Here is a 283,224-nt window from a genome sequence, read left to right as displayed (position 1 = left end):
ACTCATATATGTTTTATGCAAAAACCTAGCGAACGACGATCATTAGGCAGGTGTGGTGTCTAACTCTTGGTGTCAGAACGCACAGTACCAACAATAATCCGGTATCCTCACATAAATACAACTTTTATTTTGAACCAATCGCTTTCCATGTTTATTTAGATTTATTTAATTTGGATTGGCAAGTTGATGGTAAAACCAACGTTCCTTAAATGCTTATTACTTTTTAAATGCAATCAGGAGAATGAATGTTGAAAAAAATTAAAATTATAATATCAGTATTTATTGAAAGATCGTGGTAAATGTTGAAGAAGTGTTTTTTGAAGTTGAAGAGGTTGATGCCAAAAATTCGTTAATCGTCACGAATTTTTATTCATTAAAAACATATGAGACTCAGGTCATTGGTTATTTTTGGCAGAGATGAACAATAACTCAATATTGAAAATAGATTTTGGCAGTAGTTGAGTAAGCGAAACGATTGGAACAGAAGCTGTTAATTTATTCATACTTGAGTCTCAAAAACACCGTTGTCAAATCGAAAAATGCCTCTAATTGCCCATACTACTTTTTAGGTGATAAATTCAGTCATTTAAATTTTTCTGAGGATTTTTAGTTTACGGATCAATCAGCGGATCTCATTCTTCCTATTTTGCATACTCAAATACTTCTAAAACTATTTGGTTGTAGAAAAAAATCAATATTACATTACTAAATAATTATGAAAAATTGCTATAAATTATAATATTGTAAATGTAAATGGAATATGAAATTATTATGTAAAAACAAATTGACCAATTTCGGGGAAAAAATGAATAAATTCATACAATTGGTAGGGGGAAAAAAATTTTTAGTAAAATACAAGTTGCTAAATTTTATTATCGTTCCATTTTAGATGCTCATAACTAAATGTCAATTTTAATATTTTATCCTTTGTATATACAGAAAGTTATTAGAATATTGAAAGTAGTAGATTTAATAATTTTCCTTTTGGCAATAAATATATTGTTTACTATCAGGTTTGTTTTTTGTATAATTATTATTACACTTTGAGATTACCAAAATGAATACCAAATGAATGATATTTAAAAATAAATAGTATTTGCTGGTATAACTTGCAATAGACAATTAAAAGACATACGTTGAAAATATTTTTAAAAAATTCGTCGAATGTAAATCAGAATATTTGGCGAAAAAGTTTGAATGCATAATGGTATTCTTTTTTGACGGAATTTGGTAATTTTAAATGAACAAACATCACCGAAAAACCAAAATTTTGATTTAATTCACTCGGTTGTTTAGCTTGGGTTACTAGTTGTATTCAACTAATTTGCGCCTACTTAATTAAACCTACCTTATATATTATGACTTGAAGATACTGATATTTTACATACGCAAAAATATTGCCAAACTATATAATTGAATATTAAAAATATTTCTTAGACAGATGATTTCATCTTAAATATTTTCAAAACTTACCAATATTTTGATTTGTTACCAAGAAATGAAAAAATTTTCAACAATTTTGGTGCTTTTTGATTTAAAAAAAATGACTGATTTGTTATATGAATCGAAAGAAAATAATGAATTTTTATTTAAGGATCATTTGCACTCGAATTAACGATGAAAGTCTTGATTTTAAATTAAATTCACGAATGTTTTGTAATAAAAGAAATGTCTATACAAAACTCTACATCGCGATGTATTGGTCTAATTTTTACAAAATGAATAGAGTGCAAAAAGCTTTAAATTTTTTTTTCTATTATTGTTGAGTATTTATAAGTGCTTGTCTTTGTCAAAATTTCATCGATAAAATTAAGGAATGTTGAGACGATTTGATAATTTTATTTTAATAAAACGAGATATAATTATTATTACTATTATTATTATTTTTAATTATAGAAAACTTATGTATGTCAGTTTAAAAATAATCATTTTAAATTTTGTACAAATAAGATGTGTATCACTTTGGAGATACAATGCCAAATAATATATATTCCTTATAATTTCACTTTTTTTCTTATTCCAGAGGATTTCATTTCGTGCAAAAGGGGGTATTCATCTCAAAAGAACAAGTTGTAAGTTACCTTACAACCATGATCGCACATTTTCATAAAATTGCATTTTCTTATCATTTTGAATAAACAACTTCTGTTAAATATACTTGATACAGATCGTTCACATCGTCTTAATGTTTAAAATAACTATTCTTCCAAAATTATTTTATTAGAAAATTAAATTTAAAAATGAATGACATAAAATCTGCCAAATATTTTTATATAAAAATAATTCACAAACGCATTTTAACAGGGTGTATATAATCAACTTTTAAATGTAAGTTATAGAAATAATATATTAAGCAAACAAATATTTTACACATTTTACATTGGTAATTTAGTGCAGTAACTTTTGGTGCAGTGGTAATTTGGTGCAATAAAGTGTGTTAAAAATTCACCAAATTACACACGCAAATACGTAGAAATAAAATTCTTTTATATTTCAGGCAAAAGAGTGGATTTGTCTGATATATAAAATATCATAATTTAAATATATTTATGAAAGTTACTTATTATACTTAAGAGAAAATGGAAAACAAAACAAAAGTTGTAAATTATCAAATATATATTTTAGTAGATATTAATATATTGTGTTTGGGTAATTTCATAAAATTCAATAGCTCTATTTGTGCAAACATAGAGTTACCATTTTAGAAAATCGTTTTTTTTTTTCTGGACATGAACTTGGACACAAAAAATTAAGTTTAAAATGAGTAAATCGTTACTATATTAGATATTATTCGCAATGATATAATTTGTTGATAAAATTTACTAATAAATTTTTTTTTTAAATTTTGTTCACTTATTGAGGTTTAGAGGGAATTTATTTCATATTTGTGTATGCGTATTATACAAAGTGTACAAAAAAAAAATGCACATACTCTATTTATGCCTGTAACACGACATAGACTGTGAGGCAGAAAGGGTGCTTTGTTAAATGATTAATACATAAAAAAACTTCGTGAATGGCTTCTTTTTGGCGAGTCTACCAAACTTAACTTCTGTCTACGCCTTTTTCGAAAGTGCTGCGTTTTCAAATGAGCATGATAACCGCATATTTAAGCTATCGGTCTGAAAAAATGCGGCATGGAATTTGTCGGGCGCTATTACCACTTGATAACATTAATAATTATGAAACGATTCAGCAAAAGTGAACCACGTATGTATTAAATTGTGAAAAAATGTGAAATCAAATATGAAATTGTGAGTTTTTTGGTACATCTCGTTGAAAGTTTATCGATGTATACATTTTTTTGGCACTCTGTATTTAGATAATTCAACTGTATTACGAAATTATCACCAGTGATTCCGTCCGTCCGTCCATGTACCTAAAAATTTCTTGTATAGAGACTTTTGATTATGCTATGATGTTTTTTATTCAATAAATGCAAGATATCTTATTCATTTTAATATATAAACTGACAATGAACTGGAAATCGTCGATAAAGATCGACGAAATTTCTTTCCCTGTACGGGACCGTCATTACAGTCAGTTTCCTAGATCCCGATTTTGGAAGCTAGTTTTATTAATTTTAATGTTTAAATTCTGTGAACCTACTACAAGAATGATTTGAAAAAATTTGGTGAGTAAAATTTTTACTGTGCTTTTTAGAGTAATAATGGTATACAAATATTCTGTCCAGAAAAAAAATCTAGACCTAATAAGCACATTGTTAGACCTAATTAATTTTGAAATTTCTCTCTTGGTGCATACATTATTATTAAGATTGCCTGATTGAGAAACCAGAATTTCGAGACAAAATTGGCGAGAGTCGATACTAGAAGAATACCTAAGATAGCATTTATTTAAAGTTTTTGTTTCGGTCTTTTAATTGGAAAGTGGACAAAAATGAATTAGAATTTTATTTGTAGATCCTTACATCAACCTTTCTCATAATTCTTACCAAAAGCGTAATTATTTCTATTTGTGTATATTCTCAAACAGTATAAATGAATATATTTGGGCCAAAATACAATGCTTTAAATTTTTTAAACATTATTTCAGATAATGTTTCTACATATATGCAAAGGAGTCGAGCTTTTCCATTTATATTGTAAGATTTGTTGGGTTATAAAAGCCTTAAGAAATATATAATTAAATACATTATCACCGTGGTACGGAATGTACTTAGGTACAATTTGTGTATTAATTTTTCAGTTTGTTTTCCTTTTAACGATGACATTTTTGAAAATATTTCACCTACTACAATTAGAAATCTTTCCGCATATATTTAGAAACAAAAGTTCATAATTTTAATGATTACCTATCAATATTTATAAATAGTAAATAACTTAATTAAATATTATTAAAATAATAATACTGTTTATATATTTTTGTAATAAAATTGTATACTTACAAGTTGAAAATAAAGAGTTATACGTATTTAATTGCAAATGATAATGTTTATTTATTTATTACCCGAATAATACAGTTAATTCGTATATATGATTGCAAAAGGTCGAATAGAACACTTTTTTCTCCTTATACATGTATATGGCCAAGAGGAATAAAATATCGAGTTTGCGATTTTGACATACATTGTTTTGTGATCAAAGATTCAAAAAAATAATGATCTAATGGATTTGTGAATGCTACTCGAATACGACGATTCATTTTAATAACCATATCTGTGTCTTAGGCATCTTCACTGTAGCTGATATTTAAGGTGTCTTTTGGGAAAAAAATACAATAAAAGAGGTTCCATTAGAAGGAGAATATCTCACCCAGGTCTTGAAGTTTACCTATAAGTTCAATCTCTAATGAATTTATCGAGTCTATTGATTATCTCTCTCAGTTACGGACATATGCTTCACTTGTCTTGTTAATGTACCCAGTTAAGATTATTATAGCACTTGAAAAGATAAATATGCCTCTTGACTCAAGGAGGGTTTTACCTACAACCTACAAACTTGTTATGCGACACATTAATATTAATGTATACCATTATGGACAAAAACACGTCATCTTATACAATGTCATTTATGGTAGGAAAAAATTTCGTTACTGCATTAGTTTGAACGGGCTACTACTATGACGTAATACGCAAACAGCATATAAAAATCTAATATTACAGCTATATAATTTTTTTATTTGGCAAGATGTACGTACATACACCATATGTGAAAATGTTAAAACAAATTGCATTAAATTCTACTTAAATGTGAAAAAGTCAAATTGCTTTTGAAAACTTATTAAATTTATAACTTTGTTCATAACAGACATTTTATTTTTTGTACAAAGTGGAAAAAATACGTATCGACCACAACTTTAGAGCGTGGTCAAGTAAAAGAAAAGTCGTCGTATAATTCGTCGTACAGTTCTTACCAAGCTATCAATTGCCTTAGAAAATTTTTTGTAAAATTTTCCAAACGAAAGAACAAACAATAAATCATTGTGATTTTAGAAATCAAATATTTCTTTTTATAATAAACCTTATAATAAATCCTAAGGTTTAAATTTAGGTAGCCTCGTAAGGTTCAATTTTTGGCTTTTCCCGCTGTATTCTTTCACACAGAAAAAAAGGTGACAAATAAGGTCAGTAGGTAATACCCATACAGTTTTAAGCGAAAAATTACTCCTGTGATTTATTTTCTAGGCCCTTTGTTTTCGAAATTCTTGAAAAACTAATAATGCAATAATATTCTACTTTTTAAACAAATGTGTAATTTTTTCAATTTCTGAGAGAATTTGCTTAGCTCCTGCGGTACGAATTTTTTTATGTGGCAGAGATATTTCTCAGAGATTATATCGAGATATTTGGACGACTTTGTATGAATACAATGTTAATAATTTCCAAGAACAAAAGATAATGTAATGCTTTGTACAAGCTTAATCTGCACAACCATAATAATGCATTGAAGGATTCGTTCACGTCTGATCCGAATGATGTAATATATAAAGATATTTTATAGCAATCTGTTCAATAAAGAAATTATTTATTTTAAAGCAACATGACTTATATTTAATCGACTAATTAAATATTATTGAATGATTAATTAATATCCAATATGAAAACAATGTAAACTTAAAACAATTAAAATTTAAATCTATGTTGTGTAATGGTTGCTATTTTTATACAAAAATTTCAGTTATTTTTAACACTTTTTAATTGATTTGTAAATATTTTGAACATTTCAATATCATCAACATAACAGCAAAATTTTTCCATAAAACCACAGGTGCTCACACAAATAATTTAGGAAATTTGTTCCAAAGTCAGTGTACTTAAAATTTTGACGAGAAACCACAATATTCCCTGTATTTTTCATTATGTTACGTTTTGTGGAAAATTTTGTACAAAATTTTACGCTTGAAGCCACAAGGTCTCGCGTGTCATTTTATGATACTTGTTTTCATATTTTATTCATAAGGTAACACGCAAAAGTCAAACACGTAATTTGTTCTGCTGGTTTCCACTTCAATTTGTTGTTTTGTCTTTTAGTTTAGTTAGGCAAATAAATATCTATACATATTTCTTTGGTTGAGTATTTTTAAGTCAGGATATTTATATATTAGAGCCTGAACGCCGTAGGTGAGTACCAATATGTTAGCCACGCATTAATTGCTCTTTGTTGAACTTCCATAGATGACTTGCTATTTTTGCTTGATATTAACTCTCCAATGAAAGTAATCTTAACTTTTTTCATTTGTATATATCGATAAAATAAGTGTCATCGTTGTCTTCTTTGCTAGTTACATTGTTTTAAAAATTCAAAAAGTTGTCATGGCACTCAGTTATAGTAATTTACTAAGAAAATGTTGAAATAGTTTTTTAACCAGATTTCGATCGCTTTTTAGCAAGTCGTTTTTATTTCATAAAATTCTAAAATAAAAAATAAATTTCTTAAGCTATTGCTATAATTTCCAATTTTATTCACATATGCCACCCTTATCGTCAGTTATTATCGAAAGGAGTACACTTTAATTTGGTTCTTGGTGAAGTCATAGTGATAATGGCCAGAAATTTATTCGTAGTATTTACGTATTTTAACTAGAAAAAAATATTTATCCAGACATTGGTGCTGATTTAGAATTATATGCATTTTTGTGCTTATTGAAATCTACATTAAAAGCATTAAATGTAAATAAATAACTGTTATTTTGTCTCCATAATTATCTATGCTAGGCAATAATTTGGATAAGCTTAGTGCTATTAATAATTTTAAGATATGATATAAATTTTGCGTTCATCATAAATTCTTAAAATATAATAGTTTTTATTCACAACATTCTTTTATCAATTTATTAATTTAAGTACAAATAAATTATATAATTGGTATAATCACACCTCAATGAAGTTACTTCCTAAAACGTAAATTACCTATCCCCTCAAATTTTAAATTTTTTCATGTTTATTTTAATTTTATTTTTATAAAGAAAGAAGTACTCTAACGCTAAAAAGCTACACAGCCACTCCATTGTCAGTCATGCTTACCAGGAATTGGATAAATTATAATGCAGGCTCAGATTAAAGCAGTCATGTTTTAACAATGGGGAAAATTTGATTCGACTTTCGAAGAAAATCTGAAAAATTAGATAAAGTAATAAAAACAACACAAATCAAAAGAACTGTAGCTATGATAATTTCAAAATAGTTAATTGTAAGTTGGGTTAAGTTAAGTTGAAATGCTCGATAGGCAGTGCCAACATTTTCTTGGAGGGTTGAGTGTTGTGAATGTATAGTACTACGTTTTTCGATGATTTTTGCAGCGTCTCGTTTATTCTGAGAAGGAACTACACCTCTTTCATGCATATACGATGCACGACACCAGTACTAATGAATACTTTCATTAACAAATACTACGGGAAAACAAAATATTTTGTACCAGCCTTGCTCTGTTTTTTATTAAGATAAATAAGCTTCAATAATAAATAAGAATTGTGGTTAATCCACACTCCAACACTCCAACAATTACGATTTTATTTTAAATTTTTAATTTAATCCTTTTGTATGTGTACGGTGCGCGCTTGATCTATTTTCTTCCAAGTATATTTAAGCTCCAGCTAACAAAGAGAGGTTAAAAAATTAAAGAACCTGTGTATCTGTGTGTTTGTCTGTGGCAGTTTCTAAACAGATGAACCTATTTCTGTTTGTTTGAAAAGTAGTTTGATCGATAGTGCCTCTTAGCTATGTGTCAAGTTTGAGCTTAGGGTTCAATTCGCCATAGCAACTTGAAAAGAGGCGATGCTCTTCAAATACTTCAGCAAGATTTTCTTGAAATACAACTATAAAATCTTTGTTGAAATACAACTACACTCTTGATCAAACTACCATTCAAACAAAAGAAAATCAAAAACGGTAAATTCGACTAAGATCTACGATTGCCCAAACGAATCTATCAGATCTAATTTTGTGCCGGGGATTTCTTTAAATTTGTAATTATTTGTGTATTTGAATTTATTAATAACTCTCAATGCGGTTATTTGTACTTTATTCATCGCTTCATTCATTATATACATTCAAATAAGTTTAAATAAGCAAAGAACGAGGGTGGCAGTACATTCGATTTTTTGTTATTTCATGCTTTGATTTCTTTCACAGCTCTTTTAACGTGTTAATATTGCTGCAGCAGCCAATAAGGACCGCGAAGAAAAGTCGCATATAGAACGAGGGCTAACTTTCCCAGATATCAAATATTGCATGCTTTCAAAATTTTTACGATAAGACTTAAATATATATAGATATAAAAATTAAGCAATGACATTTAACAATAGTTATTAAAAAATACTTACACATTCCAATAATTAAAAAGAAATGAATAAAAAAATATTATGTATTGTTATTATGACCCTGACATTTGTGGAAAGCAGCTATGAAAAGATTAATAAAACAGTTAATACTGATGAGTTGGTAGACTGGTCACCATGGGATGTATTAGAAATTATACGAAAATTAGTGAAATTGTGGGAGTTTGACCCGAACTATTTAGGTTTGGATCCTGTAAGTAAAAACAAAGCCACCTCTCTTAATTATAAAATTACTCATTTGGTTATCTTACATATAAAATTTCCCATTTTGTTGTCTTAGTATAAAGAAACATTAAAATTTGGATATCCTGCCGAAAATCATAAGGTACAAACCGACGATGGTTATTTGTTAACTGTGCTTCGTATTCCTCATGGAAAAAATGACAATAATACTCAAACTAACCGCCCTATAGCATACTTACATCCAGGATTACTCTGTTCGGCAGCTTGTTTCACTGATTATGGACCTCCCGATGCACTTGCGTATTTTCTGGTCGATGCAGGATACGATGTATGGATACCACATCCAAGGGGCACATCGTTTTCGAGAAATCATACAACATTTAATTCGATGAAAGATAAAAAGTATTGGAATTTTAGGTAAGACAGACAGACATGTTAATGTTAGGAATAAAACAATCTGAATTTATTTTTATCCTTAGTTGGCATGAAATGGGTACAATTGATGTTCCAAATACCATTGATTACATATTACAGGTAACAAAATCAACCCAAGTAAACTATATCGGACATTCACAAGGAACAACTGTTTTGTTTGTTATGTTATCCGAGAATCCTGAATATAATACAAAAATTAAAGTGGCTGTGGCATTAGCACCAATTGCGTTTATGGAAAATTTATCAAGTAGTTTATTGAGAAAATTATCCAAAATGTACCCATTAATTAAAGTAAGTATGTAAGTCACTAATAACTGAAAATTATATCAAAGATGTGGCTATAACTTTTTAAAACCCTATTCAAAAAAAAATCTATTAGTAGATTTAAATATTTTTAATAAATACTTCATTATTTTTATATTTAAAATACTTCATTAAAAATAGATACAAGTAATGGTTGTAGTCGGAAAGAAGTTTAATTTCCCGGAAATCGCATTTTTCAAAAATTTTTACGATAAATTTATAATACATAGATAAGCATATTAAGCCATAAAATTTACCAGCAATTCCTTGTTGCATGTAGCAATTACGAAAATATTCCTTGTACACTTTTAAAAAAATTACTAAAGCTTTAAATGTACAATGATTTTGGATTATAAGGAAATATGCTATTGTTTTTAAAAGACAATACTGAAACACACTTTTTTCTTTGTATAGACTGATCGGCAACGTGGAAAAGTTCCTAGAACTTTTTTAATGGGATATTCCATTCATAACAATTTTTAGTTAATTATTTATAATATAATATACAGTACTGCCAATTTTCAATTCTCAAGCCCACTAAACAGACGATAGAAAGCCATGAAAAGCCACTATATGTTTCGATTTTTTCACAAAACCTTCAGTTATTAGCATAAATGATATTAAAATATTAAATTATTTGCCAACAATTATTAGTACGCTATAAGGAAGAGTAAAACCACTAGATTTAGAGGTAAAACCACGGAGTTTCAAACACTGATACTACATATTTGTAATACAAAATATGCATGTTAGTTCGAGCTCCAATTAAAAATTCATTTTTGATTTCAGGTTCTTTTAGAATCTTTGGGTTTTTATGGCGTATTTCCGCACACAAAACCATTTGCTGATCCAGTTATGGATAAATGTAACTACAACAGTACTATCGAAGATTTGGCATATTGTTCAAAATGGCTTGATTTTGCCGTTGGATATCATCAAAATCAAATTGATCCGGTAAATTTTAATGATTTTAAAATAATTTAAAGGAAACTTTTTATAAATCTACTATTTTTCACTTACGATGTAAATAATTCGCTAATGTATATATATCAAGGCCCCCAACTGGAAAGTTCTTTAGAGATATATGAAAAATCCGAAAAATTTTCTTTTAGTTTGTTATAATTTTCATTATAACACTAGTATTATATATAACTAGTAATTTCCTATTATTTTCAGAGAAACATTTCCTTATTTGCGAGCCATTATCCTGGTGGAGCATCAGCTAAGCAACTGGAACATTATACTCAACTTATTAACAACGGTAAGCTAAAACTTCACTTTTCTTTGTAAACTGGTAAAGAAAATAGTTTGTTTTATGCAGTCGGAAACCATCTAATAATCCTCAGCTTATAATCTAGATTATTTCAGTTGGTTTTTAAAAGTAGTATTAAATTAAACACTCTTCCGACTGCATAAAATTACCAAACAAATTTTCTTAAATGATTTTCAGTCTACAAAATTTTTATGGTTTAGGAGGATTTACTAAATTTAATTCGGGGAAGAATATCTACGAACAAAATACATCGTTGTCTTATAATTTACAAAATATTAACGCAACCCTTTATTTAATTTATGGTGAAAATGATATTTTATCAACTCCCAAGGATGTAAAAAAACTACATGAATTTTTACCAACGTCGCAATTACTTCCTGTAAATTTTAGCCCATTTTCACATTTTGATTTTTTGTATGCTAAAGTTGCTCCTGACATATTGTATGTAGAAATAATAAACATTTTAAATAAATATAATAAAAATGATTTTACTAAAACATAAGACTTTGTTTTAATGCTTTCATTATCCATCATTAATAATATATTCCCCAAAACTGGTTGTGGGTTATATAAAAGCCCTGAAAATGTGCAATGAAACTGACTGAGGAATTAAGAAATGTTAATCATATGTAAGTATCACGTATGGAGAATTTTCTGAATCAAAAAATTTTTAAAATATTAATTTTTTTAATTTTTGAATAGATCAATGTTTAAGAAATGTATTTTTGGAAATAAATTTTGTTTTATGCATAAAGAAGGATAATTTAGTCTCGCGGAAAATTTCATACCCAAAATTCCTTTAATAATAAAATATAGTAATTGATTATTGTAATATTACATTTTAATTTTAAACGAGATGTTTGATTTTTATATTATCTATTATTTGTTTAATCTCTTTTTATAACTATTTTTCGGTGAAATGAGATTTAGAATAATCTTGTGAATATAAAATTATAAACTTATCATTTTACATAAAAGATTTAATTTTATTATCCATTATAAAAACTATATTTTTGTAAGTTTTCTACCTGTAATTATTTCGGCTACCTGTAATTATTTTTGATCCCTAATCAAAATCTTTTTCCAGATTTGACCTGTTTTTATTATATACACATCTAATAAGTTAGTATAGGAATAAAACTCGGTCAAATTATTTAAAATTTAAAAGACCGCAGCAAGGCTTTACCTTCAGAAAAAAGGGTAGTAAAAAAAGATAGTAGGTTCAATGACACTTAAATAACCCTTTACCATATTTTCTTATTGACTATTAAATCTTTTGATATACAGTTAGATTTTTTTTTAAAATTTACAATAATATTTTGCATTTAATCTCGAAACTACAGCCGAAAACAAGCTGTGGATAGAGTCTGATGCGACCCTTGAGGTCCACACGAATAACATAATAAAGAGTTATAAAAAATTTTAAAAAATAACCGACTTGATCGAATGAAATGAAATTCTTTTATGGTCATATTGCCGTTAATATGCTTCGATCTGAACCTCAACGAAGTCGATACCATTTTTTGTTTCCACGGTATCGACCAGGAACAAAATTTAAGAAAAATCTCGCTCGACTCGAAACGACTCAAGCGAATGTCATTAAATTTTTTTCGGATTAAATTACCGTTAAAACACTTGGATCGACAAATCAACGCACAAGGTACTTCAACGTACGTAGTACTATATGTAATCCGTGCATTTTTTGTGACACTGAGATACGCACACACACACACACACACACACACACACACATACTTCCACTCTAAATTAGTGTTTATGCCTTGTTGAAAATTTCGATTTCGAAAATCGGACCAATTACAATAAGTCCTATAATTGGAAGTTAATAAACGTAATTTTACGAAAAGCTTAAACATTTGTTTTATTACATTTAAATTTCATTTTTATCGTGAACTGGGAGGAAATACTTCTCGTAAGACTCATAAGACGTAATCGTAACATATTTGAAGAAATTTGCACCATTAAAAAAATTTATAGATTATAAACACAAATTATAAATTTTAGAATAACAAATAAATTAAAATATCAAAATATTTTTCCAAAATATTATTTTTGTTTTGTTTGGATGTTTTTTTTTTTTGTTTTTTTTTTTAATACCAAACACATTTCAAAAACACAAAAACATTTAAAACCTAATTGAAAATAATCGAATTAAGAGATTAATTTGGAATTTTTAATTAATATCACTAAAATAGTTAGATACTATTACAATTATTTGTCGTATTGTGCTAATAATACGTAAGTTTGATAATTAATTAATTATCTAATCATTGCCAATTAGTTTATCAAACAGTACAATTATAATATTTAAAATTATGATTAAAATTTGATTATTATCAAGAATCGCAAAATTTTTACCAAATCTTTAAATAAATCTTTAAAAATATGGGTATTAAAAATAGATAATTGTGAAATCAGTGATATTTGATGCACATGAACTTTTTAAAACCGTTTTATTTTTATGGATTGTAGAAACAATGCAATTGCAATCAGAAGTTTGAAAGTAAATGGAATATCAACAAAACTCCAGGACATGTATGAAAGGAATATTTACACATCTAGCAAAAAGTTTTTTTTTAGTTTTAAAATTGCAAAATACTCGCCAAATTGTCACATAATATATTAACCAAAACGTACTCAGAAGTTTTTATACCTTCTTTCCTGGAATTTTTTCAAAAAAATCCTTTATGATTTTGTACTGATACACCCAAGAAAGAGACTTTTTATTTTCAAAAGACGAAAACTCAAAACGTTGGATTTTTCTGATAGTATAATAATACGTAGATATATATGATGTAGAGAAGTGTTTAGCATGTACTCAAATCTATACCCTCTCTTTGTCAGTTTATTTCAGTTAAATGGAGTCTAAAATAGAAAATTAGTAAAAAATTTATTTCATTAAATTGATTAGGTCAGTTTATTTTTTTAAATTTAAGATATTTCAATATTTGCGATTTTGATCTTCTAGCGGTCGTAACCCTATGCATTAAACCTTCGTCATAATTAATAATGAGTTTCAAAATAATGTTTTTAATATCTTATACTTTGTTTGCAATGTCAGAAAATTCACTCATATAACTCATTCAACGTGGTGAAATTTACAGAGCTATATTTTTTTAATCACAAATATTTTCCAAACCAAAGCATCTGATGAAGTACGTTCATTTCACACGGGCAAAGCCATTTCTGAATCGTATTTTTAAAAATATTTACTTACTTCCTTTTTACGGGAATTTTTTTTTATGATAACAAAATGTATATAAATATTTAGATATTTTGTTTACAATTCAGTGTTATTAAAAAAAAATTATAAACTGTAATTATTAAAAATATTCAATCATTATTTTGAAAAAAATGATAATAAAAACTATATTTGTGCTAATATTTATTGTTGGAACATTTAGTTACGATGAAGGAAATTCAGAACTTGATAATCTGGTTGAGATAAATGATATTTTGAACACTTATTCTTCGTTTAATAATTTGGGTTCAATAATGAGACTTCTACATCATGTTGTTAACAAATGGAAATTTAACCCCGGTGAATTAGGATTACCTCAAGTAACTATTTTTATAAATTTTTGTAAATCTTACTTGTATAACTGTTCAAATGCATAATTCAAAATTTTACGAAATATTTCCAGTTGGATCACATAAAAAGCTATGGTTATCCAGCCGAAGAGCATATTATTGAAACTGATGATGGATATTTGTTAACCGTAATGCGTATACCACATGGAATTAATGGAGAACAAAAACGAACAAATCGACCTGTAGTGTATTTACAGCCGGGACTTTATTGCTCTGCTGGATGCTATATTGATATTGGTGCCAAACGTGCTCTTGGATTTTTACTTGCTGATTTGGGCTTTGATGTTTGGATTGCTAATCCCAGAGGAACTACCTATTCCAGAAATCATACGACGCATGATTCAATGAATGATAAAAAATATTGGCAATTTAGGTAGTGTTTTTTTTTCTTTATTTGTAATTGTAGTTTTTTTAGAAACAACTAAACTATTTTTCGAATTTTATAGTTGGCATGAAGTAGGCTCTGTCGATATCCCAAATACTATTGACTACATATTAGCAAGAACTGGTCAAAAACAAGTAAACTACATTGGACACTCTCAAGGAACTACTACGTTATTCGTCATGCTATCTGAAAAACCAGAATATAATGAAAAAATTAAAGTTGCGTTTGCTTTGGCCCCAGTTGCATTCATGGAAAATGTATCACCTAGTAATAAATCGCATTCTATTCTTCGTTTGGTTAAATTTGCTAAACCGTTAGCTGTAAGTTAAAACCGCGTTAAAAGTTTTGAATTATTCTGATTCAAGGTCAATTTTTTTCCAGAATCTTTTAAATATTCTGAAGGTGTATGATCTTTTACCACATAATGATCATGTGGTTGCAAATTTTACCGAAAGGTGTAATTATAATACAACTGATAGCGATATTGAATATTGCGAAAAATTATGGAGTTATGTGGACGGCTTTAACCCCGAACAAAATGATGCGGTAAGACTCACATATATACTTGAAATATATCATTGTCGAATTGAAAAACATTATTATATCCTTTTCCTTGGTGTCAAACAAATTGTAAGACAAGATCAATACTATTTTCTTCTCAAATCTTAGTTTTTTTCATCACTCGCTCTTAGTTTATAACTTTATTTTCAAGGTAACTATATTCATTAATATATTTGATTTTTAGAGAGATATTGGTGTTATTTTAACCCACTTTCCTGGTGGTTGTTCTGTAAAACAATTGTTACATTTTAGTCAACTCATTGAAAAAGGTATGTTTGGTTGTAGCTAGAAACATTCTAAAAATAACCATTATTTGCAATTCATACATAATTTTAATTCATTTTTTTAGGTGGGTTTAAAAAATATGATTTTGGAATGTTAAAAAATCGAAAAATCTATGGTCAAAATAAACCTCCAGCTTATAATCTATCAAACATTAATGCTCCTGTATACTTAATGTATGGTGACAAGGATACTTTATCAACTCCAGAAGTAAGTAAAAGTTTGAAATGGAAAATTTAAGAATCACTAATTTATTAATGTATTGTTTCAGGATGTTAAAATATTACATAATTTGCTCCCCAGTTCAACTTTATTCCGGGTTGATTATGCTAAGTTTAGACATAGTGACTTTCTTTATGCTAAAGACGTAATTTCACTTTTATATAATCATATTTTTGATATTTTATATGAATTTAATAAAGATCATTTTTCACAGTGAAAATTAAATTTTAAAATGTTTTTTTAAATTAATGGTTTCCTTTTGTACCCTTAAACATCCAATATTTCAGAGAAATGCGTCGAGACGTTCAACATCTGCACCATACTGTGTTTTTTTTTAATTGTTCATTGTTTTGATAGTCTCACAGCATTTCTCATATGAAATGACTGTGGTGAGAAAGGTTTATGTTTTATGCAACTAAAAAAATCAATTATAGAGTGAAAAGAAAGAAACGATTTCTGAATTATTGTATTCTGGAATCATGAATTAATTAATAAGTAACTCTTTAAATTGTTCAAAAATATTTTTATGATTGGATATATTTCAAAAGATTTAAGAATAGCAATTTAGTTGAAACGACAAAATATTTTCTGATGAATAGCAAATTTGCTTTTTCTGTTGAGTTTCTGAACTAAAAACTTCCTTAGCCGCGTTAAGCGCTTTTAATAAAATAGTTTTTTAGTAAGGAATAAAAAAAGTTAGTTTGGTGCTCACTATGGTTTTGATCGACACGACTAATCACTAAAAATAAACAAATGGCACTGTTCGTACTTGGATGGGAGGCCGTGTGGGAACTTTGTGTGCTGTTGCCTTTGTATTATTTATAATAGTTTTTTATACGTGCTATATATCTTATATTTGAAAATTTAGCTCTCGTATGTTTATGACTGCAAAACTCGAAAAGTAGTGGATTGATGGAATTATGACAAGTCGGTTGCCAAAGTTTACACGAGAACGTTTACAAGGGGTATTTAAAAATAATTTAAGATAGGAATGAAAGTCATAAAATTGTCAAATGTGTTTTTAACTTAGTTTTATTCACTACTCTAATATTTAAAAAAAAAAAAAGATACAAAATGACAAAATATGCATTTTTGATAAAATATAGAATAAATACTACATTAAAAACAATATAAAATAAATATAGGAATACACATTTAAAAACAAACAGTAAATAAACAATTAAAATAGTTTTTAAGGAAAACTATAAAATAAAAGTCATAGTTCATTAATAATACACAAAAATACAAACGACTATATCACAGAAGGTGGAAAGAAAGATGACATAGTTATTCGAGCCATTCAATACCTGTGTGCGAGTCACAGAGGTTGGTCATAGCACTGTCTCGTTCCGATTAGGTTCTCTACTTAAATGTTGCGTGACCAATGGATCGTGCCTGACGCCATCCATCGAGCCAGGATCTGTTTATATTTTGGAGATATCCCTAGAGAGTTCTTCAATATCCGACGTGACCGTTAAATATTCAAACTATAATTAGTTAAAAAAACACGGTAATCCCAAAATTTTCAGATTCTACTTCTGTATTGCAAATTGCTACAAATTCGCCCTTCGATCTCAAAATGTATTGAAGATATCGATAATTTTTTAAGGATCATAGTTATCAAAATAGAACAGATATTACCAACAAACTTCACTTCTGATGAAATTAAACATTCACCTCACACGAGCAAAGCCGGTAACTAATCTTAGTTTAAAATAAATTTTCATATTTCTTTTTCACAGTGGAATTAAGTAATTTCATTTTTGTTTGTTTATGTGATAACAAATTAATATATAAATATTTTGGTATTTATTGAAAATTTAGTATTAAATAATCCTTATTAAACTTTATTATTCAAAATTTGCATTATTGTTTTGATTGAAATGATAACAAAAACTATATTTTTGATACTATTTATTATTGGAACATTTGGTTATGATGAACGGAATTCGGAAATTAAAAATTCAGTTGACCTGAATGGTATGTTAGATAATTATTATTCATGGAATGATCCGGCTAAAATTATAAAATTAGCCAAGATTTTTAATCAATGGAAATTTAATCCTAATGAATTGGGATTAGATCAGGTATATATTCCTTCCTATAAATATTAAAGGCATAATTTAAAATTTTTAAAATATTTCTAGTTGGAGCACGTAAAAAATAATGGATACCCAGCTGAGAATCATATAGTGAAAACAGAAGATGGTTATTTGTTAACTTTATTGCGTATTCCACGCGGAATAAACCAAGAAAAAATAGAGGGTAATCGACCTGTAGTGTATTTACAGCCAGGGCTTCTTTCCACTGCTGGAGCGTATATTGATACTGGTTCCAAACGAGCCCTTGCATTTTTATTAGCTGATTTGGGTTTCGATGTTTGGATAGCAAATCCTAGAGGAACTACCTACTCCAGAAATCATACCACATACAACTCCTTGAAAGACAAGAAATATTGGCAATTCAGGTAACTTTCTCTGTATTTTTGAAATGTTTTTTATGGCGCGTTGGGTGGATAGGGATTAGACAAAAAAAAGTGTCTGAGTGTCTATCATCGACTGACACCTTTGTATAGTTTATTAACTTGAAATATTAATATTATTCTCAATGTGGCACTCTCTTGTAGTAGTTATACGGTACTCCCCCCCTTGTAAGTCATCAGGTTGAAACACATCAACGTCAATAAATTTAATTAAATCAATTAAATTTTTTTGTTTCAAAAATATAAAATACATAAATTATAACGCAAGGAACATAGTTACTATCGACTTTTGCACGACCCCTTTGCTTCATTTGATTTAAATAACAATTTTCATACTCTTTCAATTTTATAGTTGGCATGAAGTTGGCTCAATCGATATCCCAAATACTATTGACTACATATTAGCAAAAACTGGTCAAAAACAAATAAACTACATTGGACATTCACAAGGAACTACCACGTTGTTCGTAATGCTATCAGAAAAACCTGAATATAATGAAAAAGTTAAAGTGGCATTGGCTTTGGCCCCAGTGGCATTCATGGAAAATGCATCACCTGATAACAAAACATTTTCAATGCTCAATTTTGTTAAATTTGCTAAACCAGTAGCTGTAAGTTAAAGCTGTTCTTTAAACTTAACTTTATTATAATTGAAAGATCATTTATTCAAGGTATACTTAAAAGCTAGGAAGATATATGATCTTTTGCCTCATAACGGCGATATGGTTTCTAATATTACCAAAAGGTGTAATTACAACACAACTGATGATTTAAATTTCTGTGAAAATTTATGGAATTCCTTTGATAGTTTTAATCCTGAACAAAATGATGCGGTAAGACGTTTTCAGAACTTTCAATGTATTACCAAACTTAATTTTCTAGTCACAATGCTTATAATATTCCTTATTAAATTTTAGAGAGATCTTGGCGTTATGTTAACTCATTGTCCCGGTGGATGCTCTGTAAATCAATTATTACATTATACTCAACAAATTGAAAAAGGTACATATATAACATTTTCTATAATTATAACTTTCAGGCTCTTCACACTTAAAGACAATTATAGCTTGTAAACCAATTGGAAAATTAGTTTCAGTGAGTAGCTATTGCGTTCATATCATTTTGAGGTGCAAATTTTTAGTAAAAAACTGGTTTGCCATCAATAATAAACTAGTTCGCTACAGAAAGTTACATGCATGTGAAGAAGCCTTTATAGTCTCTAGCCAATTCAATTATAATGCCTACACATCGTGTACAAGATAATCAAAAATAATGAAATCATTTTCTTATGAATCGAATAGGTTCTATTGAGTTGTATTTTTGTTCCAATCGAGAATAGGTGAATGGGGTTGATCAAATGCTCTAAATTTGTAATGCTTTAAGTTTTACTTTTCGCCCACAAAAGCAATGGAAGGGCCATGATTTTATCGGTTTGTGTGTGTATATTTCAATTAGTTATGAAGAGGAAATATTTTTGCCGTTTTCTCATTTTGTCGGGTTACTTTCCTGCAGGGTGTTGTGTCAAATGGTTTTTAGTCCACTTATACTTATGATTTCTAGGTGGTTTTAAGAAATTTGATTTTGGGAAAAGATACAATAAACAAATTTATGGTCAAACTACACCTCCTGCTTATAATTTATCAAATATAAAAGCTCCAGTTTATCTTCTGTACGGTGATGCAGATAATCTAGCGACTCCAGAAGTAAGTGCAATTTTAATTTGATATGTGAAATTCAGCACTTAGTTAAAAACTTAATAATTTGATTGTTTCAGGATGTTAAAATATTACATAATTTGCTACCAAATTCAACTTTATTCCGAGTCAATTATCCCAAGTTCAAACATACTGACTTTCTTTATGCCAAAGATGTTATTTCTCTACTTTATAATTATGTATTTGAGATTTTGTATAAATTCAATAAAGATTAATTTTCATAATGAAAGTTGAAATTAAAAATTGTTTTTTGTTATTTCATCTCACATTCATTAATTTACATAAAAACAATGTAAATTTAGAACATCAGCTATGGATTATATCTTCAAGTTCTTAAATAAAAGTACAGCCGAAATTAGTGTGTCGTCAGTAAGCTATATTCAAATTTTATTTCGTAAAATAATTACTGATTAGGGATGATACTTTGAATTTGACTAAGACAAAGAAAAAAATTGCAAGACAATTTAATGTCAATGTTTTTGGAAACAAATTAAGTGCGTTAGAGAAGAAAATTTACGTGTTTTAATTTACTGAAGGAGGAAAATTAATGATGTAACACATTTTTGTGTACAAAGTAGCTAGAGGGGGCAACTGAATCGATCGAAGCGCTGCTCTCTTATAAAATTTGCAATAATTCACGCGTTTTATTAAAAATTATTTTTCAATTATTTACATGTAAATATTATTCAATAGTAACAAGTAATTGAATTGGTTTTATTATAGTTTTGAAATTAAGCAAAATTGCATAAATAATATTTTTTAAATGTAAATTGACATAATTACTTATTGAAATTTGTTAGAAAATAGTATTAACCTTTCAATGTAAGCTTTATGTACAAATCGTAGACTTATATACTCCCATAAAATTGTTTTAATTATATTAGATATTACTTATTCGAATTATAATAGAATACCATGAAAACTCCTGAAATAAAACTTATATTTAGAGAGCAGGCGATATGTTACGGTCTACTGAGGGGGATATTCTTCCCAAAGGTGGGAGGTTGAAAAACTGTCACTTAGTGGTGGTGCTGAAAACGGTCTGCTTGTTTCATCATTCATTAGATGTGCTTCTAAACAGTCATCCTGCAAAGCTTGAACACAGCAAGTGGTCCCAATCCGGAGCTATGTCGAAAAATTGCTATTCTGTTGGTAATATCATGTTTCTAATCTTAAATACAAAATATCTAATCCTTTGTTACGTTTTATCAATCATTGTTTATCGTAAAATCATTTGAATATAAGCAATAAACATGCTGATAAGAATCTTTTAAGTCTATTTTTTTTATTCCAAATTTTATTTAAATAGTATTGAAGGATTGATCAAATCTCCAAATATTTTTAATAAGTATAAACAATATTTTGGCACAATTTTTTTGGCACAAGTGATAACATTTGGAGGTTACTATTTATACATAAAATTCATTTAGTTGATAAATTTGACCGCAACCTAGATACCTAGTTAGTAAGTGAAATCATTATCAAATTAGAGGTGTTTACTTATATTATTCGCCTCTTGTATCAAATAACCCAGCTCGATCGAGTTAACCTAGTTAAATGTGCGGACTGAGCTATGAAAAAACTTTTGTTTCAACTTTCTGAAAGAACAAAAAAAATACTAGGAACCCAAATTCTAATGGAATGTGTGGGATGCTTAGATTAGTGAACCTACATGATTTTTAATTTTATTTTTTTTAAAAGTTTAGTTAAAATTATGAAGAAAAATTTACAATAAAAAATTTTTTTAAATTGATTTTTCATCTAATTTTACAATTGAAAATGGTTTTTCTAAACTATAACTTCTTTCAGTTATTTGTGAATGAAAAAAAATAATGCATGCTTATCTACATTTTCAGTGAATAATTTTAAAATACCACGTTTTTATGTATTTACATTTTTAGGCATTTTTCTATTAAATAAATATATTAATCAAGCGCGTGATAATATTTTAAACAATAAAAACCCGACCGGAGAAAATTAAAAACTTGGTGGTATGAAACCATACTAATTTTCAGCGCGAATAATATTAAAATTTAAAATATCTTAAGTAAAATCTAAATTCTGATTCTTTGCCTTGTTTCGCACTGACCTGTTCTCGTCTGTTTATGTTTCTTTCATCCTTCGCAACAATTTAAGCAAATAGAGCAAAATAACTATGAATGAATCATAAAATATTAACATAGATATCGCGCGAGATATGCTAGCCTGTAAGTAGATGCGATATGATGAATGAGAGACAAGACTGCCAGTTAGTTCCTATGTGTCCTTGTCATAGTCATATGCCATAATCATATGATGCATAGAGAGTTTGAATATTCTTCAATATGTGGCCGAAGTTTTAGTAATTAAATAATACCTGTCGACACATTAGACTTTTTTTTTTTAAACAATACAACGATATACAAACAACGATATTGTGTTTGTAATGTAAATAAAGTTTCTTTTGACGTTTTTAGTTTTTAAATAACTTTTAATGCATTAAATAATATTCCATAAATCGTTTTTGAACCACCCATTTATTAAATATCAATAATGTAAACAATATCTAGCCAATGACAGATGCATAAGACAAGGGCACATAGGAACTAGCTGCCAGTCTTCTCTCTCATTCATCATATCCCAAACTTTGGGCCATAGCGTTCTCTATGTATAATATTATATGGAATTAATATTGTTAGTTTCCTTTTAAATACTTTATTCATACATTACGACATAAGTAATACTTATAAAAATTGACACACATTAATGCACACAATACATTAGGCACGAGTAATCAAAACTGTTACTTGGAGTGTTAAAAGCATTTACGACGCACAGGTTTAATTATTTCTAAAAGAACATGGTCTTTAATATTGTTACCATGTTAAAGTTTAATCTTATTTATTTAATGGTTTATAGTCAAGAAAGTAATTTAACATTTCCAAGTTCTTTATTATCTACATTAAAAACATTATTTAATTTTGATCCAAATGATGTGGGATTAGATCCGGTAAGTAACATTGTTGTAAATGTTATTATGAGTAAACATTATAGTAAACAATCAAACCACGCCACAATAGGCGTAGTTTGTTTATATACGTTCAATAAAATAATGTTTACTCATAATAATATTTGTTTTCTGTAAATAATATAATAAAAATGTAAAAAGTGGGGTAATTTGACTAAATCCAATTAAATCATTTTATATCAGTATATCAGATCAGTAAAACGTGATATCTTTGTTTTCGAAATATTAAAGTCTTTAATTTTTACAATAATGTTGGTACCGCTAAAGTACAGCTTCTGTAAAGAAACCGTATGCTAAAGGTATATAAAAATTTTTGACATAATACTGAATAATGAAGAAAATTACAGTCGTGGATACATTTTCTTAAATGCTGCATATAAATCTATATAGCTCATATACATTTTGTAGTATGAAGAAACAAAAAACTTGGGTTATCCTGCTCTAAATCATTACGTCACAACTGCAGATGGATATATATTAACTGTACTTCAAATACCTCATGGAAAATACCAAGAGTACGCATATTCAAAACGCCCAGTAGTATATTTAGTCCCAGGATTCCTGGGTACAGCTGCATGTTTCACGGACAATATAGCAACGTCAAATCATGCCCTAGCATATTCTTTGGCTGATGCAGGATATGATGTATGGATACTTAATGCAAGAGGAACAACCTTTTCTCGTGGCCATGTGGTTTATAATTCTTTGACCGATGAAAGATTTTGGGATTTTGGGTGAGTATGAACAAGTAAAGTTCTGGATAACCGTATCCATATCCGCTTGTTTTTAGCAGATTTCATATGGGAATATTTTTTCCATAACTTTTAATTAAGTATATAGCAAATAGAAGAAGTTAAATGCTAAGCTTACCAAAAAAATTTTACTTAATAGCTAAGCCTAACAATAAAAAAAAGGGAGGGTTGTGCAAAGTACAAAATTTTGAATTTTTTCAAAATAAAAAATATTTTTGTATTTTTTGATCAGTTTTAAGCAAAAAAGTAATTTTGTGATTTTTTCTCTTGAAAAATTAAAAATGCAATATTCGATTTTGAAATAAAATTTTGGGGTAGATTAAGAAAATCTCAAAATGTTTAAGCCTGTTAAATTTGTATGCTTGTTTTCGTAAAAAAGAAAATGTTTTTAGGATGTGCGTTCCAACCGTAACTGCATGAATCAATTTAAACGCATTTACATGGTTACATGTACTCAAAAAAAATCCCAAAAAAAAAAAAATAATAATAATAATAATAAAAAAAAAATAAATAAATAAATAAAAAAACTTATGAAACCAAAATATTCCTTGTTTAAATTTAAGCACATATTTTTAACAAATTTTAGATGGCATGAAATTGGTACGATCGATATTCCCACGACGATAGACTATATACTTGAATTGACTAACCAAAAAGAGTTGAACGTTGTTGGGTATTCTCAAGGAACCACTTCTTTACTTGTAATGTTATCCGAAAAACCTGAGTATAACGAAAAAGTGAAAGTATTATTTGCATTGGCACCCATGGCTTTTCTTGAAAATGTAAATCCAGGGTTAAAACTTTTATCAGCAAATTATAAAAAATTACATGTGAGTTTTGTCTATTTGAATAAGTAGGTACTACTTATTTTCTTTCCCAATTTTCAACCTGATCACAAATGGCCTAATCTTTGTAGTTTTTACCGTTATTATAAAATCTTATTATATTTTCAGATCATCCTCTCTTCTTTACAAATCTTCAACATTTTCCCGCACAATAATGCGTTATCAGGACCAATTATGGCAACTTGTAATTATGAAAGTAATCAAGTCCAATTGGCACTTTGTGAAACCATAATTGAGAGTATAGCTGGTCATCCTCAAGAAACCATAGATCCAGTGAGTGTATCTATTTGATTTATTATAAAACTAGTTAAATATCCTTTACAGTGCGATTACCGTCACCAGTAGCATTTGTAAATCGTATTTCAATATCTCTTCTCTCAATCTCTTAAAATTCCGGTTCTAATCCCAGTTTTGAAGAAGAGGTACAGTACAATTACATATTTAAATTATTATTACACTTAAGCTATAATTTAACGTGTTATAGAGAGATCTCCATCATATCACAAGCCATTTTCCTGGAGGAGCTTCAGTTCAACAAGCAGTGCACTACGCCCAGCTGATTAACTACGGTATAAAAACAGTATCTGCAATAGCATATCAAAAGTAAATCAAACAATATTACAGGAGTATTATTTCAAAACATTTTAGAAGTTCGAGATTTTATTACTAGTCAGACATTGTTCTACATACCACTTTTTCACCAAGATGCTATCTTATAACTCCAATCAGAAGGAAAATATAAAGTTTCAGAATAGCGATAATTTTGAGAATGATTTTTTAATATGGCTGCTACCACACTGCATTAAAATGCGTATACATATTTTCCATCGGAAAGGAGTATACGCCCTAAAAATTTTTCATAAAAGCTTGAGTTTTTTGAATTAGGTAGATGGATAAAATACGTTACAAAGTAAAAAATAGATCTATTGCTGCCTCTATCTGTCTATATTAAATCGAAAAAGCCTTTCCTGACCAATTTCAAAATTTTGTTGGTTTATATCTCACGCCCGATTGAATTTGCGATAACGAATCTTCGATTAACAAGCATTGTGGTAAGAGGAGCCTGTGAACAGAAAATTTTCTCCTTCAAAGCATCAGACGTTAGAAATTTTCGAAAAATTGTTTCGGACTATAGTAAGCATTTTGGCTATTTAAGGTTTTGCTCATTTTTCAATAAATTGCTACATTTAGAGCCACTTTTGTTTATTGATCAACAGTTTTTAAAAGTTTTGCTGCGACTCTCAAAATCTATTATGCATAAAGCAAAACTTTAATTTATAGTAATGTCAAAAATTAACATCAACTTTTGAAAGAAATTATTTTTTCGAAAATCCAATGAGATTTTAATACCAAAACCTTTTTGGGTGGACCTATAGACCTATAGACCTCTAGATTATTGATTATTTATTTTGATACACGCGGTATATTTCCAATTCTTAGTAATCAATAACAATATTTTTTTAAGGTGGTTTCAACAAGTATGATTACGGCCATTATAAAAATCTGGAAGTATATGGACAAATATCTCCACCATCCTATAAATTAGAAAATGTTCAAAAACGTATTTATTTAATATATGGAGATGGTGATGTAATTGCAGATAAACAAGATGTACTGAATTTATATAAACATTTACCCAATGCACAATTATGGCGTGTTAATTACACATTATGGTCTCATTTGGATTTCTTGTATGCGAAAAACGTTTATAATATCTTGTATAAAGATATTTTAGAGATATTAAATCGGTAGTGCATTCAAAAAAATGCAGTTTTATATGACGGTTAAACATAAAAAAATAAAGATATGCTTGGTATAATGTTTTGGCATTTTTATTTAGCAGTTAGGAAGCATATTTTCCTAAACATTTCTATCCTTTTATAAATTAAGTAAATTTACTAGTTGATAAGATGATTTTCAAGAAATCATTTTATTGATGTAAAATTTTATAGCTCTATCTATCTCTTTTGTGTGCACCGTTAAAGGGGAAACAATTTTTGAAATGAATGAATTATATTATTTTAATAAAAATTTTCAGTTACAAAAATTTAGATTAAAATAAATGTATCCTCATTGTATACATGTCGAGTTAAGTTGTATTTAATACGTATAATTTTGATTACCTTTTTCTAATCTTTTTGTACTAATAAATTTTTTTATTAACTGAAATTCGGTTGTATAATCAGATTAAACTTGGATTACATTAAGCAATTTACGAGTACTTATAAAATTATTATTCTACCCTTCATTTCTGTAACAATAACTTTCTTATTATGTATTTCAGTTGCAGCAATTAATGTATAAGACACAGAACTCGTAAATTCTTAACATGAAATTTTTGATAACACGAAGTAAATTATTTATTATATTATGCATTTTATGTCACATTATGGCGACAAATTCATTGTTACATAGTCGTTCACGTAAATCTGATAAGTTCTCTCTGGAATACGCTTTAATTTTTAAGAAACTATGGACATTTGACCCTAATCATTTGGGCTACGATGCCGTAAGTAAAATATAAATATTCACATCTTTATTTATACCAATAGTCAGGCCGGAATAATTTTAATCAAGTATGGGACTGCTTCCACTACTATAAATGAATAAGGAAACTGGTTTGCACAAACCTTAAATAAAATTGCTTATGGTCTTTCGAATAACGTTTTCTTTTCGTTTTAAGATATTCGATCATGTCAGTCCCCATGACTGACTATCTTTTTTTGTCTTTGATATTTTCTCTGATAGTTTGTTCTATGATTGAGCGAATTCTGGAAGCTCCTAAAGTGAGCGAGGAGTAGAAACTTATAGTATACTTTGCTTAAATCAAGGAGTCCAGTGAGTCAGTTCCAATGAATTAGCATCTTCCTATCCTTAAGAATTATAACCTCGAAATTTATTCACAGTATAAAGAAACATTGAAACTGGGGTATCCAGCAGAAAAGCATGTTGTTGAAACCAAAGATAATTATTTAATTACTATACTTCGTATTCCACGGGGAAAAAATCTTACTGATACAAATGAAAGTCGTCCAGTTGTCATACTTTCTCCAGCTTTATTTTGTACAGCGGCTTGTTACACGGATAGAGGTCCGGAAACATCTCTTTCATATTTACTCGTTGATGCTGGATATGATGTGTGGATCGTTAATCACAGAGGTACTACTTTCTCTAGAAGTCATGTGCTTTATGATCCTATAAAGGATAAACAATTTTGGGACTTTAGGTAAGCTAATTGAGTTTGGTTCGCAGTTATGACATTTGTTTATTATAATTTCTAAATTTGTTTGTTATAGTTGGCATGAGCTGGGTACTTTGGACTTGACTGCAACCATAGATTATGCATTGAATTTGACCGAACAAAATCAAGCCAGTGTGGTTTCATTCTCACAAGGTACTACAGCTATGTTTGTCATGTTAGCCGAATTGCCTGAATACAATGAAAAAATTAAAGTTGCCTTTGCACTTGGACCGTCTGCTTTTGTGGATCATACGCCATTAAACAGCCCAATAAGAAAGTTTTTAGCAAATTCGGATCATCTTGAGGTAAGGATAAGGGGTATTGGTTGAGTGGGTAAAATGTGATGCAAAAAGATTGGATAATTTTTTATGTATTATAAATGAGAACTTTTTAGTACCTACACTTTTGTTTTTGTCCAAATGACTTTGTTTTCAAAGTAAACTTGGTATAAGAACACAGTTCCGGTCAGAATGCACAAAAATAAAACAGCAAAAATACTATCAACAAAAATAATCCAAGAAATAAACACCCCACAGCACTGGATATTTGTGTTAAATTATTGATACATGATTTAACATGCAGTCTTGGATACATGTGTAAAAAGGTGCAATGTATTTAATATAGCAAAAGTTTTTTTGTGTTCAACCTCAAATTATAAAGAACGTAAAAGTTTGAAACAATAGTTATTTTGATTCCATAATAAAAGAAACATAAAGCTATATGATGTGCGAATGGCTGACTTTTTTTTATACTAGCGACTAACTAAACATAAGTATTTATTATTTGGTTATAAATTAAGAATGTGCGAGAGCCAGGGCAATTTGGGATAAAAGGCTTGTCTTTTATATGAAGTTGGATTAAGTCTCAATCAATTCTGAAAATTTCAGAGGGGGGGTTGTCCGATTATTTAAATAAATAAATGTCTTCAAAAAAAGGCATATTTAACATTGGTATTGACGCTTGTACTACCTTGAATTGTTATTAATTTCAATTTTTCTTGTTTACAGAAACTCACCACAATGTTGAAAATGTATGGAGTCTATCCTCACACTGAGGAAATTTCTCAACCAATAATGAAACTTTGTAATTTTAATAGTACCGATGAACAATTAGCGGTCTGTAATTTTGAATTAGATATTGTGGTTGGACATCCTCAAGAACAAATTGATCCGGTAAGATCTCCTTATATGCATATAATTTAATTGATAAACAAATTGAAGAGAACAAATCCCTAATACAATCGATAAACTCATCTAAGATAATTGCCAGAAATTCATTTTTCAAAACTTATCTCATAACAGACTAGAATTACAGAATTTCTCAATGAAGGAAGCGAGAAATACCTAGTATTATTAACTGTTCCTTGGCTGTAGAACTAACTTTGTAGGTCTTGCTTACAAACCAAAAAGAACTAAACAAGGTCACAATAAGTAAATGTTTTAATATCATCCGACAACTAAATAATAAACTATTGAATATTAAACTACTTCCACCTATTACAGAGAAATATTGCTCAAATTATTAGCCATTATCCTGGAGGAGCCTCAGTTCGGCAATTGAAACATTACAATCAATTATTTCAAACAGGTATTCTTATATTTACAACAAAAAGTTAAAAGCGTTGGTCGTAAGAATTGCTCCATAATGAAACATCCAACGCAATTTGAGAACTATTGAACATTTTGAACATTCATGGTAGGAATCAAATTATTATATAAATTAGTATTTGATCTACTGTACATAAACGTAAAAATCGATGTTATTACGTACCAACGCCTACAAGGAATTACAAAATTTGATGCTGAAAATTATCTTTAACTTTAAAATACTATTTTTGGTTTCTAAATTTCAACTAGGGAAACAGATAACGTAATAACGTTTGACACTTTATTGAATTCCTACTCAATTTTCATGTATTTAATGCCATCACTTGAATAATTCAAAAAACTTGCCTTGAAGTTCAATGCCGATTTAGTTCCTACGATCAACGCTGGGAGTGTGAAATACAATTGGAATTTTCAAATAGATTTTAATAAGTTATTTTAATCAGGTCGATTTGCAAGGTTTGATTATGGTAAACTTCTAAATAAACGTATTTATGGGCAAGAAGAATCACCATTATATAATTTAAAAAATATTCAAGCCCCAATATATTTAATGTACGGTGATGGTGATGTATATGTAATGCCAGAAGATGTAAAAAATTTACATCGTCAATTGAATAATTCAAAATTATTTCTTGTTAATTATCCACCATTTTCACATTTAGATTTTCTATATGCTAGAGATGTTAAAGAATTAGTTTATGATTATATTATAGAAATATTGAATAAATATTATTAAAATCCATATATGTTTTCTTTTTCATTTGTACTTTTATATGGTGATTGCAATTGATGACCTGATCTATTGAACGTTTTCCCACTCCCGTTGTAACCTGTTGACAAGTTTGTTATTTAAATGGAGGACTAGACGATCAATAGAACGCGTTTTCAGTGTTGGGCAAGATTTTTAAAATAATAAAGTTTTTACAGCTGCAGCCTATGATTTTTGTATAAACTATGGTTAAAATAGTGGTTGATTTTCATAAAATGTGAAAAGATAAATTAAAAAAATTCGGAGATATTAGATATGATAGCCCGCCGAAATTATGAGAAATCACATTATTGAATATTTTTCCGGGGAATTTTTTTTCTTTGAGTTTCTGACAATAAGTAGGCAAACACTAACGCCTTGAGGAAGTTCTATGTCCCATCAGGAAGTTATGAAATAATAAAAATTTCTAAATTTTAATAAAAAAACTGTGTTGATTTCTATGAAAATTACTTCTGGCGTTAATTTTGGGAACTTACTTTATAACACTTTAAAAAACGCGCATTATTGCACTAAAAAGTGAATAATTTTAATTGTAATGTATAAAATTCAGCTAATTAAAAAACACAATGAAGAGATCACCTCACGCTTTTAACTTTGCACTACAGATAAATTTGTTATACTCTTTTTAATGCAAAAAAACGTGTTTTTTTATGTTTTAAACCATTTTAAAATTATAAAAGTTTTAATAATTTCTTTCTAAAAAAATAGAGTAAAAAAATTATTATAGAATGAAACACAGTAAATGATAGTAAGTATTAAAAATAAATTACATGAATAAAGTTTTTAAACTGAACAAAACAGGAGCATTTTCAGGAAAAGCTCTGGTAATATCCATTTCGTTTTAACACGTTTGGTCCAGTACAAACAATAATTTGCATTTAAAGTACTTATCGTTAAATTGTTATTTTATACAAAACATTAAAGTAGGAATATTACCATGTACAATAATTTAATGTTATTCATATTATTCACAGTATGTTGGAAATATTTTGATAAAAAATTTTTAACTGAAATCTATTCGCTGGACAATTTACAGTTTGTAGATAATGAAATTGGAAATGTCTATTTCTCAATAAACCCTTGGTTCTTTTCGATGGACAGGCATCCAAAACGCAACATGGGAAGACAAACCATTGACTTAGTTAAGTCTTGAGGCGTAACTTTGTGATGGGCTGGTGTAGTGCATAGTATATGCATGAAGGAGGTGCACTCAGCCTCTGAAATTGAGGACCTGATAAATGAAATTATTAGCAGAAAGGTGGTAAAACACATATATGGTATCACAATGGGCTCTATAGCCTAAGTGTGTCCTTCGCGGACAGCCAATATAACCTAACCTAACCTAACCTAAATACTTCCATCATATTTTATAAATTATAAAACTTTAAAAGACATAATTTTTTGTATTTTCAAATATTTTCTATAACTTTTTTTTTTTCATTTTTCTAAAAGCGTTTTGGAAGTATTCCAAGAATATCTCTTTTCAAATTTCAAACCCTGTATTAGACATAAATGTTTTCTTAGCTATAAGTGTACTATGTTAACGTTAACATATTGTCATTTTTTTAACGTTTTCCACCTTTAGATAAAGTCATATTGTTATAATCAAGCTATATAAATGCGATTTGAACGATTCTCGATAAAATACGAAATATTAAACATATTTTTGAAAATTTTCAGTTTTCTTGCTAATAAGTATGCAATGCCCATGATTTAACTGATGTATTTTGGGTTACAAAAAAGGTGTTCTGTTCTTTTTAGCTTACTGTAGTACAATAGGTGTTAGTGGAAAAAGATATCTATTAATATACGACTAGAATAATTTTTTAACTTGTTTTACTTACACTAGGTATGCTACACCGTATGCTAACTCTATGTTAAAGAGAGCAGCGACAAGTATAGCTACTCTAAGCTAAAAATAAGTAAGGAAGGATAAAAGTATCAATAGTTTTCGAATTACACTTACTGATTCGTTATCATGGTTTTTAATGTTACGCGTGGATTTGACATTGATAATAAATATCGCAAATATATTTGAAAAAAATTATACATTAAATTCACTAACATGTTACATAAATTGGATTCATTTTTCTGCTATGTTAATAGAGAATATTCGACATTCACAAGGTTTACTTACCATTCATCACATATTGATTTGCTAAATTAAAAATTGAGTTTGAAATTTGCTTTTAACGATTACAGTTTATATTATCAACGATAAAAAGCAAAACTTTTATTCAATAACGACTTCGACCTATTTGTTTACAAACGATCACTGAATACGAAAAAAAATTATAACACAAGGAACCGAGGAAACGATATTTCATTTTTTTATGAATATACTGAATTGATTTTGTAACTAGGATTAGTTGTGTCTTCTTTTTAAAATATAGTTTAATTTGGGATAGACAAATATTCAACCAATTGAATATAAGAACTTCTGGACATTTGAAAGAAAGAAGGTGCAATAAAAAAAAAGAGCCGTTTAAACATTTTGGTACCCAGGTGTCTAGTGTCCACAGTAAACGGTATCTCTTGGAGTTTTCGGATAATTCGTTATATGATCGGTCCAAACTCACAATTCTGGGGTTTTTGGGGTCTCTGAACTAGAACTTCGCGATAGAATCGAGTTACCCAGAGATCAACTCTCGGAGATCTATTTTGTCACCATATTCGTGTTCAGAGACCCCAAGAACCCCATTTTCATCGCTCTTATCCGAATTGTGAATTTAGTTTTTTTTCGGTTAAGTTACCTAAAATGCAGACTATAAAATGCATATCATTTATGCAAATTGCATATTTTTAATTTCTTATAAATCAATTTAGGTCACAAAATTTCCTGATGCTCTAACGAATCGATTGACGAAAACCGCATTCAAATTCGACCAACTGTTAAAATTTTTCGAACTTAATTGCTTCGTTTCTGTGGCTAATAGATAATTATCATTTGTTGAATCAGAAAGTAGTTGTTTTTTCCTCAAAGGTCATATGCACCAAAGCTTGTTCTCTGATTTTTGAATTTCTAGGTTGTTGATTATCTTGAGAATCACAAAATGTTTTGTCTTTCTCTTCCATACAATACATGATTTAAGCAATGTACGAGGAAACATTGTCAAAATTTCTTTTTCAGAGAATTCAACAACATAATTTGTACAATAAGAATACATATGTGTGTGTGTAACCATATGTCAGTTTGCATAATAATATTTACAAACAAAATTTATTCAATCACAAAGTCTATTCACGTTTGTTGTACAACTTTTGACTACTATAATGTGGTGAATTTATGTATTCTTCATAGGTAAGAGGAAAATTGCTTATTTGGTGGGAAAAATTTGTAGGTACCATTTAGTATACGGGTCAGCCAACATATAGAGTACATTGAGTATTTTAAGTTGACCGCCTTAATTTAATTTAATATTTTCATTGGATATACAAATATCCAATAGTAGGAGATTTTTGTAAATAATAAAAAATATCTATTTTCAAATATATTATCTGTCTCATTGTAAAGCAATAAAGCAATAAAGCAATAAATATTTCATGTTAAAACGAATCAATAAAGGTTAAAATTTATCTAAATGGTCAATTACAATTTTGAATGATTCAAAAATATCCTACTATTTAAAAATTTTTGTATAAGGGTAAGCCCTTATGTATGTAAACTCCGCCTCCATGTACCAGTTATATAGATTAACCCGGTATATGGGGTAGGTATAGTAGCATGAATAAAAAATGGATGGTGTCACGGGACACATGCTAGGAACTATATTTCTATCGCATCTTCGTATATTATAAATATAGCGCTTACTTTTTATCTCTGATTTTCTTTGATTTTTTGCTGGTTTAAATGAGTGATTTGCACAATTTTGTTCTTTTTTTCTATCTATATTTTTAAAATATTCACTTCGACTTATAGTCGATTTGCTATAAAAAAACATAATTCCAAAAAACTGAAAAATGTACAACAAGATAAACATTATTTGAAAATATAAATAACTGTATTAGTAATTAATTATAAATATTAGTTTTGTGGTACGCTACCTTGCAGGTTTAGTGTAATTAGTTTCTTGTAATTGTTTTTTTTTTTTTTTGCTCACGATACTGGGCTCTTTCGATGTTGTTTGCATTTCTGAACCATTGATAACTTTAGGTTTAATTTGTTTTTTTTCTTCTTTTTTCTCACGATACTGTTTACATATTTGTATATGGGTTATTCTGAAATTTTAAAGTAATAATTTAAGACGTCAAATGCTTGTTTTATTATTTAGATAACTTAATATTATAGCTACTTTAACTGCATACTTTATCAATTAATGCGTGCATTACCTTCGTTTGGCTTGTTCAAGATATTTATTATGACATAACATAAAATTTTCTTGTACTTACTTGAAATTACCTCTATTATCTTTAACTTCTGATAACTCACAACTTATTTTTTTGAATGAAAAAACATAAATTTTGGACAAAAAAATACAAATTGACTTGTTATAAAAATATTTTTACATATTCTCAAAATTCATGTCACTCTGAATCGACTAAAAAAAGTTTAGTTTCCTAGGTAACTTACATGTCGGTTTTTGAGGGGTCGTTTTTATTTGCTTATACTTTTTGGTTTTACCTCTCAACCAGCAAAAAAATTAAAAAGTGCGATAAAGAACATAGTTCCAAAACGTAACATATATATGTGTTTCTTGAGAGCGTTTAATTATGTAATTCTTTAATTGTGTAGTCCTGATTATTTATTAAGAAAGTTTATCACAATTTTACTATAAACATTTTTTTTAAATTGATTTTAATGCTACACATGTTCGATTATGTTCTGAAATAAGCAAATTTTGTAACCAATGTATCTTTTTTCAGATTATTTAAGATCCGTGGTACGTGGTGATATATGTTCTATGGTACAGTATCATATTATACCATGGGATCTCTATTTAACATGTTATCGTTACAGTTCACTCTAGAGAACAGCATGAAAATGAAATGTTACACCCTTCTCTGGCAGGCATCTATTACTCTGAGCGATCAGCAAACAGCTTCAACTGAGTTTAATAATATGAATGACTTTTCTTTTTCTCACTTTAACTGTTCTTGACATTTGACATTTGATAACTCCTTAAAAAAAAATATAATGGCATGTATACATATTACTATGTATCAATGTTACAATTCGTTGTTTGATTCAAGGTACGTTACTTTGTGAACTTGAAACTTTAACTCTACAATCTTAGTATATTTAAAACTTACTAAACAATAACGAATGATTATGCAGATTATGTCAGAAACTCAAAAGGGGAAATTTTTACCGGATAATACGAACTTCGCGTCTTTTCTAATTTATAAGTATAAAGTATAGTGCCCTTTACATTGAATGTAAGTTGAATAAAGTATGCATATACAAATGTTGTATTTGCTTGTTTGCCTCTGTATAATTTCCATTATCATGTATTTTCCCATGCTTTCATATATGAAAAGATGTCAGTAGGTACGTGTTTCGTTCTGCTAAATGTTGAAATAAATTTTTGCTCGGTATTAAAATATGTGTAAATATATAAACTGTTAGCATTGCATCGTATATATACCAACTAAAATGATTATGTTTATACTGAACGGAGCAACCAAATTGATAAACAAGTCTGTTATCAAAGCACGTAATGCAGTTTAATTGATTCGTGTTCATAATTTTGTTCAAATTTAATAATATATTCATATTTTTTATTTTCAAACTTAGTTTTAACCATGAATTTCAACGATAAAAAGGCGTAAATATTTCATTCATACGGTTAGTTTTGAACATGTAGAAAAAAACACTCGAAATGAAAACGATATTAGTCGAAATAAAAACTTATTTGGACGTAGCTTCGAGAAAGAAAAATAAAAAATTTATTTTTACTCGATACACAAATAATCACTTGCCAATTAAAAGAGACTCTTATACTATGTGTAAATATAATTCCGATTTGTCATAGTTCTCAATAGTTTTTGAAATACAGTTGAGAGTTGAAACAGAGTTGAAACGTCAAAATTGACGATTTTTTAATAAAATTTATACTATACACCGCATCTTTTTTATACTTAAAATTGACTTTTATTTATCACAGATTTCGATTTTTGTTTTCGATCAATCAATTCATTAAAAAACCTCCTTCCCTCCCTCCGAAATATTATTTTTAATTTAAATTATCCATAAATGTTACATAATTCCGTTTTTTGGACAACTTGTTAATTTATTAAACTTAAATTAAAACAAGTGAAAACAAACAATGGAATGAGTTAATTGTTGAAATACCATGCATAGACAGTGTTGATTAATCTATTACATTTCACATTTATACATGTCACACACATATAGCTGATATACTCATATAATACATACTATACAATTTGCGCATAATTTGCGCTTTCACAGGTAAACAGAGATGTTTACGAAAAAATATTTCAAACAAAAACTGTTTATTTTTCTAAAAGGAACATTTTTACATTCCAACTTTTGTTCTATCTCTAACTATTTACAAGATGGGTCCTACGAACCCAAGACCCAATTGACCTGTGTTGCTCATTTACGAAATCGACCTCACTTTTTACGTCTTGAGTACGCTGTAAAAATCTCAGCTTGATATCTTTTTTCGTTTTTGAGTTATCGTCACAGATGGTTGAACGGACGGACAAACGGAAATGGACTAATTAGGTGATTTTATGAGCACCTATACCAAAATTTTGTTCGTAGCATCAATATTTTAAGCATCACAAACTTGGGACTAAGCTTTGCATATTACATATATGCATGGTGTAAAAAAAATTTTTTTTTTAATCGAGTTTTCTCAAATTTTTAGACCTTTACTTGTCGATAAAGATTAAAATTTATTTAATGTAATATTTTTGGAGAAATAGTTTTCTATCAATTTACTAAGAATATCTTAGACTCTTATTTAGCTATTAATTTAGACGCTGATTGGCTGACAAATTTGCACCTAGAACGTTATTTTAAAAAATAAATTACATTTATCAACGAATAGGTCCTTTTGTGTACCATTCTGTATCAGAGATTCAACAAAGACGAGAATTTCTATGTCAAAAATATAGTAAAATATGTAAATGAAGTTATTTCGCCTAACTGGCTTCATCTACCTTAACGCATCGTTCATAAATCTATCCCTTTTATTTTCAACTTGATTTTAAATTATTTTCGCGGCTGTATAAAATGAATAAATAGATTAAAGAATAACAATTATATACACAGTGTACCTTACGTAGGTAAAAAGTTTAACATATTCTGGAATTTCCATAAATGGACACGTCTTTTTATTGATTTGTTTCGAAAATGTTACCATAATTAAATAGTTTCTAAGGGAATTTTTAAGATAAAACAACCGTTGTATAAAGTTTAAAAACATCGGAATTTCACACTGAGTAGGTAATAAAGATCCAGCACAAACGAGGTTGAAGTTGCAGTTTGTGATTGTTTATTCGACTGGAGGGATAGTAGTTTCTAACTAATCAGAATGAGACTCGTTTGTTATTGTTATAGTGGTTCTGATTGAAAAATCATTATAGTTTGCAAATAAGTTTCAACCTCCATCTCAAAAAAATGACAATCGTGTGTGTATATGGACCTATTGGTAACTTATTTTGCTATTTTCATTTTATTTTTGTCGCTTACATTTTTTTCATCAGATTTTTTAATAAATATCTTTGTCATTTGATATTTTTGCAGATGTTTTTTTTTCATAGAAATTGGGACGTTTTTTTTTTCATATTTAGACGGTATACACGTCCAATTCTTATTATTTTAGAGGAAAATTTAAATTAGCTATAAAATTATATGATTTTGTAACTTACACATAGAACATTCTATATTTTTCAAGTTGTATGCATGACGTAATTGTTGTTTATATTATTTTTACTTTTTTATTTTTACGTTAATTAATTTTAAGAAAGCTCGAGTTACTTTAACTTAATAAAAATTGTAAATAAGCAATTTTTAAAAGTTATAAGGTTTTTTTCTTTTTGTTGTAGATTTTATACTGTAAATAAAACTTGAAAATAACAAAAAATTTTACAATTTTTCTCAGTTTCCTTATACTAACTTGCGTGTTATTATGGTATTAGGTAACACAGAGACACATAACTAACTTTCTAAAAGAAAGACATTGTTTCAACAACGAAAAATTTTTGAAATGTCTTTTTTATTAGGTTTAAAGTCCATTTGCGCCACAGAAAAGGATGGTTGTGAGTCTTTTTAAGTTCTAATTTTTGTACATGATGTAACATCTCAAAGTTGTTTAAAAATAATTTTTTAACTTCCCAGAGGAAGTTAATGTAATGGGGCTGGTTTTGAAAATCTTCAGTTTTACATATTTTCGCGGTTTCAAGGCCTAAATATCCGAATTAAACCTTTTCAATGTGATGTCTGGGTGTGTGTGTGTGTACGTTTGTGCGTATGTTTGGTCATATTCTTTCGCCTCGATTATCTCGCAAGCTGCAAAACATGTTCGAAGCAGGATCTATAAATGTTAACAAGACTTTTTTATAACTTTTTATTATACTGGGAAGTTTTTCGTGTGGACCTCAAGGGTCGCACCAGACTCAATTTTTTTATAACTTATTGATTAAAGAAAGCAGGTAGTTTATATAAGTATATGAAAAATATGGGTCAAGCATCAAAGAGTGCTAGACACCCCGAAGTTTTATTTTTAAATGCACATTTACTTATCCAAAGACAATAAAACAAGCTGTGTTAGGTGTGACTCGTTGTTCAGACCAATTAGTTTAGTTGTTCAGACCAATTAGTGTGTGACTTATTCATCTGTATTTAGCTTCAAGTTAGTAGGAAATAATCTGAAATAATTTAAACAATTTTCAGGTGATAGAATAACATATTCTTGGTTACTTGCTCCAGGACATTAAAAGCATTTTCTCATGATGAATTTTTAATCGTTAAATCATTCAAGGCTGTAATTAAATTTTTAAACACTTATTTTTATCTAAAACGATATTGTTACGGAAATACACGTTGAAATTTAATCAAAAAATATTTTAGAAATAATAAACAAAATTCAATTCAGGAAGTGATATAAAAATTTTTATTTTGAAAATGTTATTGTTTATTGTATGTGTGCTAAAATTCAATCAGGCTTATAACAATATTGTGGTAACATATTAATTAAAATTTGATAACAATTAAGGAAAAACAATAATATTTATGTATTTGACTTTAAAATATCCTTTTTAAATATTTTTTTCAGTTTTATATGAGCTATTGAAGACTTCAAATGAAGCGGAACGTGGCGGTATCAAAATATATATTTCTAAAACTTTTCTCAGTTTCTCAGCAATATAGGGTATGTGTTCTCGTAAATTGGCATGAATTGACTATAAGGTCTCAAATAAATGTGGAAAAAGGGAAATAAATAAAAAAAATTGTTGTCTTCGGATTGTTTTCACATTATAAAACAAAGCAATCATTTGTCATCTTTTAATTTTCCTTCTACACAAAAATGATCTGTATCATTTTTTAGCGTTAAAAAATAGCAAAAACAAACCTATACTTCACAAAAATGCACAATTTTTTAGAGGTTTAAATCCCTTGAAACATTCACCTGGAGTAAAAATTAATATGACAAGAGGCAATAATTTGACATCTTTGAGGTGTATATATATCATGCTCAATTTTGAGAAAATTTATATCAGAATAATTGTTTCATTTTTTTAATGACCTTTCGAACTATTTATATCTCAGAGAACAAATCAACGAACAGTCACAATCAATTAATATGAGTTCCATATTCGAAGCTTGGTTACTGTATTCTTAACAGTAAACATCTTCGATGTAGAATTTTATAATAATTATTTTTGTACATTACGATATCTTGACCGTTCCTCAAGTAAATGCAAAAAAAATATCAGCTTAAGTAAGTAAGTTAGCGATAACTTTTGAGAGAATGAGGATCTAATAAAATCGGTGGACGCCAATTATATTTGAGTAATAAACGCCGATAAATTTAAGTAATAAATAGAACTGTTTATATCAAATATTGTCAGAAGAAGAAAAGGAGGAAATAAGCAATCAAAAACAATTTTCCAAAAATTTTTCTTTTTTTTCACATATTGACTGTTAACTCTTTCAGAATATTGTGTGTTATTCGATACTTAAAATAATGACACAAAATTAACATTATACGAAGGTTTTCTTTTTTATTAGGTATGTAATTTTAAAACAATGTATAAAATTTTATTCCAATTTATTTTCTGGAGAGTTTTGAAAAAGGGAAAAAAATATTTATATATATTATTATAATAATGGAATAGATCTGTATGCATACTTATTCTGTTTATGGAAGAACAAGGCTTAGCAAATAATGAAAAATATTATAATATACGAAAGCCAGAGATTATACAAACTATAGACTTACGAAATATTGTTAAGTCGATATTTTAATATCATTTTCATGTTTGTAATAAAATATAGTTAATTGAACGTTAAATCAAATCAAGAGTAAGAGTTCCTTGAGTACTTCTGCTTAGGTTTTGAAAGAGAAATAAGGAATTTTCGTGCAGTATTAATGGTCATTTGAACTTTTTTAATTTTGCAACACACTCTTTGGGATAATAAGTTGCTAAGTGAGGAGTTTCATTTGGGAGAAGTGAGTTTTGGCTAGGAGTTGTTGGAACCTATTTAAACATAGAAGAAAAAGGAGAAATGATTATATGATGTGATCTGGTTTTCAAGTATAATATTTACCTTTCTATGGAAATTTGTGCCTGTAATTTAAAATGAAACGATTTTAAATGAAAAATTAATATGGTTTCATCTAAACATTGTTTGACAAGAGGTCTCCTAGCGCGATCTGTACGCCAGGAAAGAAAGAAATACAGTGTAACAAAAAATAAAATCGACTAAGTTCTGAGGTAAAAAAAATACAATCGAATTGAGAACCTCCTCCTTTTTGTTGGAAGTTGGTTAAAAAACGGGACAATGAGGTTGCCAAGCTAAAATAAGCTCGGATTCAGAAAGAAAGCGCACACAATCTTGAGTACCAATCTCGAAATTATATAATTTGTAAGTCTATAGTTAAAATATACAAAAATATTATATACTTAAATTAATTAATGTTCTTTTACATTATATTTTCATGTTTTTCTTTTAATTAAATTACCAATTAACTGTGTTGTTAGTTCTTTTTTTTATGCATATATTTTTTCTCATTATCATTTTTATTTTATTTTAATTCATATATTTTCAACCAGATCTTGTTACCTTTTTTTTCTGTTCTAGAAAAATTCATACAAAAATTATATTAAAAATAATAAAAGAGATGTAATTATGTCATTTTTAATTTATTGTAACTGGTAGGTACTTTTAAATAGGAAACGTTGAGAAAACGAAGTGTACAGGTGACCTAGAATACGGAAATTATTGGGAGAAAAGTAAATAAAAACACGTGCCTTAATGAGAAAATGAAGGAAATCATTTCTGTTTATTTTGTTAAAGGTACCAATTCCCTTGAGGTACCTACTGTAGCTCATTGAGACTACAAAAGACTTTTCCTCCACACCGGCGCAACAGCCACTTTCTTCCTCCAGATCCCGATCTCCTTTTTTCTAGAAACTTCTTTCCACCTGTCCTTTACCCTCTTTTCCATGACTCCTTCTCTCCGCTGTTTTGCAATCCCAAATTTACTTTTTTATCCTGTTATACATCAACTGTTTCACACCAGCACACCTTAATCGTTATCTTTGGATATCAACTAAAATATCCATCGGTTAGATTTAATGTTCTAATTCCAATTTCTCATTGTTCGAATTTCTGAATAATATCGTTGAGTGGAACATCTGCCGTGGTTCTTCTTTGTTTTATTTGGCGTGTCATATCATTCTTTTGCGTTATGGTTGAGCCTCAGTAGTCAAATTACTTTGCATACTTCTAAACTTTGTTTCCACAAGATGTGCCACCTTTTCGTTCTTTCTCAGGCACTACCATATGATTTACATTATTGATATTCTCAGAACTCCCAGGACCACATTCAAAGCAGCCTTGATACTCTTTTCTGTAAACAATAGAATTTTAGAAAGTATGAATATTTTCTGAACACTTTTAATATAAATATAGAGCTAACCAAAGGCGCACAAACTTAAGACCTTTGTACAAACTATAAAAATGAACAACATTTCGTCATAAGAAGTCCATACTTTGTTAAACCCGACATAAAAATCGAAGAGCTTTAATTTTGAAACCTATGCATATTTGTATCGGTAACCTATTAGTGGCATCAAAACATAAATATTTTATGTTCTTTTTTTATTAAGAACTGACCTAATTAAAGTTATTTGCTATGTTTTAATTAATTGTTTGAAGCTCATCAACTCTTTAATCATTTATGTAAAGATTTGATGATTAAAAAATGTGAGCAAATTATAAATTTTAAGGGCTTTCCACATATATTTCCAGAAATATACTTGTCGTTTACGCAATAGGGTAACATGTAGTACCAAGAGAACAATATGTACCTTGGTCCACACTGTTATTTCTCGACAGATATTTGCTGTATGAGATAGATGATTATACGAACTTTCAAAAACTTCGATAATACCCTTTACTCTATCGATTTGAAATTTGGATATGTTATAGGTATTCATATTATACCTGCTCAGAGTACTATTCAAAAATTCAGTTAATTTTCATAGTTTTCTTTGTTCACACTTTCGTACTTTTTCGTATTCCACTATATCTGAATGTGAACAATGAAAATTGGGAAAATTAACAGGATTTTATATATATAGAGTAAAGGGTATAATCGCAGTGCTTGAAATTCAAATGTTACTTTAACCATTCTTATCTGGAAAACCGCTTTTCTTTATAAATTTTTTTTTTCACCAATGAATATTTAAGAGAAGTCTTAAAAAAATTATAAAGTTTCACGCAAATCAAATAATGATTTCACGCCATTGAAAAATGTGTATAGAAACCGTCTTAATAAAGAAATTAATTTAAATTTTGATTCTTTCCAAACCTTCCTCTATTCAATTCAATGGTGTGTTACAACATAACAATTAATATGCTGTATGATGATTATAAAATATATTTTATAAATTAAATTGCCAAAACAGAGATTTGAATTTAATTTTGTTGTGGTTGTTTTTGTGGAATCAGTTAGTGGAAAATTAACTTTTTGAGGTACAACTTACAAATTGGATTATTTCATGTTAATATTTTAAGAAAGTTCCATACTCTCATACAACAGATCTTTTGTATGTATCTCTTCTTCTTTCATTCTTCAGGTACAAATGAGATTATTCTATAATCTTTTTGTTTGTATTATAGCATTTCTGTTGTTCATAAATTGGAATACGTTATCATATATAATTCATTTGAATTTTTTAACAAAAATAAAACGAACTTCAAATAAACGCACTTGACCTTCAAGGTAAATAGATAAAGTTTAAGTAAAATAATATTTTTTTAAACAAAATATTGAACAAGTTTTTAACTGTAAATTACGTCATAAGCAAAACAATATATAACCCTGTAAAATTTTTAATTTTACCTTATGTTCTGAAGATGATCCAAGTGATCAAATAGATGTATAACAATTAATTTTTCTTTTGAAAAGAAGAAAAGTGGACTGTGCAAAATAAATAAAGTAATACAAATATAACATTTGTTGTTTTAATTTGAATATGGAATTCCACAAAGTAAATCTCAACACATTGAATAGAAAAAATATAGTTTTATAAATAATAGTTGCATTATTGTAGTAAATCTGTCTGCAACGAATACTTGCATTCATATAATACTCATCTGTCCACACAGTAATTGAGACAGCATTGACCCTTGTACATTTTCTTTCTGGATTTGATTAAATAGTCTAAAACAAGTAGTCTTTGTTGATTGTTATAGACGATCAATTCAATCCTATTAAGTCTCAATTTTGTTAAATAAGGACAACTTTGAAAATTTATTAAAGCAGCTAACAGTGACGGTCAATGTTTTCACAAGTTTTTTACAACTTTATGACCTTGAAAACTACCTCTATTTCCTATCACATGTCGTCAGAAATACCTTAAACTTAAATACATTCTCGAAGAGAATTCATATTTGATGAGTTCTTTACCCAAATCAACACATCTAAGAAGTGCGGTACTGGTATTGATAGCTTTACCTTAGAAGCTTTAGTGGTTATGGACGATTCCTAGCCTAAACGGTGCTAGAACACAAATTTTGAAAAAGGAATGTATACTCTAAAAATAATTTACTCATTATTATTTCAATAAATGATTATTAATTTATTACATCCCATAACTGATCGCACAATGAAGGATTAAGTATCTTGATTTAAATTCAATGAAGGTCCAAATACTGTAACATATTTGAACCCTATTTGACGAATTTGTTTTTATAGATATTGATTTGAGATCAGACCTGATATTGAAACAAGAAAAATTTTCATTTTTTACGATTATTTCTTCCGTAACTTACCTACACACAATGCAAAGACCGCGAAAATTATGAAAGTTGTATTATGTTTAAACAGTGAACAAAATATGAACTTTCGTCGACAAAAATGTAATTTTAAGAAGGAAGAAAAAGGTTTGCGTGAATGACGTAGACAAAAAAACACTGCCTACTTTTTTTTTGCTCGATCGAAAAGGTGTGTATATACCTATGTATAAGTCACTATCTTTGTATATAATTCACGTATTTTATTATCAGTACCTACCTAATGTTTTTCTTAGAATGTATTTATATGTATATTTCCTGAAATAAAAACTTTGTACCTAGTTAAATAGTAAAAGAACACATTCAAATTGGAAAATACTAATAGGAAAGTTTTTGGTTTGAAATGGAAACTATTTGCTTGATAGAAAATTGAATGTTTGTTGTGCAAACTTGTGGATTATGCTGGTACTAATTAATGTTAAGTACACAGTATGTTCCATGAGATTTTGCTTTTAAAGCAAACCAGGAAAAGAAAAAAATTTCAATCAGAAATTTTTATATAAAGGAGACAGTAATAGTCATAGACACCTTGTATTGAATCTTGGGCTTGGAGGTCATGTAAAGGCCAACTCACTTTTTCTACGATCTATATATGATAGATTCGGAGGAAATTGATTCTAGAAAACTGCACGTTAACATTCAATATATCTATTTCAAAAACTATATCATGATGACTTTTAAAAATCCAAGACATTTTCATGTATAGACAAAAAAGACATTTTCATAACTTTTACATCCAATTTTTCGGCCAATTAATTCATATTGCATATAAATGTTTCAACAAAAAATAGCTTATCATGTGGATAAATTTTTTAATTTAATGGGGTCTTCTATCTTGTATTGGTAACGACAACTAGTTGATCTTCAGCTCTTTTGAAGTTCACGGTCCATTTCAAGGTGCCCATGAGATTCCTTTTAACACGAGCAATGTTTGGTTAAAGTAATTTTTTATATCTGGCTTACCCTAAGAAAAAACATTTATACTGTATAGGTTAATATATATTTATAAATGACAACTTTATGGTAGAATAAATATACAAAACAAACAAAAGTTACAGGTAAATTTTTGGAAACTCGATACATTCATAAATGGGAAGTAGTTTTTATGATATCGACTGGCATCGATTCGAGAAATTTGATTTTGGACTAATTCAAAATTACGTTACAGACTGAACTTTATTCACACTAGAAACAAAACATTTTCAAGGATTTTTTTAAATTTTCTTAGTACGGGCTACGGCATATCTGTTGGAAAATAGAACTCTGTACAGAAAAGACTTTATTATATAGGAAATTTTACCACGAAAATTTTATCTTTTCGATACGGCTCATTATCTCTTCGATTCGACTCATAGAACCAACATATGTCCAAACACGGGTAAAAGTCACCAAAAAAAAGGACACATTTAGATAAATCTTGGCAATAGTGGGTTATTCTTATAAATGAGCCATAATAAACGATTATCAACAATAAAATCGCATTCCCAGGAAATATAGCTGAAGTTCATTGGGAAATATATGTTCGGCACACAAAATTTGTAGTAAACGGCACTGAAATATACATCTAAAGTGCATAAAAAATACAGCACGTATGTTTTAAAAGACGGAAATTGGCATATAATTCTCATAATTAATATTTTGGTTTTCGATAAAACAAAAATGAAAAAGACTATAATTCAATTTATAAATTGGAATTCTCACAATTAAAATTTTTATTATCAATAAAAAAAATTAAAATATTTTTCAACCAATCAAATAATCAAAATTGTATGACTTTTGAACAATAAAACGATTTATATAATCTTCTAGTACTACAAATAGTTTCTATAAAAATTATAATTAAAATTTATGGTTCAAGTACTATTGCTCATTATTTTTGAGAAAATTCAATTTCAAGTAAACGATGAAGAGTTTTTCTGCTGCATTATCTACTAAAAAAAGTTAGAAGTAGTTGTCAGTCTGTTGAATGTAGAAAATATTTTTGACTCCGTAGACAAAAACAATGTACCCTCTTAAAAACCGAATTAGCTATACAAAATTCATCTATTGCTGCTATTTAAACTGCATTTTATTTAAAATTTGAAAAATAAGTAAAATAATAAAACACATTTCCTGAATAAATAATCAAACCTCCCATCAAAAATTACTCTGTATATACAAAATTTCAGAAAAAAAAGTTATATTTTTAACTTGCTTATATATTAACTTCACTTTTAACTAAACTATTTTCAATTGTCAGATTAACTTGGTACTTCAAATCAATTTAAGCCAAAAATGTTTTTTTAATATATGGTTGGGGGGGGGGGTTCTTTGGCGGGCATTATTTACCAAAATTCAGGATGCTATCTTTATATTTTTCTGCCTTATCTCGTTCCCTGGTAGTTTAAACTATAAAGTTAGGAGATAAAAGTTATGGTAGATTAATTTTTCTACAAAAAACGTTATTTAATATTTTGCGATATATTGCTAATTTTGAAGAATTCTTTTTTCTAAGAATTTGATAGAATGTTTTTCAAACATTCAGATGTCATTTTTTTACTAAGTTTTTGTTAAAATATTATGTTTATAGAACGCCTAGTTCTGTTATAAAAGTGTTTGAAACTTAGTGAAATTGATGTATAAGTTTATATAAAAGAAGCAAAGATGTTATGTTAATTTGGTACGTTTTCTACTTGGTCGAGGAAATGTTGTTTTGGATGGTCTAGAAAAATTTTAGTCAACAACAAAACAAATCACTAAAAGAACCATGTGAGTTTAATGCAATGGAGGGGGGTAATTCGATATTATACAAAAAATGTTAAATCTATGGGCATAAAGGCCCTTACGTCAGCAGTTAAAGTTTTCATATTTATTATTAAGTCCAGTTACCTAAGTAGTAGTGTTCTTATTGTAGTGTTTCTAGATATAATCAAAATTTTAAAGTTTAACAGTTTTTTTTTTTTTTTTAAATTTTCTAATTGCTTGGGTAATAGAGCAACTTCGAATCCATTGCCATACAGATTAACAAACTCATTCATTTTTTTCAAACTTTATAATCTTACAAGAGGTTTTCTTTTTCATGCTATATAGTTATGTAAAGAGGAGCTTTTGATCATTCAAGAAGTGCTCAATCAATATTATTGAGTGGCAGCTGCTACAACTATAGACTGTTAGTTACTTGTACACTTTTATATCACGTTTAAAAATACTCTTCACTATTTAATATTATACTTATCACACTTACAAGCATAAGCAACAAGTAAATGCTACATTGGGATACATTTGTTTAGAAGTAGATGGATGGATGGATAAAACTCAGGGGTTAGTATCAATTATAGTATAATTCAATTTAATTTCAGAGGTTATTATTATATTTTGTTCACTTCATCATTTAATCGAATTTCCGATTTTGGACTTTTTAAATGGGATTACCAAGAAAATCTGCCATGATAGAAGGAAATTAATATTACTTTTGGATTCAGCTCCTTCAAGAACATTTAATTTACCACAAAAATCGGATAGTAATATTTATTAGGTGAGGAAGTAGATGTTATTATTGAGTCTGGTGACAGCAAAAGGTAAGGAGAATCTATTTCTTCACACAAATTTTTTAAACACTGATCCGAATAAAAAAAATAATTATCAAATTTCAGAATCCTTTCAAAATGATATATTCCGATGAAAATAGAATTTCGATGTCCTCTTGGAATGTGTTCTTATTTAAAATATTGCACTTATACTCAACGTCGTCACAAAAATTAATTCCGTCGTGAAAAATCAAATTATTATTGCTTTTATGCGCATGTCTTTTAGCAAATGCTGACACTGCCGAACTATTCGTTCAATCTACCTTCCTACCAAAAATACTGTAAACAAATTGCTATCTGGATTGTTGAAATTCGCCTCAATGTAAATTTAAACACCCTGTGAAGTGTTTCGCATATGGTATAATCTCTTCACATACGTGAGGATTGATTACTAATATTACACAAAACATTTCCGACTATAAATTAAATGAATACGAGTTTTATATACACTAGTCACTCGTGTATGGCTGATTGGTTGGCATATGTTTTTAATTCTGTATAACTTGACTTATTGCAAAAAGTTAATTGGAGATACAAGAATTTTTTTTGTAACAAAGTTATACAGTTAGTTATTTAAACGTAGTACGATTTATGATTTGGGATTATTAGTTATTTTTTAAGTTTGTTAACAGATCATCCTAAGCAGTTATTACACTTGCTCAAGGTACGAATAATTATTGATTGAATATTGGAGTTTGGGAATTAAGAAAAATGTTATTAGATAAAATTAAACTTTCTAAATTATTATTATTTTTATGCCTCGAAAATGCTAGACAAATAAAAATTTCTGATTTTCATAGGCAATTCTCTGAAACATTATTACAGACGAAAAATTATCACTTCACGAATGGAAAAATGAAGTTTTTTTTTTAAAATCCGAACTAATATGCAAGATATGAACGTTTAAAATTTCGAATTAAACAAAGAGTGAGATACCCACTAGTGACGGCATACGGGGGTATCGCCATAGAGATTACATATACAACTTTGTTTTGCTAAAAAGGAGATGGAAAGCCTTTGAATGCAATCTTTGATTGCATTAATTTCTTTGTTTTTTAATCAATTTAAATTTCACTTTCAAATTTTGTCATGGTATCAAGTCTAGCTCTACATTTTTATGGGTAATATGGCTAATTCGACATTAGAATTATCTCCTATTATTAAAATTAGTTTCGCACCATAGACAAAGAGAATGGACTCAAGTTTCTCTATCCAGCTGTAAAGTAAATACAGGCGCCAATGTATCAGAGAAAAAAGCAGCCGGTTATTTTATTTCAGGTACTAGCCAGACGGCTACTTTCTCTATTTCAAGAGAGTGTCGATTCTCATGAAAGTATGGCATAATCCATTATCTATGGCTATGTTTCCCATATACTCCATCGAACGAATACAAAATAGTGTTTAATAAAAGTATAGAGAACGTATTGTGGATTTTAATGCCCAGATTGGGATTAATTATGTTATTTACCAAAGGAAGCTTAAATGTTGCTATGGGATTTCAAATGATACAAGACAGCTTAAATTCACGATTCTAGAGTGAGGTCTTCGATTTTGTATTCAAATATCATAAAAGTTGGTAGAAAAAAAATAGTTTCTCTAAAACATTTAATCCGTTTAAGACTATATTTTAGGCTATCTATTTTCTACTATATTCAAAGAGAACAAGAATAAATTAATTCAAAAATAATTATTCAGATTAGTTTTCCACATACTGAAACTCACACAAAACAGTGTTTAATAATAGTTTATAGAACAGGAGGTAGAATTTAATGCCCAAATCGGGATTAATTATTTTAATTACTAAGAAAAGCATACCAATTAGTTTATACCTACTAAAATTATGACTCGATAATATTATGGATATGATTGCATCCTATATATAGAGATAGCTATTATAAATTTTATCCTGACTCTGATCAAAATTATATGCTTTGGAAGTAGTGATAACATCACTTTAATTAATAGGACATTTGCATTATATAATGCTTCTAGCTAAAGCGAACTGCATTAGACAGACATATCCACTTTAAACAATGTACTTAATTTATTACAACATATGTTACTATTGTTGTGACACAATGTGTTGTTGATATTGTCAATTATAGGCATAAAGGAGCTGGTCTTGGAAGCTTCATCTACGCATATCTACTCTCTTTAAACAAACTCATCGGTAGAATGTTTGCCAGATCTCCGCGAAAAATTATTCGATTTACCGTATACATGTTATTCAAAAAAGGGCAAGCTTTTATTGTTCTAAGAAGTAGAAAATATAAAAATATTTTTTCTATGAGTCACTCATACCCGACTATTTGTAAAAGCTTGAGGCGCTTCATATCAAGATATACGGTACTTCACTTCAAAAACTTTCAGCATAAACTAATATTGTCAAACAAAAAATTAGATAATTTTATCATAATTCAATGCAGCATTAACAATTTCTTGTCAATTTTACTTTGGCAGTTAATAGCTTGTTCCAAAAATTACGACAATCCTTAATTACTATTGCTTTACCTAGGGAAAATAATAAGCTTGCCAATGGTAATATCAGATTCCATGTAAAATAATTTTTTCACTTTTCAAACAAAAACAAATGGCAAAATATGTCCCAGCTTTGGATGCCAAACAATAGAAGATGATAATTGAGCTATATTTTCAAAAAACTGTTTACTTAAATAAACATTTTCGTATATGATTTGTTCTATCAGGGCGAAATTCTTTGCCAGTTAGTATATAACCATTCTGAACCAGATCATCTGATAAACCAGCGTAGTAAATTTTGTTGCCCAATTTTCAGCTAATTGTAATAAATGTTAAAGGATTCTTAAACAAACCGCAAGGGGGAATTTGGAAATTTCTAGGTTAATATCAGTACACTTCAATAATATTACTGTCGGTCAACTTGAAAGCCTAAGTTGACTATGAGAACATATTGTCTCTATATTACTACTGGTATATAAACATATGATAGATCAGATCACTTTAACATAGAAAATAGGAATGGTCGGTATAGTTAGCTGAAAGGTAGTGTTGAATTGAATACATGTGCACTTGATTGATATACTTGAATTTTGGTGAAATTTTAATAAAGCCATTTGCAGTAATAACAATTGATATTTGACAGTTTAATCAGTTTGAACTATTTGTTTCTCCACATCCAGCTTGCGACTACTTTTTTAAGCATATTAGGTAAGTTGCCGTTTAATGAAAGTCTGTTTTTTTTTCGATATAATTAAATAACTGATTTTAATTTTGCGGTTTTTTTTTTTGGATATCCTGAAAAATTAATTTTCGAAAAAATGTCGAAAAAAATGTTTTTTCCGAATACCATTCATGGCTTAGATTTGATTGGTGTAAATGTTGACGGAAACGTGTTGATTATGGAAGATTGAAAGAAAATCTTCCTATTTTAAACCTCCAATAAGACGACGAACACTGAAATCCTAGGATAAAGTTTTTACACATTCATCCAGGAAAATGTTATGGCACTCTGATCGTTGTATGCATTACAAAAGTAGTCCAAACAATCGGTTTATTAGAAAGAAAATTATTAATACATGTATACATTTCCAAATTTTTATGGGTGCTGGGGTAAGTTTCTAAAGAAACGTTCTGTACATATATCTGTTACTTTTACGTGACATTTATGTATCACGTGTGTTTGATTCTTGGTTAAAACAAGCCATAACTTCAGGTTGTCATTGAAATTGTCGTTGTATATAATAAAATATCTAATTCTATATATTTTTATGATATACTTTTATAACAGAAGAATAAAATTCTCATATCAATAAATTTAATTTCATTGACAGAAAAACACACGGTTAAATATGTGAATGAAAAAATATACGATCATATTTTTTTTACATCCGTACGTAGTAAACTGGAATTAATTTTCACCACAAAAATCGATGTTTTTCAACGAATACTCACGTTTAGGAGCTCGCGCCCTGAGTTTGTTTTTGAGTTATCGGGTTGACAGACGGACGTACAACCGAAAATGGACTAATAAGATGACTCTATGAACACCTACACCAAAATATTTTCGTAGCATCAATATTTTCAAGCGTTACAAACTTGGGACTAAACTTAATATACTATGTATATTTCATATACATATGGTATAATAATAAAGAGACTTTAATAACACCCTTATTTTTCAAGATAGACTGGACGAGATAGCTACTTAATGTTGAAAATTTAAGAAATTTACAAAGTATTCTATCTTTATAATTTGTCTAAATATTTAAATCTAGATAATTATGTTTACGGACGTCATGTGGCGATCAGACCAAATTTTTCCTCTTGTGAAGAATAAATATGTTTTTTTTGTCATGTGATCGATTCCAAATAGTATATTGAGTGAGAGGTACTGTATATTAGGTATTGATTTTAGATAATTTATTAGTGTCATTTATAAATTTCATTATTATACATCCAAAAATAAGAAACTAACTAGAAGTTTTCCTTGTAAAAAAAAGTGTATTAACGATTACTTGTGTGTTCTGTTTCACAAATAAATGTAATAAAAATAATCAGGTCAATAACTTTTCAGTTCAATGCTGGAAATATATATATTTTCTTATAACTTACACAAACAACTAATATACCAGCTGGCCCGTAATTGTTTTTTTATTATTTCTTAAGCTGCAACTATTCATTTCAATTGTAACTAGAGGTTCAAGCTAATATTAATACTAACGGGAGTGATTAGCGCTTTCATTTTGTTTGGCTGTAAAATTAATATGATATTGTTTTATAACTTCAAAGAAGGTAATTGTATTTTGCCATACAGAATTTGGGTTCGTTTACTAGCGTGGAGCCAGCGTTAGTAAAGCAATCGTTCAAGTGTAAGACATACCTCATGCTAGATTAATTTTTTGCCTTATATATTTCAACTATTATATCCTTCTCACTTCATTGCTATTAATAATTAGAAAGTTTCGCCATCCACTTCTTCGGTGTGTTTTTTGTCAAAGTGGACTATTAATATGAACCAGAATGTAGAAACTAACAAACAATATCATATATTATACGCAAGTAGAAAAAAAGAAAAAAAGGTGAACAAACCAATTGAATCAAATAGATGATAAACATAATAAGATCTTAAAAAACACCCTCATAGAAACTTTATTTTATATTAATTGAATTATCAGAGTTTTCTATTAAGTGCTGTAAGGCCAACTAACATAATTTCAAAATGTATACTTGGTTTACGGACGATGCAAAATTTTATATTCTTATTTGTCATCGAGTTTGTCAAAATTTTGTACGGTTTCGTGCGACAAATAATTAATTTTGTCCAAAGCATGTGTAAAATTTTCAAAACGAGAGAACTAATAAGTATTGAGAATTGGAAACTTGTCTCATTTACTAACTACCAATAAACTAATCTTTCTACATTATTCTATCAAGAATTTCATAGTAAATTCGACTGAAAAACAGTATATCGTTACACAGGGCTGGTTCTTACAGATACTATTTCCCGTTTCAAATTGGTGTCTTTAGTCATTATTTTGAATTTTCGATAGGTCAGCTTTCAGCTCTCCTCCATAATTTTGAGGTGACCAATCAACTTTGTCAACCATAAACATTATAAAACCCTCAAATCAACAGCAATAAAATCTTATCTTAAATCTAAGTTAAAAGTTATTTAAAATCATCTGAGCTCAAATCATTCGTAAAACTTGATTTTAAACGATGTATATATACACTGCATTTAAAAAGAACTGTACATAATCCTGTTGATCTTCCATTTAAGCAAATAATCGGTAAATATGTGTAGAATTTACGCTACAATTGCTATCAAAATGCATGTATGCATGTTTAACAATATCTGTAAAGTTAACCCGACACTTTATGGAAAACAAAATTATTCGATTAAAATTTAGATTTTTTTTAATTTTTCTTACTTTGTATCGGATTTGTATTAAAAGGAGAGTTCGTATTTGGATATGGTTCTTAACTGGACAAACAGTCAAAGGCAAACGCCTTAGACCACTCGGCCATTTAGGCTCTGATCGTTTATATCAATATACTTCAATTTATCGGGATCTTTTATCAAATAAGACCAGCAGGTAGATGTTTGACAACATAAATGGCTTCATTTTCTATTTTCTGACGAATTTTTTTCTACGTTGTGAAGCCGATATATTTTGATTCTGTTCATATATAGGTCGATGAAACTTGCTTCCCGTTGGGACAATCACTCATTGTTCAATGACTGCTGCCAGATTAAGGTCGTTCAGTATGACATTTATAACAAGTTAGATACCGGTTATCGGTTATCTCTGATTGTTCTGATCTTCAAATATACCTTATTTTCAAAATTCTTGAGTAATCAATAATTTTTTATCCACGGAAAGGATTGGTGCCTAGGGCAATTAAAGGATTTTAAAATTTGTATGTGTGAATTTTGATAGCTATCAGTCGAAGTCTAATCCAATGTACCTCTAAACGGTTCTGTCAAAGCAATGAGCAGAACATCAGCTTCAGGAAGGCTTCCCATTTATTGAGTTATTATGGCTCAGTTTTAATCAAACCATCACATTTCAGGTGATTCTATTTTGATTTTCTATTGAATCAATTTCAGAGATTTTCTGTGAGAAATTTGGAAACAATTGACAACAAATTGAAAATCCAATTAAAATATTGAGTTCTGGTACAACTTCGTAGACAATATCGAACAATATGAATCTAATTGTACTAAGAGTAGGTAGGTTATACACAATATTTACTGCACGTTAGCTTATTTACAATCTAACTACTATATGTAGCATAATTCAATTGTTGGTAGGTTAGTTTGGTGCAATTATATTTCAAAGCCGTTTTATTCGAATAGCTCCAGCGAAATTAAAATTTCTCTCAAAAACCAACGTATTAAAAATGTTTAGTATGAGATCATTATTGAGTCAATGGCTTAACGAAACTATGGGCAAAGATTAATAGTTGTAGGACGTTGCAATCATTAAATTATTGGAAGAACCGATTAAGAAACGATTGATAGAATTGAAAAATAATAGAAACTGGTTTTCTAAAAATTTTCCAAAGCAATTTGGGAAAGTCTAATGAATTCTTAGTAAAGGCTTTCAGAATGAACCTATGATTTTTCCAGAATGAACCTATGATGTTAGCCAATCAAGCTAAACCAAGATTTGTGGATTGAAACGTATGAGCTACATTGCTCTTTAACGATATCGAACACATTTTTAGACACATAAATCTCAAAACAATAATCGCTAGTTTATTTTGCTTGTAAAATAACAATATTATTCCCATATTTTTTCTGTCAATATTTCTACTCATTTCAGATTTTGAATTCAACTTTTATACATAATGTGCATTATTTGAAATGAATAACATATCAAAAATTTTTTACTTGTAATTCATAAATTTCACTTAACAAAATTAAAATTGTCGTAAAATAAACAACGTCATCAATTTCATAAATTTTATAAATTTAGATTAATTTTGACTAATTTTTCATATGTGACTTTTTTATTTTATTACATCATTGTTCGGGAGATATACGGAAAAAATCCGGGCGAGTTGATTTTGTTGAGATTTTAATACCAGTCAGAGAAATCGTCCTATCTGATGTTTTACTCCACGATTTGGTCTCACAACCTTAATCAGGAGTGAGATATGTACTCCCAATATGGAAATATCTTCGAAAAAGCGTTTTCAACGTGACTTCGTCGTGAAATACGAACAGATTGGTAGGAAGTGATCGAACTATTTACCACCTTGTACCAAATTTCGCCCTCCTACCTTCAGGAAATCCATTAATTTTTTCCTCCATAGTTCATATAGCAACCCAAAGCCATCTCGGAATTATTACAACTATGGAACCTTTGTGTGAAATAGTTGGTAGGACGATAACTTTGATTTCCGTAAAATATCATCGCGGTTACTTCGCGCGGATTTTTCCCGTATACATCCCGAAACATAACATAGCCAACAGGACGAGATTAAATATATTTAAAAAAAATTGTGATAAGTTAAAAAAAGAACATTTTCAAACTTATTTATTACCGTTATTATTTTTATTATGTTGAATAATCTTTTTTTAATTTTTAGTGTACTATAAAATTTTATTTACAGGAAAATTTTGTGTTTTTTACAAAAAAAAAGAAACATGTATTCTTCATTGGTAGTTATAAAAATTCACAAAAACGATGGCTTATAAAATGAGAATTTTTGCTTTAAGTTTGATTTTAATTTTTTTAATGATACTCAGTTTGCAAGTTATACATTCGGTTGCTGGTAAGTTTTTTTAGAGTTAATTTATGATTCTGTTCCTGATAATAAATTGACGATAATTACTTTTTATTAACTTCCCAGTGGAATAGTTATTGTAATGGGTTCGATTTTGCAAAATGAAAATTTAGACATATCTCACGTTACAAGGCCTTTAGAGTCGAATAGTATGGTTTTTAAAAGGATGTCCATGTGTGCTCATGTATGTATGTATGTTTGTTCGGATTTTCGTCACGCATATTTCGAGAACAAATGATGATATTGACATGGGACCAGTTTCATTTAACGCATAATTATGCAACTTAGACCTGATTAGGTTTTGAGCAAAATCGGTCGAGGTGTTTTTTTTACCGAATGAAAAATTGTATAATCGTCACTATTATCACTTATCATTTATATAGTTTTAACGTCATGGGGGTGCAGGAGGCGAAGCCTCCGATGGGTGGTCCGCGGAAAAATACAAAAAAGAAATTTTTACAAAAAAAATTATAAATATTTAAATATATGATATTGTTTTATCCTTTCCACTGAGAAGTTAGTCGTGTGAACCTTTCGGGTTACACTTAGACCGCTTTTTTTATTTAAAAATTGTCTTTAAGTAAATGTTTCAATAAGAAAATTGTGTGGTTGAAATGAGACAATTGCGTAGATTAATTACCTGAATGTAAGCATTGAATAGCTTACATATTTCGGTCTTAATGTAGTTTTTATATAAACATTTAAATACCTACCATTTACGAATCTAAATTTCAAGATAATAAATTTTAGAAATTAGAAAAGAGTCTGTAATTTAGATTGTAAAATTTGCTAATAATCCATTTATTTATGATTGAGTACACTGTAAAAAAATTCAATGGTAACCTTACAAAAACAAATTTTAAAGCTGAAATATTTTTTTATTCCCGTACTTTTTGTTCAGGTATTGATACTTGGTAAATTAATATTTTTTGGAATTATTTTATGTAAATTTACGAATATTTTTACAGTGAAAATTATTTTTACGGTGATTTTTACGGTTGTATCATGTTGATGATACAATTGGCACAATTTGCAATATTACTAATACTTGGTAAATTTACCTTTTTTTTACAGTGTACTTACTGCTGTTTGATCGACCTAATATGAGTGTATTTAATTTTCATCATTTCATTTTTTGACTGTGGCGGAGTTGAAAGATGTGAGTCTGTTAACGCATGAAACTGAACGATTAGTAAACAATTTTAGCAGATTAGCTAGCAAATGCTAAATTTCCACCTGTGAGTACGTGACCCGAGTAAAAAATTCAAAAAACTTTATCGGTGATTGAATTATGGCAATATTAAATGAAGCACTTATTTATCACGTTAAAAATTATAAATCACGTAAAAATACACAAAATGTGACATGAGATAGGCTATTTTGTTGGTCAATATTTTTTGAATTAGTGTGCATTGAAATATGTATATAGTTAACTTGAAACATTTTTGCTTCAGGTCCAGAAAAATATGGTGACATATGGTTACCAGAAACATGCGATCCAAGTAATGTGGAAGTTGTAATGAATCAAACAAGCTCGGATATTACATGTATTTGCTTTAAACATAAAGATGATGACGTGAGAAGAATTGAATGTGAACAATAAATAAATAGTTTTAAAAATACAAAAAAATTGCGTTAAAATTATTAAACACGAGCCAAATAAAAGATGAACAAATTAACAGCAACAATTATTTTGTTTGTAGAAAAAATGTTTTTTAAGAAAATAAACCACAGCAGCTGCTGAACTATACACGCAATCATGATAATACGGAGACGTAGCTCGCCTGTACTTGGCTGGGTACCTCCTGATGACTTTAACTCGGGTACAGTAATCCACCTTTTAGGCAAAGTTGATGGCAGACAAGGTGATGTGAGAAGATGCTAGACACCACAAGTTTGACCCCCACATTTTCGTTTCTCCCGACTTTGTACTACTTTGCAAGAGTGTGGGAGAGGCTCCAAGGAAGTGTATAAAATTCTAGCCTATCCTTGGAAACTTATAAGCACTATTAAAAATAATGTGAACAATGTAATTTTAAAGATACGAAGAAATTTTTGAATCAAGCGCGCTTAAAAATGAAAAAAGAAAACGGAATTCGTAAAACTGCAACTTGCGATCTTTTTTCCATAAAGAGTATTTTATTGGTATGGTTTTTGGTGTCTTTGATATTTTGTCTATTAAACGTTAAATAATAACATTTCTACAAATCTGCCATGAATCTTGAAACTCCTTTAATAAACCACTCACCTAAAGATAACATTAATGTATTATCAGTTAAAACATTTTATTTTTTTAACAAATAAAAGAAAATCGTGTTACATGTGACAGGTTAAACGCTTTTATCTTTTAATTGTTTGACCTCTTTGTGTAATCTTTGTGAAAACAACAAACATAAAATAGAATGTTTCTACCTTGACGTAATTGATTTCCTACATAAGATTTATGTTAGTTGATTCCTATTATTATTAACATCCTAGAATCTAGATAGTTTCTAAACAATAGGTCAATAAACTTAAAGTATAATTTTAACTATTTCATTGTTATTATACATTTCCTTAAACCTTATTTTATGCCTTGTTAACAGAAAATACACAAACTAAAATAAAATAATATAAATACCGGTCACGTTTCAGGATTCTTTGATGGCCGTGAAACTTTATAATTTTTTTAAGAATCCTCTAAATCTAAGTTGGTATTGAATTTCAAGCAATGCGAGTATATCCATTATGCTATCCATTTTAAATTTGGATATATTATAGGTATTCATATTGTATTTGCCCACGTTACTTTTATTTTTCGAAAATTTTGTTAATTTTCCCAATTTTCATTGTTAACACCCAGGTACTTTTTCTTATTCCACTGTACCTGAATGTCAACAATTAAAATTGGGAAATTAAACAGGATTTTTGAAAAATAAAGCACCCGGGCGGTTAGAATCAGAAAAGCTATAGCATATCCAAATTTCAAATCGATTGAGTAAAGGGTGTAATCGCAGTGCTTGAAATTCAATTGTAACTTTAACCATTCTTATGTGGAAAACCATTTTTCTTACAAAACATAGCTTGTTTTCTTAGGTAGAAAAAAAAACTTTTCATATCTGACAGCAAATCCAGGAACAGCATATCTGATATCGAAGATTGTCGTTTTGGAAAACCTTTCAATTTCAGGAGCTAATTCGAAGGATATAAGACTATAAATTGATTTAAACATTTCTCGTAAGGCTATGAACTAAAGTATGTTCGGAATGAAACAACACATCTGATGTCTAAGATTGTCATTTTCGAAGAACAATGAAGGAAGTGGAGCTAAAATGACCACAGACCTTAAACAGATTTTAAGATTACCATAACCAGACAATGACCTACATTATTAAACAAAAATTGACCAAGACATTGTAATCATAAGTTAAAATTTTAAATATTTTTTAACATAGTAAGTAACATTGGAGTCCCCTTCATAAAAACAAAATAATTAAATAAAATAAGCAGCGCCCGTTTTATAAATTCCTAACACATTAATATTATAAATTGATAATCAATATTGGATTTTTATATACCTACAATAAAATACATAAAATTTTACATTATTTTACGTACGTACACACCATTATTCAATTTTTGTAATTATCATCAATATGTTATTTTATATTCACAAAATAAAAAAAAAATTAAAACAAAATACATTTAAACTGAAAATTGATTAAGCACATTAACAAATTAAAAAAAAAAAAAAAACAATATAGAGATGCGATTATATATTCATAAAATCTGTAGTGATTTTTATTCGCTTATTTGAAAGCCCAATATTATGAAAAGGTCATCAAGGTTGGACATACTTTTCAATTTGGTTTGTTTTACTGCAGTGTATTATGGAGTAATCGTAGAATTAGAATTACGAAAAAATTCGCTGCCGAATTTTTAATAAAAATGTTTATTTTGAATATGTCTGAAACATTTAGAGTAATTTTGGGACGACTTCTGTCTACAGATATATATACGGGTATCCAATAAGAAGTTTGCTTTGTATATTAGAAACGAACATATTTTACTTTTAAACGGCAAGAGGCATAGAAAATCTTTAAATACAAAAAACAACAATAATTATTTTTGATAAAGACAAACAACTTTTACTCATTGTATAATTTTTCATGCAATCATTGGTTAAAGCGACATTTCAGTGTGTCTATGTATTATTAAAAAATATACTTCTTATTGGGAAACCTGTATTTATTAATATCATTTGAAGCTAATAAAGCAATGAAGCTAGTAAAAATAAAATTTAAGGTATTATTAACAATTAAGATATTTTACATAATTGAAAACTTCCCAGTTAGTCACAAAAATGAATAATATATTCACAGAAATGAAAAAAAAAAGTCAGTCACAGAAATGAAGATATATTCTTTTCTGAAAATAAGTATACGTGATTTTATTTATAATCATTATAATTTACAGTAAAGCCTTTAACATCACATAACATGATATGACATACCTAAAATCATTGAATCCGCTAAAAGTCCAAGCACAAACCTCCAAGTAACAAGATTTAAAGATATTGGAATTATTGTTGCTAATAAAGTCAACAGATATTTTGCATAACTTGAAACTTCCTAGCGCCTAGAGAAAAAATCACACGAGTACTTTTATACCATGCATATATGTAATATGCAAGGTATACTAAATTATTTCTGGTTATCTGTCCGTCTGTCTGCCAACACGATAACCCAAAAACGAAAAGAGATATCAAGCTGAAATTTTTACAGCGCACTCAGGACGTAAAAAGTGAGGTCGAGTTCGTAAATGAGCAACATAGGTCAATTGTTTCTTGGGTCAGTAGGATCTATCTTGTAAACCGTTAGAGATAAAACAAAAGTTTAAATCTAAATGTTCCTTATAAAAAACAAAAGAACTTTTGTTTGATACATTTTTTCGTAAATATCATTGTTTACCCGTGAGGGCGCCAATTAGCCGTAAATTTTATAGTAGATATTATATGGGAATATCAGTTATATTAGTTATGTATACTCCGAAAAGTCACGTATTATTATGTGTAATGTGATAGAGTAACTAACACTGTCTATGCATGGTATTTCAACAAATAACTCAGTCAATTCTTTGTTTTCACTTAAAATAATTTTTTTTAAATTGTTTTTAAAAATATTATTTTATTTAATTCTCGAATAAACTTTTACTTAAAATATAAATCGGTAAAAGCAAACCGCAAAATTTAGGATAAAGTTAGGATTGAGATGCGTTTTATTAAATAAACATTAAAAAAATAATCTAAAAATTAATGAGAAACGATGAAATAAAAATCCAATCAAATTTCATTTACAAATATTTATTATTTTTCAATTTGATATTATCCGTAAGTATATCTATCTAAGAGAATAAATAATAATGTGTGATGATAAACAACGCATACAGTAAAATAAAAATTCTAGTACCTATGCATTGAATTCCACCAAACATCGAGTTCAAATAGTATGAAATAAATAATAATAATAAAACCAATAATAATTAACACAAATGGCAACTTCTTAATTTCTCATATACCAATAGTTCAACAATATTTTAAACGATTAGTGCAGCAATATCAATAAAAGAACGAACATTATTGACTTTTTTTTAAAATAAATATTTGTTTTTTATTTTTAATCATATTATAATATTATTTTAATTTCATATACTCGGATCAGCATATTACCTACATAAAATTTATAAAAACAAATTTTACGATTAAAAAACTTGTTTAAAAATTAAATAACTACTTAAGAAAAAAATTCACAGCACATGAGCTGCGTTAGCTAAGCGAATTCGCTCAGAGAATGAAAAAAAAAACTAATTTTCTTAAAATCAAATATTGCATTTTTATTTTCTCAATCATTTTTATTCCTAAAACTAAGTGTCTAGAAAAAAATTCACAAGAGTACTGAAGGAACAACAATTATTTATAGGACGACAAAGAATATGTGCTTAAAATTTTAGCATAGTTATCCGTGCAAGAAAAAGTCCGTTTTAAGAAAAAAATCATGGAAAATCGATATAAAATACATTGGCTCTTATAAAGGAATCTCAAAAACGATATTTTTTACTAGGAATGAATGAAAACAAATTTAAAAAAAAAAACTTTTTAATAGAAAGAAAATATAGAAGTAATGGCATAGCAAAGAAACAAACCAAGTGTCTCCGTCCATATAAGGGATGTCAGCGCAGGGTAGATTTAGGGTTGAAATTAGTTTTATCTGATTTTCAACTTTGATGACTAATTTTGTTATAACTTCATGAATGTAGACGAAAAATAATAATGCAATTTTTCGATATGTGACTTGGTTTTCGAAATATCGAAAACTGAATAACTAAACAAAATTTGCAATTTTCGATATTTTGAAAATTATGCCAGATATCGAAAAATTTGATTCTTATTTTCGTCTTTTATTGTCAAGTTATAACATGATTTATAATCAAAATTGAAAATATATATTTTTTAAATTTGTGCCCCCACTACCGTGCTCATATATCTTTAACTTTTAATGATATCATAAAATTATTTTCATTTTATTGAGAAAATCATCTTGTCATGGGACAACCAATGGTTTTAACTAGATGTGGAACAAATAAATGAAAAGTTATTTAAAAAACAATTTACAACATTAATGCTCAAATGGATAAACAAAGTAGTCAAGATAAAAATTCAAAATCTGCTAATTACTTCTTGATGTTTTAATTGAATTTCTCTATGATATTATTTTCATTTGATACTCAAATAAACATTTACTAAAAATTATAAAAACAAAGCTGATGATAATAATGAAGTAATGATTTACCTTTAATTAAATAACCATTATTAAAAAAAAAAAAAAAAAAAAAAACAATAATAATAAAAATATAATAATATGAAATAGAATAAATATAAGGTATAATATAATCACATCATGTGGTTTACACGTCTTGTCGGTCTCGGTGGTTGACGTAGGTAACTGCATCATACCTATTGATTTTCACTAACTACTACCATATTATACCTCTCTGAAGAGGTCGAATACATACAACAACTTCAGAGTTTTATTCATATACAGTACATTATACAACACATATATTTATATATATATAGGGATACCATACCATACCATACCAAACCCGACTACGATACATTTGGAATACATGTACGCGAACGATATTATATTATATTCACTCATATATCCATCTGTATAATTCACGTACGTTATGGTTATATGTTATATATACATGTATAATAATATGTATAGGTGTATTATATGTAGTATATACAGGGTGGAAAAGTTTAGTTGAAAAATGGATTAATCTTGGAGACTGGTTTAAAATAAATTAAAAAATTTTAAGTTATACAAGTTTGAAAGAAGAGGTTCAGAAAGTAGGAGTAGGGTATATTAAGCTTTGAGAGTTGCTTATAAAATTTGCAAATTTCAGCATTATATCTTTTTCGCTTTTGAGCTATCGTGTTGACAGACAAGCGGGCAGGCGGACAGACAACCAAAAATGGACTAATTAGGTGATTTTATGAACACCTATACCAATTTTTTGTTCGTAGCGTATATATTTTTAAGCGTTACAAACTTGGGACTAAACTTTGGTATATTTCTTATACATGGTATAAAAATATAGCTGCACATGGCAAGCGAAAGCTAGGTAGCTTAAACACAGACATGTGGTGTACATAAAAAACTAACAAAGTTTGTTGCAAACAGTGTATCGGCTGTATCGCCTCCGACAACAAATTTATTTTATTTTAAAGCAAAAATTCTATTATCACGTTCAATTTCTGATGAAACTGTTTGATTCTCAGAAAAATGTTTCCACCAAAAGATACCTATTATTTTATAAAAAAACAATTTATAATTTATTTTAGTGTTATTCTCTTAAAATTTACAATATGACACGAGCCAGAGGTGACTTTTCGATTACTCTGTAGGCCAAGATCGAATTCAAAGTGTCTAGGAGATACTCGCGTTTGATCGCTATTGTTTGGAAAATGGATTTGTAATTTATGTACTCTAGAAGATTTTTTCACATCTCTATTGAAATGGACCACCGTATACATACTATGTGTTACGTTATTGGGGCCATCTATGTACTTAACTTCGCACTGAATACAACCAACAGAGCCAACATAGTATACCATTTATGTTTTTGTATAGTGTATAGTAGGTATTAGTAATGGAGATAGTGGCATAATATAGTCGTGGGGCAGTTTGACAATGAGACATAGCATAAATTCAACTTCAGAAACGAATACGTCTCCAGCCAATACTTCTTGAAGAATTCGATGATTCTCAGAAACAGCTAGATGTTTTTGCAAACCCTGAATCAAAGATCTCCAATACGCGCTGAAAAAAAATTCCAACTGCTGTAATATTAGTCTGAAGCTCAGCATCTACTTTAAGTTTTTTTTTAACTGCCCCATCTTGTTTTACTTATGAAAGTGAAGTAGTTTCACCGTGTCCTCAAGAAAAATGATATAGTATGCTATACACTGTTGATAACTTTATCCATAGAAAATACTATCTGCATGCGTGTGAAAATACTTCAAAGCTAATTATAAACACTGTTTTCAAAAATAATTAATGGTTATATTTTCCAGTTTAGAGCCTTATAAATAATAATTTCTTGAATGTTGATCATAGAAATAAAATGATCCATACATCACAAAGCATATGTATGACACCGAAAAGTACATTGTCTACTGAACTGGAATAAACTTCTAAATATAAATCTGGAATATTTTGAATCCATAACTCCAGGACTAAATATTATGTGTATTATTGTAACTCACAGTTATTTTAGTGTACAATTTCATGTGCCATTCAATAGAAATAATACTCAGCATTTTGAAATCGGGTATCGGGTATGAAATTTACTAATATCTACTGAATATCATTGGCTACTGGTTATCGAATGATAGTCAATGAATGAAAAAATGTATCACTTTTTGTTATACCCGTATCTCCCAAATTAGGCGTCAATTCCAAATTTGGTAAAGAGTTCTTTTGTTGCTCTTGATGAGCTTATTTTCGGAAGCTAAGTTTCTGCTGTCAATTACAGAACACGTTGTATACTGACACGTTCATTTTCTCCTACTTCTAATTGTCCCATTCATTTTAAAATTGACATTCATATCAAAGTCCGATTACAATACAATAATTTGTTAATTTTACCCTGATATCCTGACCTGGATCATCAGGATATACGATCTTATCATTATTACTTTAATAACATTATCTGAAAATATTGATAACACTATCTACGGTCTGGTGGTAGTGTGTATGTTACTCGCTACAATTAATTACAGTTTAAAAGACTAAAAGAACACGTTTTATAGCAATAAAAAGCGGACGATAATTTCAATTACAATGTAAAAGTCGAAGCGTTGGATGGTAAATATCTGGCAAATCTGCTAATATACAATTAATAGTTTTATCCACTTGAGTGCAATAAATCACGTTTTATTTAGTTTTTAACACGCTTTTATTAACTTCACACGTATGTTAGTTTGTAAAGGAATCTGGAAATATATATATTTATTTGCGCTCCCACCATATTTATACTGGATTTTATCAATAAATGATCAAAAAACACGCGAATTTGATCAATAAGCTAAAAACCACGTTTTTGTAACTAGCTAAACTAAATGGAAGAAAATTATTTCTTTAAATTAAAAACAATATTTCATCGTAAAAAAGCTTGGGGTGCTTTTTAAGATATTTTATAATAAAAAGTTAGGATACCAATATCTGTCTATAAAATATTTACAATAATTGAAATTTAGCATCCCACGCTTTTTTACGATAAAATAACAAAAGCGTGTTTTCTAGTTTTTTATTATTTCAACTAAAATTTATATTACAGAAAAGGTAGGTGTGCATTAATTCTCACTAATAGTAGTATTTCTATGGTTTATCGTATAAAATATATCTAATCATGCATGTGTGTTGTACCTATGTTTACTGTTACGTCACGCATGTAAAATTGTTATTCAAAAGTAAAGTAGAAATATTAAAATCAATATGGATAAATAAAAAAAAAAAAAAAAAACTGCTTATTTTCATATCAATTTCAGTAATATGGTTTATATAAGAACATATATTGATGAAAATTTGGTTTTTATTTATTTTTTTTTGTGCTTTTAAGTATAACTGTTTTGAATATTTTTGGTTTTTTTTCTCATTTGTTTTTATTATTTTATAAATTCAAATAAACAAAAACTTTGTTTATTTTCTTCTTTGAGGTGGACTAGATTATCGATATTAAGGAGGGATTCTACTATAGAGTATAATAATAAAGCAAAATTTACATAATAAAGTGAAATTTCTATGCTTATCGCTTATCAGTTCCTGCCTTTCTGATGATTACCACAATTTTCATTATACAAAAATATTTGGCTGTTGGCCCGAACCAAAGGAAGGGGTGTTACCGCTATCGAGTGTCTTTCGATCTATATGGCTGCGGCATTGTAGCTCCTAAATGAATGAACCGATTTTGATTTGTTTTGTTTTGTTTGAAAGGAAATTTAATAGGGAGGGTTCTTAGCTCTATTTCAAGTGCGAGTACAACTAGAGACTATGATCTTCAAAATTGGTTCAGTTGGGAGAAGACTATAGGTAAAAAGATAATTTATTTGAAAGTGTTCTTAGTTATGTTTCAAGTCCAATTTAACTTACCTAAATTATTTTTAAGAAATTTAACAATAATATACATACTTTGACAATAGTTCACCATAAGAATTGTGTGCTTAAAATGCAACAACAGCAGCTCTAATCTAAAAACTTACAAGGCACATTCATGAGAAAATTAATGCAAGATTCAAAAATGAACGTAAGAAAACACTAATTTTAAAGGAAGGACTTAAACAAGCAATTATTTTTTTGTACTTGTGAATCCATTTTAAAAAAGTGTTTTGTAAAAATACAAGTTATTATATAAAAATTGTTTGGTTTGAATTTTAATAAGAAAAATATTCACTGTATTAAGGACAATATTTAAAAACTATTGTCTTTTGTTTTTAACTTTTCATTCAAAAATTTAAATTTAATTCCAATTATTTCAAAAAAAAAAAAAAAAACGTTGTTTATGCTCTAGACTCGAATCCCCCCTTAACATTATATTCGAGTAAACTGGAATCATAAATATTTTGGTAGTTAGTTTTTTTATAAGAACCGTATGTATGAGAAAATAAATAGAACTTTGTCAACTTTGATACAGTGGTTCATGTTCTCGATATTAACGTTGTGGGTTAATTTATTTTGTGCGTTCTATGTCATATTGCGATCAATAATTTCACAGGTGCTAGTATAGACAAAATTATCTGAAATTAAAACTTTCTAATAAATTTCGAGATATAGGCATAAAGCTGATAGGTAAATTTTCTTGACAATTTGATTTCAACAACCAAAAAATATAAGAAAATTTTTCGATAGCACAACAAGAAAATGCAAATCAGTTTTACGGGTTTCGAAGAATTAATTTTCGAATTAGTTTTTTATTCACAAAAATCGGACATACAAAATTACACAATTTGCGACTTATTGCAATCAACATTTAATAGTCTTCTAAAATTTCAACAGTATATTTGTGAGATTATTGGACTTTTGGCTGTGTGAATTTTCCATCTTAATGAGTTTATAGTCATACAATTGTTGCTTTGGTCAACAATACAATCTAAGAGTTCATGTTAAACTTCACAATTGCTAAAGAAACAAAAGTAAGTGACTTTTAGTTCTACTTAAGTTCAATGTTATATTTTGAGTGTATTTAGGGTTTATCAAAAAAACTTTTAGTATTTATTCTGAAATAAAATAATGCTAACTGTAAACGTCCACATACTTGAATTGAAAGAAGAAATATAAAATCTCTCTCGAGAAGAAGATTGTCGGCATTTTTAATTTTTTCTAAAACTAGAATCGAAAATTCTTTTTTTCATTTTCAAATAAAATCTTCTTGTCAACACACCAAAATTGTAAAACAATTGAATATTTAAAACAAAAAATCCATTTATTTAGCTGTCAGAAGACCTACGGAAAATTTTGATGAAAAAATATACATGAAATGCGATGAAAAATGTTTTTTTTTTACCTATCTACCGTAAACATCTATATCTATATCATACGAGCTAATCTCATGGGTCACATTAGATTACCAGACTGTAGGTATGTCGAAAATAACATATGTATAAATCATTGATTTGCATTTGATTTGAGGTTAAATACGAGTATTATATTTTAAATTATTTGTGTTATTTATACATTTCTTGGTCTGAAAGCCAGTGCAGAATGAATCCTATACTTTCATCAATTATTATCATATCTCCCGTGCATGAAATGGGGATTCATTTTTAACCGATTTCAAACAAAAAAGGAGGAGGATCTCAATTCGACTGTATTTTTTTTTATGTTTGTTATCTCAAAACTTTTGATTGTGCAAATCGATTTTGACGACTCATTTTCTATTTGAAAGCAGATGCTTTCCGAGTGATTCCATTTCAATTTGGTTCAGTTCTGACAATAGTATCACAATAAAACCATATAAATCTTAAATTTGCATGAAGTATATGCGACAAATGTACGAATAACTATCACGCCAGCTGATTTCGATTCTTCTGTTTTTAGTGACAAATTAGTTAGTGTACTTAAGATTCACTAAAAATAAAAAAACTTTTAACAAAAAAAAAAAAAACTATTCCACAACAAATTAATATGCACTAAAAAGTAAAAAATAATTTCGTATTCTTCTACCTACCTGTTGAGTCAACTAGGAACATTATAAATATGTAAAAGCTTCAACTGAGCACAATAAAGTACTGAAATGCAACCTCCTTTTAAAGCCTTATAATACTCTATTTTAATGCTTGAAAAATAACAGTGTTCAAATAAGTTTGTTTAATACTGGCTCTAAGATTATTTGTTTTACAGTGATTGCATATTACATTTTGTATTAAACAAGAAATATAAACACTAAGCACCTGGCTAAATATTTAAATACTGTGAGCAAATTACATTTAGTTGTATGACTGGTGTTTCAATTCGTTTGATTTGTTAGAGGAGGAAGAGCCTCAATATATTCGGAAAATTCGATCTGTCATAAATTGTCGAAAAAAAAAATTAAATATTTTTTCAAATTAAAATTATACTGTGTTTTCAACTACTTGGTTGTATATATAATTTGAATTACTTTCAAATTGAAAGTAAAATGCAGAAAATGTAGGGTAAAATGCAGCATTTTTTAATCAAACAACCTAACCAATTTTAAGAATGCTAGTTTCATATAAAATCAGACTTAAATTGTGCTTATATATGATTTTATTCATAGCGACAAACATAGATATGCTCCATTGTATTAATGGAATATTTTAATACTGGACATAATAAAATATTTTAATTAAAATTGACATAAAAATTATATTTTATTTTCAATTTGATATTTTATAGTTTCCATTAATAACATTTATATGAAATCAATTCTTTTAATAAAATTATAGTCATTATGGGTATTAAGCAATCAAAGACTCAATATATTACCGTTGGAATCTTGATACCGAAATTTTTCTACTACTTTCTTTGCTTTTTACAAGAACGAATTCATTTCACAGGAATACTGGAAATTTGAGTAAATAGAGCAAGCATAAATGTAAATTGTCGTTTATAACTAGAGATTCAAGTCTTCTTTAACTAAAGGACGTTGGGATACAGACAACAGCTGTTGCTGCTTCTTCTAATAAAATAATTGAAGATATTCTCCTTTCTCTATTAAATTTTTTTTTATTTTTTGTAGAGAAAGATTACTTTGAAAACCCAACTAAACAAATAATTTCGAATCCATTGAACGGAAATCATGTTTATGTCGTTCTAGTTATCCGCTTGATTCAATTCAATTCACTATAATAAACTAAACTAACACTCTCGTCTCATCCCTTGTGCTTCGGCTCCTTGACTTATAAAGAGACCTTGGCCTCAAAGCTCACTTAGTTCGCAATGAATATTGCCGCAATGAAAAATTTTTAAATATCCTTAAGAATATTATAAGCAAATTAGTGGAAACATATATTTAATTTGCTAAATCCCTTTCTTCCAAATTTTCGAAAGCGAACAAACTTTTTACTTCAATAATTTCAAGTTTTTACACGGAAGTAATATGATTTTAATACAATCGTTTATTTCCCCTCTTTAGAGGTTGACTTTATTTAATTTCATTAAATCAGTTATGCTGTTTAGTCATGGCCAACACAGACAGACATTTTTAGTTCGAACTTGGCTATTTTATAACAGCTTAGAATATTGATTGAATCAACGTTTGAGACACCTGTTCTAAATACTATATAAAAATGAACGAATCAGTACACAATAACTCAGAAACAAAACATTTTAACGCAAAACACTTTGGCAAAAAATGGAAAGAATTGAATATATGAAGCACAAAAAAATCATGAATATATTATTCTTTGCGTTGTAAAGTTGTAATAAAGCACAGAGCAATCAGACATTCTTTTATACATAAACACACATAGTATAAAAAAAGAATACATTCATAAAGACAAGGCGGCATACTGGAATTGACTAAGCAAGATTTTGTGAGAGAAGTTTTTCTATTGCATTTCTTTCTTGAAAATTATATTTCACTTTTGAGTGATGCTTTATTACGTGCAACATCCTCCTTAGAAAAATTATCATGATGAAAGCCCGTTCAAAATATTTTAATAAAGTTGATTACAAGTTAATGACAAAAAAATTTGCGATTAAAAATTGGCCATCCAAGTAGACTATTGAATAAGGCCATTTACGTATAAAAATTTGATGACTTATGAAACCCATGTAGTACTTAATCTTTAAAAAAAAAAAAGTTATTAAATATTCGATAGTTCCTCAACAAATTGAATACATATTTTGTCCAACCAAACTCGCGGTGCTGTATGATATTAACGACTGACCGAATGTTTTTATTTCTGGCAATGCCTGCGATAAAATACTGGATTTAACGTTAACCGTTAAATTTTAAAATCTACGCTGGGTAATAAAAACATTGCTCATTAAGCGCTTTTAATTATTTTAATTACTATATGTGGACTATTTTAATTGTGAAAATTCTATTTTCAAATGTCAAATGGTATTTTTACAGAATTTTTATAAATCTTATACAGTATTGAATATAATTCTGATGAATTTTACAATTTTTTATACATTCCCATGGAATTTTCTCGAATATTCTTCTTTTATAACAATATTTGAAATATTTTCGATGTGAAAATTGCAGAATATTCTATAAAATTCTATAGGAAAGGTTTCAGATAAGTAGGTGGCCAAAATTTCAGATATGGTTTCGAATCAAGCTTTTCGTTTCGACGTTCCAGAAATATACGTACAATGAACCAAATAACGTCCAAATTTTTTAACCAATAACTAATAAATACTAGAAATTTTTTAATGCGCCCTCCAACTTTCAATATTTATTTTAAAAACATTAAACACTATAGAAAAAGTTGCTACGAAAATCAATAAGTACCCTGAAATATATTGAAATCAGTTTAGGCATACTTATTACAATAACAAAATAATTTTTAATTGTATAAGAAACTCCCAGAAAAATCAAAACTTTTAAATTTAATTCTACATTTATTCAACATAGTTGACAACATGAAACATATTACATATTGTCAACTATGTTGTCAACTAAGTTGAATCTGTTTGTGGCGCTTTACTCACTCACTCAACTAGCTCACTAGCTCTTGTATACCCAAACTCGACAATTGCCTTCAAAACCTACGACATAGAATAACGTTACATATACATATTTTTTTACACACATAATCACTTCAGAGAGTTACACACCTTTACGGGTATATAAAAGCTAGTTTGCATTGTTATTTGATTGAAATAAATCATAAAAAATCAATATTTATCAACCATTTTCCATAAAATATACCCAGTTAGTTTTATATTCTATACGTATGTTGAAAACAAAAGCTTGACTAAAGGTTTCAAAAAGTTTATAAAACTTTCCAAAATTTAACGAACTTGTTACGTAAAACAGGATTAAATAGGATTGAACATAATTAAAGAGAATGGCATTTTTTATACCATAAAATTCTGATGATAGCGTATTCATAATTTCGAGACAGTGAGCTCTGAACGAACTAAAAAGTCTGTTTCCTTTATGTCTGCGTTTAAGATAATTGAAAATGTTAATTATTACAGCAAGAAATTAAGCCGGAAAAAGGTCGAAAGGTTGCAATTTTATGAAACAATATGACTTTTTATGGAACCCGGCTCCAAATGTTCGTATGAGTACGTAGAACAAATTTATATTGATTAGAAGGTGTGCTAGTTACGCGCACGTGCTTATAAGTTTGCCCGAGCAAATTCTGCTGAAAACGGATGAAATTTGAGAAGACAGTTATGAATATTATATGTTGGACCCTTTTCACTTGAAAACTTGAAAAAAAAAAAAAACAAAACAAAACAAAACCTATGATTTTTCTGTGGTTTCGAACAGTATTTGACTTGAAACTTTTTGTATGTCGTATTTTGGATGTCAATTTCTGTATCTTGACTCTTTTTCCTTCATTTCACCGTTTTTTCTTCATCTTTCAGATTAGAGTCGCGAATTATTTTTTAATAGGCTACTAGTCTATTAAATGTCGATTAAATTGGTAATGTACCGCGGTAATATACGTGGTAATGTACAAAGCAAATAAAAAAAATTAAAATTACCATTGTATTAATTTTTTTGGATGGATTTCTAATATCATTATAACAAAATAATAAAACAATATTATTTCCATTTAATTCGAAAAAAAAACAGCTTTGATAGATATAATGTATGTTTTCAAACAATATAAATAATGCAAACCGTAAAACGGATTAACTAGCATTAAAAATAAATTAAATTAGCAATCATATTTTCTAAATTACAACAAAAATTAACGATATCGTTAAACATATATTATCCTAATAAAGAGAAGATAAGAAGTTTTATGTTATTTAAAGATGAGATAACGTTTTTAATATAAATTTTTATTAATATTACTTAATAATGTAACAGTCGTACCAATGCGATTGATTAAAGAGTCAGAAAAAAATTGACATACAATGTTGCCAATCAAATCAGTTTGGAAATTTTCGTTTTACTTTGACTTTAATTTTACAGCAGGTTACATCATCGTTTCACCAAAGATTTATAAAATTGAAATAAAAATATTCATATTTTCAAAAATCGTATACATAGCGATAATGACTACTACAACGCCCCTTAGCCCAAAATATTTCCATTTGTATCATCGGCCCATTAAGATTTTTGATCTTTGTCAAAATTTCTTAGATATACATAATTTTTTAAACGTTATTAATACAACGTGCCGTTTTGAAACCTACATTTTTATATATTACTAGCTTGATACCCGACCGTTTCACTGGGCATAAAACTAACAACCACTGTTTCATAGCCTCCAGCTCTCTTGATCTCACTTACTCCACTACCATAACACCCGAAGGGATTGTTTTACACAGCTAAAATATACGCACAGTTTTCAATTTTTTTTAAGTGTATAATAGTCATAATTCATTGAGTATATCAGAAAATATGGCCATGAATTTATATAAATTCATTTATTATTTTACATTTTTACAAAAATCGTTAATTTATGGTTCAAAATGATGATAATAGATGGAAGAGTAAAAGGTCAGATTAAATTTAATTTATTTAAATATATCTTTATAAATTATAGCTCGTGTGTTATTCTGATGTACGAGCTATATTGTTCTATAGTTTCATTCAAATCCATTTGGTAGTTTTTGCGTATAAGTGTTACAACCAAACAAACAAACAAATATTTATAGGGAATCATATAAAATATATAGGGATAGCAATTGGTTTGGATTTGTTAGATTGATTTAAACAATCCATTAAATTATGTTTAGAAGCAAGCATAATCAGTTTATAATCTGGGCTTTAAGAAAATAGTTCAGAGTTTGAAGAAAAATTAGCCGAATTATTGTCAACTCAAATCTGACATGCCCTGTATGTTTTAAATATATACCTATGTGTTAGCAGTCATAATTAGTTTGATACATTATTCATTCATCCTCTCAAAATTTTACATTTACAATATATTAGGATATAAATCGTCGAATCAACGAGGGTCAAAATGAAATTTAAAATAATTTTAATTTCTTTCAGAGAAAAGGCTCTAATTTTCTAGTCCTTTCAAATTTTCTTGTTAAGAAAACTATGACCAACTTACTAAAAATCCAAAAAATTTTGCTACTTGTATTAAAAATATTAAATATTGATATGATTTATTAAAAAAAAAAGTATCAAGCAGCATACATACATAATGTTAAAATACAACAAAGAGGTGTAATATAGACTGTAGTGTGACCTGCCCTACAAGCTATACGCATGCGCAAACGACAACCTGCTGCTTTTTCGCTAAAGAGTATATTACTACAGAAAAACGTTATAACCGAACCTTTAATGAGTTTCTTGTATAGAATGAAATAGACGTATACACTTCAAATGTATATGCATGCATTCCTATATTTTCTAGGTTATTCAGAGGAATATATATTTTATGAAAATGAAAGAAAAACAACACACCATCATTCTATCCATCCACTTGGTCGGTTCTCTTGGATATACAATTTATGTTTTACGAACTTATACTTTTATATAGAACTTAATATACAGGAAAAAAAGATGTTATGAGTAAATGATGCGAACACGAAAATTTTTTTTCTATCAAGTGGTTTTTCGACGTTGTAGGTGAATCCTTTTTTTGATATTGAATATGCTCTTTTAAGTTGGAATATTATAATTACAAGTATATTTTAATGTAGTTTTAACTTGAAACTAGAAAAAAAAAGTTTATTATGGATTTTACTTTTTATATTTTGAGCTGAAATTATAGTCTAAAGTTGCTTATGAAAAAAAATATCAAACAAAAGTGTTTTATTTTTAAATAATGGACATTAATTCTCCTATCTTTTCTACCTCTCGCTGTTTAAAATATAGATTTTTATATATCTATAAAACAAAAGCTTTGACTCCAATTTCAATTGATTTGCTCTAACTGTTTCCTTAAAAAAAAGTTTTGTAAATTATAAATGCTGTCGAGGTAATTCTAGCGGTGTAATTGCTTAAAGCATATCCTTATCCGTATGCAATAAGACGAAGTATTAATTTAAGTTATAAATCTGATGTGTGGAAGATGTACTCAACCTCTCAGAATTATTGAGAAAATGAAATAGCCAATGAAAGAGGTGGCAAAGCACCACAAGGTACCACAATAAGCTTCAATTCTCTAAGCCCACACCGCCAAATCGACTCGTCCGCTGATATGAACTTACCTTGAATGTTTTTCTGCGGTTCGTACATTATGTGCTAAATCAATTTTTTTCCGGCTTATCTATTGATATGCTTTTGTGCATTGCTTAATAACTTTTCATTTCATTCCGACTATTTCTAATTTATTTAAAATTGGGCAATTGCTCTGACAACTCCTTGTTGGTTCAACTCATGGCATACAAAATTCTTTATCGTTACATTTTCTCATTATAATAATAAAGGGGTTTAACCTCCGTTTCTCTGGCATAAACGCCAAGAATAGAGGTCACCCATACCATTATTTGTTAATCTTTATTTATTTAACTACATCCATATTTACAATTACATTTATGATGTGGGTGTTAAAAAACGGTTACTTCGTTTTTATCCCAGCGACGACAATGTGATCTATTCTACCGCCCTCAATAATTATAATTGTTCACACTGCCGTTGTCTGGATTCGAACCCACAATCTAAGACTAAGTAGGCAAACGGTCAAAGTCTATCGCCTTAGACTACACGGCCACTTAGGAAGAACGAAGAAGCTGTTTGCAGAAATTTTGTTCGTTTACCATTATGCTCACTTTGTCTCATAAAACAAGGTTGAATCACTTCTAACTCATTTTTAACCCGACAATGGCGAGGTTTATGGGTTTGATCGATATGTATGTATGTATGTTTATTCCCATAACTTCAAAACTACTTATCATAATTTGACCAATGAGGTACCTGTCAATGCGTCTTGATCATCCGTTGGTTATAGGCTATGTGACGTCATAAATTGAATATGACCCCTCTAGACGACATAATGCCATAAACTAAAAACAAATTTTAGTTTAATTATACCTTGTTAGGTATAAAAAGAAAGGGCGTAATTAGCACTTTTCTAATATGTGTGCATTATTATACTTTATCACAAAATAATAACCCCAAACTATTTTTAATAAAATCACACTCTAAAAAATATGAAAACAGGAAAAAATTTTCATCTGAAATTGTTTTGAAAATAAAAATTGTCGGACTATAATGACGTCGGACTATAAAAATTAAAGTCGGACTATAATGACGATTTTACTTTTATAGCAGCTTCAGATGATCATATTTTTTTATTTTCATACTTTTTAGAGCATGATCTTGTTGTCGTTGGAGTTTTAGTTTTGGAATTTGATCTTATTCCACACTAGCTCTTAGACTAAAATTTAATTTGGCAAAAAATATAATTGTTGTCTGAATCACAGATTTTTACGATGTGATATAAAAACCTGTGGTCTGTATATATAAAATCAACAAACATTGCCAGTCTATTCTATCTCATATGATGAAAAACTGTAAGTAAACAAATGAATAATAATTTCTATGTATTATACCAAATGATTATTCAAGCTAGTATCCCGTTTGTGTACCTACAGGACTATACAGTTACAGTTTACAGTTAATATATATCTGCATGCAAAATATGTCACACGTATTATAAAAGTGTTATAAAATTTCAAACAATAAAATATAAACAGTAATAAAATTTGCACTAAATTTGCCTGCTTATATCGTTTCTATGTTTTTATTACAAAATCTAGTATATGTCAGAAACAATTCAATCCGTCCATTCTTGGAATGACTAGCATGGTAAGAAATGCCTACGCGCAACTCTAATTAAGGTGGGCCTTCAGCGACATTGTCAGAATTATTTATAAGTTGTATATCCTTATCCATATCCGTATATCCTTTGTATATTATAAATGTGAAAGTAAAGATTTATGTTTGTTTGTTTGTTACGCTTTCACGAAAAAACTAGCGAATTGTTTTTAGTGAAATTGTACAGCAATATAGCGTATACATCAGAATAACACTTGAGCTATAAATTATAAACATATAGATATAAAAAAAAAACAAACATTGACAAAATTAATGTTTAATCTGATATTTAATATTTTTAATTTTTACAGAAATTAATTTAAGATTCAAAATGCTGATCATAGATGGAGCAGAGCTATGATCATCATTTTGAATCATAAATTACATATTTCTGTAAAAATTTAAAATAGTAAATATGAAACAATTCATGTCCACATTTTCTGATATACTCAATGAATTATGACTATTTTATAATTTAAAAAATTTAAAACTCTACATATCTTTAAGGTGCGTAAAACAATCCTTTCAAGTGTTATGGCAGGGCAATAATTGAGGTCAAGAGAGTTGGAGGCTACAAAGTGGTGGTTTTTACTCTTAAGCCCAGTGAAGCGGACAGGTATCAAGCTATTTAAGCATAAATGTGGCAATGGCCACAATAAAATATAGTGAAAAATCGGGTTTATTAGGCATTTTCTCTATATAGAAAGTTATATTTTCCTTTCGCATTTCAATATAGATAGTTAATGATGTTGGGATTTGTGAAATCATGAAATTATAATTGAAAGTGATTGAAAAGATTTTTTGTGGGGGATTTTTTAAATTTTGTAAATTTCATTTGTAAAATGATAACAACCAGATCGCATGATTGATGCAAGATTTTCTGTTTGTGACAAGGAGTAGAAAATATACGTTTGGTTGTGTAATAATCAACTGATTAGAGAATTTATTATAGTTTAGAAATTTCCATTGTCTAGCGATGAAAAACACCTGCCCATAATGGGGTACTCTATCTTCTTGTAACTATAAACCGGAAATTGTTAGAAGTTAATAAAATTCGTTATTTCGTACTTTGATTTAAAAGAAAATATCACTTTTTACATGTTTCCTAAACAAAAAAGGCAACACGAGTTATTGACGGATTTCTGATGCTTACATTTTAACAAGACGGATTTCAATCTTTGTTTTCGCCACTTATAGATATACTTGTTATTCAAAATTTTACGAATATGTGGTTTATTACACAAATGCAACTGACTAAACGTACTTACCATCTACGGTATATATAATACAATAACATCATGACATCGGAAAACTTTATGATATCACAACAAACAAAATGCATATATACACACTCCCACTCCCTTGTTACTTCATATAGCCTAGTTTTAATTTTCATAGCAAAACGGGGGGATGGAAAAGGTACCTATTATTCAAATGAAGTGAAGTAAGTAAAAATAGTTACAATACATGGAACTTGCGTTTTTGTGCTTCAATATTAATTGTTTTATTAAATAATAAAAGTTTTGATTTAAGGTAGTACCAGCATGAAATCACTTTTCGACAGATTTGGCCGAATTTTTTTTCTCGGGTTTATAATAGCTTTATTTATGAATTCCTAAAATTTCATAATTTTTGACCGTTTAGATCGCGAGATATTTAAAGACAAAGTTCGCGATTTTGAGGGTCATGTCCCATTTAAAGCATGTAAAATGTCCGGTCTCTCCAACTATTTTTTATGATATTATTATATATTGAAGAAAAAGTAGAAAAAAATGTTTATACAATAAAATTCTAAAAAAAAAATTTAGAAATTAATTTTTACTTTCGAGATATTAATTTTGACGTAAATTGATCGAAATTGGGACGTTGTCATAATTATTTCCCATTTTAAACGGTCAAAATTTCTGAAACTTTGGGAATTAATAGTAAGCATTATTAAATTCTTAAATTTAATTTTTCGTTAAATTCTGTCGAAAAAAAAATTGTACCATTGCTTTAACATAGAAACTGCAAATACCATGCTGGTACTACCTTAATAATAAATATCGATTGGAATGGGGAGAGTAGATTAAAATGATTTTGTTCTTCTTTTTGAGGAGGGAATAATATATAGATGTTGATGTTATTGACACGAATAAATTTTTGAAATCCAAACACCGATTAGTATTAAATATCCAGCATCTGAAAGAATTACTGAGAAACTTCTGTTGCCAATTATTCACCAAAAAATTATATATTATTACAGAAGTAAAATAAATGTGTTAAATTTCTAATATTTAAATTCAATTCACATATTTTGTACTTATATTTATATGTTTTCAATTTTTTATTTATTTATATTTTTTTAATACCTTTTTTGCAAACTTTTCAAATATGTATTTAATCACGGCTCGCAAAAAAATTCAAAGTTTGAAAAATGGCTCGTACTATCAAGCAGCTTAACTACCTCTAGTTTTAACTCTGGAGATAATTAATTATACAAAAGTTAATTAAAATTTAAATTTTTATAAATCGGCAATCATTAACAAAATTTTATTGTTGAAAAGTCGATCGAACGGCGTATACTCTTTTTATTTAATGAAAGGTTTTAGTTAATTATTTGTGTATGGTAGTGATGACTTGGATAAAGACTCGAAGAAGTAGTTTTGCACATTGCATGTTTATTTTGGTCTTGCATTAATTACCTAATCTCGATTGCATGTCTGGTTCATGTAGAAAGACTTATAAAAGTTTTGACTTTTGGACTTTTTATTACTATTCAAATCTGTATACTCTTTCAGCAAGAAAACGATTCAACTATAACAAATGGTAGTGCTAGCCTTCCTAAATGTTAACCGATCATAACACACAAAATTTGTGTCGAAAGAGCTACGTTAGCTAAGTGAATTCCTTTAGAGAAAAGAGGAAAGTCCGGTCCATAGGAGTATTCCGGTATTCCTGATCTCGATCTTACAAGTCATATTTCTAAACCAAGTATAAAAATGAAATGTGAAATTAAAAATCAAAAATAAACCATTGAACGACAACATCACAATGAAAAGTTACTATAAGTACACCCTTTTCCGATTTATTTTATTCATTTTATCTAAATTGAGATACGTTTTTAAGATTTTTCATCCATTGTGTACACCTGTGCAACTCTCAATTGAATAAAAATAATTTACTTGACATATTAATGCGAACGAAACATAGGGTAAAATGCAATGCCAAGGATACAACATACCTTGATTAATTTTATTTTTAGTTTCTCGACAGAAAGTGCTATATATGTGATGGAAAAGTTACTAGAAGGTACGCAACGCAGAGAATTGCAGATCTCTCTCAATGACCATCCATTTTCAATTGCACTACCTATTGATGGGTGTTTTGTTTGCTATGCAATATAACAGTTTTAAACGTAACGAAACATTTTGAAAAATTGAATCATCATTTACATTGGATCAATCAAAGTGTTGTGCCATTGGTAATGGGTAAGCGACCAACTTATTACAATTATTTTCTCCTTTGTTTAAGCTTGCAAAGGTTAGCGCAGTACAAAATAGTCTTATTCACTCAGAATCAATAATAATACCAGTACAGGCTCTAGCTAGGCACTTGGATAGAAAGATGCCTGTAGGAAAAATTTTAAATATTTCAATCAAATACAGTATATAATGCTTTTTTCCAATGTGAAATGAAATTCTGGAAGGATTACATAATAGGGATTACGTATGGGTGTGATTTATGGTTTATTTTCATCTTGTACAAAGAATCACACGTTTTTATCAATAAATAATAATAATAATTCTTTTAACAGCGACTATTGTCATTGTAATAAAAAATTGTTTTTAAAAACAATGGTAAATTTTCATCCCTGCTACAACATTCTCTCCTATTATAAAACGTTATCTAAAATTTAATCAGGTTTATTTATTAACAAAAGAACACAACTTTATATATTTTAAACAAATAGAAAATATTTTTGAATACTTCGAATACAAAAGTTTCAAACTAGGCACAAGAAGGCCATGGCTACAAATCCACTTGTGTATTAGAAAAAAATATGGTTAAATTGTGTGTCCTCAAGTATTTCATAAATAATTATCTAATTCATTAAATACTAGATCAATTTTGTTCACGTATTTAAAATTTCAAACTGTTACCACAAATGATTCGTTTATAATGACCAAACAACATATTTTTTCTGACAGCTGTTATTCAGATTTATTTTCCAATCAACAAAATAACTACTAAGTTACATTTCTAATGTTTGTAAGATAATAAACTAGATAATATTTTATCTTTCATTTCAATCAATTCTGAGTTATAATTATGCATATTTTAACACAGGATATTTAAATATCTTAATATATATATTTCTTGTGTGTGTGTGTATGTGACTGAACTCCTCCTAGACGGCTGGACCGATTTCGATGAAATTTTTTGTGTGAGTTCAAGGGGATTGGAGAATGGTTTAGATTTACCATTCGGTCCAGTACAACTGTTTTTGAGGGCTCCGTACCAAAAAAATGAAATTTCATTAAATGGTGGGAGCGCATATAAATCATATCACATTATGTATACTATGTGTACTATGTATTTTTAATAGTATTCAGGTATTGTCAATAGGCATTTATTGGAGCCATATGCGAGCGCAGCGAGCTATACTATCAAAGGTCAGGCCAAAGGTCGAAGGTCAGGCCAGTCCAATAAATAGGAGTTAAATTGGGGTTTAGCGGGATGGGTTTAGCGGACAGGCTAAACGTAGTATAGGTATTCATGAATTGGAGTTACGTTTTTACGGGACAACGTCCGTCGGGGCCGCTAGTATTTTTATATATTGTAGTAGCTGTTACCCATTTACCTAGCAGAGAAATATCATCATATAACATTCTCACTTGCTATCTTGGCCTCGTACAATCGTTTAACGTCTTTTCCTTGGGACTACAAACATACCTTCATTTTTAAATATCAGAACTCATTTTACCTGCAATATAGTTCAAAGCGGCTAAGGAAGCTATTGATCTAGCTTCGAAAATAGTCCTAAATAAGTAATGGCCATATTTTGATATTATAGTGAAGTAGAATAAAGACTTAATATAACAGGCCCTATGGTCTGGTGAGATCCTTGAGATCCACACGGATTCACACCTATTTATATGTTTATAGGTCACTACAGTATTTATTTATCAATTATCCTTGATAAATATGTTAAATAAATTATTTTCAAAAATTTCCAGAAATTAGCAATGTTCAGTCTTTGCTTAGACAAAAAAATATATAATTTTTGTTCGCGCAAAATCGATCAAGAAAAAAATGAGCACACACGCACGTGCTCACACAAGCACCTACTCACACACACATACACACACTTCTAAAAATTTTGTTGTGATGCTATTTCCACTTTTCCACAAATTTTAATATATGTTGAAAACCACGATTTTTATGAGCGGACCCATTATAATAACCGGAGTTAAGAAGTCAGTATTCATAACGGATTTACCATTGCTGATTCCGTGTTTTTTTTAAGAAACATTATCTTGTTTTCGTTAAAGGTATTTAATAGCCAAAAACGTTTTTTTGAGTATTTAAATAAAATCGAAATAGAACTATTTAATAAATCAGAAATTTACCAAAAGTGAAAACTATTGAAGATAAATATTGCAACGAAAATTTTAGTACAAAACTGGCCCAAGACAATCGAATCCAAGATAGATATTTTGGGAACTCATGGTAGAAATTTATAAAGTCTATGAAGGTACAGCTGTGCCATGGTAAGAATATAACATATATACGTATACGAGGTATTGTCAATATTGGCGCATGACAATTGTGTCCGGCGTCGCGAAACTACGACAGAGATCGACGCCGGTATGCGACGCTGTTTAGTTGAGTGGCAACCGACGCCTAATACCGGTAGTAGTCCGCTTTAACGCCGGTTAATAGTTAATAATAATAATCATAATTATAATACCAACAATAATAATAACTTATTAGCTTATAACAATACAAAATTTTTAGTACTCTTGACAATAAAACAACAACAAAAACCAACATAAATTAACGTCCAACTTTCCAATTTGTTTTTAATTTTTAGTTTTTATTAATTTCCTTTTAAAATTTGTGTAGTTTTATAATAACAAAAAAAAAAAAAAAAAAAAAAAAAAAAAAAAACATTTAAAAAAATGTGTTATGTTTTAAAATCCTAGTTTGATTTGCTCCAAGTGTGAAAGTGAGTCGACATTTAAAGATAATCATAGAACTGGATTTTACAATTGAGTTTGGATTATTATTTGGACCAGAAGGTATGGAAAATATTTTAAAAAAGTCGAATACGCTGATTGTTTTTTTTTTGTAATATTCTTTTAAAATTATTAAAATGGGTGTGTTGAATGTATTAAAATATTATATATTCAAGTCGGGTCCACCCCCCGCAACCCTCTACACTGCTGTCTCCTTATAACACAAAAGAAAATAGAAATTTATTTCTTAGAAATAAAGTTTTCTTTATATACACACACAAAAATACAATTAATGATATTTGAAATTTAAAACAAAAGGATTTTTAACAACAGAAGTTATTTTTTCACTTCTTATTTAATAAAAAAAATTTTTTTCCCGTTACTTTTTTATTATTTTATTCCTTTCATTTTTCCTTATGTTTTGTTCGCTTTTTGCGAGGTTAATAATGATGAGTAATTAATTAAATATAATTAAGAAATTGTATACTCTAATTTTGTATTTTTTGGGACATGAGATGGGAAATTAAGCAATAGACTTTAATTTCTCAGTGTGGGACTCAATGTATATAAAGGTTTAATATCCTTTTAAGCTCACAACTCTGGTTGGGGTGAGCTTTTAAACCCCTATGATCGTAGATTATATGCTCCCCCCAAATTGATATTCTCTTTTTATGAGATATCGACAACGATAAAACACCAGTAAAAAAATTGCTGTATGGTGTTTAAGTGTGTGTTTGTTTGAAGTGAAACTTTTGTAGCACGATGCCTGTTAAAAAAATCATGTCATCGATTTGAAATTTTATTGGATGGTGGGAAATGAATCCTATGTAGAACCAATCCTTTTAAATTTACAGTCAAGATAGACTGCAATACGAAGACTCGAGAGAGAAAGGAATTTAAAGTAAATGTATTTGCGTATTCAAAGGGAAAAGAGATATTATATTTATGGTGGAAATTCATAATTTATTTTATGCTGAAAATTCATAAGTAAAGTTCTGGAAAATAAATTTAAATAAGATTTATGGAACATGAAATTAGTATGCTTTCCATTTAGAATGATATTTAGAATTTTAATAGGTACCTGACCTGTTTACTGGCTTTCGTAAAGTTTATTGCTAGAGGCAAGAATTTGATAGGATGTTGTAAATATAGTGTCTTACAACTCTTTGAAAATAATAATAAACGAGAATTCTTTGTCATTGCATCCGGAATTTTTTATTGAAGCTCAAGATGAAAATTGATGAATACCCGCTAAGAATTTTTTCAAAATAAAAAGAATAATGATTAACAAAACATCTTCTGATATCCGAAAGAACGTTTCTCTCCGGTATTAAGATATGTCGATACCAAATAAAAAGAAAATGATCTAAAAAATTTAATATTTTATTTATCAATTCATCATCCTTTTATACCTCGTTGTGGAAAAATTCATATCGATTCTCTGTTAAAGCTTATAATTTTAGGAATATTCATAAAAGTTTTTTTATGTAAATGGTAAAACTTTTAAAGGCACTAACTGACTAAAGAACCGACATTTGTTACGACTTCTTTTTATACCATGTAAAAAGGGCTGTTTTTTAGAAAACTCTTGGAAAACCAAAAATGCTGTATTCGATTTTAAGAAAAATATGTTATTTTTCCAATTTCTGAAGAAATTCACTTTGTTCCAGCTCCTCCGCGACAAATTTTTAATAATTAATTTATCGAAAGCCATACTCATTACAATCGACTTGAAATTTATACAGAAGCTGTATTAAGTGCTCATTATTCGGAAATACTTATAAGATTACTCGATAAAAAATGAACTATACTCTTATTTTGGTTTTACAAAGCAACAAATGCTATTTTTACTTATATTGAATTTTTTACATAAAATGAAAATAATTACAATTATTAATTTTATCAGAGAGTCACTGCTACGGCCTCTAAACGTCATTTCGAAGGTTTCTTTTTTTAATTTCTTTAAATTAATTAGATTCCAATATACAATATGGTTTAATTCAATCATTTATTGAGTTAGTTTAGTGTTTATATAAAGATATATTTGAATAAATAACATTTAGAACTGACCTCCTACACATAAACTTATTTAGGTTGACTGCCGAACCTTGGATCAAAATTTGCACATTTAGTTGATTTAAAAATACATTGGCAAATTTTGGGCTAGGTTCCTTTTATCATAAGTAGTGAAAATGTTCATATGAAGGTACTGATGTAATTTTTTTTCAAGCAAAAATCTAAATAAAGGTATGAGAATAAATATAGTTAACATACCTTTTATAAAAACAAAACCAAAAAATAAGTTCAAATAAACAAAAACATTTCGTTTTCGATAAATTCAATCATAATGCTTTGGAACTAAAATCTGCAAATTTTATTATCGAATTTCTTGAAAGTCAAAACCATGGACCAAATGACGTCATTCTTAACCAATCCAATGAAATCATTGTGTTTTGTTATTGGTATATGAGAAATTTCAAAAAATAATTTACATTGTTATCTTCATCATATTTTTATGAAAACTTATCACATCTATATCTCGACAAATAAAAATTTTAGCTCATATGTTCATTTGAACTTTTTACTTCTTTTAAGACAAGGAATTCACGACCAAACATGGGATAAAATAGTTATTTGTAACAATGGGCTATGAACAATCAACAATTATACACGACATTGTTTTGATCAAAAGTAAACGATTCGTCTTTCCAAACTTAGTCTCTTCAACATTTTGTGCCAATTATCTACCCATAATCAGTGGTTAAGGTAGAATGCGATTTAAACCAAACGTCAAACCAAACTAGATGAGTTACAAAATAAATATGGAGCTTGTAGTCTAGAAAATAATTGTTATTTTAATTGAGTCGCAGTCTCCTAAATAATAATATCAAAAGTTAAATTGAAAGGTGATTGAATATATGATATCGTCAAGGTATCATAGTCTACCCTAAACATACGAAATAAAATCAAATGTCTACAACAGATACTCCATTAATATAATTTAAAAATATTTTAATAAATATTTATTTAAATTTGAAATGTATTGTCGTTTTTCAATTATTAAGAACGTTCCCCCAAAGAAGTATTTTGTTAGAAATTCTTCAAATCTTTATTGAAATCTTATAATTATATATTTTTGTACTTTAGATGAGTTATCATCGCGATTATCGTATTAGATGAGTTATCATCGCCTGGCATGATTTTGTTGGGGTTGTAAAATAGCATGGGAGATGATTTGAATAGTGCAGATGATTAAAATAGTGCATTTAAATCATCTGCCAGGCAATTTTTGCCCCCACCAAATCATGTCAGGCGATAATAACTCGTCTAATTGAATATAAGACTTTAAAATGGTCTAAGTTTCAAAATGACTCAATAACATTTTTTGAATAGGAAAAATTGTAAATTAAAATCACCTACTAGGCTATTTAAGCCCCCACCAAATCATGCCAAATCATGCCAGGCGACGATATTTCGAATGATTGAATATTAGACTTTAAAATGGTATAGGTTTCGAAGTGTCAGAATGACATTTTTTGCATAGGGAAAATTGCAAACTAAAAATTTCATAGGTCACTAACGCCCCCAACCTCCCAACCAGATTTTCGATTTCAGCATCCACACATTCGCAAGTTATCTACAATGTGCCTCAAATATGTACTCAAAAAAGCCACTCAGCTCTGCAGCCGTCCAGAAAGACGGTCCATTTGACTTGTAGAGTATATACAGTAGATATATGGCGTTAATTCTACATAAGATAATTTAAGTTTTATATAACAAATTTATTGCCTTTTTTTGTTCCCATCAAGATATTATGATGCAAGCTGTGCGTGAAAGTCCAACTAAATGAAATACACTCATAACAAAATAATATTCAACTTTTGCTTTAAAACAATGTTGTAAAACCACCACCCTTATTCACATAACAAGCTTCACATTTTTTTTTATTTATTCAGCATTTATGTATGAAAATTGTTTTTCCTTTCACCATTGTTTTCATTTATAAGCCTTACTTTCTTTCTTTTGTCTGTTTGTTCTTAGAATTACAATCGGCTTAAATTTTAAGCTCAATTAATTACAAATTTTACATTCTTTTGTTGTAAATTTTTCGTTAAGTATATTTATATATGAACAGAAAAAAAAGACGAAAATGGTTGCGTAAACTTATTTCCATTTATAATAATAACTGTTATTGTGTTAATCTTCGCACTATTGCGAATGCGAAGTGAGATATAAATAAAAAATTTAAATTTTAGTTTGAATTACCTAAAGAAATTAAGGTTATGCGAACACAAACGCCATTTTAACTAAAGCTAATTCTATAATTCTTCGTATTTTTAAAGTGTACATGGTTATAGCAGTATATCTGTAGCTACACAGATGACGTATTATGTAACATTAGTGCTTCGTATATAACAAATACATTGAAATTTATGTAAATACAAATACTATCCACAAATCATATGAATGTATACTAATTGTTATTTCAATTGAATTTTATTTATATTTTGTCATAATCATGTACAGCCCGTACTATATTTAAATAATAAAAAACCATATAAACATGCATATAATTGTTGCTCGGAGTGCCAATAGATGTGAAAACCAGATTCATATTGATAATTTTAATTCAAATATTATGAAATTTCAAATTTTTACCCTAAAAGTTCTAAGTTTTCACTTCTATCGGCAGTCCCTATGACTGCCAATTATTTTTTTTTTGCTCAATTATATGTCTCTCCACGATACTTTTATTCTCAAACTGATATGATATTTCCAACTTGGTCTTGTCATGTTACTTTTAAAAAATACGTTTTTCAAATTTATTTTATGATACAGAAATTATTTTACTCTCGTTTAACTACAATCAAGCGAGTCGACAAAAACCCTCTAAGAGTTGTCAAGCCGCATAGTACCAGTACTACGCGGCTAGAAGATATTTGTATTACTATACATTCCGTGATTATTTCAGTCACCTCAACTGCTCAAGCTAGAGAGAGGCCTGAAAGAGACTGGCATAGCCTAAAACTCTTAGTGACTTGTTGTTTACAAAAATTGACAATAAGTTTATCAATGACATTTTTTACGTACACTTTAGTTGGATTTTATGACCTTAAATCTAATGGTACACAATACGTGAATCCATAAGGTTGATGCGGTTGAACTTTTACTAATTAACTAATTACCAAAAATAGAAATGTCACCTGGTCCACTAGTTCATGTATCATAGTGTATCTTGACTGTAGTAAGATTTTAAGTAGATTTCAAAAATAATTACCTTTAAAACCATTGACTTTAGAGTTATATAGACTGAGTGTCAAACGATTTTAAGCGTGCCAACATCTGAGGTAATTGCTTAAGTCCAACCATTGTAGATTCGTAAACAAAAATGTAAAGTGATACGTGATTAGTATTTTTTTAAGTTAAAAATCGAAAAAGTTCATTGAAATCATAATGTTTTATGTAAACATTTTGTGATATGAAAATTTGACATTCAATACATGCGTTTTTGATAAATGCCCCTAAATTTATATTTTTTTGATAAATATCTCTAGCAGACCTTAGCAATTACCTCATATGTTGACACGCTTCTCACTGTACGGAAAGATAGGCGATGCTTAGTCTATGTAAAACTATAAAGTCAATGGTTAAAACATATAATTTCAAAATTTTTAATTACATTTTTGTTTCAATTTAACGAACATTTATAAATTTTGTTCACTGCCAAGTAACTACTCCCATACAATGTGGTAATTTAATTATAGTAACATTGAAATGTTGCATATCAAATTTGATATATTATACATACTTTTAAGTTGCATTTCTGACAAATGTTTTGCTACAGCTCCATTTTATATTTCTTATTTTATGTAAAAAAAAAAATAATTTTAGTTTTATTTTAAAAAAATTTCACGTCTTTCAAGTTTTACATAATACACATCATATAATAGCATAGATTAATTACTCTTGCATGCCAACATTATGTATTCTTCTCATGCATTTAGCAAAAAAAAAAAAAAAATTAAGTACAGAAAGTTGCCAGATTATCAAGGTGAATCAAATTATTTTACAATTTGGAAAGGGATAAGCCTGGAACAGAAAATGTTACAACCAAACTGTAAATTGGTGATGTAAGTACTTCATTGGTGATATAAGTTCAAATTTTTTTTTATTTCGAGTGAGGATATTTGAAAACATTACTTCGAGACTACGCTTCATTGGAGTCAGCCACGACCTCCTTAAGCCTAAAGTCACATTTAAACACAAGTAAAATAATAAAAGCTTTGTAATAAACTCAATATCACAGTGATTGATTGATATTGTTTTTTATACCATGTAAATATGATAATTATCATACTAAAATAAGTTTAGTCTCAAGTTTGTAACGCTTAAAAATATTGATGATACAAACAAATTTTGGTATAGGTATAAAATGACTTAATTATTTCCTTGTTGGTCTGCCCGTCTGTTCGTCTGTCAGTGCACAAGATAACTCTAACAAAATGAGATATCAAGCTGAAATTTTAATAGAGTGCTCAGGGCGTAAAAAGTGAGGCTAAGTTCGTAATTGAGCAACATAGGTCAATTAGGTTTTGTAAACTGTTAGAGATAGAACAAAAGTTTAAATGTAAAAAATGTTTCTTATAAAAAAAAAAATAATAATTTTTGCTCGAAACATTTTTTTGTAATCATCACTGTTTACCCACGAGGGCGTAAATAAGGTTCAAATTTTATAGTATGTATTATATGGGAATATCAGTTATAATTGTGTGACTAATTAATAGTGGATATTTTTATTTACTTACATGACGCCAAACAACAAACGATTGCGTCTTCAACACCTTCTATACATGGTATTTCAACAATTATCTCAGTTAATTGTTTGTTTTTACTTGTTTTGTTTTTAATTTCGATTAAAGTAAATTCATATAGGTATAGTAATAGTACCTAGTAAGTCTTAATTTTTGCAATTTATCTCCAAGTTATAGGTACTTCAGGACACCAGTAAGATTCCAAAGACATTTTCTTTCAGATTTAATTTAACGGTGTCACTGGCTGTTAAAATTTGTTTAATTAAACGGCAGCCTATACGCATTTTAATTTTAATTTTAATTTTTTTTAAATCTGCAAATCTGTTTATTACGTCGATTCAAATTTACTTACGTCGATCAAATATTTTCCCTGCTTAAAACCAATTTGTATTCTTTTCAAAACAATCCCTATATTAAAACGATTAAGTCATGATATACGTAACAGTAATACATGCTATAAAAGCCATTTAGTTAGGTACATATGGTTTATGAGTTCAACAATAAAATATTATGATCAATACAGGAATCACGTGATATGAAAGTGTATCACGTGACTCAATTGTTGAAGAAAAACATGTAATATTCATTTTACATGAAAAAAATTACAAAAACTGAAATCTACATTATTTTATTTTTATTTCAACGTTGATTTTTATCACAATAAAACTACTTCAGTTCAAATAATTCGATTTTGAAATTTATCGGGGAAATTTTGATAGGTGACGGTACTTTCACATTTTAAATTTTTATTCACTATAAAAAGACGATTTCGATGCTCAAAAGTCGTATAGCTAAGGGCTACAGTCTTACTTATATTAGAGTTTGAAGGGTGTTACACATTTTTGTTTTTTTGTCAAGTGACCTATCCGGTGAGATTTGAACTGTTCAGTAAATATTTTGGTGGATATAATGACTCTTAACCCTCGCAGTACCCGTTCTATGTTATCGGGGTGGTTCTTCATGTTTCTACCGATATCTCAGCTGTTGAAATCGTTGAAGGTGTTTGGGCTCCACAGTAAAATAATTGTATGGACACTTAATTAAGCTGCCATCATTAGTGCGTTTCTCATGTGCTAAAATAAGCTAAGGTGTTTGTACCCGTTAGCGGGACAGCGAATTGAAACATATACATACAAATGTATATTGTCAGAAAAGGGGTTTCTTTTGAAATATACCTTTTAAGGCTTGGCCAAGTAAGTATTTTATCGTCAGAGATATTTTCGTTCTGGCTATAACTTTGTAGAAGGAAGTAAAAATATTCCCTAATGAATAAAGATAAGATATTGATTATGAATTAGAGCTGGCATGATATAAACAATGTTTGTAATTTAAATTGCCTTGTGGGGAAAAGTTAATTAGGTACGAATTGTAGTAACTAAATTGACGATCATCAGATAAATGAAAATTAAATTATGAATATAACTTTGCTGCATTGGTTAGAAAACTTCTGTCTATTTAAGTTATGCACGAATTTAATTTTAACATTTCAATAAAACATAAATTAAAGGAATGCGGCATTTTCAGATAAATAATAGGATATAGTAAAAAGTCAATCAGGTAGTAGTTAAAATGTGTCAAAATAGTGGTAAAGGTCTGGTATTTTTACTTACCAGAATACTGAAGAAATTTACAGGTTGACGATCAGGATAATGTATGAACACTACCATTAGATTGGTGGATGCGTTTGCATGTGTCTACATACGTTCGAGGAGATTAGCATTCATGATTTCTCGAAAATTAAAGGTAAAAGCCATGTAGGATCTGCATCAATCGTTGTGCAATAATATGAAGATGTGCTAAAAAGACTGCTAAGCTGCCTCCTTAGAAGGAGAGGAGAAGAAAAATAGAACCTGAAATTTTTCTGTCAATATTAAAGTATTAGAAATTCTTTAAGCAAATAAACTTGTAGAAAATCACTTAAACAATAATTTATAAAATGAGATAATCGGGACAGTGGAAAAAACTTGGCAAGATGTTAACCAGAAAATGTAGAAATACGAAAAAATGCAGAAAATACGAAATACAGACGCTATTTTGTCTTCAATTATAAAACAACTAGAGTGATACCCACCCGCTTCGCTGGGTTTAAAAGTAAGGATTTATAAAGATTGCTCCAGCTTATCCCTTTTCTATAACACTCAAAATAATGGTGGGGATTGTTTTGCACATCTAAAATATATAATTTTTTTAAATATATAATAGTAATTATTAATTGAGTATATCAGAGAAGATGGACTTAATTTATATTGACAGTCCTTTTCTGTTCTAGATCCAAAAATTAACTTTCCCGTAATATTATTTGTTTCATTTCCGAGTAGCCATTTTAAATACCAGAAAAGCAGTCGCTATTGTTTAGCAATTTCAGAAAAACAGTTTTATTAAATACATAATCTGTTTTTAAACAAATAAAAAATTTTTTTATAATAGAAAAAGTTTTTTAATATTGTCGATTGAACATGCTATAATTAAATGTTATTACTGCTATTATTATTATTATATGTAACTACGAATTCCCGGAGTATATGATTGATTGCCTACAGTCAATTTCAATACCAAATATTTTATCATTAATTGTTCATTGAATCAAATTTCATACTAAAGGCAATTCAAGCGTTCGCTCTTTATAATTAAAACAACTGTATAAACATAAATTTATGTAATACGTAACGTTACCTACTCGTATATAACGTATGGTATAGTTCAAACTTTATAACATGGCCATTTTTATAAATAAATTTCTTTACATTGCTACTTGAGATGAAAACCAATACACATCTTGGTGGAATAAATTGAGGTTAGATTTATGGCTTTTAAACGATGAAAAAAAAATTAATGGGACTGTATCTTTGTATTTGTTACGCGATATCTTCAATGATTTTGTCGATTTTAATAATTAGTTGTTTATTGGATGGGGTATTAGGTTTTCAGGATAGTCTTTACAGGATAGAAAACAGCCACAACTTCAAAATTTTAGGGATGCGTATTTTTGAAAAATTATCAATTACGCAGAGTATGCTCCTAGCCCTAGCCCTTCAACGCTTCAGGATATGACCCACCTGTAAATGCTTCAGTGATACACCAAATTTTATTGAGTTTGACAACAAATTTTTCCAAACAAATTACTTACTCCTATAAGAAAGTGAAAAGTTTACAGCTGTTGCGAAGGTTTTTCGAGAATCGATTCAACAAAATTCTTTATTTTTCAAACATTTGTCAAATTTAACTTTAGCTATCGTTTTTGTAATTATTAATTTCATAATAATTATGATAATTATAATAATAATAAGAATGTCTGCTTCAAAGATTGCAAAATTGGACATTTGATATTAAAGTGCTTCAAAGTGTCCAGTTCCCTGGTATCAGCAAATCAAACCACTTTCTAAAAGCCTTTCTTGTACGTGACCCATTAAAAGTTATCTCGTTCGTGCTATAGGTTTTCATAGAGTAATGTATTCGTTCGACGTCTGTGGAAGGCTTTTATACTATAAGCGTAGATAAATACTGAAATTCTACGACAGTCCTCTAGTTGCTTACTCCCATTGTATGTCTATACATTGGAAGGTATACTAGTTTTTACTTCCGAAAAAAAGTGGTTATGCAGCCAGAGTATTTTTTTAATTATTAGGGTTTGTCGCGTCTTAAAATAAAACAGTAATTTATATGGTCAGTTTTACTCGAATAAATACAAACTTAAACCTAATAACACAAATTAACTGACACAAATATCAATGTTAATGCTTCATTGGAGTATTTGCTTATCTATCTATTCAGCAGCAACTTGTACAAGAGTTCAATGCAAAGCTGCTCAAAGTTTGAATCTCTGCTAAGTATTTAACGATTATATCGTAATCCTTAAATAGGTACTTAGTAATCCTAGCGCACTCATTACAAGATCAATAGTTTGGGTTTCATATGATCTTCTTCAGAATGTTCTAGCTATATAAATATGTTAATAAACACGTATATAATGTACGTATAGTTATCGAATAAATAAACGATGTAATAACTATCTGCATATTCTAGCGTTGTGTTATTTTCTCTTGTTTTACAATAATATGTAACTAAACTTTATTCAAACACAAACAAAATCTTCTTAAGGTGAAATTTTCTATATAATACTGTTTTTATAATGTTTTCTCATCTGGAATATAATGTCAAAAATATAATTGTAGATTTTATTACATTTATGAAACATATGCGCACAATTGTTTAAGGAATTGGGTTATATAATTTCTAACTTCATTTTTTCAAAAATGATTTTTAAGGGATAAAAAAGTATATGCAAACCCCAAACTTTGAAAAATTTTTTGCACACATTTGCACACTGATTAATTCCCACAGCCCAAAAAACGAACTTAAACCTTAATTAAATTACCATTTCTAGACCAAACTCGAGAAAAAATTATATCTTCGAATTATACTGATGTGTTGTAAATTTCTTTTTTAGCAATATGAGCAAAAAAAATTTCAAGCTAAGTAGTTCTCCTCCTCACAAGCTGATTCTAAAACATATGAAGCAATTTTTATTTAAGGTTTCAGGGAAGCAACAATGACATTTCTCATATAATTATATTTAATAAAATAAAATTTAACAACATTTTTAAATTTAAATTTTCAATTTTGTTCGTCAACGATCCATTCAATTATCACTTTAAATATTAGTTAAAAGGGTAATAACGTATGCTGATACTTGTAAACCCTTTTCCTACTTTCAACAAACTTTAAACAAACAAAGCTTATTTCTTACATTTTGTTAAAACTAATAGTACAGGAAGAAAGGACATACAATTTCCGAAAAAATTTTATTCCGACAAAAACTAATTGAGACAAAATTTAAGTTGGTTATTTATCTCAAGGAGTCTGGGTAGTATACAAAAGCAAATGTTTCTAGTTTGAAAAGTGGACTCTCTTGACGTTTTTGCAAGCTGCAATGAAATATTTCGACATAATAAGCAGTAAAAACGAAATGTTAAATCAATCTAGTATTAAGCAGTAAAAACTTGATCAAATTACTAACAATTACAAAATTATTCTAGATAATTTTTTTTATCTTGTCATAGTTCTTCAAGTTCAATTTTCATCCAATTCAAGAGTGCCCGTGCTTAGAAATACCATGTAAACATATTATTTTCAAAATTCGGCATGCAATATTTTGAAAACAGCTCAATTTAGGCGTTAATTCTTCTAGAAACTTTTGAGTTTAGTATAGCAGAGACTATGATATGAAATTTTTGACGCCATTTTTCAAAACGTCAACATGGATTGAAGCTCACTTTATTGAAGCTTTTCCGTACTTTCAAGTCTTTCTAATCTGCCCTATAACACCAATTATTTCTATATAAAAATATACGGTTTGATAAATTAGTTATAAATGAGGTACTATATAGGGGAAAGTGTAGTATCTGGAATCGAAATTTTCATTTGGGTGTTTTAATATTAAAGCCATTTATGTAAATGTCACAATGGAAATTCATTCAACTTCTAGTATTGTTATGCCTAATCATTATGTATTTTTTCATTTCTTCATTACGTATTGTTTTCATCATAATTATAGTCTTTAGAGTCCACTCTAAAGAACACTATCATACAATGATTGTGATTAAAAAAGATTCTCCTAAGCCGACTTATTCTCTGAGCGCAGCTTTTACATAGCGACTTCAACTGGAATTATTACTGATAGTGGATGATTGTGATTGTTTCATTTCCATTCGAACTATGTTAAGATATATATACAAAAGATTACATAATTTTAAAATACAGTGCGTATCTATTACTATGTATCCGTGGTAAAATGCTTTGCTTGATCCGAGTTATATCATGACGTACATTCTCAAATTTTACCCGCTCAACCGTTTGTTTCATGTTCAAAACTGAAATATAACCTAAATAATATTTTCAAAAAAGTAGTGATGAGTTACAGAACCAAGGAACTACATCTTTCCCTACTATAAAAACATATTATAGGATCATCTAACACCTGTGTGTTTGAATTTTATTCTATGACTAAATATCCCTAAATATAATTACATCACCTTTGATCTTTTATCAACTAGACTATACTAGAAACTAGACTATCTATTAGGTAAATATTATAGTGGTTTAGTGTTTATTATATTATAACTTCTGTTGGTCTACCTTACCTGGATATTATTAACTTGTTGGTGTCCAATTTTAGAGTAGATGATGTTTTACTTAAATTTTAATATTTAAATAATCCAACAAGTAGAATTTTATAAAATGATTATGAAACAACAACAACACTTTATATTCGGTTAAAAACAAACTATTCATTACCAGTCATCTTTATTCATTTTGACTTTTTTAATAAATACTGGAGTCTCTTTGATGACAAGAAAGTAATAAAGGCTTGCAATAATAATAATAAATTAAATCAACAAAAGAGGCCACCCACATCATTATTTTAAATCTTTTATTACATCAGAATTCATACAATTAATTTTTTATGATATTTGCGATCGGTTACTACGTTTTTATCTGAGCGACGACAGTGTGATCCATTTACCACCCCATTAATTATAATTGATTAGACAATTGCTGCCTGAATTCGAACTCCTCAACCTCCTAGTCAAGGTACTCTAACGGTTAGAGACTATTGCGCATATACTCGCTTGGCCACTTAGCCGGTTCGTTTACATAATTGTGTTTCCAAATTATTTACTATGTTTTACGTTTAAAAAAATTGCATCAAAATCGGTCCAGTTGATTTTATGCATAAACAAATTGGTAGGCAGAAACAATAACGCCATGATGCTTACACCAATGTGTAATGCTTACACAGATAGTAAGTGTACTGAATGATGAGACAAAAGAGTTAAGCGACCACCATTTAAATAGATGATTTCAATTTCTCTAGCACGTGTTTCAATTTCGAAAAAATCTTTTCATAAACACAATTCGGCCTTTTGTTAGAAAAATAACTTTGTAATTTTAAGTGAAGTTTTAAAAACTCAGGTTGGTTCTATTTATGGATTCCTCACTTCCCATACTGTACAACTTTTGGACAAATATTTTCTTTAAGTAATGTGAATTTCTTGGCAAGTTCAATAAATGAGTCACCAACGTTTCAGAACTCGCTGTATACAGATCATTCAAAAGGATGGATTCAATTCTCATTGAATGCATACAAAAGTTTATATTCTGGATTCTCATTTATGGAATTAGTTATTTTCGGAATTTCCCGGATTTAATGATGCTTCAAAATTCATAAAATATAAAGGATAGTTAATGGAGAAACGTTAATAAAGTAAATTATAGTAAACTCGTACTCGAATCAAAACCTCAAAGAAAAGTATATTGATACAATTTAATTCAATCAAGGAATGTTTTATCGGCCGAAATAAGAACGCATTATATTTTTTTATTTGACAAATCAATGCTACCATTGTAAGAGGATTGAACAAATAGATACGGTCATACTAACAACTGCTACATAGATAGTTTGTGTCCATTAAGATACAACAGCAACAGAGAGATAGTTAAAATAAGATAGGTACAAACTCTTTATGAATATTTCGAGTTACATGTTATTAAGTAGAAATAACTTGCAGGTAGATACCACATCTCTGGCTCTGGTTAATGACAGACGAGTAATTTACATAGGTAGTAAAAACTACCTTTTTTATTTTTTGTTACTAATTCGCTTCCTGAAACTCAGAGCTCAGTAGGAACATTACCATACAAAATATGGGTGATAAGATTTGTATATTCCTGTTTATAAAAAAAGTATTCCTGTTTATACAAATAATCAGAAAAATACATAGTAAGGAAAAAAAGTTGTTGGTTGGGTATACATTTTGGAATCCTTATATTTTGTTCCTGCATAAAAAAAATTAAACACATGCGCGATTTTATACCGTTTTAATCTTCGTGTTTGAGGTTACAGTGTCTAATTTGGATTATGAATCCTGTTTAAATCTGCCGGACATGGATAGAATGACCTTTGATAATGTGATTCTTATAACTTGGCGGACATAATTGAGAAAGAAGATAAAAATTAACTTTGAAGTTTTTATATCTATTGTTATAGATTTTATTTCTCTAAGGATTAGGTGTGTATGTAATATGTATGAAAGGATATATCTCATTCGTAGCTCACCTTTAAAGACTTCTATGAAGACTAGAATAAGGTACTATCAATTTGAGAGTTCATCATATATATATCATATACACGTGTATTAGTTTCTACTATGGTTTCCATTATGAACAACTGAATTACTTTAGAAAACTATCTTGTAAGTTCATTTCAAAAGTTTATTCGATTACAATTCATATAAATTTTATGGTAAAAGTTTCTTATTATATTTAATAATAACTAAACTTAATGTTGTTATATTAAATAATATCCAACAACCAATGTTCTTGGAATCTTTTTTCTCATTTATATAAAATTGTAGTTCGTAATTGCTTATCGAATATCGTTGAAATTGTTCAAATAATAGATTGTTTTATAATAATGGCTTTTACCATAAAGAATGGCGTTACAAGAGGCGTTGAACATTGAACAAGAGTGGATAAGTACTTTTAAATATTAAATGATGGAAGAAAGACATAGGCACATGCAGATGCAGATATTTGTAAAAAGAAAAACAGACAACATGGGAAAAGAACAACAATTACCGTAGATGTAGATGTAGACTCACTTTTATATTTTGCCACAGTATCAAGTTTAATTTTACATTTTTATGCATATTATGACCAATTCGACAGGAACTACCGTATCCACTGTATTTTTAGAAAAAATTATCGAAATATTTTTACAGTTTAATGTTTTTGTTTATTTAACAGTTTGTCAGCGTTGGAGATCAGACGGTTTATAATCTGTTAGAACTACCAAACTTTAAATTATACAATCAAGTTTTTTTATAAAAAAAAAAATAAACAAATTTCATTTAAAAAACTTCACGAAAAGTTTTTGACGTCTTTAATTCCAACAACTATGAAATTATTATTTTTCATTCAAAATTTTTAGATTGGCCTTCTTCGCAAAATCTTAAATAATTTCAGGATTTCAGTGAAAAAGTAATGATTTGGGTTTAGTTTAATTTCTGTCAAGAAATACAACAGGATGAATAATTGCAACTGAGTATTTCAAAGTGTAAAAATTTGCAATTATTTCTACATATACTGACTTAACAAATCCCTTTAAATATATTTAATATATTACTTAACATAAAACTGAACAACAATAAATTATATTTTAACAAGGATTGTTGTTCGTAATGTACCCAAACACACAACAATAGCGTAAGGAAAATTATATTTTGCGGTAAAGTCATATACAAAACTTATAGTACTACAGTCTTGGTATAGCAGTAGTTCTAAGTCTAATATTTCATTTTGATAATCATTGCTCAATAAATAAAATACATAAAACAAAGTGGTTCAAATTATGAGTACCTATTAGACTATTTATTTCTTATGGCTATTTAGTCCCCGGATCTGCACTTTTCGTTTCGTGATGGTATGTCGGTATACAAATCCGAAAATAAATAATGTACCAGCAATTTTTAATGCTGACTGTAATTTGGGAGAGCTATTGTTTGTACATTTGCGAACCGAACCGATGTGGGTTAACTATCAAATACTATGTTCGCATTAAGGCACATTGTAAATCATCAATGAATGTCATAAAGCTGTCGAGAGTAAACACGTCTAAACATTCAGGAATCATCATAGGAATTGGATAAAAAATGAAATAGTTGATGAATAACATAAGTTTATTTCTTGGTTTTTTAGTAAGATTATTGTGTTTACGACAAGTAGATTTAGAATCATTGATTGCTTATTCATCAGTATCTCATATAAAAATAGTTATTGGAGGAATTATAACAATAAATTATTGAGGTTTTAGTGGTTCACATACTATATTAATTGCAAACAATTTATGTTCTTCTGGTTTCTTTTGTTTAGCAAATATAAGTTATGAACGAACAGGTAGTCAAAGTTTATATATTCATGCATAAGGGAACAATGAATTTTATACCAAGCATATGTTTATGATGATTCTTATTAAGATCTTCTAATATAGCTGCTTTCATTTCTTTAAAATTATCAGGTGAAATTAGACTATTCAATAGGATAAGTAGTATTTTAGGTTAGGTTAGAGTGGCTGTACTGAGGTGGTACACACTTAGATCATGGGGTCCGTTGTGATACCGACCGAAAAAGGTTGGCCCATTCTCGGCCAACGCCTGAAACCATTTGGAGTGGGATTAAGAACACCAGGGGCGCTTTGACGTCGACGGATTTTAGGCCGGAGTGGTCGTCAAAGAGAGGCTGGCTCAAGTAAGTCCATCGCTTCATGGTAAGAGCTAGACAGTGATGGAGAAGATGAGAAATTGTCTCCTCCTCCTCACCACGGTGACAGCTCCTACAGTTGTCGTGATACACTGTCAGGCCCAGGCGTTCAGCATTCCTGCCACGCAACAAGTATCCTGTAATAGCCGCAAAAATTTTGCTAACAGAGGCCCTTGGAAGGGATATAATATCTTCGGAACGCCTACGGTTGTACAAAGACTATATCTATCTTGTAGTACCACAAGTACGCTCCTCCCTCCATCTAAAATTGGCCCTTTTTAAGATAATCTGTATAAGAGCAGCTTACAGTTCGCGAATGCAACTTCCGGATGCTTATTGATACTTCTATCCAACAGCAATGTGCCATTTTAAGCAATCTCGTTGGCTTCACAATTTCCTGGAATGTCTCTGTGTCCCAGTACCCATAACAGGTTTACGTTCATTTGTCTCGCCAGTTCATTTAAGGACGTACAGCCAGTCCTATGCTACCTTCGATGAATAAGTGGTACATCACCACTAATATCTATAATAGATAAGAGGAAAAAAACTGATGACCTTTGCTATCACTTCTACGTCTTACTATCAAAAGACTGATACAATTGAGTCAGCCATTAACCTTCAAATGAATTGTGCAACCTTTCTTTCACTTTTAGATTATTTCTCTAGGTATTACCCATGAAATTTAATGCATTAAAAATATAACGAAACAAATTTATCTTAATTATAGTCAGTCATAGCATCACGTCGAATGTCGCTTAAAATACATTCCCGCAAAATTGATGACCGATTTACCCGGAATTACTTTATACATGATATGAACCATACTGTGATAAAATATGTAATAATAAACCAGTGCTGCTGTTCATCGAATAATATAGAATCATATGACCTTACCATTTATCCTTGTAGTATGTGAAAGCATAAGCATAAGCAACTGGTTGGATAATAAATTATTATATAATCCTCCTTTTGCAACTATTCTACTGATGGTGCCCTTGCAATATATGTATGTGTTTGTGTGTATGTATGCGCAACTATAGGGATATATATTCATAGATGATGAGTTTAGGGATATGATATTTATATGTACATACATTTTACAATCGGAACTCTTTATAAGTTAAAATTAGTTTTGACTAAAACTGTTAGACATACATGTAGAAATTCATGATAAGTTGGATATAATTATGTCAAAGGCCAAAGAAATTCCAAAAAATCTCTACCAATGTAAATATGTTAATAGATATACAAGTTGCAATCTTTATACAATTTGTATAATAGACTTTTGTCCACTAAGAATAAATCGGTTGGATAAAAATTTCTAATCATTAATCATAATATAATAATATTACTTTTTTTTTTAAATATATTTTTTTAAATTATTCACTCGAGTTTCTGTTAGAGCTCCAGGATAGAAAGTTTGTATAAACACTTTAGGAAATTAGGAAATAAATGCAGCTACTTAACAAAATTTCAATCGACTTCTTTTCAAGTTTTGTGGCCTTCATATGAAGGCTAAATTTTTACGTATGAGATATACATAGAGTATAAAAAAGCTATTATAAATAATAAAAAGACAACAGCATACAATGTTCTCAAGCCCAATGTTGCTTATCTTCAGTAATTGGTCAGGAATTTATGTTTCCAAAACAGTATGTATATCATGTGATACGTATATCGTTTCTGAGATCACAATCCAAGCCATTTTAGCCACCGAAACAAAATTTGACTCTTTCCCTTCTATTAAAAAAGTAATAAAATAGCTCAACACGTCTAAAGCTTTCAGTTCAAAAATTTGAAGGGCATATTGTGTTGATTTTTGTAGTTTTCGATGACTTATAAAGAACAGAAGAATCGATTTCACGTTTTAATGCATTTCGGGGTAGATTATTAGGATAAAGTACCGTAATATCTAACTTAAACTGGTCATTTTCGAGTTTATCCCCAAAATATTTTTTGACTTAACTCTTTTTCAGTCAAAACTAGTTTTTACTATTTAGGAGTTTTGATGTTAACCGACATATAGAGAGAGTTTTCGATTATATAAAATATATACTTTGTGTCCAATATAACATTCATATTTTGATTAAATAATTTTGGTTAAATAATCAGTTTAAAATATTTTTTTTCATAATAATATTTGTGTAAGCAGCATTATTTATAAGTAAAAACTGTTTTTTATTCAATATTGTATGTAAAACATTCATTTCCCAGATTTTTTTAAAGAATTTTTTATTTATCGACGGATGTTATTAGGTGGGAATTAGAATCATCAAAATAACGATAACAAAAAATGTGAATATATAAGGATTAATGATTAATGTTAATTATTTCCCAGTCTCATATAACAAAGAGAAATTTCTACAATTCTCTTTGTCTGCCTTGCGGATGATTGAGTATCATTTAGTAAGTTCTACAAGAAAGAACAATGATTTTCGTGATCCAAGAAAATAAGACCATGAGTGCCAAGTTTTAAGGAAATGGAAGTGAAGAATGTGAGATTTTTAGATCTCCAAATATTTTACTATAATTTGTAAATTTGACAATTTACAGAAAACAATAGTTGATAGATTTGACAATATCATATTACCTTAAAGTCACCCTATTCGTTGTGTGCAAAGTAAATGGGGGGGGGGGGAGGTATTGAGCTGAATTGATCGCAGCACTGCTCTCTTACAAACAAAATATTAATTAAACTTTTTGCATTAGAAATTGTGAAAATAAAAGAAAAAAACGAATTTGCATAAATAAAAATAATTTCCAAAAGTAAATTAGCATAACAACTCATTTAAATTTTGTTAGAAAATAGTAATAAATTTTCAATATAATCCATATATACAAATCACAGGCTTATGTCCATCCATAATATAAATAAAACATTGTGTCATTACCATGGAAATATCTGAAATAAAACTCAAATGAATACTTAAAACCACCACGTAGAGTATTTAATGGTTCTAGTAGACATTTTTCGTGAAAAGCATTAGTCTTTTTCCTAAAAAAAAAATACAAGAATGAACATATAATTTAAATATTTTTAGTGGGTGCTTTAGGTTGATGTGTTGAATGAAAAAAATGCTTTTTTTATGTATGATTAATGAGTTTATATACATAATTTAGCATATGTTCAATGTTCAACAACAACATATTCTTCTTCTGATGATGGATGTTTTAAGTTTTTGTTTTTTCTTAGGTTTATTTTATGTGGGAAAAAATAATACTCTTTGCCATTATTGTGGTCATAGAAAGTCATTTGTGGTAAGTATATGGTGTTTAACTAGTTAATTATATAAAAATATAGAATACAGAAGACTCTAATATTCTCTGCGAAACAATAAAACAAGGTCAATGCCTTGCGTGTAGCTACTGCAAGAAGACGGTGTGAAGTTTTGTTTCGAAGCTCGATCTATCCAAATTGTGTACATATCTTCGTGAATTTCTAGAAAAATTTTGCAAAAACTCATTCAAAAAATATTAAAATTTGGACAGCTTTGCTTAATGTCTACAGACTCCCTTGAATATTTTATTTAAACGCTTCTTCGGGACATATAATTGTGTACCAAAAGTTCTGTCTTAATTTTCTGTCTTGTGAACAGGCATTCAATTTTAATTATTATTTTTGGGTAATATCTCTAAAGTTTTGTGTCCTGACAATCTGACAATTGCAAAATCAAACTTTGTCTCGTTTCTCGCTTTTACAGGGACTATATTCTGGATAAGACGGGTCGCAATGTTTTGAGACTGATAGATAGATGGTGATTGCAATGCGATTTATGAAGAGTGCCAACTTTTAAACCAAGCGTATCATAGTTTGATGAAATTTAATTGCTTTAGTTCGCAAATCTTGAGAATACAGTACAAGTTTGCTATTGTGAAAGACCAATTAGAGTTAATAAGATTTCAATAATTTTCGAGCAAATGGTCAAAATATCAATTTTTGAGGCATATTGTTTGAATGTGACAAAGTTGGACTTTTTTAAATGTGTATGTTTAGCACTGAATCGACCTCCATTTTGTGTCACAAATTCAATAAGAGGAAATTTATCCAGTTCAGTCGCTTAGGAGCGGCTCTATGTCAAAATTAGTTGGAGGGCCCAAATGAAGGATAAAGTTTTGTCACAGAAGAAATAAAAATGCTTGCATTAAATTAAATTGAATATTTATTGACTATAAGTTATCACTTCCTCCAACAAATTGAGCTACTCAAAATATTCAAATTAAGTATACGCTTTTCTTTCGCTTTTTCGGGCCATTGATTTATTAACTCATCTATAGCTGAAGACAATTTCAGTTATTCTATAATTTCTGCCCTATATTTGTCACTATATACAATAGTGACAAATCCGTAGGTTTTTTGTATCATTTTTAATTTTGAAAAACTTCTGTCAGCTATTCTGACACATGTAAGGGACCTCTGTAGCCCGAGGGCCCCGTATCATTAAAACGGCTGATACGGCGGTAGCTACGCCCCTGATCCAGCTATACCACTTTTTTTTTTCAATTGCTAAAATATTTTATGATAAGAAAATGTAGATATGTACTTAAAATTATAAGATGATATAAATCAATAACATTCTCATTCAATTTGAGTAATTATGACAATCGGTATGCCATGTTAGAATGTTATATATTTTACCGATGCAACAAAACAATAATTATACTTGTTCGGCATAAATACACACCCACAGATCAATTATGCAAAATTCAATTAGTAAAGTCAAAACAACATGGTTATATTCATTAAACAGGGGTCGTTGAATTACCACATTTCTAGTCAATAATATCGTAAATAGTCTCACAATGCAAATGATATACACGAATGAAAATATGTTTCAAATATGAAAATCAAAATTTGGTTGGAAAAACAGTTAAATATTTTATAAGCCAGGGAGCTGAAAAATTGTGGTAACTCGTTACAAAATGGTAGCAACATGTACTTGTAAGGCACATGTTTATAACAAACAGGCACAATTTACCCTTATTGCTATTTATTTTTGCCAAAAATCCACCATTTTGTTTCTTTTCCAAACATCTATCAAAGGAAACTTGGATTTTAAGACGAATATACCGATACCTTATCGGTTGAAATTCATCCAGCCATTTGGAAGATATAATACAATAACGGGAATAGTTTGAGGTTTTAGAATTGAGAAAGTAAAGGAATGCAATTATCTATCGAAAAATAAATCAACGTGGTTTATTTTATTTAGGGGCTGTTTGCAGTTTGTTAAAAGATTTAATCAGATTTGTAACTAGGATAAAATAAGAAAGGTAGATATTATTTTTCAGCTGTTCCATAATAAAAATCCAATAATTTGCAACGCCCTCGTTAAAGCTGGTTTCTAATTCACGCCGAAAGACTTTTAAATCTTACAAATTTTCTTGTATAATTAATACTGATGTTTGAAAACACTTTGACCTTCTTTTGTGATTGATATATCAATGAAAAAGAACTGTTGATTATTATCGTCCCACGTATTACAGTATAATAATTAATGATTAAGCTTATATAATACATAAAAGAAACTTACTTCAATAGAAAAACTTTCAACAACCAAACGATTAAGGAAGAGAACAAAAATATAGAAAAAAAGTGCGCACGAATAGATAAAAAGTCATACGAGTGGAAATAAAATTCTTTTTATCAACAACTGTTGATCATAATAATAATATATATTATTTGCTTATTGTATACATATATAGAAGGAAAGTTGTCTAGGGTTGTCTATTGTCATTTTCTAAATTGTTTATCATCTTTCGCAAAATTCATGGTTTTTATGTATTGACATACAAATTTAGCAAATAGTTTTGTAAAAAATTTAGAGCTAAGAATTAGATTTGAGTCTTAAAAGATATTTTGTCCTTCGCTCAGTTTGATCTATTGAACTCCCTTTGCTTCAAAAATTCTCAACTTTACTAAAATATTTTAGTTCACGATACTCCACTTATTTATTTCACTTGATTGAAGATGATATCAGTTCATTCCAGGTGATGATGTCGTGTTGTCGTTTAAGAGAGAGACATTTGCACAGAATGTTTATTCAAATTTTTTCGACTTCATGACAATATTTACAGATGCCGTCCAGTGCGAGATTGATTTTGTACTTTTTGAGAAGCAACCAGACCAGTAAGTAAGTATTCTCAAATAATTTTATCTCAATTAATAATTCAAACGAACAAAATCAACTCAAATATTTCTATTCCAATTAAAATATTTCCAAAAATTTGTCCCAAAAAGTGATAGCTCTCTAAGTATCCTTTACATCTCATCTGATGTCCTTGACCATCACTTTGATAATGATTTAAGGAGTGTTATAAGTTTAAAGTGTTTATCTGTGCGTCTGTGTGTTTCTCAGTGGCATTGTTGGCCCTAAACGGTCGACCCGACTTGATTGAGAACATTTTATAGCTATAAGTTTCCAAAAATCGGTTTACAAGGAATAAATCGCATTTGTCGGAGGTTTATTAAATTTTGTAAATTTAACTTGTTAAAACGGCTATTACTTCTTCATTTTTTATCCAATCAATTTGAAATATATACAAAAATACTGTTTAGTCAAACGACCTTCTCATATCTAGTTCTATCTTTAAATATCATGTGTTTGAGGGTTAAAAAGAATGAGTTAAAAAAGGAAGTTTGGTTTAGTTGTGTTCACAGTGTTGTCATGATGACTCTAATTCTATGATGATATAAATGGCATAATAGAAAACCATTTTACATTTATTTTCTTTATATGTATATAGCTGGTTGGTTGATCATAATTTTGTGTGCTTATGTTTTTTTTTCTTTACTCGATCGCCCAACGATTGTCTTTTTTGTGTTTACATAAATTTATTTTTTATTTGTTTTTCTATGAAAATATATATATATTTTATTTCTCGGTTATATGATTATTTTTGGATAAATTTTTTGTGTCTTTTTATTATGGTCTTTTTCAAGAAAACTATAGCATATATCATTCAATATAAATATAGAACAGGAACCCTACCCAAAAATAACCTAGTTTGCGAATTCGATTGGAAATTGAATTGGATTAACCGTAGTTCGTACTGAGAAGCGTTTTTTGTTACATGTTACAGAATTATAATTATAATTACAGAACAGTATTTGGAACTATTGTCACTTATCAAAACTATAGGAGGTAAAATTTTGCAGGCAAATAAGACGCACAAACCTTATGGGAAATGGGTCCCAATTAGTGTCTTAATTCTGTATACATTTTAGTTCTAAGCATTTTGAATAAATATATCAGTTTTCACCAAGAAAAATAGTGAAAAATTATGGAGTTATTAACCATTTTCTCCTCTGATAAAGTAATATTTTTCATTCTTATTTCAATATAGATATTTAATTTATTAATTGTATTGAGCCTTAAATTTTGGAAGTTCATTATACTGTTAATTTATTACGTACACTGACACCGCCATTCTGAAAGACTGCCTACATCCCATCTCTCCATACCATACAAAAAATAGCAGTAAACAATGGGTATGATATATTGATTATTCCTAATATGGTCAAAAGTAAAAAGGATAAAAATAGCAATAGACTCTATGTAGACACAGGAGAAATCCTAACGGTAGCGTTTCGGCCACCAATAAAATTAGCCAATCTACTTCTCACCAACAAGACCAAAATGGAGAAAGAAAATCAATCAGGAGTCTACATATTGTCTTGTGAATGCATAATGCCTATATTTGCCTTTTGCGAAACCTTTTCATTTTCACAATCATATTCTATGAGTAAAATTATTGTATGCAAATTTATACTTTCCTCCATACCATTAATTGAGATCTAATTGGCTGAGTAAAATTTTCTTAAAAACTAGAAGACCTCCAGTGATTTTTTCGTGAAATTTCAATATTTTGCCATACATTGGATATAAGCTGATGCTACAGACTTACACACGGTAAATTTGCACACAATAGCTACCTGTCTTAGCCATGATATTAGATGGGAAATGAAAAATGATTAAAAATTGTCCCTAGATTTAAAAAATTTTAAATAAGACCAATATAACTCAATTTCAAAAGAAGGATATTAACTTTAAACAAGTGAAAACATACAATTGACTGAGTTAATTGTTGAAATACCATGAATAAATAGTTTTGATTACTCTATAACATTGAACATATACAATTTATATAATACATACTATAAAATTTACGCCTAATTTGCGCCCTCACGGGTAAACAGTGATGTTTAAGAAAAAATGTGACCTATGATGCTCATTTACGAACACGACCTCACTTTTTACGTCCTGAGTACGCTGTAAAAATTTCAGCTCAATCTTTTTTGTTTTTGAGTTATCGTGTCCACAGACGGACGGACGGACAACCGAAAATGGACTAATTAGGTGATTCTATGAACACCTATAGCAAAATTTTGTGCATAGCATCAATATTTTTATGCAACAAACTATTTTTTACAAACTGGGGACTAAACTTAGTATACCTTGCATATTACATATATGCATGGTATAATGATAGTAGAAGAATGAAGTATAAAAACCACTCGAAAAAAATTTAAACCTTACCATTATGGCAGTGAAATATGGACCCTAAACTGCAACAAAAATGAGTTGAGAATTGTCAATGCACTTGCTTATAATTTTTATAAAGAAATTCTATGTGTTCCGAAATCTACCCCTAACTCGGCAATTAATATTGAATTAGGTGAAGAACTCATACAAAAAGCCTTGTGTTACTTTTTACGAATAATGAAAAGTGACAAATATTTACAAAATGTATGAACGGAAGTTGGAGCGACGAATTTGCTATAAAAATGAACGAAATAAATATCAGGGAACCTTATGATAGTATAAACAAAAACGTTATCCAAAGAAAAGTAAATGAAAAATCGACAAATCAAAACAAAATCAATTTGAATTTTCAAAAATCAATTTTCAAGTATAAGTACGGCTTTAAATGGAACAGCCGAGGGATAAATGATGAACGTGTTTGTGTTTTATGTGGCAGGATAGAAAGTGTGGAACATTTGTTGGAAGATTGCGAAGGTAAAGCTGGATGTTTAAGAGACAAGGTCAACGAATTCACTCTGTTTTCAGCATTAAGCATCTTGAATGAGTATGACGAAAAAAAGGTATCCATCATAACAGATTATCTAAATCATATTTTAACCAGAATTACATATTGCACACTTATTAATTATTTTGTGCTTTTTTATCACTTAAAAATTATATTTTTTCTTTCATGAATAGATTCATTTACAGAATTACTTTTTTTTAGAACATTTATAGAATTTATTTTTAATATTAATAATTTAAAATATTTGGAATGTAGTTTTAATGTTTAAAATTTAGAATATTTAATATAATTAATTATTGTTTTTGTAATTGTTTTCTTTTATATTAATAATTTGACTTTTAATGTCAAAATTTGTAAAATTGATTATTATATCAAATAAATGTTATCTAAATCATATTTTAACCAGAATCCATATATTGCCCACTTATTAATTATTTTTTGCCATTTTATCACTTAAAAATTGTATTTTTTCTTCATGAATAGATTCATTTACAGAATTACGTTTTTTTTAGAACATTTATAGAATTTATTTTTAATATTAAGAATTTAGAATATTTGGAATGTAATTTTAATGTTTAAAATTTAGAATATTTATAATTAATTATTGTTTTTGTAATTGTTTTATATTGATAATTTGACGTTTAATGTAAAAATTTGTAAAATTGATTATTATATCAAATAAATGAATGAATAAAAATTGACAGTAATTTACATGAACTGAAGCGCATTATATTGATTAATTATCACAAAAATTATGTTTTAAAGATTGTTCGAAACACATCAATTTAGTTTTTTTTATTGCAATAAGTTTAATAATTCACACTTTAACTGAATCTATGGATTTTCTAATTAATACATTGATTAATTATGATTTCAACTACTAGAACATGTCAAATCGATACACGCTATGTCCAACGCCTAGCTAAAAGTTACCAGGTGTACCAATATATAAAAGTTAAATTAAAACATCTAAATTATGTATATTATATATATATATATACAAGTGAAAACAAACAATTGACTGAGTTAATTGTTGAAATACCATGTATAGTCAGTATTGATTTCTTTATCACATTACATATACCAACATGTGACACATACATAACTGATAATCAAGAATAGTACATATTATAAAATTTCCGCCCTAATTGTCGCCCTCACGGGTAAACAGTGATGTTTACGAAAAAATGTTTCAAACTAAAGTTGTTTAATTTTTGATAAGGAACATTTTTTACATTTAAACTTTTATTCTATCTCTAACGGTTTACAAGATGGGTACTACGGACCCATGACCCAAGTGACCCATGTTGCTCATTTACGAACTTGACCTCACTTTTTACGTCCTAAGCACATTGAAAAAATTTCAACTTGATATCTCTTTTCGTTTTTGAGTAATCGTGACCACAGACGGACGGACGGACGGCCGGACGGACGGACGGACAATCGGAAATGGATTAATTAGGTGATTTTATGAACACCTATACCAATTTTTTTTTTGTAGCATCAATATTTTTAGGCGTTACAAACTTGGGACTAAACTTATAATACTATGTATATTTCATATATACATGGTATAAAAATGAGCAATCAAATCTATCGGTTAAGTAATGTGAGAAAATGCATTAACGATCGTAATTTTCTCGAAAACAGCCGGATTCGAGAGAATGAGTTGTTTCTGACAAACATGATAACATACTTTTTTTTGGAACTTTAATAACCTACAATATTGGGCTCGTCCATTATTCACAGTTACAGTTACATAAAACTAAAGAAAACTTGAAGCTTTTCGAAGTTGAGTGCTATTTATTTGTATTGGATAAATAAATAACTTTCGAGTTGCGTCTCCTAATTATCTACAGAAAATTTTTAAGTATCTAAAATTTATTGTAAAAACTTGAAATGAAAAGAATAATGGTTTATGTTTGTTCAGCATTATAATTAATGATCAACAAAATAAATTAAGAATACTATCTCTTAAAACATTCTACATTTAAAATAATTACCTTCATCGAATGCACACAAACTTTTTAAACTAAAACAAACACACACAAAAAATGAAAATTATCAAAAGGAAAATACGAATAGAAAAAAAATAATAAAAACAAAACAATCACCATTACTAAAAAAAACATGCTAGAAACATTGTCTTAGTCCATTACATTTCATCAACAAATGTAGCCACTTGATAAACGTCTGATATCATGTTTCAGCAATGCAACAGAGATTGACCATGGAACCTACGGTCGTAGTAGAAGCATCCAAAGTTATATTTTGTTGCGTGTGCTGAAATATCAATTTTACAAGATCCAAATAAGTCGAAAATAAGTTTGGAAAAAAAAAGGTTGACCACAACGTTTTAGATTTGTGGAAACATGTTTAAAATAACTTAAATTAAAAACTTTGGGGTTAAAATTTCAGACAATGCTATTTTTGAGACATTTAGGGCCTGGAAAATGACACATAGGACTAAAATGAAAAAAAATACTTCTGGAAGCAGCTCGAGTGATTTCAACATTTAATGTATTCGTTATTAAAACCAAGTTGTCCTAAGGTAAGTGTTCAAAAAAAAAAAAAAAAAATCGGATTTACCAAATCTATCAAGTAGAGTATAAAAATGAAGGAAATTAAAAGGGGATTACAAAAATATATACAAATTATATATTCAAATTTAGGAATGATAAATTGAATTAAAAATTTAAATATAGTTAATCAAAAATCCGACTGTGTTAAATAAAATCTAAAAACAAGTCCTGCAGTGGTTTACGTAGCAACTAGTTGGCAGCCATTATTGGGAAGATTTGAGCTGGTCTAGATTTAATTATCACCGGCTCTTAAGGTCGTTACGCAACTCACTGGAATTGCCTCTTTCCTTTCAGATTTTATTTAACATAGTTGGGTTATTGATTTTTTTAGCGTTATTGATTTTTTTAATAATTTATTTTATTAACAAAAATGCAGAAGTGTAATGGAAGTAACTTATTATAATAGGAACTTTTTTTGAAATAGAAATTTTCAACATATCTTTACGTCTCATGGTCGGGACAGGCATTGACACCAGTTCGGAAATGAAGTATGTGTGTGTATGTATATGAATGTACGTACGAACACACGTACGCTCGTGTCATCATATCGACTGCTTTGGGGTGACAATTGAAGCGTATTTTATTTTTTTCATAACTCTTTACTATAATCGTTAAAGTTATTCCTGTAATACAACCAAACTCTTTTGATGGTATTTGACTATCTAGATATATTCCAAAAATATTGGTTCAATGAGCAAAATTATTTACTTACCTCTCCTGAATTGTTTTATCAGTGGCAAAATTTATCAAGTCGGTATATTTTTTGATAGCATGTGACGGACTATCTAGATTTATTTAAAAACTCACAAACAATAGAAATGGATATAGAATATATGTGCTATTTGTTGAAAGCTAGTTAGAGGGAATAGTCGATGCTGTTGAATTACACAAAAATTCTCAAATGATAAATTGAAATTGCCGCCACATTTCTCTTTTGTTTATTTAAAAACATCTATATTTTGATATTTTATTATGTGTAAGTTAGTTTTTTTCCCCATGAATATAGTGTGTTCTTTTGTTTTGGTATTATTATCTCTGTATCTCTGTATCTTTTATCTTTTGTTATGTTTACTTCACGTCTGTTGGGTTTTATTAGTTTTTTTTTTTTTTTGTTTGTTTGTTTGTTTCTTCATCATTTTGTTTACAGCTAAACTAACAAAAGAAAACACCGTTGTTTGTTTAATGTCAAAATAAATTCATTAATATTAATTACAATATTGTATTTTCAATGAATTTCTGGTTGATATTCATAAAAATATTGAAAATTTGACAAAGAAAACATATTTACTTGCAAATATAGGGTGTCAAGATTAACCGAAAGCCCTGCTTAGAGTGCGCCTGAAAGGCCTTTTACAGGTGCTTCTCTACAAAGCTCTACCAGGTACGACATTCCTCTTAATAACTCAAATAAGCTTAAATTGACTTATTGTACAAAATTTGGGAGCTAGGCGATCCATAGTTCATTTTTTGAAAAGTCAGTGGTTACCTCAGAATTTTGACCATGTCATCTATGAGAAAACCATATAGGACAAGTGGACGAATAACTCAATATCACGCCAATCAAGTTCGATGATTCTTTTTTTAGGGAAGAATTGGTTAGTGTACTTCAGATTCACTAAAAATTAAAAATAAAATAACTTTTAACAAAAAAAAAAAAAAACGAGTTCAAAAAGTAAAAAAATAAATAATACACTAAGAAGTAAAAAACTAACGATGATATAATGTAGTTATAATTATTGTTCTTTTTGGAGTCGGTGTCAGCCAAGAACTATCAAAGAATAGTTTGCAACATTAACTTGTCTGACGCTGACTTGAAAAATAACATTAATTATAACTACTATTTTTATATATACATTATATACATTAATTTTTAGTGTATTTTTTACTTTTTGAAGTCAGTTTTTTTTTTTGTTAAAAGTTACTTATATGAAATAAATATCGATTTTTTATCCAAACAACCAAATGTCTAAGTTCCAAACACCCACATCAAATTATGTCTGGAAAATGATGAATTGATTCCTTCATTTTTATTACGTAAAATTATGACTTAAAAAGTCAGTGTTGACCATTCAAAATTCAAAAATCACTTCAATTCAAAAATTTCTAATTATTTTAGCCAAGTTTCAATTTTTAAGAAAGTTACTTCTTCATTTTTGAACTGATAGAAAAATTACTGTTCCTTTTTTAATTTTTTATATATACCACAAAAGGAAATTTTCATTATTTTCGTAAAGAAAATACGTGTATAGAGCAAAATATTGAAATAAAATATTCAAGATAAAATTTCTACTTGAACGGAATGTGTATATTAGTTTTGACAGTTTTATCGTTGTATTTATAAACAGGTTCGCATAACATTAATGGAATATAATTTATATGGAAATCTATAGTGAATACAAAAACCAATGTTTTTAAGGTTTTGACTCCTTTATGTTTGTTACATTATGGATGTTTTTACTTACATTTTGAAAATATGATTTATGCCAAAAATTTATATTTATGTATTTTTTTTTCTTGAATATAGGTACACAACATAAATTATTCAGTGTTCAATCTTTTTGAACAATTTTGTTTGTGGTTGTTTTTCATGCATTGTATTTTATAATATTTTATGAAAAATACACAGACCTGGGAATAGTAACTGAGCCTACAGAATACTCGTTACAGTTCATATAAAAAATTGTATTGATTTTAAAGAATTGAAGTTTTTGTTCAAGGTAATCCAAACAAGAACAACGAGCTCTTTGGGTCAATATCACCCATACTTTTCCTGGTTGAATTTTTCTGCATTTTAAAGTTTTCTGAAGAGGAAAAATTCAATTAAAACACATTGACAGAAAGGTCTAGTAAAAAGCTATTTTGATGAAAATTGTTAAAGTGATAGCAGTATTCAAAATAAAAAAAAGTTATAAATACCAAAGTGAGTTTGTTTGTTTGTTAGTAGCTCATACATCAGAATAACCGCATGGGCTATAATTTATAAAGTAACAAAAAAAAAATTGTTGATCATCATTGTAAAGCATTAATTAAAGATTTCTGTAAACAGGGTGAACGGGATAAAATTTATGGCCATCTGCCCTACCAAGTTTTCCTGAAATACTCGATGCATTATGACTATTTTACCTTTGTTTTTTTAAATCGAAAACTGTGCATATATATTTTTCCTGTGTAAAACATGCCTTGTCTCTATTTTGAGTGTCATGGAGGCTAATAAGTGAGGCAGGCAGGCGAATTACCATTGAGGCAGGCAAATATCATGCAAGTAAACAGATAAACACCCCGCACTAATCATATAGAAATTTACCTGCCTTGAGCACTTTCTTTCTTTCGACCTTTTCAAAAAGCTTATTTTTTGAAATCAAGAAATATTTATTCTATGTTGTATTATTCGACTTGGTTGTGATACAAAATTTTTAAATATTTGTTACAAATATGACGATGGGGTTTAGTACATAACAATTGAGAGGAAAATTATGATCAAATATCTGGTCACAGTCGCAGGAACCTTATCTAGGTAATTTTGATTTAACTTAAAAAAGAACGAACAATCACATTAACCATAATATCATACCTTTTCGACGTTTCAATTTAAAACCGTCAAAACATGTTGGAGTTCAAACAAACCGGACAATGAAATACTAAACTATTATCATCAAATCCTAAAATATTCCAATATCGAATAGAATTTTGGGATATTGAAAAAATAATAATTTACCTTGGCAGTTGGCAAGGTCTCATTATCCCACATCATAGCTGAAAAAAGTGTATTTAATGTTTTTTTATTTTTATTTAAATTTATCAAATTAAAACTTTTTGGAACGAGTAAAATAACTAATTATTAAATATTTAATAACTTCGTTATCCACCTCTGTAGTTTTGCAAATCGTCTTATGAAGATTGATATGAAAGTGTCAAAATAATAAATAAACTGTAGCTTAAAGAATGTATAATCAACACCAGACAAAGTGAGAAGGTCTTAATGAAAGTTTATTTTGCTCAAAAAAAATTGATTTAGTTCATGACCAACCATGACCGGTGGGGCGGATATTAAATATTTTCTTTCTTTAAATCATATTACGAATGCACAGAAAAATTATTCCTACAAAACACATAATAAAAATATGTGTGAATGATAAATTTGATATTTCATTTTATTCCTTTGTGTCTGCGATTTGGAGTAAAATTTGTATTCCAATATTCTTCATGATTTTTTTTGTTCAGTGCTATCTTTTATTATAATTTTAATTTTTTTTTTTTTTGAGTATGTTTTACCTTGATTAGCCAGTTGGCATATCAGTAAAAAATTTTCTTGTTATTACTATAAAACACAAATTTCTACCAACATTCAAATTCTTATAGTTGGAAAATAGATAATAATTGTTTTTAAATTAGATTTCGGTCAAATAAGGCCTAAAACTATCCTGAAAAAAGTTCATAGCAGTCTTCAATTTAAGAAACGATTAAACGCTGCAAAAACTTTTTTTTCGAGGCTTTAAAAGCAGTTCACTTAAAAATTGTTAACCACTTTATATATCGATTAGTGTACTATTTATAAATGTTAAATGATATAATGTTGGTGTAAATTTTGTTTCATTTCCAAAATTAAACTTGGCATTTTATGTAATTTAATATTATTCTGTATAATAAATATCCTGTTTTCGCTGAAATTTTAATGTTTAAAATTTAATTAATTTAATTACGTCAATACTAATTTCTAAAAAGTATTTTTCAAAGTGTTATAAAAAAGATATTTAAAATTTATTTTCGTTCAATGAAGAACATTTATTTATTTTAGATATTTACTTACACGAATTAAAAATTACTTTTATTTACATTTAAAGATATTCGAATGAATAAATTTATTCAAATGGGCAGATATCTAAACAAAATGTAGTATAGAGTGGTATTCATAAATAAGTTAGCCAGGATTTTCGATATTGCTTGTACAAGTATCAAAAATATCCTAGAACATTTACTCATGTTTTAAGTGTTATTGTCGCGAAAATTCAAGAAATTTCAAAACTTTCTGGGGTAATATTATAGTTAATATGCCGGTACTTGCACCTCAGAAATTCCCTTGAAAAAAGTCAAACATGAAAGTTTACATTTCTGCATTCAACTATAAGCTAAGAGATTACACTTTCTTGACTTTCCATCGCTTACATTATTTTACTAAAATAATTGTTTAACTACCTAACACATCCACATACAGATAGTACTATGATACTTGGAAGGTCAAGGAAATTCGTGGAAACAAGTTATAATGGATTGCATTTTAATGTCAAGTTTATACTTGACATGAATGCAACCTATTAAAATAAAAATGCCGCTGATTTATAAGAAGACAAAAATATTTAGCCTTATTTGAAAAAAAAAAAAAACATATTGTTTACATGGCTTAGGCCTATTTCTAAGTTTTTCTAAGGATATTTGTTCCAGGATTTTCTTTTAGAGATCTTTGTAGTTCCTTAACTGCCTGAGTCTCATATTTCAGTAAATAATTAAACAATTGCCTCATATGATTACTACTAATAAACTTTCAGTTCACAAAACTGTATTCTGGATTTGATATACAGCCAAAAGTTTTTAAATTTAATCAAAATCTCAAATTCCATTTTTATTCTAAGCATGACCACCTCAGTAGTATTTTCTCTACTGAGAACCTGAATTTTTCTTAATCTAAAATCAATCATTTTGTATATAGAAAAAATAAAATGTAGGCAAATTAAAATGTTTAAACTCCGAAAAAAATAGCGATCGATTGAAATACATACACATTAAGGACAAAATAAACAATTTTTTTCATCCATATAATTTGATAATCAATTAATTTTGATTGATTCTGTTGACAATAGAATGTCTCCCACATACATTTGGGGATAAATGTATATTCCTACCGTCTATCTATATACATGTTTTGGTAACACTATTGCTAGAATTCCGTAAAGTAAAAACCTTTAATATTATGGAAGTATGCAGTTAGTTATTTACAGGCAGTTAGTTATTTAAATTATGATGTATACCTTATAATGTAAACTATTAAATCTAGCTGCATATAATCAGCAATGTAAATGAAATCTACAACTAAATTAAATTGAATATTATTAAAAGACTCGGCAGAAGAGGTGCATCATGAATGTAATATTTTCTCCTCATTGTAAGCATCTTAAAAAATGCCTTTTACTGTAATCAGATTTTTCTTTTTAAAAACATATAATAACTACATAAAAGAGCAATAAGGGGGAGCTGGAAAGTTGACATCCACAATAGTTATTTACGATACTAGTGAGATAATACCCTTATTTACGTACGCGTGGCGAAAATTGCCTGTGTGTAACATTAGATGGGCAATCCCAAAAGTACGTAAATAATATGAAATCACACGTCTATCGTACAAAACTTTATCTACGCCTCAAAAATTTGAAAATACAATATAATTATTATTTAAAACACTTGTTGTTAGTTTAAATTTTGATAGTAATTTTAAGTGTACACACTAGGGTAGTAATGATCACTCTTTTTTCCACGCATACTAAGTGATAAAAGTAGTTCTTATCTCACGGGCGTAGATAAAAAGAATATACTTTATACTGACTTTCAACTCATATATTGACTTTCAACACTCTAGTTCAATTTGTGGAGGCATGCTGAAGTTCAAAGTCATTAAAATCGCGAAAAAACATAATATTTCAAAATAAAAAGGGGGCGGACATGGCACTTCCAGAAGGCACATCCGTGACACTATATAGATATTCCCAACCTTGCTTTGTGACACAACAATATCAAAGATCACCACTAAAAAAGATAATTTTGCTCCCGTTTTGGATCTTGAACGATTTGTCGTAATGCAAGACGATGGTTAGGGTAACGACCACGTCGATAGTATCTACCCTCAAGATTTTTAAATAACGAAAACTTTCAAGGCTTATTGTGCCTTCCTGATTTAAGTAAGAAGGTGGAAAAGTCAAATGAAACGTTCCCAATTAATTTTGCCAACTAGGCTCTTCTTCCGTATTTTTCACACTTTCGGAAAATTTTCTTAAATTGAGAATCAGGAAAATGTCCCTTCTAATAGGATTTATCGCCGTATTTCGGGTTAATTCCCAAATGGCTTTGAAATCATTTGGCAGTAAAAACTTGGAAGGCGTACGGGAAGTTTTCATTTTTAAATACGGTATAATTACTTCACCCTTGTGTCGACAGTTGAAATTCATGAAGCTTGTATTCTGATATACCAAAAACTATATTTTGTTCTAAAAAACTTTCGTAATCATTAAGTCAAAGCAGAAAACAGTAGAAATTGGTTCAAACGCGTTCCTTCGCGTTTATGCCTCGCTTCGCTATTCTCGTATATTATGACTACACTTATTGAAATGTACGACTTTCTTTGAACTTCGAGTTCAGGTCTATTATTTTGGAAAATATGATCGGTTACAAAAGAAATCAAATAGCAACACAACTAATCCTTTTAGCAATTGCAACCAATTATGAATTTTATTTTCATGATGGTTGAGTAACTACAAAACCTTACATCCTTGTGATATTGGATATGCACACTTGCCAGTTTTTTTTAACTCTAAACAATATATGATGCCATATAAAGCCATATTTTACATGTCAAATAATATACAGGATGTCTCGTAACTCAGTATAGCATAAGAGCATAGGTATTCTTCACAAAATTTTAAGCCGAAAGTGTCTTATATATACTGTTGTACAAAATCCAATAGATAAGGAGTTCAAGGAGTAATGTCGACTATGAAAACTTATCAATTAAGTAAAGGCTTTGCCCCCCCCCCACACATTCCTAGTAATTGAAGATATGGCTTTCTGAAGAGTATCTGGGTCGTCTCGTAACGATGCAGTTGCAATCATTATACACCAGAGATGAGCTTATTCAAAATATTATGACTGCAGCCGCATCCATACGAGACAAGTAGCCAGCATCCAGAAGAGCAATAATGTGTTGTGAGGCAGCGAGCGGACATTTTTAACCAAAATTTTAATTATATTTGTGTTCTTAATACAAAAATGTTAAATTAATAAAACATTAAGTTACTTAAGTCGACAATGTCTTTACTTTATTGGTTAAATTTAATCGTGTACATAACTTTTTAACTATTGGGCTTGGCCTGAAACATTATTTGATTGGCGTGATAATTTTATAATTTTTTTAAGAATCCTCTCAAATATTCATTGGTAGGGAAAAGATAAATTGAATACTAAAGGAAACCAGTTTTCCAGAGAGTAATGATTGAAGCTACAATACCCTTTACTCCATCGATTTGAAATTTGGATATGTTTTAAATATATTCATATTGTACCTGTCCAGGGTACTTTTATTTTTTGAAAATCCAGGTAATGTTCCTAATTTTCATTGTTTCCACCCAGATACAGTGGAATAAGAAAAAGTATCTGGGCATGAACAATGAAAATTGGGAAAAATAACAGGATTTCCAGAAAATAAAAGTACCCAGGGCAGAAATAATATGAAAACCTAGGACATATTCAAATTTCAAATCAATAGAGTAATGGGTATAATGTCAGTGCTTGTAATTCAATTGTAACTTTAACCATTCTGATCACGAAAACAACTTTTCTTTATAAATTCGTTTTTCCACCAAGAATATTTAAAAGAATTCTTAAAAAAACCCTTAAGCTTTGCCCATTGAGTGATGGGACACCCTGTATAAGAAACAAATATGTCCATTTTGTTGTTTTATATGGGGTATGTATCGTGTAATGTAAGTTTATTCTTTCGTTCTGATAAAACTGTTTATATAAATATAAATTCATCTAGCTAGGTAGTTTATTCTCATTGCTGCTATCTTATACACATATATTCAAACTTATATCTAATACCTAAAAAGAAGTTATTCAGCGTCTCGTTTATCACTTATCGACAATCGGTTTTCTTAACGTTATACATTTATTATTGAGTGGCGATCGATTGTACTTAAATGTCTAAAAATAATGTATACAGAAAGGATTAGTTAACAAATCTGGTGTATTATTTTCAGAATTATTCGTGTTGTGTGCTTGCTGTATGAAAATTGAAGCGCTAGTTAGTAAAGTATGTGTTCCCCTTCCTGGTGCTTCCGCATTGCTGTTACGCCTCATCAAAGCCTCACAACAAAGCATTTAAGGTGTACCAATGGAATTAATAACAGATTTCTGAATCGAAAAATTCTATTTTTGTTCGATGACAATACACCAACTCTGTGTGCTAATATAACTCATTTAAGCTAGCAAATGCCCTGAAGGGAGTATATGTGGTGTAAAAAGAAGTCTGTCTACTTTAAAAAGAACAAAACAAATATTTTCGAATTAAAAAAATTCTTCTGAATTTCATATTTTGAATTCATTTAGACTATGAATTTTGTGAAATACAGTTTACAATTTTGTGAAGTTTAATGTAATTTTCTTTTCTATAATTTCTTATTTCTGAGTTACAAATAGAAATATATGAACATCTAGCATAACTGACATTAAATAATCGTTTAAAATATTGCTTGAATGTTAAATATTTTGCAATGATTAGGGTTGACAATTATATATTTATTATAAAATATACGAATACGACGTCAGAATTATAACTTTATCAAGTTGAAAACATAACATGTGTCTTATGTTTTAGATTTATGTCTATTCTATACCATATAAAGACAGGGTGAGTAAAAACTGTAAAGACTGTGGAAAACGGTGTACGTTGATGCACATGCTTATAAAATTATTTCAAATCTTTAAAAATTCATTTGCATCATTAAAAATTTAATTTTCAATCCATAGAAAAATGTTTTCTTTCGAGTGCAAAATTCAGGCTCAAATATGCTTCTACAATTTTCACGGGAATGAAAATTGCAAAAAATAACTGACAATTAATAAGCTTGTAAACGTCTCTTTAGCAAATAGTACTTCAATTTATTTTTCTAGCTTTACTGAATATTTCCTTTCAAATACTTTGAACTGGAATGTATTTGGTACTGTATGTAAGTCATTTAGATAATTGTATCCTAGTTAAATGAAAGTTTTCTTTCTAACATATGACCTAATGCTTAAGTATTAAAACTTACCATTTCATTTTTCTATTTTTGGCTTATAAACTTAATCAATTTTAGCCTTTACGATTAAAACCAAAATGCAGCAAGATACAGAATAAGCATGCAAAAAAGACAGACACTCTCGTGATTTTTTTAAGCAGGCGTTTTGTTTTACTGGGATATTTGAATCTATAATAACTATATGATAAGTGTAAGTTCCGAATCTGAAATATTCGACCTGTAATTGCCTGCTTCTAAAGCTTTCTTAGTTAATTGTCTTTTCTCTGCATATTAATTCATTAAGAATCATACCAAAGACTATTTGATCTATAAATTTTCGATATGGTTTTCATGAAGGCTATTCTAAAGATTTTAACCTTCTTATTCAAACTAAAACTTTTGATAGAGGTTTTGTGACGTAAACATTAAATTTTTAATTACAATTATATGCTGCAGGGCAAATCATTCTGTAGAATGTACTATAGTATGGTATAAGACACATAATTGCGTGGTCGATGACTGATATTATGTTGTTTTCTTTTATGTTTTGAATATAATATGACAGGGGTAATTTTCTAAAGCATATATACAATAGTATATTATATAAACATTTCCGCCATAAATAATATTAAACTAGATATACTATATTATATACTTATAGTATGTTACGTAATATAAGGACGTATTTCATTCAACTTATAATCAGTTTCCCAATATATGACTAACTCTTGATCTTGATAAAGCTCTTATGTCATATAATATAGAAGTAGTTTCATATATTATAGAATTCAAAGATGATAGTTGTCGCAAATATAAGTGTAAAGTAATCTAAAATTAATAGAGGATAAAAAAAATTTACTTAACATATCACTAATATATATAACGCGGTGAAAGTTAGATTTGTGATAGACATCAATCAATTTTCAAAGCTAGACTTATTAAATAAGAGCTACTAGTTTTAAGTTGTGTGTTATGTATTACACAATTTAATCCCCTCCGTTCTTATTTTAATATATAATTTGATACCTCTCACATCTAAGTGTCTCTGTAGAGGTGAAATAATTTGATAAATATGTTGTTTTTGTTTGTTTTCTGAATAAATAAAGATAACCAAATATTTGTAGTATTCGCTAGCCAAAGAAATAAATTTACAATCAATTAATGTTTTATGATGTCTCCTCCAAATTCTAAAGTGTCACCTACTAATTTAATGAATTTGATAGGTCTGTGAATTCATAAATCTTTCTATTTTCCCATAGCTTCATCTCCCAGATCAGGCCTCAGATCGAAATTTGGTAATGAGCTTTTCCATTTGTCTTGAAAAGCTTAATTTATTGGTATGATTTCGGCTCTCAATAACAGAACAGCCTGTATATAATTGAGTTCAATATGAATTATTTTAAGAAAACTTGGAAAGAAATGTGGAAATATTAAATATGTAAAAACTGATGAAAAAGCACTTTCTTCAAAATAACGTTATAATGATCATCCTGTAACTTATTATAATGCTTTTTATGAAAAATGACACATTAATAATGTAACATAATACAATAATTGTAATACCCATAACCAAATTTTAATGTATTCATTAAAATGTTCTTTTATAGAAAAGATAAAAGCAAAGATTAGTTGAACGAAATGATGATAATGATTGCTTTGTCTTTTACAACCTTTTTGGCATTAAAATATTATTTTATATATTATTATGTTCTTCAAATACGTTTTATTTTAATAATATTTTACAGAGCATTATGGATGGTACTATTATTATTATACCATGTATATGAAATATATCAGTGTATGCTAAGTTTAGTCCCAAGTTTGTAACGCTTAAAAATATTGATGCTATTGAAAAAATTTTATTATAGGTGTTCATAAAATCACCCAATGAGTCCATTTCTGGTTGTTCGTCTGTCTATCTCTCTGTCTGTCTGTCTGTCATCACAACAACTCAAAAACGAAAAAAGGTATCAAGTTGAAATTTTTACAGCGTGCTCAGGTCGTAAAAAGTGAGATCGAGTTCGTAAATGAGCACCATAGGTTAATTGGTGTGTGACATGTATGTATGGCTCGTAATCAAAACTGTCTATACTGGTATTTCAAAAATTAACTCAGTCAATTGTTTGTTTTCACTTGTTATTATTATAATATTTGTAATAGAAATGGAAGCTCAAGGTAATGCAGATAAAATGTTTATGTTTCACAGATTTCATAACCGAGAAATTAATTTTAGAATAGGTCTTCAAACTATAACTTCTAATCCTCTTTCAAGCAACTAAAATCTTGAAGAACACACTTGGTTCAAGCGATATAAAATATCTGTTGGTAGTTACTGTTCTGTAGAAATATAATCGTAAAGGTTATTGTCAAAGTCCTTATATTTGCCTTTTAACATTGTATAACTTATGTACAGCTTTTTGATTTCCGTTCTCTATACTGAGAAAATAATTTGGCCAAAATATTGTTTCTTTTGTATAGTTTTTTATAAGCAGGTACTTATAGTTAAATCACATAATAAAACCTATAAAGCTTTAAATAACGTTAAAACAAATTAAATAATGTTTAAAAATCATTATATATATATCCAACAAAATTTATATGTGGCTTCTATGTATATTATTAACAAATTGTTAAATGGCGTGTGTAGAATTTATTATTTCTTGATAAATATTTTCATTTTTCATATTTATATTATTTAATATACATTTTGTTTCTCCATTTACTTTTGTTTCTCCATGTATTTTTCTTTGTTTGGTGAAAAACAATAGGAATTTAAAAAAAAAATTATATTGAATATGCGTTTAGCTTCTTCTAATACGCAAAAATGCTTTTCGAACATAATATCACATAAACTTTTTAACCACAAATTTATCGATGGGAATGAACATTTTAATTGCATATGCAAAGATAAGCACGATATAATTTTTATCTTCCTAACGGAGGCTATATGTGTATAAGTGTTTCGCTAATACTGTGGAGAAAAATAATTTGGGCAAGTGCGAGTAGGACTCAAACACAAAGGGTTTCGTATCATCGTACAATATATTACACTATCTAGTTTATATTAAATAGTTCTGTAAAAGAAAAGAAGTCAAAGCCCTTCGGGTACGGAACTCTAAACGCACACTTAATTGATTTTTTAATTTTTGTTGTTCCATTGGCATAAGTAATTCACACTCTGTGAACACTTCAGCTGTCTAAATATTGTGGTCCACGGACAAACATCCGAGTCTTAGTCATAGTGTTCCGTTGGCTACTCTTTGGGAAAGGAACCCTAGAAAAGTCTGTGTGAGAAAAACTTGTCGAAGAATCGATCAGCAGGTCAGGAAACATGGAGTAAGGGACGTTACAAAGTAATTTGAATGCCCATTATGTGATACACACCAAAGAAAGCCACTTTCACGAATATTCCGACAATATATGGTTTAACGTATTTTGCTTACCAATATCGGCTAAGAAATGAGGTCGAAGTTTGTGCTGTTATGCTGTGAACCGGAAAAATTTTTATTTTAATATCAAAACGTGAAGATATCTCCTGTTTTCTTACCGGTATTTATGAATTTAAATTTAGAAATATATTTTAGAAATTTATGAATTTAAGGCTTAGCACAGTTTGGATGACAAAATAATTTCCATTTTTAGTGAAAAAATAACACATAAATATTTTGGAATATCAATGTAAATATTTTGATTCAAAGTTTCAGTTTTCAACCCAAGCAAGTAAATTCCAAACTTTGTTTTAAAGTATTAACATTCCAAAAATGGAATGATTTGAATAGAGATTATTATTGGGGACTTTAAATTTGGCAATTACCTCCAGGATAATGCAAGGTTGACTCGTCCGAACATCAAAACTGTTAAAGTCTTAGTCCCATGTGTATTCATAAACAAACAAAAAATGGTTTGCTGTATAGCACGACAACAAACAGACCATTAACTATTTTAATCATTTACAATGACATGACTTTTGTACTCTCATATTCCAGACAAAATCATTGTGTCTTTTTATATTATCTTACTAAAATTATTCTAGCATGCACAGGTAAAAGATGGCAATTTTCTTATTATCTGCCCACACGCAATACTCTATAGTCAAGCTGACAACATTATACTCTTTATATAGTTTAAATGTCTATCTAATTGTCAAAATGGTCAAATTACTTTTTTTTTTCATTAGTACATTCCAATTAGATATTTAAATCAGAATATGATGGATAGTATTAAACAGGTCCTCGAAATCTCTTTCCAACGTTAATAGTAAAAGACAAAAAATGAAGATCAACTTACTTTATTACGTTTAGATGCTATGCGGGAATAAAAATGCAATTTTATTTCAAGAGAGACGTTTGTAAATGTGGTGAACTGGCTATCCAAAGATCTCAGGAACAGCCCGATAGTCCAAATTGAAAAACTAAAAGTGTTCAAATTTTGAAGTTATAGTCACTTGATTTCCTCGGCTTTAGAGATATGTAACGTCTGCAAGAATCTGCTTGTATCACAAAAATATCACAATAGGTTTTAAAAGGGTTTTGGTCGAGCACCTTACACATACAGGCTAAATACGCAAATAAAAGTTTTTAGTCATAATCTTCAAGTAGTTGAAAAACAAGTTTACCCCTTGGTAGACTGACACATGCCATCTCTCAATCGCTTTGATCCTAAGAGGCTATTACCTTAATAGTTGATCAAATACGGCCTATTTAAACGTATCAAATACGTAACTTGGCATGAGAAACACCCCACATGGCTCGTGTTTATTATAACATCTCCCTAGGCATCAAGCTTAATCTTATTTAACAACGTAGTCCAGACATCCAAGCAAAAAGCTTTCGTGGTAAAAATTTGAGAAAATACATAAAATCCAAATCCTATATTACGTGCAATTTTCGAGGAAATATAATGGACAATGTACATTAGATTTGAAGTTGCTAACACAAGATGATGTTAATGATATTTCAATATGGCGAGCTGTTAATAGGTCAAATTACCTAATTATTGAAAGGAAAATGATACAATAAATTTTAGTGTGTAATTCATGAAAAGTATGGCAACATAATTCTGTTAATGAAAGAAGGAAAATGGTAAGTTAAAACGAGTGAAAAAAAAATCATTGACTGAGTTAATTGTTGAAATACCATGTATAGATAGTGTTGATTACTCTGTCACATTACACATACATACAAGTCACACACATATAACTGATATACCCATATAATACATACTATACAATTTGCGCATAATTTGCCTTCTCACGGGTAAACAGTAATGTTTACTAAAAAAATGTTTCAAACAAAAGTTGTTGAATTATTATAATAATTTTTTTCCAATTGACATATGTTTCTCACTTATGAACTCGACCTGACTTTTTACGTCCTCAGCACGTTATTTCAGCTTGATATCTCTTTTCGTTTTTGAGTAATCGTGATGACAGACGGACAGACAGACAGACGATAGGCAGACAGATAGACAGACAACCAAAAATGGACTAATTAGGTGATTTTATGGACACTTATAGCAAAATTTAGTTCATAGCATCAATATTTTTAAGCGTTACAAACTTGGGACTAAACTTAGTATAACTTGATATATTTCATATATGCATACATGGTATAAAAATTAATTTATATCAAATACAATTACACTTTTTTTTTCGATGGTGTGATCAACATTTTCATTTTAATAATGTAATTCACATCTAAACAAATCGCCATACTGTGGCAACAGATGGTTAAAAACTTTGTGCCAGTGTTTCCCGTTCTATATATCATGGGCACACGTTATACAAAATATTTTCCAAAAACCATTATCAATGACAAAACATTTTGATAGGATTTTTTTAATATAACCTTTAAACAAAATTGTCTATTTATTGAATTGATCGTTCAAAGTTAGTCATAAAATGTTTGCACATTGATGATGAGATGTGATGAAAAACCTCATTAACATTTTGTTGAAACGTTTGATGTATCTCTCTTTATATTACACAGAACACAGTGTGTTGTGTTTTAATATAGAGATGTGATGATGAGAACACAGAAGAGAAAACTGTGTTGTTTGCAGAATTTGCAAAACGGAGTTTCACACCTATCAACAAGCATCTAATTTCACTAATATTGAAACCCTTTTGGCAATGTAACAAACATCGTCTATACTGTATGTTTATAAATATATTTTAACATATATAACCTTTTAACTCTAAATTATAAAATGGTTTATATACAATATACTAGATGTAACAATAAAACCGGAACAATGTTCTAAGTTATAAGGACTTGTTGTTACATACCGTTCATGTTAGTGCCAGGGTCGCCACACTTTCAAGTGTTCCAGAATATGAACAGAATAAAAAATTAGATATATTTATCGTTGAACAGAAAGGTTGCTTTGTAAAAAGATTAATACATACTTGAAACTTCGTGAATGGCTTACTTTTGGCGAGCCTACCAAAACTTCTCTGTACGAGTTTTTTTCGAAAGTGCTGCATTCTCAAATGAGCACGATAACGTCATATTTCAGCTGTCAATCTGAAAAAAACGCTAAAAAACTTTCGACATAATGTTTTTTTGTTGTGTATTTCATCAAGTGACTCTAAATTTTAGTAATCAGTTACATATGAGTGACATCGTTCCTCGTAGAACCGATTCCGCATTTCCACGTAGAACCGATTTCTATTGTAGTGCTTTTTAAAAAATATATAATTAGAGATTACTGTAATCGGTATTTTCCAATAAAAATTTAAACGATTGGTGTCTTAGTTCCAGCGTTATCGATTCTATTTTAAAATATTCTTTCTATTACAAAGATTGAACTGTTAACGGAATGATCACTAATATACACTTAGCACATTTTTTTATCATATAATTCTTGAAAGTTCTTTTGCATGTCTCAGTGTTTTTGAGACACTCTGTATATTTCGCTTAAACATTTAGCTACTAAAACAACAAAATTTCAATAATAAATTAATCAAAATTATTTAATTAAAACGAAGTTATTGACACAGAAAACATACATTTCATTTGTTGCTATACGTACTAAAGTACAATATATAGAGTTTTTTACCTTTTTATGTTGCTAATAAAATGTTAAAGGCACCAATTCATTATTCGAACACGGCTGTAACAACAAATCATTATACAGACAATTTCATTTACTTTGAGCTCAAAAATAACGTGAAGAAGATGAATATTTGATTATAGGTAGTTGATAGGATGTAAAATAATAATGAAATAATTTTAGAGAGGCAAAAGTTTCATAGAAGAATAGCTGGCGTGTTAAGATATCAATTGATATGTACGAGATTAAAGCATACTTTCCTTTTTTCCCTGAAATTATCCATAATAATTTGAAGGTATGACACAATTATCTTCTTTTTAAAAACGCCTGCATTGAATTTTTCATTGTAAACATGCACAATCAACAAAACTCAATTGTAAACGAGCTAAGAATGTATTGTTAATTTTTGTCATCATATTTTTTGTGATAAAAAATTGTGAGCCTGTTACAAAATTGATTTTAGTAAAAATAAAATACTTTTATTTCCTAGAAACATATTTTTCTAGAAGAAAGTGTTTTAATAACGAAACGCATGGCATCACATAAAAATGTAGTAAATGTTATACATAGGTACTATAAAAAATAGGCGTTTTATGGTGAAATTGTTTTACAAGAGGATAAAAACACAACATATAGAGTTTAGCAGAGTGCCATTTTGAAAACTTATGAAAATTAACTTCCTTTAGAATTTAACTTTTTTTTGTTATTTTGCAAATTTAATCCTTATAAGTCTTTACCCCAAAAACATTACGTCTGTGTAGGAGTACATATTTTTGGAGGTGAGTCTTGAAGCTACTCACCAAATGCCACAATTACTATTTTTTCATCGAATACCCTACTAACAGCGGGTTTTAAAAACCGGTCTTTCTTTGCTTAAGAAAAGTTTAATGTTTGTAAAATCGAAATAAAATTAGAGAATTATTTAATCACAAAAACAACATTAAAAATTATAGAGATTATTAAATAATAATGGTGATTCTATTTTCGTACGACTAGGGTATAGGAAATATAAATATTTAAAATTGAGGTTACTAGAACATAAAATACTTAAATTATTATAAACCTACTACAACCAACCTAGTAACTGTTTTTATAACGGTATTATTAGCTGTTATTATCGAAAATTTTATAGTATTTATTGATCAATTTTTTATTTACATCTATAATATTATATAATATAATATAATAGAAAAACAAACCAAAATATTTTAGCTTATTTCAAGCTAAAAACTTTTTGTATAAAAACTAGAGCTTGAATCTTGTGTACTTAATAATATCTAAAGAAGAGAATTTTTGTTTGGTTTTATTTGAAGTTGATACGTATGTTCAATATCTTGACAGCAAGAAAGAATTTATAGTTGTATAACATTGTAATTTTTTGGTAAGAAATAGTTGTTTTCGTTCTGAAAATTGAAAGCAAAATTTATTAAAAATTTATATGTGAAACATATAAATAATTTAAACATAGGATTAAATTATTGTGGGAAACAAACACGATTTTCAACTTGGACAATTTTCCTGATAAGAGGAATCCAATTGATAAGATAAGTTAGTACTGCTCAGATAGCAGACTGTAGAAATAGGCCATAGAAAGAAGTGAGATTGCTATTTCTCTATTTATAAAATTTTAACCACTAGCAAAATTGTAAAATTAAATTACGAATTGATGGTCTGAATTCAATGCATCGTAACCACCACAATTTGTTTTCTATATAGTTTTTAATTTAAAAAACTAAACCACTTTTGAAACTTGAGATCCTGGTGTAGAACAATATTTATTTTCTTCCATTGTAAAACCATTCAAGTCCTTGTCATTTATTCAATACGTGATAATTTTAGTTTTGAAATGGAATTACTTTTCTGACAGATAAAAACTGACTTTAAAATCTTAGTATACAGAAAACATTTTTGAATAAAACATTCGTTTAACCGACCTTGTTTCTTTAATGCATTCATTTGGCGTGATCCATCATTTTTTTAACCAATCATCGTATCATAAAATAATAAATATCAATAAATAATAAATGCAATCAAAACTTCTGTTGAACTTAATTCTCACAATTTTATTTTCCACACTATATGCAAGATAGTATATTTAGGTAACCAAGTTTTTGTTTTTTACGTTTTCGTCTATAATCTAATTTTTTCTGTCTGTAATCTTTAGTAAATTAAAATAACAATATTTGAGTTAAACCATTTTTCTATATTAATCAATAGAAATATTACTTCTAAGGTAATAATTCTAGAAGTTTTACAAATAGCGTGTATCACGCTAATAATTATTGCGTTATTGTTAACTCAAACATATAATCAAGTCATAAGGTAGATGTAGGTAGCATATAGTATGGGGTGGGCCATCTGTTAGTTTTTTTTTTTAGGGGAAATAAAACACATTTCATATGAATAAAATTCGTAGATCTTTATTGAAAATCAAAGTCGTGTCTATGGCAATTAAGTATGAAAAACAATATCGTCCAAGTGACCACCACGACTCCTTTACAGGTCTGTATCCGCACATCAAAATTTTCAATGACTTTTTGCAATGACAGTGGATCAATAACTTGAACTTCATGTCGAATGTTGCGTTTGAGGTCTTGAATCGTCCGTGGGATATTGGCATACACTTTTCCTTTCAAATAACCCCAAAGAAAATAATCAAGTGGTGTCAAATCACATGATCTTGCCGGCCAATTGTTGCCATATAATGTAACTTTTTAATTTTTAAATGTAACTTTTATAGACCGGCCTTTTTCGTAATAAGACCTGTAAAAGGAGTCGTGGTGGTCACTTGGACGATATTGTTTTTCATACTTAATTGCCATAGACACGACTTTGATTTTCAATAAAGATCTACGAATTTTATTCATATGAAATGTGTTTTATTTCCCCTAAAAAAAAAAACTAACAGATGGCCCACCCTATATATAGAGTATTATATAAGAAGTTACTAGGTGTTCCAAAAAAGGTAAACAAATATATTCTAAAAGGAATCAGCGGTGTTTTTGAATGTAGTTTAAGTATCAAGCATACCGTTAGTCGTTTTTGAAAATATCGTAATTAGAAAAATATAATAAAACAAGATTTGTTGTTTTTTGGTGTTTGAAACTATGTGTTTACACAAAAGAAAAAAAATTGTTTTGCAAAAAGTGTACAAACTAAGGTTAAAAAAATTGCATTTTTGGGAAAAAAAAATACCTTTTTTGTAGGGACACCCTCACCATAATCTGACGAATTTTTATGATTTTATTATGTAATAACTCTCCCTTAAAACAAAATAAAACAATTAATATTCCAAATTTGTGAGATGTAGTTGCTAAGTAAGTTAGTTTTAAAACATTCTCAACCAAGTAGGATCGACCGTTTAGGCGCTACAATGCCACTGAAAAACACACAGACGCACAGATAAACACTTTAAACTGATGACACTCTTTCTTAAATCAATATCAAAGTGATGGTCAAGGACATCAGATGTAATGAAAAGGAGAGCTATCATTTTTTGGGACAAATTCTTGGAAATATTTTAATTAAAATTGAAATATTTGAGTTGACTTTGTGTTCTTATGAATTATTGCTTTGAATTACCTAATTATTTTACCATTTCACTTCTCGAAATGAATTGAACCAAATTTATTTGGCCATTCTTTTCATACACACAGACACACATATAGCGGTCAAACTTATAACACCCCTTTTTTATTTCGGGGGTTAAAAATGTATGTCTTATCTAATAACTCGTTTTGTTAAAACCATGACCAAACTTTCTTATAGACAAATTTAGTCTCTTTAATTTTTGTCTAAAACTTTATTATTTATGTATTTTACCTTGATTTTATTAGAAACCATATTGTATACTAGAACCATTTTCTATGTATACAGGTAAATTATTTCCAGCATGAACTAACTATAGACATACATATTCTAAATGTATAAGCTGATATTATTTAGAGCAATTAATAAGTGAATAAATAGTGGAATGATTGTAATAATTATAGCCTATATGTTTTAAATATTAATGAGATCCATTCATTGAAATGATTTTATATTATAAATACGTCTATTGTTTAGATTTAATAATGTTCATTACTGACGTTCATTAAGTAATTAAAATTAATGACTGAGATAAATTCTATACACAACCATATTTCTAATGTATGAGTAGATACAAAAATTAGATATTAGAATATTTTTGTCAAATTTTTCCTTTAATTAATTAAATTTAATATAAAGACCTATTTATTCAATATATCGAAAGTCAATAGGGAGAGATTGGGTTGTACGTTTATGAATTTTTGGAGATGTCTTAATTTTCCTACACTTGTAGACATTCATAGCGAAAATGAAAATTCCCTTTTATTCAAAAGCTATAGTACAGCCTCTCAATTTTGATCTAAAGGATGTGTAAGTTGGGTTATTGTCAAGGATGTGCCTTTTGAAGATGTCAACTTTCCAGCCATCTTATCTGTTTTTTATGTCGAAACATTATGTTTTGTCGTAGTTTTTATGACTTTTAACCCAGTACAACTTCCCCAAATTAAATTAGTGATTTGAGAAACGGTATGCAGGTCGGATTAATCTAAAAGACGTTTCTTTTGTGGATGTCAACCTACCAGCTCTAATGCACCCTTTTTATGTCAAGAGTGTGTGATTTTCGCCCTTTTTTTGGGTTTTAACATCTGTGCAGCCTCGAACATTGAGATAAACAGTTGGAAATCGGTATGAGGGTTGTGTTAGAATGAGTTTCTTGGAGGTGTCAACTTTCCTGCTACCCCCAACACTCGCATTTCGATTAATAAAATAGAAATATGACTTTAGTCAACTTTAAATAATAAAGGAGAAATATGACTTTAGTGATGGAACTCCACGGCTCACGAGTTTTTTATAATTTTTTTTGCTTATTCTAAATTTTTAAAAAGTACCTTTGTCATTTATTGTCACGTGTGCATCAAAATAGAATACAAATATCAATAATTTGATACTAATATAGGAGAAAAACTTGAGTATTTTCGATAATGTTGGAAAACTTCTTACATAAGAAAATTCTCGGTGAGAAAATTAAAGGATATCCGTTTTTTGCTATTCTTACTAGATGATCATTCAATAAACTAAATGGAAAAATTATTTTTTCCATCATTCAATTAAATGCGGTGTCCCTTAATAAACTTCTTGAAAGTTGAATTTTTCTGAGTGTCTGTTTAGTGATTAGACATATTTGTTACGTTAGTCAAACGGGACCAAACCAATACTTCTCCTATTTTGTCCAAACCTTTATTTTTGATGAACTTAGATATGCCAGTGCCATGTTGATTTCACGTTTTCCAAGAAAATAGGAAAAATTTATCTGAACTGATTTAAAAATAATTTAAATGAAACTTAAGGATTATTTTGTTGAATTTTCCACTTTATTAACCGAAATGACAATGACATCACAAAGTAGTATATGGTAGGCTACACGACCCTTTCAAGGTTTCTATACATCATTCAAAATTCAGAATGATCTGAACTACCATGATGGTTTTTCGGTAATGTAGCGTTTAAATGGAATGAAAAGACAAGACACATTTTCGTAAACGCATCGAAAACTATGGAGTCAATTCAATGCATCATAGTACCACATCAAATATACAATATTATTGGCAAAGCTCGGAAAAAAATGGGCTCGTTAACTTTCTCCCGTATAATAACAATAATAATATATTTTGGAAGTTATTTATGAAATATACAATAAAAGTAAACATTTTTCAAACCTTTTTTTTGCAGTTTTCATTTTATATTATTTAATATTATTAAAAATTTTTGTATTTGTATATCATTAGTATTATTTTACGGGTGTGTAAACAGATTACAAACATAAGCACCGAGTCATGAATAATTTTTTTATGTATGCGCATAAATTTACATGAATGTAAATGCAGGAAATACACAAAAAAAAATTATTAAAAAAAAGAAAACGGATGGCAAGTGTAAATCTTGATGTATACAATTGTGTTTCATAAAATTTATAAATTCAGTTGTTTATAAATACCGTACCTTTTAATGTTGTATCTCATTCGTTAGTAACTAATAGGACAAATTAAGAAATTGAATAAGAATGTCTCAGGGGAACCACAAATAAATTTAACGGACAAAGTTTATATTTATGCCAGAAAGAAACATTTTTTGAATATAAACATAATCTATTAGTATATATATTTTAATTTTTTATTTTATATATATTTTAATTTTAGTCATCGCAAAGCAACATTTTACAGGAAACTGCAAACGCTTAAATTCAAAATGATTGCCCGATGGAATCAGAGGGATTCTCGGAATGAATACACTTTCACCATCATACTTTCCTGTAAAAATTGTTGCTTCGATAACGTTTCTTTGCATGGTTTTTACTCGTAGTCTGGTGTCGTTACACAATTTTGGGGGGTTTTAAATTACGCAACATTATTTATGTATCAATTTTTAGATGAAGAATATGAGGTGGTATTCTCGGTGGGTTGAGTGTGTGTAGAATTCGTTCTTAGTGGACGTCTATGTCACGAAAGAGGTAAGTATGCGAGATTTGAAGTTAATCGGACCGTTAGTTTCGGACAGTTCATGATGAGTCAGTCAGTGGTAAATCGCTCTATAAACATATATATATATATATATATGTATATATATAAATAGATTCAGTCAAATTAAAATGAAAACGACGTGAACGTTACATCAAATCAGGTATTATTGTTTTTTTGATATTTTGTTGGTCGATTTTCAAGTGACCCATGATTATCTGCCTATCATCTGCAGATGATAGGGCATACGAAGGTGAAGTAAACGAATAGTTGTCAGTGCTTGTCTGGGTATTCTTGGGTATTCTTGAAAGCCTTCCTGACATGTGAAAAAACGACGGCATTTACATTCAAGAAAACAAAATACTTTGTCCAAAAAATAAGGTGACATTTGAATTAAAATTGCGCGCGTTTGTTGTGCATTATGAATTCCTTCCACCCGGCCAAACAGTCAACAAGGAATAATATTTGAACGTTATGTGTCATTTGCGTAACGATAATACACCATCCCATATACTGCACTCATAATTCGTGATCATTTCTTCAAAAACTCAACCCATATCGTTCCGCAACCACCGTATTCACCTGATCTGGCGCCGTGCGACTTAAGTATATTAAAAAAAAACTGATTGAATGAAATGTTTAATTTGACTAAATTATTTGTGTTATACTGCTAGCTTCGTTTCATGTATTGTTTGATTAGTATTGTCATAAACACTTGTTGCTAAAAGTACATAAACAACCTTTTTTATTAAACTAAAATTAAAATAACTAAAACCCCAACGACTATAAAATCTCGCCCTAAAAAGTATAAAAAGTATTTTCACTTGTTTTATATAAAAAATAACGCCACCGAATTGATTTTATGGGTATTTAAGCAAAAATGGTTTTGTGGATCTTATTTCAAGTACGCTAAACCGTTATTTATATGTAAATATTATGTTTGTATTTCTTCGAGTGTGTTAAATCGAAACCGTGTAATAAGGGTAATACTCCAAAAAGATAAAATGAATATATAAATGTGTTCTAAAAAGATTGTATTTTTTTGTTTATACCTTATTTGAATAAACGAAACAGATGCTCGCTATTTCAAACAAAATAAAAGCTTTCAGACCCTTTATTTCAAAGAGTCATAAATATAATTTGTAATATCGTTTCAGAAACTGTCCAAATTATTTATTTGAAATTACTATTAAATATCATAAATCTGTCGTTATAGCGTAATTATTCTTTCACAATAGGTATTTTCTTTTTAAATTTAAATATTTAACAGTTATCTAATTAATATGATATCCATGGTACAAGACTATAATTTATATATTTATCCCACTATAAAATGATTATACGGAATCCTTAACTAACCATTATTTATTTACAGATTAGTTCTTAATATCAACCATTGTATATAAACTAATTAATCAAACAACTGACGGTTTCACGTGACCTATGACGTATGCTAGTTATATGATACGACAATTACATTCACATTTGTCTATACATAAGCAAATAAATCAACAAAAATTGTTATAATCAGTATTCACATCAAACAGCTAGCACGCACTGAGTTTTTAGGTATTTATTTTTTTAACAAAATTTAGGTTTTATTTTTTTTAACAAAATTTTTATCACTTTAAGAAGATTATTGTATAAATTTCAACAGGGTGCAATTCAGACATAAAAAGATAAAATTACATATATATTTTATCAAATAAAAATATAAACTAACAAAGAATATTCACTCAGAAATAATTAATTGGTGGTATAACAGTTTTTTTGTGAGACAAAGTTACTACACTAATTAAATTGACATTTTCTATCTATTTAACAATGTATCTCGCAGGAACTCTTTCGAAAAAGGGCATTATCTGCTTGGAAATCCGAGAACAAAGTTAAAATTTTAAATAAAAACATTTCAAAAACATATGTCACCATTTAAGACAGCAGGAAATATTAAAAACAAGAAAATTTTGCCGAAAATCCCAATTTTCTCTTTAAAAATTTGTATCAATATTGCGTAAATATATGAATATTGCAAAGAGTGTGAATGTGTGTTATGGAAAACACCATCCGTCCCTCGTTTTTCTATTCTTAAGAGCTGAGATGAAAACCGTATAGGAAAAGACAATGATATGGTGACTAATATGTTACTTTCTAATATGATCGGTGACGTGACCTAAATCACTTGCTTCGCAAAACTTAAATACTAAGCGGGTTTATTTCATGCCTGATTTTAGTTACAACAGCTTGTATATTTCGTGCTGAACCAAATTAAGTGCATTAAATCATGATATAATTTATATGAAATATTATTATTTACTTAAATTATATAAATTATTACAAAAATTTTGAAATCTTTGTGTGAAAACGATAATGTATGATATAATGAAAATATGCAGAAAATATAAGCGCCAGGTGCACGCTTGTAAATCGTTATAACTTCTGTCTGGCTAATTAAAATTTCATTATTAAGTATAAAAATAAAATATATACAAGATATAGCCAGAAATAAATGATTTGATTTTTTTTTTTTTTTAATTATTATAATAATCCATTTCGGATTAGGCTAGACAACGTTTAAAAAAAAAATGGCTTAACATGATTTTAAAAACAGCAATGTCACATCTTTTTCGGGAATGCACACCAACAAGCTTTCCAGTACTATAGGAACTTCTCTACCTAATTTCAGTAAGAAAATAAATACTAAAATCAAACCGTTTTAAAAACAAATTTTTCATGACGTTCTATGGTATATACCTACCATTCCTGTAAACATTTTCGTCAATATTCTAAAGAAAATCGAACTAAGTGAACAAATTTATATTATACAAGATATTCTAAAGTTTTCTTCTTAGTATGTCGTCAACGTAATTAATTGATTAACATAATCCAAATTAATTTTATATGTTTACTTATAGTTGTTACCAAGTATTAAACGGTATAAAATTAGGTTGTTCGGTTAATGACTACATATACAGACTGATTTTTGTTTAAACATTTCCAACCTTATATTTCAAAAACTAAATGGAAAATAAAACAGCCCTAAGACACATATTGGCTCATTTGTAGAAATAATTAATAGAATGGTAAATTTTTTTTTATGTGGGAGCGCCTTCGTGGTCAAACAGGGATCCACTCTTTTTTTTAAATAGAACAACGATCTTTTAATTACAAATTTTGGTTCCTCATCACAGAAGAAATATTTTTTTCCGTTCCTTTACCTCAAGTTTTGGCTCCTGACTTCAAGTATTTGAAGGTTAAAAAGCTTTGTAACCAACAAATAAATTATCGAAATAATAATCGGCTGATCCTGAATAATAAACGTTTGATCTTTGACAATAAATCAGAATATGCTACAAAATATAGGTTCATCCTGTATAACAACTAGAAATATATCTACTAAAAACTTTATCGATATACAAAAACAATATTAATGAGTTTAATTACCATGAAGGTATAGAACTCCATTACCAAACGTGTTAATGTTTACCATATACTAATACAATTTTTTTTTTCGATCGTTTCAAATCGTTATTTTGTTGGTTTAATAAGCATATACTAATAAGCAAATATGTGAACCCGTATAATCACATTAAATTCAACTTTCGGTTTATGGAAAAATTTAGGAAATCGATACAAATTATCGCATAGATCTATTAATTTTCGGAGTGAAATAGTTGTTTGATTCTTTGAAGATTTTAATTTTATAGCTAATTTTAGTTTTTACTATATGAAATAATTTTAGTATTAGTTTAAAAAAGACATACTTCTGATTTAGTAGTCAGCTCAATATGTGCGTACATTACGTTCGGTTTGATCAAGATATTTCGGATTTTTGGTTGCACTTTTTTTGGTTTAATCTCTCAACCAGCAAACAGGTCAGAACGATGACATGCGAAAAGGAACTTAGTTCCAAACAAGTGAAATTTACGAAATTTTAAAAGCCCCCGATAAATTTTTCGGTTACGGAACCATAAACTCGTACTTGAAACATATCTAAGCACACTCTCCATTAAATTACCTTTTTCCTTTAAGACTTTTCCAATCTGCGCCGAGTTTGATGATCATTGCCAATTTTTTAGTTTTTTCGGTTACGGAAAACTAAACTCGCACTTGAAACATAGCTAAGAACACTTGCCACTCGCGAAACAAAAAAAATAACAATCGGTTCATCCGTTTAGGAGCTACGATGCCACAGGCATAGCGATCAAACTTATAGCACCCCTTTTTTTAGTTTCGGGGGTTAAAAACGAAAAGATCAATGCAATAAACAAACAATATTTTAAATAATAAATATTTATTATAAAAAAAAAATGAGCATATTTTTTGATGTTATGTTTTCAAAAACTAATTATTATCCTTTTGAAAATTTACATATACATTGTTTAAAATAAATAAATATTTTATCGTAGGAATGAATGAATCAATATACATTATATTATTATAATAATGTATATGTTTTATTGTAAGTGTTTTTGACATATGCCAATCAGTAAAATGTTTATAATAATAAATATGTTTACGAATAAAAGTATGAAAATTAGACACACACACTTACACACAACTACATACAGAAGTTTTTCATGTTATGTCAAACTTTTGAACAAACTTTTTGTTCAGTATGTGTATTTTTTTTTGTTCTACAAATATAAACTGAATATATTCAATGTAATCAATTAATATTCATATTTTCAAACTGCCACTGTTTGTAGTAGTTTCTTCCTGGATTGGGAACACTAAAAAAGTTTGATATACAAAGTGGCGCAACACTAATTGCCTCGTAGACCTTGAACCCACAATGAAGAGAAATATCTGTGATTCTTTTTGTCGGCCTTTTAGTAGTTTAAGTTTGCAAACGTAGGAAAAGTTTAAAATGGAGAGAAACTAAAAAAAAATATTTTTCCTACAATTTCGGCATTTTCAAACTTTCTGTCATTTTTTTCTTTTCTCATACGACAATACGACAAACAAAAAGAATCGGCGAAAAACATGAAATCGAAAAATTTAATTTCCATAATTTTGGCACTCGAGCCACAGTTGATACTGCAAATTTCTTGACTATTAAACTTACCATTCCTGTGTCGTTACAGTCTATTATGAAATGTTTTTCTATTAAAAGACTAGCGTGGCATATTCTAGAACATATTCCAACATTCAAAATCAAAACATTAATCATCAAGATTCTAAATCGCTTTGAATCTAATATACTGGAACGTCCTGAGAACATTTTTTGTATTCTTGTTCTTATTCTGGCCTTATTAAATGTTCAGCCACTTCTGAACTGAATTCCCGCATTCTTCGATGGCTTCCAATAAAAACTTAATTGGTACAAAAATCCACTTTATTATTATACTAAAACAACCCCATGAATGCTGATAAAATATTTTATTGTTTTTATCTATGTCACAGTCACATAGTAATTGAGTCACATTCAAAACTTTTAAGCCTAAACTAAATCCATTTTGGCATGCTTGAAGTCGAAGACTATTGGCTAAGAGCATTCATTTTTTGTATGAAGACCGACCCCTTCTTAAATTATCAAAAAATAAATAAATAAATAAATAATAAAAATAAAAAAAGTTTAATATACCATTTTCTTTCCAATCTTACAAGTATTTTAATAGCTATTCATTATTTTATACTTTTAAGTCCTTTATAAAAACATGTTACATTAAAAATTGTTGTTATTTTTATTTTGCTGCTTTTTTGGATTATGTAAACGCGTTGTCATCCACTTCTAAGATAAGGTCCAAATTTCAAGTCTCTAGCTCATCAGAAAGTTATTTTAAAATCAATTACAAATTTCCACCCGGACAAACATAAAACTCTGGAGGCCATGAATCGTTTTTTGCCATCTGGTACTTATAAATCAATACAAAACTCACAACAAACTCCTCTACTCTCATACATGATAGAACATTTTAAATTTAAATTTCATACGAAGAAACTGTAGACGTGGTTTATACATAGTTGATTTTATTTTATTTTTTTAATAGGTTTTTGAAGCTTAACATGCAAGTATTTTACTACGGGGTATACTTGAATACTATAGGAGAGTATTACTACGTCAATCCCGTTACTTCAATCAGAAATCATGATAAACATTCTGAAAAAAAAGTTTTTATTTATAATTTTATCACGAAAAAACCATTACCCATGACAACAGTTTTTTTTTTTTTTTTTTTTTTTAAATATCGGCCAAACTATATGGTTTTCTTAACCTATATCAACTCTATATAGCTCTTTAGTGCTGGCTATTTTCTTCTTCCAGGGAAGTATACTTTGGTAACTTTCGGTTCCTCAAAATATTAATTTCATGCAGAGCAAGAAAGTTAAGTCCTGAAATTTTCCAAATATTGGCTGTATTAAAACAGTCTTGGTTTTCAACTTTTCCGAATTTTTTGCAAGACTAATTTGGACCCACACAAAGCAAAGATTAGTAAAAATAGATGAGATTTATTACTCTCCATTATATCAGTTTCACAAAGCTCAAAAAATGAATCCATCAATTTTTGACCTTACATTTCGCAATACGAAAATTGTAAGTCTCCATAACCTTAATTTTCATAAAATTTTGGGATTATATTTTTGACGGATTCTTGCAAAATGAAAAAGATGAGAAAATGATTTCCATACAAACGAAGACGAAAATTTTCTGAAAGTATATTATAACGGAAACAAAGAAATCGTTTTTTTTTTTTTTTTTTTAATAATAAAATTTTGTGATTAATGTGTAGTTCAAGAAAGTAATAAACTTTTTATTTTGATTTGTGAATTATTTATTCAAATCAAACTTTTCATGGTTTTATGAAATCAATACTAAAACTATTTGGAAAAATATTAAATATTGAATTATTTTATTTTAAAATAATAAAAATTATTATCCATTGTCTATAAATGAAAATATTTTTATAATAATGCTATAAATATCAAACTATTTTAATAAAATCTATTTAAAACTTTAGTTATTAAAATTATTATTAAACAAACATACATCCTTGCTTTAACATTTGTAATATGTAGGGATTTTTCTTTTGCAGATATTAAACGGTGGCGTTACAATTAGGAGATAAAAATGCAATATGTATTGGTAAGTTCAGAATTAAATTCACAATTTATTGTTGTTAATACTATTCATTACACCACGTTCATTTACAATTTAGATATTCACAGTCATTCAATACTATTCATTATACCACGTTTATTTATCTTTTAGTAATAACAAAGTATGTATATTACTCTAATATGCATTATGAGAACATTGCATATATAATTATGTAATATGTTGTACATAAAGCATAAATTATTATGAACAAAATTGTGATCTTCCCATAGCAAAGATTTGTAATGGGCCCGGAAATCAAACATAATTTTCAACATAACTTTAAGTAGCCCGTAGTGTATTACCCAGACAATTGGTGTATTTTTTAGTTACCACTTTGAGATTGATGTCTGTGTGTTTGCATCTGTACGCGTTTGTTCGGAGGCATTTTCCATTCACGTTTTCCCTTGAATGAAGAGTGAAAAGTGATATCCATCCCGCCAATTGTTGCGTTATAACATCAAGGTGTGCTAAAAAGATTAAACTTATAAAATTAGTTATAACAAATTTTTCTGTAAATATTAGGAAACTACATATTTTGAGAATTAGTTAAGCTGTGATAGAAAGGCAAATAAGCAGTACTAATTTGTGATCTGCTCATTTACAGATATTTACAGAAATTTAACGAATATTGAATTTTATACATTTGTTTGTGTGGAGTATTGATTCCAGAAATTCCTTGATACAAAGCCATTATTATCTGGAAAGTTGGTGATGTGGATCAAAAGGATCACATTCACATGATCAGCTTGTTTATATTTCTGTCCTAGGGATATTCATATACGTACATATTATAAAACAATATATTATAACTCTTATTAATCCCATTCAGATTACTAAATATTTAATGAATGAAAAATAATTAAATTTCATATACATACAAATAGTTGATAAAAGAGGCTTTAATTATCATAACTGTTGGCAAGAGTAAACTTGGGGACGGTTATAAACGTGGTTTAATTTAGAGCCTTTAGAGCCTGAAAACAATATACCGTACTTACACTATTTTGACCAATAAAAAAAGAAATTTCAATTAATAAAAAGAAAAAAAATTCACATGCAAATATTTTTGGTTCGTCGACAAGAAAGCGCTGTAAAAAGTAGTTCCAAACACCAGTGAAGGTTTGGAAATCTCTTAAAAATAGATCTTATAATTTTGCAAATTGCTGCTATGCTAATGTAATGCAAAAATAACGAGCCACCAAGTCGCTCTTCTTGGAGTTAAATGTTCCGAGCAAAGCGTATTCTTGGCTAGGCGATAAAAAAAAAAAGATTTTTGAGATTATTTACACCAAGAAAAATCACCGAAACTAATTAACTCGATCTTGTGTGAAATACACTGATGTAACAAATATTCTATGAAAACATCGTTTGTCTAAAGATGCCTTATATAATAACACAAAGGAACAGTGGAACTGGTCCTGTACTAGCTCACCGCCGCCATTCCGAAGTAAATATCACTCAAATAATTTGATATCGACGAGGAAGACTCTATGATAACAATTGAAAAAATATACTTGGATTTGAGAAATGTATTTCAACTACGATGCCACAGCCAGACAGACCAGACACAGACACACACTCATAGCGGTCAAACTTACAACACCCCTTTTTTTAAGTTAAAGGGTTAATAAATCGCACATTCCAATTTTTTCTAATGACTGAGTTTCTCCCGATAAAAAATCCCAACATTATGTCACACCCTGTACAATTTCCAATTAAAATAATCCCTAATTAAAGGTTATCAAATGACTGAACAAATTTCATTTTAATAATTATTTTGATGATTTAATTATAATAATATTTTCGTTATGATTTATACATTTTTTTTAGTACTTAATTACTTTTCAAATCGTATACTTACCTCTAAATGTTATGTTATAATGATATACTCTGTTTTAATTAGAAATTAAATATTCAAGTAATTTTTTTATTATATTTTTCCATTTTTCATTAAAATATTGTTTGTAAGGGTAATATAAAGAAAATTAAAAATGTTTAATTGAATGAAATTATGATGTGATTCTTAAATCAATAAATGTTGATGAAGAGTGATGTATGTGTTATAGTGTATAGTGTCGCCCGTCAGCAGACCAAGGAAGAGGCAGGATAGAAGAAATATGAAGTGATAAAATTTTCCGATTGTTTAATGTAAATAAAAATAAAGAAATTTTAAAAATTAAGAAAAAAACCAAATCTGAGAAATCTGCAAAATATAATCTGCTGCTGTTAGACCACTGATTTACCGAAAAGTTATACAAATCACTGAAGTAAACTCGTTTACTTGACTGTTGATGTTCTTATAGCAAGAAAATTTTTTTAATTCAAAGACCGAAAAACTTTTCATGGAAATTAATATCTTACTGCTTAAAAATTTAAGTTTTCGCACCGTACGTGATTTTTATTGGAGGCGTTTCCATGGTAACGATACACTCCTTTAATTATAGACTTGTGTGGATACATATATAATTTATGGATTGCATTTATGACTTACATTGAAAATTTAATATTTTTGTCTCACAAATTTAAATAAATAATTATGATAATTTACATTTGAAAAATATTATTTGTGCAATATGGTTTCTTAAGTTCACAATTTTTAATGCATTAAATTTAATTGATTAGTGTTTTTCAATAATTTTAATTTGACATTTTCTATAATATTAACATGTAAGAAATTGCAAATTAGTCATAACAGCCTCCCTTATCGCCAAAATATTTCACTGGAAGCGCTGGCATTGCTATGATGTTTCTTGTTTTTTTACTTTTTTCATAGAATGCATACCGAAGAAAGTGTTTATTTCGTGTAAATAATTAAAAGTTTTTAGAACGTTTATGAATTTATTTAGAACGTTAATACTAAATAAATATTAATTTTTACTCCCTTACTAATAGTCAAGCAGTATGTTAATCTAGAAAAAGACGCTGTTAAATTCTTATAAAAAATATCGATTAAGAAGAATCCTAAATCCAGTTGGAAAACTCGTAGCGCAGAAACTACGTTAGCTAAGCAAATTCCCTCAGAGATTGGAAAAAATATCAAATTTTTCTTAAAATCGAATTGCATTTTTAATTTTTCAAAAAATTTTATTTCGAAAACTAAGCAACTAGAGAAAAAATCACAAGACTTCTTTTTTGCTAAAAATTGATAAAAAAATATTTTTTATTTTGAAAAAGTTCAAAATTTTATATTTAGTTCTCTTCGTCAATTCGCTAAGAATATTTTCAGTTCAAATCTTTAGTAAGAATGCATAAATCACAAAATTGATAAACTATATAGTACCGTTCTTTTTTTTAGAATTACAATAGAATTATCCTTTTTTTCCTATCCATCCCAAAATTCATTTTGACCGAAGTATATAATACACGAACATTATTAAACGAAAAAGATTAGCCTGTCTCTATAACCTATTTTTTATCACTTTTTCTTATGACATAACATTTATTGCACCAACCTATTACACATTTAACCTTCTCGTATCCCAAACAATATTCTTCTTCAAATATCTTTAAATGTAGGTTAAGTGTGGTTATATGTGTAAAAGTTATAAAATATCCCAAATTCATAAATTAATAAAATAATAAATCGAACTGAATGACCATCATATATACTACATTATATTTACTTTACCATTGTGTAAAATAAAAGAAGAAATATTTTTATATATTGAAGTAATATTACTTTATTGTAGGAAAGATAACTTTATAGACAAATGTATATCACAATGTCAGTTATTTGCTGTTCGTGATTCTAGTCTTTGTCACGTTTTTCTTCAAGAAAATAGTCAAAATATCATTCATTGTGCGTTGCTATCTATGTTCGACACTATGTCAGTTACACTGTAAAAAATTTTGTTGGTAATTTTACTAAAGAGTATTTGGAAGTTGTGAATCACAATTGTTCATTAGGAATACACATAAATGTTTGAGTTTGAAAGATTTTTTTTAGAAGTTTTGCTATAAAACATTAAAATAAAAATATTGTAAAATTTCAAAGTTTCATTCATTCTAGACATAAATACTAAATATATTTAGTAAATAAATTGGCAGTGCATAGTCGGTGTGGTACTGAAATCGTGTGAGTGCGACCCCTGTAGTCCACACGACTAACTTCCCAAACGGGGAAAAGATTTTAAAAGAAAGGTCTTGTTAGCCTTTATAGATAATTCTTCGAAGATGTACTGCAGTTTATGCTGGAACTATCATTATCTCCATAGATAAATGATGTGCTTTATCCACTTTTCAGATTCTGTCTATTCAGTTTTTTCCAGTTTTTTTTATTACCATTAAAAAACGGCTTAACTAATTCTCACTAAATAACATTTGGTCGAGTCGGTCGAGTGTGTATAATTTTTTTAACATTCAAGTAAGACAGTAAAATTACCACAAATAAAAAGCAAATTTAACTTCAAAGACTCAATTAGTAATGTTTCTAAAAAAATTTTGTTATTTATAATTGGTAATTATAATATTTTTTTACCGTGTAGGTTTCGATGCAGATACATATATTTGATACTAGACATGACATTTTCAACAGTGGATACATGATAGAAGGTTTCTTTATACGAAATTTCAATTTCCACATTATCTTTTTCCTGTCGAAATAATACAGCTACAAATGACGTAGATTTTCACAAGAAATAGTTATTTTGAAATTACTCTTAATAAGGCCACATTGAGAAGGGATCAAAATTTGTTTCGTTTGTCTTTTATGTTCGTATTTCTATGTTTTTTATAAAAAGATAAGTTAAACGTTTAATGTGCTTGTGGCATCCTAATCGAAAAATAAGTAATAATTTTTTTTATAGGTAATTTAATCGACATTGTCCTTTATCATATTTCAAAACAGTGCGAGTTTAGGCTTCAGTTTCCAAAACAACCAGAAAAGAATTGATGATCTTTGAACAGCTGATTAGGTTTTTTTGAAATGAACAAAAAATCCTTAAATATATACAGTATATTCATTTCAAAAGTATTCACCCTTAACTACTCTTGACCTGATGTGACTATAGTTTTGAGTGAAAACACATCGATTTAGTTATCGGGAGAAAGTACAAGATGGTACTTTGAGAATTTTAGGTGTCATCTCTTCACATCTAGCCATCCCAACTCTGAAATTTAAAACGCCAACTCTTACCTTATTATAAAAATTTTGGGAGGGCATAAAATTAATTTTTCAACCATGATGAAAAAATGAAATCGGTTGATTGATTCTTCTCAGAAGATGGAATTCATGCCGCCCATCTTATGTGTAGTCTATCATAAGAACCAATGGATCGATTACATTATTTTTATAATGAATGAGGAGCCAATTTTATGCTCTTTCAAGTGAGGTATCACAGGTAGGAGGTGTTATATGAAATTTAAAAGTTGGGGTGGTTCCTTCTTGATATCTAAATCAATGTATTTTCACTCAAAATAATAATCACATCAGGGGTCAAGAGTTATTCAGGGTGGATACTTTTGAAATGAACACACTGTATATAAAATCTAGCCATTATGTAATTAAAACATTTCTGTTTTTTTAAAATAATATTTTCCCCTTAACTTTGTTGCTTTAAACTGAACTTCTGAATTCATTTTATTTTGTAATTGTTCCAAATTTCAATAGGAAAAAATATAAAGGTACTCAGAGAATAATAGTATTGAAGTTTTACAGATTCATTGATATAATCTAAAATATGAAATTTTATATTTTATGTCCCATAAGTATCATTTTGCATTCGATTTTATCTCAGTTTGGTAAACTAGTCTATTGATCTAGACAATGAATAAGATTAAATTATAGTTATAAACTTTTTAACTTGTCTACAAAATAATTTATTAATGTTTTATAAAAGCAGATGTCCTCAAGTTTCTGTTTGAATAAAGTTTTCATGACTTCATTAACGAAGTAGATATATACCTATAGCCCAAACTTTACAGAGAACGTACAACTTGATTAACAGTTATGGAGAAAAGTTTCATTAATGTTCATAGTAGTAGATATAAAGGTCACTAATAACTTTTATACCAAAAATATGTTTCGTACGTATAATATGTCGCAAACTGCTTAATTTTTTGAAATGACAACTTCTTTAGCGGCGCGGCGTTGACCGATTTTATTTAAATAGTTTTTAGTATCGAGTAAAATTCGCACTTTGTGGGCATCATGGATTGGATCGTCACCTCGGAAGTGAGATGCATACTCCTTGAAATACATACCACATAGAAAACACAGAATCAAAACTGTGCTATTAAAAATATCTAAGCTGGCATTTGATGCAGGCTTTTGCCAATACTTTAGTTATAATTTTTTGCAATAACAATGATTTTTATTGACATAGATATTGAAATGGATTTCACAGTTTCGATTAATCTGATGACATAGAAAAACACTTTTACAAATAGAAATAAACTAAATCAGGTCGAAGGTTTTTAATTTTTAGTACAGCTTTAAAATGTATTTAAGAATAATTTGTTTGCCTTTTTTTAATGTATTGCCGTGTATTTTTTCTATTTCTATGTATAGTCATTTTCAGTTTTGGAAACGTCCGTATATTTTGCGGTGGGATATTGAAACGACTTCAACAATAGGGTTACGACTTCAAAAATAGGGGATTACGCTCTCCAAATTGATACTATTCTATAATGTAGCTGTTCGTTGGATCCACACCATTAAGATTTCTATAAAATACATACAAAAATATCAATGATTAAAATATCCTCCACCGATAAAACCCAACCAAATTCTTTGAATTGTATTAAACATCGAATCGATCAGTTCGTGGAAAATATTATGCAAAATTCTATTAGCTTGTTCTTTAACCGATATCATGTTGGGTTTTTTCTGCAATGAAATGTTATGTAGATAATATCAAATTTTAAAGAAAATTAATTTTTAAAATGAGATGGAAATATAAAATCAATCATCGCAAGAAAACTGATGTGCATTGTAAGAAAAATATTTAATTAATGTTTTTCTTTCTTTTGATTAACATTCATTTTCTTCCAGTTTAAATATTCTTAGAAATGAGATTGCGAATATGAAAATAAAAAATGAAAATAAAAATAAGTATATGTGCTCTTTTTTATACCCGGTGTTTAAACATTTTTATTACAAACACTTTTTTAGCAATCATATAAATGAATAAATAGAAGACAGAAAACAGAACAGGTAGCATCCCTGAGTAGGTCTACTTAGAGCACTTCTGATTATACACCTACCTTAGGTGACTGGCGAACTCAGTAATTCAGTTTTCAAGAAACTCCGCGGTGACGAAATTCTGGAGATCCTTCTAAAAGTTTTGCACATTTTTCTCAAAATAATCTTAAATGCGTAGGTTTAACTGCAGTACTTCTTGACCCAGCCCTTCTTAGCCTCTGCGCTCCTGATTTATTTAACTTTTAATAAAAAGGACAGTGTACTAGATTTTTTCACTTTTGATTTTCACTGTATTTGTAACAAAATCACTAAAATTATATTATCAATCTACTTTTCCCATCTCTCGAAAGGAATAAACATTTGATCTTTATAATCATGAATACAGTTTAAAAAACACTTGATTATAGAAGCAAAAAATATTGACTGCTACGACCGGATGAATTTAAAATTTTTTTTCCAGTATTTTGGACACACTTCTGGTGAATTGTACTTAACCTACTTGGAATTTTTGAGCTTCATAAGTGGATTTCCTGTGCATCTTTGGTATTAATGAGCCTTACGCACACGAGTTTATTTTACTTAAAGCAAAAAAGAGTAAGCCATACAAATCAGAGATTAAATAGGTCAGTCTCAGTTTTGAGATACCTGCCACAAATGTAGAGGTATATGAAAAGTAAGTTGAACATTGAAGAGAAACAGAATAAGCAATATCTTTCTTCTTAAGAAAGATAAATGATTCAAATTTACTCTCTTGCCTGCAATATTTTATTCTCTGATATTATTACCACAATTGTATTTAGTGTTCAATTATAGTTTAATGTAACGTCACAAATAGCTCTACATATTATATCATGTTCTTGAAAATCTAGTTTTTATTTTTCTAATTTCTCATTTCATAGTTTTAACTCAAGGAATTGCATATTGATTTGTAAATGAGAGTGTCACCGCAGTTCTTCAATTAATATTAGCCTACCTAGCTTATTTGGAACTATTGAGAGGAACTATTACAAAAGTAAACTTTCTGTGCATCCTTTGTAAATCAATAGAAGTGGATTTGTAAACAGTTAAATGAGATAAATCGATCCAGAAACATATTTTTTTTTTAGAAAACAGAAAAACTAGTAGAAATCTAAAAAGGAGAGAAATATTTGCTTTACGATTAGATCAACACTTACCAACATTACATTTTTTGCATTATTTGACTAGTTCGTCTGATCTATATTGAATTTTTCTCATATGTCTGATCTGATTCATCTTTTTCCTTGTTTGATGAAAAATTTTTGTAATAATTAACTGAAATAAAATAATTCATGTAAAAAAAAACTATTTCTTTTAAATCAATTCAGCAATGAGAACATTCGAGAAAAATTAATTTTTTTGTGTGTTAAACGGTGGTCAGTTCGTTTTCATTTTTGCCACTAAATTAAATATTCAGGATGGCATGAAAAAACGCCATATGGTCCTCACTTAAAAATGATTATTGTACGTAATATGCTTCAATTCGTAACCTTTATCAAATTTTTTTCTGCTTATTCTATGGTATACATTATAAGATATATCGTTTTTGATGTTTTGTTAACTGATAAAGAATTAAAATAAAAAACTTTTGTTGGTGTCGTATATTTGGGAGAAGACCATTACTGCAAATCTGAAAAACGTGAATACAAATACATATTTATATACCTTACAGGATGTAAATAAATGGTGTAAGAAAATCCACGGTTATGAACATAACCGAAAATTTCTCTGTAACTTATCTTCTTTCAAAAACTAAAAAAATATGCTTCTACCAAAATATCGATAATAATTTAAATTTTGAAATTCAAATCGTGGGGTAGTCTCTACATGCATACTTTAACTTAGTTGATTTAACAGATATCGACGATTTTGAATTTACATTAAAATTCAAATCCATATCTTAATGCAGTAAAGCATATTTTTTAATTTCTTAAAACTATTTTTAATTTTTTTTTTTTTTGTACTCTCTAAGTTAAAATTGTTTACTCTTTGGGTAACAAAATAGAATGAAAAAAAACTTGACGTGATTGGGTTTTGACCTGACTATCTTCTGCATGAGAAATAAAAATCAAAGCCTGGAGAGATCGATATCTGTCAAATCATCTAATTTGAAGAATGGAAGTAGAGACCACCCCACGATTTGAATTCTACATTACAGTTAATTTCCCATCGTGTAGTTTCGAATTTAAAGCCAATAACTTTATATCAAAAGGACTTTTCGGTTGTTATAAAAAGATAGAAGTCGAGAAAACAGTATCCAGAAAAACTTTGTTACTGTTCGATAAAAAAACAATAATTAAGTTTTTATTTGACGGGTCTGGACCAATGGACATAGTATCAAGGGAAAATAAAATATGTGTCAAACAAAGTCAATAATCTTTGTAACCTTTCTACAATATATGTATATTTACACTTCCTAATCGAATATCGAAAAAGAAATAAACTCATGAAGATGAAGGGAGAATTTACAACTAGGAAAACTAAATTTTTTTTTTATTTTAATTTCCCGATAGAAAATATAATGTATTCTCCCCTAGGTTCCAGTCTAAACATTTCATAATAATATAATTACTTTTTATTTGTATTTAAGCTTTTGGCGCTGGGCTCAACCATGGGCTCTATTCATTTTTGCATGACAGAAAAATTTTTTTAAAAAGGAACTTTAAAGGGATAATTTCTCCGCTCGGGATAAAGCAATAAAATTTTCTTATAAGATTTAAAATGATTAATGACGATCTGTTTTATAAGGTACATTTTCTACATTTAAACTTTTGGTCTATCTCTAACGGTTTACAAGATGGGCCCCACGGACCCAAGACCCAATTGACCTACGTTGCTCATTTGCAAACTTAGCCACACTTCTTACGTCTTGATATTTCAGCTTGATATCTCTTATCGTTTTCGAGTTATCGTGTTCATAGATGGACAGACAGGCAGACAACCGGAAATGGAAACTTTAGATGATTTTTTGATCCTAATAAAATTTTCTTGGTAGCATCAATATTTTTAAGCGTTACAAACTTGGGACTAAGCTTAGTGTACGTTGTTATATATTACATATATACAAAGTATAAAAATATAAAAATATATATCGTAAAAAAGTTTTAAAATCTACATATAACAATTTAATCAAAATAATTGACCTAGCACCTAAGGGTGTTAGCCACCCTTGGTTTGTTTCTTCTAAATTTATTTTTATCATTTTATTTTATTTTTCACTACAATACACAATATTTTTTCACAATTATAATTTTTTAAATAAAAAAAATTTTTCTTCAAAATTTTATATTCTGACATTGATATCATATATAAAAAATAAAGTTTTTAATAAAGTTTTGTGTATGTGTCTAATTTATTTAAGAAAAATAAACTTTTTTTTTTAGTACATAACGTAAATAATATTAAATTACCTATGAATAAAATTTTTTATCATTTTTAGACATTTAACGCATGAAAAATATTTCAATTTAAAAAACAGTAAAAGACAAACCGTAAAAACTTACTGCGATCTTTTACAACGCAGTGAACGAAAATCGAGTGTGAACACAAACGTTCCTATTTAATACATTTCGGGAAGAAGAATTATAAATGCAAGAATTGGTTGAACTAGAATTCTATCTTTGATGCATTGGCAAAGGTTTTTCGTTTTCATCCATTCATGCAAAAACTTATAGTTTATATTCATTAAATCCATCTGCCGGAATTTCAATCAAAGAAAAACATTATCTAATAAAATAAATAATTAAAAAATAAAAAATTAGACAGAATTAGATAAAATCTAAAAAAAAACCAAGTTTACATAGCGACTTAACAGTCAGGGCCCATTTATTATTTTCAAAAACCATGAGATCCCCCGTATATCTTCTGTATCATTTCCAGCATCAAATTAAAAGGGACACAAGTCAATTATTGAACCATTTTAGATTCGGTTTGATTAGTTTCCAAGAGTCAAAGGTAACGTTAGTTTAAATTCAAATTTTTTTGAAGTAATTAAGAATATTTTAAAGAAAGTAAAATGTAAAAAAACTGTAATACAGGCTCTTGCTATTCCAAAACTACCGGCGGCCATAGAATGAGAACTTCTGATCTATACAAATAGATTTAACATCCATAAATTCCACGAAAACGTTACATTTGATTTTTATTGTTTGTTAAAGTAAATCACACCTTTTTTATTCGCTAATATATTATGCGCATATATTAGAAAAAAACCTGAGAGCTACATATATTTTATATATTCTGTCTTGTTTTTGAAAAACTAATGTATATTTCACGAAAACAATATTCGTGAATATAAACAATTACTCGGTTTCACGTTCTTGAAAAGCTTAAATAAAATTATTGTTTTTATAGTAAAATGTTTTCTACAACCATAAATATTCCACGACATTTTGATTTATATTCATAGAAAGCATTACTAAGCATAATAATATAGTTGAATTTTTTTATCATTTTTCAACGATATGTTTTTTAAAGATAAAGATGATTTTATGTCGTTCAACAATTATTGCCTCAAGTCTGGGCCCGGACCAATTCGTTCTTTTAGCTGATTTTATGTAACACTTTTACATTTTTTAAGTGAAAACAAACAATTGACTTAGTTAATTGTTGAAATACCATATAAAGATAATCGTTTTTTTTTTGTACGTCATGTAAGTAAAGAAAGAAAATCACTCTGAATACCACACACATAGAACTGATATTACCATGTAATACATACTAAGTAATGTTCGAACCTAATTTTCGCCCTCGCGGATAAACAGTAAACGAAAAAATGTTTGAAATAAAATTTGTTAATTTGTTAATAAGAAACATTTACTTTTAGACTTTTGTTCTATCTCTAACTTTTTATAAGACCCAATTGACCTATGTTACTCATTTACGAACTCAACTTTTATGTGCTTATTGGCACGCTATTAAAATTTCAGCATGATTTATTTTTTCGTCTTTGAGTTATCGTGATCACAGATGGAGAGACTGACAAATAGACAGACGGGCAATCGACTAATAAGGTGACTCTATGAGCCACTTTACCAAAATTTTGTACGTGGCATTAATATTTTTACAAACTTGGGACTAAACTTAGTATACCTTGATATATTTCTTGTGTACGTGGTATAATAACAATAATAGGATAAGTAATTGGATATCACTTTTCTTATTCAAGAAACTATAGACGAGCACCTGCCAACTTTTTGATAGTTTATTTAAAGACGCCTGAATTTAGGAGTTCTGTTTCCTTATTGAACTTAGTAGAGACGTCTCGCACCTAGAAGCGATTGAGTTAACTAACGGTGGATGCGCGGTAGTAAATCAAAGGAATTTCAATATTTTTCATTTCTAGAATGAGCAACAGCTTTCATGCGCCAGGCGTACTTCATCTTACTCAATTTCGATATGAAAATAAATGGCTTGGATATTAAAATAATCTTTTCGTGATGTTAATAATCACTTTTACCACAAAATTCATATTCTCACAAAATTTGTTACATAATTTTGATAGCTCTTGCATTTAATTAATATTCACATTCGAAATGAGAATACATTAATAACAGAATGAAATAGTAATTTTATATTTTATGCGGATCACAATACAGCCATTTCGATTAAATGAAAAATGTAAATAATATAACAGTATGTACATATTATTTTTTTAATAAAACACAAAATGTGCTTACGAATAAAACAAAACATAAATTTTAATTACATACATAAATCAATAATTATTATTTATATTTTTGTCATACTTTTTTTTATCCATTTTTCTATTATAATATATTAACGTTTTGTGTATATTTAATGGCAGTAATAACGTTGTTTAATGAGTCTGTTGTTATATTTTTTATTGCGACCGCTTATTTGAATATTTTAAATATAAAAATTTGATGTTAAAAACATTCATATCTCTGTCTATATTTATATAGATTAAAACAAAAAAATGCACTATCTGTATGTACAAAGAATTAGTACGAGCGCCAAGGCATGTTAAGACTTGTGTTTGAAACTATTTGTGCCTTATTTTCAACTTTAATGATTAATTTTGTTATAACTTCATGAATGTAGATAAGAAATAAGAATAAAATTTTTCGATATCTACCTTGTTTTCGAAAAATCGAAAGCTAAATAATTAAACCAAATTTTCAATTTCCATCATTTGAAAATTACTATAGGTATTGAAAAAATTTTATTCTTACTTTTAGTCTTATATTGTCAAGTTGAAACATGATGCACCATCAAAATGGAAAAAAAATATATTTTTTAAATTTTTGTTCCCACTTCCGTGCTTATTCATCCTTGAGTAGTCGGACATTGAGATTTATACTTAAATTGAAAGAGCTTGTTTTTTAATTTCCACCGACTAGTTTTGAAGTAATCTATGAAAACCTATCATCCATCTACCGCCTTCACATAAGACCAATGTTAAATATGTCTACTTTTGAAATCATGTCTTTATTTAAACTTAATCGGGCAAAAGCTGCTTTATTACGTAATCGAATTTACTAGTACTTCACGTTAATGAATTCTGTGAAATTTTTATTACTTTATAATCATGGAAGATATCACCAATTGTTATATTTTTACAGAAAAAAACAGGCATTTTTTAACCTTTGGAGCGTAACAAAGAATTTGAGCGGTTCTGTAAAGATATCATGGAAAATTTTAGAAATCAGACTAGGGAAGGGACAACTTATAAAAAATCATCCTGATACTTAATGCCAAAGAAGAATGGAATCGTCTTCGTACTAAATGGTTAATTAAACAAAACCGCAACCCATTATTTTTGGAAGTATGGTTCTTGAAAGATTTTGCTTACTTTGAAATAGAGAACATGCATCTAAATAAGAGAAATTTACAGAATTTAAAAAACCCACCCACTAATTTTTCGGGTACGGAAAACTTGACTCGCACTTCAAACATATCTAAGAACAATCTCCAATTAAGTTCTTTTTCCTTACAGCCTTCTCCAACCTGAGCAGAATTTGAAAATTATTGCCTATTTTTTAGTTTTTCCTGGTACGAAACCCTAAACTAGCACTTGAAATATAGCTAAGAACACTTACATTACCTTTCAAAAGAAAGAAAAAAAACTAAAATCGGTTCATTAGTTTAGGCGTAACGATCCCACAGACAGGCAGGTTAAGCACATACATAACGATCAAACTTATAATACCCGCATTTTGGGTTCAAGGGCAAAAATAGTGCAAATGATCACTAATATCCCACAGATAAACAACATTGACATGCATTATCCAAATTAACTTTTTACAAATGAACAAATTGAACATTAAGCATGTTAGCTTTTTTGGAAGTAAATCATAGCATTCGTTTTCTGTTCATTCTAACAATGTATCAAGAATGTGATTCCCCAATACTTCTTGTTATAGTATTTCAGTATATATGTGTATAGTTTAATTCCCTAGACATAGATATAAGGGATAAAGTAAATATAAAATTACAACAAAGTTTTTTGGTTGTTCTTTTTGTTTGTACTGATTAATTTAGTGAATTGGGAATATGAATGCTAACTTCGGGAATTAAGGTGAAATAATAAATATATGAAAATTGTGTTTGTTACTTTCATCTAGTTCCATATCGAAATGAACGATGTTATTGGCGATTGCAATTCGGAGAATTTGACGTTAAATAACTGAAAAATTGGATTCGATTTTTGCAAAAAGTATACCATACACTTTTTAAAGTACATATAAATACCCTTTTTAAAGTACATATATACAAATTACACCTGACATATTTACAAATGTTTGAAAACAAAAAATAAATTTATTTAAAAAATTTTTCTCCACTTCGCCTTCAATGTGAATTGAAATAGTTTTAATAAAATAATATGTTTTTTTAACAAAATATTGAACAAGTTGTTAACTTGTTTTTATTACCTGTAATTACATAATAATGTATAAACCTGTAAAATTTTTAAATTTAACTTTATGTTCTGAAGATGATTAAATAGATCGAAAACAAGTAGAACAATTAATTTTTCTTTTGAAAATTTTTTTAAAAAGTGGATTATGCAAAAATAAATTAAAGTAATACAAATATAACATTTGTTGTTTTAATTTGAATATGGAATTCCACAACGTAAATCTCAACACAATGAATAATACGAAAAAAACTTTGAAAATGAAACAAGTTTCAAGTCATTTGCACGAAAATGAAACGGAATTAAAACGAAAAAAAGTCCTCGTATCTTTGTTTTGATGTTTTATTCAGCACAAAAACTAATGAATTTGCCACGAGAACTAAAATTAATGCTTGTCGCTTAAAGTTTACTTTAATTAGGTACTGGTAGCATGCTCAAATTGTTCTAACAGTTTCGGATAAATAGTTTTCGAAATATTGTAATTTAAATGCTAGAGTTTTCGAACATTATCCTTATCGTTAAATAACACGAAAAATAATAAAGTTACAAAAAGTTAAATAACACGAAAATGATTAAAGTTTAAAGTATAAGCTTTTCTAGTGTTATAATTTCTAAGTGGGAGCTTTACACTTATTTTTAATGGATTTTTACTATCCTGCAATAAGCTTAACGATTACCATACTAGTTCGTAAAGAAAAGATACGTAATTACAAGTAGGTATGAAGTAAATAACTGGCCTAGTGAAGTGAAGAAATTTATTCATATTTATATCACATTCAGTCGTAATGTGCTATCTTTGTCAACAAATAAGTAGACTATTTTGCCAAAAGAATTATACGTACACATAAAACAGTTGAGCAAATTGGATAAAAGTGAAATTTACAAAATTTAAAAATTTTTCGGCTACGGAACCCTAAACTCGCACTTGAAACATATATAAGAACACTCTCCGTTAAATACTCTTTCGCTTAGGTGCTACGATGCTACAGACACACAGACACACACACATAGTGGTCAAACTTATAACACCCCTTTTTTAGATAGGCGGTTAAAAAATAATGCCCATACCGTTGATTCTCACCCTACAAAAGAGGTATTATTCCCAGTTTCAATAAATATATGGAGTATGTGTGCACTACAATATATAATATTATTTTTATTGATGAAAGATGAGATTTGAAAAATAAAAACCTACTAAACAAACAAACAACATAAAATCAACAATAAATAAATATATAAATAAAAAAAAAAAATTTTTTGTTCATGATGTATAGATTAAGAAGTGAAAACAAACAATTGACTGAGTTAATTGTTGAAATATCATGTATAGACAGTGGTGATTACACTACCACAAAACACATACATACATGTCACACACACATAACTGATATTCCCATATAATACATACATACTATACAATATGCGCCTTAGTTGCGCCCTCACGGGTAAACAGTAATGCTTACGATAAAATCTTTGGAACAAAATTTTTATATTTTTTCATAAGGAACATTTTTTACATTTAAACTTTTGTTCTATCTCTAACGGTTTACGAAGATGGGTCCTCCGGAAGAAAAACTTTGATGTTGCTCATTTACGAACTCGACCTCACTTTTTACGTCCTTAGCACTCTGTAAAAACTTCAGCTTGATATTGAGAGTTATCTTGTTCCAGACAGACAGACAGACAGACAGACAACCGAAAATATACTAATTAGGTGATATTATGAACACCTATACCAAATTTTTTTACGTAGTATCAATATTTTTAAGCGTTACAAACTTGGGACTAAACTTAGTATACCTTTATATATTACATATAAACAAATTTTTAAACATGGTATAAAAAAAAATTATAAACGTCATACAACTTCTATATATTTAATAAAGAATGTCAATTTTATAAAAGAAATCAATGACGTTATTCGGTCGACAGTGTTGAAACTCTCTTGAAGGCCTGAGGTATATTGGATATTGCCCCGTATAGGCAGACTAATGAATAAAACATATTAAGCTGGCTCATTGCTTCTCTACTTTAAAGTAATTAAATTTCAAGAGAGTGTATTCTCGATATGGTTTCCCACTGTCTAAGAAAAGTTGCAGCCCTTGTTTTTCACACCTTTTAGAAAACTTTCGCCAAGATTTTAAAACGCGGGTTTTACAAGGCCATACATTGAACCAGCTGGAGTTCCATTGTTTATTCTTGCTGATTGAAGTTAATCCAAACAGCACATGTTCCCATCATAACTGCACTTACAGCGCTTATGCACACATGCTTCAGTAGTTAGATGATTCAATAGTCTCCTATGTACTTATGTACTGATAGAGTACTTTTGAAAAAATAGAAAAGACTATTTTCTAGGATAAAACTGAAATAGCGTTTAGATCTTTAATTTTCGATCTTTAAAACATCGAGGTCTAAAATCCAGCATTAACCGATATTGCCGTAGCCTCTGAAAACTCTGGTAAATCTCCTTACGAAACGGAAAACTCAGTCGTGTTTTAGAGATACAACACAGCACGCCGTGACCATATAAGCAGCTCAATGAGTGGTTACTACATATGTGATGAATATCAGTCTTGAATGCAAGACTTGAAAAAAAATTACTTTAAATGTTCGTATTTCGTGATGAAAACCATAAATTTCGATTAGAAAATGAAAAAAATAATGATATTATTATTATCATTGAATAAGTGAGTCATAAAATTGATTTACTGTCATCAATTATATTATTGACAAAATTCTATAGGCGTTATTATTTTTTGTAAACAAAATATTTTTACTTCCATTTAAAAAAAAATATTTTTTTTTATCATTAAGTAGTTTTTTATATGGTTTTTTTTTTATACGTTGATGATGATTGATTTTCATAACATTAAAAAAATTCAATTTTCTATCTCACTTTGTTTTTAATTGTCTTGTTTTCAATATTTTCATTTTTTCTTTTATTCGAGTTTGGGATGGGTTTGGAAAACAACGATGACTATAATATATAGAGCAACATTTGTTGGCATTAAAGGGAATTATTTAGGAAAAATAACTGCTCTAAATACAGTTCAATTATGAATTGTTTAATATCCTAGCGTAAGTTTTGGTAGTTGAAGCATCCAGCGACCGTATAAAAGGTTTTTTTGATTCGGGAGTTGAAAACTGGATTTTATTGGGGCAGGGGTTAAGTACACTCGGGTGGCTTCCGATTGAATTTTCTAAGAATTCTAATAAGTTTCAAATCATTATATTGTTTCAAAACAATAAAATCTGATTCATAATTAATTCACTAAATGCACATGTAAATTAAAACGGTTATTTATAAAAATTCTTTCATACATCGTGTTATTATAAATTATAATTAAATTTTAGACATTTCCCTTGCGAATAAAATTGACTCCATTGTAATTATTATGTATTATAAAAGTTTATTTTTAAATAATTTTTAGTTTTCTATGAGTTTGTAAAATCGTTAAACTTTTATATACAAGTTAATAATTATTTTTTAATTTATAATTTTCTATACTATGATTATGTTAGTAGTGTATTATGATACTTTTATGTAGTATACATTTTTAATCTTTGTATCCTTTTGAACGAAACTCGGTCATTTTTAAATTATTATGATAAAGTTTTTTATGTTGTTATTAAAAAAAACGTGAATGAAACATATAAATGGGCGTTCAGCATTTTATCTCTGAAAATCGTTAAATATATAATCAACAGTCTCGGGAAAACATAATACCAATAAATGAACATGACTTCATGATATAAGAGCTCTATCATCGTCAAGAAAAATTTGATTTCAAAACGGAAGAATATTTTTCATTTCATTTCTTATTGAACAAAGGTAGGAATGAAATGAGTTTGGCACGCGAAGCGGTAGTTTTATGTCCTTCCAGCAATGAAATTTGATTTTCACAAGTTTTGTCCCTATCGCGCCAGATATTACTCTAATAATTAAAAAAAAAAATTGTTATCAAATCATTTTTGAGAAGTGTAATTTTAATAAAAATTTAGTTTTGTAAATATGATTTGCCAGATAAAAATTCGGAAACTCTACCAGTGCGCATTAGTTAACGCAACATCACAGTTAGCTAATGCAACCGCTCTCAAGTGTAGGATGTACTTCATTCCATTCTCAGTTTATTAAGAAACGTCCAAAATTCAGCCGTCTTTTATAAACTCTTGAAAACTTTGCTAGCTGCCGTACTATCATGCAAAATTATCTCGATACACATGTTTTACAGCAGTGAATTTTTTAGTATTTTTGTTGATTACGAAAAAACGAAAAATTACTATTTCCACTGGCCAAATCTGTATTCTGACCTCAATTAATGGAACTCTCAGTAAATGAGACAGATATTTACCTATACCCGGTTTATAATATACTGGTAAGTGGAATTCTTCTATAAGTTAGACGCAGGTCGCACTTTGCCAGGTTTCACTGCATATGTGTATGCAATACATACTTAATTGGAAAAACGTAGATCTAAACATATTGCTAAAAACCATGCATTAAATCATTGAAATGGGGAGTCAAAATAACGAACAAATTAATTTTTTTGACACACATTAAATATCACTTTTTGTCTTGTCGCCGATAGCTCCGAAGGAGTTCACACGTTCCATATATATCATAATCCTATATATATTGTTCTATTGAGGCATTAGTTTAATGAATCAATTTATGTATACATTTTGTGTTAAGAGTAAAATCAAGATTAGTTACGTAATAATAATGACTATCAACTAATGGCTCAAGAGCTGACCATAGTAAACTCTTCCTCAAAGCACATTTTATTGAAATTCATAGCTTCTAGTTTTCCTAAAAACGCAGTATTTAATGAGTTTTAATAAAAGCCCAATATAAGAACTATCGTTTTGGCACCATATCATTGGACACATTTTTCTTTTCAAATTGAATAATTTATTTTTAATTTTTCAAGAATTATTGTTCCGAAAACTAAGCGTCTGGGCAAAAAAATTACTAGAGTAGTTTTCTGCCTAAAACTGATTAAAAAATTTGCTTCATTTTCTGCGGAAATTCACGTGGAAACTGAAGACGTGAGTGAAGAAACGAGAAAATTGTTTTCAAAGGACTCACTTTGGGGGCCTCCAGTAGATGAACGACGACTTAAAAAAACTCCAGCTTCTTGAAGGGGTCTCCACCAAAAATCGACTTTGAGTCGACACCGGCTGTAAATGCGGCGCAAGATATGAGTTCTCCAAGAGTTCGCAAGATATGAGAGATATGAGTGAATTAACTGAGTAATAAATAACAAGTGAAAACAAACAATTGACTGAGTAAATTGTTGAAATACCATGTATAGACAGTGTTGATAACTCTTTCACATTACAGAAACATACATGTCACACATATATAACTGAGATTTCCATATAATACATACTATACAATTTGCGCTCTCACGGGTAAAAAATGATGTCTACAAACAAACGTTTCAAACAAACATTGTTGTGTTTTATAAGGAACATTTTTTACATTTAAATTTTCTTCTATCTCTAACGGTTTACAGGACCCAATTGACCTATGTTGCTCATTTACGAACTCGACCTTTTTTTTACCCTCTGAGTACGCTGTAAAAATTTCAGATTCATATCTTTTTTCGTTTTTGAGTTATCGTGTTCACAGACGGACGGACGGCTGGGCGGACAACCGAAAACGGACTAATTAGATGATTTTAACTATATTAAAATTTTGTTCGTACCATCAGCATTTTTAAGCGTTACAAACTTGGAACTAAACTTAGTATACCTTGAAATATATTACATGTATACATGGTATAAAATTTGAACTTTTGTGCTATCTAAGAAGATCTGGGAGGATTTACTAAGATCGGCTCTTCCACTATAATGTGTGAGTGTATGTGATTGTGTTTTGTTTGTGTACTCTAAACTTAAACAACATGATATAAACCTAGCTTCTACCTAAGAGATCGTTTCTATAATAGTACTAGCGGCCCCGACGGACGTTGTCCCGTAAAAACATAACTCCAATTCATGAATAACTATACTACGTTTAGCCTGTCCGCTAAACCCATCCCGCTAAACCCCAATTTAACTCCTATTTATTGGAGTGGCCTGACCTTCGACCTTTGGCCTGACCTTTGATAGTAGAGCTCGCTGCGCTCGCATATGGCTCTAATAAATGCCTATTGACAATACCTGAATACTATTAAAAATACATAGTACACATAGTATACATAATGTGATATGATTTATATGCGCTCCCACCATTTAATGAAATTTCATTTTTTTGGTACGGAGCCCTCAAAAACAGTTGTACTGGACCAAATTGTAAATCTAAACCATCCTCGAATCCCCTTGAACTCACACAAAAAATTTCATCAAAATCGGTCCAGCCGTCTAGGAGGAGTTCAGTCACATACACACGCACACAAGAAATATATATATTAAGATATGTACGAACGGTACGTACAATACTACAATGAATGTTATTTGACTCGATTGGTGCTTAAAACAATATCCCTACGTCCGAGTATTAATCTTTGGAAAATCCTGTGTGCTCAACAATCATTTTACTTATGATTTAACAATTATATATTGTTTTAAATCCAAACAATTATGTTTGGTATATGAATAGGTAATAATTATTCTACTAGAATCTTTGTTGAATTAAATAGTATTTCATTATTCTATTTGATAATAAAGAGTTAACGATTTAGTCGAGAAAACCGAACTTGGTAGCTTATGAGGTTATTAACAGGATATGTTAAAATTCGCAATAAACGAAGAGTGTTTTGAAATTGCGTGTAGTACTGGTATGTACTGGTATATGGAATCTAGGACGACTTCAGTGCAAAATATCCATCATGTATCACTAATAACAGAATTGCTATTGCCAAAATTTCTACCCAAGATATCGTTTTTAACCCCCGAACCAGAAAGAGAGGTAATATAAGTTTGATCTCTGTGTGTGAGTGTCTGTCTGTCTGTCTGTGGCATCAAAGCCCCTAAACGGTTTTGATTTTGATTTTTTTGTTTTGTCTTAAAGGTTATTTAATAAAAGGTGCTCTTAGCTATGTTTCAAGTGCGAGTTTTTGATTCCGTAAACAAAACTGCTACAACAGAGGCAATGCTTTATAATCAATACAGTTTAGAGCAGGATATTTAATAGAGAGGGTTCTTAGCTATGTTTCAAGAGCGAGTTTTTCACTAAAATACATTTTTTGTTTAGCCTCTAAGAGACCTGTTTATATAAAATAAATGGCTCTAAATGTATATAATTCACTGTTTTTATTTTATTCTTTTATTGGTTTGGTAAAATATTTCAAATTAAGAAAAGTTTAATAGAGAGGGTAACTTTGGCGTCCAAGAGGAGGGTGTATCATAAACGAGTCTCTTAGGTCTGGGGCAGATCTATAGGACATTCAAGAGGTAGAAAGGGAAAAAAGCCAGAGGTTAATTCTGTGTGGTTGTATTCGCTGAAATTATGGTAGGTTGGTATTATTCAACGAATTTCATGCATCAATTCTTTTTAGATGTTAATTCAACATTCCCTTACTCAATTTCTTGGAGAATATAACCTTATATCTTATACACAGGATTTTTGAACAATAAATAACTAAAATAAAATCCACAATTATATTTGCACTCTATACAAGCATTTTATATAGCTTTTTATATAGAACTAGCTGTAAACTACCCGCCTCGCTGGGCAACTTCAATTTTAAATACAAAAGTATTGTCTTATAATCTTCACTTCATATGCCGCCATTTATCCTCCTTTAATAATGAAGCTTTCTATACGTGAAATAATTTTTCAAAACGTTTTAGTATCTAGAACCTACACCTATATCTTGAAGCCTGTGGCTTAGTTCGTATGCTTTGTTGATTTCACCTTTCTAAATGAACACCTAATTTGCGTTATTGTGTTAATTTCTTTTGTTTCACATTTTGTAATCACTCCGTAATTCTCTACTTTTTTTCCATAATTTAATTTTCTGGGCCGTAAGCTTTTTTGCCGACGTCATCACACAAAAACTTTCATCCCCTGTTTTAACCCTCTTTAGGGTAAAATTATCTCCAAACTTTGAATATCGTATTTATTTATATCTAAGTCTAACAAATAAGTTTAAAGATTCTAGATTTAAAAATGACATAATTTCCATAAAAACTTGCATCCAATATTTCAATCCCTTACAGCCCTTTTTTTTGGGAAATAAAAAGTTTCCATCTTTTCTCAGACTGAGACTAACTCTATACCAAAATTCTTTTAAATCGGTTTAGTAGTTTTGGCGTGATTGCGTAACACACAGACAGACAGACAGAGTTATTTTCGCATTGATAATATTAGTAAGGATTTTATTTTTTTAACTTTTATGTTCGTGTTCGTTATACTTTACGGAAAATTAAACAACAAAATCTTCGTTTATCTTTAGCTATGTGAGATTATCGTTACTTTTTGGAATGGTTTAGTTGATTCAGTGACTTTCAATTTGATTCGTCTTTTATCTATTTAACACTACACTCACTATTTGAAAACTTTTATACATAAACTATAATATAAGTATACCTACCTACATATAATAAAGTTGAAATTGAAAAAGATAAAGGTTGTATTTTATGTCTATGAAAAGTTTATAATCTAATTTGAAATGTAAGTACAATGTGGCACTTAAGATAGTACGAGCGCAAGGCAAGTTTAGACTTCTGATTGAAATTATTTGTATTTTATTTTCAACTTTGATGATAAATTGTTATGTAAAATGGTAAAACTTCATGAATGTAGACGAAAAATATGAATAAAATTTTTCGATATTTACCTTGGTTTTCGAAATATCAAAAGCTAAATAACAGAACAAAATTTTCTATTTTCGATATTTTGAAAATTACCCTAGATATCGAAAGTTTTTTTCCTTACTTTTCGTCTTATATTATCAAGTTACAACATATATTTATTAAGTTATAATATATATTTTTTTAAATTTGTGTCTCCACTACCGTGCTCATACATCCTTAATGAGTCGGGTCATAACACCACAGGCTTTTTTTTCAAATAATAATTAAAGTGTTAACTTTATTTTATTCACCGACTAGTTTTGGAGAAATCTACGAAAACATATCATCCAAATATCGTTTTCCCATAAGACCAATTCATTTAATCAATTAATGGGCCAATACCCGCCCCCCCCCCTAAAATTTTCAGAATAGATTAAGACTAAGTCCAACTTCCTATAAAATAATCAAGGCTTTTATCCAGAATGAATAATAATATCATATCATTTTGTACAATTTGTAAATTTTGTAATTGTCAAAGCCTTACGCTGTGACAAGTGCCAACCTGTGCATGCGTTGGCAATTTGCAAAATAATTTCAGAAGGTCACGACCCAATTCTCTATTATTTGCGGCATTGTATTTATTGATGGAACAATAATTAATTTACCAGCAACATCATATTTCCGTACATAAATATTTAATTTAGAATATTGAGAACGATTTCCACAGGGCCGTAACAAGGACAGATAGCGCAGGCAGACAGACAGGTGTCTAGTATTAAGATTGCGCCTTATATATATCCGGATAATTCGAATACAAATAGTATTTAACATAGAAAATCGATGCGAACAAGAGCAGCGCTTTTGTATAGACAAAGAGCTATATTATTATTATGCGTATATTATATAGATAGATAAGCATGCAGCGACATGTAAGCATGTTTGTTTGTTTGTTTGTTACGCTTGCACGCTTATCTAGCGAAGGGTTTTTAATGAAACTGCCGAGCAATATAGCTGTTATATCAGAATAGCACATGAACTATAATTTATAAAGATATATTAAACAAAAACAAAAAAAAAATTTAATTTGACATTTGAAATTACTATAAATTACAGATTTCTGTAAAAATAGTCAATATAAAATATTTCAAGTCCATTTTCTCTGATATACTCAATGAATAATTACTATTATACATTTAAAAAAATTATATATATTTTACCTGTGTTAAACAATCACCACCATTATTTCGAGTGTTATAGAAAAGGGATAAGCGGGAGCAATCTTTATCAATCTTTACTTTTAAACCCAGCGAAGCGGGTGGGTATCACTCTGGTATAGACATAAATATACCAACATAAGTCATATACCACAGTTTTCTGTCGGTGTGTTTGCTACAAATTATGACATTTTAAAAACTGTAAATGATTCTGCGCTATTTACATGATTCTTTTCTTACGTTTTGTCACGCCCTAGTTACGGTCCTGGATTTCCATTATTTAATGTTATGTTTACACATTAACAAATAACAATTGGAAATTTACATTGACTACGTTTACACGATGTTAATGTAAACTGTCTTATGGTTATGTAAATTCATATTAGATCTTAACAGTACATATACATGTTTACAGTGGTGTGTATCATTGAAATCTCGTATGTTGATTTTTCATTGAATAATTTACGGGTATTTCACTTGTTGATACTAACGATTTGAATGTTACTCATTAATACATGAGATTTGAATGTTAACATTAGTGAGAAAATTATTATGAAGAAATTTTTTATGAAAGTAAAACCTATATTTTATACTGCTTGGAAAAGGGAAACAAAAAATATTTAATTGTTTTAGTTTTCGGAATTAAGTCATTTTTTGTGGTTATATTGTCAAGAAATACAGCTTAAAACAAGTGAAAATAAAAAATTAACTGAGTTAACTGTTGAAATACCATGTATAGACAGTGTTGATGACTCTATCACATTACACATACATGTGTAATGTCACACATACATAACTGTTATGCCCATATAATATATGCTATACAATTTGCACCTAATTTGCACCCTCACGGGTAAGCAGTGATGTTTACAAAAAAATGTTTCAAAGAAAAGTTGTTTATTTTTTATAAAGAACGTTTTTTACATTTAAACTTGTTTTATCTCTAACGGTTTACAAGATTGTCCCTACGTACCCAAGGACCAATTGATCTATGGTGCTCATTTACGAACTTGACCTCAACTTTTACGCCCGGAATACGCTGTAAAAAATTTCAGCTTGATATTTTTTTTTTTCTTGAGTTATTGTGTTAACAGACGGACGGGCAACCGAAAATGGACTAATTAGATTATTTTATGAACACCTATACCAAAATTTTGTTGGTAGCATCAGTATTTTTAAGCGTTAAAAACTGGGGACTAAACTTATTATACTTTGTATGTTACATATACCATGGTATAACGAGCATATAGGAGAACTTTAAATAGCAATAATAGCAATTTTATACTGCTTGGAAAAGGGAAACAAAAAATATTTAATTGTTTTAGTTTTCGGAATTAAGTCATTTTTTGTGGTTATATTGTCAAGAAATACAGCTTAAAACAAGTGAAAATAAAAAATTAACTGAGTTAACTGTTGAAATACCATGTATAGACAGTGTTGATGACTCTATCACATTACACATACATGTGTAATGTCACACATACATAACTGTTATGCCCATATAATATATGCTATACAATTTGCACCTAATTTGCACCCTCACGGGTAAGCAGTGATGTTTACAAAAAAATGTTTCAAAGAAAAGTTGTTTATTTTTTATAAAGAACGTTTTTTACATTTAAACTTGTTTTATCTCTAACGGTTTACAAGATTGTCCCTACGTACCCAAGGACCAATTGATCTATGGTGCTCATTTACGAACTTGACCTCAACTTTTACGCCCGGAATACGCTGTAAAAAATTTCAGCTTGATATTTTTTTTTTTCTTGAGTTATTGTGTTAACAGACGGACGGGCAACCGAAAATGGACTAATTAGATTATTTTATGAACACCTATACCAAAATTTTGTTGGTAGCATCAGTATTTTTAAGCGTTAAAAACTGGGGACTAAACTTATTATACTTTGTATGTTACATATACCATGGTATAACGAGCATATAGGAGAACTTTAAATAGCAATAATAGCAAAAATGTTTCTCAAAAAACTGCCATCAAATTTTGTGCGAAATCATTTTTCGAAAAGCCAATGGATTCGAGACCCACGTCTACAGCTCTAAAGGGGAGCGTTTGCTAACATATTATATGCTCTTTGTACTTAAATTAATTTTGATTTACCCGGTATGAAATTATTCTGATCGTGTAAATGTGGTCATTAGAATTATATATATTATTTCAACAATCATGTAATTAACTCGTATACACTCACTATACATTATATAACGTTATTTTCAGTTTAAATTGTTATTTTGGAATGAATATAAACCAAAAACAAAAAATAAATTATATTGAATATACAAACAAAGCACATAATAACTATAATACGCGTTTACTGCTCCGCTTTTATTTATACCAACCATTTAAATACTTTAATTTATCTTAAAACAATTAAAAACTTTTAATTGTGAGAAACAATTAACTTCAAAATAACTTTTTTTTAAATGTGGATGTAAAACATTTTAAATTCAAATTAAGTTTAATATGAATTTTATAAACATACATCGAAGGCATAAAAATTGAAACAAACTACTTTATGATTCAAACAAATGGAATTTGTAAACTCAAGTAAAAATTACGACGTACGAAAGCTCTTCTCAGCGTTTTCACATTATTATTAAATTTGAACGTAAGCTCATTAACAGGTTATAGCTTATGAGGTACCATATAGAGCAAAATATTTTTTGGCTAGCCTTTTGGAAGATTCATAAAGGTTGGAAAATTCATTTTACTATGAATCGAAATATACAAGATGTTTTTTTGTTTTTAACTTACAAGCGAATCTCGAAAAATAAGTTTTATGGAGAAAAATTCTTCTAATGAAAATGTTAGTTTCGAAAGTACCTAATCTTTTAGAAGTATTTAATTCGACCTAATTTTTCAGGTTCAATTAAAACTTCACTTTGATCCATAACTGACAATCCTTAAACGAACATTTTAAGCTAGAAAGTTGTTGTTTATAAAAATGTACACAATTTTTGCTGGCAACAATTGTTTGTAAACTGATTAGTTTAGAAAGTAAAAACTTAGATTTTTGCACGATTCTTCATTCAATTTTAACAAAAACGGGCTTTTAAGAAAAAGAAACCACTTAAATAGGAAAATTGGTTTCGAAGAGTGACTAGATTTGGCAGAAATAATTACACGAAATGACTATTTTCATATGTAACACAATTTTCGATTTAACCTTTCACTCCGATTTTGCTTTAGCTGTATGCATTGTGCAAAATTTTTTTTGGAAAAAAAAAATTTTACTTTTTTAATCAATAACAATTTTCTATAGTTAAAAGTTTTCATCTATCTTTTACCAATTATGAAGAAGAAACGAAGAAGCTGAGCATTTTATTATGACTAAAAACCTAGGTCAAGTTAAATGTGAAATGTGTGCTTATGGACCGAACATTTTTTTTTTACAATACAAATGTCTACCAACGTATATATCAACAGTTGGAGAATTCGAACATTAGAAAACGCTCTTATTACCCGACTGTCAAGGATTGGATTTGTTTTTCGCATGAATATTTGTTTGTAAATTTCTTTATAACCTAATCTTCGTAACGGTTCAATGGATTTCAACACTTTAGGTATCATTATATAAGTCCCAAAAACCTAGGTGTTCTCAGATAGGTGTTTGAAAAACAAACCAAAATGGCGGATTTTTCAAACGAAGTTCGCAAAACCTATCGAGTAGGATATGAAAATAAAGGAAATTAAAAGGGGATAACAAAAATATATATAAGTTATCTGTTTAAATTTAATTAGGAAAAATAAATTTGTTTAAAACTTTTAATATAGTATATTAGGAGGTTTTTTTTAGTGCTAGGACACTAATAAAATATTAAAATAACAAAAAATCCGACTACGTAAAATAAAATCTGAGAAGAAAGAAACAAGTCCTGTACATTATTGGGAATATTGAAGGCGGTCTCTATTTAAATGTATCCCCACTATTTAAGTCGCTAAACTACTTGCTTCTTTCTTTTCAGATTTTATCTATCGCAGTCGCTTTTTTGTTTTTTTTTTTATTTTATTTGATAGAGCTCCTTGAACACCCCTAAAGAATTAATAAAATGTAAATACCAAATTCTTACACGCATATTATATTTCTAATCCAAGGTTAAAAACGTGTAAGCCCACTAAGCTTGAACAATTTGATATTGTGGTTGGTAATGATTAGTGATGGTGTGTGTAGTAGATACACCTTCCAGGGATATGTAGATATATTTATTTATATATAAAATCTATTTATATCCAATAATATTGGTTTAAATAAAATTAGTGAAGCGATAAATTTATCAAAGCTTGGTGTTTTGTACACACATTCATGTACAACATATACATGGATAAAATAAAATGGTTGTGTGAACATTAATTTAGAAAACCTTTCACTATTGATTATCGAACTTCAAATGTAACGTATAGATTGAAAAATAACAGTTGATTAGTTGTGCATTCATTTAACAACAAAATAAATAATAATACATAATATACAGGATGGCTTTTTTAACTTGAGATATGCGTGAAACTCGAACAAGTGAAATTTAGGCTCGATCGTTTAGGTTTAGTTTCAGTTTAAACTTATAACACTCCTTCTTAACTCAAAATATATGTAATGGTCAACGATATCAGATGAGATGAAAAAGGTACTTAGAGAGCTCTCATTTATTGGGACAAATTTTTGGAAACATTTTTATTGAAATTGAAATATTTGAGTTGACTTTGTTCTTTGAATTATTGTTTTAAATTACCTAATTATTTTACCATTTCACTTTTCGAAATGAGTTCAACCAAGTTTATTTGACCATTCGTTTCCATTTAATTTATGTGTTTCCATTTATATGTTAAAATTATGTGTCATGCCTTTTCCAAACTGAATCGATTTTGAAGATCAGCGCAATTTTTTAGTTTTTTCGGGTTGGGGACCCTAAGCTTGCACTTTAAACATAGCTAAGAACACTATCCGTTAAATTACTTTTCAAATAATACCCTTTAAATTATAACAACCCTATTTTTAGTTCTGCTAATTTTTAGTAAATGCTAATTTCAAAAGCACACATATTATACGGGTATTGAATTCCATTTGAGTTTTTCGGTTTAATTAAAACCACCCTCTAAATCATAACCGGCAAACATTAGACAAACACTTTAAATTAGAAAGTTATTCTTTATAACGTTTGAAACATTTTTTTGTTTACTGAATATTTTAGACAAGATCCCACAAGAAACTACGTATCATGGATTTTTGCGCGTTTTTTCATTCAATTTGAGCAAATATGGTCTTTATAGAAAAACAAACCACTTTAATTGAAATTTTTTTCGAAGAGAGTCTAGCTTCCACAGATAAGATACAAGATAACAATTTTTGGGCGAAATTTTTTAGTCCGTTTTTGTCGGAACTGTACAGTTTGCAGAAAATTTTTCGGACAGTAAATGTAACTTTTTTAATCAATAACAACTTTCTTATTTAAAGTGTTCATCTCTCTGTTACCAATTATGAAGTAGACTGAGGTTTTCGTTCAGTCTGAATACCTAAATAAAGTTTAATGTCGCGCAATATGTACGCCTATTGACCCAAAATTTTTTTATTGAAGAATATTTATCGATAAAACTTATTTATCGAGATTCAAGTATATGTCAACTTAAAAAAGCCATCCTGTATACTGTGAAAATTGATTCTGAAACCATAAAACTACAGCTTTATAGTTTGAACTTAGAATGTGTGCTATTGATGAATAAAAATTTCGTAAGAAGAAGACCTCCATCACTTAAGTCATATTTCCTTCTCATTATACATTGGGTGTTTTTGAAATTACAAAAGGGTGGTGGCAATCGATTGCAAAATGATTAATTTCCTAAATAACCTACTAACCATTTTTGGTTTCATGTCAAATAAGCTCCTTCTTTCGTTTTACTAAACTCGATCCGCTTATAGTAAATATTACAGGCAGCTTCAAGGTGTCATAGAATGGATACGTAGATCAATTCATGAAATGAATTTAGAACACACTACTCATATACATTAACCTACGATGTAGTGTATAAGTTTATATTTTCAGGAAAAATATTACTAGTTTAACAAGCATTTTCAATTAATTAAAATACGTATAAAAGTGCTCATAGTTGTTTTATTGGAAACGATTGAAAAATAGAATATTAAAAGCTCAAAGAATAATTCAACAAATTTAGATAGCAGTGCGCAATTCGTAAGCACATATGTTTTTGTCTGTTTTGTTTTCACAATAAGATACAAGCTGAACAAACACTGCATTTAACTGCAGCTGCGATTTCAAATTTGCATATTATAAATTTCATTAATATTTATCGGAATAAATTTTTCCACTGCCGTAAAGCTCTAATTTTTACAGTACTTACGCGTTATTACACAATGATTGCCGCCAATCCAAAATTCTTCAATTAAAATGCATGAAAATGATTATTTCCCATAAAAGAATTAGGGACATGACAAATAACATGTAAAAACGGTAGAATGTAGCTCTTATAATTACTCAATGTCAACTTTTAAATAAAACTTTGGTGTCCTCTTTTTATGAAAACATCGTCTTAGGCTCATTTTAAATTAACGAAAATGATGTCACAAGATAAAATTCATTCAAGCTTATGCTCATCAAGATATCAGCTTTTCAGGTCTCAAATTTAAGAACCAATGGATTCGCACGTCAAGTCTTCTAAACGACAGCCCGATCAAATGAACACGATTTTCGTATTTTTCGAGTTAAAATTAGCTTAAAAATAATTTTTTTTACGATTGAAGGTATCAAAATTATTTAACTATGCGGTTTTTTCCCGAAGGGGTGACCTTACAATAATTTGATAAAATCTTAGTGCCTCCGATTTTAACAAATGAAACCAAATTGGGGCCAGTTTTAAACGACAAAAAGGATGGAATCGGAGAAAATATTCTGATAAAACTAGTTTTCAAAATACCAGCTTCTCAGGTCTCAAATCTATAATAAAATAGGATGACAATTTCGCCACATCTTGAAAACGATAGACACTATCAAATAAACTCAGGTCTATTTAGGTCAAAACAGATATTTATTGATTTGACCAGGTAATTTTAGTATTTTTTTTAGTATTTCTGTTGGATTTTAAAGACTTAGCTCTCAATTTGAACAGATAAGTTCGTATATTGAAGTTTCGTGATAGCTTTTATTAACTTCCCAGAGAAAGTTAATGTAATGGGGCCGATTTTGAAAATCTCCAGTTTTACATATTTCCGCGGTTTCAAAGTCGCAATATCCGAATCAAACCTTTTCAATGTGATGTCTGTATGTGTGTGTGTACGTATGTGCGTATGTTTGTATGTGCGTATGTTCGTATGTTCGTTCGAATTATTTCGCCTCGATTATCTAGCTAACCAGTTATGACATTGACACGTGGCTGGGCTTATTCGACGCGTAATGGTGTATTTAAGAACTGAACAAGTTGTGCCGTTTTTAAATAGTAATTATAAAACTAGAAAAGATTGAATAAACAGAATATGAAAAGTGGATAAAACACATCATTTATCTATTGAGATAATTATCGTTCCAGCATACGCTGCAGTACATGTTCGAAGAATAATCTATGAAGGGTAACAAGACCTTTTTTTTAAATGTTTTTCCCTCTATGGGAAGTTAGTCGTGTGGACTACAGGGGTCGTACTTACACGACTTCAGTACCACACCCACTATGTGCTGCCAATTTATGATATTTGTATTCTTATAATTGTGGCATAATGTACCAACATATAAACATAGTACCTATTACCTATATGTACATCACCAAATTGACGTTCCTGTAGGTTTATTCACTACATTGATAGCATTTTGTGTTCATATAATTATGATAAAAAATTCATTTATTTTTTAGAACAACAGAAATAAATGATAAGGCTGCATTATGAAATATTCATTGAAACAACAAAGTCAAACCCTTATCAATCCAGGATTACAATGTATTTAAAATTGCTTTTTTTTTGTACATTTGGTTTCGTTATTGTTAATCTATGTAATCTTTGTTAAGGTACTTTTGACTATGATAATTGATATTAACAAGTTTTGGTGGCTGACATTTTATCATACTTAATAAAAAACTTTTTACAAAAAAAAAAAACCGACATCAAAAACAGATATATTCCAAAACAAATTAATATGCACTAAAGAGTAAAAATATAATGATAATATAATGTAGTTGCAATTATTGTTATTGTTGGGGCTTTTATTCCTAAACATAAAAAGAATGAACAGTGGACTTGTTTTTGAAAAGTGCACTCACATCTTTTTCGATGTTATTTTCGTGCCAATAAGTTTTGGAACAACAGGATGGAAAAGTGGGAATTATCTCTAAGGAACGATCAAACCTCGTTGTTGGACGTTTCTTGAACGCTGCACATGATCCAATGAAATTAAACGATAAAATAACGATAAAATCTTGAAATAAACTTGAAATTAAACTTGAAATTAACTTTAGAAAAATGGCGTTGAGACCATGTGTCTCAAGCCAGAGCAACAACCGAACAGCAATGATGATGAGCTAGCAACACGTATTTTTTACGGTTATTAGTTGTAAACATATTCGAAAAATTTGAAAAAAATGTATGCTTAGTTTTATAATAAATATATTACGAAAGAAGTATAACACAAACTTTCAAGGCGGTTCAAAAATCTACTTTTACCGAAATGTTTAACAGCTTTCTTATACTATCAATAGAAATGTAATTGATGATAAGAACAACTTAAATTATGTATGTATGTGTTGTGTATATAAATTGTCTAAATATTTCGGGTAATGTAATTATTTAGTTAGATAACATTTCTCTTATTCAAAATAAAATGATAAATTATTTCAAGTATTTTATAATAAATTTAAATACTTCACCAAATTTTCTCATACAAATACAACAACGAACGTTAATATTCTATACTTGATGAGACAAGCCCATCCGGGGCTTCCTAGTTTATATACGTTTTAATGGGGTATATCGATTCTTACATTTCCGCAACGAACTGACGACGTGAGTGTGTGTTTGTGTGTGCCGGTGTGTGTGTGTGTGTTATATTGTGATGCTGATGTTGAAACTGATCACATACACAGAACCTATATTTTCACATTGTATACCCGATGATCCATGTAATTTTTTGTACAAGATGTCGAAAATTATGATTAGTAACTTTAGAATAAATTACATAATTCAATTGAATGTATATATACGTATAAATAAATTTACCTGCAACTCGATTGAATGCATTTTCATGAAATTAAAAATAATTAAAATTAATTATCGTTCAAACAGCCACTACTTATTTATGCAAGCTTGTATTTAACTTGCAATGCATGTATGTATGTATGTAACTATGTATGTATGTATGTAACTATGTTTGATCGGGTGGAATCTTGCAACTCAATTTTAAAAGTGCTTCAAGCTTTTACAAATAGTAATGAATGAGTGACTCCTACAAAATTATTATCAACTTTTTAGTGAAATAAAAGCTTACCCTTAAAAAGTATTTTTTATTTAAAATTTTTTATTCCAATCTTTCTCATCAATGTGATTAATAAGTTACACCGTCGGTTAATAATTGAAAGAAACGAATTTGGATCTGTAACGTCCCCGTGTTTGTAACAGAATAAAGTAGCCTGTCTATTGAACTTCAAAACTGTATAAAAACAAAATTAAGAACATTATCATGAAACACTTGCCTTTTGTTACAAGTATCACTTAGAAAATCATAAAGAAAGTCATTTCCCTCGAAGTGTAATGCTTTTCACGATTAAATTTCAAATAAATAAATATAAGGAATAATTTAATAAGAATTATAATGAGCATATCTTTAAGTTAGTTACTACCATAATTAAGATTTCCTTAAAGATGAAATGAAAATTATCTCTAATATGATCTATTTCTGGACTCGTTGGGTAATTAATTGTTTTGTTTAATAATTTTAACTGTTATCATTATTTAATTTAGATTATGGTTAATTTTAATCTAATTTATTTTCTCATATTTTCTTTCAGGTGAGTTTTCATTCCAAGTACATTATCACATACAACAGTGTAAACGTAAGTAGAATATGTCGAGGTTTCTTTACTTAATTCGTTTCTTTTCTAAAACATTAATACAGTGCTCTGGTTAAATATTAAATCCAAAAATATTTGTTTGGGACATAAAAATCGTATGTGCAGTTTTTAAGCATCTTTCTTTTAGTTAAAAACGTGTATTCTACATTGTTAAAATTTGTTACTAAGAATTCTAAAATTTTCCACTTCAAGTTTGTTCGAAGATTGTTTAAATTTTATCAAAAGAACAAGATTTCGACGAATAAAATGCTGAATTAGTTTTCGTTTCGACAATAGTTAATTTATTATGTACTTTTACTGAGATAGAAAAACAAATATTAAACGGTTTTATCTATTTTCAAAAGACTTTATTAACACTCTTGTTTCTATATTTTAATTAAAAGGGTTTATTTAATCTTTTCACATAAAATAAATAATCAAAAATTTTTAACATACAATAATTATCTTTATTATTATTTATATATGCAATACATTTTTATTTTATTTTTACACACACATAGTTCAAATAAAAATGTCTTCAAAAAAAACTTGGTGTTGATCCCATATAACTTCCATATACATCTCTGTACGTTTTGTCTTCTTGAACATAGTCAGGTTGCGAAGAACATAGTCAAGGAGGAGGTTATTGGAGTTTTTAACGGGCTGGTGATTCTTATTTCTTATTGATCGTAGGCAAAATCAATGAGATCCATTACCATCTTGTAAATATTACTTTGGTTACACAAACAACCAATTGCCCTCAGAAAGTGGATTTAAAGACATCAATTAGTCGTTGCTATTTCTTCCCCATATTCCAGCATTAAAATGTATGACCAACCTCATACAAGTTCATGGTTATTAGACATTAGTGTTTCAAGAGGTTATCATAGTCAACTTTCTAAGATATTAGTGACATTGTGCCTTCTTGCAAGGTTTTTTAAGTTTCTGAACTGGAGCAAAAGTGTGAAAAATGGTCACATCTATTAACAGCGCTACAACGGTTTCTTTGTGAAATATCTAAATCCAAACATATTTCCTCATTTTAACGTCTTAGCTATCAAAAAAAGATTCCCTATTTTGATGATAAATACTGGCTGGAACTATCATCAACTTAAAGTCACAATATCAAATTTCGTTTCGAGTGGGTATTTTCTATAAAAATAGTGTAAGGCTAAATTAAGAAGTAATATTTTCATTCGAAATTTGTGCTGGAGTTATACAGAGACAGTTTATGAAGGACGAGCTGTTGCTATCATTTCTTTTCTCATTTCTACACGAAAATATTTAGAAAAACGTTTCGGAATTTATTCTAGGTTCTATAACTACTGTGCTTCCTTCAGTAATACTAAAACCATAAAAAATGACGAACCTTAATATTATCAGGGGGGCTAGGCTGTAAACCTATCGCAATGTGTTGGTTTTTGAGATAAAGCCATGGGAACACCGTTCTACTTCATCAATTTCTTAAAGTAGCTAAGTAGCTAAGAATTACAACAAATTCATAAAAAATTAACCCCAGAACCGCCTGAAATATCCCCCCCCCCAAATATTCCTCCAAAAACTCCCTCCATGCCTCAAAAATCCCTCAAAATATATTTAATGATGCAGCATCGAAACCTTTATTTCACATAGCACGCTTCAAACCAGAAACATTTCGAATTTCTCAAAAATCTTTATTTGGGTAAACAATTTTGCGCATAATTACATAGAAGTCTTAGAAAACACAGTTAAATTAAAAACGAACAGTGTATGAAATGTAGAATGTTATAGTTACAGTTGCGACTGTAGTTTGTAGTGATGAAACACATAACCATTATTGTTATAATATTAAATGTATGAAAATAATCATAATATGTATATATGTATGTATGTTAGTATTATATACTATAACATTATAATGGCTACAATGTTAAGTTATATTATATATGTATATAGAAATGAATAAAACTACTCAAATGAAATAATCAAAAAATATATAATATAACAGAGGCATTAAATTAAATAATACAATTGCAGTATAAATATATGTGTATGTATTCGCTCCGTGCGTGAGTTTCGTTTCCACGGTAACGATACACTACTTTAATTATAGAATTGTATGGATGCATATATAATTGTATGGATTGCATTTAAGACTTACATTTAAAATTTATTATTATATTCTCACAAATTTAAATAAATAATTATGATAATTTACATTTGAAAAATAATATTTGTTCAATTTGATTTCTTATTTTCACAATTTTTAATGCATTAAGTTTAATTAATTCGTGTTTTTCAATAATTTAAATTTGACATTTCTATAACATTAACATGTAAAGAATTGCAAATTAGTCATAACAGCCCCCTTTAACTCCAAAATTTTTCACTGGAAGCGCTGGCATCGATTTTATTGTCCCTACCATGACTACGCACACAACGAATAAAGAAATGAGTATGTCATTTATATGAATATATGTAACAAATGTAATATAGGATGGACAAAAACTCATGGAAAACTTTTGAGACACACAGAGTGGGGCAGTAAAAGGTGAGATTTTGAAAACAATGTAAAACCGTAACATTTTTCTTTAAATTTAAGAAAATTACATCAATTTTGTTTTCACGTAAATTTTAAATTACTAACTAAAAGTGGTTTAATTAACTAAAACAGCATTAAAGAAAATTAACTAAATGTTAAAAGAATAACTTAAGATAACGTCACATTATTCTAGACGACCAAATCATTCATCTTTGATCATTCATCAGTTGTTTGATCCTATTTATCTATTTAACATTGGCTTAAAAATATAATCTATATAATAAATGTTTTTTATGCAGTTTAAGATGATAAAAAAATATCTTGGATAATTGACAGATTTTTGTCTGATATCGTATTTATAATTGCACACTTCTATTTCTCTCCCTGTATTTAATTATATACATGCCAGTAAATAGAAAAAATGGTACAAAATTAGTTGAAACTATAAAGGCTTCTGTAGCTAAAAATTAATGCGATAATCTTGAGAGGTCCAGAATTCAAACCGTCGTTTTTCTAAACCTTTGTAGTCTTAGCTTTGTAGCCTTAATGTTGTTTACCACTTTCATTTCATAATCATGATAGGCGAGAAACAGAAGAGACTTCTTGGAAGACTATCAGCTACAATGTTTTGTGACGGCAGTACGTTTTGAAGAGAACTACGTATAACATTCATCCTTCATCCTGCAGAAATCTTTTATTCGTCCTTGAACCTGCAAAAATTAATCATTTCGTTAGCAAAAACAAGACTCCGAGCTTACATTTGACTGTCTATGATTTCCAACATTATTATTTGTGTTTTGGTGTACTCAGTGGGGTCAAGTTTGCAAAGCTATGTTTGGCTACCTTTGTCTTATGAACGTAGTCTTAATTTTAGTTCTTTCTCTTAATTTTTCACACTCCTAAAATCAAAACTTAATGTGCAAGATCGTTACTTTTAATGTCTGAGAAAAATCTCATTACAAAACAAGTGTCTAAATTGGCAGTCAAATTAGCCTTGTTCTGGACTTGGTACATTGGCTATCATCAGTTCCGTTAAATAATACAAATAGGTTCGAAATCTATGTTTTTTTCGAAAAAACGTGCACTTATTCTATAGCAAAGTAACAACTGCATTCATATTCAATATGTATGAACATAATATAAAAATATTCTTTTTAAAAAGAACGAAAATTGTTGCAGGAATAAAATATGCAAATTTTGTTTTTGTCAATTGCAATTTGTATGCTTTTGACACAACAAAGGTTGAAGAAGACTTTTTATTTTTATTATTAGAACCTGAACAATATTACTATGTTATTTTCATCTCAATATGAAAATTTATTGTAATGAGTCCGATTTCAAAAAAGTAATTTTGCACATATCTTTCCGTTTCATGATCATGACAAAGCATGAACTCTAAATAAACATCTGCATTTTCATTTTTTGTTTAAACAAAAAGAACTTTAGAATTTCGAAAAAATTCGATGCTGAGATACAAATTTTCGATTTTCAGGTTTCTTTATAAATATCAGTTTTAACCTTCAATATTCATGGCCTCATCGCCGTATCAAATTCTTACCTTTAAGAAATCTAACAGTAGCTGTTCCTGTAAAGATTCTTTTCACAACTTCGGTCAGTTTAAGTTGTATTTTTTGTAGCGCTGTTGCACTTTCAGAAGATTAGTTTCATGTGACAAATAAAAACAAAAGGTAAATGAAGCATATTTATGTTAGTTTTATACGATTTCATAAAATTTAATAATGCTTGTTCGTTTTTGCTATGAAAACTAATATTATGACTTCGTTAAATATAAACTGTTCTGCCATTATACTGATAAAATGGTAATGATGAAGCACTGGCAAACACAAATAACTAAACTAATTATCATTGAACATGATATTTTGTTTTGAAACTACTCGTCAGTACAAATCGAATACTTCAGAGATAGTAGGTTATAATTTAGATTTAACAATCGTATTCATAGTATGTTTTAATTTAGATACGACAATGGTATTAACTTTACACATTACTGTGAAAAAGTACTTTTCTATGTAAAGTACAGTAAGTACTGTGGGAAAGTACCAAACAGTTTTTTTGGTATGTTACTTTCATTTCTTAAGAGAGTGTGAAACTACGTTTTTCAACTTTTTTTCAGTTTTTCACCAATTACGCAGGTAGCACAACTTTTTTTTGGTTGAAAAACTAAGTTTCACACTGCCCTAAGGGGTCTAAATAACATACCAAAAAAAGCACCTTTACAACGCCTTCTTGCCGCAACTTACTAGTTTTTGAAAAATGAGAAAATTTTCTAGAAAACTTTTTTTTTTAATTTTTCATGAGGCTCAGTAGCTAGCCTATACATTTTTATCTATCAATCGTTAAATTTTTGTAAAAAATGTACCTACACTAAAATTTTGCCCTCTCAAGAGAAAACAATGATGTTTATGAAAGATTGTTTCAAGCAAAAGCTGTGTATTTTTCTATAAGGAACATTTTTTTACATTTATACTTTTGTTCTATCTCTAACATACATAAGCAAAACTGGGTTGTTGGTTGGCTCCAACTGTTTGAAACTTATACTTTCAAAATGATAGTAGCAACTAATGTCAAATTATCATACTTTTAGAACTAAACTGTAAAAACTGAAAAAAGTCCGAAATTTTTTTTGTTTCTTTGTTTGCAAATCATAGTTTTACACATAGTTTTTAAAATTAGACATTATTTTCATTTACTTCATTAATCAAAATTTAAGCCAGAAGAAACATAAACATACAATCCCAACGTACAAAAGTACAGTATAGTGCTAATAAATAAGAAAATTTCTGTTGTTTCTCTTACTATATTATTGCTTTCGGCTACCGAAGCATAAGCAGAGAAAATCACAAATGTATCGGAGGATGATGAAATAATAAAATGTTCTCAAACCTAATTCCCTTAATTAAACCAATTAAGTGACAAAAATATTTTTGGTTTTGCGATTGTATATAATTTTTTTATTTTTGAGATTAAAACAATTATAGAAATTATTTTGAATTTTTGAAAATTTGACAAAAATTTCTTATTTTGGGTTTGATGAATTTGTGTATAAAGTGTAACTTTAAACCGAAAAATACAATATTCAAGTTCATTTCATACTTACATAAGTATTTTTTTAAGATATAATCAAACAAACTGTAAGAAAAGCTTTTATTACGAAGTGATTTCGAAGGTTTATTTATAAATACTCATTTAAGAACCAAATGTCTGATACCGGTGGTTAATAGTTGGTTTGGTGTTGTAATAATCTGATTTCATTACTTAACAGTAGCGTGAGTCGATGATGGTTTGGACGAATATATCTCTAACTAGCTTGAAACCCGCCCACTTCACCGGGCTTAAAAGTAAATACCACCGCTTTATAGCCTCCACCTCTCATGATGTCACTTATACTATCTCCATAACACTCGAAGTGATTGTTTTACAATGCTAAAAAATATACAGTTTTCAATTGTAAAATAGTCATAATTCATCGAGCAAATCATTAAAGATAAGAATGAAGTATATCAGAAAAAAATGGCCATGAATTGTTTGACATTTACAATTTAAAATTTTTACAGAAAACTTTAATTTATGATTCAAAATGATGATCATAGATGAAGCAGTAAAATGTTTTTTTTTAATTTCTTTTTAAACATATCTTTAAAAATTATAGCTCATGTGTTACTATGGTGTATAAGCTTTATTGTTGTACAGTTTCATTAAAATCCATTTGCTAGTTTTTGGGTGAAAGCGTAGCAAACAAACAAACTACCAAACAAACATCCTTACTTTCACATCTATAATATATAGGGATGTGTTTATCCAAGTAAATAAATTTAATATAAAATTTGCGTTCAAAAATGTTCATCATTTTTCACTTGTTTTGTACCTGATTTGTGACGTGTTAATTTACATTTCGATAAAAATTTCAATATGAAATTAATGCATATATAAGGAACAACATTCGTAATTTTTTTTTCTTTTAAATCGAACAAATTTGGCTGAAATTGAAAGTAAATATGTTATAGTGGTACCACGAGTTTTGAAAGAAACAGTACATTCAGTTTTTGGCTTGTTGCCAAAATCATCTCCACATATTATTGTGTTATGGTGTGATGATAATATTATACGACCAAATACGTATTGTATGGTTGTGTGGCGGGAAGGTTGTCAAGGTCAACCCTAATTTTGACTGTTATATAATTTTCGAAAGAATTAGAAAAATTCTAGTACATTGCTGCAAAATTCTGAAGAAATGATTTATCGGCCTATATACCGCAAAGTGAAGTTTATCAACAAAACGATACGACGCACGGTAAGAAATTTTTTGTGGATATCACTACTGGAACTGGCGTTACTCACAATACGTCTGGTGGATAACAATATTCAATACTGTAATATAACTTATACTAACATGGATACTCATTGAAAAAATTAAAGAAAAGAAAAAATAAAGAAAAAATGGTCTTTCTTTCATTTTAAGAGTCTTTTGGGCACCTCTTGAGGTTCCTGTTTTATTATTTGAATTACAACTCAACAGAAAGAAATAGCTTGCTGTCACATTGATAATATTTTGACAATATCTTGTTGAGGCTCTAGCTGTCGATTAAGACCAGAATGACAATCATCAAATTTACGACTTACGAGTTGTCTAGCATCGCGGGCCAACCTTTACGCGGGAAAGTGGGTCAAATTGGACGAAGATCGATATAGTTTTATTATCTCATCAAAACCAAACACATACTGAGATTTATCTATCGAATGGCATATAGTTTTGAAAACCCAGCATGCATTCGCAACACTTAACATCATAATAGGTCTCTTTGACTACCTAACACAAATTCATTGAAAACATTAATATTTCACTATTTATTGTGGTAAAGAAATTACCAGGAAACTGCTGAGAAAACAACAAAAAATAATGTGGGCCTATCTAAGTAGAGGGCAGAGCTAGACAGCATTACTCATTATTTACATGTACATATATGTATAACACCCGCGTATGGTAAACTATACTGGAATAATAAAATAATGATAATTCAAAGTAAACGAGATTTTGAGTGAACGATTTTATTATTATCAAAAGCTGTTTTTTGAATCATTATTATTATCACAATGAAAACATTTTATCGTTCGTAATAGTATTCACAGACATAGTAAACGACACGATGATGCGACAACAGCGACCACTAGTTGAATGAACATGATCATATTAATATATTTTGTTGTGTGTGAATGAATTAATGTTATTCATTATATTGTATATACTTCGAGATAGTTCAATTATTATTCTTGTTTTTAACTTATTATGTAAGGTTAGATATGGTTGCAATAGCAGTCTGGGTGAAATACACTTTTTTGCTAATTATCCTAGTTTCGTGAAGAAATAGGTAACTTATACTTTTGTCAATTGAGTCATCTGGATAGTTGATACACTTTTCATTTTTCTTCTGTTTTTCTAGGAATTATATTCTAATTGAGGACGTTTCTTAGGATTCTCTTTAAATGTCATTAATATTGTTTAATAACGATACTATTTTTAATTCCCCTTTCAAAATTTTTAAATTTTAGCTATGAAAAAATGCTAAATATTCTCAAAATTCTTGCCAACGGAAACATTCGAGCAAATTGACAAACTCTTTTCAAATATTATAGCACAGTCATCCGATAAAAAAAAAATATGGATGTCAAATTTATAGTGTGGCCAAAAAAACAACACTAAAACCATTTGACACGCTCAACAATATCTGCCTTAGAACTATCTCTGGGGCATTCAAAACTACCCCCCATCAAATCAATATACATTGAATTAGGAGATCATACACTCTCAGTGAGAAGAGAATATCTGAAATATTAACTAAATATATTACATCAATTCAATAGAAAAACAGAAGCATAATACAACACAAAAAGTAATAACCAACTCTTTTCACACATATATAAAATAAACGAAAATCATTGCCAAAACCCATCTCACTTCGAATTGACCATACTATCCACCTCTTCAACCTCCACAATAAAGATGTTCTCTCCAACATTTACGAAACAAAAAACTCAAAACATACACCACCCTGGGTCAATCAAAAAATAAATATAAACTTAACACCTAGTGAAAAAAAAACAACAAAAAAAACAACACCAACATAGGTTTATCAACAAATCTTCCACGAAACAATGGAACGATACCAGCAGTATACAAGAATCGATACGGACAGCTCAAAGAAAATACTGTCAACGGCTTGTACATTTTAGAACAGTAGATTCTGTTCACAAATACAAACTACGATAACATTCTTTCAACTTCAACGCAGAAGGTGTCACCATATAGAAAGCGCTAAAGATCATTGAAAAGGATGAAAATAATAACAAAATTATTATCACAGACTCTATGAGAGCAATAAAAGCCATCACCAACACTTATAATAACATATCAATAATACAAAAAATCTAACACAAAACTCATCAACTACTCAATAAAAACTTCCTGATCACATGTCTATGGATTCCAGGTAATTAAGGGATCTCTGGAAAAGAACATGCCGTTACAACAGCGGGCGAAGCGCATGAAACAGGAACAATAACAAAAAAAATCCATTTAGGGCGATGTTCTCCTCAGTCACATGAAGCACAAACTGAACAAAAAATCCAACAACGGCTGGAAAAACGTCACCAACAACAAAATAAGTAAAATACAAACTGACGAAAATCTAGGGAAATCCTCAACTCAACTCAGCCAACAAGAAAAAGTAATACTAACGCGACTGCTGTGATCAAAAGATCCAAATTATTAATGCTCAATTTGCAACGAACCCGTCACCATAGAGCACATCTTGACAACTTGTAAAAAATTCACCAACCAAAGAACAACAAATAAAATGCCCATAACTGGCCACATCAAGGACACCCTGAACGACAACACCGAAAGCATCTCGAAAATACTCAACTTGATCGAAGATTAGAGAAATTATTATAAATATTCATACTTATTTAGCTTACTGTATAAATGACATTATCTGTTGGAAATACAGTATAACAATACATTTTTTTTTTTAATTTTCTATTTTGGTTTATTCCCTAAGCTATAACAGAAACATCATCGAAATTCGAATAAAAAATCTCAAATATTATTAGCATACACTCGATTTTAGAAGAAATGCCTCAACGTACTTCAACCCTTGAAAACAATATATTCACCACAAATGATTATATTTTCAGTAGCTAAGGCCAAGGTGAATGCATATATACGATCTGTATCCAAATTGATTCAATTTGTCAATTCCACCTACTATCTATAGTTCCGCATATACCTTAATAAGGAACGTATGAATTAAAAAAACATTCACGTAAATTGGTTAAGTGATTCTCGAATAACGAATTACTAGAACACAAACGAACATACAAATAAAGAGATGTTGTGTTTTTGTTACACATAAACTCATGAGCTTTAATGGTTTTGTTAAACGCAACATATTTGGTACACCTAGAAAACATTATTCTAAAAAAGGTGGGTACATTTTCGATGTATTTTTTTTAATAAATAAATGGTTTCTTATACTTTCGATAGTTAACGCTTATTATATGCAACAATTTTTTTTAATGGGGACGTTATTGAGAAATAAAATTAATTTAATAAACTCAATTCATTAATTGAATCTGATGGACATTAATACACCAATGGTAAAGAATACAATACTGATATAAACTCCAGTGCAGTTACGGATTGACCCAAAAGTTTGCGGCACTAGATTTTTGAAGTGAAAACTTCTTTAAGCACGTTGAGCACTTTTTGGGCGAACAAAAATCGTGGAACTCGGAAATGTCATAACTCCATCGTCACGCTACATAGGTACTACATTGAAAACAACGATACCGATTACTGAAGCTAAGAAACATCTTTTTGATCATTCAGTAATCGAACAAAAAAAACTCTAGCGGTCTCTAGAGGTCGCAATTTAAATCCCATTATATAGATCCCAATAAATTTTGGTATCAAGAGGGGTTTTGGTATTTGAAAGGTCAAGTTCGTTAATGAGAAAATCGACAGATAAACAAGGAATGGGGGTGTGCAAAGTACAAAACCTTGAATTTTCTAAAATAAAATATATTTTTATATTTTTTTTCAGAAAAATATTTTATTTTGTCAATATCTGGTGGGATTATTATGAATATTATCTATTCATCGTGGGACACACTTTATAAAAGGATTAATATTATTCTTCAAAATATGACAACTTTTCACTTTCCGAGCACATTTCACTTTAAATATAAATTTCATTAGAATTACATAAAACACAAAATTTTAAATTGTTCAGAGAAAAAGGTTTTTTCCACAAAAAAGTTTTTCTCATAGAAACGCTTTAAAATTATTTATATGTTGTAAAATTAGTTTGACATCAAACATATAAAATTCTTTATATAATTACAACAATTATTTTCCTTTAAAATATAAACATTAATTAGAATACTTGTAATTAAATTAATATTATTTTTACTTATTATTTATTGTTCGCTAAAAACTTTTAAAGAGTTTTATTAATTGAATGAAAACTTTTATTTTGTTGTTTTCATTCAAAAGTTACTTTATTCATTATGATAAAATATTAAAAGAAAACCGTTAAATTAGAACAATTACTTTTCAACTTTAAAGAGTAAATATTCTGAGGACAATTTTAAATAAATAATTCTTATATATCAATAAGAAACAGGAATAATTATGAAGAATTTTTAAATCATTGAAACTAGTTGTCTTCCGGGATACCCTCCCTTCCAAATGGAACAAGAAAACATTTACAAAATTTTCCATTTAGTTACCTTTTTCTTAAGAGCCTTCTCTAAACTGAACCGAAATTGAGGATCATTGCCTACTTTTTAGTTGTTGCGGGTACGTAATCCTTAACTCCCATGCAGAACATAGCTAAGAACCCATTAAATTACCTTTCATACGAAACAGAATATAACTCAAATTATGACAACGTCATGAACTCTCCTATGCAGGTCTCCTTGAAATTCCCAGTGGAAATCGATTTAAATTCACGAGTGAAGAAAAATCCTCTGTTATAAACCATAAAATCTGAGCGAACAAATTATTACATGTTTATACCAAATGAGTGTTTTTAACCCTGAACCAAAAGAAGAGGTTTTATAAGTTTGACCACTGTCTGCCTGTGCCATCGTAGCGCCTAGCGCGTAGCGGATGAACCGATTTTGATTTTTTGGTTTCGTTTAAAGGTAATTTAATGGAGTGTATTTTGAGCTATGTTTCATGTGTGAATTTAGGGTTCCATACCCGGAACAACTAATAAATTGGCCATGATATTCAGAATCAGTTCAGTTTGTTAGGCTTTTACAAAGGAAATCTAACGACCGTGTTCATGTGTCCTAAGCCAAAGATGCCAAACCCGCATGGCTAAGCTGATTTGACAAAGGTATTAAATATTCGACTGTTTTTGACAAATTTGTGTATTAGCCAAGCTGCACGCACACACTAATTTTATATAAAATTCAAGCATTTCTATTCATAAGTTTACTTGGATGTTTAAATAAAGTTTTGCTTACTAAATAAAAAGAAATGTTTGCAAGTGTTTTTATAATTTTAAATTAAAATTAATTGTATTTGTCAATAAAATTTAATCATAATTTGGTTTTAGTTATGATTTAGATATGATGACAATTTCACAATCAATGGCAACATCATATTGTTTTATGAAGTATTTAATTTGAAGGTTATCGGAGTAGCCACAATTAACAATTTGTATGAGACCCTTATTAAATAAGTTTAAACTCGTTTGTTATATCATAAAATTTACAGTAGTATATGCTATTTAATTTAAAAGTGTTAATAAAATATAACCTATGATCGTTCATACATCGTCAAACTCATTTTCTTTTAGTTTAATTCTCTTTTCCTTATAGAAATTGAGTATACTTTAGCTATACGAAAATGATAATAAGTACTTATAGTAGGTATACTAATACTTTTGTAAATCAATTACAAAAAAACATATTACTAAAAATAAAAATTGGATTCGCAAATATATATGAATCTAAATTTCGATATCATTCATACAAAGTAATTTAAAAAATTTTTTAATCAAAAATATAAAACTTTGCTCCCGTAATTTGTTACGTTGGTTATTTTAATTATATTACTATTTATTTAAATCAAAATTTAATAACCATTGCATGGCCAGATACATTTAAAAGTAATAGAATTAATATTATACATATAAACAACAGCGAGCTGTAGAAAGTTTTATTTCATCCAATTTCCAAAAGTATTTACTTTGAGCAAAAAAAGTGAATCAAAAAAATATCTCATAAGTAATTTTCATCGAAGTTTTTGATAAAATTTTTAGAAATAAGTAGATTCTCAAAATATTTAGTATATTTGAATGAACGAAAATACGCGCGGAAAGTTTCTAATGTCTTGAGCTTCAAAGGATGATGCTTTCGGTCACATATCCGATCTACCAAAATGCTTACTAGGGAATGCACTACTACACCTTGATTGATGATTAAATGTAAATAACGGGAAGATAAATATCCGGAAACTGTGTGGCACATTGTAGTTATTCCAGTCGGTTATACATACGCTTAAAAAATTTTGGCTTTAGTAAAATTTCGTAATAATATTTATTTTATGGGGATTCTTATTACCAAATATATTGGAGATATTTATTACGGAAGTGGTTATATGATATATTTTACGAATGAAATATTGTGAACAATAAGAAATTTAATCGGCTTTTTTTAACCATTGGTTGGTAAATAACTAATATTAAATAAGCAAACAAATTTTTTTTAATCAAAACTACCGCTGAATAAAAATAAGTTTTACAAAACTGCCATATACTGAATTAGTAATACAGTATTTGGCTGTTATGTAAATAAACTAATAAGTCTGATGTACCGCATGCCTTTAAAAAAGTTACTATATACCTCAAAAATAACTTTTATTTATTAAACCACTAAAGAAATTTATTATCTTCTATTAGATGATAGAGTATTTCATAAAAATTATAGTTATTACATTGCTTGTTGAGAAAATTTCAGATTGATAGATATAAGACTCGTTTTCGAATCCAATCATGAGAATATATACCATAATACAAATATTAAAAAAGGTGGCCATTATTCCACATAATAAGTATCCAAGATGATGGCATACAGGATATTCCCGGGTAGAAAGGTTTAATAATTGCAAGTAATTAAAAAGATACTAAGATTGTACTTTGACATGGAGCAGGTACAGTTGTGTGAAAATTTGTGTTAAACTTTTGATTGTAATTAAAAAAATTATGCAGAAGCTGTAACAATATAATTAAATAAATATCAATTCTTCCGTCCCATATTTAAATTAAATATTAATAACCTGTACATAATTTTATTGCACATGTATCATTAAAAATTTAATTTAATTTTGTTTGATTCACAATGATTTTGGAATAGGAAAATGCTCTTAACTTCTCTGCATACCAAAAATCATATAAAAAGACTCGATCTCAACAGGAAGGCATTATTCAGTTTAGTTGTTTGTGCAGAAACAACTATTAAAAATTTAATAAATAATAACAATTCATTTGTAACGATGCAGTTTAACTTAATAGTTTTTACATATTATTGCAGTTTGGTATTTTTGTTGGGAATCGTAAGTTCATCAGAGGCAGGTAAATATCATGTTTATAATTTCAATTATTTTAATAATTGATTCGTATCAAGACTGTGCGATAAATTAATTGTCTTCACAGGTGATGAAAACCTTCAATATTTTGGGGCACCAGAACAAAAGCCACATACTGATGAATTAGCCGATCTATCTTACGGAAACAGCTTTCTAGACGACCGAAATAAACGACGTGCTAGTAATGTATTTGCCAATTCACTTGCCAAAGCTGGTTCAAATTCTGGTGAATTATTATCAAATGGCTATTTGTATGGTAGACCATCATCAGCATCTGCCAATACCCAAGCGTATGCAAATAATTATGGTGATGTCTACGGGGGTAGTGGATCATCTGCAAATGCTCAAGCTTCTGCTTTATCAAATGGCTACGGATACTCTCCAAAAGTTTCTATCGTTAGACAACCCGTAATTACATCTGTTGTACGTACTCCACCTTCTGTCACAGTGATTCCATATACGGTTGGCGGAGGTGGGTACTCATCTGCAAGCTCCGACGCTTCATCTAGTTCATATGGATCATCATCCAGCTCAAATTCTTTAGCACAAGGCGAATCTTATGGTTTGAATGGTGTTGATTTAGGATCACTATGGTCTGGTTTTGAAACGCCAGTCTCATATAACTATGGTAATGCATTGGGAAATGCTAACAGTTACGGCTACGAAAGATTAAGCTCGAGTAGTGCAATTTCTAAAGCTCTTGCATCTTCACAAGGTTATCAACAAGGCTATTCAGTACCGTCTTATATACCTGCTCCAAGATATGTATCCGCTCCAATACCTTTTATGGTGTCTCCTTCAGTAGCTAATAGCTATGCAGGAGCAAATAGCTATGCAGGTGGAAATGGATATGGTTCAGCAGGCGCTAATGCTGAGGCATCTGCTTTCGGAAATACGCTTAGTAGTATTCTAGGCAGTATGGGTATAGGAAATTGGGAAGTATATGGGGCACCTACTCCATCAAGTTCATATGCCGCTGCTGATGCTGCAGTTAATGGATATGGAGATGCTCAAGCCAAAGCTATTGCACAAACACTAGGGCGACGATTTTTAGGAGGAAGTTTCGCAAACTCTGACGCAAATGCATACTCAAATTCCATAAACCCGTATGTAAAACCAGTCTATCAATCAGCCTATCCAACAGTCAATCCATCCGTTTATCCATCAGTCTATCCTTCGGTCTATCCTCAAGTCTATCCGTCGGTTTATCCAAAAATTAATTCATATCAAGTATATCGTCCCAGACCTGTATACCCCGTGGTTGATAACGCTTATCCCGTTTTACCCAGCATATTAGCTCCAAGAAAGCCAAAAATAATTTTAAATGCTGATGCCGTTGCCCAAAAAGATGGTACTTTGAAAGCAGTAATTGAAGCTATACTAGAAGCCAGAAGAAGATCTGAAAATCCTGCCCAAAATTGAGATCATGACGTTGTGATAACTAAATGAATTTTATTATTTATTTTTCTATAAGATTGAATACAAAAAGATATTTAATAAATTAAATATTAAAAAAATATTTGTCAAGTTTGTTTTTTCCCTCTCGATTTTCCATAAGATTGAAGTTTACAGAGGTCATACTTATCCAGTTTGAAGGTACGAGTGCTTATACTGATGTTAAAGAACCATTTGATAACGAAAGAAGCTACGCTAATATTATCGAAAAATACTATAAATAAATTATAGGTTCATAATACCTCGATAATCTATCTCTCATTACTCTTACTAATGTTTCATTTTTTCAGAAACACCGAAAACGCCTTTACACATTACCCTGTTTTTATGATGTTTACTAAATCATTTTGTTACTTAGTAGCTACAAACGTAGGCACCTGTCGGAATATTATGTTAAAGTTTTATAAAACTCAAAATCATTTCGTTTTTGTTATCCAATAGCATTCCTAGTGATAAATTACGCAAATAATTTTTAAAACAAATTTTTCAAGAATTATATGCGATAAAAAATATATTTCTACTAAAATTGATACCACTCTAGGTATATCATGATAGCATATGATTAAAACTTATTTAGTGTTTAAATACATCTCAAATTACAGGTTCTTTCTGCTTTATATTTCACACTTTGAAATTATTTAAGCCCTTCTAATTTTAATCTTCTTACGACTATAAACAATTGATTGAATATTGAATCATCAGAATCAGTTTTCAGTCAATTAAACTTTATTAATTAACATTGTTTGCAAAACTGATTGATTGTTGTGTTTTCAAAATAAATTACTCGATTAATCAAATTTTTTTAGTTAAAATTGGCGACTCTATAAAGTTTTCAAGTTTCAAATTTTTGACGGTCCAATTCCAACAAAGGACAGTGGAATATTCTTCCAATTTTGTGCAATTCAAACAGTGCAATTGATTCAATATCGAGAAAACCATGCCATATCTGCAAAAAATTTACAATTCATTTTCGTTTTATTTTGATGAAATGTATAGGAATTCAGTAATCTTATTCTCACCCCACAATGGATGTTTCATGGGGTCTTTTGTCTTTTTGTACAAAAAATCGTCAATTGTTGTATTGTTTGTTTGTTTGTTTTTTGAGAAACTTTATTATTTATGACAACAATAAAAATTACATAATATTATGCAAGTATAAAAGAAATAACAAAAATTAATATTATTATTTTTTCAACCAAAAACACATGCTTACAAAACGTTGACGCGGCATCGTTGTTTGTGACCAGCAACAAAAATATTCGTCAGTTCGATCGTTTAGGCTACCGAAGCTGCAAAGTGTCAACCATAAACGAATAATTAAAAAGTTTAAGAGGACATTCATAGAGCCAAGCTCTCTATTGAAATTATTTCCATTACAAAATCTGCAGCAATTCCTAAGACATTGCCTTCAATTAAAAGAAAGATATTTTGATTCGATTTTCCGTTTTAAACATTTATTATAAAAGTTTTCTCAATAAAAGTTATAAAAAGTTTTAAGTACATTTAAAATATGATCGTATATAAATAATATACAATTTTTACAACTTTAACGCTTAAAATTTAATATTATAAAGTTATTTATTTCGATTTTTTTTTTATTAAGGCTGCCGGAGGTAGAGAAGGATTATACTTTTTTGTCAGAAAATCTTTCTTATTGCTATTTATATCAAATTAATAAAATATACTGTGAAAAGTAACCTCAAACGTTAAGAATCAAGTTTTAGTAAGAAAATGGTCAAGATTTTTTAATCAAAGAAAAAAAGATACGCGAGTTTAGGGTTTCGTATCCGAAAAATTTGTCGGGGGCTTTTTAAATTTTGTAAATTTCACTTGTTTTGCTATTACAAAATTTTGATGTCGATCGATCCATGAATGGCTTTATAGATTTTTATCATTTAAGCAGCGCAAATAGTATCTGGCCTTCAAAACATGCACGAGCCGATTTTTTTTCAACTACTAGCTAAATCATCTGAGACCTTTGATGTTTGTGAGTATTGAAAAGTGATGTAATAAATAATCAATCAAATTTTTATTATACCATGTATATATGAAATATACATAGTATTATAAGTTTAGTCCCAAGTTTGTAACGCCTAAAAATATTGATGCTACAAAAAAAAAATTGGTATAGGTGTTCATAAAATCACCTAATTAATCCATTTCCGGTTGTCCGTCCGTCCGGCCGTCCGGCCGTCCGTCGGTCTGTGGTCACGATTACTCAAAAACGAAAAGAGATATCAAGCTGAAATTTTTACAGCGTGCTTAGGACGTAAAAAGTGAGGTCAAGTTCGTAAATGAGCAACATGGGTCAATTGGGTCATGGGTCCGTAGTACCCATCTTGTAAACCGTTAGAGATAGAATAAAAGTTTAAGTGTAAAAAATGTTCCTTACAAAAAAAATAAACAACTTTTGTTTGAAACATTTTTTTGTAAACATCACTGTTTACCCACGAAGGCGTTAATTAGGTACAAATTTTATAGTATGTATTAATATAGGAATATCAAAGTGAATATCTTTTGTTATTTACATGACGTCAAAAAAAACAAACGATTGCGCATCAACACTTGCGCATTATATGAGAATATCAGTTAAATATGTCAGATATGTATGTATGTGAAATGTGACAGAGTTATCAACACTGCCTATACATGGTATTTCAACAATTAACTCAGTCAATTGTTTGTTTTCACTTGTTCTATTTATATTTACCGCTCATAAAAAGATGTGTTGGATCAAAAATGATAAAATTCTTCATAAACATGTTAATCTACAAAAAAGTAAAATTTCTAGGAAGATTTAAGTTATATTTCGTTTTCATATTTTTAAAGATTTTCTTATATAATACTTTCCTGTAGGTATGTGGGATCAAATGTGCAAAGCTAAGATAAAAAACACGCCTTACTGAGTAAAAGGAAGACAAAGGTGAAGACTAAATGTACAATACCAAGATAAATACTTCTTAATATTGTCCTTGGAAAAACATGCGAAACTATATTAAGCTAGTTTTTGTATGTTTGACCCCTAATATTTGTTATACATGTATTATATCAAGTAAGGTAGGTATATGAAGCACATACAATAAGTAGGTATATTTCCTATACCTAATAACATATTTGGAAATAATTTATTTTCTCCGAAAATTAATTATGTTGTCAAAATTATTTGATTAATGGTACAAAATATTTCTTTTTTTAAATTAAAACATTTATTTGACGAATGTTGTGGCATTCTGTCAATTTTTCATGTGTGTATATTATATTATTATTAAATATAATATTTGGTGATCATATTATATCGGTAGGGTTTTTATTAAATTAATACCTTTTATATTTATTGATTTTCTGGAATAAATTGGTTTTATATGTTTTAATGGGTACAAATATTATATAAAAGTTAATATATACTGAGAAATTTACCTGTTTTATTTCTTTGAGTGGTGTCTACGTAGATATCAATTAGGTAAGCCCATTTTAGGATATCGGGCCCAGTGAAAATAAGCGCCAGTTGGGTGACGAAAACAGAATGTTTATATTTTCTAATGATTCAAAACATTTACAATTTTCTTTGTCATAGTTTGTTGTTACGTAGAGACTGTAATGATTGCGCAAAAAAATTCACTATGAGTTTTTCGATTTTCTTACTGTATGTCAAAAAAATTTACCTATGTTCAAAAACCTGAATAATTTTAGTTTTACTTAAAATGACTATAAAATTAAAGTTCATTCATTTCAATAACAAATTTGAAGCAGTAAACGGCAAAACTCTTCATAAAAAAAGCCGACTAATTGAACACAATTTAAAAAAAAGTTTGTAGTAAAAAAAAATACAGCACTAAGGCCGAAGTAATAGCTTAGCTTATATTGGGCCAAATGAACTACTATTCTCCATAAGCAGGTTCGTTATATTTTTTTTTTGTGCATCCTAAACCCCCTAAATCGACAAAAGAACCATCTTCTCATTTAGCACAACTTTTTTCTGGTAGATAGTAGGATATACCGATGTTACGAATCCTTCGAAAAAATTAACCAACATTGTTAGCTTAGTAAGTTTTTGTTTTATTTTATGCAACAGTATGCAATATTTGATGACAGCTTATATTATATATCGTACGGGAATATTCGACTCATATTATATACAGGTATAAAATCGCAAGACAAAATCATTTGAGGCTACTTATGCCTAAACAATTGATAATGATATCTGGTATGGTATAGTCTAATAAATATCTGATATTGTATTGTTATTATAATCTTGTTAATATTCAATATTCTTTTATTAATAAGCAGTATTACCACTTTTCTTTTCATTTTCCTAAGGCACCCGTAGGAAAATTTGATTTTACCAAACCTCTTCGCATATCTTTTCCTTAACATGCGAAGAACTTTAGAATGCCAGTTTCTAGAAATCTGAAATTTAACAAAAAGAAAAGATTTTACGAAATTCCCTTTAGAAAAATATGATCATTTGTAGTTTTTATTAAATACTATTACTAGAATAATAACTAGGATCCTAGAATTTTGTGAGAGATAAGCATTTTCGAAGAAGCATGTGAGAGAATTCAATGTTCGTTGTTAGGATCAAAGCGGAAACAAGGGAATCAAGCAGAGGCAAGAAAAGTAAAAGTTAACTTTTACAGCGAAGCTGACAGATAACAACTATATTCAATAGAAATATTATATTTGACTATTCCAAAATGAATAATGGCTACAAAGATCGGGTGAAAGAGAAATAGAGTTCAATGGGCGTTATACTCTCCAAATGATACTCGAAATATTTTTAGGAAAAAATTATATGTGTGTCGTAAATTCATATTATTCTAGAATGCATTTCTTTGTTAACTATTTCCCAAGGAATCAATATTACATTTTTCCTTACACGAGCCAAAGCACGAGCCTAGTTCCCCGTAGACATCTTAGGTATTGAGGGATTTCATTTATACACTGCCAACCATATTATAATATAAATAAATGTTGGTATATATACGAGTAAAATTTATTATTATGTAGATAGTTTTTTGTTGTTTTAGTTTACATAATATTTGCTGATGATAGAGGAATGTTCGTTCACATTGGATTTAGGTACAGATTTTACGATATTATAAATGTATACATAATATAATATTTTGCTATAATACAAGGTGTATCGAAATACATTGTACCTTATCCTTTTACTACTTGGTTACTTTTTTATCGGGGAGTTAAACAAGGAAATCCACTCAGCTAAGATCTATTACATTGTGTATTCGACTATGTCTTCAGAAAAATTTACTGGACTGAATACGGTATAAATATTAACGGTGAGATTTTGTCAAACTTGAGGTTTGCAGGTTCATCCAATAACATTTCAATTATGCTAAATCAACTAAACGTCCATCTAGAACATGCGGGCTTCACCATGAACGATTCAAAATCAAAAATTATCACCAACGCTCCAATGATTCCAATATCTGTAGAAAACAATTATATCGTTTATGTAGAAGACTACGTGTACTTGGGTCAAATTGTATCTTTTAAAGATCACTTCTTGATCTAGGGGAAATCTTCAAGGACCAGCTCTATATTTTGTCATTCTAAAAATACCTTCTTATTTATACTTATAAAATACTAATGTAGACAACTAAGATTATCGTGGGATTATTTTGATAGCAATGTGTCAGTAAATTCATTTATTCTACTGTTCCTATTAATAGTTTGTTTTGTAATGCTAATTCCTTTTAATTTGTTATATTAATAATTTACAGCGTGGTTTAAAAGTAATAACACCAGGATTTCAAATGATAAATAAATTCAAAATATTATCAGTATTTCAATATACTTATTGACGTATTTTTCTAGATACTAGTCTTTTTTTACATCTAGAGTGTTGAAATTTTGGAGACAAATATTAAGTTTGTAAATATTTCCTGCATAGAAAAATGGGAAGCTTGTCAATATCAGTATCACTTTCATGATTAAAGGCTTATTCTGACAAATTATTTAAAGTAGTAGTGATATGGGTGTGCCATCACTCCGTTTCGAGAAAACCCTCCAAACACTCTGTATTTAAGATACCTTTTATAAAAACCAAATAACCAACCAATACATATAACCAATGCAGAGCAATATTTAAATTTGAGCTGTAACAAACCGTATATACCGAATACTCAGTAATGGGTACACCATCTAGTACCGGATGTTGAAACGTTACTCAAAAATTAATCTCGTTACTCGAATTTTTTGTTACTCAAATTTTTAGTTTAGAATATATACACTTTGGCTTATACAGTTGAGCTATAACTGACATAAAATCTCACCAATTGAAATATTAGGTAATATGTATCAAAAGTCACGAGTAACGTAACGATACGATTGTAACGGGTACTGATTCTTTTAGTAACGAATACATACGGGTACTCAATTTCTCGTTACTTTTACAGCACTAATTTTAATGATATAAATGAGCATTGATGCAGTTATTTATTTATTCAATATGTGTATGTTGTTCGTTTTGTTTATTCTTCATGCCCATTCCAATTAATTTATACAAAATTCAATGTATTTATATAAATATTGGCACTATAAATTTGTTGAGATTCGTTAGGTAATTCCATACATGATAAATAAACATAAAAGATTTAATTTGAGAACGAAGCACAACTATTTATCCATTCTACCATGGATTTGCTTGTAAGTTAGAATAACAAAGAAGAAAACGATCTAAATATTTCGATGTTAATAAAGGGTGATCAAGCAAAATTTAAATATTTATAAATCATAAGAAAAACAAAACGGATTTGAAAATATTTTTATTTTATAATTTTGGACAATTGGATTATAGCATTCTTACTTAAAATAATTTAATGACGAAAATAAGGTCTCATTTTCAAATATACGAATCCAATTCCACATACCTACCACAAACATTCCAAAGAATTTTTTTGTGGAAGTTAATGGGATTCATGAATATTTGGGTATATCATAGAGAATAATTTTTCAACTACAAAATACAAATTTTCTATTCAATGGCTTCGTGAATAAGCAAAATTAACGCTTTGTTATGATCCAATGTCTGAAGTTCAAAAGAATTTATATTTCATATAATTTGGCTTTTATTTCAATTTCAAAATACAAAAACCCAATTTGATTACCCTATTTTTGTTTTATCTCAATAGATGCTGGTCATCACTTGTAAGATCTTGGAACACCTGAAAATTTAAAGTATTAATTTCAGAAGTCAAATATTTGTTTGATTTTTAAAAGAATATAATTTTATAGCTTTTAGTTTTAATTGTATCAAATAATTATAGTATTAGTTTTTAAAAGACATACTTCTGATTTAACCCAATATGTGAGCAAATTACATTTGGTTTGATTAGGATATTTATTATGACATAACATAAAAATTGCATTGTACTAACTTTTAATTATCTCTGTTATGTTTAATTTCTGAAAACTTTCACAATACAATTTCTTTTAATGATTAAGCATAATTTTGACAGAATATACAAGTTATAAAAAATGCTTCATCTATTTCATGAATATTTTCTTTTATAGAATTGTTCCAGTTACAGATGAATCTTTTGTAAAGTGAAGCTAAATTTGTTAAAGTTAGCAGCGTTGTTGCCTGTGATAACACCTGTAGCTATGCAGACAAGACAACTCCTGTCCTTATCTAGATTATTTTTTGTTAATTCTGCTCAATATTTTGCTGGCACTTTTGGGCTGTAGCCCATTTGACTCCTCTTGTTTTTATTGCTGTCGAGCTATATTTATTGATTTGACGAAAGAAAACGGTAAATCGATAATCTCGCAATGTTTCTTTCTCAATTTTAGCTGTGGCAATCTATCTATTTGTATGTTTTTCCTCTTACTTCTGTGATAGTGGACATAAATGTTGCCGTCGATTATCCAGACTAGCATTTTTTTACCAATCATCACTATCTCCGCATCTATCAATTTTATTCGTTGAAATTTACCTATAGTACTATCTATTCAAAGTTAAATACGCTCAATAGGCAGAATCAAAATGTATTATAAAATGCATTATTCTAAAAATCTGTTTCTATTCTAATAGTTTATTGATCATTACAATATTCGATTAAACTTTTACATAGAAACCATACTTTCATTATATATTCACTATTAACACAACATGAATCATAAACGTTTATTGCCTATAATAATGAATTAAAATAATAATTAAATTCATAATTGAATGACTTTTATGAATCTAATAAAATTACAGCGTGAAATTAACTTTAATAGTATGATCGCACATTACGATACTACTGTGAAATCTGTTTTAAGGGTTCGAGATCCTTTTTTTAGGTAATACAGATGGGACGGTGTGGAACTGCAAATAAAGTATATAGGGTTATTTTAAGGGTGGAACAATATGTTAAAGCGTGTGATTTTAGCAAAGTTTTTAAATTTTTTTGACTTGCGTTTTTAGAGTATTTTCTCTTTTTATGTCAAATTATCATGGTTTTGGCAAGGTTTAAGGATTGGCGCAATCTGAAATTAAAAAAAAAAATTAAAAATAAGTGTTTGTAAATAAAGTAAAGTGTCTTTTGGTTACGGCATTGCCCATACCCAACCTCTCATTTGTTTATCAAAAATTTGAAAAATCAAATTTCATGTTTCAGTAAAAATCATTTTATAAAAGCATGAAATGAGTTATACGGCTCTCAATTTTTTTAATAGAAACTCACTACAAGGTTTAGGACTCCCTCTACAAGGATTTTTTTAACGAATTGTTAAGATTGTTATCTAATCAAAACTCGATGACAAGACAGAACTTGGACATAATGACAAGACAGGAAAATGATTGTTTACTTCGCTAGCTTAAAATATTATACATTTTTTGAAATGTAATTGTACCGAATATATTTTTATAGTTCCTAAGTACGTGGTTTATTGGTTGGAATTCAATCGAACGCGATAGTCTATGGCAGATCCACCATGAGGTTATAATTCAAAACTCGCTATCAAGCAAGTTCGGATTAACATGGAAAAAAAAGCTTCTATAGGAACTTTCCAGTTCATAAATGAGCTAATACTCTTACTTATTGTTGTTGTTCACATTTAATCATGCACACAATATTTACATCATGGTCTGTTCGACTAATTTTGATATATAATATGTTACATACATTTGTAAACTAAATATTGACAAATATCTTGTCTAGTAATCTTAATTAAAGAGAATTGAAAAAAATACACTCGAACCCGGACTTCTTGGATTCATGTCAAGCGCCCTACCAATTAGGCTATTCGAGTTCTGGACACGAATGCAATTTTTTCAACTCAATGAATTTTTTTAATTTGTTTATCCACTTATTTATTATTATTACTTATTGTTGTTGTTCACATTTAATCATGCACACAATATTTGCCTAATTGGTAGGGCGCTTGACATGAATCCAAGAAGTCCGGATTCGAGTCCTGGTTCGAGTGTATTTTTTTCAATTCTCTTTAACTGAGCTAATACTCGTTTAGAAAATGTTACTTATATCATGAAACTAGCGTCATACCTGTCCGCTGCAGGCTTAAAAGTATAAAAGTAGTAACCTCCACCTCTCTTGTTGTCACTTATCCCACTTCCATAACACTCGCGGATTGTTTTACACAGCTAAAATATATGCACAGTATATCAGAAAAGATGGTCTTGGATTGTTTAACATTTACTATTGTAAATTTTTACAGGAATCTTAAAATGATTCAGTAAGATTGCACAGTAAAATGTCAGATTAAATTAAATTTTTTTTAATCTCTTTATTAATTAAAGCTTATGTGTTATTCTGATGAATGGGCTATATTATTGTACAGACAAACATGCAAACAAACAAACATCCTTACTCTCACATCTATAATATATAGAGACAGGGATGTAATCAGTTATAAAATTAAACTGGAGTGAAAATAAAAAATTGTCATGGACAATCTGACTGTGACAAGTAAAATTAATGTAATCCATAAGAAGCAGGTTAAATCAATGTTTTCCATTTCAGATTTTGATAAAACATTTTACTATGTAAAACTATAGCTTACTGTAGTTTTCTTCTTAAAAAACACATAAAATTGTCATTTAAGTCGTAAATAGTTTTTTTTATTATAACAAAAACGTCTGTCGATCTGTCACCATACAGTTTTTATTCGCGTTAACGCTATATACCAACCTATGTATATCATATATGCATGCTACTAATATCATCACAAACACACTTATATGATATAAATTATTCATTTTTGCGGCTACTACGTATTACCTCAGTTATACATATAATGGGCAAAATGCCAACATGCCATGTACACATTGAATACAGGATCATCTCTGCCACACCTTAGTTGCGTTATTTTCAGTTAAAAATTTTTTCCCACGCGAAAATCATCTAGCTCTTTCAATAAAATTATGCGAAACAGTTGTGCTGAAAAAAGTTAATGTGAAATCATTACGCTTGTATGCTGGTAAACAAGAGTTATATGCTCTGCGAACAATTTTATAGACCTTCCCAAAAACATAAACATGATATCCCAGAACACATGCAATTTTCTGTGAGAATATGATCGTATTCCAGACTTTTTATTGTTTATAGTAAAAATATATATCATGAGTATATCAAACCATAAACAATATTGTATAGTAACGAAATCACGTTTCCAGGAATAAAACTTCCATAATAAATAATTGTTTTAAAGGTTTTTCTGATTTTTCCAAATTCTAAGTTTTCTTCAATCTCTAAGTTTTATAAAAGATTATTTCTCTAATTTTCCCAAATACTGGCTAATATCGGTACGATTTATGCAGAGCTGATACAAGGTATTATATTATTCACTAATTCTCATACAAATTGGTTCTGTACAGTCTCGGGAAAAAATCAATTTAAACACACGATTAAAAACTTACTGTACGCGTTTGACTTTTAATGTTCTTATTAAAATAACAAATGCTTTAAGTTTCTTTCTCTTAAAGTAATTGACTGCCTAAGACTTTTCTTGAACCAAGAAAATTTTCACTTTATACAAGAAAATATGTACTTTTTCACATATTAAGAACATGTTTTCTTCTAAGTATTAGTTTTCATATCATGTAAAATCCTATATTCCCGGCATTCGGTATATCGTCTGATACTAAAGACTTTCTAGGCTTTCAGATTACATAAAGATATAGTAGAAACTCTTAAGACCTCTAGAGACCTAAAATAAATTGGGGATCCCCAAAAAGAAATTTATTATTACTTTGCCGAAATTTTATTTGATTATATAATTGATGATTTTATAATGCATAATTTTATACTTGTTGATTTTATAATCAATAATAAGTATCCATACATCTTTAGGAGTCGTCGCTCTTATAAGATGAGAAAATAAAAAATATGCTTACAGAAAAATCTAGTTTCAATCGAGTGGGTTATGTAACAATGATGGTATATTTGATAAGATTTCTTAGTGGTAAATTTTATTAGCATTATGCTTCACATATTGATACACACAAAAATTTATAATTTTACAACAGAACTAGCTATTTGTTTGAAACGAATCACTCGGTGTTATATTACAGTCTTCGAGTTTCCACGATATAACATGAATAGTCCAGTACATATTATATTACTATAGAAAACAAAGTATACCCAACCACATTTTCATCTCAACAATGTGAGTAGTAGTTGGATATCTTGGAAAATAAGCTGCTTATAAATACTTATAAATATAAATTCGTATCTGCTTACCGTATACGGGTAAGTTTGTTAAACTGTAATATCATAGTGATACTATATATAGTTTTGTATTTCTATCATAAGCACGTCAATTTAGCTTATAATTATTTGACTAGTCTGATTACAATTTCAAAAAGTTTATTTCGAGTTTGCAAAACTGTTGATGATCATCATTAAATATTTTAACACTTAACAACATTCCATGCACGGTTAGCTTTCTCAGTCAGTACCAACTATGGAGTAGGTTTTATTTATACTCACATTTTTTGCTGATAAAACTTCTAAAAAAATAAAAATAAAATAAAATAAATAAACTGAACGTAAGAGTCCACTTTCATTTGCGGCATAAGTAAATCTATTAACTTTGGGTATATTGCTCAAATCTACTACCTAAAATTCCATAAAATTGCTCTAACAAGTAAAATTTCTCTCTTCCGTAAAACTATGCCTCATAATGTTATGCTCTTTTTTATATTGTTTTGCCGACCTTTCTATTTTCTTTTTACTCTTCGATTAATTTAACACATACCGACAAACGGTTTGATCAAAAATTTTGGCGAAGGATCTAACTTTTGATACAGAGCGACCAAATAAGAACACCAAGTGGGCTATGCAGAAAAGAAATAGTGGATCCACCAACTTTTAAGCTTGCTAGTAACTTCTCAAATCATATCCGTCACCTAGATAGATTGTGGATTGAATTACTAGCACAATGGAAACGCTTTTAGATAACCTTAAAGTGAATATTAACGTTAAAGTGAATATTAACGTTACATAATTGGAACAGTAGTAAAATTATCCGCTATCTGCTAGAAAACTCAAATTAAACAAGAACAGAAACTTGCTATTGTTAAAAGACCGGGAATATCTTATCTGCGATTCTAGCTCTAGTAGTTCATGGAAGTCGAAGTGAACAAATTAAACTTAAATAGAAAATCGTAGATTTTACCTACCATAGGGTAGAAACGAAGAGGAACTGGCTTTTCTAAAAGAGGAACTGGCGAGCTCTGGAGCCTTCGGCTGCATAGCTCGCTTTGTTTGCATATAGCTCTAATAAAAAACTATTCCCAATACCTGAATAATTATAAATAACCTCAATACTATATAAATAGTGGTTCACAATAAATATGGTGGGAGCGCAAATAAATGAATTTGAATGGTAAGATGTAATGTTATATTTCATGTATATGCGTTTCCACCATTTATTTCATGGGCTTTAATTTTTTGGAACCCTCAAAAACATTTTTTAGTAGACCGAATTGTGAATCTAAACCATTCTTACATCCGTTTGAACACACATACAAAATTTCATTAAAATCTGCTCAGGAGGATTTCAGGAGGTGACACGCGATGACACGAGTTCCATGAGTTTTGTTCACCCAAAAAGTGCTCAACGTGCCAAATGTAGTTTTCACTTCAAAAAGTTATATTATAATAACATATAATTAGATAGACGTTGAAAAGATAACGAAGCTGCAAATTTTACGTCCAAAAATTAGAGCAGAATGGCAAAATTTGGTTTACACAATAGATCAAAAATGGAATATAATGCTAGCTATGATAATTCTAACACCCTGGAACTTCATGATATTTCTAAGAATTTTTTATTTAGAATTTAGTTTATTGTCAGACTGCCCATTTTTCTAGAGGGAACGATGTAAATTAATTATTGCGGTCATGTATAGTTTTTAATGCTTTAAATAAATAATATTCGTATTAAAACATACCCAAGACCAACACATGAAATAACATATGTAAATTTTTTGAATGTAAACAAAATAACTTGGTTTTTAATGGAATGAATATTTAAATTGTTGGAGAATGTAATGTGTTTTCAACCAGATAAACTTATTTCGTTGGAAACGGAACCATTCTTGATTTTTCACAGAATTATGGAAAGGTAGATGGAAAGAACCTTAAAAAATGGGCTAGTGGGATCATTGTTTTTGAAGGTACATTACCACCCTCTTCTTCGAAATTAAGTTGATATTAAAATTAAAAGGAAATTGAAAGAAAATCAATTCTAAAATAATCGAGATTGTATTGTGAAATTTTAATATTTATTAAAATTTATGTACAAAAATATGTTTGTATCATAAAAAATTTATATGTTCCATGGTCTGTTGATTAGAAAACAAATATAATTGTTAATAAAAAATTATTTTGAACAGTTGCCCGTGTTGGCAAATCGAAATAACCTTTAAATATATAGTGTGTTAAAAACTACTTGGTCAGTTTTAATAAAATATTCTATTTCTTCCTTTTATCATGATAATCGATTTAAAGGATGTATGACAATATTGTCTTACCCATGAACGGTACATTACTACACCTATTTTCTGGGCAATTATTTTTACTTCCAACAAAGTTGGGGGACACAAAACAATTTGGTAAGAAATGCGATTTTTTTAATTTCTCGAAAGAGTCTTGGTAAAAACATTCGAAATCAAGATCCAATCTCAGTGTCAACGGAACACAAACAAGAGAAATATACTTTTTAAGCTATTATCAAACGGTTATGGTTAATCTTAATGGAATTTTATCGATGCAATATTGGATAAAACATAAATAAACCATATCCAGTAAAATAAAATACGAAGCTCTTCAACTTTTAACTATTTTATTGAGTTTTAGAAAAAATATAAGCAACTAAAAACAATTTATTACACTAAAAGAACGATATATTTATATCAACACGTTTCTCAACTTATTTATATTCTCATAAATGAAAGTAAGGGAAGGTGTAGTATCTAGAATCAAATTTTTTATTTATATGCGTTTTAAAGCCATGCATTAAAATGTCACAATGAAAATTGTCTCTGTTTGTCACCTACATCGACAGTACCAGAATGCACTCGCGTCAACATTTATAGTCAACTATGGAACAGGAATATGAACCTTCGCGTTTCTGTTACAGGAATTTACTACTACACTGAGAGTCCAGATAAAGCTTTAATGGGGCTTTAATAAGGCTTCTTTTTTCACATAAACTTTGTTTTCATCTACCTAAATTATGTATGTAAATTATGATTAAAGGAACATTGCTTTGCGTTTTTGAAACATTATACCCTACAAATTTTATGTTATGTTTAAAAACGGAATATAGAATAACGGCCTGCTCACCAATAACCAATGATTTACCTTGAATATGATTTATAAAACTTATTTCATTGGTTAGCTGGTAAATAGACAGTCAAAATAATCACAATTGACAATCACTATTTAGCCTTACCTTCATTTTTATAAAATTGCCTTATTTTAGTGCAGTAAGTAGCAGTATCTGCTGCGGAGCTACAGTATAATTGAAGGTGCGGAAAAGGGTTACAAATGTCTCTTCAGGGAAAAATTTTCCCTCGTTGTTTTAAGTGAACCATTAAAACCATCTATTATATCGATCGATAGATAAGAATACCAAAAATATTTCGACTTTATACTCATCTCGAATAGTTTGGCTACAAATTTCATTTTTTTTTATAGGGATCATTTGGTTACACCCTTCCCTTCATTGTTCTCCAGGTACTACATCATACCCTATACATATATATCATAAATAATTTTTGACACTCTTTGCAGGTTATTTATTTAAATTTTATAAATAACTACTTTATTTTATTTATAAATTAGTTTTAAATAATTTAATTTATAATATTTTTGTTTTGTTTCAGAAACAAAGAACAATGAAGAAATTACAAATGGCATTTGTATTCCTCAATGAGCTATGGAGTATTACTGCTAGCAATTGTTTCAAAGAGCCTTAACACCACTCGTTAGTGGTTGTGGCCACTACAAGACGGCAAACAGCATTATTACAACAACAGCAAGAAAGTAGTAGCATAATAAAAATACAGCAAAAATTTGCACATCATATCTTCAATACGATTCACATAATACAATATATTCAGTCAACCGATCCAATACCAATTTGGCTTTCCAAAATATTTAATAAATCAAAGTTAGCAAAATTATATTAAATAAAACATCAGTAAGTATTCTATTTTTATAAATTTTTATTGTTTAAAATTTAGTGTGTAATTTGAAAAAAAACCCATTAAAAATTTTTTCATTGCTCAAGGCGGTCCCATAAATAATATTCATTTGCAACTAATGACGAATTTATACAGATATAAATTCTTCAATGACACGAGTATAATTATTGAATTTCAGTTGATAGTCTTCTCACATTCAGAGTTACATAAAGTATCTTCGCATGTTGTAGAAAAATATATTGAGAATTAGAGGATAATTTAAAAGAAGAAAATTACGAGTTTAAAAAATTTAAAAATATTGGAAATTGTTTTTCGAAACCCGATCAAATTACACAAAACGAATGAAAAGACAATTTTAATCAAGACATTGCATGTAATTTCCGCCGAATCTATTCAATTAAAGAAAAAAATGTTTGCCAAAAATGTAGGATTTTTCTAAAGAATAATTTTAACTTAAATATTTTTCTCTAATCATATTTGAACATGCGTTTATTTTAAAGCGGCTTTCCTCCCTTCAAGAAAAACAACTATTACCTTAGTGAGAGGTCCTGATGTTTTTTGGAAACCTTGTATGTTCAACTCTACTGATATAAATATAAAAGTTTAAATATAGAATTTACTACACTTATAGGCGATAAAAATGTGAAGCGAAATCTATATCACAAATTAATGACAAACTGAAATATAAAAACAAATATGTAAAATTTTTGATAACGATATGCTTAAAAAATTTCCATTGTTTTGTTTTCTCAAAAACCAAGTGATATCTCATAAAGCACTATTGTTAGATAATAATATTAGATTTTCAATGCAAGCTATAAATGCAATCCATACAATTATATATGCATCTATACAATTTTATTCATAAATTAGTGTATCGTTTTCATGGAAACGCCTCCAATAAAACTCATGCACGGTGCGAGTACAAAAAACGGTGCTGTAATGGCTGTAAAAGATTCCCAGAAAGAAAGAAAAGCTATTATTTGCGATAAGCCTTGTAATTCGAGTGTAAATAATGTATATCCTTTTTTGGCCCCGTTGTTCAAATTTTATTTGCGAAAGAACTTTAAATTTTGATTTTTTAACTTCGATACGGCCCGGCCCGTATTCATTTTTTTTAAATATTCATAGCTAGTTCTGTTTTTTTTAAAATGAGGAAATTGTTTACAATATGTCTATTTACCTTCATCCGATTATTACAGACTTTTTATTTTTAAACTGAAAATATACAAACAAAAAAGTCAAAATGCGAAGCATATTTAAAAAGGAATGTCAAAAAAAAGAAGATATAATAAAAATAACACAAAAAACGTGAAAAAAATAATAAAGATAAAATGAAACAAGACATTTATCTTAGGCTTATTAAAGTTATGAGTAAAAATAAATGAAAAATATTCTTGTTTACTTCCACAGTGAAATTTATAGGCGAAGAAAGTTAAAAGCACTTTTACCCAATTTAAAAAAATATCCAGCAAAAATATATAACTCATATAGGAAATGCAAGCTTGGCGATGTATATGAGATTGAGCCAGTATTGCATTCTCAAGTCTTGGTTGACCAGCCATTTTTCAATCCTTGGCCAGTGATAGTTGTTGGCTCGTTGGCTAGTTCCATTTACTCAGATATTCTGCCTCATAACTTAACATTGCCAGTCTATACAGAATGTTCGATTTACATCTAGGCATATAAATATCACGAGTATGACAGAGTACACGCGTTATGCAATGCATCTAAGTAAGAAATATCATAGGTGTTATATGAAATTGAAAAATTTACTTATGTCGTGGCTTATCTGTTGTCGTTCATCTATTCAATTAAGAAACTCCCACTCTCCAAGCGTCTTACAACTATCTCAACGCATATCGAAGCTTTCACACATGTATATAATACCTCTCAATTAGATGCATTTCTTAAAGCATGTATTCTGTCATACTCGTGATATTTATATGCCTAGATGTAAATAGAACATTCTGTATACCACTAAAGCCTACTAAAGCCGGAGTACTCGCAAATAAGGCGATCTATTTTTCACAGTGGGTTAAGAATACTGGAAGAAATCGATGAAGAAGCAAAGTATCAGACGAAACTTTATTGTGTACTTTTTGTAAGTAATATATCCCTTTCAGAGCCGCAAGACATAGCTTCCGAAATATAATATCCTCTAAAAAAATTAAAAAATTAATCATATCAAAAAAAAATTTGCATAATCTTTATAGCCAATGAAAAATGTTTGATAAAATGAATAAAAAGCATAATAAATAACAATCATGGAAGTGTAGTAGTGTATTCTACCAAGCCGTTTTATTATTTATTATAGTATTGATTAAAACAGGAAAATTTAAAAGATGAAAAATGATGGTTTTTCATGTCAGTAAATATATTTATTTATATTTTGGATTAACCAAAGAATATAGGATTGAGAAATGATTATAATAAAAATAAATATTTACTGAACTCGTATAAAGCTTCTGCTTCATATAAACAATAGATTGAATATGAGAAAAGAGTTATTTTGATGTTGGTTGAAAAAAAATCCATTTTAAAAATAAAATGAAATCAGAATTAAAAAAAGCTAATCTCAAAGCAAAAGTGAGATTTAAAATTATCGAAAATGGTTTATCTAATTACCTTAGGTGGTTAAGGAAGACGTTTTTAATATAATGACCTCCTTAAATCTACTCGCCAAGATCTCTCCAGTATGTCCTCTCGTACCATTCCTTCATGTTAATAAAATGTCATATTTATAGTTTTTTACCATATTTTCTGATGTGATCTTCCAAAAAAGGCTTCTTTACGTGCTTCCATAATCCAACTAACATGTAAATGGGTCTAGACAAACATGTAGTTGACACTAAACTTTGAAAAGAAAATTTTTTGTGAAAATTTTCTCTTAATATATTCGTATATTTAATCATTGCACTAGCATATTAGTAACGATTATTCTTGATCATATAAGAAATTTCCTTGGTCAAAAGTTCGCCGGAATGATCTCTTTTTAATCTGCCAAATGTTTACCAATATTCAATTCCACTGCCAGATTACCGGGGAATTAAACCAAAAATTGAAGCAATTTTATGTTAATTCATACCATTACATAAAGTCAACACTTGTATGTACTTTCTTTTTTGTTAATCCTTTTGATTCTCCACAAAAATTGTTTCGATAATGGAATAAAAATTGGAGCACGTTATTCTCAATTTATTGAAAACTTATTATTTTAGGATACCGGGTATATAAAATTTACATTTATTTATGCAATAAATTTGTGAAAGGTAAAACCTAAAATAACAACATACACACATATATAGTAAATTTTATATACAGTACCATAATTTAGTTTTATTATCCTTGGTTTTAGATAAAAATCAAGAACTCTACTCTCTCTCAATTTTGTTTATTTCCTGAACCCTTGCATAATATAATCCACATAGGGGGTATAAACTTTAAATTTAGTAAGGTTATATTATGAAGACTACATATGCAAATTACGTTCTTCAATTGCTTAGATAGAATTTATTTGTCCAGCAGATATTAAATCATCTCAGTAATATTCTACAAAGGCATTTCGTCCACTAAAGCAGCGCGACTAACTAAGGTTATAGCTACTTAATTGTAGTAAAAATGAAAGCAGATATACAAAGGACAAGAAATTTTCTAGACAAGAGCCGATGAACTTGTTCGAAAACTTATGTGCCTGATTTTTTTTCGAAAATATCGAATTCCAAAACTAAAACTATATTTTAATCTAATTTCTATCCTTCTACTTAAGGTCATAAAGTTTTCAAATTACTCTGTATAAAAAGCAGAAAACACAAGCAGTGTACCTATCTCAAAAACAAATCTAGCTCTAAAAACTCAATGATGCTAATTCAATTTATATTCGTATCCCAAAAGTGAAATTCGTTTCTAGTTGTAAAAATTTAACTATAGATTTACAGTCAGGTGTATGTTTTATGATGTCATAATTTGAAAATAAAAAGTTACTGCATTTGAGTTTTTTGTGGTTAGGTATATTTTCATATTTTAATTTATTTTATGCAATGTATTCGGCATTATATAAAACGGGTAGAATGCAAAGATATTTAACAAAAAAAACTGAAACTATTTGGCAAATAGATTGGTAAACTAGACGAATGTAGTGCTGGGAAGAAAGAAAGATATGAATTTGTATATTTAAATGTAAAAATATTTTACGTCTTGGCTGTTTTAAATGTTGGAAATTTTCTTTAAAAACTATCGTTATATATACATACATATAAAAAACTAATCATAGAGTTCAATTAAAACTCATACTTCAGTCTTTTCTCTGTCGTTTAATTTCCTGTTTTTACATCAAGATTATTTTTGTCTATTTCTAAATAGATATTATTATCTATCATTAGTAGAAGAAAAAATTGAAGAAAATATTCCTTTCACAGAAATTCGAGATATAGTTACGGTGACGTCTAATAAGAATGGTATAATAGGCTATTTGCTGTAATTTGATCAAAAATTATGGGGTATTTATTAGAAACACCACGAAAAAATTGAAATTTTCTAGCTGTTTTCACATGACTGAAAACGGTTTGGAATGGCTGTCGCTGTGACGAACTATCAAAATTATTAAGTATTAGAGTTGTTGAAGGAAAGTTAAGTCAATACAATTTTTTTCAGTCATATACAGCCAGATCATAAGTTAGCGATTGGCTATAGCTTCTCATATCATAGATACCAAACACAAATGGCTAAGGGCGACATTTTCCTTTTGTACTTATAAAGAAAAACTATAGTAAATAAAAAAACATTGTGTTTATTGCCTGAATATAAGTGCATAAGTGCCAAAATTTATTACAAATACCGTTTTGATTACTCTAGTCTAGATCGATATTTAAAATAAGTAAAAGTTAACACTTTCCACGGGTTTCAAGAAACCGGTCAAATAACTTAATGAAAGTACTATTTTTGTTACGATTGCTTTTGTTTAGATAAGGTTACATTTGTGTAGGTTCACTCTGTGTCACACACTTTTCATTTTCGAAAAAATTTAACATAAATTTTAGATATCATTTATCATGAAAATGAAAAGTCTCTTACCACATTTGTACATTAATGTTAGTTCTGTGAAAGGAATCTTAATATTTATTTAACAAATTTTAAGCTTCTTTATTGTATATCTGAAAAAGGAAAGGTCCATCTTCGACCATATACTTAAATGAACTGTTTTCTTTATACAAATAATCTTTAATGCAATATTAATGATAAACTTGTAGTGATAGGGAGTTAATTGTTGAAGTACCATGCATAGACATTGTTGATTACTCCATCACATTACACATACATAACTGATATTCCCATAAAATACATTCTATACTATATTCTATATTTGCACCCTCACGGGTAAACAGTGATGTTTACGAAAAAATGTTTCAAACAAAAGTTGTTTATTTTTGAATATGGAACATTTGTATTTAAACTATTCTTCTATCTCTAACGGTTTACAAGATCAGTCCTACGGACCCAAGACTCAATTGACTTATGTTGCTCATTTACGAACTCGACCTCACTTTTTACGTCCTGAGTACGCTGTAACAATTTCAGCTTGATATCTTTTTTCGTTTTTGAGTTATCGTGTTCACAGATGGACGGACTGACGGACAACCGGAAATGGACTAATTAGGAAATTTTATTAACACCTATACCAAAATTTTGTGCGTAGCATCAATATTTTTAAGCGTTACAAACTTGGGACTAAACTTAGTATACCTTGCATATTACATATAAGCATGGTATAATTATGTGATACATTTTTTGCACGATAACGTGTAAATGGTATAATCATGTTAGAAAAACTTATTTAAAATTAGTATTCATTTTAAGAAGTTTTTTTTTCTCAATTTTTACAAATACTACTTGGATATAGTTAGATTGGAACATGTAACAGATAGAGAGGTAATAAATATTCTATACAGTATACACTTATCATTAAACAAAAGCACCATACATTTGAACAAATGATTCATTCTTCAAGTTGAATTGTTTTATTTGGATTATATTTACAGTGGCGAAACGATCCCTATGATAATTTCTCGAGAAACACATTAAAAGACTTGGAATATTATATAATTTACATAACGAATTAGATAGCTTTAATTTCAATTTTCATTAGAAAATGACGTTAAATCTTGAATTGTGTATATAACTACCTCAGAAAATGATTTTATTGGAAACACAAAAATTGTCATTGTTTTCCCTATTTTATGAAATTCTTATATCAAGATCAAACTTTTACATTGTTTCGAATTAGATATTGGATATCGGACCGATTCTTCGGCTATCAGCTCCACTCTACCCTAATTAAATGAGGGAAATACTTTCCACATACAAATTTTAATTACATAAATAATCATTTATGGTATTTTTTACTATTACCTTATTTTTATAGTTTATTATCTTCATTCCGTCATAAGAATCGAATTAAAAATACCTTGAAATTTTCATAAAACCCACGAAAAATATATTTTTCATTTTCAGTTTCCCAGTACTATCACCACCAATTTGATCGTGAAAGTTCTAGTTTGTATGTATTATGTAAGACGGAATTGTCCGGGTATGTTTTGTGTACAGATGGGGATGAACTATTTTTTTAAACTCTAAAGAATTGTTTCTTTCTTCTAAGGAATTTAAAGCTCTGCTATCTTAATATGGTTTTGGTTTTGAGCGCCTTAATGGATGTACTATTAAAGAAAACAACAAAAAAACAATATATCGTTTCCATTTCCTACAAGAAAGTCCCTTACTCTCATCAAAACTTTCTGAACTCTCATCAGAACTTTCTGAACTCTCATCAGAGCTCCGCTATCTCTCCAATTGTCCTTGATAACTGTCATCGAAAATTTGCATTGTGTAACCGGAAATATTTTTTAAAACTATCAATAACTCTCCCTTTTTTGCTAAAGAATTCCGAACACTATCAGAATTCCACTAGCTGACAGGTAGTGTTAACGTAACGTTAAATTAGCTCCGCCAATTTTAATGCCGATTTTCGGTGCCTTAATGGGGTCAACTGTTTTTCAGACTATTAACATCTCTTCCTATTCTTCTAAAGAATTAAAAACTCGGCAAATCTGTCATGCTATCTTAACAAGGTAGTACTAACGTAACGTGAAGTTAGCACCGCTAAAATTTTAAAGTTGAATTTCGGTGCCTTAATGGGATTTACTATTTTTAAGAAATATCAAGAACTCTTCTTTTTCTGCTAAGAAACTCTGCAGTCTCATCGGAACTTAATATAACTTTTCATGGCAGTGCTAACTTCACAATAAGATGTAGAAGTATGTTGAAATAAATTACAGTAACCGTATGATCTTGAACATAGAAACTGTATGTAACACACATTTCCAATAAAGGCGTTATAGATTGAAAACCCATAACTTAAATTTATTTTCATTATATTATGTATCAAAAATACTGGTCACATAAAAGTATCAAACAACATAAAAAAAGGGTAAAATTCTCGGATACAAATATACAAATGACGACACTGATCTAGAACAATAACGAAAACAACACTTCCTCCCTTCTATTCTATTATTTATTTCCTACATTCAACCTTTTAACTTGTTTACACAAAACAAAGAAAAAAAAAGGTATTTCTTATTTATTTTGACAATACACAAAAAAGTTTTTATTTGTCTAAAGTGTACGAGTTAGTTCTAGCTCTTGTAGGTAAGAGGTAGGCATGTCTGCTTTATTGCACGAATTTCCACGTAATTGAATTGAACGGTTTTTGTAAAAAATGAAAAACTTTAATATCTTTATTCAATATTCTTCTCTGAAATTCTTAGCAATTTATATACGGAAAATATAATTTGTTTTTCGGTTTTGGATACAAATCAATAATATTCACCTATAAGGTTCTTTCACCTAGTTATAAGCTTATTACAGTGGTCTGAAGGCCGGAACAAACTCTAAACCTTTCGATTCACAATGTCTTTCTAGTTTCTATACAAAATAACTAGAACATTCGAAACTCCATAGATTTTGCTTTCTGCTTGGACATTTTAATATATGAATATTTATACAAACATTAAAAAGTCTAAAATATTTGAGACTAGTCTACGAATCTACGAAAAAAACAAAATCAGGAGCGAGGAACATTATTATATTATATATTCAAATTTTGTATTTTTTATCTTTCAGAGATGAATCTTATAAATATGGATGCAGAAAACCGGGTGGTTTTGAACGTGGGTGGGATTCGACATGAAACGTATAAGGCAACATTGAAGAAAATACCAGCAACTAGATTGTCACGTTTAACTGAAGCATTAGCAAATTATGATCCAATATTAAATGAATATTTTTTTGATCGACATCCAGGCGTTTTTGCTCAGGTCTTAAATTACTATAGGTAAGTCAATTTTTTCATCATTAATGTTTTCTTCATACAGCTTGTTTGAAAGTTTTTATATCCTTGTCCCCTAAATATGTATAATCCGATATTATCAGCATTTTACTGTACCAATTCTTTCAAGCCTTCTGGATTTATACCTCATTCCAGCAAATCATTTGCTGAATTTGCTCCTCACTTGGATTCTTTTAAGTAAGATTACAGACAGATTCGTGAAAGTAGTGCAAATTTCAATAGGAGACACGATATAAATTTCTCATCTGTCGAACTGAGAGTTGCAAGTTCAGGTGGCGAAAATAAATTCAGATGACAATGGTGATATTTTAATTTTATCCTGTCCAGACAAAATTGATTAGAAAAAGAAAGGATATTTTGGACAAGGTCTTTTATGCAAGGATATACAATTCGTAATGTTTATGTCAAAAGTATGTAGTTTAAACGCCAGGATACACCACATTCATTAGAGTGATTTCTCCCCATAGTTTTTTTTCTGTATGTTTTATAACTCTTTTAGCAACAAAAAGCCTATCCGTTCTACCACAACTCAACAAAACTAAACACAATTTAAAAAAAATAATAAATCATGCTTTATGAAAAACGAATCACGTTGTGATTTATGAAAACAACTATGGTTAGAACATAGTAAAATTAAATTTCACATATTATACAGTTCACTTATTTATCGTCCGTCCCTTTGCTGTGAATTTAACATCAGTGGGCTCGTTAGTATAAGAATGCATCACAGGGCCTAAGACTTTATATTTTGAATTATTTTGTTTACATTTAAATAAAATAAAAGGAATACGATAACAATTTATATCTATTTACATAAATATTTGAGGATGTTTATTTACACTTTGGTTTTGTGTATCATAGTGGTATTTTACATTTACGCCAACGTGTAAGTATCACAAAACAACATTTACATTTCAGTTTAACATTTCCGTGATAGAATAGAATAGAATGGATACATAAATTGAGGAGATCAAATATTGTCGGGATTTATTTATATTTATCTGCGTTTAAAAAAAAGGCTAGAAAAGAAGTTCTTGTAATCGTGTCAAGTTGGATGGCAAGCAATTGATTTGTTATAAATGTTTTCATTTGAATCACACCCAATAATGAAAGGCGGTGGAATCGGTACCGGAAAACAATTTATATCTGGATATCATCCCAGATTACTGTCCAAAATTTCTTTCTAGTCCACTCACCAGAGTCAAAAAAGGGATCAACGTGGGAATCTACGTAATAAGCTAAATATTTGTACAAAAACTTTCATTTTGATAGTGCCAATGTTGTCCCAAAAGGCACATATAACTTCGTGTTCGTATCAGTGTCCTTAGATATTCAAGATCAGTGATCGCACAGATCAGTTTGAGAATATCTCGTTCCCTTTGCTTTGAAGCGTATTTACATCTATTATAAAAGTTATAGAGTATAAAATTCTCTACAATTTTTGTCATAAAACTCTATAATTTCTCTACATTTTTGTCAGAATTTTATCTTCTGCAACTTTTATAGTAAACGTAAATATAATTTAAGCCAAAGAAAATAAATATTCAGCTTATTCCGTGAGATTCCGAGGTGAAACCCTGAGATGATGGGAGCCCGAGATCGAATTTATAACTACCCGATTTTTTTTTCAAACTATAAAAGATACCAGGTCACAAACGCCTTATTCTTGATATATTCTGGATATTTTCATACTAATCCCATGCAATAATATTAAAAGTGTGAGTGAGGATAAAAAGGAACACTTTTTTAAATAATTAGACCGTTACGGGAAAGGAATATTATCATATCCTTAGAAATTTTGTATTCCTCTACGCCTTAAAGTTTCAAAGAAAATCGTTCATGATTTCTTTTATTTTCGAGATTGTCATCAATTTTTTCCATAATTATAAAATATTTGGTCGAAATTCAAATTTTTCTGAAAAAGAATCATGGAAACTGAGAATATAAGCTCTTGTAGAATCATCAAAAACTGCGTGGATTTATTTACTTTTATTCTTTTTTATATTTAGTTTTTGATTTAAAACAATAAATAACAATAATCTTTATTACATAACGTAACGTAATTAATGCGATTAATAATATTGTGAAAATAAATGCAAATATATCAAGGAGTAAAAACTTATACCATGGTAAATCTGCGGCTGGTGTTCGTAAATGTTTAGCACCACCATGTCTAATTACATATTCAATCCACCACATGGCACGATCTAATGGTTTTGTTTCTTGATCCCATATTATTGTTGATAATGTCGAAATTTTATTTTTATAGCTACAAATAAAAAATTATTAATATCTTAGTAATACTAAATTGCAGTCTAGGATATTTGAGAACAACATTTCAAGTTACTACTTCTTAATTTATATGGACTGGAAGATGTTATACAGAGTAATGTTCAGAGTAAAAATATGTTTTCATTGTAAAGATTTTTCTAGATTTCATTAGATGACTTCTTCCTTGTTTTTGTCTGCTAAAATACTGACAGGCATGAATAAGCTGACATACATTGCAAGAAGTTTCAATAATTCACGTTAATCGATTGTAGAAAAAATTTAGTTTCTTATTGCACAGAAGAGTAAACGTAGATGATAGCCACTAAATAAATTAATTGATTAATAAAATCTTGCAAGAGCCTGTGCAAGTGACAAATTTATTATATTTCATAAGTTTTATCATCATTTTATTGGCTATATTTTGGCAGTAGATCAATCTCTTAAGGCCGTAACGCCAAAATCGATTAAGTACACATGTTTCTTTCTTTCCATAATTATAAATAATATTTCCAGCAGTTAGTTTTATAACTGGGTTTTTATACTCTTGCAGATCTTAGGTTCATATTATTTATCGTGAGCTCATAAATAATTTCATGGAATATATGATGAACTGTCAAAATCATTTATTTTTAGAATGAATTTTGTAGACATACTTTTAGTGACACTTACCTAGATAAACTTGCAACCTCGTTTATTGAATTCACTAAGGATTCTAAAGTCAATTCATCAAATCGTACTTCTTTTCCAATTCCTAACGAGACAATTCGTTGAACATTGAATTGCTGATCTGCTCCAAATGGTATTCCTATCATTGGTACTGCACTTCGTATTGCTTCTTCCAAAGATTGTAAGCCGCCTTGTGTAACAAAAGCTTTCACATTGGGATGATCTGAAATTTGTTTTGTGTTATATTTTAATATTTTGAAGTTTGTATTTGAAAGATTTTCTTACCTAAAACATCTTGTTGTGGAAGCCATTGTCTTGTGAATACATTTTTAGGTTTATTTGGTAGAGTATCGTTTTCCCATTTCCATAATATGTTGTAGGGTAATTGCTCAAATGCTTTTAAAATATTGTTTCTGATTTGATCTGGTAATGTACCACTTTTGATATTTGAACCTAAACTGAAATATACCACGCCTTGTTTTGAGTCATCTAAAATTTTCTTTAAATCCTAAAAGTAACAATCTTTAGTAAATAAATAAAATTGGTGAAATGAAAAATTAACCACGTTTCGCAAAGCTTTTTCACTTTAAGAATATGTTAAGATATATCATATTCTTTTCTATTTGTTGCGTGTGGAACCGTATTAATTAAGCTTGCAGGAATAATATATCTAATTTTAAATCATTTTATTGTATTATCAATTTGTTATTATTTAAATTATTATTGTTTTTTTCACACAATAGTTCTCTTATTTATGAAATAATATTGCCTATATTAATCAATAAATAAAATAATTTTTTGCAAAACATTAATAATACCTATGATACCTGAAAACTCTTATGTACAATGAAATGAAATGATATTGGGAATATAAATTTATATTTCCTCTGGCAGGACTCAATTTGGTACTTCACAGGATGAATAGAAAAAACAGATCTCTAAAAATTTCTCTGCCCTAAAATTTGTATAGGGAATATTTAGTCGGACTAAAATTTTCCATTTTATTGATGACTAACCTTTTGCCAGATAATAAAAATACCCAAATTTTGCAACTTACTTTTGGTAACGGTTTCCTTTCTCGTAAATGTAACCCTCCAATTTCAATATACGTAGGAACATGTGGTCTTGGTATATGAAATGTTGGATTCGTGTTTACCATCAACAAATCAATTGATTTTTCAATATCCCATGCATTATGATTCGTAATTTTGTCACCAAAATATCTCCGGATTAATTCACTTTGTGTTGGTATAAATGTAAAATGATAATATAATCTGAACTCAATATTAAACCACAAATTATTAAAACGCTCCCAAAATGTTAAATCATAACCACCACGTAAATTAAATCCAACATAATAACTTGGATTAGGTGGATTTCCAATAGCATCCATTCCATTTAATGTTGTATCTAACGATGTCAAACCAATCATTGGACAATTAAATCGTTCTTTAAATGCTAACAATGCTGTGTTAAACATCATTTCGACAATAAGTAAATCAAAATGTTCCTCTGGATTATCAATCATATCCCTCACCTTTGAGTTTCGTAGAACAGCCTCGTTTACGTTGGAAATAATTGGTGTTATATATCGAACTTGATCCATTATGGTTTGTTTCTTGACTTGCGCATCTTTTAAAACTTCTGCAGCATTTAAAGCAGCGTATGCTTCATCATGAATATCAATTTCTGTTAAGTTTGTCAGCTTTGGGTCGTTTATAGGATGAGGTGTAACTGAAATAACTTCATGACCACGCAACGAAATTCCTCGGATTATATGCTGATGGAACATGTGATGACTTAAAGATGGTATTGGCAAAATTATCAAAATTCTTGCACTGGCTACAAAATGTATTAGCAAATATAAAATTGAAAAAAATATTAAAAGTCTCATTGTTCAGAGAAATGATACTAAGTTTATCTTCTATACAAGTTTTTAACGTCTATTCACTTCACTTAAAAATCATCATTACTGATATTTAAAATCATAATATATTAAAAAAATTAAAATTATCTTTTTTTTTTAAAGAGGGGATTATGAAATAGTCGCAGAGATCAAATATTTTTGTAAGTAGCGACCCTGAACACTAACATGATACTTCTAATGAAGGACAAGAGTTAGTAAACAAAGGTGTGTTTTTATACTCACCGCCAAAATATATCATTCTTCCCAATACTATCTAGTTTTTAAAATAATTATTTTTGTTTTAAATAATTTTCACTTGTAAAAAAGTCTATATTTTCAAAAATTATATTTGTTAAAGTTTTTAATTTTGGTATCAGAAAAATTTCATTAATACAATTTCATATTTTAATACGATTTTATATTTTGGGTCTATAGTTTCCGGTCTATTTTTTACTAAATTCATTATTACACTACGATTTCGCCAAGTTAAGTAAGATTAGACGGATGATTAGACGGAAAGTCGCCCTAGCGTGGAATAGAATTAAACCATAAAGTTTTGGGTGTTGTAGCATACCTAAAATCGTGATTACTGGCCAATAAACATATAAGGGTGAACTTTTTCATGACAAGTACTGAACCATGTTTTCTTCTTCCTCGCTAGAATAAATAACAATTGTTAAATTTTTGTTATTTTGTTAGTTAATGAATTTGATAGAGATTATTTATTTGGCCATACGAACAAAAACAACTGTTTTAGCTAAAATGATGGTTGATATTTGTGACATTACGGTATGTTAATTATTAATTGAACAAGGTATAAAAACCCAATTATATGATTTACAAGAATAACATTTTTGTTTCTCCTCTTTGTGAAATGTTGAGAGACGCCGAAGTATATATATTTTTTTAAAGATACATGTCATCGATCTAAAATTAATATTCAATACGCATTAATAATTCATTAAAATTTTATACAAAACTGCGAACGTTTTATTACAGTAGTTATAGTAGTACCTATACAATAATAATAAATAATGGATGTTGATAATTTGGGAGCACTATGTAATTTATTAAAAATGTTGACAGTTATATAATATTAAATTTATTGTACCTACTATAAGCAAAGCACACAGTACAAGCAATTTTACATTTTACAAATTTTATGAGTAACATGAGATAAATTATCATCCATTTTCTGTTCATTCTCTCTATACCTACATGCACCGAGTGTAATAATATACACGTCGTAAAATTCTGGGATCGCATTTAATGACAAAATATTTCAAATAAGAATTGTTGAATTAACAGGACAACAACTTATGGTGAAAATGAATTACCATTCAGGTTCTGGTCTGATAAGTCTTAGTATCATTTTACCTAAGAAAATTGTTCTTTTAAAAAATAATAAAAATTACGTTGTTTTTTTTTTCGGAATATATTTAACAAAAATGGGATTAAAAATTTTACCAATATGTAATCAATTTTTATGCGACATTTGCAGAATCTAATCCTTTTCATCATCAGTAATTTTTAAAGTTCTGAGCATCCGACGAAAAACTCAAACTCTTACAGAAGCACACGCTATCTTCTAACTTCAATATGTGTATCATTCTGCCTGTCTTTTAAACCCTATTTTCTGATGATCTACTAGAAGAAAAAAGTTCAAATTTATAGATAGACGAAAAAACACAAGCACAATCTGGGAAGCGTACATAACTGATTTTAATTTTGACGATGCCTTGATAAATTTGAAAAAAAAAATAGATAAAATGCTTCCCGTAATGAATGAAATGGAAGACAGAAATATTCCCTATTTATCTCCGAACCTACTGACCCTTAAAGTTTGAGAAATGTATAGAATATACAGCTTCACTCATAGTTTACAAATAAATTATCTTCGAATGAAACCCTCCCCAGACAAATCCATACTTGACCATTTATGTCCAAGTTCCATTAATATATAATCCTTTATTGCTTATCTTTGGAGACAAAAGTAAATTCGGAAAACTTTTGATATACTCTCAATTTTTCATTCTAGTACAGATAGGTAGTACAACATTCGTCGACCTCTGTCGACCTATTTTTTATCGAAAAAATGCTTCCTTCAAATTTAATATATTGTTCTTAATTATGATTCAAGTGCGAGCTTAGGGTCGTGTACCCGAAAAATTTGTCGGGGGTTTTTAAAATTTTGTAAATTTCACTTGTTTAAAATAGTTAGCCAATTCCGTTTTCCAAAATTTGTGACATTTCATAATCCATTTTTGTGTTAGCACACTCAATAAAAAATTTCTTATTTTTCATTGCAAACCAGCGTCTGTAAAAAAAAGTTCTTGCAATTCTTAGGAATATTAATGAAAGGTCTCATTGGGTTCGTGCTTGTTTGCAACGCTGCTCTCGTGAACAGTTAATAATTTTAGAGCACCCATTATTCAACGTATACTATTTATTGTGTGCTTCGAAATTCATTATTACACTCGGTATAATAATAATTCACCAAATAAATGAATATCATTGAACTGTAAAGTCATTTAATTGAATCATCATCAGGGTTTAAAATTTCTAACCACAAAGTTTATGCTGATTGCACAATCAAAACAAATCGATGTAGTATAGTTGTAGTATTTTGTATTTTAACAATATTAATGGATTCTAATAAAATTCAATATAATCTATGTAATATGTCATTTACATACGTCATATTTGTTGCTCACAAATGAATAATATTCCGTTAATACATTCAGCAACAACAAAAAATTCATCTGCATTTTTTTTTCTTACAAAAGACAATATTTGAAGAAAGGTAACTTTGTTACGGGATCGGCTCTACCATTTAGTTTAAATTTTTATAATGATAAGCAGAAAACAAATAAAGTCGTAGTGGAAAGTGCGAAAAATAGGAGTAGTCTTTTGATTCGATACATTCTAACTTACGATTACATAAGAATAACTTTTTGTCATTTATTATCAGATACTTATTCAACCTAGGGCGCCCAGTTTTCTTGAACTATAGTCCTGTTTTTGTGTACTTGATATTTTAGTAGCAACGGTGGCAAAAGGTAAAGCAAATCAATGTATGATAAAGGAAATAGAGTTTCAAAGTCGTTGTAAAGAAAAAAATGCTCATTTAATCTACTAAGGTATGGCGTTTTGGCCAGCTTCCGATAACCCACGGGATTTCATTTCAGTTTAATTTTTCAACGTAATCTTGGGATACTGCTCCCTAATAAATCGTTACTGAACGAACTCACGTTCAGGACGTTTCATAAAAAGTTATACGCAGTTGTGATTCAGTAACCTGAAAATGTAATTTTCAAATGGCGTGACGTAATACTTTTACAATACATCAGATTGGTGTTTGCCGTCACGTCACCGAATGAATAATTTTGGACAAAACCCAATTATGCGATTTCTTTTAGTTAAAAAAGTAATTTTGTTTGTCAGTTTGTGAAGATATTGTTACAGTAACTTGCTTTTAAAAGATACAATTTTTCGAAAACTAATCCAACAATGCTTTTTTTGGGTCATATTTGAAATCAGCGCTTCAAATTCTACAGGAAAATTGACCTACATACAAATTTAAAGTAAAAATCTGTTGATCAGTGTTATATATTATAAATTATCTACACTTCATTCTCACATTTTTATTTTTCGTGAAAATAACTACGTCTCCCAAAAATAAAATAAATTTCAAATGCTCGAATATTTATAAATCAATAAGAAAGATATTAAAAAAAAGTAATTAATACATTGTGGAAAATTTAGTATAAAATGTAAAATAAACAATTTTATTATTTTCAGAACGGGAAAATTACATTATCCAACGGATGTATGTGGTCCGCTGTTTGAAGAAGAATTAGAATTTTGGGGTCTAGATGCCAATCAAGTAGAACCATGTTGTTGGATGACGTATACACAGGTAATTATGACGTTTATATGATTAATTATATTCAAAAGTATACAATAAATAATTTATTATTAGCATTTCGTTTTCATTTTTTATACTACATATATTTTGGTTTAGTAAAATTTATTAGTAAATTTTGAGAGTTTTAATAACTTCTAGATTTTGAAAGTGTTTATTGTATATTTTAAATTATATTTATATCAATTCATAAAAAATTTTCGTGAATATTTCAAATTATTTGATTACCTCAGTTTATTATATCCCACCTTAAAATTATTCGCTTCAATATTCAAAAATTTTTTGAGATTATGTGCCAAAAAAAGAAAAGAAAACAATTCTAACTAACTGAAGTCTGCTTTTTATAGAGATTGTTGTATTTCTTAAAAGGTTAAAAAGAGAATTTGAATTAATCAATGGAGAAAAATTTTATACATTTATGAAAATATATTTAATTATTTGTTAACTTTACAGTCAAATCTCTATCTCTATCTCTATATATAATAAATGCGAAAGTAAGCATATTTGTTTGTTTGTTGGTTTGTTTGTTACGCTTTCACGCTAAAACTAGCGAATGGTTTTTTATTGAAACTGTACAGAAATATAGTTCATACTTCAGAATAAAACATGAGATATAATTTATAAAGATATATTAATAAAAAAAAAATTAAAAATTAATCTAATTTGACATTACTATAAATTAAAGATTTCTGTAAAAGTAGTCATTTGACATTACCATAAATTACAGATTTCTGTAAAAATACTCAATATAAAATATTTCACGGCCATCTTCTGAGATACTCAATGAATAATTACGACTATTATATATTGATACATTTAAAAAAGTAGAAAACCATACATATATTTTACCTGTGTAAAACAATCCTTACCATTATTTCAAGTGTTATAGAAAGGGGATAAGCGAAAGCAATCTTTATCAATCTTTACTTTTAAACCCAGCGAAGCGGGTGGGTATCACTCTAGTATTAATATAAACGAAATAAGAAAAAATATTTGAAGGCATACTTGATCACAGTTCCAAGTGGTAAGATTAGTAATATATTCCGAACGGCCTTTAACAAGTGTAGAATTTACAATTAGGGCTACAACTGTAATTAAAAATTAAAATGTAATCAAGAAAATGCAAATAAATCGAATACCATTTATGAATTGATATAAATAAAAAATGTATTTTTTTTACCGTATAATTAGATTCATTTATTTTTTTTTCTATGATCTTCGTTCGATGTGTTCCCCCTGACCAAATACGCGCGGGTCTCGCAATCGACTCACATTCCCATATATATATATAAATATATATATACAAAACAAATATATATTATAACAATTAAAAATAAATATAAATCATTAAAAAAAAAGTCTTTGGATTCCCTACAAAAAATACAAAAGGTATTAATAAATCAACTATCAATATATATACTGATCATTTTTATATATAAATCAATAATATTGCCTTTAATGCCTTTTTCATTATTTATGCCTTTATCCATGTTTTTTACTTACTTGTTCTTTAATAGATTATTTTTTATTAAATCTTGAATATATTAGATTTGTAATATTAAAAATTTAGTTTTATTTTTTATTTTTTTGGTAATCATGCAGAATCGCGGTTTCATCAATTTATATTTTTTGGTATAAATAAGAAAAAAAAAATCAATTGCCTAATTTTTGTAAATTGGGCTAACTCACGGCAGATTGTTGAAAATTAATAATTCAGCTATGACCAAATTTTTCAATTATTTTTTTTATTTGTAGAAACAATTAGTTTTACTTGGTTATTCATGAAAATTCCATTTTTCTTGTGTCTGTTAGCCTGTCTTCCTGTCGTTTGTCATATTACTATTTTCTCCAAATCTTTTTGAGGAACAAATTAAATTTGGTAAGCGCCTACATGTATCGTACTTTTAGATGATCCCTCACGGACGTTTGATGTAATCAAATTCGTATTATAAAAGCAGGGCCGTAACGAGGGTAAATAGCGCCGGTGGCAAGTATTTAGGTTGCACCTTATATATATCGGGATCGGCTCTAATGATTTTGATGAAAATTCGTATACTGTTTGTATTTAACATAAAAGTGAAGGCAAAATGGAGTAGAGTTTCCATAATCGTGTCATTTTACCTTAAAGAGTCTGTACAATTGATAAACTTTTTAAATTTATTCAAATGATAGTGTACTAAATTCAAATATTGATTTCTCTCTACGTTTCCGAGCCAAACAAGGAACTCATTACTCTCCTAAATAATACTGGGGTCCAATCCAAAATCGAAATTTTGTTGACAATAAATAAAGTAAATAATACAGAGTAATACAAACAAAATTGGATTAAAATTGTAATTATTATTAATATTTTCACTGTTAATTAAAAGGTATAAAAAGTACCATATTGGCAATTTTGATAAACCAAGTATGTTATCCTTCTAAATTTGGGTCATACTTTTCGAATTTGTGATGAAAATAAACCTAGCTCTAATAGGTTTCAAGAATGTGAAGTCCTGGTCCCAGAATTAAGCACATTAGTGATAGTTAGCGAAAAATGGACATCACATCTGAAAAAAATGACCCAAATTAGTGGGTTTTTTTAAATATTTACAATTTTTTTTTAATATTAAAGGCACTCACAAAATTCTCGATAAATCCCGATAAACATTCAGTCTCGAAAAATGATCATTTTTTAATGATACTGATTTTTCTTGAATCAACCATCAACCATAATTAATGAACAGATCATTATTAAAAATTGTTAATTTTTTTATATTTATGCCCAAAACTATTTGAAACTGTGACTCTGCATACCTTTTATTTTGTGAAATTTAATATTTTATTGAATATCCGCACTCTGATATCCATCACCGAATGATAATAAATAAACAAATTTGTTCAAAACTTCTTTAGTTAGAATACTTGTTTTTGTTATTCTTAACATTTGTAATACTGTGAATTTGATTTATTTGAAATAAGTGTGAAACTGTAATCTCGGTTTGAATGAATTAAGTACTGTCTTCGAAAATAAAAATCACAGATATCAATGGCTTGATATCAATCAAAACATCATAAAATGAATTTTATATTTTCTAATAAAAATTTTGTATTATGATAATCTTTTAAGAAATATTACCTATCCTTAGTTTTCATTAAATTGACAATAAAACTGTTATACAGGGTGTTCACCTAGCAGTGTTAATCAAGCTCTTTGTATTGTATCAAAAAGGTTAAACAGAAACACGCTTTAGCCTGCACGATACGCGTGTTTACGCGTTTGGTACCTTTACAGTTTATTCAATTATTTCGTTCTATTTTACAAAAAGTGATGACCACTATACTTGCTTCGAACTAGGATTTTACGTGAGATCTTTCACTAAGCTCTTTTCGATATATTCTCTTATACGAGACTAATATCAAGACAAAACTATTAAAACCTAATCGAGATTACATCTTTTGAGATGAGCTTATTTACATGAGCTAGCTCTCATTGAACGCAAATAAGAAGTTGCGAGATTCAGGAATCTTTTCTTTTCGAGAGCGAAGACTTACTTAAAGCAATGAGAAGGAAAACTTTTACACGTTAGAAAAATTATCGACTCTCTGATTGACGGCTTACTATTTTACAATAGACGGTCTTGGATACTTGAAGGAACAAATTAAGTGACAAGGATTGTTTTGCATGAATTAAACTTATCTGCAAAAACTACCGTATCTTTCCAAATAACTCACATCCAGAGTAAATATTCTGTCTGTCGCTGCTAGCGTCGCACGCATACGCTGTTTCTCCTTTGTAGTGGCGACTAAGAAGCTCTTAAGGTGTATGGATCTATCAACCATGCGATGTGTACAAAGCCTTCTCACTTTTCAAAAAAGGAGAGGGATTTTAATGATCTAAAGTTATCTTATGCCGCATCAAGGTGAGGTTAAGGAGGCTGTAGTGAGAAAAGTAACTAGCCGAATAAGGATATTGCGGGGATACAATATTTTTCAATAAAACGTTATTATTTGAATAGTATAATATGATATAATATGTTATATAAATAGTGATAGGATGACGTCATCATATATCTAAAGGATGGAGCAATCTAATAGCTCTAATTACTCTTTTTGCCACTGGTATCAATCTTTATTTTGATAAAATATTATCATTCATGAAGTTGATAGTAGGTTTTTGTTGTTTTATCATAATTTAGAAAATTATTAATACCTACGTCACAAAAAACCGAGCATTCTGTATACAAATATTTCTATAAAATGATGGAATATGTCTTTAATTTTATGGTTACTGCTTCACACTTACTACTATTTTACTATCAATATTCAATCGTAAATATTATTATTAGGCCAATCATAGCATGCCAATTTTAATAACTATAATGTTATTTATAATATAATAAATAAATTCGTTTTTTCGTAATACTTGAATTGAATGAAAATGCATTTTTATTTTAACGATTATTATTTTAATTAAAAAATATATTAATATTAATTTTTAGCTATGGCATAATTTTTTTCTTGAATGGTATAAATATGGCTGCCCAAGTTGTTTCTTTAAAAATACCTTCATATTATAAATATATAAAACCTTTTAAATTATTATACTTTTTATAATTAATATTTTTGTCTGTTATTATTTTCGATATCTATAGATATAGATTTATCGTTTTTGTGTTTATCTGATTATGTTTTTTTTTTCTTTTTGACTCGAAAATGTTCAAAACAATAATTACAATGAATTTGATAAAGTCATGGGTCCATGTAATTTTAATGTGTAATGAACTTTAAATTGATGTTGTTAGTAGGTATAAAATTATATTTTCTACGATGTAAACATATTGTTATTCAAATTATAGTTTGTCTGATATAAAATAACTGTTACAGCATTATGTTACATAGAATCTTTACATCTTTTTTGATGTGAGCGAGAGAGCTGTGATTTTATGACAATTTGCAACTCAATTAATTACAATATTATTATTATTTATGTCCTTCAAGATGCTATCATAGTCATTTTATACAGGATGGTTGATGATGACACGATGAAGTTTCCACTCTTATATTTCAAGAAAAACAAAAAGTCGTAAGAAAATTATGGACTCATTTTGTGAGAGAATAAATTACAATGCTCGAGATCGTTTTCGTGATTAAACAGGGCTCAATTTTGTTTTTTTTAACGACACTGCATATATTTCTAGCATATTCCTGTTTTTCCGCTAAAAAGCACCTGTTGTATGAAAAATAATTTTCCTATAGCTCAATTTTCGCTACTAAATTTTACAATTTCTAAAGCTAAAACTGTTATAATTTTTGTAGGTTAAAATTTGTTTTTCAATAAAAAATAACAATTTGTAAAAAAAAATTTTAAAATAATTTGCTGGTGATAATTTTTGCAAACTTTTAAATCAGAAATGAAGAGAGAAGTCGAAGTCAGGACTGTCGATTGAAGAAATCGTATCGTTCCAATTTTCATGGGGGTTGGTATGTAGGCACAGATTGTGACAATGTCAGTTGATAACATCATTTCGTGTCAATTAGCATCAGGACTTGTATATCAAAAGGCAAATTAAAAAAAAAAAAGTATTTTATTGTAAATCAGCAAATTGTCATTAAATCATGGAAGATATCTTTTTATATGTTTCTCACATATTACAAACCATTCTTTTTGCTTTTTGGAAAGTTCGTGCATGCTGTTTAAATCGTTATAAATCAAATTTTTAAATCATTCTTAGTAAGTATCTATTTGATAATATTGGTAGGTTAAAACTCTTAATCGATTCAAAGTGTTGTGATATTCATCTCATACTTTTTTAACAACTAAGTGTCAATTATTGTTTTTTTTTTATTGTTATCAATCGTTGCTTTTTTCTGATTTATACAGGATCCAATGTGATCCATTTTGATCGAATCTGGCGTGTTTCTTCGAAAAGGTTAAGATGTAACTTATGACCATAAAAAGGGTGGTAAATTTTAACCTGATGCATAACCTCAATTTTGGGAAAATGAATTTTTCTAAAAACTTTCAATAGCTCGCACAGTTTAGGCAAATCGTCTTCAACTTTTCTTAAAAAACCCTGCAATTTAAAAAAAAAAAAAAAAAAATGTTAAAATCCGATGCTTTGCCTGAACTGTACAAGCTGCTGTAACTTTTCAGAAAAATTAGTTTTTCTTAAAATTATGGTTATGTATCGGGCTAAAATTTACCACCCTTTTTTATCGTCATATGTTACATCTTTTTCCAGAATTACAATTCAATTCCTTCATTTTGCGAAAATTTATCAGAGAAGTTGAAGATTTAAAAAACTAGATATGAAATTACAGCGGTTTTCTCAATTTAAAAAAAAAAAAAATGTTAAAATCCGATGCTTTGCCTGAACTGTACAAGCTGTTGTAACTTTTCAGAAAAATTATGTATCGGGCTAAAATTTACCACCCTTTTTTATCGTCATAAGTTACATCTTTTTCCAGAATTACAATTCAATTCCTTCATTTTGCGAAATTTTACCAGAGAAGTTGAAGATTTAAAAAACTGGATATGAAATTACAGCGGTTTTCTTAAGATTTTGAGAGTATTTTGCTATGTTCAGGGTTAGATAGCAGGCAAGGTCTCAAATCAAATTAGGTTTCTCAAAAATTTGCTGAATTTATATCAAAATCCTATCAATTTACCCAATTATTATGCAAATATCATGCCTTACATCAGCCCATTGCATTACTATTTAAATTAATTATGTCATGACGGCTGGAAACTTAGATATACGGCTTATGGTAGTTGGTCAGTCCTTAGTCCGGGCTGGCTATGAAAGTTATCTAAGATAGATGAAAAGGAACTTCCAGTTTTTACGATTCTATGATATTTTATTGCCAAATGGATAAATTAAATATTCTTGAAATTTTTCTTGGTTTATTTTTAATCATAACAGACTGAATGAAAGAAAATCACTGGTGAAAATATACAAATTTTTACTGTGTTAATATAGTGAACAAAAATAATTTGGTTTAAAAAAATGATTGCCTATTGTTCTAAAATATTAATATATCACAAAGCACATAATATAAATAATATAATTATTCTCTTCAATAAAGCATAGTTATTTTCTCTATGGAAATTTATCAAAGCATTGTTATCGAGGTGGATGGTTGAGTAACATAATTTAAACTGTGATTGTATAAAAAAAAATTTAAATCAGAAATGTTTGTGGTGGGGTTATATGCATTACTATAACCTTTTTTATTCACAACATATTCCAACTAAATGCTGAATGAATTAAGAGCCTAACAAAGTATGTGAGATATTTGAAAGGTGGAATAGAAAAGTTCTTAGAAGGGGAGATTTCAAAGATTTTTAAATTTCACTATTATATTACGACGGTTGACAAAATCATAAACCAACTGGCATTTTTTTGACGTTGCACAAGAAAATACTTTAAGCAATTGTGAAAAACTTCCATTTAAGAAATGGAATCTGCAATTATGCAGGGATTTGTAGCAGACGTTTGCTTGAATTCCAGGGAAAATTTCCAAAAAGTCGGTGTGAATAGTTTTGTGAGCTATTTTGCATGTGTTTTTATTTTTTTATTTTTTAGTGGGCATTGCTTTTAGTGATGAATGGACTCTGTGTAATCCCTAGTTGCCTATGTGTAGGGTTGATAAAATTCGGTAAAGAGTTGAGTAACAAGTACGCGAAAATTTACTTAAGATTTCGCTTTACAGTTTTCCAGTTTGTGGAAGGATTCACATCTGACAAACATCCTTGAAACTGTTTATTTACTTGTCAGGCTGAGGGTCCTATTGTTTTTGACGAACCGTTATTTTATAAGCTCATACTAATTTTTGATGCTGAGAGTCGTCAAAAATAATATTTGAAAGGATTATGGAGACCAGTATACCATCACAATTTAACTATAAAAATGGATAAAAATCCATTCCGATAAATGTCTGCCTGCACTCCTGAAATACAAAATAGTGACTTTCCAGTTGTAATCCAAGGAGGGAAATTCTTGCCATACGCTTTGCATAACCATAAAAATTTCACCAATTTTTAATTTTTGAACCGAAGAATAAATTTGATACTCTTATGTGATTCAAATTAAAAAAGAACTAGAATATTTGTGTTTTGTAAAATACTAGGGATTGTACCATTGATTTTTAAATAGATTTAATCTTGACAATATTATAAATGCAATGAAATTCATTATATAATTAAATCAAGACCACATATTTTGATACCTCTGTACACTTTTATACAATTACATTTCAAGTTCGTTTTATAGATTGATGACTATAAATAAAACATACACAAAACCAATATTACCAGAAAGGTTTTTCATCGAGAATATCTAATGTTTAAACTTAAATTACCTACATAATTTGTCTATGAGATATCATTAAATATTTTATTTGAAAGAGTCTTTCATGTCAACTTATGCGATATGTGATACCTACTATTTTTGTTGAACAGCCCTATTCATACAAGGTAAATACAACATGTAATGTTGCATGTGTTCATCAAGCAAGAATACATATTGAACACCGTATACAAACTAGCAACCTTTTTTTTTATCAAATTCAGTGTTTAGATCTAGCTACTAACCGTAAATAATCAGACAACAGGCGAACATCGTTGAAATGTGAGATTTGATCGAGTGTGCTTAAAATTAAACACAAGTCATGTAAGCGAACCGAATCTGTGCGGTAAAATAATCAAAAAATTGTATTTTGTGCATAAACGCCTCTTAACAAAACTGGGAACTGTATCCCTACTTTCTTACTTATATTATAAATGCGACAGTTACTCTGTCTGTCTGTCTGTTTTTTACGTATTCATGCCTAAACTACGGAACCGATTTAAATGAAATTTATTACAGAGATATTCTAGAGCCTGAGAAAGGACATGTAAAGGCTGTAAGGGGTTGAAATGGATTTGATTCAAAAGCTTCGAAAGTTCTGTATTACTGCGATTCAGCTCAAATTTTGACACAATTTACAACCACCTTATTTACAGGGATTGTTTTTATTTGTTTTTAGCCTTCGGAGGGTGAAAGTGGGAAGATGAACAAACGGGGGTATTAAATAAAAGAGCATGATGATTACATTACAAAACTGTAACCCAGACGCAACGGGATATGGGGGTAAGGTGAACATGGGGGTGAACGCTCGGATATTTTCAAATATAGCCAAGTCTGATTTCCAATATAAGGGTAGAGTTTAGCCGTTTAAAAGTTGTGAACTCTTTTATCGGCAGCTAATCAAATTTTATAAAATAGTGTCCCAAAACAAAGCGTGGCAGGGTACTGCCACAGCTTTTGCTCAAAAGTTAGGGCTTCGTTACAAAATAATAAAATCGACGAAATTATGAACAAAAGGACGATAAGTGATGGTAAATAAAGTGAAGGTTATAACACAATAATCTTTGTATTTAAAATTGAAGTTATCCAGCGAAGCGGATATTTCACAAATATTTTGATATAAAAAATGACAAAAATTTCCTAGATACTGGTCTTTCAAAAATGTTGTTTAATTTCAGTTTAAATTTCCACCACTCTTAATGGAAAAATCGTATAATGGATTGTATCACATGAACTAATTCAAATCACCTAATCTTTTCATTAAATTATGGATATACTGAATTGTAGTAATTCAATCAATAATTCCATTAAATTAATGTAAATATAGAAACAGTAGTTGTCTGTTAGAATAACTAATTACATGGTTCATTAATATTCAAGAATAGAATGAATGATATAGCTTATACCCAGCACTAGCAAGCAGCATTAAATTGCAAGCAGTATGAGAATAGGTACAACATGACTTGAATTTTCAATAAAATTATAATGATAATATCGATTTACATTTGAGATTGACCGCAGCAGAATCGTATTTATGAGGTGCTGATAGTTTTATTCATTTTAAATTGTTTATTTATAAATTATTCTATTTAAAACTATTCGAATTGGGGATAAGAAACCAATTAGGATAATTGCATCGTGAAATTAAATAAAACTTTTTTTGACGATACTGAAAAAATCTGTTCCTTCTTACGACCATTCAAACAATTTATTAACTTTTGAAAGTAAAGTTGAAAATATTATATAATGTAGGAAATGAAGTACTTGACTTCGGGAGCTAGTGCAAAACGTTTGTCTGGGAGTCCTCAACAAAATCATATTCGTGAGAACTTGTGCATTTTCGATTTACTGGGATGGAAGTTTCCTACTCCCGGACACCATGTTCTCTTTATTTAACCGGACACTATGTTATCTTTGACATTATTTATCTAGCCTCACCGTTTTTGAGACTTAAGCATTTGAAAATTAAAATTGCGAAAATTTGGTTGAAAACTCAGTATAGACGAAAATAAAGACTATTTTGTGGTTCTGGTCAAAAATTGAATTTGGCAAGTGACAATTTTTCACTAAAACTCACCGTTTTCGATATATAAGCGTTTAAAAAAATTAAATACGGATTTTTGTCGAAAATAAAGATTATTTTGTGTGGTTCTGGTGAAAAATTTGATGTGAAAACTATATGACTTTATATTTTGGACAATTCTACATATTTTTTAATCCATGACATTTTTTACATAACCTCACCGTTTTCGATATGTCAGCGTGTGAAAAAAATAGGTATCTTTTCCGAGAATTTGTTATTGACTCACTTTTACATAATTTGCAATCGTAGGTTTAACTGCCTTGGATTTTTTAAATACTTTGTAATGTGTTTCCTTTGAAATGTGAGTGGCTCGTACATTTTTCATAAAAAAAATTAGACCATCGGCTTTAAATAAATGATTGAGGTTTTATAACCAAAATGTTAGCCAACAACATGCATAAATCAAAATAATTTAACCACATAATATATGTATATGTACCTTATTATAATAACAAATTATTAATTAATGTGGTATTTTCATATTTTGTGTTTGTTGTTAATTTCAGTAAATTTTTATTCGAATTCTAGGAAAATGAATTTTTCAACTTGATACTACTTGAAACTACTTTTCATATTTTTGATACTACTTGAAACTAACTAGAAGCTACTTTTCTAGAAGCTTTTATTTTTGTCCAATCATCAATAGGATCCGATTTTTGGCGCCTTTAAAAAATTACAATAATTTTAATAATAAAATTCATTGATTGTGAATTTGATAAAACTTAGAATATACAACAATTTTGGCGTAACAAATAAAAAATTGAGTTCATTTTACGGTTGAGTAAGTTTTTATAAGATATCGCTTAAAATATTGAATAGCTTTTATTTTGGAGAAATTTCAGTGTATCTAAAAAATTATTCAACTAATCGTCAAATTCCTCCTAATAAATACTATACCTAATAAATATATACCATAAAATGGTTCCTTTTGCGATTAAACGACAAGTTTCTCGGGTATTGACTTTGAAAAAATTGTCCTGTGATGCCACTCCTACTATAAGATGTTTCATAATCAATTCGTTCAATCTTTAAATAAAGCCGGTTTTTGTATTTTTTGAGTCAAGTTTAGTCTCAATTTATATCAAACTTGGAGACATATTTCTCAATTTTCTGCAATTTACTTCAAGAATACTCTATGGTAAATGATAAAATAATTCTTAAAAACTCGGAATATGGAGTATAGAATTTTGATCCAACATTAATAAAAAATATTGGGTTCACTTATCGATTGATTGAGCGGTTTTGGGAATATAACTCAAAAACCTGTACGAAAAACTTTTGGTTCGGAGAATTCAAAATATATCTAAATATGGTTGATTCGTGAAAAAACTCCTCTTATACCCATGATTTTAGACGATATCTCCGAAAAATCCACAAAGCGGCCCATCTTTAGTAATTTTTGAGTCAAAATGACTCTATCTAATGATAAGTATTGAAATTGGAGAAAATATTTCGCTTTTCTTAAGAGATTCTCCTTTGAAGAAATCGGAATGGGTTTTATTTGTAAATAGAAGTTTAATAATCGAGAGTGTTTTTTAATGTACTGTTTACATTATGACGGAAAAAGAAAGCAACGCTTACATTAAATAAATATATATTCTTTGTCGAATAAACTGAGCATGTTTCGAAATATCCACCTGGTGCTTTGAAAGAACCGTAATGCTTTAAGTAAATTTTGAAATCTATATTTTTCTGTTTTAATTCAATTCTTTCAAACAAACAAATTTTTATAATAAAAGCAATATGATTCTTTTTATTTTTCCATTTATATAGATAAAAATTGTGTTATATTACATATTTGCAAACAATTTTATTCAAAACACAAAGTGAAAATCGTTACAATTTTAAAATTGTTAAATTTCCTGGGGGCAATTTAATACTCGTATATATATATATACCGACTGCATATAATATACATATATAAAAGCTGTTAACAGTAACAATTTACAATTGTGAAAATGTGTTTGAGTACACACATACAGGGAGACGAATGTCTATTTCATACATTTTAGTAAGTAAAAGTTTTAAATTTCACAGAATGCTCAATTTTAATTTCCCCAGGCTAACATTTGAATATATTCTTGCATTAAAATTTTTTATACAAAATTGATGTACCTAAATTTAAAGAAAATTTTAGGTTGATGGAAAGCCATCTATTTTTTCTTAACGACTTTACAAAGTCAGGAATCAATCAAGTAATCAATTACTTTTGACAATTTATCTTTTATACAAAATATCAATTGAGTGATTGATTAGAAAATACATATTTTATTATGAAATAATTTTTTTCCTGCTAAATACTCGATATAATTCTAAATATTATATGTCCAAAAATTACCTAGATGTGGACCAAGTTGTAATGTATTTTTATTAAAAATACTTAATTACATCTTTGGACAACAGTACGTAATTCTTTAAAACATAAACAATTAAATTTATATTTATTGAGCTAAAAAAAAGCTCCTTTAATTCAAACCGTTGCTCCTTAATACGATGACAGTTGCTCTATTTTAGCACGTTTATATTAATTTCGCTTGTAACTAACAAATAATGGAATAAAATTAGACTGACATAAAATTATTCCAGCAATATATCAAGCTACGGTGACAATAATTAAATAATTTTGAACTAGTATCCTGACCAGGACTGCCAGCCTTAGCTTTATCACTTTATAAATTCCATCTTGAAAATCTCAACGGTCTCGCGGTGTGCGATTCTAACCTCTCCAATGGAAGATCGCCTCCTTGAAACCATTCATTTTCCACAATTCCTTGTATATATGAAATATATCACGGAAAACTAAATTAAGTTGCAAGTTTGTAACGCTTAAAAATATTGATGCTACAAACAAACTTTTGTTATAGGAGCTCAGAAAATCACCCAATTAGTCCATTTATAGATGTCCGACTACCCGTCTGTACCTAAACGCGATAACTCAAAATCGAAAAGAGATATCAAGCTGAAATTTTTATAGCTTGCTCAGGACGTAAAAAGTAAGGTTGACTTCCAAGTAGATAATATATCAACTTGTTTTCCCCTTTCCCCACAATGAAATGAAACTTTCATCAAGCCAGAAATTTTGTGTGTAGCCTATCAATGAATTAGTTTAACAAAGTTCTTGACCTTACATGCGTTATTATTAAACATGAAAAGTTGTTCACATGCATCTTACCACTAGCTTTCTATTCATATGATTTATTCTGAATACACCAAAATTTTGTTTTCAGGATGTCAATATCTTTTTTTAATTCGTAAGCTCGAGAAGTTTTAACTCATAGACGCTAAAACCAATATTAAATATGGCAAAATTCTTCATAGGAAACAAAAACAATTTAAATGAAATACTGCTATCAGAGAATAAATAAATAGCAAATCTACATCGACAAATTTTTTTAATAATTTTATTAAACCGTCAGCACTCGCGTCAATCGTTCGGTAATCTACCTAAGACTTGTAATGAGAGTTTTCTCACGCGATAATCTAAATAATTAAATACATTTTGACTAATTTCACCATATTTCTTTCACCTAACGAAAGTACCCGACAGGCCACACAATTTCCGGTGTTAATATTTTTTCACACTCGTAAAGAAACTAGAAAAAAAATTATTTTTCTCAGAAGGACTTTATATTTTTTAAAACTCTAGATAGGCTGAAAAAATCTGAAAATTCAATCATTCGAAAATAGATAAAAGTAGGTAGGTATATGAAAGCGAGTACTGACGGGTAAAAAGTTTTGAAAGCTGCAACGCAAACTAGATTAGTAAAAATACAATCAATAGTTTGTAAAATAAATATTTTGTTTGTGAAAATAAAACATATTTATCTAATATTTTTCCAATAAAAACAGTTATTCTGAAAAAAGTTTTTTTTATATATCAGCAGTAAATAAAAACTATATAAAATACTGGCGAGAATCTGTTTTAAAATCATTAATAATAAATTTTATTTATAAAATGCGTACACTTGTGTTGTATTATTACTTTAATTTTTTTTTTTCCAAATAGTTGGTAAACTTACAAGTTTTTGTGACGTGGTGGTAGTCTTGATTTAGGATTTGCTTTTTTTGCAGTATTTCGTATTTATCTTATTCGTAACATATAAATATGCATAACATAAAAATCCATTACTAGAAAATTCATTATACGATCACATGTGTATTCGACATATAACATGAAAGTGAAAACTAGATATAGTCGTTATAAAAAGCTCGGTTTTCATTTAATAAATATATGGGTCATTTCTGATTACGAAAAAATTATTTTTACTCATTAATTACTAATGATATAATTGAAAAGTGTTATTTAATATATCATGCCCTCCATATATAGGCTAAGAATGATTAAAAGCTCATTTATCAAATAAACGTTGTCTGTACTTTGGATGCTAGAACGATTGTACGTTGTACTTTTATTGTTTGCGACTGCTTTTAATGTCCGACTAAATCGGACAATTGATTACTGATATTTGGTTAATTTTTCGAATCTTTAAAATGATTGTAGAGACCTACAGTATTGTAAAAAAGTTTTGGTTTATTGCACGGTACATACACTCACTGTCAGAAAAAGTGCCACAGTTAAAACCATTCTAAGCGTACGCATCATATGTTATGTTATATAATAGTAACACTTAGAATGTTTTAAAACGAGCATTTTTTGTGACATTGAGTATACATATAAACCAAATACATGCTTTGTAGTCAAGTAATGAATTATTTTTGGCTTTACAATACCACGCAAATACAAAAATATATAATATATTGTGTGCAAGTGATGCTTATAAATTTGATAATATAGATATCGCTCTTCAATCTTCAAGACTCTTAGTATAGTCTTCTCTGTTCATCAAAGGATCTTCGAATTTTATTAATTATATTACAGTTTTGTTTTTATATCATCGGCAACCTTATATTTTTACGGTATTATCATAAACTACTATATTGTCTAAATATTTTAGATAGTTTTTTATCACACTATCTAGATTTTTTGATATTAGATCTAATTGAAAAAGATAACCTATATGATTCATTTTCAGCCAACTTAACGATAAAATAATAATAAAAAGCTTTATGACTTTGAAATTTTTGGAAACTTTGTTAATCAAAAAATGTATTTATTAAAATCCCTAGTATTATTCAATCATTGTATATCTCCTTAAAGGGATGAACAACTGAATATCCCTACTCTGCTTTGATTTATACATAATTTTAACATCTATGCACAACAATCAAGAGGATACCTTACTCCATTTTTTGACGTGAAAGAAGGACAACTAACTAATTTGAAAAAATTTTATACAAAAGATAGAGCATTTCATCGAAAAAAAAAGAAATATTATATTCTGAAATTAAAAAAATAAAATTTTTATTGTAAAAATAAAATTTCTTCATTGATCATCAGATCACTCAAAACAAAATGCTTTTTATTTATATACAAATATAAAAAGAATCATAAAAATATAATTGTTTCTTATGTTCATCATCGTCATTTTATAACATTGTTTTATAATAAAATGTATCTGTAAATGGTTTTCCAACATAAATAAACAATAAATGATTATTTGCTGTAAGCTTGAGAATCAAAGATATGGTTGACATATGTTAAACAATAGCCTCAATGTATATAATATTACTAAACAAGCTGTGTTGGATATGGTCTAGAGATGCTGAACCAATAACTTTCTAATTTAGAAATTTATTTTGTACAACTTTGCTTATGCTAAATATTTCCATTTGAATTAACTACCATTAATCAAAATATTCTTTTAGAACATAAAAATTGTAAATATCTTTATAAATAGCATATTAGTATATAAAACATATTAAGATAATAAATTCAATGTAATATTCCATATTAAAATGCGTGCAGCGTTCGGTATAAAGACGAATTCTTAAAATCAGAGTTACTTTAAAAAAGACGCAACACTTATCGTATAAGGATTGGGTCTCGGTCAAAATTGATCATGTTGCGATATTTTGTAGATCTTGCTCTTCTAATCAAAAATCTCAGCGAGAAAAATGCAAATGTGTTTGAGTTATGTGCCTTGGAATGGGCATATTCACATTCACTGAATATCGAATTACACTTTGATTTCACATTTCGAAGAAGAAAAAAAACTTGCTACCAGGATGTGACTAATAATATTCCCATATACATTCGATTACAATATATCTAAAATATGGTAGAGTGAGAGAACGACAAAAGCTTGTAAACTCTGGGTGTTATAAATAATTGAATAAAATTACGACAATGTTATTAATCCCACAGGAAGGTAATGATTTGTGTTTTGATAATCCACTTCCATAATCTATAGATAATAGTGTGTCGATACTAAATTATGTATTGCATATTTTTTTTCGTGACAAATATGAAATTGATTGAAGTTGGGACCAGGGCGGACAATTTGTGTTTCATGAATCTTACATAATCTAAAGTAAACAATTAAATTCCATCAGCAAATCATACCAATTTATGTTTTCTATTCCAAGTCATATAAAGCCACATTCTGTAAATGCGTTCCCAGTATATCGTCGGTTGCATCTTCATTTTCCACCGTTGCAACAAAAATTATTTTCATTGGATATTCGCTTGTGAAATGGAACAATGTAACGTGGATACTTCATCACTTACCTCACACAATTTTCAGTTGTCATCTTGTGATGTCCTTCTCAACAAAAACCTTTATATAAAAAGCAAAAGATATATTTAATATTGCGCGACTCTTTTAAGAGAACTAGATTTCTTACTCGGCTTTTGTTGCTTTATTTGGCGCCTAAAACCATTTTTGGTCGCAGAGGATCATTTAGAACTGGTTTCGGTCTCATATTTCATGAAAATCTCATTGAAAATTGAAATGTATTATCAAGACTAGTGCAAACTTAGCTCCAAACAGGCACACTCCTCAATTTTCTAGATATAAAGTTTGTTTATTTTTAAAACTGGTGCAATTTGCTACATTATTTTTTATATATTTGAATCATTTTGTAAAATAAAAATAAAAATTTGTAGTATGTTGAATTTTCTTAAATTAAAACATATATTTGAATAATTCGGTGGAGTAAAATTGAAATTTTTGGAATAGATACACGTTAAGAAACTTCGAACAATAAAATTTAGCAATATTTTGACAATAGTAGTATTAATTGCGGATACAATAATCAGGTTTTACATAAACAAACTTTAAGTTTTTGTTAACCGTTAGCATATAAAACTATCGATAGAGAATCGTGCTCCTTATTTAAGTTCTCCTTGCTTGGTATGTTAATGCGAATGTCAACGATATTATGTATTATAGTGATGAGTAAAATCAATTTTGATTTTGCTGGACTGACATGAATTAGACTATTCTAAGCTTTAACATGGGTAATACAAATGACAGAACTCATTTACATGACTTTGAAAGTAGAAAATTTAACAATATTTTGATGAATATCACTAAACACATTGAATTGATATAAGGATTAATGACTTTTTGAGTATAGCTTTATAATTCAATTATATTTATTAAATATATCACTATGAAAATATTTTTAAACAATTTAAAATTTATTGTTCCCTTTTTAATAACTCATGAAATTGGCAAAGAGTTGAAATTTATTGATTAATTAATTAAAATATTATTAAAAGTTACTCACCAGTCGATTCATCCAATTAATGAAATATATATTAATAAATTACTTAGTTTGAACACGAGTTAAATTTCTTTTTAATTTATTTATCATTAAGTTTGTTATCTTTTTTGTAAAAAGTTTAATTATTTTTTATTTTATTTATTTACTTGTTTTTCCTTTATTTATTTTCTTAAATTTTTGCGTGATTAGTTAAGCAAGTATCTTTCTCTTTCATGTAAATATTTTCAAAAATTAAAATTATATTATTGTAATTTATTTTAGCATAGAGACACTCAGGAAACCTTAGCCGTTTTGGATCGACTAGATTTAGATACAGAGAAACCAAGCGACGAGGAAGTAGCAAGAAAATTCGGTTTTGAAGAAGACTATTTTAAAGGAACGTTATCATGGTGGCAAGTGATGAAGCCAAAATTATGGTCGTTATTTGATGAGCCGTATTCATCGAGTGCTGCTAAGGTATTTTTAATTTTTTAATTTAATTAATAATAAAATTTATTTATTAGTTCGAGAAGGCTTTGATAACATTTTTTATTATATTTTATAGTTTTTTTCAGTTATTAATAAGGCATAAGATCTTATAAACCTAAAAATGAACCGAAGTACTAACAATCGTTCATATTTTTGTAATTTGTTTTTCATTTCATAAAACTGAAATAAAAAACAATGAAATTTACAGTTAAAACATAAAATAAATATTTTTCTGAAAGTTTTATCGAAACAAAAGAAATATTTTTGAGTTAAATGAAAAGTTGGTAATTTATACTATCTGTTTTTGTTATAATACTTGCATATGGTTCTCATATGAACTAAGTCTTACATTATATGTCCTGTATATACAGAATCATTCGAACTTGTCGAGAGTTTTATGCTTATTACTTCCTGTGCTTTAACTTCTTGTGTTTTTGTTCAAAAGTATAATTTAATATGAATAGTAAACTTTTAAGATAATGTGGAAGAAAGCTTATGATATTTTAGTTTTTTTTTTTTTTTAATATTGTCATTTAACTTTCTAAAAACCATTACTTTTACTTGTGCAATCTAATTTAACAAAAAGTAATAAAATAAGGAATATTTTTATTTCTTTTCAATATTTGAATATCAAACAAATAACATTTCTTAGTTTCTTTTTACGGAAAAAAAGCTCTCTATTGAATCAATGTATTTAAATGCAAATATTTTATGAAAAAATTTCAAGAAGTGCAAACACAGCTAAATTTTCTGGTATTACTAACAAGTCGAAAATTTATATAGACACGGGTTGAGTATAGCCTGCGTTTTAAGTATGAGATCTTGTTAATTTTCAGCAGTGCCATAATATCAAAACTCACCAATACCCTGAATTTTTATTAATCAAACAAACGCAAAAATTATTTTGAATGACCTGCCACAAAACGGAAATTGTTCCAAAATTTTATTTAGTACATGTTTTAGAATTTCTAAACTAGAATTACGCTGTATATATTGGGAAATTCTATACAATTTTTTTTAAAGTTTGGAAGTATAGTTGCCTGCGAATTTTCTCTGTGACTTTTTGTTGGGAACTCACCCACCCAGGACTTAATTTAAAATTATAATTTTAAATTTGATTTTCGTCGCTGAATTGTCCAATGTGTAAAACTAGGGAAGTAGGTGATCGAAAGTTAATCGTATTTATTTGTGGTGAAAGCGGCTTACATACCATGGCAACCGATTAAATAGTCTTAATCGATTAAATAATTTACGTTATTCTAAATATTTTCCAAAGAAAGTGTCTCATAAAAGAAATAAACCAAATCAAATTAGCTAATTCTTCCAATTATTTCTCTGGTGGACACGAAGGATGATTGTGGCTTTCCAGAATGGTTTATCAAGACATTCTGAACAGTTCCTTTTTCCTCTAACTTTTCTCGCAAACAAGTAATTTTCATTGAAAGTGATTCAAATTGTAAATTTCGTTGAACATTCATCAATTTATATATTTTTTTGAACCATCCTGTAATAAATATACTTTTGGTTTTTGTCTTATTACAGCTTCAGTTTATTAAAAATTTACATAGAAAACTATTCTCGTTTCTGAATCAATGAGTAAAACTTGAGTAAAAAGAAAAAACTCTCTTTAATGTGGGAATGTAATTGTTTAATAGGATTCATTCATCGAAATTCATTATCCATTTTGAATTAGATAGTTTAAAAGAATATCAATAATATTTTATCATAGTATCAAAAATAATATTTTAATGAAATTAAAAGCCACAAGAGTATATTGTAAAATTTGTTTTTCAATATGGAGTTTAGATGTTTTTATTAGATTTTCGAGAATATTTCAATCCATTAGCGCAGACCACATCAGTACTATCTATGTTTTTCTGAAATCTACATTTAGTTTTGTGGTTTTTGAAAATATGAGAAAATATAAATATATGTGTAACAAGTTTTTAGACAAAACGAATAAATTCGTTTATGAATACCTATAATATGCAATAGAGTAACAAGGGCCGGTATTAATGGAATCTCTTGGAAAAGTCATACGTCTAAATTTTTCTTTTCAACTAATGCACTCAAGATATTAACTTAATATTGGCTGAAATTAAACATTATTCGTACCTGTTTATTGAATTCAATGGCACATGAAATTCGTGTCATAGTTTCATATCATATCAAAGAGAGTTGTACTGAAGCCCTCAAGGTATTTTATAGGATATTGTGAGATCATCACCATTCGTTCAGATTGTCTGTTTGAAATGCAAATGTCTTAATGTATAGACAACTTTCACGACTGCAATATCATTCGTATTGCATATATCTAAGTAGAGAAAAAAAATTATAATGTATAGATGTTTACAAAATTTTTAGCTTTTACTTTTCGAATAGAGTATTTTTGGTTAAAAGTATAATTTCTTTGAAAAAAGTAGGTTTCGAAGGTACTGCCTCTTTTCTTTGTATCACACGCAACTATCTATTAGTAGTTGTTGCTCTTAAAAGTGATAGATTGGAAGATTGAAAAAAAATTCAATCGTCCAGTCTAGAATACTTAACAATTATAATATAAAATAAAAAGTTATTTCGTAGCCTATAGAGATATTATTATAAAAAATTTAAAGTAAAGTATTTGAACATCGGGCGATTATTTGCCCAACAATTCTTTTGTCCGAAATCGGAAGAAAGACCTAAATGTAGTGTCGTGAGAGCAAACCAGCCTGTATTCCTTACCTTTTAACAGAACTCCTAAAAATAGCTTTATCTGAATATAAGTATTATTTTTCCTTTAATATACTCTCAGTATGCCTCGAATATAAAAAGTATTCCAAAATTTACAAAAGATTCTAATTTTACGCCATTTATATAGTAAAATGTAAACGATAATAATTAATAATAATAATTGACAATAATAATAATAATTAAGCCTATTAACGATTGAGCCCACTGCAGGGCAAAGGCCTCCCCCCAAATGCAAACGAAAAAAGATAAAAATAGAGTACTACAAGAAATAACAAGGTTTATATGCTTGAAAAATATTTTGAAAACAATGAGAGTTTGGCAACTGACAATTTGCACAAAAATTGATAGCTTTACCAACAAACTCAGCCTTATCTATGCAAAATGGATGACGAAAACTTCAAGCAAAGATTGTATATATGTACCTATACTGGCAAAGAAGTTGGATTTTGGCAAAATTACTTCTTTCATGTAATTCGAAATAACGCAACATTTTAAGCTACTTAAGATGCTTTTTTTTTATAGATTTATTAGAGGGTATTAAAATTTGTAGGTATAAGGGTATTGCGAAAGAAGTGTTTTCATCATGCCTCAATCGATATTTTTATACACTAAAAAATTTAACAGCCCTCTTTTACTTTAAACCTTTTACTTTTACTATACCAATTAGTTGAGTGCAGGACTGAATTTAGTGACACGTGGAAATATTCATATACATCATTTCAGTTTGTTTATTTCATATTTGAAAGAATATTTACAAATATTTCTTTTATTTCGAACATTATTTCATTCACAAAACAGGCAATATTAAAAAGCAAATTATGAAACCATTACGTGAAAACCTATAATACTAATATAATGAAAAGATATAAATATTTGAGCTCGCGGCGCTAAATTTAATTCTGCACGCCACGAGAATCCTGTAACCGATGATAAATGTTAGTCTGTAGTAATGATTGATTGACTTTTGTAATTTGTTTCAGATAATTGGTGTAATATCTGTGTTTTTTATCTGCGTATCAATATTATCATTTTGTTTAAAAACACATCCAGATATGCGGGTACCAGTTATACGTAACATAACTGTCCATACACCAAATAATTCAAAACGTTGGGTATTAGATAAACAGCATACAAATGCTCATGTTGCCTTTTTTTACATAGAATGTATGTGTAATGCTTGGTTTACATTAGAAATATTCGTCCGTTTTATTGCTGCGCCGAATAAATGTGAATTTATCAAGTCCTCCGTAAATGTCATCGATTATGTAGCAACACTTAGTTTTTATATTGATCTCGGTTTACAAAAATTTGCATCACATTTAGAAAATGCGGACATATTAGATTTCTTTTCAATTATACGTATTATGCGATTATTTAAATTAACACGTCACTCATCCGGTTTAAAAATTTTAATACAAACATTTCGTGCAAGTGCAAAAGAATTGACATTGTTGGTGTTTTTCCTCGTTTTGGGTATTGTTATATTTGCAAGTTTAGTATATTATGCGGAACGTATCCAAGTGAATCCAAATAACGACTTTAATAGCATACCATTGGGTTTATGGTGGGCACTAGTCACAATGACTACCGTGGGTTATGGTGATATGGTACCAAAAACATATGTTGGTATGTTTGTCGGTGCGTTATGTGCTTTGGCTGGTGTATTAACGATTGCATTACCCGTACCTGTTATTGTATCCAATTTTGCCATGTATTATTCACATACACAAGCTCGTGCAAAATTACCGAAAAAACGGCGCCGGGTACTACCAGTTGAACAACCACGAGCTCCACGATTACCTGGCCCTGTTGGACAACCAGGATGTCCAATGGGTAGTGGACCTGGAGCAATGGCAACACAAGGAGGTGCACCAAATCGTCGTATGAATGCAATCAAATCAAATCATCCAAAAGATTTAATGGGACCTAAAATGGGTAAATATTGTTTTTTCCATTTATTTTTTTTGATTTTAAATAAAATATTTCGAAAATTTCCGTATTTCTTTACATTTTGATTTGAAAAGAAGTTTAATTTTTAATTATTATTTGTGTTATTATTTTTTTTACACTAATAATACAATTCCTGCAGGCAAAGATGGGGACGAGAACAGTCCGATGTTGTTGAAGTTCAACCACAAAGCGGGAGAAATGCTGTAGACTGCATGTTCGTAGGTTAGAATACCAGTCCTTTGCCAAATACAAAAGTTTATTTGTACCGAATAAAAAATACAGTAAATACTTTTTTATGTTTTTTCGTTTTTGATTATTTTTTATACAATTTTTGTTTACTTTACATTTACATTTTTTACATTTTACTTACTAACTATACCGCATTACAATCTTCTAAAGGTGCATTCACATTATCTGATAGCTCACTCGTAACAATCATAGGAGATAAAAACATAGTTCACATACAAGAAAGTTTTTACTTTTTTTAGCAAACAAAGCGTCTTTTTTGTAATATTATGATCGTTAGTTCAAGAAATATTTACTTTAAAGAAACAGCTTAGTAGATTATTCAATTCCTAAATTTTGTTTACTGTTTATTATTTCGAATAATATCGTTAATATCGTTAATAGCTTCTTTGGGTTTTAAATACCAAGTTCATGCCTAAAAACTTTCTGATTACTGCTGGGAACGTCGGATTATAAGAATATCGTATAAGAAATTATGAACTGCGTCGCAATATATACTGCGTCTTCACAAGAATTTCTGGTAAGAATTCCCAGCCTATATTTTCTAGATGTCTTCTTTTTGTACAGTTGGTCAACTTCTTCCACAAGAAAATGGTCATTGCCGGCCGATTCAACAACTTTAATTATTTAAATTCACTCTCTAATCATGCTTATAGCTTGAAACTAGACTAGAAATAAAAGAAAAATGTTCTATTTATCACTAAACTGAACATCCAAGAAAAATTAAGGCAATTTAAGAAGGAATTTATTTCATAGTCGTTTGGCAAACTCTGAAATTAATTTTTGAATTTCAAGAAGCAATTTCATATAATTATTTTGCACTCTTGCAAAAGGTTATTTTCACGGTTTTTAAACATTAAATGAAGGCCAATCCCTGTTCTTGATTATTGTGTGGCATAAACAAAAGAGATTTTAAACACCTAGTTGCATCTTCTTTTCAAAAAAAAAGACCGCCAAGTGTGGAACATTGCATTTTGTGGAAATATTGGAATATTCTTAAGAAAAATGGAATGTTCTGTTGGAATATTCTTAAGAAAAACGAGTTTATGATTGAACTATCTGAAAGTGAATTTATCTTAATATTCATCCATTACATACACAAATTACAATTTCATATTTTTTTCTTTTCATTTTCTTTTTGTTTTGGTTTTGGTGTGAACTTTTTTCTTATTCTTAAATAACAAAGTACAAAATAAGACTGGTACAAATAAAAACAAAAATCAGAAATCAACCTCACTTATATGCTTTATCATTTCCCCGTCAGGCTAAAAAAAAATACAAAATCACAATATTAGCTGCTGCTATTTTACATACTATGTGCTTTAAAGCTTTTTGTTGTTCAATTAAAAATAATCACCGAAAAATGATATTTAATTTTAATAAACTATGAACTCGTGATCATTAAAACGGATTTTGTAACAATTTCAAGAATCATTTGTACTAATTGGGACGTTACCTAACGAAAATATTAAATAAAATAAATGTTGGAATTTGTGTTAAAATTTTTTTTTATTATGACTAGGTATTTCGGAAACAGTTTCTCTATAAACGAATAAAAGAAATAACACAAACTAATACAGCGATAATCAAAAATTTGTATTTTTACTATTTTTTCTTAAATTATTTTATTTTTTAATACAAAAAACGTTTTACGTTTTGTACAAACGACGAATTAAATTTTCTGAGGTAATTTAAACCCAAAAATATAAGACAATCTGATCGTTTGAAACACAAGTTAAGCATAAATTTCAAGATTTTAACCTTGCGGCATTGGTTTTGATCCATGCTTACTTTGAATTAAAACATTTGGAAAGTATCGAGAAAAATTTATCTCTACCAGTCCATATCTCGGCCAATTGGTATCGCGTTGAATTTCAAACATGTTTCAAACCTGATGATCCGGGTCAGTATACTAGTTTCCTTTATTTAAAATTTATTTTCAAGTTTTAGTTAATGATCAAATTATAATCAGTTGTTACATAGTTTATTAAAATTAGATATAAACTAAAATACGCCTTACAAAACCAAATCTTCACTTATTTCAATGCAATTAATTGACTTAGCAGAATAATCAAATGAATTAGAAAACATTGCAGACCCATCTGTTGTCGAACTATCTGTTAAGCGTGTGTCTTTTTGTTTTTTCTTTGAATAAAATGATAACAAACAAAGGTAAATGAATATTTTACAGATGAAGATATGCACAATTCAAATATGCGGACCAACGGAACTAAGGCAGGACAGATTTGAAAAAATATCGGACATAAAAAGTTAGATTTTCATCAAATGGTATTTTTTCATTTTGTTTGTTGTAATGTAAAATTGTGTCCATTTGAAAGTACTAAGAAAAAAAAATTGGTGGTAGGTATGACTATTATGAGGTCAGACCATGAGTTTTCTCATTAAGTGAATTATTGTATTCAGTGGTATTTTCGGTTAATATTTTGTAAATATTTAACTTACAGACAAATTGATCAGATTATAAATTCTAGAAAGAATTCTATTTTTCAATTGATTTTTATATCTCATCTTTTAGAACATTCAAATCGTAATTATCTTTATAAATATTTCTCGTATTAGAAAATTTGTCTGGTAAATATAACAGTAAAATTCTTCAACATTTGTACTTTCTTCAACATTGTTATTGATAAATATTTCCATTTTTCAAATAGTCAAATAGCAGAATAGTAGCAAATTCTGCATTTAATATTTCCCTTGTTCTCTAAGCTATTTTTCTTTTTTTGAGAAAGTTTGACTACACAGGATCTTGCCACAGTTTGTATAGTCACAAAGCTTAAAAGTTTTCGGTTTCTGTTCTACTCTTCAGTGATACACAAAAGTGTTTTAAACAAATGTTGTTAATTTAAAGCTCAGCCACTTAAAAAACCTTAAATTTGATTTCAATCTTTAAAGTCATTTAAAAGACAACTGGACTAAACTAATTTTTCGAATTATGAATAGATTCAGCACAGTTCCAAATCAAATTTTTCCCTTTTTATAATATATTTTCTCCTGATTTAATTTATGAAAAAATGGTTCAAACAAGAAATTTGGTCTTTCAGACTACAAGAAGTGTCAAAGTTAAATTCAAAATCTTTCCAAGATTACCCCTCTTTGAAACATATTTTAGTACCTAATATTTGTCTCATTAAAGAGAGCTCTACAAATATATTATAATAGTAGAGCTCTATATACAATATTTTGATTTTCGGAATGAATACAATAATTTTCTATCAAGAAATTTAAAAAAAAAAATTGAATGATGGATGCATGAGTTTTTTTTTTGTTTGTTTGTTTGTTTTAAATTTAGCTAAAAAATAAAAAACAAACAAAAAACAAAATTACAAACGATATTTCAAAGGACGCATATATATATTCTACAGTGATTGAAATTTGTTGTTGTAGATTATGTTTGACTTTATACTATCCTGAATTGCTGTCTGTGTTTTTTAGTGTGGTTTTTGTCTCTGTAAATTTTAATTTTTTTAGTGTAAAGCATGTATTCTTGGATATTGTAGTAAAATATGTTTGCTGAATGTTTTTTATAATTGTGTTTTTCTTTCAGCTCGAAAAAAAAATTAATGCTACTAATATGTTGTATGTTATTCTATTACAGGATTTTTGGCCTGACGCAAATTGAGGCGCAGTTTGATGAATTAACGTAACGTTGTTTAATGTTAGTGAACTGTAGCACAGGTTTATGTTGGTGGATTCTGTATAGCAAGGCGTACAATTAGCAACTCACCACACACTCGTTCTATACGAAACTGCGTCAGGTCGTCTCAACAAACTGCGTCTCAATTTGCGAGAGGTTTTTATAAAATGCAATTGGGCAGATGATCTTAATTAAAAACAAAAATCAATTTTTAAAAACCTTAGGTAAGGTTATAGTGACTATCCTAGAGAGGACACACTTATATTAGACCATAGGGTCCATTGTGATTCCGAAAAAAGATTGATCCAACCCCAGCTCCTACTCCATGAACTATTTAGAGCTGTTCATCGCCATGTTCAGCGTCCCTATCGCCTAGCCAGTATCCTGTACTAGCCGTAACAATTTTCTTAATAGAGACCCTGGGAAGTAATATAAGATCTTCCAAACGCCCACGATTGTACTCATATCATATCTGTCTTGTAGTACCACAAGTACGTTCCTCTCTTCATCTAAGATTGGCCTTTTAGTAAGATATTCTCTTTGAGGAGTAACTTGCAGTTCGCAAATGGAACTCCCGGAAGTCTATTGTTGCTTGTATTCGACAGCATTGTACAATTTATAGTAAGCTCGCCGGCTTCAAAATTTCTCGGAATGTCTCTTTGTCCAGGATAATGATATAAAAAAATGATAATCCTTACTCGTCATTATCAGCCAAATTGATTTTCTTACTTGTGTTGAATACATATTTACAAATTGATAATATATAGAAATTAGGAGAAATGTCCCCTTATCTCGCAAATATTTATCAAACTAGCGTCATATTTATCGTTAATTTTTTACCTGTTCGTCTAGTTGCTTTCAAATTAGTAAATTGTTCAATATAAAATAAAAACTAACCACTTTTATTAGTAACATTTTTTCGAAAACCAAATAACTTTTTTTATACTTCATCTTCATAAAAATATAATAAAGATCATAGCTGTATGATTGATTTTTCAAAACAGCTCGAAATACGATCATTTTTATCAAGTATTTATTAATTAATTATTCACTATTAATTAAAGTTTTGCTGATATTGATTAAATTAATTAAAAAATATTTTAAATCAGATTTTGTATTGTCATTGAAGTGAATTATTATTTGCATGTTCATAGACAAGAAAAGACAGTTTGCATTTATTTTAGAACAATTAAAAGTAATTAATTATTTACAATGTAAGAATGGATTTTAATGACAGTAATAAATACTTTATAACAACTAACATCGTAACTTGTACGAACTGAATATAATGTGCCAAAGAAATTTAATGTCAATTTATATAAATAATTCTTGTAATTGTCACAAATGTTTAACGTACATACAATACGCATGATAAAACGAAAACCTAGTAATTGTAAAGAGTTGGACAATTAGAGCCCAGGTTAACAAGCAAGTGCATTTTTCCAAGACTAGTTGTACAGAAACTAATATAATTCCATAGAAATTGTCGATGTCAGTTTTCAACATGATCGAATTAAAAGCAATTAACGTAAAATCTGGCATGTAAGCGATAGAAAATAAAAACAATGCCAATGCCCAATATTTTAGCTTTAGGTACTTGTAAAAATAGAACTAGGTCAATAACAATCTTTATTTAATGTATTTCAAACAATTTCTACCATATTGGTTAGTAAAATTCCTTCATATCACAGAGCCAAAATATCTATAGAAATGTTGTTGGCATAGAATTCTCGAAGTTATACGGTCATTTTCTAGTCCAACCCAAATCATTTTTTACTATCATGAGATAGCCTTATTTATTTTTTCTGTAACATATAGTGTCAAATACATTAAGCTAGTACAAGCGCCAAGGCAAGTTTAGATTTGCGGTTGAAATTATTTGTAACTTATTTTTAATTTTGATGATGAATTTTGTTGTAACTTCATGAATGTAGACGCAAAATACATTTTTTCGATATCTGTTTTGGTTTTCGAAATACCGAAAGCTAAATAGCTAAATACATTTCGATATTTTGAGCTACTCCATATATCTAAAAATTTTAATCTTACTTTTCGTCTTATGTCGTCAAGTTATAACATAATTCATCATCAAAATTAAAAATATATATTTGTTTTGTGTCCCCACTACCGCATTCATACATCCTTAATTATAGTCGGGCACAACGGTTTTTTTTTTTTGTTTTCAGCCTACTAGTTTTGAAGAAATCTATGGACAACCCCCGCCCCCCTAAAATTTCCAGAATTAATTTTGACTTAGTCAAGCTTAATATCAAGCCTTTCATACGAAATTACCCTGTCTTGAATTATTTGTATTTTTGTCAAAATGGAAATTTAATAATAATGATAAGATAAAGCCAAGTTTCACCGTCATTGATTTTTAACTTTAATAATTGATTAATTTTTAGACCTACAAATCAAATCTACTACATTTAATTGATACATTTGAAAAGTTAATTAATAATTAAGTTAATCGATGGTGTATCGACCAGACTAAAATGTACTTACTAGATTATTTTCTTAATAAATCGCATGGTGTTTTTATTCGATGTCAATAACTTCTTTAACTATATTAACTATAGAGAGTAGAAGAATTATAAGAATTTTTTTCTATTTATATTGATTGTTGTTTTGTATCGAAACATTAATTGAATAACAACTCTCATTATCATGGATGCTTTTATTTGTAGCAAAATAAAAACACTTCCTTGATAATGAAGTGATTTAATAAACGATGTTTTGTAACAAAACTAAAATATTTTTATGTGTCGATATTTTGTTGTTAATTCATTAGTGTTTTTTACTATGCCTGTTTTTTGTGTTTTATTCCATGATAATGTTTTTGGATTTAGTGTCTGAGAAAAAGACTTTTCTAAAGTAGACCACTCAGAGCCTATTCATAAAAATATGCCACGCAAACACAAGGAGGAAAAAGTATTGATTAGCGCGACGATGAGTGATATAGTGGGAGGTGGGCTACAAGAAAACGTGACGTTCTCTGTTCGCAGACAATTCAATTTAATTTTTGCTTATTTATAAGAGAGATGCCTATAATTTGTAATATTTGCAAGGGGGTTCGGAGAATGGGACGCAGTGTGACGAGGGAAGAGCTATTAAAAAGAGAAAATTTTGCGAACTTTGTTAATTAGAGATTGCGAGCTTTGTTAATTGTAATTCAAAATAATCGAGTTTCCAGCTTTTACTGCTCATATTATTTGTTTAAAGACATTATCAAAACATTTTATCCAAATTACTGCGATATATCAACTGCATAAAGCTAAAATTCGAAATTTTAAGAATTACCTGGGTAAATTAGAAAATTTTAAGTTCAACTTGAGTTTCTTAATTTTTGACTGAAACTGGCACCTCATAACCTTAAAAAACTTGTTTTGTGTTGGGAAAAGAACCTAAAGTAGGGCGTCTATTTACACAGGACCATGGCCACATATTAGAAAACATCTAATTATTAAGACAATCACTTATTATTAACTAATATATCGAGCTTCTCAGTGATCTCACAAATACAGCAAGTTTTTCGCAACGCTCCACCTTCATCCGGGATAAAATTGGAATCATATAACACCTCCAACATATCGGTCTTCATTAACTTTATTCTAAGACCAAGCAATTGGCTGACTGTTTTGGATTTTCGGTGAATCTCAGACTCTATTCTCATAAACAATTTCTTTGAAAAAAACATTTATGTAAAAAATAAAACTGAATTTATTGAACTTAGAAATCAAAATTATCATATATTTTAAATTTACAGGTGCACTTGGGTTAACAGCAACACTAAATCCAAATGGGGGGTGTTTAGAAAATCCAGCATTAAAAATGGTATTCACACCAAAATTAGAGTTTGCTGCATCTCAAGTGGAGCTAACATCATCGTCCAATAATCAATCATCAACAACAATTTGTCAGACCAAGCTCAAATCACCGAATTTGTAAAATGTTTAAAACTTTTTCACTAATATAACTTTCAATTAAATTGTGAATTTATATATTTAAAAGAAATCAAAATAAATAAAAATAAATATCTTTTATTGAAAATAATACTCATTCAAAATACTACCAAAAAGAAAACAAACGATCAATCGTGTGTTAAACTTTATCATGTAGGGTCCGATATGACAAACAGTAAGTGAAATGTTAGACAATACAAATTTTAAAAAATCCAAAAAAATATAATGTATATTTTTATCCGAGCATAAAATGGTGCACATGTTTAGTTTAATTATAATTTAATATTAATTTTATTTGTGAGAAAACTTCCAAGTTTGTCTCAATTCGTGCAACACGGGTTTTAGTATCAGAACAGTTGAGATTCCTAATACAAAAAATATCATTGCTATAGTTTTTCAATAGTTAATTGATACTTGTAACAAAATTTTAGCTTGTTTTTATATGTTTAACAAAATCCTAAATCACATTTTATTTTAACACATCACATATCAAAGCATGGAAATAACTCTCTACATTACTCTATGACAAATCCAACCCTGTCTATCAATTTGAGTGACAGAAATTTATTGTTTCGATATATGGTAAAATATGCTTAAAATAGAGTTTTTGATAATTCTGAATAGCGTAAAAGAAGCAAGTTGTGATAGTGCGAACTTTTCGTAAATTTCCAGTGATAAACTGGGCCAAGCGATCATCATGCTGCCATATTAGCCAATCATAATCCAATTGCAACAATATTCATACCGTTTGAATATAACTTTAATAATGTAATATGACGTTCTCTAAGTCCTGAAATGTCTCTACTCAAAATCTACTCAGATAGGTAAGGTTAGGTTATAATGGCAGTCCACGAAGGACACACTTAGTCTACAGAAACCATTGTGATACCATATGTGTGCTTTGCCATCTTTTTCGCTGATAATTTCGTTTATCAGTTCCTAAATTATTTTGAGAGGCTGAGTGCACCTCTTTCATGCATACCATGCGCTACATCAGCTACCCTAGACATACCGTGAACGGAACTGGTTACGCTTTAATAAACTGCTATTAGGGTTTACCTAACCTTATCTGTACACAAGTACCAACTAGGCATGTTTTCTTTACACCGTGGATATGAGTTAGTTATTTGCTCAGTAGCGAATTAGTCATATTACAAGAGTAGTGAATGCTACAGACCCCGCGCAGTTTGGGTTATACTCGAAAAAGGAGCTATACTTGTTGACTAGAAAAAATGGCATGCAATGCAGGCAAGTTTTTTTGTCAAGGGCCCCCATAAACGACAACGGGTGGGTGGTAGATTCGACGACTAAAAAAAACTGGCAGGCTTCTCCCGACATTATATTTACAAGCTACTATATTGAAATAAAATAAGGTGTCCAAGCAAAATTAGAAGTGAAAAATTAAAAGTTCACAATCTTTGATATTTTTTGTAATTTAATAGTAATTGGCACTGTTCTACTAGTATTTGACATTTAAAAAAAAAGTTAATATGATGTTTACTAGAATGAGATGAAAAATAAAAATTTCGTGATGGGATAAACTTTATAATTGAATAAAACATGGTACAAAATAAAATCATACTGAATATAAAAATGCAATTTATTTTTGCATAACTGTAACAGAAATATTTCTGTTAATTGTTTTAAAAATTTCTTATTCGTAATAAATATACCGTCAATGAGTAGCTTAGCAAGCAAAAGTCCATAAAATTATTTTTTCTCACCTCTGTGCAGAAAGTGTTAACTTTCTCCCCACTGTGCAAAACGAAGGTGCCGCTTTCCGCCTCCGCCAGAGAGAAAAGTAGTATTCACAACACGGGAGTAAATAAAGAGTGTCTCAGATCTCAGATCTCATGTTTGCCACAACTTGACAAGGGGATCATAATTTGAACATGGGATCTGAGACACTCTTTACTTTGCTCCCTAGGGTGTGTTATATACTATTCCAGCATTCCAGTAATAAGTTATGTTTAACATTAGGATTGTATGCCTGATATAGAAATGTCAGGTGGAAAAATTTTCTCGTCTGTATAAATCGAATTTTACGATCTCTATCATATACAGCTAATGTCTTTTATATATTTAAGCAAAAAAATTCAACTAGGAATATGCAGATATTAAAAAATGTTTAGTTTAACCTAAAAATATTTTTCGTCTCATTCTCATATAAAAATTTATATTTTATTATTTGTTAAGGACCCTTAATGTAAAATTTAAATAGACACAAAACATATTGTACATTAATTAATTATAATTTATTAATTAGTTTTTAAAAAAAAATGTTATAATAAACAGCTTTAACTAAATATAAATACCAGTATTGTTATTTAAAAAAAATTGTTTATAATATATCTCGAAGAATTTTTAAAGCAATATTTTATTGAATAAACAAATCTTTAGCATTTGATTTTTGTTTATATTTAAATAAATTAATGCATTATTATTTCTAGAGAAAAGTTTGTAAAAAACTCGAACTGCCATTGCACACACAGAAAAAAAAAACTACGAAACGATTAAATATTTTTTACACAAATCCAAATACTCTAAGTACTCACTCAAGAAAACTAAAAAAAAAAAACTACTCTTCATTATCACTTAAATTACTGAGCATCAAATTTTTGTATATTTTAAGTTCAAGTTTTTAAAAATTGTAAAATGGTGTTATTTTTGAATTAAATTAAAATAATAATACTAATAAGAAATAAAAAAGAAACAATTTCAAACAAAAGTTGTTAATAACTACTGCATATTATGCTTCTTCACTACTTGGTATGTAATTTTGATCCACCGATAGGTCACCGGGGTATTTTGAGTAGATTACAAACTAACTAATGTTTCGGTAAAATCAGTAAAAAAATTCTTCCAATGAAAGTTGTTAGGCTTGTTTGGCAGAAAAGCGTGCAGCGCGTAGCAATCGATTAATAAGAAATACAAAGAATTACATTACATTAGTCAATGAGTTAAGGAATAACATTTTTTAACAAGATTAATAGTAAATGCGCTTTAATGCAGTTTTTATCTGCTAAACAAGGACCTTGTTTGACACGGGATAATACATTGACCACAAAAAAAATCAGAGCGCTGACGCCACTGAAATGAGACAGAAATGGCAGGGCTAAAATAGACAATTATTAGGTCGCATGCATAGAGAAATAAAATAATGTCAAAGAAAACAGCATAGAAAATTCAAGCCAAATTGTGAAGACAGTTGGTTCGGTTTTGCCAAATCAGAAATTCTTGTTAGTTCGTTCACTTTTCTTGTATCATTTCGATCATTTAACAAATACCAAAGTACCAAATGTTTCTTTGTGAAGAATTTCACTTACATTTACAAATTTGCAAAACAACTTCTTGCTGAGTATTAACGCAAAGGCAAGCCTTTGGACTCCAATTTATTTCGCCTGCATTGTTTTTCTAATCATTGATTGTACATATTGGGAGATTCTTATAGTGTGTATAGCGTCTTCTTATGTTATTACACTTTATTATTCTTTTAGAGACCCAGATAAAATCTATGGTTATTAGAGGCCCAATTTAAAGTTATTTTCTTTATCGAAGGTAATTCTTAAAAATGATTTTTATTATATGACTATTATTTTTGTTGCAGGCACAATTCATTAGTTACTAGTCATGTAATGACAGGTATTTTATTATTTAATATACAATACGACATATTTAGACCTTTACTTAGGAGTACTCCTTAATGCTAGATTGCTACGTACTTTCACTTTCTTTAGTCGTATAGAGAACTAGCACCTATATTGTTTTATTAGTCGAAAAAATAATTGATGAATGATGTAATCACGAGCTGTGAAAACGACTCACTAGTTAGTCAGGGTCAAGACTCTATGACAGCGTCTTTTATATTTGTAAGTCGTGGCATGTTTCAATTCAATATAAGCCTGAACCATTTCAGATTTTAGTCTAAAAAGAGAAACCCCCTTCTGTTTGAATGATAGCTTTTTGATGGCAAATACAACTCAATTGAACAAAGAAACCATTGAGTAAAAATATCTATCAAGCTTTGTCATTTCTGAAATCTAAAAAAAACACATAAGATATATAGGTATCCTGCGTACCAATATGACCATTTTTATTAATTATTCATTTTGTTCTATTTAAAGAGTATATTTTGGTTTAGTTTTGAGTAAATAACAAGCATTGTTTACGGGAGGCTATTACGGGTAAGAAAAACTATATAGTATATAAACAGATAAATTTCAGCAGATTTTTTAGGTATGATAATTTTTCGACACTTACTCTATTCTTTTAAAACACAATAACTTTTTTGATATATTTGTTTATAATTTATGCGTCGAATGTCTGATAGTCTCAATTTTAGGTAATTCATGGTAAATATTTTATCATAATTCATTATTAATTTAGTTAAAGCTTTATATCTTTATATCACACAACTAAATAAATGACTACCCTAAAAGTGATAAAACTTCTATTACTTTTTCTTTGAACAAGCGTTAAATTCTGCATGAAAAAAAATATATATCAGTTATTTTATTTTATTCAATTACACGAATTTGAAGAATCGGTAAACTAAAGTTTATTTCGTTGTTAGTTTTTTTGAAAATTAAAACATCCCTAATTAGAATACCCTGTTTGAGCAAATATAATATTGATTCAAGTTTCTAATTTTATTTACTAACTTATGGATAGTCCTTATGTAAGCTGGCCAAAGGGCTAAAGAATTAGATGATTGTTAATTCTTGAATATTTACCATGATATTTTCCAATTTCCAAACTGACTTATAGGCAGTTAATGTATGATAAAATATTCAATCACGATTCATTAGAAAATTAGAAAAGCTTGTGTTGAAATATTGAATTTTTCAATTAAGATTTCATCGTCACAATTCCACAAAATATTAACCATCCTTGTCGCTAAAACAGCTGTTTTATGTTTATTTCTTTAGAAACAAAATAAAAAAAATCGAAAGTTAATAATAATTTATGTCAAATAAATTATTATTTTTTAATTTTTGACAATTCAAAACCATGCCAAATTTTATTTTTGAAACGTTTTGGAAAATATTTAGAAAATGAAAGAAACAATACACTTTGATACCTTGGAAACAAAATAGGTTGTTTAGCAACGATGTGGGTTATTATTAAAAACTCTAGATAAAGCATCTCTTAGCTGGAAAACCCAATAAAATTCTGTAAAAATTTCTTTTATGTAATAAAAATAAAACCTACTAATCTAATTCTTGTAGATAAAACTTATATCTAATTTGAGTGCAAATTTTCAAAATGTATACATTTTTTAAACAAAATATATTAAATTTTTTGTATATATAAATTTAAAAAGATTGACAATTGTAAATATTTTATAAAAATTAATAATGATTAAAAAAAAAGCAATTGAAAATACTCTCTTTCAACTTTAATAATTAGGCAGATTTTGAAAGTAAAGAAAATGTTTTATATTTTTCGTAATTTAACTTCAATAAAATTAAAACAAATTTTAGATTATAGCTAATAATTTAAACAATTATTGTATTTTTCATTTTAAATACACATAAAAATTGAGTTAATTGTGTCCGAATTTTTGGTTTAATTATAATATTTTACGTGTAAAACTAATTTTGAAGTTTAACTTTTAGGATACAGATTGAATGTTGAGCTTTTAAACTTTTATAGCATTCAATCTGCAAAGTAATTAAGTACATTTAAAGTCTTGCAAGATAAAAATAATCTGCGACAAATATGATTTACTTGAAGCTAAATAATTGAGAAATCCAAATTTTTACATAAGCAAATCGATAGTGAAAAATTAAAATATTATTTGGTCCAAAAATTGAGGTGCTGAGATTCTTTAATTTCCATGTCATTCAATCATTTACTTAATTTCTAAAAATGAGTAATTTTTTAATATTATTATTTATGCTAGAATCTTGCAGTGCCGTAAAAACTCAAACCATAAGGAAACTAGGAAATCATTGTCGAACGCATTCACAAAATTCAGTTTTTCCACCCAAAAGTTAAAATCGCAAGTTAAAATCGCAAGAAACTAATTGGCTACTTTTCAAAAGTTAAAATTTTTTATAAAAATCATGTAATTTATTTACTTAAAAGTGTGTAATATAATTGGTTAAGAAATATTTTTGCATGAAATAATTTATTTTTGGACTCGTAAAATAAATAAAACAATTTGTAAAAATATAAAAAAAAATATTTGTTATAACTTTTTCTTTAGTCATTTTATGTCCAACAAACAATTAGCATAAAATATATTAAATTAATAAAAAAAAAATATTGTAATATTTACAATAATATAAATAATAAATTAATTTACACTAAAAAAAAGTAAACAATTGTAGATATTCATTAAAAAAAATTTGCTTTTTTTGACAAGCATAAAATAAAAATTTCTATTAAAATGAAAACTAAAAAAAATTATCTAGTTGATATTAAAAAAACACAGTTACAAAAAAAATTATTTAAAAAATATGAAAAATTGTATAAGAAAAATTGAGAATATTATTTATTAAATTTTATATTTTTTTGTTAGATTTAAATTAAAAAATTATTGCACAATTGTTGGTTATAAAAAAAAAAGTTATTTATTAATAAGTAAAAATGAAAATACAGTATTAAGTTCGAAAAAAATTGAAAATACTTGAATTAATTATGATACTTCTTAACATTTTAAATTTGACTTAAATGTGAAAATCACACACTGGCTGTTTCTACATAATTTTAACTGTTTTTTATTATTAAAAAGAAGTGATAATTATGTATTAAAATCACTATTTGTTACAAAAAAATAAAATAAAAATCGCGCCCAAGCAACAAATAACGACTAATTTCATACTATATTATTAATATTAATAAATAGTTTTAAACTTACATATTTACTCCTATGGTTTTGTAATTATCTAAACATAAACATGATTACGGCATTCACCGTCCATAAGTTTTTTCAGTAGACAATGGTTTTTAAAATAATGGCAAAAATTATCGTACAGTGAAGCTTTTAAAATTTCTATTTGAAAAAATTCGAATGGGTAATAAAAAAAATTATATAAAAAATTTAAAAAGGAAATGAAATATACTCATAATTCAGTCACATGAATTTTCTCACCAACTATTCTGTATCATTGTTGGCGTCGAACATGGTTTACATGTGAGTAACATGAATGCCGTAGTGACCCTTTGCTAATAAAATTTTTGCTCTTGCTCAATTATTTTCAGTGTTTGCGAATTTTTCAAAAAACACCATTTAAAAGTAATTTTAAAAGTAATTTTTTTTTTTTTCAAATAAAAACTGCAGGAGCATTTTAAGGGGATAACTAATCTTTTTGTTTCCATTATTTAAAAAATATAATGTATATTTTCTATTAAACTTTAAAGATAATTATAGAGAACCCTTTCTGATTCTCCACCTTCTCAATATCTAGATCAATTTTTTTATTGCAATAAATTTGTGTACGCATTTTGATTACAATGTAATCAATATCAGGATGAATAAGATATCCAGATATCAGGATGAATAAAATATCCAGAATCCAGAAAAACATATTAATCGTCGGTAATTTGATGAAATTTTCAATTAGCTGCAAGCCGAGAGAGTAGTTACGATTTATTCATATTGATAACAAGTACATGGTAGCGGTAATAATTATAAAACAAAAAATTGATCTACACTTGAGGGGGATTTCCAATTTTATTCATATTTTGATATTGGCAGAACAAAGAAGGAGGTGATGAATTTCCTAGATAGAGTTTTAGGGATGAAATTATCTAAAAACTTTCATTTTTTTCTAATTTTACCATTTTTGCTCAATTAATAATTTATCTATTTTATGGTAACTGAATAAGTAACCTTAACCGTCTCAAAGATATGTATTAGGATCACCTATATGACCAAAAAAATCCAGAAAAACCAGATAATTACAAAACCTTATATTCCAATAATTTAATAATTAACTACTACTCTTTCGAAAATCATTTTAATTTGTAGATGTTATATTATTACGTTAATACAAACATTAAGATAAAATAAAAGCTGGGTTAGAACACATATCTGAGGTACAAAAAATTTTTTGAAACTTGCGTAATCTCAAAATTTATAAATTTTATAAAATACGAATCAATTTATTTTTGGAATGTCTAATAGCTCAAAGTTTTTTGACATTAATATATAATTTCGATGCTTAGTAGGTATTTTTGAATGATTTTCAATTTTCTCATGACTCTTAACAGATTTTTACTGCTTATTCTTATACAAAAAAGTTGTCCTTTTTAAAACAATTTTCTCAAAACATTCTCGAAGAATAAGTATTCAGCCAAAATGTGGATATTTTTAGTTTTGGAAATTTGATACGAATTCGTTAAAGATGATTCAAATTGTGACCCGCATTAATTTAAGTCAATTGGAAAGGGCTTACTTTGTGTAAAAGGAACTTGTTGAGAAAAATATGCTGTTGCACCGTAATTCTGAATTGGGTAATAAAAAATATGGAACTGTTCAACCGAAAAATAAATTGGTTGGTGTCAGAAGTTTTTTTTAAAGTCTTTGTGATTTACGTATAAATACTTAATTTAACATGTTTTGAATTGTTGTTATAGTGTTCAATAGTCGGAATTTCCCAACACAAAATTTTTTTATTTTACTAAAAGAACCAATCACCATTTTTATAACTTTTGTGTGCCTCTTTATCCAATTCCGCATTGCTCATAGAGGAGGAAGCGAGACGAATATAAGACTCTTCTACCTATCTCAGTTTCTCTAATAGTAATGAGATAGGTAGAAAAAAAAATATTGTCTCTCTGTCTTACTCGTATTTTAGGTTGTTCCTGGTTAGGTGGTCACTGCCTTACTCGTATATTAGGTAAAAAATCCGAGGAACTTCTGTAAGTCCCGTTGGCCCATATCTGCTATAAGGTGATTGAATTGTTTTGAAGTAGTATTATAATACAGATATTCTAATAATACAGGGGTTTGAAGTCGTCATATAATAATCAAAACTTTTTATGACAATTCCCATCAAAATGGCCTTAATGACTTTTAAACGGTAATAATATCACTTTGTACGTTTTGGGTGACAACTGATTTATGTTCATTTTGCTAAATGAAAAATCACTTTTTTATTTGTTAAAATTAACAATTCGCTGAATTTCAACCGCAATTAATCGATTTTTCCACAATTTGTGTAGAATGAGTTTTCAATTCATGTGCTAAAATTAGATCTCACTGACTGTTACTTGCTTCAACAAGGTTTAATGTTTATTATCAAATATAGAACTTTCTACCAATAAATTTTAAATATTTAGCTTGCAAACTGGTATAAAGATAACAGAAAATCAGATTGAGACTGACCTCAATGTGTCCTAAACGGTGGAGTCTGTATAAAAAAAAAACTCAAATGTCACATTGACTAGTTTGGATCGATAAGGTAGCATTCGAACAATTCAAAACTTGTTATTTCCAAAACGATTTTATAGATTCAAAAATGCTTTCATAACACATTTTCAGAAAATTTAGGTACCGTTAAACAATATAAGTTAGGTAATTCAAATACATTAAAATGGGAATGGCCCAGCAAAAAAAGTAAACAAACACACACATAAACTCCTTCCATATTTTGTTTTAAAAATAATTTTTAATTTTCACAAGCAAAACATTATCAATTTCTAAAAATAAAATAGTTTCATAAAATAAAAATTTACTTACATATTATAATATACGAGTTTATTAAAATCCTTTGAGGACCAAGGGACATTATTGTCCCACAAAATATTATAAAAAAAATGATTGATCATATGATGTCACAGTGTTATAATGTTTTAATACTGAACAAAAGAAACAATATTTATTATATTTATAATTTATTTAAATGTGTAATAACGTTATTATGGGCAATCTTTCAAAATTGTGATTTAATTTAAAAAAAGTTTCTATATTAAAAAAAGAATAAATGAATAAAAAAAAATAAAAAACAAAACACATTTCAACGCTTGTTTTATAACAAATAAATAATTATGTAATGTAATATAAATTGATATTGTTCGTTAATTTTTTTGTAAAATATCCCATAAGAAAATCCGAGAATAATACGACACAACCGCTATAAATAAGTTAGCTTGTATATGGAGGTAGTTTGGAAGATCCACATCAGACTCCTTTTCAGTTACACAAGTTTTAGCTAATGAAATTAGTGAGCTTAGATCAGAAACTTGAAGGGTAATGAAAATGGTAAAATGCCAAGCTGCTAGTTGTATGAAAAAGGAAATTTATGTTGAAATACATCGGTGAAAAATGTATTGAGAATGTGTTTATTCTAATCAAACTTTGCTCTCTTTGATTGGACCTGGTTGGTGCAAGGCGTCGTCTTTTGAGATTTCAGAAGGGTTTTCAAGAATATCTAGCAGGGCAACGACAATAATTCGTTTACTTCACCTTTGTCTGGCATGTCATCTATAGATGAGAAATCGTGTAACTTTTGACCAAATGTTGAAAAGCTGTATCTCCGCAACCGTTTTTACCTCAAATTGTTGCTAATTTAACCCTCTTTAGAAATAAATCGACAAACTTTCATGAAAAATCCGCCCTTCCGGGTCAATATCGACAAGAACTGATAAAAGGTCAACATTTTTGAGGTTTTTTTTAAATTTTTAAGAATGATCTAATCGGCCGACGTCGAAAACTTGGATTTAACATTGCCTTTACATAACAAAGAGCATATCAAAAGATCATTTGATGCAGCGTTCAAAGTTGAATTTGACTGAATTATTAATAACTGAAAAAATTACCTGCTATCTTGTGACTAATTGCTAATTTTAAAGAAGGCATAAAAGAAACAAATTTCCATACAGTAATTAATTTAATAATACAAATCTGTTTGTATTTTCTTTGAAACTACCCGTTCAAAATTAAAATTATTTGCTTTTTTACTCAAATGACTATACTGACTTAAATTTACCGGGTTTTAAGTCAATAAAATTAAATTCGTTTGGTTTTTGTTTCAAGAAAATATTTAAACAAACCTGTCAAAAAAATACAAAAAAGAAACACTTAATTTCTAGATAAAAAAATTTGAGAGGAAAAAAATTTCATTAAAATGCCACCAAAGGTATCGAAAGTAACAACGTCTTTGAAAACACCCTTGAAAAAGCCAACAACTTTGAAAAAACCAACAACTATGAAAAAACCATCAAAAAATCTTCGTGGTAAATCAACAAAAAGTAAGAAAATATCATTACACTTTAGTATTGACTGTACAATACCAGTGGAAGATGGAATATTTGATATTAAAAGTTTCGAAACGTATTTAAAAGAACGAATTAAAGTCAGTGGTGTTTTACGATCATCGAATAATTATCGCAATGTTGTACATGTGAGCCGTAATGGTAGCAAATTATTAATTGTTGCTGAAATACCATTTAGTAAGCGATATTTAAAGTATTTGACTAAGAAATATTTAAAGAAGAATAGTTTACGTGATTGGATGCGAATTATATCAACTAATAAAGAAAATTACGAACTACGTTATTTCCAAGTGAATGCTGATGCAAGCTCAGATGAAGAAGATTAATTAGCCTAGGGTTCAAGTTTAATTTTTCTTTTATACCTACTGCTTTTTGTAATTCAATAAAAATTAATTACCTCTAGATGATTATATTATTTCTTGATTAATGCAGTATTTTTCAAACTGTTTGGGTGCTCGTCAGAACATGATGTCTTAAAAGTTCTTCGGTGTAACCAACTTTTGTGACTGAGGAGTTACCTATAACGGGATCTCAAAAAGCACCCCGAACCAAATCGCCGAACCAAATTTTAATCCCCGAACCAAAAAAAAAGATGTTACAAGTTTGAACGCTATGTCTGCCTGTCTGTTTATCTACCTGTGGCATCGTAGCGTGTAAACTGATTGAACCGATTTTGATTTTTTTTTTGTTTCGTTTGAAAGGTATTTTAATAAGCAGTGTTCTTAGCTATGTTTCAAGTGCGAGTTTAGGGTTCCTTACCCGGAACTACAAAAATATTGACGTTAATCCTCAAAATCGCTTCAGCTTGGAAAAGATTCTAAAGAAAAAGGAAATTTAATGAGGGAATGTTCATGGATACGTTTTAAGTGTGAGTTTAGGCTTCCGTATCCGAAAAATTCCACGGAATTTTTTAATTTTGTAAATTTTACTTGCGATATTCTTATGAACGGCAATTGGTGTCCGTTGCCCATCACTTTTGAAATTGCAAAATTTGCAGATTTGTCCAAATATCCTCCTGAATAATGACAAATAAAAACGGATATTTGTCAAGTGCTACATGTCGAAATATGAAAAGAAGCCTTTACTGCAGTTTCAATCATGAAAGGAGCAAGGTAGTATCTGTATATAATTGTATTTGTTTTAATAAATTATATTTTGTCTGACAATATGAAAAAAATTTGATCTTCAAAATTACAAAATAAACATATGAATTCAATATAATCATTTATTTTATCGATGTAAATGAATATATTATATATGATGATGCCATCCATATATATACAGATATGCATTAACATGTCATATGACACTTTTTGATAATAATAGGTCACAAATATTATAATAATTTATTTGTATTGAATGATGAACTTTACAGATTAATCACAAAATTATAAATTACAGTATATTTAATTATTCATGACCATTAATTTTGTTGATGTTGTGGAACACTTTCCTTTTTATTTCAATCAAAATATTATTTTTGAAATGTTATAATAGGCCGGGTTCAAATAATACTTCGTTGCGTAAATTTAGCACCACCATAAATTGAGAGCCTATATTTTTCGTATAGAATAAGTTCACAACTTGTGCCAAAACTACAAAGAGATTTTGAGAGTTGCCGATTAAAAGAAATCGCAATAATCATTTTTCTTCTGGAAGCCTCGAATAAAATTCCGTTACAAAATTTCAAGTCATTTGTAACAAGGATGGCAACATGATCACCACATTGGTTGTAGGAGTGTAAGCGCAGGACTATTAACTTACCATACTTCATCTTTATTTTATTTGTTACAGATGAATTTACTTTTTTAACTTATCATTCTCTAACACTCTTGGCAAAAATTATTTGGTGCTGCCTTCCAAATGTGCAGACTTTATACAGCAAGGCATTCGTTAAATGTATTCCGTGGTAGATAGAACCATACCAAAGGTTTGATATTTGTGTCATTTATAGTTACCGAAAATTTGATGGTTTTGACAAAACATTAGTTTAAGTCGTTCTAAAGAAGAAAAGATCGAGACATGTGAAACGACAGAGAGAATTTTTATGTATAGGGTTTTTATGTAAGAATTAAACTCTAGATATATTAAAAAAAATATGGGAATTTTTTTTTGTTATTAAAACAGCGACAACAACCAGTAGGTAGTTACTTCAAGGAGATGTTTTAAAATGAGTTTTCAGCATAATATAATCTATGTACCGTTTTCAACCAATCATGGTCATTTCTTCTTTACAAAATTTGTCATATTTTCAATTGAGTTTCATATTTTCAAACTTTAACTAGTATTTACATGATTTACAATTTACATGATTCCAGGAAATTGCATTATCAACTTCCATGAATTAAACTCATTTTCCTGTACCAATTTATTAGAGTAAAAGGAAAATCACATGATTTTTTGAAAACGTCAGCACTTTGAATGGATTTATAAAGCATATAATAATGCCAACATTTTACATTACATTACATTAGTGAAAAAAAAATTGAACATTTCCAATAAATGAAACTTTAAAAAAATTCTTAAATTTCAGCAGAAACACAACTTACTGTTGTCTGTCATTTAGTCAATGTAGTAATTTTATAAAGTTATAATAAAATAAAATATATTTTTTTTCAATACACAAAAAGTACATTTAGAATCAATATTGTTAATTTAAAATGAATAAATCAATAAGTGCTCAATTTCTAGTGTTAACATTTTTATTTAATGTAGCTTTTGCATATATTTACACCATACAAAATGCAACAAGTGAAGGTAAAAAAGTGTTATTTTATAACAATAAATCCAATTTAATGAAAGAGTACAGAAAATTGGCTTTGAGAATTTTCTTCCGGGATAACAATTAATTTAAAAAAAAAAAAGTATAAGTTCGGTTCCAAAATTGCAAATTCTCACAAGCAGTACTATAATGGAAAGTTTACGACGATCCACTGCGTAAACCTGGGGTTTCATCTGACAAATTATCGTATACTGTGCTTCTTTAAAATTGAACAAATTTCTTCAAAATTAAAGTATTAAGCGCCCTATATATTTAAAGATCCTGTACTTTAGAAGTTATATAGCTACCCAAATATCAAAATCCTAGGTAATCAAATGTTTTAATCAAAGAAAAATTCAAAAAACCATTTATTTAGAAGTTATTTGTATTTAAAAAAAAACCGAATACCATTCACTAAGTGGGTATGAACTTGAATCATTCAAAAAAAGTTTTGTGAATGATTGAATGGTAATCAGGTTTTTGGGATTGGCGAGTATAGAGGTTGAAAGAAATTTCGAAAATTGAATGATAGGAAATCAAGATCGGACGGTTAAAATTAACCACTGAGCATTTTTTTAAAAGCCCACTTTTATCAGGTGGTTGACAATCTTCAGCATGTCTAAACATCTCATAATAAATTGAAATTATTTAAAATCTCTATATGCAAAACAAAAATTGCCCTGACGTTTAGACATGTAGAGTCAAATTACCTCATCAGTGAATGCTTCGATTAGAAATGCCAATTTTATTCCTCCTCAAATTGTATATTTATCAGCCAAATTTCGTGTTCTATTTTGTTATGGATCACATTTTTACTTAGCTCCGTATTAATAACAGTAAATATTGTTTTCAGAAAGACCTGGTAAATGCTTTCACGAAGCATCGCAAATTGAATTGGCACCAGGTGAAACAATTAAGTTACCTGGTAATTGTGAAAAGATAACATGTAATTCAGATTTTTCAATTGACGGGACAGGGTAAGTTATTACTTAACAAGTAAAAGTATGAAGATCTAATAAAGAGAGATAGGAGTCAATAAAGTAGTCTATCAAATTCTAGGACAATAAACATATTTTCTGAACCACATTTAATGCCTGGTCTTAATTAAAGGGGAGACGTGCTCTTTTTATAAGAAAAATAAATTATAAATACAATTTTACCCAAGACTGATTTATATCTAATTTTTTTCCCATAAATATAGTTATCCTCGAGTTTTTAAATTTCAATAATAATAATAATGATAAATATTTTATTTATAATTACTAGAATATTCATGAAGTTTTATTTTATAGGTGTGGATTTACAGCACCTGCACGATATCCATGTCGAGATATTCCACAAGATATAAATAAACCATTCCCAGAATGTTGTGCAACAGTGATATGCGATAATAATCGTTATTAATTGTATATGAACAAATTCATATTTTTATATTTATAAATATTTATTTGAATCTTGATGTGTCTCAAATGAAAAGAAAAGCGATTATCACTTGTATTATATACGTTAAGTATTGTTTTTTGTTTAATAAATAATTTTATGGACAAAAAGTGTCTTATTTTTAATTTTGATATGGCAACAGGGGCGTAGCTAACGCCGTATCAGCTGTATTATTGATACGGGACCGCCAGGCTACAGAGGCTCCCGAGCATACCCAATGTATATTTGACCATGTAAAGTCACAGCAGCATATTAATGCATCCCTATCTTATAATAATTGGTTACAAGAAAATACCATCGATACTTTATTGCAAAGTGAAATCAATAGTAAAATTTCAGTTTGGAGAGACGTATATCTAATTATGATCCTATTGTAAAATAACTTATTTTAAAAACCGAAGAGGGCCCAAAGCTTTATTTGGGCCCCCCAACTAATTTTGACACAGGGCCCCTCCAAGGCGAGCTACGCCACTGTATGGTAACATGTTCTCAAATCTATTTTTCAATCCATACAGGATCAGTTTAATAGAAAACTTTGCCAACAAAATAAGAAAGCGTCTGGTAATAAACCCGATTAAGCAGTTTGGGAATCGTCGTTAATTATATCAAGCAAACCCAAATGTCTTCAAAATCGTATTCCAGGGTTATTCGAATCATCCCCTATCCTGTGTACCTTTATTACAGTACATATTTTCTAGGAAATTACTAAATGTTAAGATATTAAGAAAAATTGACAATATCAACCCTGGACTGTTTGCCTAGATGTTTTTGTTTTGTTTTCGTACTTTGTTCAACATGATATTTCCTCTTTTTTTAATCATTCGAAGAATTTATTTTAAACCATTTTACATTCATTTTATCAGTGTTAGTTATTAAATGCACACTATTTATTTACTATTTTTAAATGCTTTTTATCTTATCAAATTTATATAGGGTGAGACAAGAAAAGTTAAGGTAGTTTTATAGTGAGACTCAAAAATATAACTCTGTACTTTGTTATTGAACGCTAGCGATCTATACTGTATGGCTCGTTATTTATTAGGGCGAAGATTCTCCCTTAAAGACTAGAGCAAAGCCTAGAGCAATAATTTTAAATGCGAAAAAGCTCTTGATATATTCTATAAGAATTGCTGAATTTGATAAGAATGAAAAGGATAAGAAAAATGTGTTAGCAAAGAAACAGTGCATAAAACCCGAAGAAGTGCAGAAACAGTTATTAATCTCCATCAAATAATAACTATGAACATGCCGTTCCATTTTAAAATAAAACATATATTTGTGTCCATGGACTATTAAGGGCAAAAGGGTCAAAAAGTAAAAATGCAGTTCCTTTGATAAAGTAGATTAGTAATTTTTAACATATCAACATAATCGCATCGTAATCAAAACTTTACGTTTAAGATTTTAGGTGATATCTCAAAAAATATTAACCCAATTTTTTAAATGAACGCGATTTTTTAATACCGTTGATATAAATTACCTTAAGTTTCATCAAATATTGAAAGCAATTTTTCTGGGGGGATTTTCTCGTTTTTTTCAATCGAGTATTTGTAAATTGCAAAAAATTGGGAAAATATCATTAATAATATTATAAAAAGTAATTACCTACTCAAAAAAAAAACGCCCATAAAAAGTTCTGTGCCTCCAAAAACTTTTGTGCGTCGGAGATTTTAATAGGTAATGACTTATAGGCCACAAGAACATAGCTAAGAGGGTAGGGAGAAAGCAGCAAGAGCTATTCATGTAATATAAGAGCTATAAACTCAGAGCAAGCTTGGTCTTGCTGGCGTTGTTTCGCTAACTGATCAAAGATTTTTTTAAATAAGGAGAAAATAATAATAAAAATTCATCGCTTTTTGTATTTTTTAGCATTTAGGATCTCTTGAAATTTTTTTCCTTATAATTCATATTCGAGCAGTTTTAGCTTGCCCTTCTTTGGCTTTATTCCCTGACGACGCCCTTGATAGGATACAAGAAGCTCAAAATCAACAAATCCATGGAAACTGCCATAATTAATTAAAACATAAAAAACACCTTGAATTAAAAACTCTATTTTCATACTTATAAATAAAAGCCAAAACAAAGTCTTACGTAAATATAGACATGAAAATAATTTCATATGATTAATGTGATAGCTTATTTCGTATTAAATAACAATATTTCTCTATTTTACACATTTACAATGTTGAAAAACAAAGTCTATTATCAGTAAATATGTCACTATCTACCTGTAAGGTAATTGATAAGACACAATCATTTTGTAAATTTAATAAATTGTTTTTCTAATAAACTTAGACACAAAAATACCAAATAATTTTTGAATTCACAATGTAAAAAAATAATTTTGTTTATTTTTAAATAACACATGAATTTAAAAATACAAAGAATCAAACATAATTTTGAGTGAACGAAAAGGTAAGTTTAAAAACTATTTGTTCCCTAATTAAATTGTCGTTTCGTGTAAAAAATTTTCGTGGTCATAGGTTTGATTCCTACCTATAGATTTCTTCGTATCATACATTGATGTCAATAAAAATTTGTGATTATTTATAATGTTTAAATCGTTTAAAATCTTTATCTTTCATTTTGTAGATAAAATATTTGAAGTCACCTCAATGGGATAGAAAAATATTTAACAATATGACTCATTGTCAAGTCAATTGTAATTATTTTAATTTGTGATAAAAGTGAATAATTGTTGTAATAAAAAAGAAGACAAAATGCATAAATCATTAAGATTGGATCAAATTGTAACATCACAACCGGAATTAGGTCCATCACCGCCCGATGGAGGCTATGGGTGGATTATTTTATCAGCATGTATATTCATACAGGTATTGTGTTCATAGAATTTAATCTAATCTTTTAAGTAAAAAAAAAAAAACTATTCTGTGAGATATGAGTGAGACTTAATTGTTCTATTAATAAATGTACCTATTTTTCTCAAGAGTTTTGATTAGAAAAGCGTTGGAGGAGGACGGAATGAAATCACGATTTCTGTGGCGCCATGATTGGATAATAGATTAGTCGAAATAAAATGAATTAAATAATTTTGGCTCCCCAATAATTTTTTCGAAACTAGTTAGGTTTTAAGTTCCAAGTTATAATGAACTCTATGGAGGTTTCTGGGTTGTAGATCAGAGTCAGAGGGCCAACTTAGACCAACGACCCTTGAAATCTGTTTCATTGATGTTATATAAATCCTTAATTTTTTCCGGAGAATTAAAAGTCATGACATTATAGTACATATTCCAAGAAAATACCAATATCCAACTATCCAATTGCTGAATTTCTGATAAGTGGCCGAAAGTTGGCGAATGATTCGTAAAGAAATTATTAATATTAAACAAAAATTAATAGTAAAATTGGTTTTTTTTTTTTTCAATTTCTAGCTAATCATGGCTAATATCGTCATACTCACTAATTTCCACAAAATAAAAATGATAAAGTTTAATAACAACATAATCCAACTCAAATTATTTTTTGAATCTATCAAAATACGAAATAAGTCATTTGCCTGATACATATTATTGCTCAATAAGGCGGAAAACTTCCGAACCTTTCGTCGTTTTGGCTAAAGTTATACAAAATTTTACGTTTTTTGTCTTTAAATAAAAATTTTTTAAAGTAATATTTATGAATTCCATAAACGTTTCACTCGTATGACAGAAACCAAATATCTGTACCTGCATTTTCATTTTGAAATAATATTTTTCACCTATAATAGAATTTTTTTCTAGTTAATGATTCCAAGTTTATTGGCAGCTTATGGAACATTTTTACTATTCGATCAAATTGAAAATCTTACACATTCTGATGAGTATTTTTTATGGGACCATGAAATGACCATAGTTCCAATAGTTTTTATTGCTTTCTGGTCATTAGCTGGTAAATTGATAAAATAAAAATTTTATAAAACGATATTAATATTGTTAAAAAAATTTATTTTTAGATGCTTGGTTTGGATCATTTAACAAAACATTTAAATGGCCAAAAACTGTAGTATTTTGTGGATTTTGTTTAATTTGTAGTGGAAATTTGATTATATGGGCTGCCGAACTACATGAACCGACAATTATTCTGTTTTACTTTTTCGCTGGAGCTATAAATGGTAAATAAAATCTTTTTTATCCTCAAAATAAAAATTGCGCCAAATGTTTCGAAATTCATTTTTAATCAGTGTCTATTTCTTAACAATGGAGATTGGATATTTTGCAGTAAAAAAACTCTGAGTACTGAGTCTGAGTTGTTTGATTGCACAGCGCGGTTATAACAAAAATAGATTAAATGTTATTAAATAATGCATGTTTCATGCTTATTTCATTGTGAGAAATCTTATTGTGAGAAACAAAGTACCAGAAAATTATTTTAACTCTTAAAAAGTATCATATACTTTATTAAAGGAGTCAAGGTATATTTCTGAATTCTATGAAAGAGCAGGCTCTAAAATGCCAGTTTAAATACAAAGTAACAGGCTGGTTTCAGTTGATCTTATAATCTATCACCCGATATATGCCGAGAGTGATCACGAAACAGTCAAAATGGCGAGCAAGCAGTGCTGGAAATGTGTATAATTATAGAAACATTGCTCCCAGCGCCTCCATAATACAAGTTGAAGAATAATTTAAATATAATTGTTTGTTTAGGAATTGGAGCATCATTAATTATTCACCAGTGTGAATTTATAATTAAGCAATATTTCCAGCATAAATATATAATTGCCAAGAACGTATTATACCTAAGCAATATAGTTGGTTTTATTGTTACACCATTGGTACTAGGAAATTTAATTATACGACACGGAGTTTTGGAGACATTGTTAGCGTATCAAGTTATTTTAACTTTTGTCGTTTTGGCTTCATTTGTATTTAAACAACCGAATTTTACATTGCCTGAAACTTCTACATATAATTTGTTAGATGTAAGTAATGATAAACAATATATCACCTATAGTGATAAAAACTTGTCTTTGATCAGTTTTTATAATAAATGGCCAGTATGAAAAAAAAATGTTGAAAGCCACTTCTTATTAGGTCTTTGATTATTTTGTGTACAAAAAATACTTTTACTAGAATCCATTTTATTACTATTAGCTAATGTATTAATGCAAGACATGGAACCAATCAAGCAAACTGCTCGACACTTGTGTGTAACTGTTGCATAGGAAAACATTAATTGAGGCATACGTTCAAGGGGAAATTGAGTTAAGCACATTTTTAGTCACAGTCCAATCAAAAACCCTAGTTAAGAGACGAATTCGATAGGAAATTTTGCGCCCCACTATTTAAATACCTATGAATTATGAATACGTTACATCGAAATTGATACGCTTTCGATCTGTTAAAAAAACCTTATCCTTTAAAGACGCCTTTCAGAATATGCCTAACACATCTGCATACAAACTTACGGAAAAAATTACCATTATAATCTACTGTTTTCTTTAAAATAACTTGGCTTTTATTCTCTAAACGATTTTTAGACTTCATCATGTGAAGACGAACAATTAGTATTCAATAAAACAATAATTGAAGTTCAACCGTCAACCTCTTCGAACAACAATTTGGAAATTCACTCCAACAGTCCCGAAACATCAAATAAAATAAATGAAATTGATCGAAATAAAAACAGACTACAGAAAAAAATCGACTTAAATCAAATCGATGTTTACAATACAGAAGAAGAACGGCAACAATCATCAAATTTTAATAAAAATAAAACAGAAATTCGTGATAATATTCGACGATCATACGCCGAAGAATATAAAAATGATTTAGATCGTAATGTAAATACTACGACGGATTTAGATGAAATACAAATTTACTCTCAAGAAAATTTAACATTTTCGTATGAAAATAATTCAATATATAATGGACAATCGATACCAATCCATAGTCATCCACATTCAATAATGAATCCAAAATATATTGGAAGTTTAATACAATTAAATGATACGATTGCAATAGTGAAAACACCAATTTTTTATAAATTTATGTTATTAATTTTTGTTGAGAAATTATCGATATTAGTATTTTGGGCATTGTATCCGAGTGTGATTTATAATGAAGTTGAATTATTAAATGTACATACGACAATTATGTGTATTACATTTGTTGCAATCGGTGGTTTAGTTTTTACAATATTTTGGAATTGTTTTCGAATACCGCGTACAACAATCAAAATATTCTTAGCCATATCATTTTTTGTTGCATCAACTGGTTTTACATGTAAGTATTATTTTCCACTAAATAATAGCTACGCAAATAGTATCCAAATGGTCAGCCAACATTTTATTAATTTACTCCGAACCCTATTTTTAAGTTAAATTGCGACGACACGGATATCGTCATCGAGCTAATAATTAGGGGTAGAAATGTAGTTACGGAATTTTCCACATTACATATTAAATTGAAGAAAAAACTAGACTTAATCCCATCACGAAACTAAATTTAATAAATGAAAAAGCTACACACATTCAAAGATTGTTATTTCCTCTTTTTCTTAAAAAACAGAGTTTTATGTGAGGTCACTGACGATTAATTCAAAAAACATCACTTTTATTTTATCGCCCTCTTTATCTAATTTGTTCTAATTTGTTCGCGTTTTTCTTAAAATTTGTAAAAACTTAGGTCACTACCCTGTACGTGAACCAATTTCCCCCCATCATTATCTTCAACTGAAGTTTAACTAATGTGGATGTACCTAAAATTCCTTAAATTTTTATGTTTCAGTGATTACATCGGGGCATGGAAAGAACTTTATACTATTTGGTGGCATATTATCAACAGCATCATTATCATCGATCCATGTTTTATCAGAAATATTTATACTGCAAAACACGGATGGAATAAATCATTATGCTCATAAAATTGTTAATATTATTGTAGGAACTATCATATTTTTAGCGGCCTTTTTAGGTAAATATAGTTAATTGTTACCTTTTTTATACTTTTTTCACACCATATTCTGATGAACTTGGTTTGATGATTTGGATCAGTATCTCAGAATATCTATTGTAATTCGTATTGAAAAACTAACCGAAAATTTAATTTAGTATTTTCTGTCGTTATCAAATGCTAAAGCGAAAAGTGTTCTAGGTACATTCGAAGCTGCAATTGACAACGGCTAAACAATTGAAGCCATCTTAACTGAATAACACCTAATCAGTGTTGCCAACTTTCAATTCTCAAACCCACTAAACAGACGATAGAAAACCACTAGAAAACCACTAAGACTTCTGCCATAATAAAAATTCAAAACTTTTAATTTATTATGAAGCAAATAATTGAAAATTTAAAACTTATATTTCTGAAATTCTATTTAGATTTTTATGATGATGTTCAAATAACTTTAGGTTAATAAAAATTCAATTAATATGTATGAAAACAGTTCTTTATTTAAAATAGAAAAACAATAGAGTACACATTTTTACTCTATAGCAAACAATTTTTACCTATAGAATTTCTATTCTTAAGATTCATCAATGAATAAAAACCACTAAAAAAAACCACTAGCCACTAAAAAGTAAATAATCCCACTAACAAAATATAAAAACTACTAGTTTTAGTAGTAAAACCACTAAGTTGGGAACACTGCACCTAATTAATAGCGTGCCATTTCCAAACTATTTTTAGTTTCATATTTTCTCATGTTTCAGATATTGAATATACCGAATGTTTTGAAGTTGTTTCACTTTTACAATTTGTTGTTGCATCGTTATGGTTAACCAACATTATTTATAAGAAAATTAAAAAGTTATTTGAATAAAATAAACGTAAAAATAAATAAAATTTTTATTTTTTCACTGCAATACACTTGTTAATAATTATTAGAACCAGATGTTGGCAGATATTGATAACTGGTAAGTAATCAGGTGGTCTAAATTGGAACTACTAAAAAGTGGTCCACTTCCTGAATAATAGTACAAAATTGTATCGCTAGTTGGCGAGATTTATGTGATTTGAATTTGAATATTTTTATTGGCCTAAAAAAATGGTAAGTGCAAGTACTACCATCTGGTAGTCGAAATTGAAACTACCGAATTCGGTCTACTTCTAATTTTATTTAGTACGAATTATTATCGCCAGTTGGCGAGTTGCAGCTCCCGGTTATCAATATCAGTATGTTAAAATACCTATATTATGGGAATAAAATGGATGCTGAAGAACCTTTTTTCATATAAATATTATCAAAGATAATAATATATAAATATTACCGATTTCGAAATAAATTTCGATTTTTGCCCCAATTTCCTAGTTGTTTGCCTACCAAGTAGTCATCATCAGTATGAATTAGCTAATCGTAATTACTCTTATTATGTATGTTACTCGTTGCTAATTTGGTGGCGGACTGCACCTTTTTTCAAACAAAATGATCTAATGCTACCATCTTGTGCATGGTTGCCCATAATCAGTACCTACTGATTTTAGGAAACAAAGTTCGAATTTATTTCAGACCAATAGTAGGTACTCACATGATCTGTACAACATGAATAAGACAAAAATTAAACGAAATAAATAGTACGAAAAAATTTTAATTTTGTAATATTTTATTTACAAATTATAAACAATTTTCAAAATACCTAAAATATTCTTAACTTAAACTATTTACATTGTTTTTAAATACCTTAAATAATTCCGATATGATGATCAATACTCGAAAAATTAAAATAATAAAAGTTAAAAAATTGGAATAATAATTATATAATATTTATTTAAAAAAAAAAAGTTATAATTGTAGTATAAAATTTTATCTAATAAAAATTCATTTAATTTATACTACAGTTTTATTTCATCAAATTTTTGAACAGATTATTCCCAAAAATAACAAAAACATTAAAAAATTACGAAAATTTATAATAAAATTCACTTGTTGTACCTGAATTAAGAGAAGAAATTTTAAGAGTATTACTTTTAAGGAACCATTAATCTGATACTGAATTTACAAAGTAAGGACTAGTCGGCATTTTTAAACTTGGAATTTACTTGTTTATATATACTTTACTGCTTCCCGTCTATCTTTTTCATTGCCGATTCTTCAATTAAAGACTAATGAAAAAAAAATCACAAATTACTATATGTTGTTATTAGAAAAGTCATTTTGCCTTACAAAAACCGCCAGCTTAGAATAGAACTACGATAACAGGATCAAACTGATCATAGGTTAGGTTAAGTTATATTGGCTGTCCACGAAGCGCACACTTAGGCTATAGAGCCCATTGTGATGCCATATATATGTTTTACCAATATCAGAGGCTGAGTGCATCTCCTTCATGCGTATACCATGCACTACTTCGGCCCATCACAACTATTAATTAAATTAATTTTGTTGCAACGACGGGAATCGAACCCGCTATCCTAAGCATACTGCGGACGGAACTAGTTACGCCTTAACCAACTGAGCTAATAGGGCGACAAACTGATCATGACTGCCATATAAATGTTCAATAGTGAATTTACAAATTGACTGGGAAAATTACTCTTAAAATTTCCTCCTTTTAGTTACGCCATATATGAACGCTAAGATATTTGTTGAGCCTTCGGTTTTTGCAAAACTTCTGTTTGCAAATATTTTGATTTAGACTCCATACGAATAAAAACAATTGATCTAATAGAGGAAATTCAACAAAGAACTCTTGACTAGTGAAATAAATTTTCATTTAAAAAAATATTTTCAAAAATTAC

General features: G+C 28.7%; 8 protein-coding genes across 9 annotated transcripts; all 8 read left to right on the top strand.

Moving 5' to 3' along the window:
• The first annotated feature begins 8,836 nt into the window (after nt 1-8,836).
• On the top strand, nt 8,837-17,803 carry LOC123301120. Its single transcript, XM_044883852.1, has 14 exons — nt 8,837-8,992; nt 9,080-9,399; nt 9,462-9,708; nt 10,510-10,674; nt 10,897-10,981; nt 11,194-11,483; nt 14,363-14,572; nt 14,656-14,975; nt 15,049-15,307; nt 15,369-15,533; nt 15,733-15,817; nt 15,898-16,040; nt 16,102-16,197; nt 17,795-17,803. The coding sequence occupies exons 1-14, from the start codon at nt 8,837-8,839 to the stop codon at nt 17,801-17,803; spliced, it is 2,550 nt and encodes an 849-aa protein (XP_044739787.1).
• A 98-nt stretch (nt 17,804-17,901) lies between these two features.
• Nucleotides 17,902-20,978, top strand: LOC123301119 (lipase 3-like). The gene is made up of 8 exons (XM_044883851.1): nt 17,902-18,139; nt 18,200-18,519; nt 18,887-19,145; nt 19,206-19,367; nt 19,452-19,536; nt 20,095-20,237; nt 20,309-20,428; nt 20,973-20,978. The coding sequence occupies exons 1-8, from the start codon at nt 17,936-17,938 to the stop codon at nt 20,976-20,978; spliced, it is 1,299 nt and encodes a 432-aa protein (XP_044739786.1). The 5' UTR covers nt 17,902-17,935.
• Nucleotides 20,979-23,048: 2,070 nt separating this feature from the next.
• LOC123301118 (lipase 3-like) lies at nt 23,049-26,605 on the top strand. Its single transcript, XM_044883850.1, has 6 exons — nt 23,049-23,238; nt 23,665-23,990; nt 24,595-24,838; nt 24,962-25,126; nt 25,338-25,422; nt 26,319-26,605. Exons 1-6 carry the CDS (start codon nt 23,089-23,091, stop codon nt 26,603-26,605), a joined length of 1,257 nt encoding a protein of 418 aa, XP_044739785.1. The 5' UTR covers nt 23,049-23,088.
• Nucleotides 26,606-27,132: 527 nt separating this feature from the next.
• Nucleotides 27,133-30,437, top strand: LOC123300702 (lipase 3-like). Its single transcript, XM_044883323.1, has 6 exons — nt 27,133-27,362; nt 27,760-28,079; nt 28,150-28,399; nt 29,102-29,266; nt 29,597-29,681; nt 30,145-30,437. The coding sequence occupies exons 1-6, from the start codon at nt 27,183-27,185 to the stop codon at nt 30,435-30,437; spliced, it is 1,293 nt and encodes a 430-aa protein (XP_044739258.1). The 5' UTR covers nt 27,133-27,182.
• Nucleotides 30,438-83,971: 53,534 nt separating this feature from the next.
• Nucleotides 83,972-258,012, top strand: LOC123299671 (potassium voltage-gated channel protein Shaw-like). Of its 2 annotated transcripts, none has more exons than XM_044881964.1 (9): nt 83,972-84,073; nt 143,439-143,488; nt 209,572-209,888; nt 218,071-218,281; nt 226,941-227,058; nt 245,368-245,562; nt 249,285-250,239; nt 252,692-252,770; nt 257,922-258,012. In XM_044881964.1, exons 4-8 carry the CDS (start codon nt 218,073-218,075, stop codon nt 252,748-252,750), a joined length of 1,536 nt encoding a protein of 511 aa, XP_044737899.1. In that variant the 5' UTR covers nt 83,972-84,073; nt 143,439-143,488; nt 209,572-209,888; nt 218,071-218,072; the 3' UTR covers nt 252,751-252,770; nt 257,922-258,012. The 2 variants fall into 2 exon arrangements, with proteins under 2 accessions (XP_044737899.1, XP_044737898.1); XM_044881963.1 differs by lacking the exon at nt 257,922-258,012 and adding an exon at nt 250,394-250,476 and having other exon boundaries at nt 252,692-252,752.
• Nucleotides 192,609-194,265, top strand: LOC123299672 (probable ATP-dependent RNA helicase ddx17). Its single transcript, XM_044881965.1, has 2 exons — nt 192,609-192,741; nt 192,823-194,265. The coding sequence occupies exons 1-2, from the start codon at nt 192,663-192,665 to the stop codon at nt 194,175-194,177; spliced, it is 1,434 nt and encodes a 477-aa protein (XP_044737900.1). The 5' UTR covers nt 192,609-192,662; the 3' UTR covers nt 194,178-194,265.
• Nucleotides 258,013-269,195: 11,183 nt separating the features above from the next.
• On the top strand, nt 269,196-269,669 carry LOC123301117 (60S ribosomal protein L22-like). Its single transcript, XM_044883849.1, has one exon. It carries the CDS (start codon nt 269,196-269,198, stop codon nt 269,667-269,669), a length of 474 nt encoding a protein of 157 aa, XP_044739784.1.
• Nucleotides 269,670-271,947: 2,278 nt separating this feature from the next.
• LOC123300863 lies at nt 271,948-273,646 on the top strand. The gene is made up of 3 exons (XM_044883517.1): nt 271,948-272,100; nt 272,958-273,081; nt 273,397-273,646. The coding sequence occupies exons 1-3, from the start codon at nt 272,004-272,006 to the stop codon at nt 273,506-273,508; spliced, it is 333 nt and encodes a 110-aa protein (XP_044739452.1). The 5' UTR covers nt 271,948-272,003; the 3' UTR covers nt 273,509-273,646.
• Nucleotides 273,647-283,224: the final 9,578 nt, after the last annotated feature.

The sequence above is a fragment of the Chrysoperla carnea genome, chromosome 5, assembly GCF_905475395.1.
Source record: "Chrysoperla carnea chromosome 5, inChrCarn1.1, whole genome shotgun sequence".
Taxonomy (NCBI): Eukaryota; Metazoa; Arthropoda; class Insecta; order Neuroptera; family Chrysopidae; genus Chrysoperla; species Chrysoperla carnea.
The sequence above is the reverse complement of the archived record's forward strand: the minus strand, read 5'-3'. Positions and strand labels throughout refer to the sequence as shown.

What these genes read in the sequence shown, in the direction of transcription:
- LOC123301119 (XM_044883851.1), top strand. Translation starts at nt 17,936, where the DNA reads ATGATAACAAAAACTATATTTTTGATACTATTTATTATTGGAACATTT. An exon ending in AAGAAATATTGGCAATTCAG is followed by an intron (nt 18,520 to 18,886) that starts GTAACTTTCTCT and finishes TCAATTTTATAG; the next exon opens with TTGGCATGAAGTTGGCTCAA. An exon ending in AATTTGCTAAACCAGTAGCT is followed by an intron (nt 19,146 to 19,205) that starts GTAAGTTAAAGC and finishes CATTTATTCAAG; the next exon opens with GTATACTTAAAAGCTAGGAA.
- LOC123299672 (XM_044881965.1), top strand. Translation starts at nt 192,663, where the DNA reads ATGCAGTTTAACTTAATAGTTTTTACATATTATTGCAGTTTGGTATTT. An exon ending in CGTAAGTTCATCAGAGGCAG is followed by an intron (nt 192,742 to 192,822) that starts GTAAATATCATG and finishes TTGTCTTCACAG; the next exon opens with GTGATGAAAACCTTCAATAT.
- LOC123301120 (XM_044883852.1), top strand. Translation starts at nt 8,837, where the DNA reads ATGACCCTGACATTTGTGGAAAGCAGCTATGAAAAGATTAATAAAACA. An exon ending in GTGAATTAGGATTACCTCAA is followed by an intron (nt 14,573 to 14,655) that starts GTAACTATTTTT and finishes AAATATTTCCAG; the next exon opens with TTGGATCACATAAAAAGCTA. An exon ending in AAAAAATATTGGCAATTTAG is followed by an intron (nt 14,976 to 15,048) that starts GTAGTGTTTTTT and finishes CGAATTTTATAG; the next exon opens with TTGGCATGAAGTAGGCTCTG.
- LOC123301118 (XM_044883850.1), top strand. Translation starts at nt 23,089, where the DNA reads ATGGTCTTTAATATTGTTACCATGTTAAAGTTTAATCTTATTTATTTA. An exon ending in ATGATGTGGGATTAGATCCG is followed by an intron (nt 23,239 to 23,664) that starts GTAAGTAACATT and finishes TACATTTTGTAG; the next exon opens with TATGAAGAAACAAAAAACTT. An exon ending in CAAATTATAAAAAATTACAT is followed by an intron (nt 24,839 to 24,961) that starts GTGAGTTTTGTC and finishes TTATATTTTCAG; the next exon opens with ATCATCCTCTCTTCTTTACA.
- LOC123300702 (XM_044883323.1), top strand. Translation starts at nt 27,183, where the DNA reads ATGAAATTTTTGATAACACGAAGTAAATTATTTATTATATTATGCATT. An exon ending in AAACAATTTTGGGACTTTAG is followed by an intron (nt 28,080 to 28,149) that starts GTAAGCTAATTG and finishes TGTTTGTTATAG; the next exon opens with TTGGCATGAGCTGGGTACTT. An exon ending in CAATCAATTATTTCAAACAG is followed by an intron (nt 29,682 to 30,144) that starts GTATTCTTATAT and finishes TATTTTAATCAG; the next exon opens with GTCGATTTGCAAGGTTTGAT.
- LOC123301117 (XM_044883849.1), top strand. Translation starts at nt 269,196, where the DNA reads ATGCCACCAAAGGTATCGAAAGTAACAACGTCTTTGAAAACACCCTTG.
- LOC123300863 (XM_044883517.1), top strand. Translation starts at nt 272,004, where the DNA reads ATGAATAAATCAATAAGTGCTCAATTTCTAGTGTTAACATTTTTATTT. An exon ending in ACAAAATGCAACAAGTGAAG is followed by an intron (nt 272,101 to 272,957) that starts GTAAAAAAGTGT and finishes TATTGTTTTCAG; the next exon opens with AAAGACCTGGTAAATGCTTT. An exon ending in TTTTCAATTGACGGGACAGG is followed by an intron (nt 273,082 to 273,396) that starts GTAAGTTATTAC and finishes TTTATTTTATAG; the next exon opens with GTGTGGATTTACAGCACCTG.
- LOC123299671 (XM_044881963.1), top strand. Translation starts at nt 218,073, where the DNA reads ATGAATCTTATAAATATGGATGCAGAAAACCGGGTGGTTTTGAACGTG. An exon ending in ATTCATCGAGTGCTGCTAAG is followed by an intron (nt 245,563 to 249,284) that starts GTATTTTTAATT and finishes AATTTGTTTCAG; the next exon opens with ATAATTGGTGTAATATCTGT. An exon ending in TTTAATGGGACCTAAAATGG is followed by an intron (nt 250,240 to 250,393) that starts GTAAATATTGTT and finishes CAATTCCTGCAG; the next exon opens with GCAAAGATGGGGACGAGAAC.